The sequence below is a fragment of the Megascapheus bottae genome, chromosome X (assembly GCF_031878675.1).
Source record: "Megascapheus bottae isolate mThoBot1 chromosome X, mThoBot2.hap1, whole genome shotgun sequence".
In the NCBI taxonomy this organism is placed as follows: Eukaryota; Metazoa; Chordata; class Mammalia; order Rodentia; family Geomyidae; genus Megascapheus; species Megascapheus bottae.
The window spans coordinates 87,673,063-87,961,420 of NC_143547.1; the positions used below are offsets into that span (position 1 = coordinate 87,673,063).

At 39.9% G+C, this 288,358-nt stretch overlaps 3 protein-coding genes, 1 non-coding gene and 1 pseudogene across 18 annotated transcripts; 2 read left to right on the plus strand and 3 right to left on the minus strand.

Moving 5' to 3' along the window:
- Positions 1-58,705: 58,705 nt before the first annotated feature.
- Smarca1 (SNF2 related chromatin remodeling ATPase 1) lies at positions 58,706-149,056 on the minus strand. Of its 10 annotated transcripts, none has more exons than XM_090326978.1 (26): positions 148,814-149,056; positions 140,879-140,965; positions 138,750-138,788; positions 138,164-138,330; positions 137,751-137,851; positions 137,556-137,656; positions 132,440-132,619; positions 129,829-129,984; positions 126,650-126,781; positions 124,852-124,920; positions 120,390-120,499; positions 118,607-118,833; positions 115,812-115,933; positions 107,953-108,105; positions 105,359-105,491; positions 104,101-104,157; positions 103,527-103,675; positions 101,814-101,933; positions 93,290-93,400; positions 92,562-92,675; positions 84,440-84,562; positions 83,200-83,332; positions 79,131-79,249; positions 78,808-79,020; positions 60,226-60,336; positions 58,706-59,180 (listed from the first exon to the last, which is right to left on the minus strand). In XM_090326978.1, exons 1-26 carry the CDS (start codon positions 148,982-148,984, stop codon positions 59,109-59,111), a joined length of 3,270 nt encoding a protein of 1,089 aa, XP_090183104.1. In that variant the 5' UTR covers positions 148,985-149,056; the 3' UTR covers positions 58,706-59,108. The 10 variants fall into 10 exon arrangements, with proteins under 10 accessions (XP_090183104.1, XP_090183109.1, XP_090183106.1 ...); XM_090326983.1 differs by having other exon boundaries at positions 58,706-59,248; XM_090326980.1 differs by having other exon boundaries at positions 58,706-59,248; positions 60,195-60,336.
- A 13,815-nt stretch (positions 149,057-162,871) lies between these two features.
- On the plus strand, positions 162,872-219,217 carry Ocrl (OCRL inositol polyphosphate-5-phosphatase). 6 transcript variants are annotated; one of them, XM_090326822.1, is made up of 23 exons: positions 162,896-162,970; positions 167,005-167,084; positions 168,826-168,864; positions 175,166-175,276; positions 175,628-175,717; positions 176,351-176,471; positions 176,938-177,099; positions 179,469-179,570; positions 180,225-180,339; positions 181,651-181,767; positions 181,867-182,054; positions 184,642-184,753; positions 188,848-188,957; positions 190,740-190,875; positions 200,101-200,211; positions 201,245-201,410; positions 201,656-201,891; positions 210,002-210,025; positions 213,437-213,553; positions 214,312-214,396; positions 215,696-215,823; positions 216,506-216,617; positions 216,838-219,217. In XM_090326822.1, the coding sequence occupies exons 1-23, from the start codon at positions 162,909-162,911 to the stop codon at positions 216,960-216,962; spliced, it is 2,649 nt and encodes an 882-aa protein (XP_090182948.1). In that variant the 5' UTR covers positions 162,896-162,908; the 3' UTR covers positions 216,963-219,217. The 6 variants fall into 6 exon arrangements, with proteins under 6 accessions (XP_090182954.1, XP_090182948.1, XP_090182949.1 ...); XM_090326823.1 differs by having other exon boundaries at positions 175,652-175,717; XM_090326828.1 differs by lacking the exon at positions 210,002-210,025 and having other exon boundaries at positions 162,872-162,970.
- Positions 182,564-183,054, minus strand: LOC150041502 (small nuclear ribonucleoprotein E pseudogene; annotated as a pseudogene).
- A 45,466-nt stretch (positions 219,218-264,683) lies between the features above and the next one.
- Apln (apelin) lies at positions 264,684-272,867 on the minus strand. Its single transcript, XM_090325781.1, has 3 exons — positions 272,611-272,867; positions 266,650-266,821; positions 264,684-265,927 (listed from the first exon to the last, which is right to left on the minus strand). The coding sequence occupies exons 1-2, from the start codon at positions 272,675-272,677 to the stop codon at positions 266,655-266,657; spliced, it is 234 nt and encodes a 77-aa protein (XP_090181907.1). The 5' UTR covers positions 272,678-272,867; the 3' UTR covers positions 264,684-265,927; positions 266,650-266,654.
- A 5,149-nt stretch (positions 272,868-278,016) lies between these two features.
- On the plus strand, positions 278,017-278,118 carry LOC150041504 (U6 spliceosomal RNA). The gene has a single exon (XR_016534003.1). It is a non-coding gene; the product is annotated as a U6 spliceosomal RNA (small nuclear RNA).
- The last annotated feature ends 10,240 nt before the right edge of the window (positions 278,119-288,358 follow it).

The following is a 288,358-nucleotide window of genomic DNA, read 5'->3' on the forward strand; positions in this document are numbered from 1 at the left end:
GACACATACTATCGAGACCCCCTGCTACCTACTGTCTGTGATTGTCTGTATGCACACTACATGTCTCGGGACATTTAATTTTCATATCAACCAGGAAAGTCAATTAATCTTACTCCATTTTGCAGGCCAGTAATCTGAATTAAAGAGAGGTGAGTGACTTTTTCCACATTAAATAGTTCCTACAAAGCAGAGGAATTTAGCCGGGCATGTTGGTTCACGCCTGTAATCATAGCTATTCAGGAGGCAGAGATCCGGATCATGGTTCAAAGCCAGCCCAGGCACTAAAGTCTGAGAGACTCTTATCTCCAGTTAATCTCTAGAAAACAGAAGGGGTGCTGTGGCTTAAGGGTCAGGGCAGAAGCCTTGAGCTGAAGAGCTCAGGGACAGCACCCAGGCCCAGAGTTCAAGTTCGCATGACCAGAAAAAAAAAAGCAGAGGATGTTGTGCCTAAATATTCCTAGAAATGTCACACACTTCTGCATAGTGTTATACTCCTCTATGTGGAATCACGATTGGGGAATTCTGTGTTAGAAATATATGTGCATTCAAGAACAGGCCTGAAGACCAATGGAATAGAACTGAGGACCCAGATATTAAACCACAGACCTATGGCCACCTAATCTTTGACAAGGGAGCCAAAAAAATAGAATGGAAGAAAGATAGCCTCTTCAACAAGTTGTGCTGGCAGAACTGGTTAAGCACCTGCAGAAAACTAAAGTTGGATCCTTCTTTGTCATCCTGCACTAGAATTAACTCCAAATGGATCAAAGACCTGGAGGTAAAAGCTGACACACTGAAAACTTTACAGGAAGGAATAGGAGATACACTAGGCCTCCTTGGCACAGGTTGAAACTTTCTTAATAAGGACCAAGAATCACAACAAATCAGAGAAAGGCTGGATAAGTGGGACTGCATTAAACTGCAGAGCTTCTGTATGACAAAGGACAGAGCTAGTAAATTAGGAAGCCTACAGAGTGGGAGAAGATCTTCACCAACCATACAGCGGACAAAGGCCTCATATCTAAAATATATCAACAGCTAAAAAAATTGAATTATTCCAAAACTAATCTCCAAAGTAACAACCATCCCATTAAAAAATGGGCCAAAGACTTAAAGAGAGTCTTCTCTGAAGAAGAAACAAAAATGGCCTATAGACACATGAAGAAATGCTCAACATCTCTGGTCATAAAAGAAATGCAAATCAAAACAACTCTAAGATTCCACCTCACTCCAGCTAGAATGGCCAGGATCAGGAAAACGAATGACAACAGATGCTGGAGGGGATGTGGCCAGGAGGGATCACTACTACACTGTTGGTGGGAGTGCAAACTGATTCAACCACTATGGAAAGCAGTATGGCAGTGCCTCAAAAGGCTAAACATAGAGCTCCCCTATGACCCACCAATTCCACTACTTGGCATTTACCCAACCATCCAGAAACTAGGGTATACTAAATCCACTAGCGCAACAATGTTCACTGCAGCATTATTCACCATAGCAAAGATATGGAACCAACCTAGATGTCCCTCAGTTGATGAATGGATCAACAAGATGTGGTATTTGTACACAATGGAATTCTATGCTGCTGTCAGAAAAAACGACATCGTCCCATTTGTTAGGAAATGGAAAGACTTAGAAAAAATCATATTAAGTGAAGTAAGCCAGACTCAAAGGAACATAGGCTCAATGGTTTCCCTCATTTGTCATACTCAGTAGAAACCTTGGTCTCTCCTAGCAAAGATTTGCAATAGAGCAAAACTATGATACATAAGGCCATATAGTATGAAGCTAATTGAAAGGACCTCTAGGATATTGAAACAAAAGCCATATAATGAATGATTGTTGTCCTTAATGTACTATGTTATCTCTTATCTCTTTTGCTGTCCCTTGGTTATGTCATATTGTTACAGTATCTCACTTTGTTATCTGATATATTGGATATATTTATATTTGGTTATTTGAAACTGGATAGGGAAGGGGGGGGAACCAAGATGGGGAGGCGGAGGGGAGGGTAATGGGGAACAAGATATGTGAAAGGGTACCAATGTATGTGAATTAATGCACCTTCTATCTGGCAAATATCATGTAACCCTTTTATTAATTACAATAAAAATATTAAAAAAGAAAGAAATATATGTGCATTATAAGTCATCACATCTGTACATTAAAACTATTGCCCTAAAGAATTTAGCATCCACATTAGGGCAAAAATATCAGAAAAATCCCATACTGATGTTTGACACCTATCATACTAGTTACTCAAGGCTGAGATCTGAGGATCACATTAGGCTGGAGGCATGGCTGAAGTTGTGTACAGTGTGAGTCAGTAAGTTCAAGCCCAAGTACAGGCACCAAAAAAAGAATATCTAGAGCATTTTTGCAAAACTTTCATGAAGTGTAATCTTAGGTAATGAGCTAGATCTAGATATGTATCTTAAGAAACTAGTTATGGGATTAAGCACTCACCCAGATCATGTAAAGTAAACTCCTTCTGGAGAACAGTTCCTGATCTAAATGCCGATTCCAAAAAAATCCTACATGGAATAATCCTCCATTTTTTCATAGATAGATAGATAGATAGATAGATAGATAGATACAGAGATAAATTTGATCAGTCATGGGACTTGAACTCAGGCCTGTGCTAGAACTCATTCATTTTGCTCAAAGTCAGCACTCCACTACTTTGAGCCACAGCACCACTTCTTGTTTTCTGGTGATGAACGAAAGATAAAAGTCTCACAGTCTTTCCTGCCCATGGTTGCTTTGAATCACGATCCTCAGATCTCAGCCTCCTAAGTAGTTAGGACTATAGGTATGCACCACCTGTGTCAGGCTTTTCTTATGTATTTTTAAATACCCTATATAGTCATGTACCATACACCCTTTGAATGGAAGAAACACTAGGCTACATCTCATATGCTCCAAGTATCAACAGATTTTCCTCATCCAGACTGATTCAGAAGTATGAAAAACAAAAACAAAACATCCAGAGCCTATGTTCAGAGATTTAAAGAAGAAGGGGGAAAAAGTAGAGAAGGCAAGAAGGTATGTAAATACATTACTCAGATTTGGAAGATGATGTACTTGGGGAAACGGATCATGGGAACCAGCTGAAGTTGACAAGACCTCAACTTGACAAAGGCAGGATATTGTCCAGACTTCCTCACTAGTGATTGCTCTGGTCACTCAAATCAGGACTCCCACCTCAATTATATATCATCCTCAAACCCTTACAGGTTTGGAACATTCATGTATCAGACTATTAAGAAGGACCAAGTATGTGCCTCATTCTACACTAGGTAGACACTGTGGGAGACACAAACATGTACAAGACACATTCTACCTATGATCATGCTTGTATCTTGCTATTCAGATTTCCCAACAAGTGCAGAGATCATGCAAAAGTGCAGAAACTTTAAAAAATGTTAATTATTTCAGTCATCCAGCTCTCTTGGCTGTAGATAATTTTCCCTTTTTTTTGTTCTATTATGTCTCTGTTCCTTCTATACTGCATCTCCTTGATCTCATTCTTTGGACCTCAGATTACCTTCCTCAAGTTACAACCTACTTTTGTTCTTCAGTGTCTTCCTGCCACTTCAATAAAACTGACCGCACATCCCTCTAATACATGATTCTTTTACCCCTACACATACACCACCATCACCAACAAAAACACACCCCAAGTTTGAATTATGAGACCATGAGTCAAGGAACTGGCAGCCAGCCACTTGGTGGCAGCGTACTCAAGTTCAAATGGGAGGAAGATTTTGTAAAGAAAAAGCCTGAACTCACAAAACTAAAGTTAGAAAATGACAAATTTGCAAAGCTAAAGTTAGAACAGGATCATTGTGTCATATCTGTAAAGTAGTATCAGTTGTACTCATAATGACTAAACTGTGTTATAGTCCTGATAACTGAAAACATGAAGGAGTAGTTAGGAAGGGGAGGTAGAGAACAAAAAATATTATAGGGTTAGAGAATATATCCTCAGCATTATGCCCATAAGTCTCCTGAATTTGAATATTTCATCACTAAATACATAATACCAATTTGTGTGTGTGTGTGTGTGTGTGTGTGTGTGTGTGTGCACGCGCATGTGCATGCACGCGCTGCTGCTGAGGCTTGAACTCAGGGCATGAGTGCTATCTCTGAGCATTTTTGCCCCAGGCTAGTGCTCTACCACTTGAGACACTGCTCCACTTTTGGCATTTTTTTGTTTTTGATGCTTAATTGGAGGTAAGATTCTCACCGACTCTCCTGGCCCAGTTAGCTTTGAGCTTCTATCTTTAAAATGTCAGCCTTTTGGGTAGCTAAGGCTCACAGGTTTGCACCACCACCACCCAGAAACACCCATAATATTTAAGAAGAAAGGAGAAAAAAGGAAAAAGTAGAGAAGAATAAAGAAAGGGGATATGTAACTATGTGAGCACATTAAACAACAGTGCTCCATATTCATCCCTTCCAACAAAACTGAATCACCTCAGTAATTAACTCATCCAGACTACTGGATTTGATACACAAAATGAAAATGCATAGACATTTTTGCTTCTTGTTTAATGAGACACTAATAATAGGATACCCAGAAGAATATAAGCAGCAAGTGGATGGCTTCAGGGAATGCACTCATAAAGAATAAAATCCTTTCTTGAGACAAATGTCAAATGAACTCTCATTGGTGCTAAAGGTAGTAGACTGGTATAGACACATCCCAACTCTACAAAAGTACAGAGGCTATATCCCAGTTCTTCAGCAGGCCAAACATTATTAGTAGCCCAGAATCACAAGCGAATTCTGGTTAATTAACTGTCATGTTAGTGCACAAAACAAAAACCCTATTGTACTCCCAGTCATATAAAAATGTATGTGCAGTCATAGTACTGCATAATGATAGTAAATGCCTGTTACTTGTTCATGAATTTGCTGTGATTTTTATCATTATTTTACAGTGTACTCCTATTTATTTTATTTAAAGTTTACTCTAAAACAATTATGCCATGTTAACCAATAGCACCTCATATATCTGAGTTTACTTAATCTCTCAAGTCCATTAATTTCTCAGTTCCATTAAGGGGCCTTGCAGAAGGACTGAGCTGCATCATGCAGGTTTATGTAAGTATGCTCTACCACATTGCCACAATGATGAGGTCACTTAGTGACACATTTCTCAGATTGCATACCCTGTCACTTAACAACATATGACTTCATTTTGTTTGGTATCTTAGAAAATGTCTTTTTTTTTGCCAGTCCTGGGCTTGAGCTCAGGGCCTGAGCACTGTCCTTGGAATTTTCTCAAGGCTAGAGCTCTACCACTTGAGCCTCAGCACCATTTCCGGCTTTTTTCTATATATGTGGTACCGAGGAATCGAACCCGGGTCTTCATGCATGCTGGGCAAGCACTTTAACCACTAGGCCAAACTCCCGGCCCCAGAAAATGTCTTTTGAAGATATGTGTTCTGTAATAGACATAGATTGGTATCAGCTATTTGCACTGTAGCCTGTACACTTACCAAAACCATTGCTTTCCTAAACCATGTCTGACTACTGAGTCATATCTGAATGTCTTACAAGTAAGACACAAACTGCTGATTGTTCCATGTTCTTTTTTTCTGGGATGTTTGTATAAGAAAAAAAATCCTTAAGTGATAGAAATGCTATATATGTGCTTTCTGCCCATTATGGAAGGTTCTGTAAGCCTGAGCTCCCTAAGTTCAGAGTTCCTCTTTCAAAATGCAATATACTTTATGTTCTGGCAACATTTGACTAACTTTACATTGCCCTGCAGGAGTTAAGACTCATGAACCAGAGCAAAATGCTGATAATCTAATTACTGCTATTACCATGAGTAATACTATTGCCATTACCCTTCATCTCTACTCCAAGAGCCTCATGTTTTTGCCAGTACCTGCAAAACTACACTAGAATGACTTGTTAGTTTGCAAATAGATTCAAATATCAGACTCTTCTTAGCTCTGTACCACAACACTATTCACATTTGCTTCCCTCTTTTTCTGACACCAGAGTACCTGACCTCTGAGAAATCTTTGTGTGTGGAGCTACACATTATAATGGCTTCACTGTAATCTTATGGAATCAGCATCACGCATGTAGTTTGTGGTGATTGGAGCACTGTCATATGACACATGAACTATGCTAAAAATGGTTCAGAGAATTAAGGGTCTTGATCCAACCTGCTCACTTTGAAGAAATGGAAACTGAAGGCCAGAAAAATCAAGCACTTTTGTATTGTTGTGAAACATAAGTAGCAATTTTAAGTCTGATCAGTCAAGTATTATCTGTGCTTACTAAATGAAATCCTACTTTTCATAGAAGGATGATGACCTAGAACCTCATTACTAACTAAATAACTACCTGTGCCCAGTTTACACTAATAAAATGAACTGGAAATCTGGTAAACTGATGTCACTAGGCCAAACTCCTGGCCCTATTCTGATATTCTTAATGCTTGGTATTTTCAGGTGTCTTGACTATATATTTTCAGAAAAAGAAAGAAAATGATACATTCATGTAGAGCTGGGAATTTAATGGCAATAATCAGCTGGAATTGGATAGTTGGTGAGGCCATCTAGAGACTCACAGCTTTTCACCTTTTAATAAAGCGCCATAAACTACACTACTTATGTCATGTTAGGAACAGTACATCTCATCTCACATAACATTAGAACTGTAGGAATGGGTAAAGGACAAAGATAACTAACTACTACCTAAAGAATTTAAACACAACCCAAAGTGTAGCATAGATATATCTTCTATCTGTAGGGAATCTAGATAAGAATAATGTCAGAATTTAAAAGATTATTTGGATTTTAAAATATTTTCTGATTGAGTTTCTGATAAGAGCCAAAATGTATTAAATCTGAGCCAGAAAGTCAGGAGCAAATATGGAACAAATGCCACAATCTACTGGTACCTTTCTGATTTAATTTGCAAATCCATAAGTGACAGAGGAAGAGAAAATAGATCTAAACCAAAAATGTACTGACATATAAAACCAACAAGGAAGATGTGTTCTTCAGTGGCTCCCATCAAAACTTCCAGTGTATAGGCCAAGAGTGTAGCTTACTGGTAGAGTGCTTGCCTAAACATTGGGAGTTTTTCATGCTCATCATTTTCCAGGTTTGTTGAAGTATTCATTGGCAAACAAAAACTGTAAGATGTACAACACAATGTTTTGCTGTACATAGACATTATAAACTGATTACCACAATCAAGTGACACAACCATCAATTCACAAAGTTACACTTTTGTTTGTTTGGGAGTTTTTTGATCGGTAACGGGGCTTGAACCCTGGGCGTAGGATCTGTCTCTGAACTAGTACTCTATCACTTGAGCCACAGTACCACTTCTGGATTTTCCCCGGTTAATTGGAGATAAGAGTCAAAGGAAGTTTTGTGCCCAAGGCTACCTTTGAACCACAATCCTCAGATCTCAGCCTCCTGAGTAACTAGGGTTACAGGTGTTAGCGACCAGCCTTATACTTTTATATGTCTGATGAGAACATTTGAGATTTCCTCTTAGCAAATTTCAGATAGGCAGTGTTTTTAGCTATAACCATCATGATGTATAAAATGTCTCCAGAAATGATTCATTTGATAATTATGAGTGTGTAACCTTTGCCTAATGTCTCTCCTCTTCCTCCAACCCCTGCTCTTGTTAATCATTGTTCTATATTCCATTGCTATGATTTTTAGTTTTTTCGATTCCAGTATAAATGAGAGAATGCAGTAGTTGTCTTTCTGTGTCTGACTTACTTCACTTAGGCATAATGTGGCAGTTATTATTAGTAATAAAGTACTTACTGTGAGTCACTCCTAGGCAAAAAATAATCTGGGGCAAAAATGGGACAATTAGTATGGTTGAGTGTTTAAAAGGAAAAGATTTCAACTCAGTACAGAAATAACTTTAAAATAATCAAGGCTATCTAAAAATGGAATGCAAACCAAATAGGGCAAGTTGAATCTTAAGAACAAAAGTCTTTAGGCTTAGTAAACTCACAGGGTCTAGGATTCAGGACCTCGAAGCAGCATGCTTCACTAGACAACAGGACACTCATTTGTCTGATAATGAAGCTCCTAGATTTTTGGACTTTCTGGATTAGGAAAGACCCATCTGAAAAGAATTCAACATTTGACAAACACAGTATCTAGATTTTTTTTCTTAGAAACTTCTTTTTTGTTGAGTCATGGGCTTGAACTCAGCCTGGGTGCTGTCCTTGAGCTCTTCAGCTCAAGGCTACTGCCCTACCCCTTTGCCTGGGCGCTGTCCCTGAGCTTTTCAGCTCAAGGATACCACCTTACCCTTGAGCCAAATCCCTCTTCCCCTTTTCTAGAGGTTAACTGGAGATAAGTGTCTGAGGTCCTTTTGTGCCTGTGCTAGCTTTTGAACCTTGATCCTCAGAACTCAGCCTCCAGAGTAGCTAGGATTACAGGTGTGAGCCACCACACCAGGCTTCTTAGAAACTTTGTATCCTAGAAAAGGGACCTCTAAAATCACTAAACTACCCAAATGAGTCCATATTTTACACTGCAAACTGAGGATGACCAAAACCATTGCAGAAGAAACACTTACGGACAATGTGAAATGTTACCCACTGGCACATCATTTTATACTTTCATTTCATACATTCTTCAGTCCATTTAAAAATGGAATTTCAGAAAATAGAGGTATAGCCTGGGCACCCAAAGCTCACATGAAAAAAAAAAGGCAAAAATGGAGTGGTAGCTCAAAGTACCTGAGCACCAAAAAAAGCTAAGGGACAAAGCCCAGGATCCAATTCAAGCCCCAAAACCATCACATACACATACACAGAATGGAGGTGTGACTCAAGTGGTAGCCTTAATTGAAAAAGCCAAGTGAGAGTGCCCCGATAGTGACACAAAACCAACCAATAAAAAAGAATAGAATTTCAACTTGTTTACCACTAGGCTGAGTGCTAATAGTTTTAGTTTTTGGTTGTCTAACATCTTTTATCAGCTCACCTAGAGTCAAGCTGATGTATCCCAAATTACATTTTCTATGAGTAAATTTTCCTGTAGCAAATGCTGGCATAGGATGCTTTTCCAAATCCTTCTGCCAGATCCCCAGTGTGTCATAGTCCATAAGCATTCTGTACTGTAAAGGGCCCATTTCAAGTATAGTAATTCTAAATCAAGTGTCTGTACCACAAGGAACAAGAAAAGTGGTCTTCACTCTTACCCTCACCTTGGCCTTGGGCCCCACCTGCATTCTCTCTATATGTTCCACCCACTTAAGTATGCCAAGGTCCTTCCTACTGGCTCAGAACCTAGCATACGAGAAAAAGGGAGACCACAGTGCATGCATGGCTTCTCCCCTCCTGGAGTTTTCTCATAGCTTGGACCTCAAAGGGAAGAGCTTGACCCTTACACTTCCTGTCTCACCAAGCCTGGATCCTCATATTGTAAGGAGATCAGGGACTTTTTTTTAAAGTCCCCATTTAAACAAATGGGGGACATCGCCCCATTTGTTAGGAAATGAAAAGACTTAGAAAATTATATTAAGTGAAGTAAGCCAGACACAAAGGAACATAGGCTCAATGGTTTCCCTCATTTGTCATAATCAGTAGAAACCTTTGGCTCTCATAGCAGAGATTTGCAATAGAGCAAAACCTAGATACATAAGGCCATATAATATGAGGATAAATGAAAGGACCTCTAAGATACAGAAACAAAAGCCATATAATGAGTGATTGTTGTCCTTAATGTACTATGTTATCTCTCATCTCTTTTGCTGTCCCTTGGTTATCTCATATTGTTACAGTATCTCACTTTGTAATCTGATATATTGGATATATTTGTATTTGGTTATTTGAAATTGGATAGGGAAGGGGGGAAAACAAGATGAGGGGTGGGGGTGGAGGGAAAGGGAAATGGGGACCAAGACATGAGAAAGGGTATCAATGTATGTGAAGTAATGCACCTTCTATCTGGTGAATATAATGTAACCCTTCTATTAATTACAATAAAAAATATATGAAAAAATTGTCTCCAACTAATGTCTAGCTTTCAAAGTGTTCTCCTGACATGGATTTCTATCATAAATGTCAAAAGTTAAAATTAATGTATTCGATCACTTTTCAATCTTATTTCTTTAACAGTAGATACGTATCTTGCACTAAGGAAATATTATGTGCCTGAATATATAAATAAAGGTTTACTTATGGTCAGGGGTTTGGCCTACTGGTAAGAGTGCTTGCCTAGCATGCACAAAAACCTAGGTTCGATTCCTTGATGCCACATACATAGAAAAAAACCAGAAGTGGCACCGTGGCTCAAGTGGTAGAGCACCAGGCCTTGAGAAAAGCCCAAGGACAGTACCCAGGCCCTGAGTTCAAGCCCCAGGAGTGGCAAAAAAATTTACTTATATCCAATGCATTGGCTCATGCATATTAACCTAGCTCTTCAGGAAGCTGAGATCTGAGGATCTGAGGATTAAGGTTTAAAGGTAGCCTGGGCACAAATGGACCTGAGACTCTTATCTCCAATTAACGTCTAGAAAATGGAAAATAGAGCTTAGCTCAAAAGTAGGCGGTTAGCCTTAAAATGAAGAGCTCAGGGATAGCGCCCAGGCCAAGTTCAAGCCACATGATCCACCATAAGTTTTATATTTATAAATTTTCTCTATAATGTATTATAATTTATTCAGTATTATACATGCAACATGCATTTTATATGCACTATAACAATGTATAGTCAAGATTATTTCAGAAATGTTTGAGAGAAACCAAATTCAAACTATTCAAGTACAAGTAGGATGTTATAAATTGGGAAGTTCAAAATATAGCATGCTAGCCAGGCTGAGTGGCTCATGCCTGTAATCCTAACTACTTAGAAGGCTGAAATCTGAGGATCACGGTTCAAATCCAGCCTGGGCACTAAAGTCTATGAGAATCTTATCTCCAGTTAACCACCAGATAGAAAACCGGAAATGGTGCTATGGCTCAAGGAGTAGGGTGGTAACTTTGAGCTGAAGAGTTCAGAGACAATGCCCAAGCGCAGAGTTCAAGTTCCACAAAAGATTTAAAAAAAAATAAAAAGATGCTTCAGACACAATGGGACTTGAGAATCTGCTTTTCTCTTCTCAATTCACTTTTCTGTATGTTGGATTTATTCTGTTGACATAGTCTCTCCAGGTAAGAGGGAAGATGACTATTTATAGCTTCAGATTTTTATGCCCCAGTTTAGACACTCAAATATAAAATAAAATGCTTAGATTCTCCCTAGAACCTCTCCCACAAAAAAAAATCAGAGAAGTCATCTGGTTGGCCCTGTCTAGTGCTGGTGTCTATATCTAGACCAACAATTTTTGCAACCAGGTACATCATAAAAACAGTCTATATTTGATTACATACTTTAATATATACTGATTACCAGTACAGCCTATGTTGGGGGGGAGGAAGAATCATTGTGATTAACAATCACATCACCACATCAAAATCACAGGGAACTGAGAAAGAAGCAAATCTCTCAAAGGACACACAACCAAACATCAAATGATAACCTCATAATATCTCTTCGTTCTTTAATCTTTTGGCTTATTGTTATTTCATTCAAATAAGCTAAGTAACATTCCAAAAATCACATATAGCTTAATAGAATGGAAATTTAAAGCCAATTTTAACTGATTGACGATGCTCTCACTCTTTCTACATCTTCCACACCATCAATCCCTGTGATATCACTGTGTGATAAACAGTGCCCTCTGCCTCCATCTTTAACCCCAGGTGAAATGTGTTCTGAGGGAAAGCGTTGACAAACTCATTCACACTGAGCTGTCTTATACAGAATGACTGCCATCCAGTATTCCTCTCTCAGGGGAAAATGATCATTTAGAATGTACCAACTTTAAGAGGCAGAATAGCTTGGCAATTAAGGGAGGTGAATTTAAGAGTCAGATAAACTTGAATTATAGCCTCACCTCTTACACTTGCTAAATGTGCAATCTTGGAAATGATAGCACATTGGGCTGCAGGCTACTCATCTGTAAAATGGAGATAGTGCAAGGAAACAAAGATGTTGTGGGGATTAACTGATTTAGGATTGTTCGTTTGTTTTGAATGCTTGGCTCAGAGCATGTCACTCAGATGATGTGAAATAAATATTCATGCTGCCTCATTTTGAAGTATATAATTCACGAAGTTTATTATTAAACCATAGATTAAAGACATTTGGAAAAGGCAAGAGGCATTTTGCACCTCTGAATTCATATCACAGAAATTATAGATAGACAGATTAAGATGCCAATCTTAATTTTTTAATTAGTTCTTTTGGTCATTGGGACAACTAGAAAGAGAGGCAAGGGAAACTTTGTTAAGCCCATTTCAATGATTAGAAAGCTCAGGTTCCAGAAAAGATTGACTCACTTTGCTATAACTTAGGCAATATTTAACAGAAGGTTTTTGTCTTCTAATCCACACCTATCTGCTATTGGACAAGATTATACATTGTGGAAGTCATACAGAAAGAAATTTCTTCTCTATTTCCCCATAGGAATCATTTGCTTTCTCCTCCTCCTTTCTCCTCCTCTAGAATGCTAATCACTCCTTCAGGTTAGAGCTGGAAGATGGAAAAAAAAAGATAAGGAACATGGTAAATCTTACTCAGCACCTGTATTGTATTAGAGTTTTCTGGAAAAAAACAGAACAAATAGGAGTATGTAAGTATAATATATCTATATTATAGAAGAGGTTATATCCATTATGGAGGATGGCAATTGTCACAATCTGTACACTTAGAGAACAGAAGATGTTTCTTGCTCAAAGGTCAGTAAGGCTTCAGACTCAGAAAGAGCCAGCGTTTCAGGTCACATCCAAAAGCAGGAAAGAACTGATGTCTCAACTCAAAAGCAATCAGATAAGAGGAATCCTCTCCTACTCAGGAAGGATAAGTATTTTCTTTTCTTTCTACTTGAGCATTGAGTTGATTGGATAGGGCCTACCCACATTAGGAAAGGTAGTCTTTTTTACTCTATCTGCTGATTCAAATGTTATATCCAAAATACCTTCACACCCAGAATAGCATTTCATCAACTTCATGGGTATCCCACAGCTCAGTGAATACATGAAATCAACCATCACATCTGATAAACGATGCCATCTTACCTCCACAAAACCAAGATGTTCTTCAAAGACAAGCCTTCTGAGGCCTTTCAACTTGTTTCTGCATGATACATTCTTTGCAGATGGCTACTTATACCTTTTTCCTTCAGCTGCTGGGAAGGGGAATAATTCCACCCTCATAGACTTTCTATTGAATCATGACTCTGATAGATTAAATAATTTAGGGAACATTTTTTTCAATGGCTCCAAGCAAGCACCAGCATGAGTCTCAAAGATTGCACTTCTTGTCACCCAGTCAGTGTGACTATAATTTATTCTGAATGCACCTCTTTCTCTGATCTTCCGTTCTAGAACAATTCAACAACAGAATGAGTCACAAGGTTCACATATCAAGCTCATTGCATGGTCTTAAGGTGAGAGATCACACCCATTTTTTTCCTCCACAATAGTGGTACAAAGATAACAAACAGTATATAATGTCTTCCCTCAAGCAACTGTTCTTTCCAGCTATTTCAATCTCAACACATTTGTGTCATCCATGTGAGTAGTTAACACTCACTAAGGCAGTTTTCTATCAATTGCTTTGGTTGAAAGTGCAAGTTTTATATTATGTTTTTTGCAACAAATTATAAATTTTTTTGTAGTACTATGATTTGAACACACTTGCTATGAATTATGCCCCAGAAGTTTGGGCTTTAGGTTTCTTTAGATAGGGTCTCATGGTTTTGCCCAGACCTGCCTTGGACTGTGATCCTCCTACTAACACCTTAGGACTAGCTGGAATTGCATGCATGTGGTGATATACCATGTACAACCAAAAAATAGTTTAAAGTGACCTGGAAAGGTAGAAAACCTGATAGCCATTGCCATCTAACAAATTCAGTCTGGAGTTATCTGCCACAGTTTTGTCAGTGGTTTCAGGAAAAAAAATTCCTTGGCACAGAAAACTTGCTTCACAGAAAAGTGAAGTTCCTTTAACATTTTGTGTTCATCAGTTTTCTGCTACTATAACATAAAATAGCTGAGACAAACACTTTTATAAAGAGGACAGGTTCATGCTTTGGCTCATTTTTCAGAGGTTTCGGGCCAGGGTCAGCTGTCTTGGTTGTTTTTGGAGATGAAGAATAACATTATGGAAGGGCGCCAGTGATAGAGCAAAGCTGCTTACCTCATAGTGGTTGGGAAGCAAAAGAGAAGAGGGGCCTGGACCCTCCTATTGCTTTCTTTCTTGAACTCAGCCTGGGCACTGCCACTGAGCTCTTCAGCTCAAGGCTACCGCCCTACCCTTGAGCCAAGCCCCACTTCCCATTTTCTAGACGTTAACTGGAGATAAGAGTCTCAGGTCCTTTGGGGGGGGGGCTGGCTTTGAATCTAGATTCTCGGATCTCAGCCTCCTGAGTAGCTAGGATCATAGGCATGAGCCACATGGCTCCTCCTATTGCTTTCAAGAGCATACTTTCCATAACATCCTCCAGCTATGTATAACCTTGAATGTTACACTACTTCTTAATAGTATCTAAAGTTGGCAAACAAGTTTTTCCATCTTAAATGTCACCCCATATATAACTCATTTGCTCTGCAAACATTTGCTTCTTTCCAGTGCTTCTCAGCAAAGTGCAGTGCAGTAACCCTCCAGGTCTTGTGAGTCTCTGCTTCTTTGTATCTCCCACCAGAAGTTCTACCTGAGGGCTAGGCCTGTGTCTGATTTACTGCTTTACTCCAGCAGCCTGAAAGAGCTTGCAGGTGGCTCATTCAATGTTTGTTAAATGAAGTGATCATTATTATAGTACAGAGCTGTGTATTTTATTGACACACTGACAACTAGAGGATGGTTCCTTGCCCTCCAGAAACTCAGTGTCTACTTGAGAATGTTTTATAGCCCCCATTACAAGATCTTGAGGGCCAAGGCCTACATTTTAGTCATTTCAGTAACCCTATTGTTTAGCCTTATTCGTGGTATACTTGCTGATTCTCAAAATTGCCCTTTGAACCAATTCTAATAGCAAAACAGAATGTGTGTGTGTGTGTGTGTGTCCCCCTGAAGGAATACATCACCATTAGTAGTAGTAAAGATAAATTGCACTTGGGGATTTGTGTCAAAAATGATTCTGTGGTATGGATTTTCCCTCTCCAAAGCTCATGTTGAAATTTCATCCCTATTAAGAGATTTCATGAAATGAGATCCATAAGAAGCCAGGGTTCTAGGCTCATTAACGGACTATTTCATTCACGTTATTAATGTACTGAGATGCTAGTATTACAGGCACGAGTCACTGGCAGTCTTCCCAAGGCTCGCTTTTTGTTGTTGTTGGCTGTTCTATGAGACTACTGTGAGCTCTGATGCTAATACTTCCTGTGTTCCCAAATCAGACTATAGCTGAACTCATAACCACAACAATCATGTCATAAAGTAAGTAATTGGCCATAAATGAGACTACTAAAATAAAGTCAAAGATACACAAAATACATCAACATTTCTCATATGAATCACCTGAGTCTCTTTTTTGGCAGGTAGAAGGGTACACATTTCTACTTTTTTATATGCATATATATATATATATATATATATCATACATGGGGTCTTGAACTCTGGGCCTGGCCATTGTCCCTGAGCTCTTCAGCTCAAAGATTGCACTCTACCACTTGAGCCACAGTGCCACTTCCGGTTTTCTGGTGGTTAATCGGAGATGAGCATCTCACAGACTTTCATGCCCAGGCTGGCTTTGAACCTTGATCCTCAGATCTCAGCCTCCTGAGTAGCTAGGATCACAGGTGAGAGCCATTGGTGCCCCATCTATTCTGGTTATATTTTGAGATAGGATCTGTCTTTGTCCTTGGGCAAGCCTGCACAATGCCCCTGATATTCATATGTTTCCCACCACAGATGGAGTGGCAGGTATAAAACCACCATTCCCAGCTATTTATAGAGATGGAGTCTTATGAACTTTTTGAGTGAGCTTGCCTGGAACTACTATTCTCCCAGTCTCTAACTTCCAAGTATGTAGGATTACAGGCATGATCGACCAGCACAAGGCTCCACTAGTGACATTTTTAAAAATCAGATCCTCATATTAAATGAAATAAGTCAGCCTTCCAAATACAAAGAAGAAGCCAGAAGTGGTGCTGTGGCTCAAGTAGTAGAGTGCTAGCCTTGAGAAAGCTCAAGGTCAGTGTCAAGGTCCTGAGTTCAATCACCAAGACTGGAAAAAGAATTATGTACAACATGATCCTGTAAGTCTGGGGTGGAGTCTAAGATTTTCATCTCACACGGGATATCCATGGCTACTGATGTAGGCCTTTATACACTAATACGTATCTCCTGGGTTCACTTTTTTCAACTTTAATGGTCCCTATGTGAGGACTTCAGGTTTCAGAGGAAAGGTACAATTTGAATTTAAGGCAATCAATTTTTACTTCATGTTAACATTACAGTTAAGTACTTTCTATTAGGCAATATAGAGTACAAATAACCTTATCTCACTGGGCCTCAGGAAAAAAGATATATCTGGATCACAATAAATCAGAGTATAAGCAATAAAAACAAGAAATATTTGGGCAAAGAATTATCTCTAAATTACTGATGATCCATAGCCCTACACATTAATGCAGATCTAATACAAGTATGGGGGGATGCAATAAAATGTATTTTATCTACTACTTTGCAAATAGTCTACGAGGAATGTTGACAGAGATTAATACAACTAAAGGAAGGAAGTTGAAAGACTCTGAGCATGCTGATTAGAGAGTAATAATTCTCAATAAATGCTAACCTTTTGATAAATTTTAAAACTGCCAAAGACAAGATTCAGAAAGACTGGTTTTGAAAGAAGCAGAAATATATAATGAGAAACAGAATCCCTTAGATAAACAAAAGAGTTCTCTAGTAAAATGGGAGATGGAGTGATGATTAATTTATTTTGAGGAATAACTCATTGACTGACATGACTGTGGGTGCTCTGGAAAACTAGAATTCAGGGAGGATTTTTGAGGCAAGCTCTCATTATATAGCATCAGTGTGACCTAGAACTCATGGGTTTCCTGCTCAGCCTCCCAAGTTCTGGGGTTATAAGTATGAACCACCATGACCAACATTCAGTTTGTCATGGAATTTTCCTTGGTGAGTGATTCAGACATTCATTCCTGAAAGGCCTGTGTTATCTAAAGAAATAGAAGCAATAGGATTGAGAAAGAGATAGACTGATACAGAGATAGAAACAGAGATTCACATGTTATGCATAAATATAAAGCAATTTTTTCATGTATTAGCTCATATCATTATGAGCTATTAGCCATCATTATCTAATCATCTGTTACCTGCAAACTGGATGTTCAACAAGGCCAGTGGTGTACATTTGAAGATTAGAGAGCTGATGGATAGGTTCTAGTTCAAATCTGAAGGCTTCACAATGAGGAGTATCAAGGACAGGGGATCTATGTCCCAGCTCAGTTAGGAAGAATGAATTCAACCTTTCTCTCCTTTCTTTGCACTATTCAGGTCCTCAATAGATTGGAAATTGCTCACCCACACTGAAGAGAGACATCTGCTTACTCAATTCAAATGATGAACTCTTTAGGAAACACCCTCACAGACACACCTAGATATAAAGTTTAACCATCCTTTTTTCTAGTCACCTTGGCACAGAAAATGATCATATGTGATTTTAATAGTGTTAGAGGACATTACTATTGTACAATTACCAAAACGATGTTATTGAGATGACATCAAACTTTTCCTCTTTGCCTTCCCTATTACTAAACAGTCGGGAATACTAAACAGTCTATTCTAAATGTAGATTTTAAAATGTGACTCTCCGCCCTGGCAGGTAGCCAGAGCTAGCCTTAGTTTGAAGGTTAGAGACCATAACATGAATGGAATCACCTCATAATCTGATACAAAATGGTATTATTTCCTGAAGAGTTTGTACAATCTGTACAGACCCACATATGTACTAAATGACACTTCTGTGAAATGTCATTAGAACATTTATAGAAAATAATAGCTGTTAGCACACTGAGAAAAATATGTACTAAGTTTCTTACAGCCAGAGCCATCTGCCAGGGTTCTTGCCACTCTAGGCCCTGTCCTGTCTAAGGGTGCAAGGATCAGTGTCTCTGCACACTAATATATATTTTTGATCCAATGGCCTACCATTTTTCTTTAAAAGAGGAATGTAGAAGGGCCGGGAGTTTGGCCTAGTGGTTAAAGTGCTTGCCTAGCATGCATGAAGACCCGGGTTCGATTCCTTGGTACCACATACATAGAAAAAAAGCCGGAAGTGGTGCTGAGGCTCAAGTGGTAGAGCTCTAGCCTTGAGAAAGTCCAAGGACATTGCTCAGGCTCTGAGCTCAAGCCCAGGACTGGCAAAAAAAAAGAGGAATGTAGAATCCAAAAATTTAACACTTCGTGACCTTGGATCTTTCCCTTTACCCTCTCATTTACAAATAGAAATCGTAGTAAATTTCCTTTTTTTCTCATCCTTAAAGAGTAAAATAATGACCAAGTAAAAAGAAAATGTGAAAGAAAGTGCTGTTCTTGAAAATAAAAGATAAGAATTTGTGATAGATGTTGTTGATTGAGCCACATTTAAACCCTAAGGGAAAGCTTTGATGCCAGAAAGACTAGAAGGCAATGTGTTTTACATGACACACATATAAGAAAAAGTTGATTTGTTCTTTGGCCATAGCAACAAGGAATCTCCAGAACCAGTTTTAAATTCATTCTTTGCTCACTGATACTTGCAATTCATTAAAATGCCTCTAAAAGCCAACCAACCAGAAAAAACCTCATATTTCAGAAAGCCATCCAGTCAAAATAGGCACACTCCAGGAACCATGTTTCACTGGCTAGGTGTAAAGTTCCTGAGCACATTTGCTTTCAAAAGTTCACCAATCCAACCCAGGTGCCAGTAGCTCATGCCTGTAATCCTAGCTACTCAGGACATGTAAGGATCATGGCTCGAAGCCAGCCAAGGCAGAAAAGTCCATGAGACTCTCATCTGTAATAAACTGCTCAGAAAAAGCCAGACATAGTGCTGTGGCTCAGGTGGTAGAGTGCTAGCCTTGAGCACAAAGAGGCTCAGGGATAGTTCCCAGGCCCCGAGTTCAAGCCCCAGGACCAGCAAGAAAAAAAAAATTACCAATCCATGAACTCCACATTTTCTAAAGGTTTGAAGGTTTGTAGACCTTCTCTTTTCACCAGAGTTTATACCTCAGAAGTGAAATTGCTTAAACAACTGATAAATACTACTTTTTATTTCAGTTACAGAGTACTAGCTTTTAAAATACCAATAAGTGTTAAAAAAAAAGTTCATCAATGATGGCCTGTCTATATTCTCCCTCTCTGATCAAATAAAATAGGCATCAAACTCCAAGTTTTATACATTCAATTCTTTAAACATAGCCCAAATAGGCAACTTTTAGCTAATTAGATCCTAAGTCCTTTTGCATGGCCTATAAAAATATGATGTATTATTTGATAGTTACATATATATATATGATAAAAAAAATTGTACTTTTAAAAAGGTGCCATGCCAATATTGACCGCCAGAAATCTTTGACCCAAAAGCTTCCATTGTGTTTCAGAACAGCGGAATTCAGCCACACAAGCTCTTTCTCCCTTATACTTCTCCCCAAATGTTCCTTGCCCTCCTCCCTTAGAAATGTGAAGGCATCACTGGGCGTGGTGGCTCACACCTGTAATCTTAGCTAATCAGGAGGCTGAGATCTGAGAGTCAAGGTTCAAAGCCAGCTGGGGCACAAAAGGACCTAAGACTCTTATGTCCAATTAACCTCTAGAAAACAGGAAGTGGGATCTGGCTCAAGGGTAGGGTAGTAGCCTGGAGCTGAAGAGCTCAGGGACAATGCCCAGGCCCAGGGGTAGGGTAGTAGCCTTGAGCTGAAGACCTGAGGACAGCACACAGGCTGAGTTCAAGACCCAAGACCCACAAAAAAAACGTGGTGACCTCTACACCATGGCCTTCAAAAGGTCTTCTACTCTAAGGTACTTCCTTCTACCTCATGCGAACATGCTCCAGTGGCATGAAGACATGCTTTTGTTTTTGATACTACCATTTTATGGGCAGCTCAATACATCCTCCAACTTGCTACAGAGAAAATAAAGACTGGCTTGATTTTCTATTCTCGGAGAGTCCTGTTTGATAAGCAAATAGTGATAATCACATTCAGATCTGTGGGCAAGTAATATGGATTTAAGAGCCAGAAATTAGGAAGAAGACACTGTCATAGGGGCATAACAGGAATAACTTCCTAGAAGTAGCAATTGCACTACGTAGTAAGTAGACAAGACAAAAAGATGTATACATATACTCTAAAACATTAAAACAGGGCAAACACCAGTAAAAGGAAAGAGTTTTAAAAATTCGAAATCTTCTTCATGGATCTGGTAGGATTAGGTTCTCTGGGGTAGGTTAAATGTTGCAAGTCAGTTTCCACCAAATCTCTAAATCATTTCAAAGATGGTTTCATTCCCTCAATGGTCATTGGATAAAGAATTCCACACCTGAAAATCATAGTGGGCAACTATTATGTGAGTCATGATGCAAAACAGCTTGATGACCCACTTTTTCCCTGGGCTTAAATAACCCCTGAGAGAAATAACCTTTAGAAACACAGAGGAGAACTTATGTCCCACCATGACTTGTCAAATACAAAAGAAGCAGTCATAAATATTCTTTGATTTCACTGGTAACAGCAATTTCTCACAGAAAAATAAAAGTGTCCTTCCCGTGCTGTCCCCAGCCTTCCAAAAGTACCCTACTGCCCTGATCAGTTTATCCTCCTTGAAACAAAGTAACTTTTAATAAAGTGGGCCAGTGGCAAGGAGAACTTGATATGATCACCCACCTGTTATAATAGGATTTAATTCTGCTTCAGATGTGCTAGTTTTAATAAAAAAGGATTGAGCAAATCAAAAATAAATTACATTGAAAGGTCAGGCTTATTGCTTGTACAGTTATGTTAACACCCCCACAGACACTTTTAGAGACTGTATTTATGAGACCTTTTGATTTGGAAAGGAGCTGTGTAAAATACATCTACAATTTCCCTATTATTTGTAGTACTATTTCATTTTCAAGTGTCAATTCCAAGCACTTATGTATGGCATTCTTTAACAGAAGTAAATCTGAAAACTATGAGTTGTTTACAGAATGCTATTATTCAATATATTAATAAAATAAGCTTTTCCATCCAGTGGAAAGTTAGAGAAATCCTTTCAGAGTTTATGCAGCATGATAATTCGTTTGATTGCATGAGGAACATTTATTAAGGAAGTGTCAGCTCCTAATCAGAAAGAGCATGCTCCTCTGGCACAGCATCTTCTTTCACAGGGGATCTTGCTTCATTCACTAACTAGGGATAGGTGGACCAGTCGCCTGCACAGGATTATTTTCCTGACATTTTCAATGGGACATTAAAGTAGGTATGTTTAACTACACTTTATGGCAATTGTAATGACCTTTTTGTTCCTAGGTTTATTCCATGATCCATCCAGCGAATGCAATAGAACATGCAAGGAGACATATTTTTTGAGTGCATTCAGTCCTGGGACTTGAACTCAGTGTCTGAACACGGTCCCTTAGATTTTTCACTTAAGTTTTGTGCTCTTCCACTTGAATCACAGTTCTACTTAGAGATATTTGCAAGCTAATAGGAGATGAGTGTCTCATAAAGTTTGCTGCCAGCATCCAGCAAAGAGACTTCTCCTTTTATCACTAAAAGGATAACTGTAGTAAAAAGCTTGATAGACAATCATGATAATAATAAATTAATAAATAATTGATCTTATATGGCATTTATTATGTACCAGGCTTTGTACTATGTACTCAACAATATTTAATCCAATTAATCCTCATAATAAGGCTATGATACAGTTTCTACTATTACCCTCTTGTTAAAGACGAAGAAAATTTCAGGGAAATTCCCCAACCATACTTATCTGTTTTCAAACTGCAGATGAGCAAGTACCTAAACATGGGCACTCTTATTCCAGACTTAAAATGCCTTGTACCTAGGTTATCTCATATTACAAAAGAGCCACAACCAATGGGACTACACATTTTACCTAAAGCTTACTGGACATAACTTCATCTTCTATTATCTACCACTGCCCACCTCCAATAAATTCCCCTGAAGTCTAAGGGGAGGGATCATTTATTGGAATTTTCACTTGGTGGGAAAAGGAAATCAATTTCTCTGTTTCCCTCAGCAAAACCAAGTTAACTGGAGATGGACACTCACTTTCACAGATTTTGGGAGAGAAACCTGTAAGAAAAAGGAACTGGCACTGGCATCTTCCTGCGCATTCAATACTTGTTGAGCTGTAGACATATACTTACTGTAATGCCTTTGGGTAGAACATGGTAAGAATTCTTAAGAAAGTATGATGAATGTTCTCTAAAGTTAGAGCATGTGCATGGGGCATATTCCTTATCTGAAGACTGGTAAAGACAGGAGACTTGGTAGAATAGTCCACTCCAGGACAAGAAAATATGAGATAGATCAAAGTCTAAGCAGAGTTCTCTGCTGCCCTTGTAAGTCTAAGAAAATGATCATAGTTGTTTTGTGACTCCATGTTCAAGAACAGAGACTAAATGGACCAAAGCCTACCTACAAGTGCCCTAACTATGATAGCAGCAGATTACTCTTAGTCTCATATGAAAATATTAAGCAGAATGTTTCTGTACATTCTGGAAATTCCATGAGGGTCATCTTCTTGGATTCTGACTTTTTTCATTCCAAAGCAACATGCCAGAAGCTTATTCTGTCAGTGTCATCCTACCACAAGGTATCTGACAAACCATCTCTATGCATAATAACATACATAATAACACCATGTCAGGAGAGCTACAGTTTTCTGTGACAAAGCAGTCTGATAATTATTGTATTGTCATATTGAGTCCTCAAAACTAACCTACTAAGCAATTCCTGTCTAGAATCAATCTAGCCTGGAAAACCAGAAATATAACACCTTAAATACAGGTGCTTTAGCTTCATGTCTTGTTCTAACAGGACTGAAAATATACTTTACTGTGTCAGAGACCTGTACTCTAGTTGACTGCTCCCTACCCTCAGTTAAGGCTTTCACTGTCATGGTCATTTCACAGTCTAAGTTACCTTTTGAATCTTTCGACATGATGACCTCAATCATCATGGAAGACATGCCACCTCCTTTTAAGAGTGACTGGGGCCAGGCACAGTGGCTCGCGCCTGTAATCCTAGCTACTCAGGAGGCTGAGATCTGAGGATTGTGATTCAAAGCCAGCCTGGTACTAAAGTACAGGAGACATTTATCTCCAATTAACCATCAAAAAACCGGAAATGGCACTGTGGCTAAAAGGATAGGGTGGTAGCCTTGAGCTGAAGAACTCAGGGACAGCACCCAGGCCCAGAGTTTAAGTCCCACGACCAACAACAACCAAAAAAAAAAAGAATGGCTAAGAAATGTAGTCCTTATTCCTGTTGACCATGTACCTTTCCAGTCAAAGAACTATGGATCTATACTATGGATCTATCACTGATGAAGAAAGGACTTTCTGAGATACAAGTAGCAGTCCTTATTTCATGTAAGACAAGAATCCTGTATATGATGGTGCACTTTGTATATTTTAAAAATCTATAAAGGATAAAAACATAGCTACTGCCCACTACTCATAAATGTGCCCTAACTCAAGGTTCTATGTCAAGTAAACCTAGAAAAAGGAGTGAATTTTCATATTTAGTTGGAACATAAAATATTGTCATCTTTATGCATCCAAAAATAGAATATCAGCTATTTCATAATTTCAATGTAATACTTTGTTCATAAAAAAGAAAATACTATTTTTGCCAGTCCTGGGCTTAAGCTCAGGGCCTGAGCACTGTCCTTGGATTTTTCTCAAGGCTAGAATTCTACCCCTTGAGCCTCAGCACCACTTCTGGCTTTTTCTAAGTATGTGGTACCAAGGAATCAAACCTGGCTCTTTGTGCATGCTATGCAAGCACTCTATCACTAGGCCAAACTCCTGGCCAGAAAATACTATTTTTTACATATTACAAATATGCCTGCAAGGTTCTAGGCGAGAAAAGAACATGCAGGGAGCAATAAGGCATGTAGAGGACAATTTATTGGGGTATGCTCCCAGGTGAACCCCTTGGTCGGGACCAGAGAGGTTGTATTGGATTTGGTTGCAGCAGGACTTTTATGACTGGGGTAAAAGCAGAACTGGTAGTGGTGGGAATTCTTAGCAGGGGCTTGTTTTGCAAATTTGGGCAACTCCTGATCTGAGCGAGGTAGTTTTTGTGAGCAGGGGTGTGGTTCCGGCTGCTTCTCCTTCCCCCAGCAGCCTGACCGTACCTATGGTACATTACTTGCACATATATCCAGAGTCTCCACATCTCTCTGTTCCCTGTAATCATTCCTTTTGTAAGAGTGATAGCTTTCTCAGTCTCCCTTCTCAAACCCACCCCTTCTCTGAACCTTGTTAAGATATTGTGAAAAGTCCCGGGCTAGCCTACTGGAGGAAAGCCATTTTATATCATCCTCCAGACAGCATTTCCCAAACATTTGTGTGAGTTCAGTAAACATTAATATACTTGCCTAGTAGACTCACAGCTGATCACCAAGCCATGAATAAGCTTCACTAAAACTATCATCACCCAGCTGATTCACAGATTCATGAGCAATAATAAATGTCTATTTTGTTTAAGCCATTGAGTTTTAGGGTGATTTGTTACACAGCAATAGTTAGCTATAGTTAGCTGCAGTGATACATTATTAGTAACATCTCTATGTAGCTATTACTATTACTTTTGTTTTATAAATAAGTAACCTTCTTAATCAATAAATGACTTCCCTAAGGTTATACAGTTCGTTAATACAGGAACCATTAGGATTCTAAACCATGCTCTCTATGGATAACTTTGAGTATAACCACTTCTCTACCTCACCCTAGTACTACTCTAATGGGGAGGGCAGTAGCTACTTTATTCCCCAGTGGCTGAATGCTAGATGTTTAGCAATTACCTCTCAGGAGCGAAATGCCCTGATTTGTACTGCTTGCTGATTTCTATGGTGTAAATACGCCCATCAAAACCAATCATAAATATACAACTTGATATCTCTTGACTAGGGAGTTGGATATATATATATATATGCAATAACATGCCCTTACATAGTGTTTCCACCATATAAATTTTAAATAAAGTTCAAGAGCTCAGAAAATATTCAATTATTGTTACCTCTGCTTTTTGCTTATTTAAGAAACTAGAAAAATTCTGAAAAAAATAGCAATTGGTACTCACAAGCTAGTATAATCCAACTCTCAAACATTCTTGCCTAGGGGTCATAATCTAATCATCCAGTTATTTGTCAAGCTCATCACTTCTTCCTATCAACCATCACCTAGCTGCTTGCCTCTCCAACCCCCCAGATGTGTAAGTAAGCTGAATAGGTATAGTTTATCCTACACACTGGGACTTCTGTCCACATGTCAGCATTTCTTTAATCTTTGTATTTAACTTTTCAGTCTATACTACTCTTTGGAGTAATAAAATCCCAATACCCTGAATGAAGTCTGTATTCCCTTAGTTTATTTACTCTAAAGTGATCTCATTTGTCCTGTAGCTTCAAAAAGATTCCTTTTTTAAATATTTTTATTGTAATTAATAAAAGGGTTACATGATATTTGCCAGATAGAGGGTGCATTAATTCACATACATTGATACCCTTTCACATGTCTTGTCAAAAAGATTCTTTTATCTACTCTATTCAGGATAGTGTTTAAACAACAGCTTCTTGCACTTTCTTACCATCTTCCATCACCTTTCTGAGAGCAAAAATCTGTCCTGTGAACTATCCTCTCTTAACACATAGGTAGTCTAAGGCTTTATTTTTGTGGCCGAATTTACCCACCACTTACCCTCATTCCCAGGGCCTTCCATGTGTTATTTGGGCATTTCACAGAAAAACAGGTGTTTTGAGAACAAACAAGACATCAAAGAGCTGAACTGTCTCAGCTCTCTGTAACTTCTCAGCTTGTGTCAATGTGGTGATCTTCAGCTCTTCTGGAATCAGCCAGGCAACTCTGGCCCAGGACCAACTTCACACAGTGTCTTTGAAGAGACTTCCAAAAGAACTGAATCTGCAGGCAGTCTATGCCATATAGCCCAGGGCTTAATTTCTTGGGTTCAAAAAAATCTCTCGTGTGTTAATGTTACCTAACATATTGCCATATACTTTTGGCTAAGTATCCTGTGGATATAGAGTAAACGTTTAAAAGTCCATGTAAATCCTTTCATGAAGTCCACTCAAGTCTCTTTCCAGAATCTGGGGAGTTTAGGCAGTACTGTGGTTTGAACTAAGGGCCTCATGCATACTAGGCACATGATCTACCACTTGAGCCATTCCCCCAGTCCTTTTTTGCTTTATATAAGGTCTCCTATTCTTTTTTTCCATGAGCCAGGCTCCATTAATCCTTCATAAGCTTGAACTACCATTCCCAACCTCCAAGTTCTTATATTTTTGTTACTCTCTCCTTCACAATTGATATTTCAGAAACACTGAAAAGCCAGGAGTTGCTTATACTCCCTAAGGTCTTTCTTGCCTGTGTGACTGTTTTTCTCTGTGCTGAAAATGTCTCTTCCACTTCTCAACATCTTACACAACCATGTTCACCTGTCAAATGCTTGTTCACCTCTTCAGCATCTCCATGAAGTATTCTCTGAGACATCAAGACAGAATCCTTTTCTTTTTCCACTGCACAATTTCTCTGTAATGCATATATTTATACTGCTGTATGATACATAACTGTCAGATTTAGCAAGTAAAAATACCAAAGATCTAGTCAAATGGAACTTCAGATTAATAATTTTTAGTAATATAATGATATTTTGGACAAATTTATGGTATTTTACACATAATTAGGACAAAAGTACTCATTTTTCCCAAATAATTCTTGGTGAATACCTGTATATTTTATCTAGCTACTTTAATGATACACTATACTAATGTTTCTCTCTGCTAGCTCAACTATGAGTTTCTTGAGGTTAGAGGTTTGTGAGTATTAAGCATATGCATCCTTGAGCACATGGCAAGTTCTCACTATTAGTTTTTGAAACTCTATGTGGGTATTGCTTTATACCATTTGAGCTAGATCACATATATCTTCAAAGAAAAATCCAGTGAGGTACAGACAAAAGGATGTGTTTCATTATTCCAAGGATAAAACCAGGACACAGAGAATATCGACTTACATTCGATCATGCAGAATGATCATGACAGTACCAAAACTGAGACCAATTCTGACTCTCTAGATTGCTACACTGAACCATACTGCTGTTTCTCTGCACACGCTCCCAGATTTTATGCAACTTTGCAATTCTCAAAACTATTTCTAAGCTTTAAATAAATGATCATACTTGCTTTGGTTTGAAATGATATTAGGCCTCTATTAGTAGAGCAGTGACTTTAATATAGCTTGAGGTGCTTGATGTGGAGCCTAGTGAATTTTTAATTAGGTATCAATCAAATTGAGAGACTGGTAATAAAGCATCATTTTCCAGTAAAGTCAGCAACATGGTAAATGATTTTATTGGTAAACCATGAGCTTTCTTTACATATTTATTATTATTATGTCAATACAAGTTTCCTCTATCTGTGTATGTATAGCATTTGACAATATCAGCCACATTATTAGTTTGGTTTCCTCTGCTTGGCTAGCTTTTCAGTTGGGGTTAGTGAAGTCTGTATTTCCTGTCTCAGCACTTTAGAAGTAGTGGTAACAGTAAAACTTATATTAACTTGCACCCAAGTAATGAACCAACCCTCTGTTAATTGAAAATTTCCTGCACTTAGCTCTTAGGGGGGAAAGGAGGCAATTATAGAAAGATAGACTGACAAACATTTTCCCTAGAAGCATCTGGCACTGTTGCACCCAATCTAATTTTCTCCACTATTTCTACCTACATTTCTGCTTCTTCCCTCCTCTTCTTTCTACTGCTATTGCTGCTGCTACTGCTGCTGCAGGTGTGTGTGTGTGTGTGTGTGTGTGTGTGTGTGTGTGTGTGTGTGTGTGTGTGTGTATGTGTGTGTGCGAGCACGCTAGTACAGGACTTGAATTTGGATGCTGGGCACTATGAGCTTTTCTGCTCAAGGCTAATGCTCTACAAGTTGAGCCACATATCTACTTCAGCTTTTTGCTAGGTAATTGAGGATAAAAGTCTCATGGACCTTTATGCTTGGGATAGCTTTGAACCATGGATCCTCAGATCTCAGCTTCCTAAGAAACTGGATTATAGTCATGAGACAGTACACCTGACTTCAACCTACATTTCTGAACAGTAGATGGGCAATAATATCTTTCACCCTTGAAAAGTTCCCAGCTTTCTACAAAATGTTCTGTGAGTGAAAAGAAGCAATAAGAAATGAATGTTTATGAAATGGATATGTGGGGTGTCTCTGGAAGAATATTCTAGCAATAAGTGAATGTAGTAGTTTCCTGGGGGAAAACGAAGACTTTTGCATTTGAAATTTTGTAGTGGTATTATTTTTTAAAATATTTTATTGTAATTAATAAAAGGGTTACATGATATTTGCCAGATATAAGGTGCATTAATTCACATACATTGATACCCTTTCACATGTCTTGGTCCCCATTACCCTCCCCCTCACCCCCCCATCTTGGTTTTCCCCCCTTCCCTATCCAATTTCAAATAGCCAAATACAAATACATCCAATATATCAGATAACAAAGTGAGATACTGTAACAATATGAGATAACCAAGGGACAGTGAAAGAGATGAGAGATAACATAGTACATTAAGGACAACAATCATTCATTATATGGCTTTTGTTTCAATATCCTAGAGGTCCTTTCAATTAGCTTCATACTATATGGCCTTATGTATCAAGGTTTTGCTCTATTGAAAATCTCTGCTAGTAGAGCCCAAGGTTTCTACTGATTATGACAAATGAGGGAAACCATTGAGCCTATGTTCCTTTGAGTCTGGCTTATTTCACTTAATATGATTTTTTCTAAGTCTTTCCATTTCCTAACAAATAGGTATTTGTACACAATGGAATTCTATGCTGCTGTCAGAAAAAACGACATCGCCCCATTTGTTAGGAAATGTACTGGTATTATATAATCAAAATATTATATCAAAATTGCCACCACAATCTTCGTATGATCTACAATGAGCCTTTGAAATAAATTCTATCCCTATTTTACAGAAACAAAAGTGAGGTTCACAGAATTTATGTTACTCATCCCAGGTCACTGTATTCAGGTGAAAAAACCAGAATCACAATGAAGGTCTTCATCCCACAAGAACTAGACACACTAGCTCACGCTGGCCTTGAACTCATGATCTTCCTCGTTCCACCTCCCAAGTGCTGTGCTTAGAGGCATAGAAGCATGTACTACCATACCTCACTCATCTTCTTTTTGTTGTTTTCTTTTGGGTAATAGCACTTGCACTTGTACTCAGGGCCTCAGTCTCTTCCCTTGGCTTTTTCACTCAAGGATGCCACTCTACCATCCCTTCATTTCTGGCCTTCTGCTGGCTAAGTGAAGATAAGAATCTCACAGACTTTTATTTTCTTTTGCCATTCCTGTAGCTTGAACTCAGGGCTGGAACACCGTCCTTAAGCTTTTTCCCTAAGGCTAGTGCTCTGCCACTTGAGCCACAGCACCACTTCCAGCTTTTCTATGTATGTGGTACTGAGGAATTGAACCTGGGTCTTCATACATGCTAGGGAAGCACTCTACCATTAGGCCAAACTCTGGGCCTCTCTCACAGATTTTTCTGATCCATATGGCAAAGATAATGATTAATTCATCATTTGTTGTTTTCCCATTCATTAGACTGAATGTTCTTTCACTTTTCTAATTACCTTCATCAAAAAGCTTCCTGATAGCAAAGATATGGAACCAACCCAAATGCCCTTCAGTAGATGATTGGATCAAGATGTGGTATTTATACGCAATGGAATTCTATGCTGCCATCAGAAAGAATGACATCACCCCATTTGTAAGGAAATGGAAAGACTTGGAAAAAGTCATATTAAGTGAAGTAAGACAAACCCAAAGGAACACAGGCTCGATGGTTTCTCTCATTTGTAATAATTAGTACACACCTAGGACTCTCCTAGCAGAGAATTACAATAGCTCAAAACCTAGATACATAAGGTCATATAGGATGAGACTAAATGAAAGGAATTCTAGGATATGCAAACAAGAGATTCATCTTATGTGATTGTTGCTCTTAATTTATTATGATATTTCTCTTCTCTTTGGTTGCCCTTTGGTTAATCTCATATTGTTACTGTATGTGACTTTGTTACCTGGCACATTGTATATATGTTTTCTTATTTGAAATAGGAAAGGGAAAGGGGAAAAACAAGATGATTGGGAGGGGTAGAGAGAGGGAAATGAGGACAAAAACATGAGAAGAGGTATCAGTGTGTGAGAAGTAATGCACCTACGATCTGGCAATTATAACTGTAACCCCACTATACATTACAATTAAAAAAGCTTCCTGAACAATCTTCTCTTTGCCTACTAATTTAAGGTAATATGCTTTGCTGTAGTAATTTCATTTCTGTAAATTCCTTAGGCCTCTTGAATAACTTCAGTGTGCTCCACCCTTAAGCTCAGCTTTTTTCCAGTGACTCCATCACCTCCATTTTACCAAGGTCTTCTTTTATGGTCAGAATTTGTACCAAAAGAACAACTTCTGTTATTTTCTGGGAAATTGAATCATTATAAAGTTAAGAAAAAGAAAAGAAAGAATACACTAAGCAAACTGGGTGCCAGTGCTTCATGCCTATAGTCCTAGACACTCAGGAGGATGAGATGCAAGGAATACAGTTTGAAGCCAGTCCAGGCAGGAAAGTTTGTGAGTCTTTCCTCCAGTTGATTCCCAAAAAGCTAGAAGTGGAATACTGGTTCAATTGGTAAAATGTTAGCCTTGAACAAAAAATCTTGAGAATAGCTCCCAGACCCTGATCTCAAGTCCCAACACCAGCACAAAAAAGGACAAGGTAAACACAGTACTTTTATCTAAGTGAGCATTAGAACTGGAAAAAGACAAATAGAAACTAGAGTAAATCAAGAAGTCTAGTTGGATGGAATCAATTCAAAGGTGATTCTCAAAAAAATGTGGGCTGAGAATGGCAAGATTATGTCCAGAAAATTAGTTCTTAACAATCTATTCAAAGTCAAAAGGACCTGCACACCTTCACTGAAAAAACGACATTTTTTCTACTGTTTTGTAAACTATCATAACAGAATCAACCTCATAAAGTCTGTCTTTGTGTCATCAAAATACAAAACTGGTATTTGGCACACAAACAAATGTGGACATTCTGGTCCTGGAAGTCACTTACAGCTCAACTATGTGAACCAAGATGTCTTCCGCATTGATCATGACATCATCCTCATATTCAAGCCTAGATTGTAGGTCATTAACAGGTCCAAATCTCTGCAAATGAGCTTTTGGAAATACATATGAACAACTTATACTGGAATTCCAAACATCACCTGAATAATGTTTACCAGGTTTTCTCCTCTGTGATTATGTTAATTAGCCATATCTGAGCTCTGAATCACACTGAGGGTGTCCACAGCACTGAGAATTTTGCCTTTTGAAAACAAAATAGAAATCAATTTCAGCCAATTCAGTTATTGCCATTTTAGGAAGTTAAGGTGCTCAATGTAAATTAATGTTTTAAATGTATGCCTTTGATCAATAGATATAGTTATTGATTGGACTCACACAAAGCTGAAAACAAACGAATCATTCTTGACACTGTAGGTTTTATGGCATGCAGATAAATGCCCAACACAAATGCACTGAGCTCAGGGCTTATGTGCCTCCCTTCCTGTGTTAAAAGTCAAGTTCTGGAAAGAAAGTAAACATGTTTACTTTGCCTTCCTTCTTCTTCTGCAAATTCCTCTGGACTTTCGGTTAGAAGGATCTATAGACCCCAGTAAAGGCAGCTGTTTTGATTTGTCACCTGTCCAAAAAGTGACTGATGCAGTTCCTTATGCTTGGGGTTATGATCCTGCTGCTAGGAGTCAAAATTATGCATACTATGCTGTTACACACCTCTCAGGAAAAACCAACCTGATTTCATTATTCAAAGGGCACTGCAATTCACTCCCTAATCAATATTTCCCCCGTGAACTTGTCTTAGTGTCCAAAATTGCTATAACTGTCCATGGACCCTAAGATCCTCAAATTCCAAGATCCCTTCTTAGTGTCACACAGTTTCCTATACTATCAGTATTAGCAGACACTCAGTGAGTACTTACTTATGTAACAGGCACTCAGCTAAGCATGTTACATGCAATATCTCACTGAATCTTCATAAAACTCTGTGAAATAAGTAATCACACCACTGTTATGACTTAGATGCTATTGGTTTAAAGGTTTCCTACCAATTGCTTAAATCCTATACATACCTTATGTATACATTGGTAGCTAGATGACAGGTGCAGGAAGTGTTCAAATGTTATATTCAGGAAAATAGGTAACACTCTCATTTTATATAGAAGCAAATAATCGATCTAAAGTGGAAATACTAAAATCTGTATCTCTGCTTCTAGTATCTATGCCTGTCTATAGTGACACAGTCATGGTGCTTCTTTGCCACAAGTCGCTTCTTTGTCATAGGTCTCAGTTGCCTTTTCATCTTCTCTCTCTCTATGCCACCTTCTATTTAGTGTCATGGAATTCTATTCATCCTTACAGCCTAGCTACAAATGGGACACAGACTACCTAGTTTCCTCCTTACAGGAAGCCTCAAACAATCAGAAGCTAATAATCATGCCAGAAAACAGAGAATGGTACATGAAGATCCAAGATCACTAATACACACTGAAGTCTCTCCATGTAGCACCATGGAAATAGAAGTAAAAGCTTGGAAGATCCCAAACAGATGGAATCATGTTTTAAAAAAAAGAACTACATAGCTCAAGGCATAGGTCGTGAAAGGGCAGATGAGAATACTACAGTGTTTCAGATCTTTAGTTGTGCAAACAGGAAGAGCTCAGGGGTAGCTATGAGATAATTGTAAAAGACCAAATCCCTCCTTCCTTCTAGGGAGTAGCCATGATACCAATAGTAGAGTACACATCAAGCTGGGAGCAGTATAGTAATGCTTCAGGTGGAGAGTCAGCTGACAAAATATAGAACATTTAGTTAAATTCAAATTTCATATTAGAAGATAAGAATCTCATTATAAATATGTTCCAAATAGCACATGTCTGTAATCCCAGCTACTCAGGAGGCTGAGATATGAGGATCATGGTTCAAAGCCAGCCCAGGCACTAAAGTCCACGAGACTCTTATCGCAATTAACCACCAGAAAACCAGAAGTGACACTGTGGCTCAAGGGGTATGGTGGTAGCTTTGACCTGAAGAGCTCAGGGAAGCAACCAGAACCACAGTTCAAGTCCCACGACTGACTTAAAAAAAAAAAAAACTCAATTTGCTTGGAAGTTGAAAAGGCAGGATATTTTACCTCCAGGGCTCAAAATTGCCCCCCCTTTTTTCATTAAAAATGGAATCATAAGGACCAAGAGTTTGGCCTAGTGGTAGTGTGCTTGCCTAGCACGCATGAAGACTCAGGTTCATTTCCTCAGTACCACATACATAGATAAAGCCGGAAGTGGTGCTGAGGCTCAAGTGGTAGAGCTCTAACCTTGAGAAAGTCCAAGGACAGTGCTCAGGCTCTGAGCTCAAGCCCAGAACTGGCTAAAAAAAAAGAAAGAAAGAATAATCTGGGCGCAGTGGTTCATGCCTGTAATCCTAGCTACTCAGGTGGCTGAGCTATAAGGATCATAATTCAAAGCCAGCCCAGGCACTAAAAAGTCTGTGAGACTATCTCCAATTAATCACCAGAAAACTGGAAGTGGTACTGTGGTTCAAGGGGTAGGGGAGTAGAATTGAGCTGAAGAGCTCGGGGACAGTGCCCAGGCCCAGACTTTGAGTCCAAGACCGACAAAAAAAGAAACAAAAAAAGAAAGAAATCATGGAATTTAGAGAATTGTGATGTTGAAATGTCCATTTCCTGATTTGGCCTTTAAGATTTCCCTCTTCCCATATGACGTTTCCTTGGTCTAGCCTTCTGCCTTTGTGCCCATAATACAGAGAAAATAATCCTTCCTCAGCAAAATACTTTGAGGTTCAGAAATGATACATAGTTAATGAAAGGGAGCTCCTATGCCTTAGTTGTCTATATTAGTTTAAAATGTGTCATTCCCTTGGGGCTTGGAGTTTGGCCTAGTGGTAGAGTGCTTGCCTAGCATGCATGAAGACCCAGGTTCAACTCCTCGGTACCACATGCATACAAAAAAAGCCAGAAGTGGTGCTGAGGCTCAAGTGGTAGAGCTCTAGCCTTGAGAAAGTCCAAGGAGAGTGCTCAAGCCCTGAGCTCAAGGCCAGGACTGGCAAAAAAAAAGTGTCGTTCCCCCTTGTATTTAAATTATCTTTTCTTCTTAATTTTCCAAGTGACTATAGAATTTAGGTAACCATATTACAAGTATAAAGAAACAGCCTGCTACAGGATCACTGGCAAATATTTTTAGCCACAGTCATCTTGACCAAATATCTAATTATCCCATGCAAGCACACATTTGCAGACATTTTCAAAATCTTAAAAAGGTATCCATTTAGACTGATTTTGAAAATTACAAATGGAAAAAAACTGGGAGAAATATGGCAAATTTATCAGTCCCTATATTGTCTCAAACTTTTTGGAAGGTAATATGTTTCAATGCATGGTGTGATTCATTTACTCATTTAGTCATTTGACAGACTTTTTAACTTCTGCAAGAGTGATTTCAATAAATAGTAGAATTAGAGATCCCAAGTTTCATACCTGACAATACAAAATCCCAGCTAGCAATTATCCACAGATAAGAATGACTTTGTGAAAATCATAAAACAGAGGAACAAAACTAGTACACCCACTTGGACACAGAAACACATTAAAGGGATAATTCTTCTACTTTGACTGTGTCAACCCCCTTTTTCCTCCCAAGTAATCTAAGTGCCTAGCAGGATTCCCCTGGTCCCATGGTTTCTACATTGGGAAAAGAGGTCTAGAATGGACATCCAGCTTCCCTAAAACTCCAAGCTGCTTTTCTAGGAACTCTCCTTTGTCTAATCTCATGAGCTCTGTGATGACAAACTAGAGAACCTGCTGTCTAGTACCATCAGAGAAAGGAGGCGGAGCTTGCAACAACTAGCACAAAGACCTTAATGGTGGCCACATAGTCTAAGTTTGATGTTCTAGCCTACAGTAACACCTGATTGGAGGTACCAACCATTGGTAAAGCCCACCTACAGAGCCAAGCAGGCAACTTCTAAAAAATGGTTCCAGTTCCAAGAGACACAGAGCTTACCCCCGAGCCTCCACACCTATACCAAGGCCCAACTCAGGCAAGAAGACACTTCCATAAGCAGATTTTGACAGAGCTCAGAGGGCATAGTTAATGAAGCCAAAGATCAGCCTTTCACCTCAGGGTCTATTCTAAAGGGAAATTTTTATCAGAAGACAGGCACTAGACTTTTTAACCTGTTCATATAAACAGCCCAAACTTAGAGCCCACTCCAAAGTTCCATCCAGTCAGAAAGACACTTACCACTGCACGTTTTACTGGAGAATAATCTCTGGATACCGCTATCCAGACCAATGACTCCATATAATGTAGCAGCAGCATAGCAAGCAGCTTTCAATTGTGCAAGCCAAGTAATAGGTACAACCTGGCCTGAGAATGTACCCTACAACCTTATCCAATTAGAAATCATTAAAAGGCTCAGTCAACAACTTAACTTGTTAGTAAAGCCCAGCCAGTAGTCTCAGCACATAACAAAGCTCAGCCAGCTGTCCCATCTCAGAGCAAAGACAACAGCAACTGATCATCAAAGGGCAAGCTCTGCTAACCCAAGGATATTAGCAACTGCCTTAGCCAGTACCACAGGTTATACTAAATACTGAAGGTCTATTCCAGCAAAGAACACCTACACAAGAACAGAAGTGGCTGTCTCCACAAAGATGCAAATAATAGTGAACAAAGAATACAGAAAATTAGCAGAGCATAATACAAAGAAGCTCTAACAATAAACTCAAAATGGAGATTTGTTCATAACTGATGAGGAATTCACAATAATCCTCTTGAAGCTAAGTGAACTTCATTAAATTAAATTAAGTGAAATTTGGAAAGTAATTCATGAACACGTAAATTTTAGAAGAATCTTAACCAGAAACATAAACAATAAAAATAGAAATCCTAAACATGATGACTATAACAATTGAAACATTTCATAGAAAGTTTTGGGGCCAGAAGTGTGGTCTAGTGGTAGAGTGTTGCCTAACATTCATAAAGCCCTGGCTTAAATTCCTGGGTACCACATACACAGAAAAAGCTGGAAATTGTGCTGTGGCTCAAGTGGTAGAGCACTAGCCTTGAGAAAGCCCAATACAGTGCCCAGGCCCTGAATCCAAGACCAAGGACTGGCACAAGAAAAAAAAAGAATTTTTGTACAAGATTCCATCAAGCAGAAGAATCAGTGAGCTAAAAGACAGAACAGAGGACTAAAAGAAAAAAAAAGAATGAAAAACACCTATAATAATTATAATACACCATCAAGATAACTTGGCCTGGCACTGGTGGTTCATGCGTGTAATCCTAGCTACTGAGAAGGTTGACATCTAAGGATCATGGCCTGAAGCTGGCCCAGGTAGAAAAATCCATGAGACCTTTATCTCCAATAAGCTAGGCAGAAAAAGCCAAAAGTGGTGCTATGGCACAAATGGTAGTGTGCTAGTCTTGAGTGCAAAGAGGTTCGGGGACAATGCCTAGGTCCTGAGTTTAAGCCCTAGCACTGGAAAAAAAAGAGAGAACTTTGGGCTGGGAGTTTGGCCTAGTGGTAGAGTGCTTGCCTAGCAGGCATGAAGACCTGGGTTCGATTCCTTGGCACCACATACATAGAAAAAAACCAGAAATGGTGCGGAGGCTCAAGTGGTAGAGCTCTAGCCTTGAGAAAGTCCAAGGACAGCGCTCAGGCCCTGAGCTCAAGCCCAGGACTGGCAAAAAAAAAGCACTTTTATATGAATTTCATTTTTATATAAGAATTTCAGAGAGAAGGAGAGAAAGGGTGAAAGGGGAAAGGATACCTAGTAAACATATTTAATGATAGCACTAGAAACTTCCTAAATATGGTGAAAGATGATGACATTGAAGCACAGGAGGTACAGAGATCGCCAATTAAATTTACAACCCAAAGAAGACTTTACAAACATACATAATATTCAAACTAGAAGAAAAGACAAAAAAAACCTTCTGATAGCATTAAGACATAAGAAACACATTGCAACAGTTGGGATCAGGGCCTAGTGGTAGAGTGCTTGCCTAGCGTGCATGAAGCCATGGGTTCCAGTCCTTGGTACCACACACAGACAAAAGCCAGAAGTGGTACTGTGGCTCAAATGCTGGAGCACTAGCCCAGCATTTAGAATGTCCAATGACAGTGCCAAGGTCCTGAGTTCAAACCCCAGGACTGGCAAAAGAAAAAAGAAAAAAAGAAAGAAACACATTGCATAGAAGGAATTTCTAATATAGATTTCTTTGCATAAACATTGCATATTGCAAATAATGATAGAGTAGGATAATATAGTTTAAATGCTGAAACAATGCATACAAAAACAAACTACCAACAAAGAATAAAATATATAGCAAAGCTTTTCTTCAGAAATAAGTGCAAAATGAAACTTGTTCTAGACAAAGGCTAAAGTAGTTCTTCACCCTCGAATTTCTTCACAAAAATAACTAAAGAAGTTCTTCAAACAGAAACAAAATGACACTAATTAGGAATATAAAACATACACATGTACAAATTTCAATGGTACATGTAATACAAAATCTTATTAAGAATCCTTTAGGATATAATTTTATCTCTACTAAAATTTTATCTCGAATAAAGGATTAAAAGTTTGTCAGGAGATGGCTCACATCTGTAATCCTATCTACTCAGGAGGCTGAGATCTGAAGATCAAGGTTCAAAGCCAGCCAGGGCACTAAAGAACGTGAGACCCTTATCTCCAATTAACCTCTAGAAAACGGGAAGTGGGGCTTGGCTCAAGGGTAGGATGGTATACCGTCTTGAGCTGAAGAGCTCAGGGACAGTGCCCAGGCCAGAGTTCAAGCCCCATGACCCACAAAAAAAAGGAAAAAAGAAAGAAAGAAAAGAAAAGAAAGGAAAATAAGGCCGGGAGTTTGGCTTAGTGGTAGAGTGCTTGCCTAGCATGCACGAAGACCCGGGTTCAATTCCTCGGTACCACATACATAGGAAAAAGCCAGAAATGGTGCTGAGGCTCAAGTGGTAGAGCTCTAGCCTTGAGAAAATCCAAGAACAGTGCTCAGGCCCTGAGCTCAAACCCAGGACTGGCAAAAAAAAAGAAATGAAAATAAAAAGCTCAAGCTACTGGGGCCAGGAGCATGGCCAACTGGTAAAATGCTTGCCTACCACACATGAAGTCCTGGGTTTGATTTCTCGGAACCACATATAGAGAAAAAGCTGAAAGTGGTGCTGTGGCTTAAGTGGTAGAGTTCTAGCCTAGAGAAAGCCCAAGGACAATGCTCAGCCCTGAGTTCAAACCCCATGACTGGCATAAAAAAAGAGCTCAAGTTACTAAAAACAACCGCAGTCAAGAATTCGATGTATATCCTAAATAATAGAAAAGCCAGGAAACAATGACCCAAAACTTGCAATCTTCTTGCGTCTACCTCCTAAGTGCTTAGATTACAGGTGCATGCCATCATATCTAGCTCAATGCTATTTTTCTCTATCCAGCTCTGTCATTTTCCACAGAAAATTTGTGAAAGCCTGAATTCACATGGTATCACAAGAAACTAGAAATACACTAGATAATCTTAGGCAAAAAGAATAGTTTTGGTCAGGAGTTTGGCCTAGTGGTAGAGTGCTTGCCTAACATGCACAAAGACCTGAGTTCAATTCCTTGGTACCATATACATAGAAAAAGGTGGAAATGGTGCTGTGGCTCAAGAGGTAGAGACCTAGCCTTGAGAAAGCCCAAGGACAGTGCTCAGGCCCCGAGTTCAAGCCCCAGAACTGTCAAAAAATAATAAAGTTGGAAGCTGTCAAACTACCTGACTTTGGGTTACAAAGCTGCAGTAATTACAACAATATAGTAATGGCATTAAAACAGATACATTAATCAACAAAAGGGCCAAGAACACAACAGGAAAAAGGCAATCTCTTCAATAAAGGAAGTTGAAAACAGACATGAAATTGAATCCTTATTTTATGTTACACACAAAAATCTGTTCAAACTGGATCACAGACTTAAATTTAAGTCTTAAAACTGTAATCACATCTATACTACTGCTACAATCACAGCTACTCAGGAGGCCAAGACAAGAGGACTGGTATTCAAGGCCAGCTTGGGCCAAAGATATCTGAACAAGAAGAAAGGCAGTAGAAGTCTGTGATCACAGCCTTCCCTAGTTTCCATGACTATTTGTTTACCTGTGTTCCTGTTCCTGACAGAGGCTTTGTGTTCAACAAATGTGTGATAAAAACAAAAAAAACCTTTTGGTATGCAGCCTACCTTTGGAGTTGTTAAGGCAGCAAGAACAAGCCCTACGTCTTGTTATCTATAATATGCTTTTTGCAAAGGACTTCATTCTGTGGCCATTTGCCTTGGCTAGTGGCAGGGGGAGCAGAAACATGTTGGTATTTCATTTTAAGCTCGCGTGCAAATGCGTACACACACACACACACACACACACACACACACACACCAAGCAAATGCCACAGGAAAGAAAACAACATTACCACTCTCCTCAGTAATCTGAGACCTTTGCTACAGACTCTGAACCCCCAGCACGGGTTTGGTCTTAAAAATGAACATTTCACACTGAGAGATACTCATTTTTAAAGAAGGTCTTGGTTGAGGTTATAGCTAGTGAACTCTATTGCTTAATTGGCATAATATAAAATCATATATTCTCTAAACAAGACTGGTGGAAATGACTTTGTCTTGACTTGGGTACATTTACCCCGGAAGAAAAGCAGGTAAACATGGCTGAGACTTTCATTAAGCTATAAAAATTGATGGAGCCAATTATCTCCCTCTTGAAACTCAGCTAACGGAAGAAAAAAAAAGAAATGGACTGGAAATAAAGATGAGGCACTGATGGAGGTCTAAGTGACATCCAGAGTGACAGCTAAGCTGTTTCTGACTTTCACAGTAGCTCACAAGCAAGAGGAAATCTTTCTGGAAGAATAAATTCAAGGGGCTGGGAGTTTGGCCTAGTGGTAGAGTGCTTGCCTAGCATGAGCGAAGACCCGGGTTCGATTCCTCAGTACCACATACATGGAAAAAAAGCTGGAAGTGGTGCTGAGGCTCAAGTGGTAGAGCTCTAGCCTTGAGAAAGTCCAAGGACAGTGCTCAGGCCCTGAGCCCAAGCCCAGGACTGGCAAAAAAAATAAATTCAAATGAAGTCAGTCCAATTTTATTATGTACTTTCTGTGTTGATAAACCTCTTTTTTTTTTTGTTCAGTCATGGGCCTTGAACTTCGGGCCTGGTCACTGTCTCTGAGCTCTTCAGCTCAAGACTATCACCCTCCCCATTGAGCCACAGTGCCACTTCCAGTTTTCTAGTGGTTTATTGGAGATAAGAGTCTCACAGACTTTAGTGCCCAGGCTGACTTTGAACCATGATCCTCAGTAGCTAGGATTACAGGTGTGAGCCACTGCGCCCTGTTTTATAAACCTTTGTGCTAAATTCTGTTGGGGATAAAATTACAACACAAACTTCCTGGTCCTCCTTCTGGAAAGACTTACACTGTAGATGGTAAAGACAAAGGTAAATGAAAATAACAAAAGCACATTTATACGCTAAAAGAAGCTAGAAGAAAATGTAAATTAGCTTCAGGTACCCATGAAATGTGTAGTAAAGAACGCCCACGAAACTGAATGCGTTAGACCAGATGTGTATAAAACCACTATGTTTGTTGGGGCAATAAACTGGGAAATAAGATTTTTTTTGCTGAGAAAGTATGTTAACTACAATGGAAATGGGGCTTCTCCTTCAACTTTATGAGTAATGGGGTACAGAAGCAAAAATAAACAGGATACATGATAAAAGGCTAAAATTAATTCATCCAGGGCCGGGAGTATGGCCTAGTGGTTAAAGTGCTTGCCTAGCATGCACGAAGACCCGGGTTCGATTCCTTGGTACCACAAACATAGAAAAAAGCCAGAAGTGGTGCTGAGGCTCAAGTGGTAGAGCTCTAGCCTTGAGAAAGTCCAAGGACAGTGATCAGGCCCTGAGCTCAAGCCCAGGACTGGCAAAAAAAAAAAAAACAATAAAATTAATTCATCCAATTAAGACTACTGGCCAGAGTTAGGGAGCTGGGCAACAGACACATATAGGTTGTTAATGTTAAAAAAAACAACAACCTAGAGACGGGGCTGGGAATGTAGCCCAGTGGTAGAGTGCTCACCTAGCATGCCTGAAGCTCTGGGTTCATTTCCTCAGTACCACATACTCAGAAAAAGTTGGAACTGGTGCTGTGGGTCAAGTGGTAGAGTGCTATCCTTGAGCAAAATGTGTCCAAGAACAGTGCCCAGGTTCTGAGTTCAAGCCCTGCCCCCCCAAATTGTAAAGACAATGTTGAAACTGGTTGAGAGATACCTTCATAGTTAACTGATAGAACACTTACAGTTTATCTCTCATCTCTTTTGCTGTCCCTTGGTTATCTCATATTGTTACAATATTTCACCTTGTTATCTGATATATTTTGTATATGCTTAATTGGGTATTTGTAATAGGATAGGGAAGGGGGAAATCAAGATGAGCATGGGGGGGGAGGGAAATGGGGACCATGACATGAGGAAAGGGTATCAATATTTGTGAAGTAATGTACCTTCTATCTGGTGAATATAATGTAACCCTTCTGTTAATTACAATAAAAATATATGAGAAAAATAAAAAAAGAATACTTACAGTTTATAAATGCAGACCTTCCTTTTTAGCATTGTGTTTTTATAAAAAAAAAAAAACAACTATATGATGGCAACAGCTAAGTCTCGTTTAAAGAAAGAAAAGTAACACTGTCCTACTTCTCCTCTTGCTTTATAGTCAAAGATGCTTCATGTAGTTTGTAAATCATTGATTTAGATATAAGGAAATACCATGCAGATCTCTCGTAAAAAAAAATGCACACCATACTGTTTCACAATATAGCCAGTTCTCGAGATGACTTCCTTCCCATGGATTTAAGATTTAGTGCATAATACTGTACTTTCCTTTATGTTCATTTCTTTTGTAATCTTCATTCCATTCATCCTATGGTCTTTTTTTTTCTTTGTAAGAAGTCACTTGACCCTCTTGACACTCCATTGCCGCTCAAGAAATGGACTATGTATATATCAGTTTCTGAATTGTGCACATGCCATAATGACAGCTTTTCTTTAATACACAGCCCCATGTGAAGTTTAAATTAACTTCCCAAATCACCACAAACCAGCAGAATGTGTTTTTCACAGCTGAATATTCAGGAAGCAGTTTTATATTTAGCTTCAAAGTAATGAACTCTTCCATCCTAAGTGCCAATCACTGGCTTTTTGGCAACTCATTATGCAGAATGTCAAAGATAAAACGAAACAAAACAAAACAAAGGATCTTACAAAGGAATGACTATAGATTGACAATGGAGGCTCAAATAAAATGGAATGACAGCTTCAAAGTGATGAGAAAAATACAGCTACTCTGCTGCCTATATCTGCTAAACAATCATTAAGAAATGAGAGTAAACAAAAGCATTGTCTGATAACAGGCTATGAGAATTTCCATTTACAGACCTTTGCGGAAACAAGACAATGAAAATTCTTCAGTAAGAAAAACATAAATTCAAAAGAAAAATTTAGGACACAATAAACTCAGTTAATGAGAGAAAATGAAAGCCAATGTTTGAAATTTTAAAAATGCATTGAGCATAAAAATAATCAAGAATAACAGTAGAGAGCAGTTCATTAAAAAAGTTAATATACTAGAAAAATAATATGGAAAAGAAGGTGATTTTAGACAGTTGTGTTCTGGTGTCTGCACATTATTCAAAATAATAGAAATAGTCATTAATATCAGACTTTAAAAACCCCACCCATGCTTGTAATACCAGAACTCAGAAACCTGAGGTAAGAGGACTGTCAAGTTCAAGGCCAGTTTTGCCTACATAATAAAACATAGTCTCATAAAATAAATATTATATGGGTAAATAGCCGGAGGCCGGTGTGTCATACCTTTAATCCTACCTACTCAGGAGGCTGATATGAGAATCATAGTTCAAAGCCAGGCTGGGCAGAAGAGTCCCAGTGAGACTCTTATCTCCAATTAACCAGTCAAAAATCAGAGTGGCACTGTGGCTCAAAATGTTAGAGCACTACCCTTGAGCAAAAGAGCTCAGGGACAATGCCCAGGCCCTGAGTTCCATTCTCATAAGCAACAACAACAACAAATAGTTGGAGATACATATTTAATTTTGAAAATACTACAAAGGCAGAAATAAAATGCATCATTTCAAAATGACTCAAATGTAAAGAAAAAAGTTCATCAACAAGAAGAATCACCATTGGCAGTTCCTCAAAAAGCAAAATACCTATTATAGGAACCAGAAATTTTACTCCTAATCATAAACCCAAGAGGATTTAAATTATATGACCACACAAAAACCTGTATATGATTGGTATTAGCAGCATTATTTATAATAGCCAAAACAGAAGCAACAGAAATGTCCATCAATTAATGAATGGATAAACAAAGCACAGTACATCTATACAATGGCTGAAGTACTGGCACAGGTTACCATAAAGACAAACCTTCAAAGTACTATGCATACTAAACAGATCTAGATATCAAAGTCAAGGCCACATGTTTTGGGTAGGAGTGGTCCTGAGGCATAAACTCAGGATATAGACACTGTCCCGAGCTTTTTTGCTCAAGGCTACGGCTCTACCACTTGAGCTACACCTCCACTTCTGGCTCTGTAGTGGTAAAATGAAAGTTAAGAGTTTCACATATTTTCCTGCATGGGCTGGCTTTGAACCACAATCCTTATATCTCAGTGCCAAGTGGTAAAGCACTAGCCTTGAGCAAAAGAAGCTCAGGTTTAATGGCAGGCCCTGATTTAAGCCTCAGGACCAGGACCAGCACACACACACACACACACACACACACACACACACACACATGAGCCAGGAAACAGTGCTTATGTGATGTCTCAGTTATGTAGCACTTGCTTAACATACACAAGTCCCTGGTTGCAATCCCCAGAATCATAACAAATATGTAAATATAAAACACAAACCAAAAAAAGAATTATCCAAATGTACCACTAGCCTCAGTAATGAAAATGGATTACATATAGCAGTGAAAGTACCCATATGATTTGGGAAGCAACTTTAACCAAATTTTCAGAAATATGTAGTGTAGATTTTATGTAAAAATGTCAAAGAAAAACAGAAACAAGTTAATTTCTTCAATTCTTCTGGTAAATCTAATATGCCTTGACACTAGAATTAGAAATGAACACTTCAAAAAGAAAACAAAACCAAGACAATATAATTTGAAATCATTGATGTAAAATCTTAAATCAAATATTAGAAAACTAAGTTTAGCAAATGTATTATAGTTTTAAAGTATTATGAACAAGTAGTATACATCTTAGCAATATAAAGTACAGTAAATTAAATATTATAAAACCTATGAAATTCACAAAAGTACAAAGGGGAGAAAAAACATCAAATCTCAGTAGGTGCAGGAAAAAAAAACATTTGACAAGGTACAACAGTCATTTGTATGATTAAGAAAAATACTTCCTAGCCAGCTCAGAATGCAAATTAACCTCCCTAAGGATAAAAAGTAGCTACCAAACCTGTTTTCTAAGCATCATACTTAATGATGAAGCATTAGAACATATCCATTCAAATAAAAAAATCAAAGAAATCTTCATCACAATTTCTATTGGATATAGAATAAGAAAATAAGAGAGGACACTGAAATTAAACTGCTACATTATGTGTTACATCAGTTGGTTGCCCCAGTTCCCTCCACCTTCCATGCTACCATGCATGGCACAGTTTCATTTCAACATATCCTCTCATAGAGAAAAGTATCCATTACTGAAACTGACACACACAAAAAAATCTTCCTTCTTATTGACTTACTTGGGTATTTAGTCACAGTGGTGGAAAGCTAACATTATTTTTGCAACCAAGTACTGACACTCCTGAGATATCAGCACTGTTGCTGGGTATCTAATCAATATAGAGAATTTAAGAAACTGTTGGAAAATGTATACCTCAAAATATCATTTATAGTACCAATCAAACCTGTAATGTGCTTAGGAATAAAATTAACATGAATCCTCAAGAAGGAGAAAATTACTACACAACTGTATTCTACCCAATATCCTAAAAGTTCCCTTTTACTAAAATTGACATGGTAATTCTCAAGAAAACTTTGGATATGAGAAAGGAATCACTCTACGAGACATAAATTTATTGTTAAGCAACAGGTCAAAAATTGTTTTGGTAAAGTCGTAGTATGTTTAGGCTATGCAATAGAAAGGGACAAACTGAGGATATTATGGAAACCTTATATAATAAGAAATTCCTGCAACTACCTCATGCTGTGTGTTGGACTGTGGTCTCAGCTAGTGAACAGGCTTGACACCCTCTGTTGCCTACATTCTTCAGATGAAGGACTACTATCCAAACGGAAAAATGACTGTAGTCCCAGTCTGCCTGGAACTATCTGTGTTTGGACCTTGAAAGTCCTAGGTCTTGAATATCCTCTCCATTTCCAGAAAGTTGTCACATTTTGTCATTCTACTAAGATGGATGGCTCTGATGATCCTGGAGTAAACAAGAAAGGGAAGCCACCACAGTTTCACTTTCATCTGTAGATATACCAGGACTTCAGCATACCTGCCTCTCCTCTCAGAGAGTGGCCACCCTAATTTCTAAGTCACTGACTCAGAGACTGATTCTAGTAAACAAAGATTTAACTCTCCGTGTTGTCAGTTACTAACAACAGAGCCTCATTCTGGCCTCCATCTCTCTATCTCAATTCTTCCCGCACATTCCTGACCTCCGTGAACTGAGTGCCTACTAACTAGCAAGAAGAGACTATGGACCCTGGGACACAACATAGTGGTGAGGTTCAGAAGGGGAAACAGGTACTGGAAACAGAGAGGAGGATACGGGCAGAGAGAAATGCCAGGGATGGAAATCTACCACTTATACTGGATTGTTTTAGAGTGCTTGTAGGCCAGATTTGGCCTGAGGCACACAGGTCAATTACTCCTAAAATACTGATCAGTGCTTCCTAGTTCACTGACCCAAAGAAAGTCCACATACCCGGCACGTAACAGATGTGACATTATAAATTAGTGGAGAAAGAATGGATTGTTCAATAAACAATACAGGGACACTTTTTTATCTAAAAAGTTTGAGGAAGCCGGCGCAGTGGCTCACTCCTGTAATCCTTACACAGGAGGCCGAAATCTGAGGACTGTGGTTCAAAACCAGCCCAGGTACTAAAGACCGTGAGACTCTTATCTCCAATTCATCACCATAAAATGGGAAGTGGCTCTATGGCTGAAGGGCTAGGGCAGTAGCCTTGAGCTTGAGCTGAAGAGCTCAGGGACAGCGCCCAGGCCAAGAGTTCAAGTCCCATGACCAACAACAACAACAAAAAAAAAAAAGGTTGAGGAAATCAAATATTGTTTCTCTACCTTATGGCATACACATAAAGCCCAGATGGATTAAAGATCTAAATACCAAAAAGCAAAGCTTTAAAAAGTTTTCATTCGAAATGGGACAACTGACTCATGAAATAAAAGTAAAAGGACTCAAGCCAGGCACCGCTGGCTCACACTTGTGATTGTATATCTCAGGAGGCTGAGATGTGAGGAATGTGGTTCTAAGCCAGCCTGGGCATGAAAGTCTGTGAGACACTTATCTCCACTAAACTATATATAAAAAGAAAGTTCAGCTGTGTCTCAAGTGGTAGAGTGCTAGCTTTGAGCACAAAAGATCAGGGACAGTTCTGAGTTCAAAAAAAAGTTTAAAAAAACACAAATAAACAGAACACAAATTGGGTGCTAGTTGCTCATGCCTATAATCCTATCTTCTCAGGAAGCTGAGATCTGAGGATAACAGGTCAAAGCTAACCTGGGCAGGAAAGTTTGTAAGACTCTTATCTCCTATTAACTACCTTAAAAAAAAAACCAGAAATGGAGCTTTGGCTCAAGTGGTAAAGCACTAGCCTTGAGCAGAAATTCTCAAAGACAGGCCCTGAGTTTAAGCCCCAGAATTGGAAAAAAAAAGTTTCCTCATTCATCCAAAAGAGGATACTTTTAGTGTTGGAACACAAAGGCATCATGTATATGTACCTTTGGTAATATAAAATAATATTTACCAAAATGAGAGCCAAGGAATGGAAACAAGACTTTTTTTTTTCCTTTGCTGCTGTTTTTGTTTTTCCTTTTTGTTTTGTTTTCTTTCCCTTATGTCATGCTTGTTCACACAGAAATGGAAGGCGAAAGAGTGAACAGACACAGCAGTGAGACTAAGTAAACACTATGCTGAGAATGAACTATACATCTTGTGGGTTGAAGACAGGAGAGGAAAATTGGGAGAAAGAAAAGGAAGGGGTGACATTGCCCAAATGTAGTCTACCAGACTTCTCTAACTGTAACCCCTCTGTATATCACCTTTATAATAACAATCAAAAACAAAAGTTTCTCTTTTGTAAAAAGTCAACTGGCCAGTTGGCTAGTTAGCCAACTCTCCAAGGTATCAGTTGTCCATGAGGTGACTCAGAAAATGAGGCTGCGATGATCACATGGCTTCATTATCTCTACAGCCATACTCCATGCCCATGATCCACAGAGGAAAGGAAAGAGGTATGAGAAAATGAGAGGATAGAAAAAGTAAAAGATAGAGGAGAAGGAGGAGAAGGGTAGGGAAAAGGGAGATGAAAAGGGAGAGGGGAAGAGAGAATATGAAAATCAGCAAGAACTTTCTTTGCCTAAACCATCAGGTGGCCAACATAAACCCTGATCAAAAATTTAAGACCAAAAAAAATTTAAGACCAAAATTAGATCTAGAAAGAATACCTTGCTGTTTGAGGAAACCTGTTCAGAAGCACTACCAAAAGTAGCAGTAAAGTGTGGCACTGACAACAGATTATTAATAGTCTGACTATGAATAGTTGACTCTAACTTTCAATTGCCCAGAAATATCCATCACCAGACATCTACAGGGAAAAGGAAAGAGACTGCTCCTTGGCACAAGTAAAATGGTCTTAGAACAAAGCTCTGCCTGCTTTCTGATCCTTGTGTTCTATCAGATTATGCCAAAGTGAAACGTAAAAGGAGCACGTTTTACTAAAACATACAACTTCCACGATGTTGTATATGAATACTAAATTTTGTTTTTTGCTTTGTTTTTTTTGCTATACAGTCTAGCCTGACCTTGAACTACTAATCCCCTTTTTCATATATTTTTATTGTAATGAATAGGATTACAGTTATATTTGCCAGATAGAAGATACATTACTTCACACACATTGATATCCCTTCTCATGTTTTTGTCCCCATTTCCCTCCTCCTTTCCCTCATCTTGGTTTCTCCCGTCCCTTTCCTATTTCAAAAATAAATAAATAAGTGAACCTATATACCATATGCCAGACAACAAGGTAAGATACTGTAACAATATGAGAATAACCAAGGGACACCAAAAGAAAGGAAAAATAACATAGTACATTAAGAACAACAATCACACATTATATAGCTCTTGTTTCCATATCCTGGAGGTCCTTTCATTTAGCCTCATCCCATATGGCCTATTGTATATAGGTTTTGCGCTATTGCAATACTCTGCTAGGAGAGTCCAAGGTTTGTACTTAACTACTAATCCTGAATGCTAGAATGACAAAGATGCACAACCAAAGCTGGATGGAGACTAACTTCTCAAATGTTTAAGTTATTACAGTCAGACCTCTATTAATTGGCGGTCAAACACTATTTCTAAATGAGTCCTAAAACATGAAATGTAATATAGTACTATGTAAAGCATAAATATTTGAAGAAAAGGAAAATATATTGGAATTTTTCATTTTTCATAGCAGGGAGTCCATCAATACTATTTAAAAATGAAAAAAGGGAAAAAGCATAATAGCACCAACCTTTAGGGATGCTTTCATCATTTGTTTCCTTACCTTAAAGGGACCTGCTAGAAAATTATATCCCTGCAGCGAATAAATGTTTTTCCAAAGCATGTAGTTCTATTTATATATTGTTAAATTCTAATAAATTTTCATTAAAGGCATCGTCCAAGTTATACCCAAACATGGTTCTGATCATTTATCATCTGTCTATACATGTGCAAGGAGATGTTAGGTATGCTACTACCTTCGTGTTAATGGTAATCATGGTAATAGAAATCATGTCAGGACAATAGAATTTGGGTCAGTTTTACCTCTCAACATTTCGCTTCGAATTGCTAGCATTTTTTTAATGTAATGAATGGGAAGAAGCTCCCAAGCAGTTGTATATGAGATCCTAAATTCTTTTGGCTTTGAGACATGATTATGCATAAGGGGAATGTCATAAAGTTACTTTGAAATGAGATTAAGAGAGTTCTTATAGACAGTATTTTATGCGTGCACACAAACAAATTGACTAAAGTTAGGGGAAGAGTCTAATTGTGTAACTCCTTTGAACAACTACTTAATAAAATGAATATCGGGAAGCTAAAACGTGTTGTGAAGAGGACAGAAATAGGAGGATTAGCAAATGCAATCATTATGTTCCATGTAATTCATGTGAAAATTGAACTATATAATTAAGGATAGGGATGACAAGGGGAAAGATAGGGAGAACAGTGAAAGGAATAGCACAAACTAAGATGCACTGTACTCATAACCTGCCCTCTGGAGTTGAAATGCCTTTGTACAACTACTTAATAAAAATAAATATACTTTTAAAAAGTTGAAATTCTCCAAAGATCTGCTGGAAACATGGCTCAGTGACACTGCCTGAGTACCAAAGGTGAGGCCTTGGATTCAAACTCCACACACAATAATAATGATAATAATAATAATAATAAACCCAAAGATCTCAAAGCTGTCCGATTTAATATTCTATACAGAAAACACTGATCTCTAATTGTGCTATAGTGTCCCATGTTCTTGCTGTAAACTGACACTATGTCTGTCTCTTTTGATTATTTTTGATCTAGGCCTGAGGTCTGCTAGAAAATCACTAGATGACCGAAGTAATTAACCTTAAGTGACTGTGCTATTACCAGTTCAAAGCAAATTTGACCACAAGTAAAAAACAAATTTTTAAACAGCAGGTGCTTGATCTACACTTCCCAATCTCCAGAACTGAGAGAAATAAATTTCTCTTGTTTATCAAAAATAAAATAAAACAAGAAACATGCTACCAAGAAAAATGAAGAAATCTTACATAAAGTAGGTTTACTGTTGAATTGTATTATTACGCTTCTTGAAAAGTGAGTCCAAAATGTATTATCTGTCAGGAATAACTATAATTTCCCTACTTTCTTGGCTCTTTCATATCTCTGTCTTTGCACAAATACTTGTGTTTTCTCCTCATCTATTGTTGGGTTCAATGTCATTTATTCTGCAGTTTTTCTCCTACCATTACAGGCCTACAGCACATGGCAAATTTTGTTAGAATAGTTCTCAGAATTGCCACGTGTAATCACAGATGGTGCACACTAAGAGCCACTAGGGCACACATGAGTGAGCAAGTGGGAGTTAAAATCCATCTTAAGCTCAACTGCCACTTTGGGATGTACCTGCCTGGAGGTCTCTTTACTAAATATGCAGAGATACCTTACAGGTTCATGCTGAGTTCATATTTCCTTGGATTGAAGCCCATCTATCACTTTTCACTTTAAACTCCTAGAAACCACACCCATTCAATCACAGAAGTGATACTGAACATACTTAACAACCAGGATAACACTGTATGCCATCAATAGGGTGGGAAGGGAAGAGATGGCACTGGCCCAATCAGAACTGAGATCATATATAAACAACCATCCCACCCACATTGTTGAATGTTAATCCTGAGTATACCATCCCCATATCACAGATGGGCAAGTGAATGTTCAGGGAAGTTTGAGAATGTGACAAGCTTACATTGCTAACTAAGTGCAAAAGCAAGAACCAGGCCCCAGAGGACTTATTACCAAACACTGTATTACACTTTCCCTCTACCTCGTCTAAGTCTAGCAGGAATGTGAGATAAGTCTAAGTTTCTTGACATTTAGTACAATATCTATTCACTAGTCAACTTCACTTCTTCAAATAGGAATAATCAGAGTTTATTGCTCTCAAATAACAGTCCTTATTCCAAAAGTAACATGCAAGTAATCATGGTGTTTTATAGTCATGGTTGGTACTTCAATAATATACTGAAAGGGTTAGTAACAGGAAACAATTCTTGAATGATGTTCTTGGCTCCTGTTACTTTTTCCTAATGTCTGTATTCTTTAAGTTTGAACTATATAATACAGTTCCTTGCAGCAAATATACTTCAAATGCTTTAGAAAATACCCAAAGTAGTTTTGTTCTATATAAGTTCAGGGCAATATTTGACATCCAATATATTTCACTATCGCTTGATGAATTCTGCCTTGTTTCAAGGGACCATATGTTCTATGAATAATCCTATGTTCATTTGGGGACTTTATTGAATCCTTCAATCAACCATCGCATAGCACTATGTTAGAGACTGTATATCATGCCAAATCCCTAGCAGAAATGAAAGCATTCAACAATGTTTAGCTTGCTTTGATGTTGTTTTTCATCATAGCCCTGTGGAAATTCTAATAAATTTGTTTCAACTATGAAATCAGTTCTTTGTAAAGAAAGAGAATTCTTTTTCTTTAGAAACCCTTTACTGGAACACAGTATCAACCTACAGACAATCTAATGGTTCTGATTTGTGACCAAGCTTTATTTTCCTGGCAAAAGATACTGAACCTAAGATTATCATTTAAAACTCAGGGGCTGGGAGTGTGCCCTAGTGGTAGAATGCTTGCTTAGCATGCATGAAGCCTTGGTTTTTGATTGTTTGGTATCACATACACAGAAAAAGCCAGAACTGGTGTTGTGGCACAATTGGCAGAACGCTAGCCTTGAGAAGGTGCAAGGACAGTGCACAGGTCTGGGTTCAAACTAAAGGACTGGCAAAAATAAACAAAAGCAAAAAACAAAAAAACCTGTGTGTGTGTGTGTGTGTGTGTGTGTGTGTGTGTGTGTGTGTGCATGCGCATGCGTGCACATGCATACCTGCTAGTCCTAGGGCTTGAACTCAGGATCTGGGTGCTGTCCCTGAACTTTTTTGCTCAAAGCTAGCCACATCTCCTCTTCTTGGATATAAGAATCTCACAGACTTTCCTGACAGGCTGGATTGAACTTCAATCTTCAAATCTCAGCCTCCTGAGTGGCTAGAATTACAGTTATGCAATACCAGTGCCTGGCTTCTACTTTGTTACAGAAATAAATCGTAAATCCTTAAAACAAAAACTTTAGAAAAACGAATGTAACGATTTTTAGAATGAATTAGCTCAAGTATGAAATACATTATTTGTAACTCTACCAATACATGTAGAATATGTCCCATATATACCTTTTGTAATTTAAAGTTTGTGGTCCTCTTTCTATCCGCTTTATTGGAGTGGTATTCAAACAATGATACCATCATCAGCAAATTAAAATGGCGACTAGGGGTCGGGAGTTTGGCCTAGTGGTAGAGTGCTTGCCTGGCATGCACGAAGACCCGGGTTCCATTCCTCAGTACCACATGCATAGATAAAAGCTGGAAGTGGTGTTGAGGCTCAAGTGGTAGAGCTCTAGCCTTGAGAAAGTCCAAGGACAGGGCTCAGGCCCTGAGCTCAAGCCCAGGACTGGCAAAAAATGGAGACTAGCCTTCATTCACCCTGGAGCAGAAACATAGAGCACCCTTTTATGTCACAATTTAAGTTATATTTGTCAGGTAGACCAAGTCTTAGAAAACCAGGAATAACTAGTTCTCCCAAGGTGATGGTGCTTAAGAGGTATAAGAGGAAGACCTGTTTACTAATCAAGTATTTAACATGCTCATAACCAATTTGGCTGATTAAATAATTCTATTACATTTTAATTGATACTATATTTTAATTTTATACCAGTACTAGTAAAAACAGGCAGTATGATAAATCCTATTGGAAAAATCAAACCTGGCTATCAATATACATACTCAACATGCCCATCACCATATGCTATATCCCAATTCCTCTGTTCTTACTCCCTGTTACTCCCACTGCCCATTTTAAACCGCATTCCCATTCTCTAATCACAGGTGGTATGTCCCTGACCTAGTTGTGGTCAAGTCACTCCAGCCACTTATCTACAAGTAATCTTTTGTAAAAGACAATGTGTATCTATATGCTTCTCTCAAAAACACAAAATCTAGAGTAGGTAGAAAAAAGCTAAAGACTGACACTGGTGATTTACACCTATAGTCTATAGGGACTCAAGAGGACAAGATCCAGAAAACCATAGTTGAAATCCAGTCTGGGAGGAGAAATCCATGAAGTTACATATCCAAAATCACCAGCAAAAGCTTGACTGGAGGTTTAGTTCAAATGGTAGAGCCAAGTAAGCAAGCCAAGCCAACATAAGGCCCTGAGTTCAACCCCCAGAACTATCTAAAAGAAAAAGAGCTCATGGCCAGGCAAAATAACAATAAATGTAAGATGAACTATACAATATGGGATTCTAAGAAACAAAATCATGAAGATAACTATTAAGGTAATATATATACTCAGATAGAAACTGAGAGAACATGACAAAGCTTGAGTACAACTCAGAATGCTTTTCCTTCATTACTAAATTGAATCCCTGCTTCTTAAAACAGCCGCTCAGTCTGGTTCCATGAGGCTGAAACAAGGCCATACAGCCATTTAACATTGTGGAAAATCTCCATGGGAGAAAATATACGGCATCAAAAAATATCCCACCATTTATGCTGCTTAAACAAATTAAAACAACAATCAAAAAACCGTACAACTGACCACTAGTGGCTGACGTCTATAATTCTAGTTACTCAGGAGGCTGAGATCTAATGATTGTGGTTTGAAGCCAGACATGGCAAAAAAAAAGTCTGTGGTATCCTACCTCCAATTAACCACAAAGTGGTTAACCACAGGTGGAGCTATGACTCAAGTAACAGAGTGCTAACTTTGGGCAAAAGTACTCAGGGAGGGGCCGGGAGTTTGGCCTATTGGTAGAGTGATGCCTAGCATGCATGAAGACTCAGGTTCAATTCCTCGGTACCACATACATAGAAAAAAGCCAGAAGTGGTGCTGAGGCTCAAGTGGTAGAGCTCTAGCCTTGAGAAAGTCCAAGGACAGTATTCAGGCCCTGAGCTCACGCCCAGGACTGGCAAATAAAAACAAAAACAAAAACAAACAGAAAACAACTGGGCACTGGGAGTATCCTAGACAGTAAGGACAGAGGGACTGAAGTATACCATGTGGTGATGGGCATGCTGAGTATGTAGATTCACAGCCAGGGAGGGAAATCAGAGCCCAGTACTTGGTAGCAATACAAAATAACCTGATAGTCATACTATGAGAGCTAGATCTTATAACAACGGATATGAGCCCAGCATGGTGGCTCATGCCTGTAATCCTAGCTACTCAGGAGGCTGAGATCTTAGGATTGTGCTTCAAAGCCAGCCCAGGTACTGAAGTCCTTGAGACTCTTATCTCCAAGTAACTACCAGAAAACTGGAAGTGGCTCCGTGGCTCAAGCTGTAGGGTGGTAGCCTTTAGCTGAAGAGCTTAGGGACAGTGGCCAGGCTCAGAGCTTAAGACCCATACCCGACCACAAAAAACCAGACATGATATGTTATCTAAATACTACTTTCCTTCAACACCCTACACCTTTTTATCAATAAATTAAAGGTTAAGAAAAGCTATGCATGCCAGGTGAGCATACTAATTTGAATTACTTAAAAAGCAAATCCTGAGACAAAGATTCTAATGCAGATAGTTTTGAGAACTGATTTCACGAAACACCCACTGACAAGTGTGAAAATGATAAAGTGAAAGGAGTCAATACGTGTATTGTAAAGACAGTCATGTAACTGGGTGATTGGAACATAATTGTGTGGTTGAACTCTGGGGGGAAAACCATGTAAATTATGTACTTGTTAGCTTGCAAGAGGTTCAGAGACATTTCCAGAAGTGTTAACCCCTAGATCTAGCCTATCCTGAAGACTACAGAAGCCTTCCAGATCTCTGAAGAAGCCTTCGAAGAAATACTGGTAGTTAAAAATCAGCTAGCACACACAGAAACAAGGCAGAGAAATAGGTGACATGAAAAGCAGCAAGAGCTACATACATGTGAACCACATAAAAATCTCCCCTTTGAGGTCCGGGAGTTTGGCCTAGTGGTAGAGTGCTTGCCTAGCGTGCATGAAGACCCAGGTTCGATTCCTTGGTACCACATACACAGAAAAATAGCTAGAAGTGGTTTTGTGTGTCAAGTATTTGAGCTCTAGCCTCGGGAAAGCCCCAGGACAGTACTTATGCCCTGAGTTCAAACCAAGACTGGCAAAAAAAGTCCCCTTTGTCCACTAGGGAAAGTAACTTAGGCAAAATAAATCAAGGAAACACTGAACAGAACACAAGAAGTTTGAACTTTGATGGTAACTAGATTTCAGGAGCTGGTAGAAACACCTGGCAAAAAAGCAATGTGGACATCAATGTGAAACACCTTCAAACCTGGACAACGTATCTAGTGCATTGTCTATGGTATCCTAAAAGAGGTAACCTCAACACTGGGAACAGTTTGGAACATGTCAGAAATCAGAAACAAGCAGCATTTTATTGAGTGACTGGATAATTTCACCACTTGAATGTAAACACTCAGCAAATATGATAGCTATATTCATAGAATATATTTCATAGAATTGTAACACAGGTATCCACATTTTCTGCATAATACCTGCACACCAGAAAGTCTGGGGTGAAGGATATGTACAACAAAGACTAAGACATAAATGACCATGAAAACAAAGATTACTGACCTAACACCTTTCATCTGATTGTGAGGAAATTGGGCCTGAGTAACTGAGGGTGTCCATGGAAACTCAGAAATTGTTAGGATACCTATGTACTGCTTAGTTTCAAAAGATTAGGGACGAAGGCCGGGAGTTTGCCCTAGTGGTAGAGTACCTGCCTTGCATGCACGAAGACCAGGGTACCACATACATAGAAAAGTCGGAAATGGTGCTGTGGCTCAAGTGATAGTGCTAGCCTTGAGGAGAGCCCAAGGACAGTGCTAAGGCCTTGAGTTCAAGAAACAAGACTGGGAAAAAAGGGGGGGGAGATGAAAATTTCCCTCAAAGTTCTTACTCCACTCACTTTCCTTATTTTCCAAGAAAAATATCAGATTGTTAGATTCCACTACAAGCTTAAGGCTTTTCTTGCTAGTTAACAGAGTCATTGAGCATTTGTATGATTATATGTGGATACAGAACTTCTGCTTCCTTGGACCCCAAGGATATGTGATTATCCTGATTTTCTCCTCAATATGGTATCCAGGTCTAAAGATACTTCTTTAAGACTAGGCCTTGTTTGAAAAACAAATTGTGTGTGTGTGTGTGTGTGTGTGTGTGTGTGTGTGTGTGTGTGTGTGTGTACACGTGCAAGCATGTGCTTGCGCAAGCTAGCTGGTTCTGGGCTCATTTACGCACCTGGCTTTTTTTGCTCAAAGCTGGTGTTCTACCACTTGAGTCACAATGAAGTGTCTCACAGACTTTCCTGTCCAAACTAGCTTTGAACTGTGAGCATCGGATCTAAGCATCCTGAGTAGTAGCTAGGATTATAGGCTTCAGTCACCATTGCTAGGCTGAAATGCAAAGTTTGACACTTTTTCTGAAAATCTGACAAGGACAGATTCACACTTAGACTGGAGACATTTTTATCCCTAAAATGGAATTATTTGGACTATACTATCATCTTCTGTGTTATATCTTTTTAGATGAAAAATAGATACCAGTGAGTATTCACCAAATACATAGTGTGCTATTTAAGTTCTGCATAAAACCATTTCATGAGTTCATAAGGTTGTCAACTTTAAATAGTCTTTCATGGTTCTGAGGAGCTGAATTTCCTAAGGCTTTGGTCCAAGGCAGGACCATAAAGTACAGATCTTCTAAGAAAAATCTGGCTGAACTTATATGCAGGTTTTCTCCCTTACAATAGACAATCACAGCTCAGCTGTTAACCACTTTGAGTTAACAAAGAACAAGATGTAGAGATTGTTAAATTTCTATGGAAGTGTTCAAAGACTACCTTGATATGTTACCACCCTCTAGCATCATCTTCCCTACGGGAGAAAAACGCCAAACTGATTGATTTGAATCCAGGCACTTATTCGGCTTTTTTTTTCCAGCACAATGGAAACTTGAACAAGGTATTGGTAAATCTCACAAGTACTATTTTATCCAGCTCAAGTGAGTGATGGTAGCTTTTCACCATGCTACAAGGGAGAATTCTAAAATGTGACTCAGGGTTGAAGAACTCTACATTGGGATTTGGAATCTAAAACACAATCTAGTAAAGACAGTGATAGAAGACATTCCATTGTTCCCCACATTTCCCATCCTTCTTACAGTACACAAAACCACATGGCTGGTTTGAGGACATGCAGTCTAAGTGGATGTAACTTGTGTCACGCTTGGGTTAAAGCACCAGAAAACTAATGAAATTCTCCAGTCTCTTATGTTTCTATTACAGTGGCAGGTGGAAAGGATACATATCCTGAATAATGTGGTTACAAAACAACAGTCTCAGTCAGCTTGGAACCTTGAATGACTGTGTGGAATAGATCCCTTCCTATTCTTCTGAGACTGCACAAAAGAGGTGGCACGAGCAAGAAATTAAAACTTCATGTGCAAAACCTGACACTTAGAGAATACTACCTGTGAATAAATAATTGTATTCTTAATGAAGACAGACCTCCCCCACCTGCAATGCATAACCATTACTTCATACTCTTAATTTAGAGGTAAATAAATCTACATGTCACCCCCCAGACTCTTCTGAACTGACTAAAGAACAGAAGATCATGAGCAATTCAACAAGCAAAGCTTTGGCTTTCAACCAAGCATACAGTAGTGAGCAATATACTTCAGTAAAAAGATTGCTTTCTACTGCACAAAAAACAGGAAATAATTAAATTTCTTATAGACATTTCTTTATTATATGTTCCCACTTGAATGTTTAGAGAATAATTTAAATGTAATGTATACTGACAGCAAGCACAGTATCGAATATTAGGATTTTTAATATTTTTGTTTTCTTACCCTTTATTCCTTTAGGAAAAAAATATTCAGATGACCCCAAAGAAACAATTATTATGCTGATCACGCTATGCAGTAACACGCAGAAAAGAAAGCAACAAAGAAGTGAAAACGTCTTTTTCCTCAAATCGTTTTTAATTCGTTTTTCCACAGCCATATAAATTTAAAGTATGAAACAACAATAATACAACTATAGAATCTAGGTTCTCTTTCAAAGCAGCGGCATATAAAACATAGAAAAGCTAAAACCTCAGCACAAGCTTCTAAAAAACAAGGACTGAGAGGTTTTTGATGAAGACATGAAATGCACAAAATACAGTACACAAAATACCAAAATGCATAAAATATAAAGCTACACATTTCAGGTAGAAAGCATTGTAAAATATATAAAATATGCAAAAATCAAACCAAACAGATTTTTCTTAAGAGTACCATGAATACACTGGAACTGGGCAATTAGCATTTGAAGATGGGAACAAGAAAATAGCAGTTTCCCATTTAAAACTTTATTTCTAGGCTTTAGGATTTCACCTTCTTGACATCCTTCTTTCCAGAGCTCTCAGTAGCTGACTCTGCTTTTCTTTTCTGTGTCTAAAATGGAAACAGATTTAATGTTCTGCTCCAATATGCACATTTTAAATGGCCGAACAATGTTAAATCTAGGATGTAAATGCATTAAAAAATTTTAACATGAATATTCACTTCAATGTCACACTCACAGTTAATGTTCTACACAGCCCAACAAACTATATAACCCAATGTAAAATAACCTTTAAAGATGTTGCTTCTTATGAAAAAGACATAAAATAGCCATCAAAAATAGTCATCAAGTATCTACTTACACACAGTTTATAAATGTACTCTTAAAGAACTATTCAATACTTTTAGCAGAAATTTCACTTGTTATTCATTAAAATTTTCTGAAAGATTTCAGCATACCATATTTTACATCTTACATGATGGTAATTTTCTTTCACTTTTTTGCATCTGTGAAATCAGGATGCATTTTACAATGAATCACATTATACTTCACAGTATGATTTTCTTAGTGACACATAAAGTAATGTGTCTTACAATGGAAGGCATCTTAGGTTTGATGAAATATGGCAGCTTATTTAACCACACTTAAAATAAATAATATGATCTACTAAAGAATAAATTACAACTATACAAAAAACATGACTGGATTAAAATCCAGTCTATTATTTTACTCATTATCATGTAAAGCTTTTTGAACTGCTCAAAATTGTCATTTGCAGTCTGGTTCCACAGAGATCAGATGACATATTTGATAAAATCAAAACTCTTGCTTTCAACTTTAGCATCATCCCATCCAAACTCTAATGCTCTCCCACAATATCCTAGTCTCAATTCAAAGGATTTTTCTTTTATTATAGTTTTGTTTATATTTGTATGGATCTATAAAATACTGAGCCCCAATGCTAGAGAATCTAATCACATGGTCTACAGACAGATAAGAAACATGTAATTGTGGTATGATTCTTTTTCTCTCTAAAACAAATTAGCATTTATAGAAACAGCTCATGGGTATCATTCTGACATTAAACATAAGCATTGGAATTATGTAAAAAAAATGAGATCTACCTAAAAGTTAGGAAAATGCTGAAAATTTTACCATTGGAGTTTTAGTTGACCGTTTCTTCTTTTCTGCTCTCTCCCTCTCCTCAATTTCCATATTCTCTTTCTCAATTAATGAAATGAGAGTGTTACAGCGTCTCTGAAATTCCTAAATGAAACAATAAGATGACCATTTCTGTAAATTCAGTCATAATCTTTCCAAAGGTGACAATTCTTTATCTGTGTCATTTCTGTGGCAGAGAACTTCCATGCCTGGTATTCCTCAGAACAATATTCATACAGGGCATATCATAAGGTTCACTGAAACTATGGGTGGGAATAAATATCCTTTTTGAGTTAACTAAACCAAAGTACATCTACTCTGTGGTACACTACTTGGAAATAAAACGAAAGAACCATTAATATAAAAACCTGGATAAACCTTAAGGGATTATCCTGAGGGTAAAAAAAAATCTGTTTCAAAGGTGACATTTCACATTATTCTATTTAAGCAACATTTTTCTTAAAATGACAGAATTATAGAAATGGGAGAGAAGGTCAATTGTTGTGAGAGGTAGGGAGGAGAAAGTGAGAAAGACAACAGAAAGCAATGGGGTCCTGTGTATGTGAGGATTAGTTACACAAACCAAAATTGCACTGAATTTTATACCCCCAAACTCACACCCACAGTTTTACTGAAATTAAAGGTTAAGGAAAAAGAAAGTAAAACAATGCAAATCAAATTAGCCATGCTATGAGTTATGCTCGTGTGTAAGTAGTATATGGACTATAATAGTAAGATCATAAAATAAGGGGTCTCACTGAGAATAGATGTCAATTCATACTTGATATGGAATATACTATGTCACTTGAAAATTCGTATCTTACAAGTCTTACGTTTCAATGTGACTATATGTAGAAATGGGTTACTTAAGCTGTTAAATAAGATGAGATAAAAAATAGGATCATAATTGGTAGGATGCATAAGATGGGGCCTAATGGCAATAGACAAGTGTATAAGTATCTTTCTCTCTCCTCATTTTCGTCCTTTGCTGTTGTTTGTTCCTCCTCCACTTAGATGAGAGGACATTATGTACAAAAGAATGTGAACCAGAAACCAATCCTGCTACCACTATGATCTTGGACCTCCAGCCTCTATAACTGTAAGAAAACAATGTTTTGAGCCGGGTGAGGTAGCTCACACCTGTAATCCTCATTACTCAGGAGGCTGAGATCTGAGGATCAAGGTTCAAAGCCAGGGCACAAAAGGACCTGAGATTCATTTTTTTCATATAAATGGAGTGCTATCTCCAATTAACCTTTAGAAAATGGGAAGTGGGGTATGGCTCAAGGGTAGGGCAATAGCCTTGAGCTAAAGAGCTCAGGGACAGCGCTTATTAGGCAGAGTTCAAGCCCCATGAATCACAAAAAAAAGAAAAATAAAAAACAATGTTTTGCAACATAGGCCACCTAGCCTGTGGTATGGCCTATGGCAACAAAGCCAGATGAGTATATGCTACCTCTCTATAAATCAAATTGAAAATAACAAACATATACTTTTTGTTGGTGGTGATGGTTTTGTATTTAGACTGTTTTTGTCTTTTTAGGGTAAACAAGTGGGAGCACAGAAAAGGAAGGAGGAGAGTGAACAAATGCAGTGATACTATGGAAAAATGAACTATGCAACTTATGGGTGGAGATGGGAAGGGGTAACTGGAGGAAAGTGAAGGACAGAGTGATAGATCATTGCCTGTACAACAGCTAATAATAAATTCATATTTTAAAAAACTTCCTATTCATTGACCTAACAGTTCTATTATTATTTTACTGTCAACAATGCCTGCAAAGATTTCCAGAGTTTTTACAACACTACCAATAGGGAAAGACTGGGAACTAATTACACTTTTTGGTAATTTGGAAATAGAATGCATAGACACAGGAAGCAGCTTAGAAGAATAGCAACAAGGATGTGATCAGTAGTTAACAGCAACTCTTATCTGAAAAGTGGGACCACTGGTACTTTTTTTCTCAAGGGATGGTGCAGTTTGCCTAGGCTGCCAGGACCAAAAGAGCTCATGTGCCACCAAGGAGTTGCACTTGGAAGTTTCAGTTTGTTCTTTATACTAACCTGCATTTTCAATTTTTTTTAAAATGAAGACTTAGCTCTTGAGCGATCTCAGAAATGTTTTAAGAAATGGCACTCTTAATATAGTTCTGCCTTTCCAAATAAAAACCAGGAATGACACACAGTATTGGAAATGTTAATTTCATAAGTGTTATCAACTATCCGAGCATGTTCTACTCTTCAGCCCCAAAGAGGCACAAAAGTAAGGACAGGCTAGCCAGAAAAAATTACAGATTAACACATTATTTACCAGTTAAAAATGAGGGAATGTCAGTTTCACATATATCTCAAATTACTCCAGTTTCAACAATTTAAGAAAACATTGGAATTTTCCGTACATACCAAAATAGTGGTGATATACTTAATATGCAGATAAAATACTCTTCAGAGCTTCATTCAGTAATACACATACAAATTAAACAGCATGTTATTCAATTTATCTATTATAGAAAGAGTGAAGTTGACCTTGATGAGATTTGATCATTGATTTCTAGGAAGACTAAATAGATTCTTTACATGAAGTTGATTTTTGAATCATTAAGCTATACCCTCTGGCCATTATTATTCTCCATAAGTAATAGTTGCCTGTGACTGTAGATATCTTTAGATACATATTCATGATTCATATGAATGAGTCACATAAAAACACTAATACTTGGAGACATTTTCATATGCGGGAAAGAAGAATATCACAAAATGATTAAAAATAGACAGTATAATAAATTTCTACCTTCATTGCCTTTAACCTAAAACTACTCAAGACACAGAAAAAATAATCTAACTCTCTAGAGGAAAAGAATTAAGGATTGAAGACTATGGGTGTTATTTTCCTGGATAGGGCATGATTCTCTGGAGACATACCAACTCAATTTTCTATCTACCCACTTAACTTTAACTGCCTAACATAAACAGATGGTATGTCAAACAGAATATTGCTCAGAATCAGAAAGGCCAGATTACCAATAAAGCAGTGACTCACAGTTTAAATAATTAAGTGACATGAGAAATTTTCTATCAAAAGCACTTCTGATTTTCTAATTTCCCCACTTACATATTCCCCTCGATTTTTATTGTTCTATTTATATTTCTATTATTCTGGAGTTACAAGGATTTGCCCATAGTGCCTCAACTAATTTTTACAAATCTGTGGTCTAATGATGTCTTTTTCTCAAAACATTTGCACTCTTTATTTAGGAATTAATAAGCAAGAAGGAGAAAAATATCACACATACTGAAGAAAAAGAGATGCAAAGACAAAAAAAGAAAACAGAAGGGAAAGCCAGAGTGGTGTCTCACGCCTGTAATCCTCACTACACAAGAGGCTGAAATCTGAGGATCAAAGTTCAAAGTCAGCCGGGGCACAAAAGAACCTGAGATTCTTATCTCCAATTAACCTCCAGAAAACAGGTAGGGTGGTAGCCTTGCGCTGAAGAGCTCAGGGACAGTGCCCAGGCCTAGATCAAGCCACAGGACCCACAAAAAAATAAATAAATAAAATAAAATAAACTGAAGGGAATTGGAAAATAGCAATTCTTGAAAAATCATTCTATGTTTAAATATGTACAAATATGTACAAAATGCTGAATTTTAAAAAGGTTAAAAAAATATATCCATGTCAGGACTTCTCAGAGCATTTAGTATTCTGATACACATAAGTATCTAGGACAGTATGTCCCAAATGTGATTCAACCTATTTACATATTCTGAAACTACGTTTCTTATAAGCCAACTGCACAAATGCTATGCAAGATAAGGGTGATGTCTAAGACTAAGAATCAGAGTTAGATCAGAGATGCAGGAACAAAAAACTAAATGTAGTTGATAAAAGCATCTCTAAAAAAAATTGGAGCAGGCCTAGTGGTATTAGCATGGTTTTTACTACTCAAATATCACTTGATATGCATTCTCATTGGGAAAGTAATCAAATTATCCACTGTTAAGTTTAGAAAGAACCTAACAATAAAAATTATTCAAGTTAATGCCTGAATAATCCTTTGTACTTGCAGTCATGCAATCTGCCTGTCAGAATTCTTCTGCAACTGCATCCTAAGGCTGGCTACTCTACCTCTGCACAAGTTGGAAATTTTCTCTTTTGCAAGGTACAACTTCGTACCTTCTGGTAGTCACAGGAAACAAGCCAATTTCCTCTTCTGCTGGCATCAAGTATTTCCAAGCAGCTCTCATGCTTCTACCATAATCATTCCCTAGACCAACCAACACCCCTCTTTTACTAAATACCCTATCCCTCTTCATATCATTCATTCATTTGATGCATCTCTAAAAGGACTATGATGATTAATCTTGTCAGCTCAATTCAATTAAGTCACCTAGATTAGTAAAGCACACTTCTGGTCTATCTATAAGGCAATTTCTAAAAGAATATTAAGTAAGGGAGAAAAGACACATTTTGTGGAAGCACAATCCAGTAACCTGGGATCCTGAACAGAACAGAAAGATAAAAAAGTGGAAGGGAAAGCTCACTTGTCTTGTCTCTCTCCTCCCTCTATGTGAGATAAGTCTGCTTGCCATGATGGACTGAAACCTCTAAAACTGTGAAGCAAAATCAATATTTCTTCTATTTAAATTCTCAGGTATTTGTGACATAAATGGAAAGTCAAGTTAACACAGAAAACTGATACCAGAAAGGGGGGTGGTCATTCCTGTGACTAGCTGATAATATGGTCTGAAATTTACTGACATGGGCTAGAGTTGCCATAGAAGAGCTTAATGGGTGATTCTGGAAGAAACTTACAAGACTACAATTGAACTAGGAATGTGGAGAGCATCTTATTTCATTTGACAGACTTCTGAGAAGAGAGCTGCAGTGCACATGCTCACCTAGACCCATGTAGGAAACATAGTCTATGCTCAGCCATCCAGGCACTGAGACTGCTGCAGTCATGGTGCAAAGGAGCCTAGATACTGCTTGAACTAGGGACAGACCATGTTGTAGTCAACATAATGCTGGTTTTACAAGCATGCAGAATGAAAGAGTTACCTAGTCATGTAAATGTCCACACAGTTTCCAAAGAAAACCTGAGAGATCAAGTGATGTGTGAGACAGGATAGGAGTCTTCAGGAAGACCCTGAGAACTATGTGAGTGAAACCTAATCTTCAATGGAAACTTAAATTTCCATTTAAGTTTGGAGATTCTGTAAGCATGGGTCATCTGCTGAGGAAAGTAGCAGGCAGTAGTAAGCCCAAGAGAGAAGCTATGTTAGCTACAGCCAAAGCCAGAGATGCAGGGCTACCCAAACCCTTTGGAATTCATATCTCACACTACAGTGTGCCCTGAATACCAATCAAAGCTACCAGATTTAACACTAACCTTTCTGGGCTTTCACTCTATGATCCAATCTTTCCACACTTTTCCTATTCCTCCTTTTTAGAATGGGAAGAAACCATTCACTGAAAAGCATCCAGGCTATTAGAAATGCATACTTCTAGGGCTGTCTGTGAAGGTGATTCCAGAGAGCATTAACTAAAGAGAAGATTTGTCCTGACTGTAAGTAAGCAGCACCATGCCACAGTCTGGGGTTCCAGATGGAATGAAAGGATAAAGGAGACATACTCAATCTCTATTTCCTAGCCACCATGAGGCAAGCAGCTCTTCACTCTGCTAAATCTTCCCCATCGTATTAACGGAAACCTCTGAAAGTATAAAGCAAAATAAATATTTCCTTCCTCAAGTTGTTTCTTGGGTATTTATCCCAGTAACAGAAAGTCTAATGATAAAAAAAAAAACCTTACTCTTGATTCTATTATTTCTTTCGTTCTACATTTCATACATTCTTTTTTTTTAATTTTTTATTGTATTTAATAAAAGGGTTACATGATATTTGCCAGATAGAAGGTGCATTAATTCACATACATTGATTCCCTTTCACATGTCTTGGTACCCATTACCCTCCCCCCACCCCCCTTACCCATCTTGGTTTTCCCCCCTTCCCTATCAAATTTCAAATAACCAAATACAAATAAATTCAATATATCAGATAACAAAGTGAGCTACCATAACAATATGAGATACCCAAGGGACAGCAAAAAGAGATGAGAGACAACATAGTACATTAAGGACAACAATCATTCGTTATATGGCTTTTGTTTCAATATCCGGGAGGTCCTTTCAATTAGCTTCATACTATATGGCCTTATGTATCAAGATTTTGCTCTATTGCAGATCTCTGCTACTAGAGCCCAAGGTTTCTACTGATTATGACGAATGAGGGAAACCATTGAGCCTAAGTTCCTTTGAGTCTGGCTTACTTCACTTAATAGGATTTTTTCTAAGTCTTTCCATTTCCTATCAAACGGGGCGATGTCATTGTTTCTGACAGCAGCATAGAATTCCATTGTGTACAAATACCACAACTTGTTAATCCACTCATCAACTGAGGGGGGACATCTAGGTTGGTTCCATATCTTTGCTATGATGAATAGTGCTGCAATGAACATTGTTGTGCTAGTGGATTTAGTATGCCCTACTTACTGGATGGTTGGGTAAATGCCAAGTAGTGGAATTGGTGGGTCATAGGGGAGCTCTATGTTTAGCCTTTTGAGGCACTGCCACACTGCTTTCCATAGTGGTTGAACGAGTTTGCACTCCCACCAACAGTGTAGTAGTGATCCCTCCTGGCCACATCCCCTCCAGCATCTGTTATTATTCGTTTTCCTGATCCTGGCCATTCTAACTGGAGTGAGGTGGAATCTTAGAGTTGTTTTGATTTGCATTTCTTTTATGACCAGAAATGTTGAGCATTTCTTCATGTGACACTTCTTAGCAGAAAGAACAGCGCAGGAGGAATTTCAATACCAAACTTTAGACTCTATTACAGAGCTATAATTATCAAAACAGCTTGGTACTGGCACAAGAACAGGCCTGAAGACCAATGGAATAGAACTGAGGACCCAGATATTAAACCACAGACCTATGGCCACCTAATCTTTGACAAGGGAGCCAAAAAAAATTGAATGGAAGAAAGACAGCCTCTTCAACAAGTTGTGCTGGCAGAACTGGTTAAGCACCTGTAGAAAACTAAAGTTGAATCCTTCTTTGTCACCTTGCACTAGAATTAACTCCAAATGGATCAAAGACCTGGAAGTAAAAGCTGACACACTGAAAACTTTACAGGAAGCAATAGGAGATACACTAGGCCTCCTTGGCACAGGTTGAAACTTTCTTAATAAGGACCAAGAATCACAACAAATCAGAGAAAGGCTGGATAAGTGGGACTGCATGAAACTGCAGAGCTTTTGCATGGCAAAGGACATAGCTAGTAAATTAATTAGGAAGCCTACAGAGTGGGAGAAGATCTTCACCAACCAAACAACGGACAAAGGCCTCATATCCAAAATATATCAACAACTCAAAACATTGAATCACTCCAAAACTCATCTCCAAAGTAACAACCATCCCATTAAAAAATGGGCGAAAGACTTAAAGAGAGTCTTCTCTGAAGAAGAAACATACACATTCTTTTAAATCAGATTTCAGTGTCTTTTTTTTCTTTTAAGAGCCAGATGGTAAATATTTTCAGCTTTGTGAATCCCACAATCTCTGTCACAACTATTCAGTTATATTGCTGTAGCATGAAAACAGCTATAAACAATACATAAATGAGTATGTAGTTCTGTTCCAATAAAACCTTACTTTCAGACACTAACATTGCAATTCTGTATACTTTTCACATCCTAAAATACTATTCTTTATTTCTTTCAATGAGTTAAAAAAATTTTAAATCATTTGCAGCCTGTAAACTATGCAAAACAAGTTTTGCCAACTCCTGCTATAAATTAGACACTTCATATTTACTTTAAACAAAATTGGGCTGTTGTTTTCCCTTATCTCTCTAATAGCTTAAGAGTCCATTCAATACAAATTCATTCAATTTAAACTTGTGAATAGTAAGATATATCTCTCTGTCTTTAATAAATGATGTATGTTTGCAGTGTAGGATGTGGCCCCTTGGTGTGTGGTGAATATCAATCACCCCAAGCACCAAGTTCAAATATTCTTTGCCCCTAATCAGCTTCAAAGCATCAATTCAAAAGGCACATCAGTACACTTGAAGTGACTTACTGAAAGAGATTAAAGAGGTTCCATATTACATTTCCTATGTACTAAAATCCTAGACACTAAGCCTATCTAAGTCTGAATGACAGAAGGTCTGTGGCTTTTATGGTTGAAAGTCAAAAGTAGCTGAATGAGCAAGGCAAGAAATAAAAAAAAAACACTTCACATTTGTTCTTCTTAATCTGTGATAAAATTCACTATGTCAGGATTTTCTTCTCCAGTTCTTAGTATGATTAAATGAGCATATTTTTCTATATTTACTATCTTCACTTTACCCCTAGGAAATCAATTTTAATTACTATCTTTGTCTATAAATTCTGTGCTATTCTTTCCCGATTTTGCATCACATTTGAACTTCTGCAGAGACTTGAACATCATTGTTCAAAACCAAAATAGTAAAGAAAAACCTATGAGTCTCTTATCTCCAATTAACCAACAAAAAGCTGGAAGTGGGGACAGGAACACGGCTTTAGTGGTAGAGTGTTTGTCTAGCATGGATGAAGCCCCAGGTTTGATTCCTCAGTACAAAATACATAGAAAAAAGCTGGAAGTGGTGCTGTGGCTCAAGTGGTAGCCTTGAGAAAGTCCAAGGACAGTGCTCAGGCCCTGAGATCAAGGTCTAGGATTTGCAAAAAAAAAAAAAAAAAAAAAAGCTACAAGTAGAACTATTGGTCAAGAGGTGGAATGCCAGCCTTAAGTGCAAAGTTTAAGGACAGTGCCTAATTCTTTTTTTTTGTCTTTTCTTTTTTGGTACTAGGGATTGAACACAGGATGTTGCACTTGCTAGGCACGCACTTTGCCACTGAGCTACATCCCAGCCCTTGACAGTGCCTAATTCTGACTCCAAGTCCCAGTACCAACACAAAAAATAAGTAAATAACTGTACTGAAATCTCATAGCCTAAGAACACTAAGTTAGATGGAAACTGATGCTCAAAAATACACCTGATATTTCCCAATCTTGTATGTAATTACTACCCCCTGTAAACTGTCTTTATATAAAATATTTTTAACTTTTTACAAGAGATAATGCATTACTTAAAAGGGATTCTTGTTAGTGTATTTTTGTTCATTACCATAGTCTAGGGCTCTAAATAAAATGCTATAACTGCATGATAACACACAGGGAAGTTATAATTAGATATTCAAGTCTGAGTATATATAAACTGCTGCAAGAATGACAGGCAAACTCTATCATTAGAAAAAAAGAAATGAACTAGTATGAACTTTGACATCTTGGAACATTTCCTCAGATTTTATTCAGATATGATCCAATTGTAGGACAAAAGCAAACACAAAGGTACAAAATTCTGAGGCTCCTTAATTCACTTAGTACCTACTATAAGCCCAATACTATGTTGACTTGCTTAAATATAACCTACTACATGTACTTCAAGGATAAATCAGCAGCAGTAAAAGACAGTGGCATATTAGTCAACGGAAGGGAAAACAGAGTGAAGGAAAAAACTAGAAACAAATGTGAGAATTGTAACCTGCATCTACCCAAGCAGTATTTTTTTTGCCAGTCATGGGGCTTGAACTCAGGGCCTGGGCGCTATCCTTGGACTTTTCTCAAGGCTAGAGCCCTACCACTTGAGGCACGGCATCACTTCCAGCTTTTTTTCTATGTTTGTGGTACCGAGGAATCGAACCCGGGCCTTCGTGCATGCTAGGCAAGCACTCTGCCACTAGGCCAAACTCCCGGCCCCCAAACAGTATTTTAAAAATGTGAATCTGTTCATATCACTGTCCCCTTTTTTTGCCAGTCCTACATACTGAACTCGGGGCCTAGAAAATGTCCCGGAACTTTACTACTTGAGCTAGAACACCACTTCCAACTTTTTGGTGATAAGTTAGAGATAAGAATCTCATGGGCCAGCAAGTGTAGACTAGTGGTAGAGTGCTTGCCTAGCATGCATGAAGCCCTAGGTTCAAGTCCTCAGTACCACATACACAAAAAAAGCCAAAAGTGGTGCTGTTGCTCATGTGGTAGAGTGCTAGCCTTGAGAAAGCCCAAGGACAGTGCCCAGGCCCCAAGTACAAGGCCAAGACTCGCAAAAAATGGACTTTGCTGCCCAGACTGGATTAAAACCACGATTCTCAGATCTAGGATTACAGGAAAGAGTCACCAGCACAAAGTGGATCATCCTGCTGGCACTACATGTAATTACCTGATCTAAACCCTAGGTTTTCAAGACTTGGTTCCAAGAAAGACTGTTTATGAAAATTAATCCTTGATTTCTTTGCTATAAGGCCAAGTTGAACACTACTCTATATCCCTCTACATAATGATTTTTCAAAATTATAGCACAAGAGTCTTATTAGTCTTTCAAATGTATGAGCAAAAAGATCTATGAGTACAAAGATATCTGGCTTTAAGAAAGAAAGAAAAAGAACAAGTACAGAGTTCTTACATTTCACCTCTGTTCCTCTAAAATACCTATATAGACAATCCTTTCCCAACTGCCTAAAGAATATAGAAAACATTCTGAGCTGAAGCCATAACCCAATTAACATTTACTTAGCCACTGTAATAAAGCTATAAAACGAGAAACAAGTTAATAAAAAGCTATAGTAGTATTTTCTAAAAACTATTTTTTCCTCCTATAGTTCTAATGAGGAATGACATTTTCTTACTTTTAAATAAGGAACATTTTCATTAATAATAAAGTTGTGATTTGAAAACAAACTAACAGCATGAAAATTTTATTACATTATATTCAACACTGCGATTCTCTCTGAGATGCCATCACAAAAAATCATTTAAACAACTACAAAAGACAGGGTAATTGTAATGACTAATTACAAATAGACTGCTTCAACTGCAACCTACATGGCCATAGGCAATATACACAGAGCTTCTTGAGCTGGCTAAAGAGGGGAAAAAAAGCTTCCCTGAAGTTAAAAAGTAAGAATTTTTAAACTAAATAGTCAAAGCAACCATGTAAATAAAGTGTAGAGGAAGCAGGAAATGTTTTATCAAAAAATGATCTTTAGGGCCGGGAGTTTGGCCTAGTGGTAGGGTGCTTGCCTAGCATGCACAAACACCTGGGTTTGATTCCTCAGTACCACATACATAGAAAAAAGCCAGAAAGTGGTGCTGTGGCTTAAGTGGTAGAGTACTAGCCTTGACAAAGTCCAAGAACAGTGCTCAGGCCCTGAGTTCAAGCCAGGACTGGCAAAAAAAATGATCTTTACTTCAGAGAATTAAATTCTTTTTTCTACTTTAAGTACTAAGGAAGGACCAAAGAGCCAAACATCAATGGTATACAATTTTAATCCACACTTCTGGGGAAATCAAGAAGATCACTGTTTGAGGAAGAGGAAAAAAAGTTGAGACACATCCCTCCACCTTGCGTCCCCCTCACACCCACCATCTCAATTAGTAATTGGGTAGCATGTGACCATTACACCAGCTACAGAGGAAGGTGGGCTCACTAGGATCATGGTTCCAAAACCAGCCCAGGAAAAAAGGAACAAGATTCATCATTATTCTAGTCATTTCACCCATTCATTCTTCTACCCCTCTCTTCTTCTCCCCTCCCTTGCAAGTACCCATATTCTAGTACTCCTTTTGTAAGGAATTGATTTAGTCTTTCTAAATAATTGTATTATTTGCATTCTTCATAGTTTCCATTATAATTCAGTTAACTCATTTACAGTTTTGTAGGTGCCACAGTGTGCTTACTTCTACATTTATAGGCATATTTTATTTCCCACTAATGAAGGAAATCTGTGCTTCACGGGGTCTGGCATCCTTCATTTAACATAACCTCTCCAGTCCTGGGGCTTGAACTCAGGGCCTGAGCACTGTCCTTGGGCTTTCCTCAAAGCTAGTGCCCTACTACTTGAGCTATAACACCACTTCCGGCTTTTTCTATGTATGTGCTATGTGGTACCAAGGAATCGAACCCTGATCTTCGTGCATGCTAAAAATGCACTCTACCACAAGGCCAAACTCCCAGCCCTCTCCAAGTTTTTCCATTTCCTTAGAAATGGTTCAATGTCATTCTTCTATGTAATAGATGAAAAAACTCACACATATATGTATATACATACACGCACACATATACACATATATATTATATTTTCTTGATCCATTTGTCCATGGAGGGGCATCATGGATAATTCCAAGAATGGACCGTATATGCCACAGAACTGAGAAAAATAATGGAAGGGTTGGTGGATATGGAGGGGGATGTTGAAGGGATGATACAGATTGATATGCACTGTATATATAAACTGCCTTATTATATGGCAAATAATTCAATACATAACCTAAAAATTAAGAAGAGTGAAGGATAGAATAGTAGACATTGGTGAGAATGTTACAAGGGGTAACACTGTCCAAGAGGCACTGTATTCATAAACAGCTATTTAATGGCAACTCCTTTGCATACTTAAAGTAAATTTAAAAATATAATAGCAATATTAATTTCTTAAAAAGTTTAATCTCAAAACAAAAGGCTGCTTGTGGTGACATGTGCCTGTCATTCCAGCTATGTCAGGTCATGGAAATAGGAGAACCCTAGTCCATGCTATCCTAAGCAAAACTTGAGACCCTATCTCAAAATGGTGGCTCACACCAACCATCTACCAAGGTACTAAAGGAGGCTGAAATCAAGGATCATGGTTCAAAACCATCCCAGGCAGAAAAGTCCCTGTGACACTCTTATCTCCACTAACCACACAAAAATCGAAAGTGGAACTGTGACTCAAAGTGGGAGGGTAGAGTCCTAACCTTGAGCGAAATTGCTCCAGGACAACACTTAGGACCCGAAATTAAGCCCCAGGACCAGCAAAAAGAATCTATAGCAGCTGAATTGAAACCCCTTGATACAACAACAACAATAAATAACAATAAAGAATACCAAAGAGCAAAAGGGGCTGAAGACATTGGCTCAAGTGGCAGAATGCCTAACTTAGCAAGTGCAAGACCCTGAGTTCACTACCACCAAAGCAAGAATAGATAGGAGAGATACCCAAGACATTACTGATTAAACTTTGACACTTTGTCCTTTGCAGTAAACTGACTGCTGTGCTAGATTTTTAGGACCTCTCAAATTCTTCTCAAAAATGATGATAGTAGTGATATTAGTCACTACATGAATAGGAATAGTATCTTGACATCCATTCCCTAACGGAAGTATTAAGAGAATTAATGAGCTAATACTGGCAAAGGAATTGGAAAGCAATACACACACATAGCACTATGCAAACACAAAGTATTGTTTCCTCTTGGGATCATTTGGTAATAATTCTTTTAATTCTGATAGCTCTTTAATATCCCAAGTACCCCATTCTATTTTTCTTAAGAAAATGGTAAAGCAATTCATATGCTCTGAGCTAAAATGTATCCCTCCTCCTTGTTTACGTAGTTCAATAGAGGCTGATTGCTTACTTAAAGACCACACTAGTTCTCAGAGGAAAAAAATCACAATCTTTTTAGCACAGAGAAATGGAATTGGAACTCATTTTTTCCTTTTGTACAGCCAGCATTTTAAAAGGAGAAGAGCCTCAAAGAAATCAACCTTTAGCTGAAGGCTTTCAAAATGAGGCATATTTGGAAGTAGAAGACTGTGCCTTTGAGCACTTTATAACTGTTAGTTAAGTCAGAAAAGTATGGATTTCATATTTTGGGATCTGCATAACATTTAGCTACCAAAGCTTCTACTTTTTTTCTAAGTACTTCACAGCTTTTTTAGTAAGACGAGTTCAATCATTAGCAAGATTTTAATTGGAACACAGTGACACTCACAAAATGAATCAATCATATCCTCTAGTCTGAGATGAAAATTTCCAATGAAACAATTTGTTTTTATTTCAGAAATCACAGCTGCCTCTTTCGAGGGAGCTATTTCTCACCCTAAATTGTGAATATGATTCACTATAAGGAAATGCTATTTTTGAATGAGGAGGTAGAGACCAACTACAAATATTAATAATCTATTTTTATTATCCCTTACTGATGCCATAAGTCTAATATTAATACAAATAAATGCAAGTTTTTTAATATGATTTACATTCTACATCTAGAAATATCCATCAACCAGAAAGGAAATCAAAATTTAAAACACAAATATTACTCTAAAACCTTTCAACATTTAATATGAAATTACTTGATTTTTTTAATGATTCCTTAATTAAAAAATTGTACCTTCTAGAAGATGATTAAGGACAGATAGATCTTTCTTTTTAATGGACAAGTGTTTCATTTAAATATCTGATTTTTGGAGACTATACACTAAAGATTTAAATCTCTACGTAAAGAAAGAAGTACAGATGTAAATGTTTCTCTTTTTTTCCCTTAAAAAGATGGAGGAAAATAGCTTCTTACAAGGGAATTCAGAGACACCTAGTGGTTGTTACTAATATACTGTGGTTTTTCTTGAGAAATGCTGTACGAAGTTATATAGCTCTACAATCATGCTTATATTCTGAGTTCCTTTCCATTTTAAAGCTCTATAATATATACCATTTCTTAGTTTAATAAACACAGAAACTAGAAACTGCATTAAGCTATAAATCTCTTCAAAGTTAGAAAAACATCACTGAAATAAACTTAGAATGCAATAAATGCTCTGTAACTGAAACGAACATGTATTTTGTAAAACTTGATTCACTGACAAATGCAGTTAGGCATTTTTCTACTACAAGCTATTAATGCTGACCCAAATTGTCATTACATGAATAACAAACACAAATGGCTAGAAATCAGAAATGCATGGATTTTCAAAGGAGTTCTCTGCTAAATATGGTCATAGATGCACTGAGCTCGATGGCACCTTAAAAGGCTAGCTAACTCACTGTCAGGCTTCAGATAAGGAACAATCTCATTTCCAAAGCTGGGCATCCATAATCTACTTCAATGATCCAAAAAACACTATACAGCAACAGTTCAGTACATGGACCTCTGACCTTAGTGCTATACATTAACTCCTATCCTTTGTATTTACTTCTCAATTCTTTCACTACCTTAATAATATATATTTCATCTTCATTTGTATATGTACAGTATTTTACAATCATCTCTACTGAATACCAGGTAGCTACTTTTTTCATTTTTTGGCTTGAACTCAGGGCCTGGGCACAGTCTTTGGACACTTTTTGCTCAAGGATAGTGCTCTACCATTTGAGCCACAACAGCACTTCTGGCTTTTTCTGTGTCTGTGGTACCCAGGAAACAAACCAAGGGCTTCGTGCATGCTAGGCGAGCACTATACCACTGGGCCACATTCTTGGCCCCATGCTGCTACTTTCAACTGAAACATTATTGGAAATAACCTAATTCCTTATATACCCTTGTTTGATCTAATTTTACTTTAGTTCTTGCAACATTCTATCACCCATAAATGTGAAGGGGACATAATGGCATAATTTATATGCAACCTAAAATTTATGTTGATGTTAACAGGTGATCTTTCAAAGCACCAGTCAAAATTAATACCTTTAATAAAGTGATTCACATTCAAAATTAATACCTTTAATAAAGTGATTCACATTTTTAATTTGTATTCAACTTGAACTGAAAATATGAAATGAGTCAAACAAAACGGTATAATATATTTCATATCCACGTGAACTTTCGAGGTAGAAAAATGTTTATAACTAGTCACAAAACTATGATTTGGATTGCTAGCTTCTGATTGACTTTAATTTGGGGATTATATAAATCTATTTGTCTTAATTCTAGCTGGCAAGAGTCAGATCAACACTAAAAATATGGCCAACTGATGGTTCACACCTACAACTGTAGAACAAAGGAGTCTGAGGCAGGAGGATTATGAATATATAAGGCCAGCCTGAGTGTCACTGCAAGCAAGAACCTGTCTCAAAAAATAATTTTGTGAAAAAAAAATACACTTTTAAGAACAAAAAAAATAATTTTGTGTTATCATTATGAACAGTGCCAAGTAGCACTAGAAATAATAGGGACATAATTTTTGTTAGCATATAATAGGGGAAATTATAAAAATGATTTTCACTTAACTTTTCTTTTATTTTTGGTTGGTTGTGGGGCTTAAATTCAGGGCCTTTACATGGTCCCTGACCTTTTCAGGTCAAGGCTAGCACTCTACCACTTTGAGCTATAGCTCCACTTCCAATTTTCTAGTGGTTAATTAGAGATAAGAGTCTCATAGAGCCGGGCGCTGTAGCTCACGCCTGTACCTCATGCCTGTAAATCCTAGCTACTCAGGATGCTGAGATCTGAGAGATCAAGGATTACAGGAGTGACTATTTGCGGCCAGCTTACTTAACTATTCTCTATCATAATAGCTTACTAAGACTCAACTTATACAACAATTCCTTTGCATTAAAAATAAATTCTTGTATGGTTTACATTAAAGAATCACCATCTTAGTTATAAAGGAGGAAAAGTATGTTTAAAGTGGTGAGCTCCAAGAGAATATGTTAAAAATGAACTTTACAATTTGAAGGAGGGATAAGGGGAGAGAAAGTAGTAGAAAAACGTGAGGAGGTAACAATGTTCAATAATAAATTAACTCACTACCTTACATACGTAAGTATAACCCCAATGAAAATAAAATTAAATAAATAATAATAAAGTGGTGAGCGCTGGAGATATTAACCAAGTGACCAAAATCAGTATCACCAATAGTGTGACAACCTGGCACAGCAGTCCTGATAATATGATATGGAAGCACACAACATCACTTCAGTAGCATTTCTTCTCAAAAATGTTGACCCCAACTTAAGGTCATGTAGGATGAAACTAAATGAAAGGATCTCTAGGATATTGAAACAAGAGCTATATCCTTTGTGATTGTTGTTCTTAATGTACTATATTATTTCTCTTCGCTTTTTTGCCTTTGGTTAATCTCATAGTGTTAATATACCTGACTTTGTTACCTAGTATATTGTACATATGTCTGCTTATTTGAAATAGGAAAGGGAAGAGGGGAAAACAAGATGATGGGGAGGGGGTGGGAGACGGAAATGGGGACAAAAACATGAGAAGGGGTATCAATGAATGAGAAGTAATGCACCTACTACCTGACATATTAATATAACTGTAACCCCTCTATAAAATACCTAGAGAATAAAAATAATTTTTTAAAAATGTTGAACCTAAATTAAACAATGAGCAAATGGTGAGGTATAGTATGGGACAGTTAATAAGAAAACTAGCCATGACCTTTTAAAAATGTTAGTATCAGAGAAAAAAAGTTATGGATTTATATAGGACTAATAAGACACAGCAACCAGTGTGTTAACACACTAAATCAACAATTTCAAAAGCTATAAAAGACATTCTAGGTGCTGGCGGGGTTGTGGAGAAAAAGGAACCCTACTGCACTGCTGGTGGGATTGTAAGCAAGTTCAGCCACTCTGGAAAGCAGTGTTGAGGTTTCTTAAAGAACTAAAAATAGACCTTCACTATGATCCCACCATACCACTCCTGGGCAACTATCCTGAACATCATAACTCAGGATATGATGACACCTGCTCAGCTATGTTCATCTCTGCACTATTCACAATAGCCAGGCAATGGAAACAATCCAGATGCCCCACTGCAGATGAAGGGATACAAAAAATGTGGTATGTATATAATGGAATTCTATATAGCCTAGATAAGATAAAATAATGGCATTTGCAGTGAAGTGGATGAATCTAGAGTGAATCATGTTGAGTGAGACAAGTCAAGACCAAAGGAACAAATGGCGCATGGTATCCTTAATATGTGGCTATTAGATCCAAACAGCATAAGAGTGAGGACTCAACATTTGCGTACCCAATGCTATGGACATGGTTTTGGAAATATAAACACAACTACATAAACATAAAAACTTATGAGTCTATAGAAATATTGTTTTATTACATAGGTGATTATGTATCTATGATAAAAAAAAACCTTAACCTAATTTTGATTATGTTCTGAAATCTAAGTGCCCGTGATTGTATGTAGAGATTCCCTTCTTGAATACTTGTTTGTTAAATATGTCATTAGAAACAAGATGCAAAAATCAATGTTAATAAATTCTTTAATAAAAAAAGCAAAAAAAGACATTCTAGGGGCAAATAAAAAATTTTGTTCACAGATGGTATGCAAGATGACATTAGTCAATGTTTACATTTTCAGGTGAGACTACACTTATGTACATGCTAAAGTACTAAGATATAAGACTTAGGTTGTTTGCAACTTGTTTTGCATGATTCATGATTATTTACTTATGAATATGAAGTAAATATATTCTTGAATGCACAGTGCTATATAGATATATCCAGGTATAAATTTATATATAAAGCATATATATACATACATATTTATATATATACATATATATATAAAGGAAAAGAGAGAAAGAGCATACAAAGTGGGGGGGGGAGAGAGAAAGCCAAAGTGACAAAAGTGACACAAATCTACATGAAAATTACTCGTTTTTCAAAACGAAATAAAAAGTAACCAAGAAGATACATACCATGGCAGTTCTAGATTTGATAAACCAGTCAAATCTAAACTGGGGAGCATTTCGTACACACTGTCTTAATTCTTCATACACATTTTCTCTATCAAAGCCCATTTTGTGTAACATACAAATCAGGAATCTATCTTCTTCTTCAGTATAATTCTTTCCTTTGCTAGTTCCATACTGAATTCGCAACTGATGAAATGGTGCTTTGTATCTTGCAATCTGCATATTCAATGAAACAGTGCTTTTAATTGAGTACACAATATGTACAACATAATTACTACATCAAATAAAACGCTCTACTAATAAATTCATGTAAAACATAGCAATACTTTGGCATCCAGAGCTTTCTTGATACTGATTCTTCGCTGAATTCTTGCTTCTCCACGTTCAATTTGGGCCATAATTTTCTCAATGTCCTGCAACTCGTTGCAACGTTCCCAAAACACAGCTGGAAAACAAGAGCTATTTCTTTAAAATACTATCATTTAAAAACAAATGGATGGGCTAGGAAGGTAGGTTAGTGGTAGAGTGTTTGCTTAACATGCATGAAGCCCTAAGTTTCATTCCTCAATAACACATAAACAGAAAAACTCGGGAATGGCACATGGCTCAAGTGGTAGAATGCCAAAGCTCAGGGACAGTGCCCAGGTCCTGAATTCAAGCTCAAGGACTGGCAGGAAAAAAATTAAAAAAGGATTTCCAGAGGCTTATGGCTCACATCAGCTATGCAGGAGGCTTACATATGAGATTCAAGATCAGAAGCCCATATGGAGATTTCATTCCTAAACACCTGTTTGTTAAACTTGGCATTTGAAATACGATGTAAAAATAAGTGCTAATAAACTGTTCAAAGAAAATAGATGGAAGCCAACTGAGGAGTGAAGTTCATCTCCAATTAACAAACAAAAACTCAGAAGAAAATGTGTAGTTTAATGAACAGAAAATTAGCCTTCACCAGAAAAGGCCCAGCAAGAGCACTAGTCCCAGGTTCAAAAAATAAAAGAATCTGGGGACCAGCGGTCCCACCTGTAATCCTAGCTACTCGGGAGACTAAGACCTATTAGCCTAGGGAGAATAGTCCGTGAGACTCTTATCTCCAATAAAGTATTCAGAAAAAACAAACAGAAGAGGTTCTGTGGCTCCAGTGGTAGAACGTCAGCCTTGTGCATAAATAGGCTCAGGAACAGCATTCAGGCCCTGAATTCAAGCCCCAGGACCTGCAAATAAGTTAAAGAAATGAACCTATGGGGCCAGGAGTTTGGTCTAGTGGTAGAGTGCTTGCCTAGCGGTAGAGTGCTTGCCTAGCATGCACAAAGACCCAGGTTTGATTCTTCGGTACCACATACCTAGAAAAAGCCAGAAATGGTGCTGTGGCTCAAGTGAAAGAGTGCTAGCCTTGAGGAAAAAGCCCAAGGATAGTGCTCAGGCCCTGAGTTCAAGCCCCAGGACTAGTTTAAAAATAAATAGCACCTATGGAATGAACCTACAGAAAGAATTAACAGAAAGAGCATAAATCTCATATTCATTGGTGTATGTATATATATAATATATTCAATTATTAAATGTTCCTAACTTTTCATTTAATAATAAGAACTAAACAGGTTTTAAGTTAGCAATTTTCTTTGCATGAGGTATGGAACATGGAAGTGTGATCATCCATTCAAAGTTACTAGGGTTTCAAATGCTAACACAGGTACCAGTTTCAGGTAGGCTTTTTACTCAAATATAATACAGAAAGGACCAAATACTTGGATGAAACAGGAGCCAAGCACAATAGCTTTCTAGCAAGCCAAAATGAAAATAAAACCATTTTCAATTGCTAACTAAAGCTGTTACTTCTTTCTGAAATCACTCACTAATCATACCATATTTCCTATAAGAGACCTATAGTCTCTTTAAACCTCACTGGATTCTAATTGGATACATACAGAAAAATATTCAAATTACCAAGTCATCCAACCAAATTTTATAAATGAGACAAATAATCCACTGCATTAATATGTCACATATTATGACTCCAGTGAAAGCCTTCTAATGACATACTCTACATTCTCAAATTCGTCATTTTTACAGCCTATCAAGAAAGGTATGTTAGCACTCTGAGTTTATGAGGAGCTGTGTTCATTTATTCATTTACCCACTTCATCATCCAAAACATATTCAAAGTCCTGTTCTACATAAAATAATGTATACTCATGAAAAGCCAACTGCACATATTATTTGATATTGTGGTTGTCATACTGGGCTGCATGTACTTTAGCAAGCACTGTATCACTGAACTACATCTCTAGTCCCTGTTACCTTTTTTTGCTTTATTTGTGCTGCCGGGATGCAACCCAGGGCCTCGCACATGCCAAGCAAACGCTCTACCACAGAGCTGCATCCCCAGTTTTACTTTTTTTAAGTTCTGAGGCAGAGTCTAGCTCCATAGCTTAATCTGTCCCTAAATTCACTATGTTGACAACAGTAACAATGAACTTTTGATCTTCTTGCATCCACCTCCTGAGAACTACAAAATGGTTATGTGTTACCTCACTTGGATCTATGGTATCTTTTTATTTGCCAGTCCTGGGGCTTGAACCCAGGGCCTACACACCGTCTGCGGGCTTTCTCAAAGCTAATGCTCTACCACTTGAGCCACAGCATCACTTCTAGCTTTTTATGTGCACATGGTACTAAGGAATCAAACCCAAGGCTTCATACATGCTCGGAAAGCACTTTACCACTAAGCCACCCTCCTGGCCATAGTTGCTTTTATTTTGCGGGGTAGAAGGAATTTGGGCATGGGCGTTGAACTCCGAGCCTGGGCACTGTCCCTGAGATCTTCAGCTCAAGGCTAGCATTCTGCCACCTGGAGCCACAATGCCACTTCCTATAGATATCTTTTTAAATTATGTTTTTCTTGAAAGTTGAAGCACATGATATAATCTTTTATCTTCTGAAGGAAGTTCTTCACAACATATCACTGTACAGGCCATTTATACTCTTCTCACTAAATTCTTGATGCTAAATTATTTTTTTCCATCTACTGTAAACCCTCTCTTAAGCTCCCAAACGCTATTATCTTACATGTTGTCCTGGAAACAAGGAAAAAGGAACTTTATACATACTTTGATGTTACATTATAGTGAATAAAAATTCAATATAGTATGCTAAGCACAGTGGATTACACCTCTAATCCTAGCTACTCAGGAGGCTTAGATCTGAGGATGGAGGTTCAAAGCCAGCTGGGGCACTAAAGTCCATGAGACTCTTATCTCCAAATAACCCACTAGAAAATCAGAAGTGGCGCTGTGGCTCCAGGGGTAGGACAGTAGCCTTGAGCCGAACAGCTCAGGGACAGCTTCAGGCCCAGAGTTCAATCCCCACCACAGACCAAAAAAGAAATTCAGTAAAGCAAGTATCTGAAGTCCTTCATACCCGTCAGAAGACCCTTCTAGGTCTCCAGGAGGAAAAAAAATCTCTTAAACTTTAATGTATGCAAACATTTATTTCCTATTATTTAAAAAAGTATTTAAGTAGCTAGATTAAATAGGTTTTGGGAGGCTAGCTTTAGATTCTAATCAGCTGGTAGTCAGACTAATTTGAGAGCTCAAGTTGTTTGACAATCAAAAATATCTTAAGCTGTAGAAATAAAAAAAAAACAGAAATATTGGCATATTTTTTACCAGTCCTGGGCTTTGAAGTCAGGGCCTGAGCACTGTCCTTGGGCTTTCTCAAGTCTAATGCCCTACCACTTGTGCCATAGCACTACTTCCGGCCTTTCCTATGTATGTGGTACAGAGGAATCAAACCTGGGTCTTTGTACATGGTAGGCAATTGCTCTAGCACTAGGTCAAACTCCTGGCCCCCATATTGGCATATTTTTAATAAGATTTCCTTTCATAATGGCAAGGAAATTAGTATTAAGTCCGCATACTTCAAACACTGACTCTGGGTAAAGCTGAATAAGATAGACAATTAGCAGACTAATGAACAGATTCATTCAAGCAATCTTTTTGTATCTATTTCAACTTGCCTCAAGTTAATGAGGCCCATGTGACCTGACTGAAGTAGACCGGAACCTTGAGATCATTTCTAGAAAAACTACTTCAATTCGTCTCATGACTAAACCAGACGAGAACCAAATTCCAGAAGTGAGAAAGTGGAAAACTAATTCTGTCAATGCTCATCCAATCGCCACTCTAGTTTGATCAGTTTTGTTTAGTTCTCTTAGCTAACTACCAAAAATAACAGTACTTTGTTATAAGTCTTATAAACTTTTCATAGAAATACAATTATATTTTTATACGTTCACCTACACCTTATTCACAAGTTATTGATCTAACACCACCGACAATTAACACGATAAGTAGATGTGATCAAGATGAACACTCATGTTTGGAATTTTAGACAAACCTGAATACTCCATGACCTCCTCAGGGGACTTGCCCTCTACCTCCCGAGCAATATTATCAATATCATCTCTCCCATACTTCTCATTAGCTTTAATAAACTGGTTAAAATCACGCTTAGTCCAGTTTGTAAAGCCCTGTAAACAAAACAGAATCATAATCAGCAGAGGTTTAATTATAAATCCATTTATTTTTCTACACAGTTCTAGATAATGACATATTAAAAGCAATACAAAAGACTTAAATGTTCCTCTTTATAAAATCACTTTGTTTCAATGTTGGAATTAAAGAGTGAACACTATTATAAAAATAACTGCTTTTCTATTTAAGAGAACAGAAGCTTACAAAAATTCATTCAACAAAACTGCATGTTTTATTAAGGACAGGACCTATATCAAATAACACGTGAATATAAAATTCTTTTCTTACATCTAAGTTACAAGGAATGGAGCATATTCCTAAAGCACAGTATGATACTTGGACAAGCATACAAAATGTGAAATAATCAAAGTAATTGGCATATCCATTACCTCATGCATTTCTTTCCCTTTGCATTGGCAACACTAAAAAAAAACTATCTTCTGAAAAACTTACAGAATTTCTGACTAGTGTGCCTTGCAAATCGTCTCAAAAACGTTGAATACATAAATTGTGCCAGTAATATCCTGTACAAATGTAATGCCCTACACATATTTACTGTCTAAGAGTCTTTTATATGCTGAACCTTTACCTTATACTTTTTGAGTAGAACACAAAGCTCACTAAGCCAACAATGACTTTGAGAGTATTAATATTTTATACAAATGGAAACATTCCTCAGTCAATAACTGTTAGCTTTTAATTATAATGCTCAGAACCACATTGTTTTAAACTTCTAAGAAAAGATAAAAGGAATTGTTTTAATCATGAAATTATAAATAAAAGATAACTACAGCATAATTTCAGAGGACAATTCACATCAATCAACAAAAGAAATTCAAATTTTCAAAAATGTATTAGTTGTTACTATCAGGATTCAAATGTGGATTCAGTGACCTTAGTGTAATTGCTAAAAAGACATGTCATATTTCTACTAATTGACATATATTTTGCATAAATGAATTTTGTATTGTTTCCAAAAGAGTCTATTCCATAAACCAGAGTTCCGGTGCTGTGTTAAATCAGGGCATGAGGCACATACAACAAAAGTGTTTTTTAGGCTTTCATTTTTTACTAGAAATATTTAGCCACTTAAAATATTTTACTTGTGTGAGAAGTTTTTCCTTCTCCTCAGTCTCCTCTGGTATAAGAGGCTCAGCTCCATCAATCTTTTTTTGCTCTTCTTTTTGAGCCAGAACTGGATTTGGCATCTCAGGATTCCTTGGCACCTATAAATCAAGAGATGAATAATAAATAAAATGAGAAAGTTTAATTAATAAAAGTAAACATACATATATCAATCTTAGAATTATCTCAAATGACATACCATACAGTCTTTAAAATATATTCTTCGCTGGGCACCAGTAGCTCACGCCTATATTCCTACCCACTCAGGAGGCTGAGATCTTAGGATCAAGGTTCAAAATGAAGCCATCCAAAGCAGGAAAAGGCTTGAGATTCTTAAACTAACCAGCAAAAAGCCAGAAGTGGATAGATAGCTACTAAGCCCAGAGTTCAAAGGGCCAGATGCAGACATATTTACAGAGTCCTGAAATGACATAGTGGACCCTGGAGATTGATCAAGGGAGCAAAGTGTCCAAATGCAGAATTTTCACTCTAAACCTTCAGCTAGACAGATTAAAGTAGGGTACTGAGTAGCTGTGAGAGAACCTGTTAAACTGTCATAATGTGGAAATTAGGTAAGATCATCTGTTAGAAGAGGTACAAGTAGAAAACAAAGCCTAAATTAAAAATAAAATTTTAGCCGGGTGTAGTGGCTCACGCCTGTAATCCTAGCCACTCAAGAGTCTGAGATATGAGGATCAGGGTTCAAAGCCAGCCCAGGCACTAAAGGAAGTGAGGCTCTCATTTCCAATTATCACAGAAAACGGGAAGTTGGGCTGTGGCTCAAGGGGTAGGGTGGTAGCCTTGAGGTGAAAAGCTGAGGAATAGCACCCAGGCATAGAGTTCAAGTCCCCTGACCCACAAAACAAACAAACAAATAAAATCTAGTCCATATACTAGGTACATTACTTCTCACACAAATAAGTAATGATTTTTCAACAGTTAAATTCAATTGTAAAATTACATGCACACCAACAAATTCATTCTTAAGTACTTACCCAATTAAATAAAAACTTAAGTTACACAAAGACTTTTTATGGTTAGTTGTAGGGCTTGAACTCAGGACCAGAGCTCTGCTCCTGAGCTCTTTTGCTCAAGACTAGCACTCTATCATTGTGACTCATAGAGTCACTTCTGGTTTTCTGATGGTTAATTGGAGATAAGAGTCTCAGAGACCACCATACTCAAGAGCTCAGCCTCCTGAGAAGCAAGGATTAACAGGCATGAGCCACTGGCACCTAGAATGAGACAATCTGTGCTATTTACAATTTCATTACTCAAACACACAGATGAAAATCTGTGGATTATGAATCATTTCAAATTCCTGGATTCCTATATCTCCTTCCTACAAAAAGTCAAGAAAAGAAATCTCCTGAGGCCAGGACTTTGGCCTAGTGGTACAGTGTGGGCCTAGCATGCACAAAGAAACAGGTTCAATTCCTCGGTACCACATACACAGAAAAAGCCATAAGTGATGCTGTGGCTCAAATGGTAGAACTCTAGCCTTGAGAAAGCCCAAGGAAAGTACTCCGGCTCTGAGTTCAAGCCCCAGGACTAGAAAAATAATACTAATCACTTCTCATGAATTCAATATTTACCTGATGGGAGCCTTGCCAACATTAATTAAGCTTCTCAGAATTATTTTAAAATACTATAGAAGTAAGTAGCATGGGGTTCTGGTAACTCATGCCTGTACTGGAGGCTGAGATCTGAGGATGAAGGTTAAAAGCCAGCCTAGGCAAACAAATCCAAGAGACTTTACTATGTCCCATTAAGGAGCAAAACAAAAACCCATATCTGAAGGCATGTTTCAATTGGTAGATCACAAGTCTTCAGCAAAAAAGCCAAGGGAGGGCCTCGTGGTAGAGTGCTTGCCTGGCATGCACGAAGACCTGGGTTCGATTCCTCGGTACCACATACATAGAAAAAAAGCCGGAAGTGGTACTGAGGTTCAAGTGGTAGAGCTCTAGTGTTGAGAAAACCCAAGGTCAGTGCTCAGGCCCTGAGCTCAAGCCCAGGACTGGCAAAAAAAAAAGCCAAGGGAGAGCACAAGGCACTGAGTTTTAGCCCTAGTACACCCCTCCACACACACACTAGAGACCAATAGGACTAAAGAGATACTGAAGTATTAATCATCCAGTAACATGGTATATTTGTGATAATGTGTCTTTTAAAGGAAAACATCTCAATTATTATTTAGACTTCTAGTTAAACCCTGAGGAATTTGTGACTAAGAGCTGGACTTGATAAATAAAAACTTTTTCGGGTCTTGTTTCTGAGAGGGAGTTTTAGCAGCACATTCATAGAAATATGGAATGGTGAATTCAATGTGACAGGACACAAAATGAAAGCAGTAACCTGAAATCATATCACCGTATTTTAATTCTTCCATTGCAAAGCAGGTAACCCACAATGACACATTACCAAAACTCACCAAGATTATAGAACTTGCTCCATTTGTCAAGTGTTTATATTTATCCCTGAAGAAATTTTATTGGGGATAAATGTTAGAAATGTTCAGTGTTAAATATTGTACCACTCTTTGGCTCTATGTCTTTAAATTGAATGGAACTTACAGATACTCTGAACTTTTTATGTTACAATTGAAACCAATGAAATCATTCTCTTCCACTGCAAAGTGAACAAATAGATAAATGCATTAATCAACAACCTCTATTACTGATCAAGATAAATTAGGTTCCTAAATATGCCTGCTTTGCAACACGACCAAAGCTTGGATAGAAAAGAACTAGCACCTAATATACTGCTAACCACCGAGTGATTAGGGTAAAATAAGCAAATATGCCCCTCGGCCTGAAATAAAACAAAATCCTTCAACTCCAGATCTTATTATTAGTAATACTGATGTGACCTTGCTGTCCTGAATATGGAAGGAGAAACAAAACAGAAAATGAAAAATAAAAATAAACAAGCTTACACATGAACACTACCAATTGCTTGAATTCCTTGGGGTCAGACTTTATGACTCAAAATAGATAAAATACTGCCATGAACCATAATATCAGCTGTCATGTGCAACACTAGTCTTCCTTAAGCTGACAAACCATTCAAGCAGAAAAGGAGAGTCCCTTTCATAGAACCAATACATGTAAATCACCAGGTAAATTCAATGCAGCAGTTTTATTCATCTAAGCATAAACTAGTGTTCCATACTAGTTTTCCAGATATACAGGGTGCAGGGATGAACTTTACATATCATTTGAGAAGATGATAAACAGCTTTTACAGATGAAGAAATGCTATTCGTCTATCCTTTGAACTCACAAATGAAATACTCCCAGTGAAAGGCCCTCACCATTGCTCAAGTCCATAGTTCCTGATACAGAATGGAAAAAGATGGGCATAAGTGGTTCACCCCTATAATCCAGATAGTCAAGAGGCTACATATTTCTGAGGCTCTATCACCCTAGATAAGGATGTGGTTCAAAGCCAGCCTTGGCAGAAAATTCTGTGAGACACTTATATGCAATTAACCAGAAAAAAAAACTGGAAATAAACATATGAATCGAATAGTAGAGCACCAGCCTTAGTGAAAAAGTCAAATATGTGTGTGAGGCCCTGAGTTCAAGTCCCAGAACAACCACACAAAAAAGGTAATTGACAAGGTTCAAAAGGGCCCAATAGGGCAGGGAGTATGATCTAATGGTAGATGATTTGCCTATCATGCATGAAGCCCTGAGTTTTGATTCCTCAGTACCACATACAGAGGAAAAGCTGGAAGTGGTGCTATACTGAAGTGATTGAGGACAGTGCCCAGGTCCTGGCTTCAAGCCCCAGGACTGGCAAAAAAGGGAGGGGGGGCAACATCCAGAATCTGTTCTTAATTGTTTTATAAATTCTCACTAGGGCCTAGGTACTGTCCTTGAGCTTTCCTTGTTCAAGGCTAGTGCACTACCACTTCAACCATACTTCTGGCTTTTTTGGTGCTTAACTGAAGGTAAGTGTCTCACAAACTTTCTTGCTTGGGCTGGCTTTGAACTATTATCTTAAAACTTAATATCCTGAGTAACTAGGGTTACAACTAGAGCCACCAGCACTTGGACAGACTTGTTTATTTTTTTCAACAGTTATTGTTAACATAGTATCCCACTTCCTTTAACTGCATGTCCTTTAGTGATATAATTCTACTTTGAGAATTTCTAACCTTATTGACATCATAAATATAAACTGTATATAGTTCCTACTGGGGAGATAAACTCCCAATCTCAGCTTGCCATACACAGAGATTGGTACACGAGGCACACCGCACTGTGTCCAGCTATGGGTTGAAAAGGTGTCTCATGAATACTTTGTCAGTGCTAGCCTCAAACCACTATCTTCAGCCTCTTAAGTAGCTAGGATTATAGATAAAAGCTATGGGGGAAAACATGGTTTTTTTTTCTCTAATTCAAATTAAAATATCTCCACACTGGACAAGTATTACACATACTTGAGATCTACTCTAGTTCCAAACACTTCTTATAAACATGGGCCATCTCTAGAATCATTCCAGCTACTAATCAAAATAGTCAAGAGTTTCACTTGTGAAATGAACTTCTGAATGGGAAAATTAGAATTATGGAAGCATATTTATAATTTCGCTAACACTTGTGATTCTTAGACTTCTGTTCATACTCCATTCATTGGAAAGCCAGTTTCAACATACAGAAATAATCTTGTATACTTAATTTTCCAATATAGTAGATATATAGTATGATAAACACTAAATTTTACTTGGAAAAATGGGTATCTCCCACTCAACTATATTAAAAAGAATCTAAGGGCAGGGAAAGTGGCAGACTGCTTGGCCAGTATGCATAAAGCCATGGGTGTGATCTCTCAGTACAACATAAACAGAAAAGGCCAGAAGTGACACTGTAGCTCAGCAAAAGAAGCTCAGGGACACTGGCCAGGCCCTGAGCTCAAAAAAAAAAAGAATAGATAATTATCACATTTTCATGTTTGACATTTCAAGAATTACACTCTACTAATAATAACCAACATGGTTTTCATCAAAATTTTCACCATAAACACAAAAATACTATTTCTGGGTCCAATAAGGAAAATAATTTTTTAAAAAATATTCTTATCATGGGGCCAGGATTGTGGCCTTGTGATAAGAGTGCTTGCATAGCACACTTGAAACCCTGGGTTCAATTTCTGGGTACTACATACACAGAAAAAGCCATAAGTAGTGTTGTGGCTCAAATGGTAGAGCACTAGCATTGAGAAAGCTCAAGGACAATGCCCAGGCTTGAATTCAAGCCCCAGGACTGGCCAAAATAATACCTGCTTTTCTTTCTACATATGCTTTAACCATGCAAGTAATAATTAAAAATACCATGAATAAAAGTTCAATATCTGTAGCCATAAAGGGAATGTGAATCAAATGACACTGAAATGTTATCTAATACTGCCAAAATGTCTATTACCATGAATAGACACAACAAATGCTAGCGAAGAGGGTGAAGGACAAAGAATTCTAATATATTGTTGGTAGAAATGTAAATTAATGCAACTCCTATGGAAATCAGTATGAAGATTCTTCACAAAACTAAACACAAGAGTTATCATTCCTAGGCATTTATCCAGATGACACAATAAGATACAACACAAAAGGGGCGGGAGTTTGGCCTAGTGGTAGAGTGCTTGCCTAGAATGCATGAAGACCCGGGTTTGATTCCTCGGTACCCCACATACATAGCAAAAAGCCAGAAGTGGTGCTGAGGCCCAAGTGGTAGAGCTCTACCCTTGAGAAAGTCCAAGGACAGTGCTCAGGCCCTGAGCTCAAGCCCAGGACTGGCAAAAAAAAAAGACAACAAAAAAGGAAACTGCATATCCAAGTTTACTGCAGCACTGTTCACAATCGCCAAGTTATACAAACAGTCCAGGTGTGCTATAATAGATGAATGGAGGATAGATAGATATAGAGACAGATGGATTATATATGTGTGTATGCATGTTGAATGTATACACATACTTTTATCCACTAGGAAAAATAACATTGTATAATTAGTATGAAAATGAATTCATATGGAAAACATAAAGTCAGATTTTAAAAAATGGCAAAGGTTTTCTTCCATATGTAGATGGATCATAGACCTAAAATAACAAACTTGGGTCAGGAATTCAGCCTAGAATTAGAGTGCTTACCTAACATGCATGAAGACCTGGGTTCTATTTCTTGGTACCACCTATATAGAAAAAGGCAAAGTGGTGCTGTGGTTCAAGTGATAGAGCGCTAGCCTTGAGAAAAACCTAAGGACAGTGCTCAGACCCTGAGTTCAAGACGCAGGACTGGCAAAAAATACAACCTCCCAAATCAACATGCAAACAAGAATATACATATATATGCATTTTATATGCACATATATACATATATATACTAAACTAACATGAAGGAAAACTAAATGGTGTATACCATTTGAAGAATCAAAAACAGTTTAACAAAACTATTAGGAAGCTGAAAAATGTTTTGAATGGTGGGTAATGAAAAGAGGAAGATGGGAAAATGAACAGTAGAAAACTACAGTCAATATAATCAAGGCATATATGCATAAAAGGAAATGGGTCAGGAGAGAAAGGAAGAAGTAGAGTATGTAGAAGGGGTATGGGAGGATGGATGGCCTGAGTCTGGTTAAGACATATAGAAGATGAGGATCCCGCCATACCACTCCTGGGCATCTATCCTGAACAAATCATAACCCAGGATACGATAGGGACACCTGCTCAGCTATGTTCATCTCTGCACTACTCAAAATAGCCAGGCAATGGAAACAATCCAGATGCCCCACTGCAGATGAAGGGATACAAAAAATGTGATTTATCTATCTATCTATCTATCTATCTATCTATCTATCTATCTATCTAAATGTGATCTATCTATCTATTTATATATATTTACATATATATATATAAAATGGAATTCTACATAGCCAACAGACAAGAAAAAATAATGGCATTTGCAGGGAAGTGGATGAATCTAGAGCGAATCATGTTGAATGAGACAAGTCAAGACCAAAGGAACAAAAGGTGCATGGTATCCTTAATATGTGGCTATTAGATACAAACAGTACAAGAGTGAGGACTCAATATTTGCATGCCCAATGCTATAGACATGGTATTGGAAATATAAACATAACTACATAGACATAAACATTTATGATTCTATAGGCATGTTTTATTACATAGATTAAAATGTATCTATGACATACAAACCCTCAGCCTAATTTTAATTATGTTCTAATATCTAAGTATGAGTGATTGTATATAGAGATTCCCTTCTTGAATACTTGTTTTTAAATGCGTCATTAGAAATAAGATGCAAAAATCAATGTTAATAAATTCTTTAATTTAAAAAAAAGCCTTAAAAAAGACATACAGGGGGCCGGGAGTTTGGCCTAGTGGTAGAGTGCTTGCCTAGCATGCACGAAGACCGGGGTTAAATTCCTCGATACCACATGCATAGAAAAAAGCCAGAAATGGTGCTGAGGCTCAAGTGGTAGAGCTCTAGCCTTGAGAAAGTCCAAGGACAGTGCACAGGCCCTGAGCTCAAGCCCAGGCCTGGCAAAAAAAAAGACATACAGAAAATGGACAAGTTAAATTATAACTCCCTTGTACCACCATTTTTAAATAAAAATAAATTTTACACAATAAGTTAGCACAGGTATTAATATCTTATCTCTTGGAAAATTTTCCAATAATACCTTTAAGTAATGGTCCTATTGGAAGTTTCAGTAGTTTCATACTACAAACTTCGCTCTGGTTTTAAACATGTGTTAAAGCTGGGTGTGGTGGCACACATCCTAGCTACTCAAGAGGCTGAGATATGAAGATCGCAGTTCAAAGCCAGCCCGAGTCCACGAGATTCTTACCTCCAATTAATAAGTAGAAAATGGGAAGTGGGACTGTGGCTCCAGAGGTAGGACAATAGCCTTGAGCTGAAGAGCTCAGGGACAGCACCCAGGCCCAGAGTTCAAGCCCCTTGACCCACCAAAAAATGCTGTTAATCCTTTCACCTTATTAAATGAAAACAAGCTTGCTTAATAGAAGACAGTATCTTAAAAATTTACATCATACTAATCAAAACTACTGAAAAGCTTACCTTATAACCTATAGTCTTCCGGTAATAAAGAATTTCCTTTTCCAGGAGCTCAAATAAACGTGGTGGGAAAAACTGAAAATCCTGAACATTAGGCTGTTTTGGAGGGCGTGGAGCCTGTGAAGAGAAAATATACTGCATATGTGATTTCTAGATATATACAAATGGAACATGCTTGTCTTTTGTTATTAGATAGAAAACAAATATAAGCCATTTATGTGGCTATGGCAAGTAGCTTTCTGTATAACTGTATTTTAAAAAATGTAAGTTGGCAATGAGAAAAACTGAATCACAATGTGACAAAAAATTCTACTATAATCCATGAATCATCACAAATACTCATATTCTAACATTTCTTTTTAAACAGAGAGAGCAAGGGAAGGGGTGACATTATCCAAAGAGAAATGTACTCATTATCTGACTTGTGTAACTATAACCTCTCTGTACATCATCATTATACTAGCAATAAAAATCTAAAAATAAATTTCAAAAGAAAAAAAAATTCTACTATAGGGGGCCGGGAGTTTGGCCTAATGGTAGAGTGCTTGCCTAGCATGCACAAAGACCCAGGTTTAATTCCTCTGTACCACATACACTGAAAAAAGCCTGGATCAAGTGGTAGAGCTCTAGCTTTGGGAACTCCCAAGGACATTGCTCAGGCCCTGATCTGAAGCCCCAGTACTGGCAAAAAAAAATTCTACTGTAGTAGAAGTGATTTTGTACTGTTTTACCTTTGGAATCTTTGGCTCGCTGACACGCAAGGCCTCTCTAAAGTAAGCATCCACTGCATAGTTTGCTTTGCGTTCTCGTTTAGGAGGCTCAATCCATTCCACCAAACCAGCCTATGCAGGAGACAGAACAAAGCATTCAGTGACTCCTAACGCTTTTTTACCATAAAGTATATGAAAACCACAGTAACATGAGAAAATCAGCCTTTTTCAAAGATTAATACTTGCCTTATAATTCATACTTAGACCTTCAAATTCCATAACCTTGTTCTACACACTATTTGAAAGATATTCTCTTTTTTTTCAAACTAGTTGGAAATTCGATTTTCCTTATCAATTGAGAAATGTCTAAATATGTTTACTATTAATATATATCAACTAAAGAAATATTAACAAGCATATGAGTTAGGGAAGTCAATGGAATCAGAAAGACCTAGATTAATATACAAATTAATCCACTGTACTGATTGTATAAGGTTGAGAAAATTATCTTCCCTGTCTGTAAAGTAAGAGTAATAATTCTTACCTTGAAAATTAAATGTGACCATGTATAAGCTAGATGTGTAGCTCTTTGATAAGAGTGTATGCTTAAGTGTGTGTGAGGCCCTGGAATCTATGCCCAGAATCAAAAAAAAAAATAGCTTAAAATATAAAATACATGAAAAAAGCCAGGAATGGTAGCTTATGCCTGTAATCCCAGCTACTCAGGTAGACTGAGATCTGAGGATTGTGGTTCAAAGCCAGCCTGGGCAATAAAGTTCATGAGGCTCGTATCTCCAATTAACCAGCAGAAAACCAGAAGTCGTACTGTGGCCCCAGGGGTAGAGCGGTAGCTTTGAGCTGAAAGAGCTCAGGGACAAGTCCCAGGCCTAGAGTTAAAGTCCCACAACTGATCAAAAAAAAACAAACATGACAGCATTAGGTAAAATAGTCAAGGGTTAAGTTAAATGTATTAATAAACATCCAAAACATGTAGGCAATAATTTAGTGATGTTACAAAATTTTACATATTATCTGCTTCAAAAATACTATTACTCATCAGAAAACAGTTCTAATCTCTAAGAAATATTTTCTTATTGCCACATTTTCCAGGATTTCAATCCATAGCCAAGAGACCATACGAAAAATAAGACCATTGGATCCCTAAAAAAAGCTATTAATCTATCTTTAATGGTCTTTCTTTATTTGCTCTTATCTAAGAGTTTAAGGTTGGTATCTTATGTGGACAGTGATAAGATGATGAAGATAGTCAGACAGTCAGGCATGTTACTGGCATTCACATAATTGAAAGTCTGTGCAATAGGAAAAAATACAATTCTTTCTTGATCTGTAAGATTAAAATCAGTGGGGAATTCTTTACTGAAATAGAAGATACAATCCAAAGATTCATATGGAACAAGAAAAGACCTAGAATAGCCAAAACAATTCTAGGCACAAAGAGCAATGAAGGTGGTATTACAATACCAGACTTCAAACTCTACTATAGAGCTATAATAACAAAAACTGCTTGGTACTGGCACAAAAATAGACCAGAAGATCAATGGAACAGAATAGAAGAACCAGAAATACAACCACATACCTATAGTCAACTTGTATTTGACAAAGGAGCCAAAGATATACAGTAGAACAAACACAGTCTATTCAATTATTGGTGCTGGCAAAACTGGGCAGCCACATGCAGAAAACTAAAAATTGACCCTAGCCTTTCGCCATGCACAAGCATTAACTCAAAGTGGATCAAAACCCTCAATGTCAGACCGGGAACCGTGAAACTGCTACATGACAGAGTAGGAGAGACACTGGAACTCATAGGCACAGGCAAAAGATTCCTGAACAGAATCCCAGGGCCACAACAGATTGGAGACAGACTCGATAAATTGGACTACCTAAATTAAAAAGTTTCTGCACAGATAAAAGCATAGTCGCAAAAGTAGAGAGAAAGCCAACCAACTGGGAAAAGATATTTACCAATAATACATCAGACAAATGCTTAATATCCAGTATCTACAGGGAACTCAAGAAACTAATCCCCCCCAAACCCAACAAACCATTCACTAAATGGGCAAGGGAACTAAAGAGAGATTTATCAGAAGAAGAGATTAAAATGGCAGAAAAGCATATGACCATCATCCATGGTCATAAAGGAAATGCAAATAAAAACAACCCTAAGATACCACCTTACTCCAATAAGAATGGCCAAGATTTTGAACTCAGACAATGACAGATGCTGGCGGGGTTGTGGAGAAAAAGGAACCCTACTGCATTGCTTGGTGGGACTGTAAACTAGTTCAGCCACTCTGGAAAGCAATGTGGAGGTTCCTTAAAGAACTGAAAACTGACCTTCCCTATTATCCCGCCATACCACTTCTGGGCATCTACCCTGAACATCATAACCCAAGATATGATAAGAACACCTGCTCAGCTATGTTCATCTCTGCACTACTCACAACAGCCAAGCAATGGAACCCAGATGCCCTACTGCAGATGAATGGATACAGAAAATGTGGTATATATACGTATATATATGTACATATATATACGTATATATATGTACATATACATATATATATATACACACACACACACACACACACAGTGGAATTCTACATAGCCAACAGACAAGAAAAAAATAATGGCTTTTGCAGGGAAGTGGATGAAGCTAGAGTGAATCATATTGAGTGAGACAAGTCAAGACCAAAGGAATAAAAGGCGCATGGTATCCTTTATATGTGGCTATTAGATCCAAACAGTACAAGAGCGAAGACTCACTATTTGTATACCTAATGCTATAGACATGGTATTGGAAATATAAGCACAACTACATAGACATAAAAACCTATGACTCTATAGAGATAATGTTCTATTTCACAGTTTAATACGTATCTATGATATACAAACACTTACCCTAATTTTAAGTTCTAAAAACTAAGTGCCAGTGATTGTATATAGATTCCCTTCTTGAATACTTGTTTGTTAAACATGTCATTTGAAATATGATGTAAATCAATGTTAATATTTTTTTTAAAACCTATGACTCTATAGACATGTTTTATAACATAGATTAATACGTATCTATGGTATACAAACCCTTAGCCTAATTTTGTTTATGTTCTAAAAACTAAGTTCCAGTGACTATATATAGAGAGATTCCCTTCTTGAATACCTGTTTGTTAAAGATGTCATTTGAAATATAATGTAAAAATCAATGTTAATAAATCCTTTTAAAAAATCAGTGGGGAAAGTTGTAAGACTGCTAGTCAATGCAATTTAACAGGCCTATGGTTTATCTTACAGGTGGAGGATGTGTCTAGGATATACAAGTCACTGGATTCAAATATAGCATCACAAAAAAATATTATAGTGAATAATTATGCATTAAGAAGTATCTACAGCCAGGAGCCGGGAGTTTGGCCTAGAGGTAGAGTGCATGCATGCACTGAGACCCGGGTTCGATTCCACAGTACCACATATATAGAAAAAAAACAGAAGTGGTGCAAAGACTCAAGTGGTAGAGCTCTAGCCTTGAGAAAGTCCAAGGACAGTGCTCAGGCCCTGAGCTCAAGCCCAGGTCTGGCAAAAACAAAACAAAAAAAGGCTGGGGGTCTGGCCTAGTGGTAGAGTGCTTGCCTAGCATGCACGAAGATCCAGGTTTGATTCCTCGGTACCTCATACATAGAAAAACAGCCAGAAGTGGTGCTGAGACTCAAGTGGTAGAGCCCTAGCCTTGAGAAAGTCCAAGGTCAGTGCTCAAGTCCCGAGCTCAAGCCCAGAACTGGCAAAAAAAAAAAAGTATCTACAGCTAGGCTTGGTTGCTACTCATCCTAGCTTACTCAGAAGGCAGAGATTTGACGATCAAGGTTCAAAGCCAGCCTGGGCACAAAAGAACCTGAGACTCTTATCTCCAATCAACCCCTAGAAAAACTGGGAAATAGGGCTTGGCTCAAGGGTAGGGCCATAGCCTTGAGCTGAAGAGCACAGGGACAACGCCCAGGCCCAGGGGTAGGGCAGTAGCCTTGAGCTGAAGAGCTCAGGGACAGTACCCAGGCCGAGTTCAAGCCCCATGAACCAAAAACAAACAAACAAAAAACCAGAAGAAGTATCTATGGTGTTACCTACCAATCAGTGTATTAAGAAAAAGATAAAATAATTTCTTTCATAAAGGAAATTTCATTAATAATTCAAATGTGAAGTTTCCTTTGAGATAAACCATATAAACAGTGGAAAGAGCTTTACAGAAAAGGTAAAATTCCCAGCACCACATCATCCAGAGACTACATATCTACCACAGGGGTAAGTGCTAAGTTTTCAACTCAGGGTTTCATGTTGCTATACAGGTGATCTACAACTGAACAACGTCTCTACTACTTTTTGGTATTTTTAAAAATCACTGGTGGTGCTTGAACTCAGGGTCAGGGTGCTATCCCTGGGTTTTCTAGCTCATGGCTAGTGCTTTACCACTTTAAGCCACAACTCCAGTTTTCTGGTGATTAACTGGAGGTAAGAGTTTCACAGATTTGCCTGCCTGGACCGGCTATGAATCACAATCCTCAGATCTCAACCTCCAGAGTAGCTAGGATTACAAGCATGAGCCACAAGTGCCAGGGATAATTACATTGCTGTGATATGATCTCCTTCCTGTCCAGATGTAGACCTGATTTGCAATTTACCTATTTTAGGCTTCCTGTTGTAACTGATATAATAGGAAAGTGCTACCATATACCTCTCAGTTGCCCAGCACAGCCTGGTATCAAGATCCTAAATTATCAGCCTACTAAACAGCTAGGATTACAGACTTGATCCACCAGCACATTGGCTTGTAAGCAGGAATTTAAAATTATATGGAAATAAGCATTTATAAGGGCGAGTAACTGCCAGGCACTGGTGGCTCACTCCTATAATTCTAGCTACTCAGGAGACTGAGATCTAAGGATCACAGTTCAAAGCCAGCACAGGCATAAAAGTCTGTCAGACTCTTATCTCCAATTAACCTCAAGAAAACCAGAACTGGTGCTGTGGCTCAAAGTGGTAGAACACTAGCCTCGAGCTGAGTTCAAGTACAGAAAGAAAGAAAGAAAGAAAGAAAGAAAGAAAGAAAGAAAGAAAGAAAGAAAGAAAGAAAGAAAGAAAGAAAGAAAGAAAGAGAGAGAGAAAGAGAGAGAGAAAGAAAGAAAGAGAAAGAAAGAAAGAAAGAAAGAAAGAAAGAAAGAAAGAAGGAAGGAAGGAAGGAAGGAAGGAAGGAAAGGAAAGGAAGGAAGGAAGGAGGGAAGAAAGGAAGGAAGGAAGAAAGGAGGGAAGGAGGGAGGGAAGGAAGAAAGGAGGGAAGGAGGGAGGGAGGGAGGGAGAGAGAGAGTACATAACATCTATTCTAATGCAAGTGGACTCTGGCATATGCATATTACCGTGCGTGTTTAAATAAAATGAGAAACTGTCACAGCTGGAGCTTCAGGTCACTAATAGAAAAGTTCCAGCATGTGCAAGGTCATGGCTTTGAAAGGGATGAAAGGAAGAGCTGAAACACAAAGAAAAATATTGCTTTTTATCCCCAGTAGATTAATGTAAGCTGTAATGGAAAAATTTTAAAACGCATGTGTTTATCTTTCTCAACTATAGTGAAAACAGATATTTTAAATTAACGCTGTGCAATGTACTTTGCCTTTTAGTCTACATTTACATGTGGACCTATGCATTCAAATTGGAAGTAGGTGGTGTTAAGAAACAATTCCTGAACTTTAAGTTAGTTTGTTTTAGATCAGAGCATATTAATAGTAACATATTAAGTTAATTCACTGAGGATTCATGTCAGCCACAGTGATTTAAATTATTAGATGTGGTATTAAAGTACTACAACTGACTCAACAAATTATAAATAAAAATCTACCTCAATATATAATGACCATGATTCATATAGTATTTTTCAGATTTTTACTTCTCTTCCAGGATAACTGGAACCTGACCTAAGAACCTAAAGTAGAAAATATAAATGGATGGATATAAAATATTAGTTATCAATTCAAAAATGTTGAATTTAGACAATTTTTATTACTGTTGAACATTTAACTATAAGAATCATTATAAAAACTTCTGTCTGTACTTATTAATTTTTAAATGCGGAAGCATAATAAAACCTCTTGTATCATAAATACACAAATACTTCACAGTCATCTTTCTCTGAAAATGAAGATGAAGCAGCTAGGGAACCTAGTTGGGTGGTACAGCATATGATTAGCAGGTGAAAGATTCTGGGTTGAATCCTATGAAAATGTGGATAAGAAGCTATAATAAGCTGGCGCAGTGCCTCATGCCTGTAATCCTAGTTACTCAGGAGGCTGAGATCTAAGGATCAAGGTACAAAGCCAGCCAAGGCACAAAAAGGCCTGAGACTCTTATCTCCAATTAACCTCTAGAAAATGGGAAGTAGGGCTAGGCTCAAGGGTAGGGTGGTAGCCTTGAGCTGAAGAGCTCAGGGACAACACCCAGGGCCAGGGGGAGGGCAGTAGCCTTGAGATGCAGAGCTCAGAGACAGTGCCCAGGCCAAGTTCAAGCCCCATGACCCACAAAAAAGGAAGCTGTAATAATATCCAGAGTCTATTCATATTCTTCTACTTTATAAAACACTCCTAGTACCAGCAGTAAGCCCACAGGAATAATTGTAATATTAATAAAATTCATATCATATAATTAGATCTAAAAAGCATTTACGAAGGCAATTTCCCAACTCTGCAGACAGGCCATCACCTCCATGTCCGAGGGATAAAGCAAAAGCAGTCTGCGTTAAGATTAGAGATAAAACAACCAGAAAAGTATCAACCAAAAAACAAAATCAGAAGCAAATGGGAGCAACAAAGCATTATACTCAGAGTATCTGCATAACAAACTAAAATGGTTCATGTTCATTTTTTAGTAATAGTAAAGAATATGAGCTTTTCAATTTAAAAAAGCATTTCTGCTAGTTCAAACAAACATAATGGATTTGTGCAATAACCTAAACCTAGCAAATAATAATAGAATTGGATTGTAATTCAAAACATAAACATCCATGAGAGTCAATACTGATAGACAACTGATATATAAGTAAATCGAAAAGGGCAATGCTTTCTGACAGAAAAATTCCAACTAACAAAAATAAATATAATGAGGAAAACACAAAATTACAGTGGCCAACAACACTCTTAATAACAGAAGCTATGGTGGTGATGGTGAGAACATTTGTATCCCAAGATATTCATAAATTACAAAGGGGAAAATGCTGACTTCACAGAAGAGACAGTCAGCAGATCCTACTTCTGCTAAGTAATAAAGCTAATATCACCAGTATGGTACATTGTCCTCATATATGCCCTGAGAATCTAGGACCTTTCTGATCAATTCTTGCTAAAAAGGCATCATAGTTCAAATTGTTACAAAATTTCAGACAAACCCAAAGTGAGAAAGACGAACTGGAAGTAACTGATAAATACTATTCCAAGGTTTTGATGTGATAAATGATGAGTAAAGATAAAAATGGAAGAATTAGCTGGTGCTAGTCTAGTGGATCTCATCTGTAACCCTAACTATTCAGGAGGCCATGATCTGAGGATTGTGATTCCAAGCCAGCCCAGGCTGGAAAGGACACTAGACTATTATATCCAATTAACCACCAGAAAACAGGAAGTGATAAAGTGCTAGCCTAGAGCAAAAAAAAAAAAAAAGACCTCAAGGACAACACCCAGGCCCCAAGTTCACCCTATACAGCTGAACCCTCCCCAAAATGGCAGAACTGTCACAGAGTAGAAGAAAGTGAAAGCATAAAGCAACAGAAATGCAATATGGGACAGTAAGATGAGAAGCAAGCCACCTGCTGGGATAGAACAAATGTCAAACAAATGGCTATGGTAGCTCTACTAGGAGGCTGAGATCTGAGGATCAAGGTTCCAAGCCAGCCTGAGCACAAAACGACCTGAGATTCTTATCTCCAATTAGCCTCTAGAAAAGGGGAAGCGGGTCCTGGCTCAAGGGTAAGGCAGTAATCTTGAGCTGAAGAGCTTAGGGACAGCGCCCAGGCTAAGTTCAAGTCCCATGACCCACAAAAAAAATTGCATCCAGGCCAAGCACTTGAGACTAGTATGATCTCCACTTGACCAGTGAGAATCAAGTCACATAACTAGTCCTAACTGCTATCAAGCTTGAGTTCACATTCAGACTCAACCCCAATCCTTTTTAATAACAGAAGTACTAGCACAAGTTGTGCATTTCCAGTCTGAAAGGATGAAATTCAAAATGCCCTCCACTAAATACAAAAGCACACTTTTCCTATAGAAGATATTCAACCTATAATATCCATATTGATGATGATGGAGATGGTGGGGGTGATGATGACGTTGAGGATGATTATTTAACAAAAATAAAGATAGCTAGTTCATAATCTCTTTAACCCTTTGTGAAATGTTAATAGCAGTGTATGACAGTAGGTAAATACCATTATTATTTTTAAATTATGAGAAAGAAAGAGGAAAAGTTGAGAATCCAATGCTAGAAAGTAACAAATTACCTTCTGCTTCTCTCTATAATCTTCTCCTTCAAACTTGTACAAACTTTGCTCAATATCCATTCGAAAATTTCTTAGAGAAGACTCGCCCATCTTCTGCAAGCGTTCATTCATCTCTGCAGTCTAAGTTGAATAAGTTAAAGTGCACAAATTATCAACATATTACTTGCAAAAGCATTTTTGGGCCAGTGCTGGGGCTTGAATTCAGGGCCTGGGCACCATCCTTAAACTTTTTTGATAGCACTCTACAATACAACCTGAGCCACAGCACAATTTCCAGCTTTTTGTTGGTTAACTGTAGATAGAGTTTCAGAGAATTTCATTCCCGGGCTGACTTTGAATGGCAATCACCAGGTCTCAACAAACTAAGTAGCGAGGGTGACAGACACGAGCCACTGGCTCACATTAAAAATGTGGATTTTCGTTGGCAAAGGTGGCTCACACCTGTAATCCCAGCTATTCAGGGAGCTGAGATCTGAGGATCAAGGTTGAAAGCCAGCCCAGGCACAAAAGGACCTGAGACTCTTCACTTAACCTCTAGAAAATGGGAAGTGTGGCATGACTCAAAAGTAGAGTGGTTGCTTTGAGATGAAGAGCTAAGGGAAAATGCCAGTGCAAAGAGGTAGGGTGGTAGCCTTGAGCTGCGGAACTCAGGGACAGCACCCAGGCTCAAAGTTCAAGCCCCATGACCCACAAAAAATGTAGATTTTCTACCTTTATAAAAGCTTGGTATTTGATATAAAATAATGAATCTGCAAATGTACAAAAAGTGCAATGATGCCATCAAAGAGAATACTTAACTAGTATATACGAGGCCCTAGGTATGACACCAAAAATCACAAAAAAAGAAAAATTTTTGCTTGTCTCAAATATTTTAAATACTCCAATTGTGCTTTCCAGGCTTATTCACATAAGCTTCCTTCATCAAGTTTTATCACTGAATATGTAGCAATATAACTATTTCCAGCATATAAGAAAAATACCTATGCTATAAGAAGGCCCCAGTAAGGGGGCTCGAACTTTGGACTAGGGTGCTTTCCTAAGCTATTTTGCTCAAGGCTGGTTGCCTGCCATTTCAGGCACATCTCCAGCTTTGGCGCTTTTGCCAGTTAATGGGAGTTAAGCATTGCAAAGAATTTCCTGCCCAGGCTCTCTTAAAACATTGTTCCTTAGGTCTCCACCTCCTGAGTAGGTAGGATTACAGGTGTGAGATTCTGTGCCTGTCTTTATTTTTAACTACAGTATTATCAATAAGCAGTATTTTTAGCAAGCATAAGTATAAGAACACTTCATTTTAAAATCTGGTGCTGCCCAGAAAGGTGGCTCACACCTGTAACCGTAGCTACTCAGGAGGCTGAGATCTGAGGATCGAGGTTCAAAGCCAGCCCAGGCACTAAAGTCCAGAGACTCTTATCTCCAATTAACCACCAGAAAACCGGAAGTGGTGCTGTTGCTCAAGGGGGAGAGCAGTAACCTTGAGCTGAAGAGCTCAGAGACAATGTCCAGGCCCTAAGTTCAAGCTCCAGGACTGCCAAAAACAATCTAATGCTCAGTCTTTCTCATCCTAAAACATCATTTAAAACCCTAATTGCCTGGAAATAAAACTCCAAATACTTAGAAAACATTTGAAATACAGTTTGGTGTAATATAATTATATGAATACTAAAAATATCTTGAAGCGAGTCATTATGATAACAAAATACCATTTTAACAAACCTTCTTTTCCCCTCTTTCAAGAATGGTTGTAATGTCTTCATCTGTCAGCTCACTTTCTTTAGAAGCAAAAACATGGGTGGCTCCATGACGGATTATTTGTAACATTTCCTCTTTTGCCAACTTGTTAGACTGCTGATCAATGAGTCTTCCTAATTATAAAAATAAAAATTAGATATGTTTAAGTAATTATTTTCCAAAGGAAGCATAATAATTCTAATCAGATGCCATCACCATGCATAAAGCAGCCTTTTCTTTATTTATTCTTTCTAATGACCTTTTAGTAGCTGTACAAAGGAGTTGCCACTGGACAAAGCAGTTTATGAATAAAATATATGTTAATAAAGTAGCTTTTAAGAAAATCAGTGAGTTCCAAAGTTATCTGTTAAATGAGCAATTCAACAAGTTTTTCTGCTATAACAGTCTCTATTTTCTAACTTTTTCTTTCTTCAAAAGCAGTTAAAATCCAGAAGGGTGGAAACCCTTTTTTCATGTTCAAACCAAGTTTTTCAGATGTCTGTATAGAGAATTGCCCTCCAAAACATTTTTTAAACAACCAGGCAACAACGGTTCTCACCTGTGATTCTAGCTACTTGGGAGGTCGAGATTGTTGGGATTGCAGTTGAAGACCAGCCTAGACAGAAAAATGTTTGTGAGACACCTTTCAAGGAAGAGCTGGATGAAGTGGCATGAACAAGTTATTCTAGCTACAAGGAAGCCTGACAGGTGGATCTCACCCAGCCAGGAAATGAGACCCTATCTCAAAAATAATGCTCAAAAATCAGAGCTGGAAGTATGGCAACAATGTCTGCTTACCAAGAGTAGGGCCTTGAATTCATAATTTTTTCTTTTTTTTGGTGGGTCATGGGGCTTGAATTTGGCCTGGGCATTGTCCCTGAGCTTTTCAGCTCAAGATTACTGCCCTAACCCTGGGCCTCGGCGTTGTCCCTGAGCTCTTCAGCTCAAAGCTACAACCCTACCTTTGAGACAAACCCCACTTTCCGTTTTGTAGAGGTTAATTTGAGATGAGAGTCTCAGGTCCTTTTGTGCCCGGGCTGGCTTTGAACCTTGACCCTCAGTTCTCAGCCTTCTGAGTAGCTAGGATTACAGGCATAAGCCACCATACCCAGCTGAATTCGTATTTTAATACTGCCAAAAGAATTTCATTTCAAAACAAGACAACTAGGCTGGGAATGTGGCTTAGTGGTAGAGTGCTTGCCTAGCATGTGTGAAACCCTGGGTTCAATTCCTTAGTACAATATAAACAGAAAAAGCCAGAACTGGTGCTGTAGTTCAAGTGGTAGAGCACGAGCCTTGAGCAAAAGAAGCTCAGGGAAAGTGCCCAGACCTTGAGTTCAAGCCCCAGGACTGGCCAAAAAAAAATTATCTGCTAAATAATACCAGATACTTCAAAAGACATGTTATTGCTGTTTAGCTATAATCAAATAATGTTCATTTGTTTCATATATTGAATGCAAGAGTTTCCAGTTAGGAATACTCAAGCATTTTTGTTTGTGTATCAGTACTAGGCTTGAACTCAGGGCCTCAAATTGTTACTTGGCTTTTTTTTTTAACACAAAGCTGGCACTCTACCACTTGAGCCATACCTCCACTTTCAGCTTGTTAGCTAATTGGAGATAAGGTCTCTTGGATTTGTCTGCTCAGGCTAGTTTGAAATCATGATCCTCACATCTCAGCCTCCTAAGTAGTTAGGATTACAAGCATGAGCCACCAGTGATTGAATCGAGCAATTTTAAAACTATTTCCTTTAAATTTGCAAGAGTAAGTAATCTTCTTTGAATGAAACCACTTAATTAAATTGGTACATATAATACCTTGTTGGATAACAATGGAATCAAGTCTCAACTTTATCTCGGCTCTCTCTACAATTCTCTCTTCAACTGTGTTGTCTGTGATGAGGCGGAAAACTCGTACTGGCTTCTTCTGACCAATACGATGTGCTCGGTCCTAATGGAAAGAGTCCTACTATAAGAAATTACCCATTTTGAGGCGAAAAATATTTAGAGTATAGCCATCACATTTTGTAAAATTCTAAAGCAAGAATTAGGATGATAAATGTTCCCATGATCCAAGGATCCCTAAAAACGAAGAAACCGGCAGTTAGACTACCACTAGTGGAGAACTTCCAAGAGGAATAAAGGCAAAATCCCTTTCCAAGGAGAATAAAAAGGAAATCAAAAGGCTTCAGCAGTGAGTTACTAAGTAACTTTAGGACACTAAGTACAAACATCTTCCAAACTCTCAGGGAATTTCCTAAATAAGGAAATAATCTAGCAAAGATTACTATGATGGCAATGTCTGCTCAACTATCATCCAACAGTTCTTTCTGCTTAGCAAGGCCATTCAAGGTCAAAAACCAATAGGACATTAACATCTTTTTTTTTGCCAGTCCTGGGCTTGAGCTCAGGGCCTGAGCACTGTCCTTGGACTTTCTCAAGGCTAGAGCTCTACCACTTGAGCCTCAGCACCACTTCTGGTTTTTCTCTATGTATGTGGTACCAAGGAATCAAACCCGGGTCTTTATGCATGCTAGGCAAGCACTTTAACCACTAGGCCAAACTCCAGGCCTGACATTAACATCTTTACAGTCCACAACTACTCTTGTACTTACAGGTGGTAACATCCATACAAGAGAGAAGAGGGTTGTCACAGGGGAGTGAAAGAGCTTTTTGCCCAACAGAAATGTTTCAAACACATTAAAACAAAATTTAATACAGTGCAAGTATTTAAAAGTTTTAACTGTAGCTAGTAAATCCTGAAAGATAGCACTCTAAAGAACTTGTAAGGAAATTAAGTACTGCCATCATTAGGCTTCTTAGTTCAATTATATTACTACTTATTGGAGCTTATTCCTACTTATATAAAGCAAACAAAGTAGTAACAAGCCCAGGTAGTTTGGCTTTTAAATACCCAATGGCCTATAATTACTAATTACCTATTATAAAAGGACTTTTAGGGGGAAAACAAAATGAGAAGGGAAGAGGGGAGGAAAAGGGAGACAAAAACATGAGAAGGGGTATCAAGATCTGAGAAGCAATGTACCCATTACCTGAAGAATATAACTGTAAACACTCTACACATTATCCTGACAATAAAATACAGAAAAGGACTTTTAAATTATTCCTTATTGACATGATTTTTTACTGTTTCCCAAAAGATACTTAATATGACCCTGTACATCATATAATTTTCAATACATTGCAAATTTTTATTGTTTCACTTATGTACTTCTAATTCAATAAATGACACTATCAAAATATCAAAGTTGTGTAACTTTGTTAGGGCTATGATAAAAAGTAAAACAAAAAGTGGTGCTGTGGTTCAAGATGGAAGAGCAGTAGCCTTGAGCTGGAGAGATCAGGGACAGCGCTCAGGAAGAGAGTTCAAGTCCCACAACCAACCAATTTAAAAAAATAGCTAAAAAAAGTAAAACAAGACTAGAAATATAGCTTAGTGCTTGCCTAGCATGCATGAATGTCTGGGTTCGACTCCTCAGTACCACATAAACAGAAAATGCCAAAAACAGTGCAGTAGCTCAAGTTTTAGAGTGCTAGATTTGACAAAAAGGCTCAAGTGGCTGGGAGTTTGGCACAGTGGTAGAGTGCTTGCCTAGCATGCACAAAGACCAGAGTTCGATTCCACAGTACCACATACACAGAAAAAAGCTGGAAGTGATGTTGTGGGTCAAGTGGGAGAGCTCTAGCCTTGAGAAAGTCTAAAGATGGTGCTCAGGCCCTGAGCTCAAACCCAGGATTGGCAAAAAAAAATCACAGAGACAGTGAGCAAGCCATGAGTTCAAGCCTCAGGAGGGGCCAAAAAAAAAGTAAAAACTTTCCCCAAAAAGTTTAACATAGTTTTCAGATGGTTTCCTTAGGTAACAAATGTAACACACACACACACACACACACACATATGTGTATGGGGGGTGCTCCCCTCTCTCTCTATATATATATGTGTGTGTGTGTGTGTGTGTGTGTGCGCGCGCATATGTATGTATATTCTTTCTTATACTTTTACATTCTAATTGTTCTATTATGAATATGAATGTTACAATCTCTATTCCACTACTAACAATTTTAACAAATTTAATTATTAAACAGTAAAAGTGAAAGATTGGTTTTAAACTTTGATCCTCAAGAATAGGGGGAAAGAACCCCAACATCTTATCTCTTTCATCATAAAAGCTAAAAGTGACACATAAATGCTAAAATTAGATATGAGGTCTGATAGTTTACTTTTATTATTTTAGTTAGAAACTAGCACAACAATTTCATTTTCCAGGGTAATATAAGTTCTACATAACCTCCCTCCAATTGTTAACATTTACTTATAAATTACTTCTGTGCTACCAAATAACAACAGTATCTTTAACTATGATAATATGCTAATATCATTAAGGATTACTAACCATAGCTTGTAGATCAACCTGTGGATTCCAGTCTGAATCATACAAGATAACCACATCCGCACTTGCCAAGTTAATTCCGAGTCCTCCAGCCCTGGTACTCAGCATGAAGATGAATTTGCTACTATTAGGAGCATTAAAGGCATCTATTGCTCCCTTTTTTAATTGACAAATATAAAGAAGAAATGGGTTAAATAATCAATATTAATAATCAAACAAAAATTGTAACGTGCATGTAAGGAAATCTTTATATACCTTATATTTTTCCTTCACAATAATATCATGTTATATTACTATATTGTGTGAATAGTTGTAGAATATACACATTATACTCCTAAGACTTGAAAGTTTATACCAATAGACAAACTTAGAAGAATCACATACTCAAATTTAACTTAAATGAGGATTAGTTTACATTCTCTTCATAGTGACAATATCATAGTGGATTAAGAGTTGCAATATATCTAAGAGGATGAAATGTCAGATCTTAATTTTACACTGAAAGACTAAAGGTTGGCTGAGCGTACCAAGGGAGAAAATAACTTTTAGGGACTGAGAGTTTGGCCCAGGTAGAGTGCTCGCCTAGCATGCATGAAGCTCTGTGTTCAACTGCTCCGTATCACATACACAGAAAAAGCCAGAAGTGGCACTGTGATTCAAGTGGCACAGTAATAGTCATAAATAGGGGAAAGAAAAGAAGGTTCTCATCAGTATGATGAAGAAACATTTAGTAAAGAATCATAAAAGTTAATATAAAGATAAAGATCCTTTATGTAGAGTTCATACAAATTAGCTTAAAAGAAACACTACTCCAATTGGAAATGAAAATGCGATTTTTTTCCCCCTTCCTTGCTTTTTTTTTTGGTTTCCTTTTTGTCTTGTTTGTTCCTTGGTCTTTTTTGGGAGTGTAAGAAGGACAGAGAAATGGAGGGACAAAGGGTAAACAAATACAGAAGTAGTACTCACTAGACAGTATGATGAAAATGAACTACACAACTTATAGTGTGGATGGGAGGAAAAATCAGAAAGAACAAATGACATTGTTCAGAAAGACATATACTCTATCGGATTCATGTAACTATAACCACTCTGTACATTACATTACATTAATAACAATTAAAAATGCAAAAAAAGAAAAATGAGCTCCCCCAAAAATGAACAATTTGCAGAATAAATGGAAAAACTATAAGAATTATGTTCACTGTTATTAGTAACAAAATAAATGCAAACTAAAACAGCATAATACCAGTTTTTGAAGATTAAAAGTAGCCATATACACTGCTGATGAAGGACAATGAGATGGGTACCCTCGGACAGTACTGCTGGGATTGTAAATTGATAATTTCCTGGTGAGTAATTTTACAAAATGCATCAAAAGCCTCAAAATGAATCAAAAGCCTTAGAAATACATTGCCCCTGGAATTCCACTTGCACAAATTTATCCTAAGAAAATAATCAGAGATATGCACAAGATTTACATATACATTCTCTGTAGCATAACATAATAATGAAAAACTGGAACGAACCTACAGGATCACCATAAAGGTGTAAGTTGTTGATGGTACATCCTTATGATGAAATCTTACCCTAAAACTTATTTTTTCAGTAAAATGTACCAGGAAACAGAACTCTAAAACAGGAAACAGAACTCTAAAATACAGTACATCTACATGTAGAGCAAGATAGCAATTAGTTTTATATATTACATGTTCATAAAGACTGGCCAGAAATACTTCATTTCCCAAATTTATTTCTTTTTTTGGCCAGTCCTGAGACTTGAACTCAGGGCCTGGAGAACTCAGGGCCTGGGCAATGTCCATGGACACTTTCTTTGCTCAAGGCTAGTGCCCTGCCACTTGAATCAAAGCACCACTTCCACCTTGATATATGGTACTGAGGAACAGAACCCAGGGCTTCAGAGATGCTAGGCCAGCACTCTACCACCAGCCTATGGGCACAGCCCATTTTCCATATTTCTAACAGCATTGCTGTCTTGTTTGTACAAACACAAAATGCAGTTCTTATGTTTTAAATGGAATAGACTGTCATAGACAATGTTCTAGGCAGATGTGATTCTCGTGACCATAAAAAGAACATAAAAAGAACATAAATGGGGTAATAAAAAAAAAGGCAGCACTATGATGGAATGAGAGGCATCTTGATTTACATTGAACAGCAAAAGCCTGGGTATGTATCAAATCCTAGGCAAGCATTAACCTTGTCTGAGACACATGAGGGAAATTATTTCAATACTTTACCTGATCACCTAGGAAGAATTCATTTGTACTGTATGTTGCCTAGCTTTTAATAGTTGTTTGACAAATATTGAGTTCCTTTCCCTAAAAATATGAGGATGCCAATTAAGTAAAAAAAAGAAGACCAGGGGCCAAAAAAAGAAGACCAGGGGCCAGGAGTTTGGCCTAGTGGTGGAGTGCTTGCCTAGCATGCATGAAGACCCGGGTTTATTCCTTGGTACCACATAGTTAGAAAAAGCCAGAAGTAGTGCTGAGGCTCAAGTGGTAGAGTTCTAGCCTTGAGAAAAATCCAAAGACAGTGCTCAGGTCCTGAGCTTAAGCCCACGACTGGCAAATAAAAAAAAAAGAAGACCAGGCTGAACAACGGTGGCTCACATCTGTAATCTTAGCTACTCAGGAGGCTTAGATCTGAACATCTCAGTTCAAAGCCATCCTGGGCACAAAAGTCCATGAGACTCTTTATCAGTAATTAACCAGAAAACCAGAAGTGGCGCTGAGGTTCAAGTGGTAGAGTGCCTTGAGATGAAGATCTCAAGGACAGCACCTAAGTCTAGAGTTCAAACCCCAAAACTGAGCCTCTCACCACCAGAAAAAGAATGACTAAAGGCCTAGCTAGGTCACTGAATTTAAGTGTAATAATAAAGAAAGGGCAAATTTGGGAACTATTAGAAAAAAAATTATGCCTGCAAATGGCTCACAATCAGAAAGAGAGTTAAATTTTATTTTTTCCTTCTTATCAGGAAGAGATGGACATAATGAGAAAGCAGAGGCTTGCTAAAAATAAGTGAATGAATGGCTTGGGTTTTCCTATGTTTAAATTCTACATACAATGTAAAGTCTTTAATGGGAGAACATTATTTGAAATTTTTAAAAATCAGGAGAATTTAGACAAAAGTAGTCAGATAGCTCAGAAATGGACATTTGCAGCCAGGTGTGGTGGCTCACATTTATAATCCTAGCTACTCAGGCGGCTAAGACCCTAAGGATCACGGTTCAAACCCAGCCGAGGTACTGAAGTCCATGGGACTCTTAACTCCAATCAATCACCAGAAAACCGGAAGTAGCACTGTGACTCAAGGGATAGACTGGTAGCCTTGAGCTGAAGAGTGCAGGGACAACAAGAGTTCAAGCCCCATGACCAACAACAACAAAATAGAAATGAAAATTTGGGGCCGGGAGTTTGGCCTAGTGGTAGAGTGCTTGCCTAGCATGCACGAAGACCCGGGTTTGATTCTTTGGTACCACATGCATAGAAAAAAGCCGGAAGTGGTGCTGAGGCTCAAGAGGTAGAGCTCTAGCCTTGAGAAAGTCCAAGGACAGGTCTCAAGCCCTGAGCTAAAGCCCAGGACTGGCAAAAAAAAAAAGTGAAAATTTGCTAGATGTCAGACACAGCATCCAATTACTCAATTCTGAACTGGTATTTCCTCATTCTAGCATGGAAAGGCTATTATTATGTAGATTCCTGAGAAATTGTTTCTCAGGAATAAATCTGCAAAACCCAGTAAAGCTTCAAGTAACCACCAGAATCGTAAAAGCTATACAGTAAACAAGGAGTCATTCTAATCAAAGTATTATACATACATGTAACAAATAACACTATGAAACCCTTTAAACAACTAACATACACAAAAAATGAATAACAAGAGTGTAAAACAGGTTATGTCTGGAGTATGAATATTAGTGAGAAGAGAGAGAACAAACATTAGGTAAAGCACAGTGAATGTGCCATAATACTTTAAGAACATGTATAGAAATGCAACAGAAAAGTGTTGAGATTAGTTTCAGAAAGGACAGTGAGATAAGAGAGTGACAGAGGGGTGAGTGTAATCATGATCTATCGTGAACAAGTATGCATATAGATATATAGGTATGTATAGGTATGCACATATACTTTGTGTAGGTATGTATGTGTAATGTGTGTATATAAATAAATATTTAGTGGGCCGGGAGTTTAGCCTACAATGCAAGAAGACCAGGGTTCAATTCCTCAATTTCACATACATAGAAAAAAGCCGGAAGTGGTGCTGAGGCTCAGGTGGTAGACTTCTAGCCTTGAGAAAATCCAAGGAAAGTGCTCAGGCCCTGAGCTCAAGCCCAAGACTGGCAAAATATATATATATATATATTATATATATATATATATATTTATAAAATGGGACTAATAAAAATGTGAGAAAAAAGAATCAAACTATAGGGATTAGGGGGCAATGTAAGCTTTAAATACCATGAGAGAATTAAATGGCTTGCACACACTGTAAGTGGTAGAGATACTAAATTTCTAGTCTTCTGAAACCAAGTTCAACATTTTTCACTATACCATAAAATTATGGTCTCTTTAAGCATAGACTCAAAACAAATCCAAACACAGAGCCCTGAAAGACCACAGAAACAGAAAATAAATTAGGAAAGCCTTCCAAATAGTTTTAATGGGGGTTAGGAGTGTGGCCCCTACCAATAGGTCTAGCATGCACAAAGCCCTAGGTTTGATTCCTTGGTACCATATACACACAAAAAAAGCCAGAAGAGTCACTGTGGCTCAAGTGTAGAGTAGTAGGCTTGAAAAACCTCAATAATAGTTCCCAGCCCTTGAGTATAAGCCCCAGGACTTAAACTCAAGATCTATAAGGCATTCCTAGACCCCTAGACCCCTGATAGTTGTGAAAGATAAAATCTTATAGGGATTTGTGAATTTGAGAAAGATACTGGCTGCTAGGTAGGCTAAGTGACTCATTTCTGTATACCAACACTTTATAGTATTCCTGAGATCCAAAATTCATGGCAAACATCTATACAGGATTGTTCTCTTTAGAGACTCTTCCATTCTGTTATTCTGTAGGCTAGCTTGTAATCCAGCAAAGTCTCTATTGTTAAAAAAGTCATTAATATCATGGGTCTCCTCTGGAAGGCAATCAAGTTAAGAAAATGACAGATGACTGAGAAGTAAAAGTGTAAGGTGAAAACCAATAATAAAAAGGGCAGAGATAGCAGTGATACGAAGAGGTAAAGGCAAGATTTGTATAGTGCGGTTTAGATAAGCATATCTTTGAAGACCTTGGAAAGAATAATTTGTAGAGTCATTAGAATAGAAGATAGGAATGAGAAATTCAATGTAATTTAGCTAAAGCAAAGGAAAAAGCTCAAAACTATCTGATCTTTAAAAAATACCTAACTGTAGGGAAAGAAGAAATTAAACTACCCATATTCGCAGATGCCATGATCCTCTACTTGAGTGACCCAACAAGCTACACTCCCAAACTCCTAGAATTAATAAACTACTTTAGCAAAGTGGCAGGATACAAAATTAACCTTCAGAAGTCAGTAGCCTTCTTGTACACCAACAATACACAAACAGAAGGCCAAATCAAGAAAATGATCCCATTCGCAATAGCCCCCAAAAGAATAAAATACTTAGGAATTAACTTAACCAAAGATGTAAAGTAATTATTTAATGAAAACTATAAAAGCCTAATGAAAGAAATTAAAGAGGACACTACGAAATGGAAAGACATCCTATGCTCATGGCTAGGGAGGACCAACATAGTGAAAATGGCTATACTGCCAAAAATGATATACAAACTCAATGCAACCCCTGTCAAAATTCCAAAGACATTCTTTACTGAAAGAGAAGATAAAATCCAAAGGTTCATATGGAACAAGAAAAGACCTAGAATAGCCAAAACAATTCTAGGCACAAAGAGTAATGAAGGTGGTATTACAATACCAGCCATAGTAACAAAAACCACATGGTATTGGCACAAAAATAGACTAGAAGATCAATGGAACAGAATAGAAGAACCAGAAATACAACCACATACCTATAGTCAACTTGTATTTGACAAAGGAGCCAAAGATATACAGTAGAACAAACACAGTCTATTCAATTATTGGTGCTGGCAAAACTGGGCAGCCACATGCAGAAAACTAAAAATTGACCCTAGCCTTTCGCCATGCACAAGCATTAACTCAAAGTGGATCAAAACCCTCAATGTCAGACCGGGAACCGTGAAACTGCTACATGACAGAGTAGGAGAAACACTGGAACTCATAGGCACAGGCAAAAGATTCCTGAAGAGAATCTCAGGGTCACAACAGATTGGAGACAGACTCGATAAATTGGACTACCTAAATTAAAAAGTTTCTGCACAGATAAAAGCATAGTTGCAAAAGTAGAGACAGCGAACCAACTGGGAAAAGATATTTACCAATAATACATCAGACATGCTTAATATCCAGTATCTACAGGGAACTCAAGAAAATAATCCCCCCCCAAACCCAACAAACCATTCACTAAATGGGCAAGGGAAATAAAGAGAGACTTACCAGAAGAGGAGATTAAAATGGCAGAAAAGCATATGAGAAAATGTTCATCATCCATGGTCATAAAGGAAATGCAAATAAAAACAACCCTAAGATACCACTTTACTCCAATAAGAATGGCCAAGATTTTGAACTCAAACAATGACAGATGCTGGCGGGGTTGTGGAGAAAAAGGAACCCTACTACACTGCTTGGTGGGATTGTAATCTAGTTCAGCCACTCTGGAAAGCAGGGTGGAGGTTTCCTAAAGAACTGAAAACTGACCCTCCCTATTATCCCGCCATACCACTTCTGGGCATCTACCCTGAACATCATAACCCAAGATATTTATAAGAACACCTGCTCAGCTATGTTTATCTTTGCACTATTCGCAATAGCCAGGTGATGAAAACAACCCAGATGCCCTACTGCAGATGAATGGATACAGAAAATGTGGTATATATATACAATGGAATTCTACATAACCAACAGACAAGATAAAATAATGGCATTTGCAGGGAAGTGGATGAATCTAGAGTGAATCATGTTGAGTGAGACAAGTCAAGTCCTAAGAAACAAAAGGCACATGGTATCCTTAATATGTGACTATTAGATCCAAAGAGTACAAGAGCAAGGACTCAATATTTGCATACCCAATTCTATGGACATTGTATTGGAAATATAAACTGCCGGGGCCAACCGGCAGCAAACCAGGGTTCGCAGATTGGGGATCCTGAAATAGGGGGCAAGGACTAGGAAGAAATAGAAGAGAGACAGACACACCGGATCCGGGATGTCCGCAGTCCAGGTAAAGACTGCCACGTTTATTTTTCACTCCCGCTTCTTCCCTCCTCCACACCCAGGCAACCTCCAGGTGTTACATTCATATGGTAAATCTCAGGTCATTTACATAGAATAAGGCCAGAAAACAATAAGACAATAAAGCCATTGTCTGATGCAAGTCAAGGTACAGTTTGATTCCACTCTGGCTCCCAACAATAAACATAACTACATAGACATAAAAACCTATGACTCTATAGACATAATGTTTTATTTCATAAATTAATATGTATCTATGATATACAAACCCTTAGCCTAATTCTGATTATGTTCTAAAAACTAAGTGCCAGTGATTGTATATAGATTCCCTTCTTGAACACTTGTTTGTTGAACATGTCATTTGTAATATGATGTAAAAATCAATGTTAATGAATTATTTAGTTAAAAAATTAAATGACAAAAATTACTTAACTGAAGTGAGATCTTTGTATTGTTTTTTGTATTTTTTTTGTATTCTTTTCTATTCCTCACCTCTCTTTCTTCATGTGGGGTTTGTCCATCCAATCGACAATACTCATAACCACGCCACATACAATAATCCTCCAAAATATCCAGCAGTCGAGTCATCTGACTGAAAATGAGGACCCTTGAACCTACAATATTTCACCAGAACAGCAAGTTATATAACTTGTGTACGGTATGAAAATGTCATAATAAAATATTTTATACAACTAATGTGATTTTTTTTTGCCAGTCCTGGAACTTAAACTCAAGGCCTGGGCAGGGTCCTTGGACTACTCAATACTAGCAACTCTACCACTTAGCCACAGCAGCACTTTTGGGCTTTTTCTCTGTATATGGTACCCAGGAATTGAACACCCAGGGCTTCATGCATGTTAGGCAAGCATTTTACCAACTAAGCCATGCTCCTGGTTCACGAATTATTTTCTAAATTATTAACAGATTTAAAAATAAGAGGTCAAGTGCCAGTGGCTCAAACTTTAATCCTAGCCATTCAGGAGGCTGTGATCTGAAGCCTACAATGGGAAAGGCAAGTTTCTGAGACCATCTCCAATTAATCACCAGAAAAACAAAAGTGGTGCTGATGCTCAAAGTGATAGAGTGTTAGCTTTGAAAGACCTCAGTGACAGTGCCCAAGCTCAGATCTGTTTCAAGCCCCACAACCGACAAAAAAAAACCAAAACTGTATTCATTGAATGCAATATAAATACACAGCTCATGAACATTACACTATACACACACATATATCCAAGTATATTGCACAAAATTATACATTTGTAAGCTATACATTTTAAAGTCATTGAAAATCACACACACAAAAATGACTTAAGTTCTGATTTTACTTTAACCTGAAGTAACAAGTCGGTGTGATCTCTCATTGGAATAATTAAATAATCTCTCACTTAGACTTCTAATTTCTCATTTTCAATAGACCCGACATATACACATTCACACATACACACATACACACATATAAGGTTTCAGTCATGTTCCTAACATACAACTCGTGTATGTGTGTGTGTGTGTGTGTGTGTGTGTGTGTGTGCACGCCAGTACTAGAGTTTGAACTCAAGACACTGAGCACTGTCCTTAGGGATTTTTTTGCACAAAGATTACACTCTTACCACGTGCAACACAGCTCCACTTTCAGCTTTCTTGGGTGCTTACTTGGAGACAAGTCTCACCAACTTTCCTGCCTGGGCTGGCTTCAAACAGCAATCTTTACATCTGAGCTTCCTGACTAGCTAGGATCAGGGGGTATGAGCCACTGGTGCTCAGCTAACATACATATCACTGGTCTGCCACCAAAATAAAAGTCTAGGGTTGGGAATTTGGCTTAGCGGAAGAGTGCTTGCCTAGCATGCATGAAGATCCAGTTGGATTCCTTAGTACCACATACATAAAAAAAGCCGAAAGTGGTGCTGTGGCTAATGTGGTAGAGCCCTAGCCTTGAGAAAGCCCAAAGGGAGTGCTCAGCCCCTGAGTTCAAGATGCAGGACAGGTAAATAAATAATAACTAAAATACAGTCTGAACTTCTCAAAGTGAAGTTTCAAAGACATTTGGAAAACAATGGTTTAAAAAAAAAACACTTGAGGCCAGGAGTTTGGCCTAGTGGTAGAGTGCTTGCCTAGCATGCACGAAGACCCGGGTTCAACTCCTCGGCACCACATACATAGAAAAAAGCTGGAAGTGGTGCTGAGGCTTAAGTGGTAGAGCTCTAGCCTTGAGAAAGTCCAAGGACAGTGCTCAGGCCCTGAGCTCAAGCCCAGGACTGGCAAAAAAAAAAAAAACACTTGAGAATATGGCCCCATAATGTTAGTAAATTATAATACCAACATCTCCCTAATTCCATTCCTTGCCTTTACACTTGTTCCACTACCCTTGAAAGTCCTTCCCTTGTTTTTTCCAATTTCAGATTGCTACCCGTTCTCCAGTCCTCACCTCAAACACCATCTCTGTGAACAACTCTCCCAATTTCTAGTTTCTTATCATACCATAGCACTGATCACAAAAAATTGCAACTACTCCTTCTCATTATAATGTGAGCTTCTCCAAAGAATGACCATTATTATTGTCATCATTATACACTCAATCTGTAGGACAATTCCTGGTAAATAGTTTCTACTCAGTGTTTGTTGTGTGGACTGATGAATATGGAAAATATTACCTGTATAAAATCCTTACTATGGGGCTGGGAGTACAGCCTAGTGGTTCAGTGCTTGGCTGGCATACACGAAGCCCTTGGTTCAATTCCTCAGTATCACATACACAGAAAAAGCTACAACTAGCACTGTGGATTAAGTGCCAGAGCGCTTGCCTTGAGAAAAAAGTATCCAAGGACAGGACCCAGGCCCTGAGTTCAAGACCCAGAACTAGCGAACAAAAAATTCTTACTATGAACTTATCCCAGGCTAACTTCAAGTCATTACTCATGACTGTAATCCTAGATACTCAGGAGGCAAAGATCTGAGGATCATAGTTCAAAGCCAGCCAGGGAAAGAAAGTCCCTGAGAGTCTTATCTCCAATTAACCACCAGAAAATTCGAACTGGCACTGTGGCTCAAGTGGCAGAGCTGAAGAGCTGAAGAGCTCACAGGACAGCACCCAGGCCCAGAGTTCAAGCCCCATAACCAAACAAAAAAATCATTACTCACCTTGTTCTTTTTTTTTGCTCTTTTTTTTATTGTAATTAGTAAAAGGGTTACATGATATTTGCTAGATAGAAGGTGCATTAATTCACATACATTGATACCCTTTCACATGTCTTGGTACCCGTTTCCCTCCCCCCCACACCTCCACTCACCCTGTTCTTTAAGTCTGGCCAACAGTTTATCCAGAACTACCATTTTACCACTATTGTTCACAATATGCTCATCAGTGGTATAAGGTGGACCAGGCTCAGCACCATCAAACAGATAGGGATGATTACAGCACTTTCGAAGCTGCATCAGAATGTTTAAGAGTCGCATCTTGTCCATCTTGCCAGAAGAGTTTAAAACATCAATATCTTTCATCAGGATTTTTGTATACCTAAAATTTTAACAATTAACCACTGATCATTCAAAGCCAACAGCATGAAACATTCCTTCCTTTGGTTATCAGATTAGATACCACAAAAGTGGAGAACATGTATACAGCATACACAAGACACTGGGTTTCATCTCTGCACCAATTTAAAGATAAATTGACTGCACACTAAATTTGATCAGGAAAACCAGGAAGCTAAGGAAAGCTTTAACATTTTAATAAACATGACCAGTCCTACTTTATTTATTATCTGAAGTTGCAAACAACTGATAATTATTCAGAAACTATTACACCTGATCCAATAACAACAATCCTTTGCTAAAAGTTGGCATCTACTTCTACTTATCTGAGTTAAAAATATTTGTGTTAAAATATAATCTCAATCCCAACTTATCTTCCCAAGTCATTTTTATCTCAATATCTTTCATTAATTTTTCTAGAATTTCTCTCAAGCAAAAAAGAGACATTCCCCACTAAATCATTAAAACTCTAAAGTAAATACTAACAGTATCCACATTGTATAGATGGAAATTCAAGCAGTTGAGAAAAGCTAAACTTAGATTAATAATGAGGAGAAAAGCAAGGTTTGATCTTATACATGAGTCCAAAGACTAGAGTCTTAACCACTACTCTATACTGGCTAGTATTATAAACAAATCATTATATATTTTATTTATACAAGCAATATTTTGTTTTTCCTTTAGTAAAAATGAATTGCTACGTTATCATTCCCCGTATTCTGAACCTGCTCAAGGTTCTTTTTTTTTTTGCCAGTCCTGGGCTTGAGCTCAGGGCCTGAGCACTGTCCTTGGACTTTCTCAAGGCTAGAGCTCTACCACTTGAGCCTCAGCACCACTTCCAGCTTTTTTCTATGTATGTGGTACCGAGGAATCGAACCCGGGTCTTCATGCATGCTAGGCAAGCACTTTAACCACTAGGCCAAACTCCCGGCCCCTCAAGGTTCTTTTACAATATCCATTATCCCTAGGCAAGATTCTTATCTTAACTATTACTATGATTATTGCTATTTTCACTGATGGAAAAAGTAATAGTAACTAATGAGTATGTCACTGGCATTATCCCCTTTAGTCCTAATAGCCTCATAAGCTAAATATCATCAGTCTCCATCTTATAGAAACTTAGATTAGGAATGTTAGAAAGGAAACTTAGGTTATGTAACAGAATGAAAGAAAACCCAGCTATAAAGAGGGAACACATTAGAGAATTCCATAGAGAGGATAGACTTTCTCAAAATACCCTATGCATCTATGGCATTTTAACATGGAATTATTCTGTACTATCAATGAATCCTGAATTTAAAACCAATAAAATACAATGAGTGAGATTCACACATATTGCTATAGATTTCAAAACCTCTAATCCCTCCCAGAAGTTAAATAAAATACTTCTCAGTTTTCTACTTAAACATTTGACCTACTTAATTACCATTAAAACATAAAATGTCATTTTGAAATAAAGACAAAACTAAACAATGGCAAAGTTAATGGTGAATAAATCCTTTTACTCAAATAAATGTCAGTGGTAATGAAGTGGCTCACCATTCTCGCTGCATCTTACTCAGGCCCAAGTAAATCTTTATTTCCTTTTTGGGAGGCAGACTCTTCTCTACATCAGTTTTTATACGGCGTAACAAAAATGGTTTTAAAACCTAAAAGGACATAATTGTTTTTTATAAAACTGCATAAAATGTTGAATTCAACATTAATAATTTGAATGTGAAACTTATTTGCTATTGTATAATCTGATGCCACCAACAGCAGTTGCCCATTTTTTTTTTTAGTAAAGAACCAGAAAGAGCTAGGCGTGGTGGCTCACACCTGTAATCCTAACTACTCAGGAGACTAAGATCCGAGGATCATAGTTCCAAGCCAGCCCAGGCACTAAAATCTATGAGACTCTTGTCTCCAATTAACCATCAGAAAACCGGAAGTGGCATTGTGGCACAAGGGGTAGGGCAGCGGCCTTGAGCTGAACAGCTCAGTCAGCACCCAGGCCCATAGTTCAAGCTCCATTACAGACAAAAAAAAGAAGAACCAACAAGTAAGGAATGGCACATTATAGTATCAAAATTTGTGTGCAAGCCAGATACAAGATCATGTGTGTAATCCTAGATACTCAGGCACTGAGTATCTGCCAGCCAGAGCAGAAATGTCTCCAAGACTCATCTCGAATTAACCACTCAAAAACCAGAAGTTGTGCTATTGCTCAAGTGTTAAGAGCGCTAGTCTTGAGCATAAGGAGTCACAGGAATAGCACCCAGCCCCTGATTTCAAAGTCCTGCAACAACAAAAAAATAATTGTGTACATAAAAGCCAATTTCAATAATTCTTGTTTCTCAGGAGGCAAAGCCAGCCCTTCAAAGCTTAGTGAAGGGGCCAGCAGTTTAGCCTAGTGGTAGAGTGCTTGCCTAGCATGCACAAGGACATGGGTTTGACTCCTTGGTACCACATACATAGAAAAAAAAGCCAGAAGTGGTGTTGTGGCTCAAGTGGTAGAGCTCTAGCCTTGCGAAAGCCCAAAGACAGTGCTCAGGCCCTGAGCTCAAGCCCAGAACTGGCAAAAAATGTTGTTATTCTAAGGTGACTTTGACAAGTTTAAACTACATTTACAGAAAGACTGTAAAAGTAGTGGAAATTCAAAGTTAAAAGTCCCCAGGGAGGCAGATGTGGTGGCTCAGGCCTGTAATCCAAGCTAATAAGGAGGATGAGATCTGAGGTTCAAGGTTCAAACCCAGCCAGGGCACAAAAGTCCATGAGACTCTTACCTCCAATTAACCACTAGAAAACTGAAAGTGGCACTGTAGCTCAAAGGTTAGGGTGGAAGTCTTAAGCTGAAGAGCTCAGGGACAGTGCCTAGGCCCACAGTTCAAACCCTATGACTGACAAAAAAGTTCCAAGGGGACCCGGAGCTTCCTGGTACAGTAAATTGTGCTGAACACTCCATACACTATGCTTCCTCTATATATAGGTGACTAGAATAAAGTTGAATTAAATAATGAGGCACAGCAAATCTTGAACAATGGACCACAGCACATTAGCTTTTTCTTAAATATATAAAAAAAAAGAGCTTACAGTTGTAAAAATGCATCATCTGTAGCTCAGAGGCATCTCTCAAGAACTTGAAAGCCATTCTCAGGAACAGAATCACCCAAAGAGACAGACTTTTAGTCTCCAAGACTCCAGGTGAGGACAGAATATTAATGTAAATGATTAACAGCGAGGTCACAGCTGGACTAATCTCCCAGATACTAACCAACTCTTGCATGTTTAGTTTTCTGATTCTGGCCTCTGTTCTCCCTTGGTTACTTCATTTATGTACTTTTAATTTTTTTTCGAGGTCACACAGGTGAACACTATATTATTAGTCTCCCACTCGATGTGATGTAACAACTTTAACCGATTATCATGATAGTGGTTGCCTATGACTTGAAGCTTGAAAGATGCTTTTGTTAAACTTACTGGGCACGTGCAAGTGATAATAGGTGATTGTTTGGTATTAGGAGAGTAAAATCTTCACCTTCAGATCAAACCAATATCACTATTTCCTGACAGGTATCCCATGAAGACTCAAGAAAATTGATCATGTATGCTCAGGTCACTTGTTACTTCCCCTCCCATCACTTTTCCTCACAGTTTAAGCCTAGTTCTTTATCCCATAAATAACCCCAAACCCTGTTCTCATGAGGAAGGTGAGAGCTGGGTCTTCCATCTCCATATTTGGCTACCTTGCATATAACTCCTACCTGGTTCCAGAAAGGGAAAGTGATGATTTCAGTGATTAGAATACTGTGCATCGCAAGCAAAATAGGCCCAATTTCGTACGAGATCCAGTTTAGATCTAATAAGGGACATACCTGAGTATATTTACATGTTGAGGGAGAAAAGCTTGTATAGAGAAGTGAGAAAAAAATTTATCCAATTAAAAGGATAAATCATGGAGACAAGTCCATAAGAGGAAAGGAGTCAAAAACGCCTACTCACCCAAAAAAAAGATTTACTCCTCTACTGAGACAGAAGGCTAATGAAAAGTGCTGGGATTTTGGCCTAATGGTAGACTGCTTGCCTAGCATGCACAAATACCCAGGTTCAATTCCTTGGTACCACATACATTTAAAAAAATTCTAGGGCAGGGAGTTTGGCCTAGTGGTTAAAGTGCTTGCCTAGCATGCATGAAGGCCCAGGTTCGATTCCTAGGTACCACATACATAGAAAAAAGCCAGAAGTGGTGCTGAGGCTCAAGTGATAGAGCTCTAGCCTTTAGAAAGTCCAAGGACAGTGCTCACGCCCTGAGCACAAGCCCAGGATTGGCAAAAAAAAAAGAAAAAAAATTCTAGAAGTGGTGGTGTGGCTCAAGTGGTAGAGCTCCAGCATTGAGAAAGCCCAAGGACAGTGCTCATGCCCTGAGTTCAAGTCTCAGGACTGGCAAAAAAAGAAGGCAAATAAAGATAGAAATATCCTTGGAAGGTAGACATGTCTGAAGGTGTTTTTACCTAATGGCCTCTGTTTTCCTCTATTCTCTATTTTGTTCTATTTTCTACTGTTTTCCCAGGAGATACCTGGGACAGAAGTCTGAAGGATATTGACAAAGGCCTGAAATGGTCATTACAAGAAATGGGAAAGAAAGCTGTAAAAGACCATGTTGACGCAGCACCAGTATTGTTAGAGGACATAAATCAAATTAGTTTCAAGTGAGGTAGCATTGTGCAATCTGTCTTATCAATCCTGAGAGGCCAACTACACAGATGGCTCTGCTAACAAGGGGTAGTAGCAGGATTAACCCACAATACAGAAGTGAATGCATTATTCCTGATAGACTCTACTTTGTTCTCATAAGTCAGTACTGTTACTATGGCTTGACTCATTGAATACCCTTTCCCCAAAGAGATCTTCCCAATATTCTGCCGACCAGGGGGCCAAGATTGCGGTCTAGTGATAAGAGTGCTTGCCAAGCATTCACAAGGCCCTTAGTTGGTTTCTCAGTATATCATACACACAGGTGGCTCAAGTAGTAGAGTGCTACCCTTGATAAAGCTCAAGGACAGTGCCCATGCCCTGAGTTCAAGCCTTAGGACTGGCAAAAAAAATTAAAAAAACAACAACAATAATGTTCTCCAGTGCATTCTACATCCCAGAAACTGAATCTACATATGAAAAACCATTCCCCCACCTTCTTAGGCTCTTGCTGGACAGGGGAAGAAATAGGCTCAAATAATAACTCTTTAAAACTCTTTGAACTCTGGAAAATCTGAAGATAGGAGCTACCTGTGACCTTGCCCCCATAACACTGCCTGTCTCCTGACTCTCAGGTCACCAAGACCTCCCTCTTCAATTTTCCATTAGAGTCCCTCTGGTCTATCCTCATGACAATTCCAGGGGTTTTCAGGGCAAGTTGAACACATGCATAAGGAAGCAAAGGTGTTTGGCAGTGCTAATGAAAACAGTGGTTCCAGAAATGAGTTTGAAAAGCCAAATGGAGACAAAAGGAGTTCAGGGGCAAAACAAATACAGCAGCAACTAGAGTGGAAGACCTAGATGGATATAAGAAATTATCATGAAAGATGGAAAATGGTTTTAATCAGTGTGAGGGAGTAACTTGGGGATAAACACAAGGCCTGGAGGGAAAAGTTCATGCATAACCGTGGAAAAGCTTAAAACTCAAAACGAGGCTATGGGCTATGGGCAATAATACCTGTGTGCTGTGAAGGGTAAACAAGCTCTGTAGGAGATGACCTCATTATCATGAGGGAGAATAAGGATAAAAGCTATTCCACAGAGAGCCTGAGGATATGGCATAGAATGTGCTGGCCAAAGAGCTAGACAGAGAAGCTAAGAGAAATAAGCAATGAGATTGAACTTAGAAACAAACACAAAGTTCAAACCTATTGTTTTCTACTTTTCTATATTTTATATAAATAAATATATGTGTGTGTCTATGTGTGTATGAATATGTGTATGTGTGTGTGTGTGTATTCCATGATTTAATGTTTTGTCAGTTACTTACCACATGAAGTCTTTCCACAAGTTTTTGATCACCAAGACAGTTTTTAGTGTCAAACCAAGAATCAAAGTCCTGCGGTGGGATGAAAATGATACAGTAAGTATACAACTTTTAAAATAACATATTCTATCTTCATAAAACCGATACAAAACCAATTCATTTTTAAAGTACCTTCAGCTGGGCACCAGTGGATCATGTCTGTAATTTAGCTACTTAGGAGGCTGAAATATGAGTGATGTTTGTATTTCAAAGCCAGCCTGGACAGAAATGTCCGTGAAATTCCTATCATCAATTAACTACCAAAAAGCCAGAAGTGAAGCTGTGGCTCAAGTGGAAGAGCACCAGTCCTGAAATAAAAAGCTGTAATACAGAACTTGGGCCCCGAGTTCAAGTCCCACTACCAGAAGAAAAAAGTTCATTCAAAAATATGTGGCCAAAAAAAAAAAAATATGTGGCCTAGGGCCAGGAGAGTGCTCACCTAGCAAACATGATGCCCTGGGTTCAATTCCTCAGTATCACATACACAGAAAAGGCCAGAAGCGCAGCTATGGCTCAAGAGGCAGAGAAGCAGGGCACTAGCACAGTGCTTAGGCCGAGTTCAAGCCCCAGAACTGGCAAAAAAAATTATGTGGACTAGGAATGTAGCTCAAACCTATTGGTAGCACTTTAATCCTGGCATTAATCCCCAATACCACAAAAAACCTCTACAGCAAAGGCTTGTATTATTTACTTCTAGATAGTAGGTAAAACACTAGAACAGTTAAAAAAAACCGTTAAACCATATTCTATCAACATATTTATTTTTCCTTTAGAAAATGCTTCCTGCTGATCACCAGTGGCCTCTAAGCCTACCTGTTCAGGAGGATGTGATCTGAGGTTCACAGTTCAAAGCCAGCCTGGTCAGTAAAGTACATGAGACCATTATCTGAATTAACTACCAGAAAAACAGAAGTAGCACTGTGGCTTAAAGTGACAGAGCACTAGCCTTAAGTAGAAAACTCAAAGACAGTGCTCAGGACCTGAGGTCAAAGCCCCATAACCTACAAAAAAAAGTTTCCCTATACCATGGTAATGACACATCTAGTTAAAAAAGTAAGAATAAAAACATAAAATCACAGTCAAATATCTATGCATAATTCAATTTGGTTTGTTGTTCTAGTTTAACTTTCTTCTGATGATAAAATATATAATTCACACATTTGCATTACACCAGTTTTGAAATCAAACTATGAGCTTTTAGCACTCATGAAATGTGCATGAAACATGAAACAATAATAAAAGATCACTTACATCCCCCACCTGCCACACTAGTATAATGTTTAAAGCATCTCTAGTTTAATGAAAAGAAAATGTTTATCACAATATTCTGAACTCAGTCTACCTCTTAAGTTGTAATAGCCAAAGTTTAACAGACATGTTCATGTCAAAGAAGAAAATCACAGCTACTCAGAAAGCTGAGATCTAAGGATCAAGGTTCTAAGCCAGCCCAGGCAGGAAAGGTCATGAGATTTTCTGTACCTCCAATTAACTACAAAATAAAGCTAGACATGGAACTGTGGTTCAAGTTCTAGAGTGCTAGCTAGCCTTGGGTGAAAAATCAGACTCAAAGTGCAACCATCTGAGTTCAAGTGCCAGTACCAGCACAAAAGCAAAAAATTGCAAAATGAAGAGTTACAAAGTTTAGTCTATATTTTATTCCTGTGAGCTTGTACAAATGTTGGCTTGTACTCAGAGTACAAGTTGAGCACACTAAATTTAACCCCTATCACCAGGATCCCAAAAAAGTATGGCTGAAACTTACATCTGCAGAATTAAAAACATCAGGCAATAAAAAGTTGAGCAGTGCCCAGAGTTCATGTAGATTATTTTGCAAAGGTGTTCCCGTTAGAAGTAAGCGGTTAGTTGACTTGAACTCACGAACAATCTCTGAAAGCTAAAATATAATAGTTAAATGAACACGTGTCCTTAATTGGAATGTTCAACATTCAGTCAATATCCAGCCAATACATTTTCTTAATAATGTAAGAAATGAAAATTAACTTTCTCTGGGAAAACATCAGTTTGGGCAACTGTGCTACATACAGTGCTCTACAACTATACAAATATTTAAAGCATATTTATACTTGGAAGAACCAAGAACTTGAAGATACCCCTCCCATAATTTGAAAATTATGTAATGTAGGCTATTATTTTATACAGTAATATCTTCTCAGCAACTATGCTCAACTGCATACCTAATCAAGATCCATCAAAGCCTGATCACAATTTTTTAGCATGAGAATTGCACCTACTTTCTCTAATAACTTGTGTGAGCTTCCTAAATTAAGAGCAAAAATTACCACAAAAGAAGGCTCATGCCTGTAAATCCTATCTACTTTGCATTTAAGAGTTCAGGGGATCACCATTCTAAGCCAGCCCAAAGAATAAAAGTTAAGACTCCATCAGACTACGTAGCTAGGCATGGTGGCATCTACCGAACATCTCAGAAACAAGGAAGCACAAGTCAGAGGATAACAGCCCAGGCAAGCACAATCATAATGAGAAACTCTGTCTTAAAAACAATCACCACCACATGTAGAACTACTTAAACAAAATATAAATATTTTTTAGAATTATAGGCTCTTTTTGGACAAGTTCAAGTTTTATGAATGGTCTTAAGACAGACAATTCCAGTGCCTAGTTTCACAGGGGGCAGTTCTTGTACATAAAGAACAATTGCAAACTCTTAATTTTGACTAGAATAGTAAATACCATAGCAGAAATGAAAATTTTAAGGCACGGGTCACTGCATTTGTATTTACACGGGCCATAAGTAAATATACATCTTTTCTTCATTAGTACAACTTAAATAGAGGTTAAACATTAAGGCAGTGATGATTCTAAAATATGAAAATCTATGTTAAGGCTTCATGTTTGCTGAAACCCACATTCATAGGCAACGACGACCAGAGCTGAGCTAAGGTTTATGTTCTGGGTTGAGTTTGCCTGGAAGGACATAGACATGTTATTAAACTGTTATCAAGTTCTGTGCACTAGAGTAGACGGGATATGCTAATAGTAAGAACATCCAATTGCTCTAACAAGTCATGAGTTCCTTCTTCTGTTTGATTTCGAGGACATAGGAAAAGGAAGACTAGGATTCAAGATAAACTTAAGAGAACTCACAGCTGCATTCATCCTTACTGGCCTGAAAGTTGGGCAACAAACCATGAATTCTGCCTACTAAACAGAGAACCCCTCGCTCTGCTATGCTTTCACCTTGAATAGTGAAGCACTAGATATTCTCCTTTTTTTGAGGAATAAAACCTTTTTTATTCTTTTACTGTAAAGGTGATGATATACTGGGGGATTACAGTTACATAAATCAGGTATTGAGTACATTTAAAAAAATTTATACAAAGGTTATTTCACATTTGAGATGGATCTATTGTATAAATGCCAGCCTCAAGGCAAAATACTGGATCAAAGTGTTACCTCATTCAAGGGAAACTGAGCCAAGGATGGAAGAAAAGGCCCTTGCTAAACTGTAGACTGAACTCTTGCCCTATCAAGCTTAGGGATGCCAAGTATTGAGATTGCACTGGGGCCACAAATACACTTTTCTCTTCCCACTTTGTCCTTTTCAACACTTACAGGGGCAAACTCATATGTAGCCTATGAGAATACTATAGGAAGCAACCCCTGGGCCTCACATGGAAAATACACACACACACACACACACACACACACACACACACACACACACACACACACCTACAGACAACACACATATCTCCTGCCCTGTTATCTCAAGAATGTATTGTTTTGTTTGCATGCTACTGGAATTGCTGATAGCTGGTATCCCCTGGTTAGCTTCAGAATGGGATTGGACATGAGGGAGACCAAAGCCATGCAGGAAGGGGAGAGGATTTAAGGTTAAGTTAATCAAGCCCACGTAAAGGAAGCTTCCATACAAACCTAAAAGGACTGGCTTTGGAGCACTTCTAGATAACTGCCCATGTATATGGAGGTCCCTGGAGGTAGGCATGTCAGGAGAGGAAGTGCAGGCCAGTTTATAATTTTAAAAAAATAGCACCAAAAAGGGACCAGAGAAACACAGCTCAAGGGGTAGTGCCTGCCTAGCAAATGTGAAGCCCTGAGTTCCATCTCCAGTACTGCCACAAAAAAATGAGATCAAAAGTAAGAAAGAACAGTGTTAACAAGAACACACATTTTTATCATGCTCTTACATAATTATTCTCTAACATGCATTCACTTATCAAGTATTAGTTTCAATTTGAAATTAATATGTTCCACCTGGTGATTTTGCTCCAGTTCTGTCCCTGTTTTCCCCAAAGTATCCCAGTGATCCAAAGAGAGGCTCATCAAAATAATTGAAGCTTTTTCTACTGTTGATAAAGTTGAATGGCAAGATATATTGATTTTTTTCAACGTTAACACAATACTAATTCACATAAGTTATATAATACCAGGAAATTTTTTTCTAATCCATATGAACACACATAAGGCATTTCTTCAATAAAAAAAAGTCAGGGCTGGGAGTTTGACCTAGTGGTAGAGTGCTTGCCTAACATGCATGAAGACCTGGGTTCGAGTCCTCAGTATCACATACATCGAAAAAAAACCAGAAATGGTGCTCAGGCTCAAGTAGTAGAGCTCTACCCTTGAGAAAGTGCAAGGACAGTGCTCAGGCTCTGAGCCCAAGCCCAGGACTGGCAAAAAAAGTCAATGCATATGATGTTGGTATACAAAGACTGTGATAATAATGTAGCATTAATAGGCTACAACAGGAGATTTCAAATGAGCATCCAATTTTCTTTACACTAAAATTTGTGCTTGACTTCTATTTACTCAATATTCACAATAATTCACATTTTAACACCAATTTTGTAAACTGAACTTCATTCATCCACAACCTTCTATTACTTTTGAATACAAAAATGTGAACAAACAAACCTGGGTAATTTACTAAGAACTTACCTTAGACTTTTCATTTTTTATTCTGTGAGCTTCATCAATGACCAGGTATCGCCAGTGAAACTTTTTGAATACAGATTTCTCTTTAATTACCATCTCATAAGAAGTAACACAAACATCCCACTCTCCTGGCATCATCTCATCACGAATAAAAGCGGCCTAATTAAAAATAAAGTTCCTTACATTACAAACCGCTGATAACATCATCACACATTTCAAGTGCCAGAAAATAAAAGTTTGAGAGACTAAAGGATCATTTAGTAACATCCATTTAGACGAAGAAAACTAGGATCCAATTGCTTTCATGGTCAATCACATAGATATGAAGCTAACATTATTCACCAACAGAAATGAAACAAAGATATCCCTTAATAAGTATTAACACTGAATGAACTAGAAAAGTTCACATCAACAGAAGATTACTAATTATTAGGCTGTCTTCAATCACAAATGTGCCAAAAAGACAGACAAAACGTTTTCTAAACACCAGTCTTATGAAGAAACTGAGGGACAGAGCCCAGGCCCTGAGGTCAAGTCCCAGTGCTGCCAGTTATGATGATTTTACAGAAGATTAACATTTTACAAATGCAAACTTCTTAATGGCAATGACCATGAAGAAGTAAGAATGACTAATTTCATTTAGAGAAATATTAGGCACAGGAAACAACCATAAGCTTATAATTCTAAATTTATGTACTCAATATTTCAATATTTAAATTATTTATAGATTATATCTGAGTAATTTTCCTTCAAGCAAAATAATGAGGAAAAGACTACATAATTCATTACGCTATCCTGCTTTTGAGAATCTTTGCTAATATATCTAAATATGTAAAAGAAATTTTAAATTATGTTCTCTGGAGACAAATTAGAGACAAATTTTAATACTATGTTTTGTAAACAAATATAGTATATTTTTGTGTTTTGTATAGTGTCTTTCAGAAAAATTCAACAGTTGTAAAATAATTATGGCTTACCAGATTGACAAATGGCTAATTGAGATACTCAAAACAAGTTTGTGATATTTTCTGAGGATATAAAAACATGTACATGTTTTGCATAAACAAAAAAATAAAGCTCTGTACGCACAGATGCTCCACTTGCAATATATACGTGTGATTGTGTGCACCAAGTTAAAAGTTAACATTTGTAGCCAGATATGTTGGCTCATGCCTATCCACTAGCTAATCAGGAGATGGGAGACCTGAAGTTCTAGAGTTCAAAACATTTAGTAAGAATTCCAAGTCAATGGAAAAACAGGGTGTGGTAAAACACATTTATAGTTCACTCTGAATCAAATTCCATGAGCAGTTCCTTCCCCAACCCCAAGACACCAACCATAAAAACAACTTTCAAAAGCAAAAATGTGGATGGAAGTGGTGCTGTCGTTCAAGAGGTAGGGTGGTAGCCTTGAGCTAAAAAGCTCAGGGACAGCAGCCAGACCTAGAGTTCATGCCCCACGATGCACACACACACACACACACACACGGAGAATGGTCTAGACACTGGTGGCTCTCACCTGGAACCCTAGCTAAAAACAGTAGGTGAAGATGTGAAGACTGATGTTACCTTCATAGCCAATTGGGACAGGAAAGTCCATGAGATTCATATCTCCAATAAAGCAGAAAGTACTGCTGTGGCTCAAGTGGCACAGCACTAGCCTTAAACACACTAGAGGCTCAGGGACAGGACTCAGATGCTGAGTTCAAGCCCCAGGCCCAGAAAAAAATGCAAATTGGGATGTGGACATGGCTAGAATGATAGTGCTTGTTAGCAAGCATACCACCCCTTTTTTCAAACCCCATTACTAGGGGAAATAAAGTAGAAACTTTTAAATAGAAAATAATTTGATAATCAGAATTTATATATTTCTGGCTTCAAAATAGTCACTGTTAAGACATACTGCCAATAAAATAAGATATTTGTTTTGTTGTTGTTGTTTTCATAAAAAAAAAGTCACTTGGACAGGAGTCTGACCCAGTGGTAGAGTGCTTGCTTAGAACCTCAGTACCACAAGAAAAAGCCAGAAGTGGTGCTGTGGCTCAAGTGGTAGCTCTCTAGCCTTGAAGAAGCCCAAGGACAGTGCTCAGGCACTGAGCTCAAGCTCAGGACTGGCAAAAAAAAGTCACTTTAAAGTACAATTTAAAAATGCTTAAGCACCAGGCACAGGTGGCTAATGCTTGTAAATCTTAGCTATTCAAGAGAGGATGAAATCAGAAGATCATAGCTCAAAGCCAACCAAGGTAGCAAAGTTTATGAGAATATAATCTCCAATTAATCACCAAAATGCTGAAAATGGAGCTGTGAATCAAGTGGTGGAACACTAGCCTTCAGCACAAAATCTCTGGGACAAGGTCCAGTCCCTGAGTTTAAAATCCAGGACAAATACACACACACACACACACACACACACACACACACACACACACACACACACACACACACACACACACAGAAGCTTAGGTTATTGAGTTAGTTCAAACTAAATGAAGATGATGCATGATAAATTGCTTCATAAGATATTGTGGTCATTAAATAAGTTCATGCTAATTGTAACAGACATTGCTTCAATGGACATACAACTAAAGCCTTTTAAAACTTGTTTCTCACTTACTCTCACTTCTTTGTCTCCAACAAAACAAATAACACGAAGAGCAGGAACCCATCGTTTGAATTCATTCATCCAATTGTGTAAAGTAGACTTTGGAACTAAAACCATGTGTGGTCCGGGAAGATTTCGATAATGTTTCAGATAGCCAAGCAAAGCAATGGTTTGTAAGGTCTTACCAAGACCCTGCATCATTACAAGAAAAAAGTCCATAAACAAAATTGCTTTAACATAATTAGATAACAATTTAATAAAACAGTAATGACATTAGAGATTTCCTAACCAGCAAACATCAAAAGTTTTATTTTTACCAGATAAAAGTAAACAGGCAGCCCGGTCACTCATGCATGTAATCCTAGCTACTCATGAGGCTGAGATCTGAGGATCAAGGTTCAAAGCCAGCCTGGACACAAAAGGACCTGAGACTCTTATCTCCAATTAACCTCCAGAAAATAGAAGTGGGGCTTGGCTCAAGGGTAGGAGCTCAGGGACAATGCCCAGGCCCAGTGATAGGGCGATATCCTTGAGCTGAAGAGCTCAAGGACAGAACCCAGGCTGAGTTCAAGCCCCATGACCCACCAAAAAAAAGTAAAGAGGCTTTATATTTTGATTTTTTTGTCCGGTCTTGAAGTTTGAAGTCAGGGCCAGGGCACTGTTCTGGGACACTTGTTGCTCAAGGCTAGTGCTCTGCCACCAGAGCCATAGCACCACTTCCAGCTTTTTCTTACTATGTGGCACAGAGGAATTGAACCCAGGGCTTTATGCTTGCTAGGCAAGCATGCTACCACTAAACCAAACTCTCAGCCCCTTATTTTTATTTATTGATATAGTTATTCAATGTGACAGACTTTACTGTGATATCTTCATACATACAAATAATTCTTTCTCAGTTTCCCTTCTCCCTGCCCTAAGGAAGCCTTTTATAAATCATACCAAAAACACACACCCACACACCCACACTTCAAATCAGTACTTACTGTGAAGAAAAAAAAAAGAAATAATGAAATTTCACTCAAAATGTTGCTGAAGAAACAACTTGTATTTTAAGATATTTTTACTCCTAAAAACCGAGCAAAATAACAGATTTTCTAATAGTTACAAATCAAAGAAGAGTGTATTGCATACTTCACAAACTTTTTGTTGCCAGTCTTCCCTATTGCCCTCAACATTATAGCACAGGTATGAAATATTCAGACTGCATCTAAAGAAGTGTGTGACTTCTACTAGCACAATATTGTCTTCAGGCTTGAACAAAATAAATTTTTGCAGCAAGAAAGGGCTTTAAAAATCACCTAGCTGGGCACTGGTGGCTCACACCTGTAATCCAAGCTATTGAGAAGACTGAGATCTAGGAATTATGATTCAATGTCATTCCAGGAAAGAAAGCCCCTGAGACTTATCTCCAATTGACCACATTAAGACTAAAAGTGGAGCTGTGGCTCAAAGTGGTAGAGCAGAAGCCATGAGCAATGAGGTCAGGGGACAGCACCCAGACCCTGAGTTCAAACCCCACAGCTGGAAAAAAATGAGATCATCTATTCTAATTGACTTCTTTTTTTTATTGTAATTAGTAAAAGGGTTACATGATATTTGCCAGATAGAAGGTGCATTAATTCACATACATTGATACCCTTTCACATGTCTTGGTACCCGTTTCCCTCCCCCCCCACACCCCCCCATCCGTCTTGGTTTTCCCCCCTTCCCTATCAAATTTCAAATATCCAAATACAAATAAATTCAATATATCAGATAACAAAGTGAGATACTATACCAATATGAGATAACCAAGGGACAGCAAAGGAGATGAGAGACAACACAGTACATTAAGGACAACAATCATTCATTATATGGCTTTTGTTTCACTATCCTGGAGGTCCTTTCAATTAGCTTCACATTATATGTCCTTATGTATCAAGATTTTGCTCTATTGCAAATCTCTGCTAGTAGAGCCCAAGGTTTCTACTGATTATAACTTCTTTTTTTTTTTAAATTAAATTCATTTATTCAAGTTATAGCTTCACAAAATACAGATTATGTCTTTTTTTTTTGCCAGTCCTTGAGCTCAGGGCTTGAGCACTGTCCTTGGACTTTCTCAAGGCTAGCACTCTACCACTTGAGCCTCAGCACCACTTCCGGCTTTTTGCTATTTATGTGGGGTACCGAGGAATAGAACCTGGGTCTTCGTGCGTGCTAGGCAAGCACTCTACCACTAGGCCAGATTCCCGTCCCCATCTAACTGACTTCTTAAGAATATATTGAGGCCAGGCATGGTGGTTCAGGCCTGTAATCCTAGCTACTCAGGAGGCTAAGCTCTGAGGATCAAGGATCAAAGCCAGCCCAGGCACAAAAGGACCTAAAACTCTTATCTGCAATTAACCTCTAGAAAATGGGAACTGGGGCTTGGCTCAAGCGTAGGATGGTAGCCTTGAGCTGAAGAGCTCAGGGACAGCGCCCAGGCTGAGTTCAAGCCCCATGACCCCGCCCCCCCCACAAAACCATATTGATGAAGATGTATACCTAGGAAGATCAAGGCCATAGGTTCAACCCCCAGCATAGCAAGCAAGCACACACACACACACACACACACACACACACACACACTAAGGCGGGGGTTGGTGGCTCATAACTATAATCCCAGCTACTCAGGAGGCAGAGACCTGAAGATCACAGTTCAAAAGTCAAATAAGAAACTGTAACACTCTTATCACCAATTAACTACCAAAAAGTTGGGAGTAAGACCTGTGGTTCATGTGGGAAGGTGCTAACCCTGAGCAAAAAAGCTCAAGGACAACTCCCAGATCTGAGTTTGAGGAACAGTACTGGCACGCACACCCATGCACACACACAGTGCAACCTACAAGCACACAATATGCTGTCTAGCCTATGAAAACAGCTGTAGCTGTCATTCAGTGGGAGGACAATTGCCTAGCATATATAAGGCTCTCAGTTCTTTTTTTTTTGGAGGAGTGGTTCATGGGACTTGAACTCTGGGCCTGGGCACTGTCCCTGAGCTATTAAGCTCAAGGCTACCACCCTACCCCTGGCCTGGGCACTGTCCCTGAGTCCTTCAGCTCTTGGCAATGGCCCCACCCCTGAGCCAAGCCCCACTTCCTGTTTTCCAGAGATTAAGTGTCTCAGGTCCTTCTTTGCCTGGGCTGGCTTTTAACCTTGATCCTCAGATCTCAGCCCCAAGAGTAGCTAGTAGCTAAGATTATAGGCATGAGCCACCACACCATGCCCGCTTGAGTTATTTAGTTAGTTTTGTTTTTTGTTTTTTGGTTTTTTTTTGCCAGTCCTGGGCTTGAGCTCAGGGCCTGAGTACTGTCCTTGGACTTTCTCAAGGCTAGAGCTCTACCACTTGAGTCTCAGCACCACTTCTGGCTTTTTTCTATGTATGTGGTACCGAGGAATCGAACCCGGGTCTTCATGCATGCTAGGCAAGCACTTTAACCACTAGGCCAAACTCCCGGCCCCTTAGTTATTTTTTTTGTCAGTCCTAGGGCTTAAGCTCAGGGCCCGGGCACTGTCCTTGAACACTTTTTGCTCAAAGCTAGTGTTCTGCCACTTGAACCACAGCACCACTTACAGCTTTTTCTGTGTATGTGGTTCAGGGGAATAGAACCCAGGGCTTTGTGCATGCTAGGCAAGAACTCTAATATACTAGGCCATGCTACAGTCCCAAGGCTCTGAATTCTATATCCAGCAAAAACAAATGAAAATTAATGAACAGAAAATAAAACAGGTTTTGGATCTACCCTCAAAGAATCAACAATTCAATTAACAAATGGGCAGATGACATAAATAGACTTCTCAGAAATAGGAAAAATAGCCTGTAACAGATGCAGGAAGAAATGCTTAACATCTCTAGACATAAATGAAATGCATATCAAAACAACACTGGGCCAGGAACATGGCCTACTGGTAAAGTGCTTGCCTAGCATGCAGGAAGCCCCAGGTTCAATTTGCAGAGCCAAGAAAAATCCCAAAGTGGTGCTGTGGCTCAAGTGGTAGGGTTCTACCTTTGAGGAAAGCCCAAGGACAATGCTTAGGCCGGTGTTCAAGCACTAGGATTGGCAAAAAAAAAAAACCCACTGAGATTTCCACCTCATCCAAGTTAGAATGGCTATCATCCAGAATACAAACATAGGTGGTACAGATATGGGTGAAATGGTACCTCAGCAGACTGTTGGTAGAACTATAAACTTGTTCCACCAGTCTGGAAATCAGTATGGAGGAACAGTACTATCCTATAATGTAGAAATTCCACTCCAAAAGATCATAAACCAGTTTACAATAAAGTCCCCAGCATTGCCATAGCCAAAGTATGGAATCAGCCCAGATATAACTAAATAAATGAATGGAATTTTACTATTACATTATAAAAAATGATATTGCAGGACTGGGAGTTTGGCCTAGTGGTAGAGTGCTTGCCTAGCATGCTCGAAGACCCGGGTTCAATTCCTCAGTACCACATATATAGAAAACAGCCAAAAGTGGTGCTGAGGCTCAACCTGTAGAGCTCTAGCCTTGAGAAGTTCCAAGGACAGTGATCAGGCCCTGAGCTCAAGTCCAGGACTGGCAAAAAAAAATGATATTGCATCATTTGCAAAGAAATTAAAGGACTTAGAAAAAATGTTAAGCGAAGTCAAATCCAATAAGGCAAAACATACATTTTCGCTCCTATGTGAAACCTAGAATTCTAAATATGTAAGTAAATACTTTGGGGTAGTATGCAAATGTACAACAATGTATTAACCATGTATGGTAGTTTCCTGGGTGGTGGAATTCTTTAGAAAAGCTAACACAGCCCAACAAAATAACCACTAGGAAATGTGTACTCAATGAGAGCATCAAACAGAGGGAATAGATGACTGAAGACAAGGTGGTTGGCGGGGGAGAACGTAGTCATAAAATTCAATGCATACCCTGCAAAATTATGAAAACTGAGGCAAAGAGTGGTATTAGAGGGATGGGTGAGAATGATAAAAGTGGTGACATTGGTCAAAATGCATTGCATTCATAAACTGCTTTGTTAAATCACAACTCTTGTGTACAACTACTCAAAGATAATAACTTATTAAAAATCCCAATACCTAATGTACTTTAATCACCCACGCCTTACCATCTCATCAGCCAAAATACCATTGACTCCATTTTCATACAAGGAAATCAACCAGTTTAGTCCTCGAATCTGATAATCTCTCAGGGGCCCTCCTTTTATATCTGAAAAACATATCAAAGAGATGCCATACATTCACTATTACACTCAAATCAAAGTTTATGAAAACTAAACTGAAGTGTGTAATGAAGGACTTACACGAAGGGGACACCTCAAATCTGACACACACGTTTGATGTTTTCCGACTCTCTGACAGTAACTCTTCATCTTCTTCTTGTTCAGTACGCCTGTGGCGATTACTACATTAAAAACAGAAAGACCTTTGTATCCACCTCATACACCAAGGTGTCAATTAAGTCAGTATACTGTACTAACATCTTTTATGGAAAACAGTATATTATTTAGTGTCTTACAAGTTTATAAAGTTAACCTACATTTTACTGATTGATTTCTGGTTAAAAAACATACTGTTGTCTCCAAAACAGTCATACATTGGTAATAACCCTATTTTCATACAGAATTTTACTAAATTAGTAAAGACAGAAAGGAAAGTAGAAGAAAACAACAATAGCGAAAGAGAAAATGAACGAGGTAGTACAATGCCGACATACTCTCCAACAGACATTAAGCTCTGTTTTTCATCTTTCTTAATTCGAGGACGTCCCAATTTCATGTTCAAAGGAGATGTTGGAGATTTCTGTGCTGAAGGTTGAATGAAATGCGCAAAAAGCTCTGTCTGCTTCAGCAAAAATTCAAATCTCTTTGCTCGGTCTGTTTTCTAATTTGTAAAAACAAAAGAAAATAGGTTTTTTTCTATTCATTAAAAATATTCTATAAATGCTTACATCATGTTTACTATGTACAATGTCCTCAGTAGTTTTTAACAGGGTTCCATGGTTTATACATACTAACCCCATTAACTTCCCTTAAGAATCATTTACTCATGTCATGTCCATTTTATAGAAAATAAAACTATGCATAGACAGAGTATGGAACTTGTTCACACTTCTATAGCTAGTAAATAGCAGAATATTTTAGAACAGTTTTAATAGAAGCCAAATGATGCAACAGAGTTAGTATCTCAAAAAGAAGTATCCTTCTTGGGTTAGGGGGGGGTAAGTCTTGTGGTAAAGCATGTACGCAGGCCCTGAGTTTAATCCCCAATACCCACTCCCAAAGAAGAAATAACCTTCTTACAGAAAACTGATCCTGTTTCCAAAACATGATTTTCTTTCCCTAAATAGTGAGAAAATTAAACATCAATCTCAATTATAGAAGTACAAATTATTGACTATGACACAAAATGAACTCTTCAAGATTCTTCAAGCTGTACCTAGAAATAACAAATCTATGAATACAATCTCATTTTGCTTCAAATATTTTTAATGTCATGGCACAACAAAATAATCAACATTCTTCCCTTCAATGACAGTGATCTGGAAAACTGTATATTTTAAGTTAGCAACAGATGAAGTTGTCCCTCAAAGGGGATTTAGAAAAAGTACACATTTACACATATGTAAAGTAGGTAACATTTTACCTGTTAAAAGTTGATATGTATTATAATTTCCCAATGAACTGTAAAAGATCATGCAAACTATATCATACAAATACAATAAAACTTTATTCACTATAAAAGTCTTGAACGATCAAAAAAAACACATACATCCTTCTAGAAAACAGAAAATCACGGTTTTTTTCAAAGAAACTTTCTGACCATAGGGTTGACAATACTTAATTGTGCATGAAAGATTCATGATTAATAGCAATAAAAACTTACAGAAGAGTTTATTAGCATAAATAAAAGTTAGGCAGATACATTCAGAGCACAAGCTGGAAGGAGGCGAAAAACATTCCCTTTTAGGTTATCCTTATTGGAATGTTGTTTTTAAGAGTTGTTAAAACATTAACTGTCTTGTCAAATGTATCCTTAAAACATTAAGGCATGGTGTATTAAAAAATAACAATCAAAAAATGTACTCCATCTCTGCTTACTCTTACTGCAAAAGCAAGCTCTCAGGGAAAAATTAGCTGCAAATGCCTGTTAACTTTTCAGTGAGCAAGCGTTACATAGTTGAATGAATAATGACATAGTATGTGGTTACAACTAAGATCATAGTGCGTAATTGTGTTAATATCATAAACTGAGCAAATGTCTCAAAGGTGTATAATAATGTATATATAAACATATATATTTAACATGTAGCATTCATTCATTCATCAAGACATAAAGTCACAGTGATACCACCATTATATTCTCATCACTCAATGGATAAAATATTTTATTATAAAACACTTTATTTTGTAGCCTGGTGCTGGTGGCTCAAACCTGTAATCCTAGCTACTGAGAAAGCTGAGATGTGAAGATCAGGTAGCAAAGTCCATGAGATTGTTCTTCAATTAACCACAGAAAAACAAGCCAGTAGTGGAGCTGTGCCTTAAGTGGTAGAAGGATAGCCTTGAGCACAAAAGTTCAGGGACAGCGCACAGGCAGAGTTCAAGCCACATGACTGGCACAAAAAAACAGAGACATCTATTTTTTAAAATGATTCAACTCAGCTGGATTCTGGTGGCTAAACCTGCAATCTTGGTCAGCAGAATGCTGAGATTTGAGGATTGCAGTTTGAAAGCATCCCCGGCAGGAAAGTCTGTGAGACCGGAATCTCCAATTAACCACCAGAAAACCAGAAGCAGCACTGTGGCTTAAAGTGGTAGAATACTAGCTATAAGTGAAAAGGCTCAGGGATAAGCCCTGATTTCAAGCCTCAGGGCTGATGCCCCCCAAAAATCTTATTTTGGGCCAAACATGGTGTCTCAGGAATTGTAAAAGATAGCAACCGGTGGCCAGCTAGTGTAAAATGTATTTCTCAAGACTCCATTTTAACCAGTGGCTGAATGCGGTGGTTTCTGTTATCACATATGTTGTCCAAGAACAATGGCTGGATATATGGCATGTGCCTGTTATACCTACACATAGGAAGCACAAGTAGATACAGCCAAATAACCGAGGCACGAGGCAAACAGGGACAGAAGACGAAGCTCAAGTGGCAGAGAGCCTGCTTAGCAAGCGCAAGACCCTAAGTAGCACAAAAATAAGTGAATTAATAATAAGATAAAATAATTGAAGTGAAACAGAATACACTACTTTGGGATTAAGAGCATTGAATCTAGGTGTCAGTGGTTCATGCCTGTAATCTCAGCACTTGAGAAGCTGAAGCAGGAAGATTGCAAGATCCAGGTGAGCCAGGGATACACACTAAGACCCTGCCTCAAAGTTTCTAAAACTTAACTATAGCATTTTCTGTCCTAGCCAAGTGTATATTTACCATTTTCTCTTCATATTCTGGATCCATTTCCTTTTCAGATTTAGAGGCTTTAGTAGCAAGTTTGAGTTGATACGGAGAAATGTTTTTCTAGAATTCCAAAGGAAATAAATATCAGCAAATTGCAAAGCAAGGTCTTTAAATTGGTCAACGTTCTCACTTGCAGAAAGTGAAAAGTAATCACATAACTTAATAAATCCGTATGGGACATGTATGGACCAATGCTGAGATCATATTATGAAGCAGGATTAATATTAATCCAATTCTGTGAACCTGAAGGCCAATAAAAAAAAATCTGTATATAGATTCCCTTCTTGAATACTTATTTGTGAACCATCACATTTGAAATATAATGTAAAAATCAATGTCAATAAAAATCTTAAAATAAGGTAAAACAATATGAAAAACCAGAGAAATCACATTAATTAGAATAAAAAGAAATGTAGTACATTGAACCTTTTCTGCCTATTTTTTAGAAGTGTGGGGAAATGTGTATATACAAAATAAGTGAGTAAAAAATCTGTAACGGGCTAATAATTAACCACAAACCAGAGAATCCTGGACAAGAAAATATTAATTCCTCAAAAAAAATTTTTTTGGTCAGTCGTGGGGATTGAACTCTGGGCCTGGGCATTGCCCCTGAGCTTTTCAGCTCAAGGCCACCACTCTACCCCTGAAGTCACAGGGCCACTTCTGGTTTTCTGGTGGTTAATTGGAGATGATCTCAAGGACTTTCGTGCCCGGGCTGGCATTGAACCATGATCCTCAGATCTCAGCCCCTGAGTAGCTAGGATTACAGGCATGAGCCACCGTGCCCGGCGAAATACTTCTTTATGTAATGAAAATAAGCCAGGTTTTTAGAACTAACCTCTGTTGTTTCTGTTCTTGAAAAGACACAACTGTTTCCACAGACTAAAACATTTATATTATTGTGCAATGAAGTGTGATCATATATTTAAAAAACAAGTTAGTGGTACTGCTTATAACTGTTAGTTTTATTTCCTCCAATTGTAAAGAAAACTTTTAAATTATATTGTATGAATATTTTACAGAAGTGGTTTGTCAGACGTATTAACCATTAACCACTGATATTTTTAATTTTTTTTTGCCAGTCCTGAGGATTGAATTCAGGGTCTGGGCACTGTCGAGCTTCTCTGTGAGCAAGGTTAGTGCTCTACCACTTGAGCCACAGCACTACAATGCAGCTTTTTCTGTGTAAGTGGTAGCAAGGCCAAGCACTCTACCACTATGCCACAGTCCTGGCCCAACCACTGATATTTTTGCCAGTCCTGGGCTTGAGCTCAAGGCCTGAGCACTGTCCTTGAATTTCTCAAGGTTAGAGCTCTATTGCTTGAGCCTGAGCACCACTTTCAGCTTTTTTTCTATGTATGTGGTACCGAGGAATCGAACCCAGGTCTTTGTGCATGCTAGGCAAGCACTCTACCACTAGGCCAAACTCCCGGCCCCAACCACTGATATTTTTAAACTGTAATTTAGTAAAGACTAATATCAGTCAATAACTTAACAACTGAAATGATCTCAGTAGCAGAGGGAATGATATACAACAATACTGTAATTGTAAGGCAACATGATCTTTGTAAATATAAAAGCGTATTTGGACTGATTCTCCTTCCCTGCAAGAAATCAAATAATGAGAACAAAACTCTACCCAGTAAGACCAATGCTCAGAGTATCGAGCTGTAACATAAGGCTTTGCAGAAATCAAAACATAAATTATGCCAGGCGTCAGTGGCTCATGTCTGCAATCCTAACTACTCAGGAGGCTGAGATCTGAGGATTGCAGTTCAAAGCCAGTCCCAGCAGAGAAGTTCCGAGACTGTTATCTCTAATTAAAAAACAGAAGTGGCACTGTGGGTCAAAGTAGTAGAGCAATAGCCTGGAGCTGAATAGTTTAGTTCAAGCTAGTTTAGTTCAAGCCCCATGACAGAACAACAACAACAAAAAACATAAATTATGGCTTTTGTCCATCAGTCTTGAAAAACTATACCAAATAAGAACAGAACATGGCATTCAATGTAAGAAAAAATGGCCGCAATAAGAAATGAATAATGGCTTCCAATATTTACTATTTTTTTATTTTGAATAAACTCAAATTAAGATTATATACTTTGACCTTCTTCATAGTCCTATGTTACAGAAAAACATCTTTTATTTACAGCATTTCATGTGTACACTTCACCTATATAAAATGTTCAAAATATAAGGATGGATGGAAATAAAGAACTTTGGGAAAGTCCCTTCAAGCCCATACTTTTGTAGTATGACATACGCTATAACTGTAATTTTATTTTCAAAGCAATAATATATTCATTATCAAGCTGGGCATAGTAATACACTCCTCTAATCCCATCTATAGGAGAAGCAAAAATAGGGGATTTGGGAGATTGGTGCCAACCCAGGCAAAGTCAATGAGACCCCATATGGAAAAATAAAATAATAAGGGAATGGGGCATGGCTCAAATGTTAGATTGCTTGCCTAGTTATAGTCAATCCTCATTACTGTCAAAAGAAAATTTTGGTATCAAAATCCATACTTCTACCACTCCTTAAAAACTGGGCAGGGATGTAGCTCAGTGGCAAAGCACTTGCCTAGCAAGTGTAAGGTCCTGGGTTTGATCCCCAGTACCAAAACACAAAAGACAAAAAAAAATGGCTATATGAAGCCTAATTTTTAAATCCTAAGAGTAACATAATTTGACCCCATATTCACAAATATTTGTGGATAGCAGATTTCACTTACAGAAAATTAAATCTTATAGAAGCATTTTATTCATTCTTTGCTTATCTTATGCTAGAATACATTAAAACACATATGCTAATTAAAACTCATTTTGAATAGTGCTATTATAAGCTATACACAATTACTTATTTGGCATTATCTACCCCATAACAAAATTTAAAATACCTACCTTCTCAATTCTGTGTTTCCAAAAATTCAGTTCTCATACAAGAAAAAATAAAAGATGAATGATATTTTATTAGTTTTGTTGTGGATTTTATCCTCTGGGAGTCTTGATGCCATGAGAGTATAGTACAAGGTAACAGAAAGGCCTTGTTTTAAAGCCCATGACTTTCCACCAAAAATATTATCTTTAAATTTCTAGTGTTAGGTTATCCAACTGTTGTTAAAATCAAGTAAATTCAACAATCAAAGGATAAGCAAAAATACCTTCCAGTAGCCAAGTGTTTAGTGCCAATTCACTAAATCTCATCTAAAATACTGAACCTAAAAGTGCTGTCATATATTTCTACCTAATTTGAAAACCTGGCTTCTCTCACCCTACAGAATAAAAGCTGTGATAAGTCACATAGCAAAAAAAAAAGAGAAGCAGACAAAGGCACACCATAGACAACAGGCAAAGATGGGCTAGGGCTGCAACTTAAATGCATGTTCTACCTGCTGAAGCAGGGTCAGCATCTAATGTTATCTATATCTTATATAGTAAACTCACAGATTCTTCCTAAAGAAAGTAATTAATGCTTAAGAAGTGATACCTAGCCAGGTGCTGGTGATTCACTCCTATAATCCTAGCTACTCAGGAGGCTGAGATCTGAGGATCACTATTTGAAGATGACCCAGGGAATAAAGTCCATCAGTTTCTCATCTCCTATTAACCACCGTAAAACAAAAAGTGGACCTGTGGCTCCTAGTGGTTGAACACAAGCTTTGAGCAAAAAAGTTCAGGAGCCAGTAGCATGGCCTAGTGATACAGTGCTTGACTAGCACACATGAAGCCCTTGGTTTGATTCCTAGGTACCATAAACAAAGAAAAGTGGTGCCGTGGCTAAAGCAGTAGAACACTAACCTTGAGAAAGCCCAAGGACAGTGCTCAGGCCCTGACTTCAAGTCCCAGGACTAGCAAAAATAGTAAATGAATGAATGAATGAATTAATTAATTAATAGAAAAGTTCAGGTCTGGCAGGGAGCTTAGCCTAGTGGTAGAGTGCTCACCTAGAATGCAGGAAGCCCTAAAGCCAGAAGTGGCACTGTGGCTCAAGTGGCAGAGCACAAGCCTTGAGCAATAGAGCAAGGATAGTGCCTAGGCCCTCAGTTCAAGCCCCAGCACTGGCAAAAAAAAAAAAAGTTCAGATCTGCTGGCACTGGTGGCTCACACCTGTAATCCTAGCTACTCAAGCAGGCTGAGATCTGTGGATCTTTGTTCAAAGCCACCCTAGGCAAGGAAGTCCATGAGAATCTTACTTCCAATTTGCCAGCAGAAAACCAGAAATGGCACTATGGTTCAAGTAGTAGAGCGACAGCCTTGAGCTGAAGAGCTCAGGGACAGCGCCCAGACCCAGAGTTCAAGCCCCACAACCGACTAAAAAAAACTTCAGGCTGGAGCTCAGGCCCTAGGTTCAAGTCCCATGACTGACCAAAAAAAAGTGACAGCTGACAGCTAACAACCTGGCAATTGAGTAAAGAGAAATTATTAATAATCAACACAATATAACATGCCATATATATGTGTATATTCAAATATATTTGTATTAACATTAATATGAGCAGGAGGGAAAAGCAAAGGAGGTATAAGATATGTGTGAATATCAAAATGAAATTCATTGAACTATAAGAAGAAAAGAGGGGTAAGAGGGGTGATTAATAGAAAGGGTGAATGTGAACAGTATGTATATACATGGAAACACCACAACACAACTCTTTTCTTGTACAATTAACACATGCTAAAAAAAATCAACACAATAGTAAAAGAATGAAAAGTAGTTATTCAAAGAAAACTTGCGGGATCTCAATTGTCTGCGTCACTGTCTCAGTGACAGTCATGAGAAAAAAAAAAACGTAATCTGAACCTTTAGTACACTTTGTAAGGATCTGAGGTGCAATGTGTTCACTTCTTTTTTTCCCATCCTGGGGCAGGAACCACCTGCATCTGGCTATGTACTTACATTTTTAAAGTTAAAAAACAATGACAAGAAATGCACTCATATCCAGTTGTAGTGGCTCACACCTGTAATCCTACCTATCAGAAGGCTGAGATCTGAAGATTGTGGTTTAAAGGAAGCCTGGGCAATAAAGACTGTGGGACTCTAATCTCCAATTAACTACTAGAAAATGGGAAGTATGACTGTGGCTCCGGGGTAGAGTGGTAGCCTTGAGCTGAAGAACTCATGAACAGTGCCCAGGCCCAGATTTCAAGCCCCATGACACACACACAAAAAAAGTTCTCATAAAAGTACTCAACTTTGGGGCTGGGAGTTTGGCCTAGTGGTAGAGTGCTTGCCTAGCATGCATGAAGACCCGGGTTTGATTCCTCAGTACCACATACATAGAAAAAAGCCAGAAGTGGTGCTGAGGTTCAAGTGGTAGAGCTCTGGCCTTGAGAAAGTTCAAGGACAGGGCTCAGGCCCTGAGCTCAAGCCCAGGAGTGGCAAAAAAAAAGTACTCAACTTTATGTATGTTAATATAACCCTATTTAAATCACTTAACAAAAATTAAAATAAAGGGGCTGGAGAGCCAGGAGTTTGGCCTAGTGGTAGAGTGCTTGCCTAGCATGCACGAAGACCCAGGTTCGATTCCTCGCTACCACATACATAGAAAAAAGCCAGAAGTGGTGTTGAGGCTCAAGCCGTAGAGCTCTAGCCTTGAGAAAGTCCAAGGAGAGTGCTCAGGCCCTGAGCTCAAGCCCTGGACTGGCAAAAAAATAAAGAATAAATAAATTAATAAATAAATAAATAATACCTGTAATCCTAGCTACTCAGGAAGCTGAGATCTGAGTACTCCAAGTCAAAGCCAGCTCAGGGAAGAAAGTCTGTGAGAAGTGTTTGTTTTGTTTATTGGGGGGAGGGTTAGTCAATCCTGGTGCTTGGCTTTAGGGGTAGGCACTATTCCTAAACTACTTAGCTCAAGGCTAGCACTCTACCACTTTGAGTCACAGCTCTACTTCCAGGTTTCTGATGGTTAATTGGAGTTAATAATCTTACCAACTTTTCTTCAGGGGTTGGGTTCAAACTGTGATCCTTACATCTCAGCCTCCTGAGTAGCAAGGATTATAGGCGAGTGTCATCAGTGCCCAACTCTGAAAGACTTTTTTATCTGTTGACTACCCAAAAAAAGGCAGAAATGGAGCTACTGCTCAAAGTGGTACAGCCACTAGCCTTGTACTAAAAGTTAGGGACAGTACCCAGACAATGCTCAAGCCCCATGAAAAGCAAAAAAAAAAAATACAGGGACTAAATAGTAAAGCTTACAAATGCACAAGTCCCTACCAATTTGGCAACGTATTTCCCTATGTGAGTAGACAAATAAAAGTACCATGTCAGAAATTTCTAATAAATCTACAGATTTCCTGATTTTATTGGTACTTAGTGCTTACCATATCAGTTTTTCTTAACTGATTCCCCAGTGTTTTCACAATTCAAAATACAATACAGAAATTAATTTTTACTGTTTGAATTTAGCCTTTAAATTTGCCCAGCGTAGAAAATAAGTTACTTAGACACACCATATATCGCGATATATGATTTAGATTGGTTGGTATTTCGCCCAGGTTTAATCATCAATGTGCAGGTGCTGCACAGATTGAAGTAGTGAGATTTCCATGGTTTCACTTAGCACATTTTTTCTTCTGCTTAGTAGACCTAGATACAGTGAAGCGACTCCTGAATTTAAAGTTAGTGTTTCAATTGAAAAGGTGTTCATTTCCTTCAAAAGCATTTCATCTGGTCCTACAGAATCATAACGACTCAGACAAAGCCACTTGAGACCTGTGAAGCATAATTTTAATTACGTTCCGTTTTTTAAATTGGAATGTCTACTCTGAAATGGATAAAAGTCCAGTCAAAAACAATTCGTTCTATAATTCCTATACACAAAATGTCTTTCTACGTTCTCCTACTATTAATCTCAATTTTTCAAAGCCTGTCGTACCTGTAAATATGCCTTATAAAAAGTCTGTGGATTTGGCTTTATAACCTATGACTGTGGTCCATTTATGTACATTAGTAGCAGGTCATCCTGGCGATGGGTTAATATAAAATAATAAAATACGAAGCAAAAAGGAAAAAAAGAAAGAAAGAAACCTGTGCATGTTTCGGAACCAGCAGCGCCCACTAGGACTTGGAGGTGGAAGCTTGGGGGCCGGGTTGGGGACCATCTGGGTGGCCCACGAGTAAAACAGTACACTGTTGGGCGCGGGGCTGAAGAGGATGAGGGTGCAAACGTTGGAAATTTTCCTAAAACATACATTGGGTACCACACGACGCAAGAGGTTTTTCTTGAAGTGACATCCGTACCTTCAGCAGGAGGATATCAAACATACAAGGGAGGAATTTTTTTATTGTATTCAGTGCAAAAAAATCGACAATGACAATCAAAGTGTCGTTATCGTGCCCTCAACACCACTATAGTTTGATATTCAAATTACAAAAATAAACCGCAGCCTACAGCCCATTTATCGCGAATGTGGCATTGAAGGGCCCAGATTTCCCAGGCAGAGGCCGATGGGAAGGCGGGGGAGAGAGAGCGCTCAAGCGCGAGCAGAGGAGGCTTCTTGCTGGCGCTGCCCCAACCCCCCACTCCTTGACCCCAGTTCCGGGAAGGTAGCGGGAGGGGGGGGGCCCAAGGCTGTACAAGGGTTCTGGCACCCCAGGATAAAACCAGTACTCCACCCCCTCGCCGCGCACGCCCACACCCCGCCCCCGCCCTCCAGACGGCTAGGAGGAAAGGGGGAGGGGAGTGAATGCTAGATTGTTCCACCGCCCCCACAGTCGCGCGGCTCCCGCACGCTCCCGCCAACCCCCCCATTCCCGCCTTCCTCCCCCCCCCACTCCCGCCGCCCCCCATCCCAGGCGAGCTCCGCAGAGTACCTGTCGGCGCCCAACCGTCAGTGTTTGGGCCCCTAAGAGGGGCCAAGCTTGGGATTTGTCCACCATGCAACCAACACACACCCCCTTCATATTTACCTCCTTCTTCCCTCCCTTCTCTGAGGTCCCGGACGCTTCAGTGGCCTCGGCGGACGACCCCTCCTCCTTAAAGGTGGACGGCCCCGGTTGCTCATCCTCTATGACCACGATACTGGCGGTCGCATCGGAGACTGCCACGGTGGCTGCCGCTGCTGCGGTGTCCGACTCCATGGCGTTGGAGCGGGAACGAGGATGGGGGGAGATGAGGAAGGGGATGAAGCTCCTGGGCGGCGGCGGCGGTGGCGCTGGCGGCGGCGGCGGTGGCGACGGCGACGTCGGCTGCACTGGAAATCGCTGGAAGGAGGCAAGGGGGTGGGGAATCACTCTGGTTCCAACCTCTTCACTCGGCCCCCCCTTCTTTAAATAACCCTCAACCCTGCCCCACTTCCGTCCACCCACCTACGTCACGGCCTTGCCCCCACCCCCTCCATCCTCCCTTCTCATCTACCTTCCCCCCCCCTCGAAATGATCGCGAGACTCCCCCTCCCCACGCAGAGCTCAGGCCGGACCTCTACAACCAACTGTTGCGGGAGTATAGGGCGCAGGCAGGGGTGGAGCCCGGAGGCGGGAAAGCCAAAGCCATCAGCCGCCGGAAAAAAAAAATGCGCGTTTTCCACACGCCCCCAACAGTAAGCTTGAGTTCTCCTCTCAGACGTGTGCAAAATGAATCCTATTTCCCTTAAATCTGCTCTTTCTACCTCAGACCCTCTCCCCTTCTCGTACAAAGAACTTTCCGCGAACCTTTATCTGAACTATACAACAGCTTTCTCCATCTGCAAAGCCAAGAACCCCTCCGCAATCGCTTGTCGGTCCGTGAAGCAACCATGTTACTAGTGTAGTCCCACCTTCCTAAATTCTGAAACAATCCTTGAATGTCTTGATGGCAAATATATAGGTACAAGGCAAAAACCTGACTCCGAAACTTTCGTATAGATGACCAGTATGCTGGAAGTCTTCCTTTGCCTTTGCCACTGATTTTTTTTCTGGTCATAAGGTTTGAACTCCTGGCCTGGGGGCAGTCCCTCACCCTTTGCTCAAGGCCACTGCTCTACCACTTTCAGCCACACCTCCACTATTAGTGATTTCTTTTGTACTTAATTGGAGAAAAAGAGTAGCATGGACTTTCCTGCTCCTCCTGGCTTTGAACCTCAGTCCTCATGTCTCAAGCTTCCTGAGTAACAAGGATTACAAGTGTGAGCCACCAGTGGCAGGCATTACCACTAAAATTTAAAATTCCTCCTGGAACAAGAAATTTTAAAGCAGCGTATGGTAAGTACTTAACATTAATATTTGTATGAAACACCTGCAATTTGTCTTTTGGTACAAATTCTATCCACATTCTCATACTTCAGTCATTATCCACTACTGATAAATATACATCATCAAATATGTGAAAAAGTGCATTTTTAAAGGGGGCAACAACACGCAAATGGAACAAGACATGAAAAAAGATATACCAAACAATCTGAGAGCAAATGATTTCCCAAGTGATGCAAATACTTTCCAAAGTAAAAAAAAATTACAACTAATTCTCCATGGCATAGGTTCAGAAATTATCAATCTGAAATATACTACGATTTCTACAAATAGTAGGATACAAGTTGGTGTCTGTGTGTCTTTCCCCCTGAAACCCATACCCTAAATTCTTCTATGTTTTTAAACTATGAAATCTTAATATAAAAATGCTTGTTTGGAAGTGGCCATGTGGCTCAAAGTGTAAGGCAATAGTACCCTTGAGTTAAACAGCTCAGGAACAGTACCCAAAGCCCAGAGTTACAGCCCCAGGACTGACAAAAATGAGTTTTAAAAATTCTTATTTTAGCTATTTATAGTCATTTACACCTTGGATCTTGTCCATAAACTGGTTTTGAACAGACAAAAACAGGCAGGGAGCAAATCTCAGAGAATTGAAGGACTGTGCCCATGAGAGAAGAAAGGAGATGCTGGAGGTACTAGCCTCCTCATTTTACTTTCAGTGTGCTTACATTTACTTTACATTCCTCTGTCCTCCATCGTTCAAGTTTCTCATTTTACGATGCAAACATGTGCTATACAATTGGCACAGAGTGTATCAGGAAAAAAAACAGCTGAAATGTCAACTTCAGAAAAAAAAAATGAGATAGAACTAAGGCACTTAACTAATTATTTGAATTTTTTATTTTGAAATTTGCAGATCTGTTAAAGAATGAACTGCAAAGCGTAAAGTCTTTCCAAAAAGAAGCTTGATTCTTCCACAAGGACATCTTATCCCTTCCTAACCATAGGCGCAATTGATTTACTCACAAAGTAGTTTTTTCTAGACAAGTTGGAAAAGGACAGTGGAAGAATGCTGCAACAGTTGTGTCACTGGACTTCACTAGAGCAGTGTTCTTTCAGACAGCAGCAGTGGGAGGATTTCTTTTGCCTCAAAGGGAAGCTAAGGAAAGATAAGATTCTCTTCCCTCAAAGTAAAAAGGCTTGAGAAATATTACTTTTGTATGGATGTGTTCCTGTGTATAAGGTTACTTTTTTCCACTGTATTTCTCATTGCCACTGTATAGTGTCTTAATTAAATCATGATTAAATGCACATTTGTGAGGACATATATAAAGCTCACATACTTTTATATTATATTTGGTGGGGAAACTTGTGTCCCACGATCCAAAAAAAGACATTTACAAGCTGATTTTGGGGGACAAAATGTATTCATTTATCATCAATTTTCCATGTACATGTATTTTAGTCCTTCCTTTTCAAGAAGACATGATTAAAAGTGCTACCAAGTATTTGTATTTGGCTGGAAAAGTCTATGCTTACTCAATAGACCTTTCCTGGGGGTCTATATAAATATTTCCCTTTAGCTTATGGCTAACAGCTGCTATTTACAGAGCATTCACTATCCTTATTTACAAATCTGCCTGAATTCATGATATGTAGACTTTTTCAGCAAGCCACTCCTTTTCTGGTCCTACTCCACACCTTGCTACATCTGCTACTACTTTACCCTGGCATGTTTATTCATTTGAAATGGTCTTTGATTGCTCTACCCTATTGGAGTTGGAGAACAAAGCAAATATTTATAAAGAAGCCTAACACCTCACTTGGCAACCTCAAGACTAATCTCAGTTCCCTACGTTGTATATGTCCATTTTGGTAAGTTTTGAACATTGAAGAGATCCAGTAGTTAATTTAACATAGCGAAACTTATTTAGTAGCTAAGAGAATGCATGTCCGTTGGTGATATTAAACAATTTTATGAAGTTTATAAAGACAAAGCCAAGAACTAGATGTTCCTTCTCTAATCCTGTATCTGAAACTTGTCATCAAAACCACAGTACGACTTAAAACCACATTATTATCCCACTGATCAATGTTCTTGAAAAAGCTGGTACAAGGAGTCTGGTCACAGTATTTTGCTTACAGCTATAGTAGCATTCTGGTTATGTCACCTATCTTCCTTAATATTTTAATTTTTAAAGAAAAATGAGCTAGTGAAGTATGCCTATAATCTTATCTACTCAGGAAGCTGAAATATGAGGATTACATTTCAAAGCCACCCCAGGCAAGAAAGTTAATAATATTTTTAATTCCAATTAACCAGCAAAGAACCAGAACTAGAGGTATAGCTCAACTGGTAGATGACCACATTGGAGAGAAAAAAACTGAGAGACAATGCACACAGACCATGAATTCAAGCCCCAATGCTGGCAAAAAAAATAACAATAGTAGTATTTTTGACAATGTTTTCTTGATGCTTTCTACATAGAGAAAAGTTAATGGTAGTAGACTATTTCTCTAGCTACCATTATTGTAGGTGGTACTATATCAGATAAGAAAAATGTAAATTTAAGGGATGGGTGTGGAGGGAAGTGGAAATGGGGACAAAACATGAGAAGGGATATGAATGTTTGTGAAGTAATGCACCTTCTATTTGTCGAATAACTGTAGCTACAATAAAAAAAGAAGAATGTAAATTTAGAAGGAATGAATGAATGAGCAGAAGAAGCCACAGACGGGCTACTGAATTACCAGACTGGCTCAGAACCTCAGTTTCCCATTTTACCTAATCTAATAATCTGATTCTTCATAGGGCTTCTGACTCTACAATGGAAATCCTAATGATAAAATGACGCCAGTCCCTGCTCCCCTTAACACTCCCTGTTCCCCTTAACAGATATCTCTCATCTCTTTTGCTGTCCCTTGATTATCTCATATTGTTACAGTATTTTACCTTGTTATCTGATATATTGTATATATGCTTATTTGGTTATTTAAAATAAGATAAGGAAGGGGGGAAAACAAGATAAGGGGCGGGGGTGGGGGAGGGAAATGGGAACCAAGACGTGAGAAAGGGTATCAATGTTTGTAATGCACCTTCTATCTGGTGAATATAATGTGACCCTTCTATTAATTACAATAAAAATATATGGAAAAAAGATATCCTGCTTCAAAATGAATGAAATTCATACACAAAATGGAAAATATTATGTATTATATGTTGCCCAAAAGACCAGTCTATCTAGACTATATTCGGAAATGATTTTTTAAAAAAACATGAAAACTGGGGCCGGGAGTTTGGCCTAGTGGTAGAGTGCTTGCCTAGCATACACGAAGACCCAGGTTCCATTCCTCGGTACCACATACATAGAAAAAAGCCGGAAGTGGTGCTGAGGCTCAAGTGGTAGAGCTCTAGCCTTGAGAAAGTCCAAGGACAGGGTTCATGGCCTGACCTCAAGCCCAGGACTGGCAAAAAAAAAACATGAAAACTGTCAAATTACCATGATAGTGGTGATGTTCAGGAGTGATAGGAAAAACAATTTGGTGCCAAATATCAAACATATAGCCTTGCACATTCTAGGCAACTGCTCTACCACTGAGTGAAATCTTCAGCCCAAGCTTCAAAATGTTTTACCAACTGAGAGACAGAAGTATTATTTTTTTCCCTGCTGGCACTGTAGCTTGAACTTGGGGCCTGAATGCTGTCTCTGAACTTTTTTGCTCAAGACTAATTCTCTACCACTTGACCCACGGTTCTACTTCCAGATGTTTGTCGTGGTTAATGGGAAGTAAGAGTTTCACATACTTTCCTGCCAGGGCAGGCTTCAAAGTACAATCCTCAGATCTCAGCCTTCTGAGTAGCTAGGATTACAAAGCATAAGGCACCAGTGCTCAGCTAAGTCAGAACTTTTTATGGAATTGGAGGTGAGACTGAAGTGATAGACCAGCACCAACAAAGGGATAATATCCAGGAGGCCCTGAGTTCAAGCCACAATACTGCCACAAAGAGAGGGGGAGAAAGAGGAGGAAAGGGGGAGCAAGAGAGAGAGGTTTCTATAACTCCCCCAGAGAATTCTGGCCCAATGCCAGCCTTGGTTGAGTTCTAGGTATGTAAAGAAAGCTTAACAAGAGAGGTACCTTCCAAAGTGCTAACCATGTTTGACTTTGATTCAGGTACTAGTTACATGAACATTTGACTTGAAATTGTTAAACTACGCAAAACTCTTATGCACATTAAAAGACAGAAAATGTGGACATACTACAGGAAAATAAAGGCAGATGTTTTAGAAACATTTACGGCAAAAAGTGTGACAAGAAAGTGCTACGTGATAAGAATGATCAGAGTTCATCATGCTCATTCATTCTGTAATAATACGTTACAAAACAGACCTTGAGAAGTTTCAAGATGTTTCATTAGAGGTACATTGAGATCCTGTTATTCAGAAGAGGAGGTATTGTTTTCCACCTGAGAGGTAACAGAGAAAATGTCAAAGAACAAGAAAAATTGAAGAATAGAGGTAAACAATGAAGAAATACATAATTCCAACAGCTGCAGTCACAGGATACTGTGGGAAAGACATATCAACACTAAGAAAGAACTTAAGAAATTAAATTGGGGGCTGGGAGGATGGCCTAGTGGTAGAGTACTTGCCTAGGATGCACGATTCCCTGGGTTCAATTCCTCAGTACCACATAAACAGAAAAAGCCAGAAGTAGTGATATCCATTAAATAGTCAAATCCTTTTCAGGCTGATAGGAGCTTATACCATAAAGCTCTCTAGTACAGCTTCATCTTCTTAGGACTATAAGCCCCCCAAATTTTGTTCTTTTCCTCTTCATCTCCTTCTTATTACTTATGAGACATTTATCTGTCTCATGCTGTCATGAGAAGCTAACATTTTTCTCTGGCCAGTACTGGAACTTGAACTCATGCCCTGGGCTCTGTCCCTGAACTTTTTCACTCAAAAGTGACACTCTTGTCATATGACCCACAGCTCTGTGGTTCTGGCTTTTTGCTGGTTAATTGGAGATAACGGCCTTTATGATTTGTCTGCCTGAGCTGACTTTGAACAATATTAGCCAGATCTCAGCCTCCTAAGTAGCTAGCATTAGTAGTAAGCCATTAGCAGCCAGTCATAACAAGTCTTGATCAGCAAGAACTCTTCCCAGACATTCATAAATCTTCATACTGTATCCACCACAGTGCTGATTAAACATTGCTAGAGCTTGCAGCATTTATAGATAGAAATTGCTCTGAGGCCTTGATGTTTGGAATTCTTCAATCCAGTTCTTTAAAAACATTGCATTAATCATTTTTATGTTTTGTTTCTAAATGATGATATCACTAATCTCATCATTTTTCTTTGCACATGTGAATAATTTTTATTCCCAATAAGTGAGAAAACAAATTGAATTTAGCCCTAACTCTGGGTTTCTAAAATACTTGAGAAAATTTTATGTGCTACCTAAGAATTTTGATCAGCTTAAGAGTCTGATGAGTATCATCTTGAGACTTTGTAGACTTTTTATCTTTTATACTCTGAATTTCATCGTCAGTATCTATCTGATTCTTTGGGGATATACATTAAGCATCTAATGACCATTTATCTAATTTAATGCTCTATGAAGGTCCAAGTCAAGTGGTCAGGTGATCAACTGAGTACCCATCAGGTTGCCAATAACCATTGTACATGTTGAATGCCAATGGGAATGATGAACAGAGACTAAAATTTGTAGTAAATGATGTTATGAGATAACTCTGGGAAAATGGAAAAATACATTCATAGACTGGGGATGTTGCTCAGTGATAGAATGCCAGACTGGTACGCACAAGTTGTTTTGTGAGCCCCAGCACAACACACACACACAAACTAAAGAACAACACATTCATGACAGCTCTTTGGAGCCTAAAAGACCAGGCTGATGCCATTACAGTCTTTCAGTTCAGCATTTCTAGTTTCTGAAAGGAGGAGGCTGATAGATCTTGGATTCACTAAATAGAAGAGTGTCACCAAGATCAGGAGTGAAGAATAGAAATGAAGAAAGATGCCAGGGCTGGCCATCAGTGGCTCACCCCTGTAATTTTAGCTACTCAGGAGGCAGAGATCTGAGGATCATGGTTTGAAGTCACATTGGGAATAAAAGTCCATGAGACTCATTTCCAATAATCTACTCAGAAAAAGCAAAAAGTGGCATTGAAGTGGTAGAATGCTAGCCTGTAGCACAGAAAGGCTCAGAGACAGTACTCAGGCCCCTAGTTCAAATCCCCGGACTGGCAGGGAAAAAAAAGTAGCCCTGCTAGGAATAAACCAGCAAAAGGGGAAGGAGACGTAAAGTGGAAGAATAAGGGTGTTGACTGCATCCTTAAGAAGCCAATTTCTCCTGTCTACTGGAATAGGTCACATGCCATGACTCCAAGTAATTAGCCTTTCTCATTGTGATTTTGTTTTTCCAGTGCTGAGGCTTGAACTCTGGTGCTGGACACTGTCCCTGAGCCCTTTTGCTCAAAGCTAGCACTCTATTACTTGAACCACAGCACCACTTGCAGCTTTTGCTGTTATTTTACTGGAGATAAGAGTCTCACAGCCTTTCTTTCCAGACCTGACTTCCAGCCTTGATCCACAGATCTCAGTCTCCTGAATATCTAGGATTATAGGTGTGAGCCATTAACACTTGGCTTTCCTGCAAATTCTATAGGGAATGAAAATAGTCAGGGCTGGAGATTTGGTTCAAGAGGTGCCAGCCTAGAATGCATGAGGACTTGAGTTCAAACTTCAATACCAAATATAAAGTTTTAGCCAGATTTCGATGGCTCATACATAATACTAGCTCCCCAGGAGAATGAGATCTGAGGGATGAGGTTCTAAGGCTGCCCAGGCAGAAAATTCCCTGAGACTCTTATCTCCAATCAACCAACAAAAGGAGAAAAGTGGAGCTATGGCTCAAGTAGTAGAACACTAGCCTTGAATGATAAAGCTAAGGGGCAGCTACCACCCACACCCTAAGTTCAAGCCCCAGGACTGATTCACAAAAAAAGAAAAAGAAAAGAAAAAAATATGTAATTCAAATAGAAAAGTATAACTAAAAATAAAACACCAATATGTAAAACAGGATTATTGAAATAAAAACGGAAGTTTCTTCTTTATGCTGCTTTGTATGGAAAGCAATATCAGTGTTGGATTTGTGTACTTTTCAACTAGTGGTGATTTAAAAATCCATGAATCATTTATGCCTCTACTCAGCCTGCCTTCCAGCAGCCTCTGGAGGCTGACTCACCTATATGAAATCTTTTTCCCAGCATCATCTGTGTTAGGCAGGCCTGGTTTTGTCTTTGCAGGCCCAAGCGTTCTCCCTTGTGTAGGCTTCAGCCGGCATCATAGTAAATGTATTAAAATGCAATCACATCTTACATTAAACTTTTATATTTTGCTATAAATTTTTGAAAGGGCTTTGGTAAATTTGCTCTGGAAATTGTCTGTGCATAACTAACTTAATTTATAATATCTATGATTTCTCTATAGTAATTATGCAATTTTGAGAAGTGAAAAGATCTAACCTAAAATTTATTTTCAAATATCATGAGCTTTCAAGTTGGAGGTGTATATGGTACTTGGGGCTACTATAAGAGAACCAAAATCATCATGGGAAAAACACCAGAGTACCACAAATAACAAACCAATAGTTTAATTTTTCCTATTATTAATTTTTGCCTATTTTCTTTTTGGCAGTACTGCAGATTGAACATACTGCCTATACTTTGCTAGGCAGGTGTTTTGCTACTTGAGCCATGCCACTAGCCAGAACTGTTACCATTGAGCTTCCCAAGTTCTGTTAGTATTTGGGTGCCTTGAGAGGTTAAAGATTTTATTTTTTGGTTTCTGTGCTGGGGATCAAGCTCATGGCCTCCTACATGCTAGCCATGTGACTAACCAATGAGCTACGTCTCCTGCCGAAATTATTTGGTAATAGTTGTCTAATGGATCAAATACGGGTACTCAACTTTATGGGGAGGGTGGTAAACTGAGTCCTGAGGTTATTGGAATAAAGAAAGAGCAGAAAATGACCTCAACAGACCAGATGAACTTTAACGGAAAGTTGAAGAGATCTGCCATGCAGAATTGAGGAGAGTCAGGAGATGTAAAGAGATAGCTGCAGGGCTGGAGGGGGAGAAGTAGGAGAAGGGCTAAGTGGGGGCAGGGTCGCAGGTAGCTCTTGGGTTCAAAGAGTTTCCAGAGTTCTTGGCCCAGGGAGTCTATTGTTTGAGCAAGTCTCAGCTCCACCTCCCTGGCGCCATTACCAGAGAGGGTGGAGGAGTGGGCTTTCATATTTAGATGAACTTTCTAGGCTGTAGACTGGAAAGATCCCCTGGGGGAAGGGAGTTAGTGGGCCAAGTCAGGCCAGCAATATTGACTTAAGAGAACAAAACAGATTCCCTCAGTGAAGATGACCTGGTACACAGACTCTGGAAGGTAATGATTCACCTGTTTACATTTTATTCAATGACCATTTATTTTTTTTATTTTACCTGTCCTGGGGCTTGAACACACTGTCCTTGGGCTTTCTCAAGGTTAGAGCTCTACCACTTGAGCCACAGCACCACTTCCAGCTTTTTCTACATATGTGGTACTGAGGAAAGGAATCCGGGTCTTCATACATTGCTAGGCCAGGACTCTACCACTAGGCCAAACTCCTGGCCACCATTTAATACTTTGCATTGAATGATATATGTAATTATCATTTCCTTTGTGAGAGACCTCAGTGTATAGTAACCTCACCTCAATATGTTTAATTTCTACTACATAGCCTCTTGTGCTTCACTCAACAAGTAAGTATTGCGTGTCCACTAAAGCTCAGGAACTGTTTTAGGTGTTGAGGATACATTAGGCTTGGTGGAACAAGTAAGCACCCTTTTCTCTGATGCAGATTCTTCCATCTCCTTGGATCCTTATCCTTCCTCATTACTGAGGGAATTTACTAGCTACCTTTCTGTCTAGCATCTGTTCTAGCATCTTTCTGTTCCAGCGTCTTAAAGGACCTCTTTGTTGGCTTCATTCCCTTTGCCTAAAAGTGGCGTCAGGCTTTTATCTTTCCAACTAACGTAAATAAAATCACCTTATGCTCCTTTTTATTTCCTATTCTCTTCAATGTATAGTCTCTTATCTCTGATTTCTCACAACTTGGTCCCCTCTTCCATTCTCTGTAGTCTTGTTTTACTGCTTACTAAAACCACATATATTTGGGAGGGCCAAGGAAACTCCTTGATATATCCAAATATAGTTTGTTCACCCTTATTCTTCTTGGCCTACTACTAGTATTTTATACTGCTGGCCCTCCCCTACAGCTTCCTTCTTTATTTTTCAACTTAACTGATTGCAAATGATTTCTAATGCAGAAAATCACACAAAATAGCAACACAAATACATACCCCAATCTTAATATATCAACTTCAAGAAATAACAATTACACACATCATTCATGTTCTCTATATTCCTCCTCAGTCTCTGCATATCTTCCTCTTAAATTTAGTGATCATGTCCTACCATGTCTGATTGATTGATTGATTATTTTTAAAATTTTTTTTGTCAATACCGGGGCTTGGACTTTGGGCCTGTGTGCTGTCCCTGAGCTCTTCAGCTCAAGGCTACTGCCCTACACCTTGACCCACAGTGCCAGTTCTGGTGTTCTAGTGGTTAATTGGAGATAAGAGGCTCACACTCTTTAGTGCCCAGGCTGGCTTTGAACCGGGATCCTCAGATCTCAGCCTCTTGAGTAGCTAGGATTACAGGGGTGAGCCACTGAGCCTGGCCCCTACCATGTATTAGATTCATCACTATAGATCTATGAATCATGAACAACAGACAATATATTCACACTTTATTATAAGTATGCTACATTTTCTGCAACTTGCTTTTTCTTTACCATTAATTTTTAACTTCGTGAATACCATGATTTATCCATTTACTTGCAAATGGGCATTGCTTTTGCTTTCAGTTTTTGAGTTATGAATAATGCAGCAATGAAAATGGTTTGTCTCTCTGTGGACAAAGATGAGTTTTTCCAAGATACATATCTAGAAATGGATTTTTTTTTGCCGGCCTGGGGCTTGAACTCAGGGCCTGAGCACTCTCCTTGGGCTTTCTCAAGGCTAGAGCTCTACCACTTGAGCCACAGAACCACTTCTGGCTTTTCCTATGTATGTGGTACTGAGGAATCGAACCTGGGTTTCATGCTCGCTAAGCAAGCACTCTACCACTAGGCCACACTCCTGGCCCCTAGAAATGGAAGTTTTGGTTTGAAGGATCCAATCATAACTTGATTGGTGATTGCCACATTACTTTTGCAAGTTTCTTTCTAGCTGTGGATGAGAATTTAATCTTCTCTACATTCCCAACATGTGATGCAATGCTCTTTGACTTTACACATTTTTGTCAAGGGCTGGGAATGTGTTTTAGTGCTAGAGTGGTTGCCTATCATACATGAAGCCCTGAGTTCAATTTCTTAGTACCACAGACACAGGAAAAGGTGAAAGTGGTGCTGTGGCTCAAGTAGTAGAGTGCTAGCCTTGTGCACAAGAACCTCAGGGACTGTGCTCAGGCTCTGAATTCAATCCTCAGGAGTAGCAAAAAAAAAAAGCCAAATAAATGCTTGTAATTTCTCATTTTATTTTTAAATTTCCCATAATAATAATAAAGTGAGACATACTTTAATGTCTTTATTGCCTATTAAATCTCCTTGCCAGTCCTGAGGCTTGAACTCAAGGCCTGAGCAGTGTTCTTGAGCCGTTTCCAGGCTAGAGCTCTACCAGTTGAGCCACAGCTCCATTTCTGGCTTTTTCTGCATATGTGGTACTGATGAATCAAACCTGGGTCTTCCTGCATGCTAGGCAAGCACTCTACTACTAGGCCAAACTCCCGACTCTTCTTTCTTTTTTTTAAACTTATTTATATGTCTTTTTATACATTCTGAATGCTAATTCATTTATTCATCTGGCATGCACAAAGACCCTGGTTTGATTCCTCCATATCACATACATAGAAAAAAGCCAGAAGTGGTGCTGAGGTTCAAGTGGTGGAGCTCTAGCCTTGAGAAAGCCCAAGGAAAGTGCTCAGGCCCTGAGCTCAAGTCCCAGGACTGGCAAAGAAAAGAAAAGAAAAAAACTGATTATCAAAATATTCTATTTGCTCCTTTTCTGTGCTGAGGATAACAGCTAAGCATGTGCTCCACAACTGAGCTATGCCCTCAGGCTGCTGTTCTCACAGTTTCTTCTGAAAGCTGTAAATTTTCACTTTTCACAGTTAAATCTTCAGTCTACCTGGAATTGATTTTTCCATCTATGCTGTGATGTAGAATTCTAATTTTATAATTTTCCATGTAGAAAAATCAATGTCCTCGGTGCTATTTTGTGAGTAATCCATTCTTTTTTCACTAATTTGAAATGTTACATATGCTGACTATCAATTTTCCATAGATGTGCGGGTCTTTTTGAGACTCTATATTCTATTCCATTGGCCTGTGTCCAAACTATGGTGTTAAATTACTGCATGATTAAAGTCAGTCTTAGTAGTTACTTTAGTATAGATTCTGGAATACATGAATAACACACTTGAAACACTTCAAAATTGGGGGGGGGGCATTTTTGTGGCTACTACCATAGTTAAAAACTGATAAGGAGATTAAAGCCAAAAGCATTTATTGGAAAATATAGTAATCCAGATAGGATATCAGAAAGTCTTAATAAACTGCAATGACAGGGCGAAGAAATTGAAAACAAAAAGGCATGCAAAGAAAATATTCTAAGGTTTGCTGATTGATTGGATGCAGAGATTATAAGACAGGGTGAAAATATGTGGCTTTGAGGCTTTAAGGCTGGGTGACTGAGATGATGATCTAACAGGATTCCACAGGTTAATAATGGTTTCTATTAGGTAAGACATGACTATGTCGTGTTTGAGTAGAGAGGGGCTATATATTTGGGGTTTGCCTGCTTGGATGTAACATGGATCAGATGTAAAGGATGAATAAAGATCCTTTGGGTGCTTTTCTGATTATAGGATAGAAGAAAGGAAGGGAGAACACCTGGCAGGTAAGAGAACAAAGACATCACAACTTTAGTAAGGATTTTTTTTTCGATTGGATGAAGTGGATCCTATCGGTCCAACACATTTGAATCCTCTCATAGGTATGGTTGTGGTTTGTTTCTCGTGGCTAACCTTTAGAATACAAACAGGTAGTATTTAAATGTGTTTTTGGCTGGAGTTGGTAGTCGACGCCAAGTCGTTGTAGTTCCCTAGTTTGGTCGCAGGGGGCGGACTCTGCGGCGGCCTGGAAAACCGGTGGGGGCGCAAGGAGCCGCTCTCTCTCTTGGTTTGGAATCTTGCCTCCCCGTTCCCTGGTTCCTAACGTTAGGCTTGGAGTCCGCCCTCTCGGCGTAGCCCCGGCGGGTGGGTGTCCGAACCTGGGAGGCAGAACTGTTGAACCGGACCTCAATCTTCAGCCTTGCTGAGCCAGGAGGCCGCCGGGATGGAGGCGCCGCTCCCGGCTGGAGCTCAGCCCCTAGCTGTATCCGCCTGAGATAAGGGGGAGGGGAGGCCGCGTAGGGCAGGGGCTGGAGGGGCTGGGGGACTGCGGAATTATGCAGGCCGGGGGGCGCCGCGAGCGTCAGCCATTGAACACCGCGGAGGAAGAGGCCCAGCGCGGGAGGCGATACTTGGAGAGGCTGGGGAGACAGCGAGGGGAGGGCGGGAGACTCCCAACGCTGGGCACCGCGTCACCCCGCCCCAGCCGCGTTTCCAAAAAGGAGACCCTTGACTGGAGCCCACATAAAATCGAGGGTTTGGAGATGAAGGGCCCTCTTCGGGAGCCCTGTTTACTGACCCTAGTCCAAAGGAACGGACAATATGAGTAAGTAACCACCTGATTCCCACGAAGAAGCGGGAGCCTGCCATTACCTCCCAAACCCAAACCGCTCCGAGCCACCACTGTCCTCTCACTGAGGCCATGTGGGCAACAGGTTCATTCCCAGGTGTGAAGTGCAAATAGTCTCTGATCGCAATGCACTTGGACCCTCCCCAACTTCCAAGACACAACGTTGTTCCTGGCAGTGTGGGTTTAGTAAAAGGACTCAATGGGTGGAGAAGCAGGAAGCCTGGGTTCTTAGTTCCCGCACCCTGAAACTGACAAATTGTTGCATAACCTTGGGCAAGTCAATGAGGTTTTCTGGGCCTTCGTTTCCTCTTAAATTAAAACCAACAGCTTTAATTTACACCCTTTGGATGTATACCTGCAGAATAAATGTGGTTCCCTCCTCACTCTCCCTTCCAAGAAGAAAAACTGCTTCATGGTTAGTTTTCTTACGCCTCTCCCCATTCAGCTGGCTCCTCTCGTCCCTGTCCCCACCACACACTTTACTTGCTTCAAAGGCATAGCCATTAATTCAATAAAGCCTTGGTGTAGGGTACTAACTCACTTCATTGTTGGAAAGCTAATAACGTATATAAATAAAAATAACCATTGGCATTTTATTAGTATGTGTCATCACTTCTGCCTTGGACACAGAAACTCAGTAAAATACTGTTGATTGAGTCAGGGGAAGATTACTTTGCTAAGTTATCACCATAGCCCCTTGCCACTAATGCCTCATTTTTTAAAGTATCCATGGTAACCATTACATGTCACAGAAACCTCTGTGTCCAAGTCACTTCCCTTGCTTCACTGGTTTCTTGAAGTCATTTTTTCCTCCAGTTTAAAAATTGCTAAGCACTTAAATCCTACCCTCTATTAGCTTTAAATTCTACCTAAAAGCAGGTGTTATATTACTCCCTATTTTAAAATCATATTTCTGCTCATTTTTGCAGAATAAATTACCACTAGCATAGCCTTAGTCTCCTCTGGACTACAGACAGTACTTTAACCCAGTGCCAACTGATTTTGTTAAGTAGCTCTTTTCTGAGGTTCTGCTTGTCAGTTCTGTTGATGTGAGAAATTTATACTGTTTTCCCTGGATTTCATGAAACCCAGGAATACAAGTTTTAATAAAACTAGATTTATCCAGGGACCAGGGTTCATGACTATCAGTCTCTACAGGATGACTGTGGTTTAAGATCAGCCTGGGCAAACAGGTAAGAAAAAAAATCTCAAGGGAAGAAACAGGGCATGTGGTGCACCCTCTTACAACAGCTACAAGGGAAGCATCAATAGGAGATTTTAGCCAGGCCCTACTCAAAAACTGTGACAGCAAAATGGGCTACTGGTATGGCTCATATGATAGAGCAGTTTCCTAAAATGTACACTGGCCTGAGTAGAAACCCTGTACTGCCACCATAAACCCTCAAAACAAGGCCCTTGTATCTTGATTTTTGTCTTCTGTAAAAACAAAGCTAAGACAATTGAATAAAATGGCCATGATGGCCTGGACATGTAATTCTAGCTACTCAGGAGACACAGATCTGAGGATCAAAATTTGAACCCAGCCCCAGCAGGAAAGTCCATGAGACTCAAAAAAGCTGGAAGTGGTACCATGGCTCAAGTGGTAGAGCACTAGCCTTGAGCAAAAGAAGCTTAGAGTTCAAGCCCTAGGACTGGCCAAAAAAAATCACCACATTTTTTAAATGGCCATACCTCAGGGTGACTCCCTCTTTTGGTAATTTTAGAACACTAGGCAGATAATAAGAAAGCACCTTGCTTAGAGATAAATGCCTCATCCTACCTGAATTTTATGTTTCTTAGCCTTAATCTTTGGCTAATATTTGTGTGTGTGTGTGTGTGTGTGTGTATGTGTGTATATGTATGTGTGTGTGTGTGTATACGTGTACGTGTGTACCATACTGGAGCTTGAATTCAAGGCCTGGGCTCTCACTTAGCTTTTTTGCACAAGGCTAGGACTACAGCACTTGAACCACACCTCCATTTCTGGCTTTTTGGTGGTTAAGTGGAGATAAGAGTCTCATGGACTTTTCTACCTGGGCTAGTTTTGAACTATGATTCTCAGATCTCAGCCTTCTGAATATCTAGGAATACAGGTATGAGTCATCCGTGCCCATCCAGGTAGTTAAAGTTTAGAATATTTGGTTACCTAGTCAACTATGCCTTAATTCTAAGCTATTAAGAGTAAGTAGTTAAAATTTAATATTGTAGGAGTGCATATGGGCTTAGAATCCTTGCATTTTATACCAGTCACATTTGTATAGAAATGCCACCATGAAGTTGGAAACCAGAGGAGAAACATGAGATATGAAGGCAATCAGGTTATAAAATTTCTTCTTTTTTAGCAACTGGAATTATTTTCATTGGTCCAGCTGTCTAAGCACCCGCTCTTATTCTACCGTGAACTTTCATACTTATTTGAAAAGATAGAACCATTCTTTGATGAAAGCCAATGAAAAACTTTTCTTTTTTTGTCAGTTCTGGGACTTGAACTCAGGGCCTGAGCACTGTCCTTGGGCTCACTCAAGTCTAGAGCTCTACCACTTGAGCCACAGTACCACTTCTGGCTTTTGTATGTATGTGGTACTGAGGAATCGAGCCTTGGTCTTTGGTCATGCTAGGCAAGCACTGTGCCACTCCTGGCCCCCTGAAAGACTTTTTTTTGTCAGTTGTGGGACTTGAGCTCTAGGCCTCAGTACTGTCCCTGAGCTCTTCACCTCAAGGCTACTTTCCTACACCTTGAGCAACAGTGCCACTTCTGGTTTTCTGGTCGTTAATTGGAGATAAGAGTCTTGTGGACTTTTTAGTGCCAGGGCTGGCTTTGAACTGTGATCGTCAGGTCTCAGCCTCCTGAGTAGCTAGGATTATAGGAGTAAGCCACTGCACCCAGCAAGACTTTTCTTTTTTTTGCCAGCTCTGGGCTTGGGCTCAGGGCCTGAGCACTGTCCTTGAACTTTCTCAAGGCTAGAGCTTTACCACTTGAGCCTCAGCACCACTTCAGGCTTTTTTCTATGTATGTGGTACCAAGGAATCAAACCTGGGTCTTCGTGCATGCTAGGCAAGCACTCTACCACTAGGCCAAACTCCCAGCCTTTCTTTTTTTTTAAATTTTATTTATTTATTTATTTTTGTGGGTCATGGGGCTTAAAGTCGGCCTGGACATTGTCCCTGAGCTCTTCAGATCAAGGTGACTACCCTACGCTTGAGCCAAGCCCTTACTTCCCATTTTTTAGAGGTTAATTGGAGATTAAGAGTCTCAAGTCTTTTTAGGTCCTTTTGTGCTCGGGCTGGCTTTGAACATTGATCCTCAAATCTCAAGCCTCCTGAGTAGCTAGGATTACAAGTGTGAGCCATGGCGCCCAGCTGAGATTTTTCTTAATAAACACATCACTCATGGCTCATGCTTGTAATATTAGACACTCAGGAGGCTGAGATCTGAAGATCCCAGTTCAAAGCCACCTGGAGCAGGAAAGTCCTTGAGACTCTTTTATCGCCAATTAAGCAACAAAAAAAGAGCTGAAGTGGAGATGTAGCTCTCAAGTTGCAGAGTATTTCCCTTGAGCTCAGGGACTGCACCCAGGCCCTGAGTTCAAGCCCCAAGTCTGGCACACACACACACACACACACACACACACACACACACACACACACATGTCTATAATGTTCCAGATTCTGTACTACAATAAAAAGATCCCTTCTGTAATAGCTAGCTGTTACTTCACTCTGATGTATATACTGTGAAGGTATATAGTCTGTAATGCAGGCTCTGAGATTTGTATGCCTTTGGGCTTAGGTTATGTTCATTATGGCATAAAGAACAGTGTGAATGTGAAATATTTGATGATAAAGAACATCTTTTTATCCCCTGAGCAGTATCTAGTTGTTAGGATGCTCAAGAAATTAAATGCATATCTAATAAATATATACTAGATTTGTGAAATAGTGAAGTGTTTTGTTACTAATGGTCTGGAATTCTTGTTGGCTATTTATTGATAAATTCTTCTGTTTCCTAGGTTAATAATCCAATCATGGGACAAGGAACAGCACATTCAAGATACCATTCCTATAAATAGCCACTTCAGATGTGTTCAAGGTATTAGCTTTAATTTTATTAAGTTTTTCCGTGGTCATTATTGCCTTATCTACTGCCATACATATTTAGATTTATCACTGCATGAAAAATAATGTACATTACTTTTTCATACCAAGTTACCATTACCAGTCTATCACTGAGACAGTGGTCAGTGTTTTGTCTAAGGGAGTGATAACATTGACAGATAGGTCCCTCTCTAGTTATTTTAATACACATAAACAAATTTGTTGTATACTATAGTCACCTTGCTTTGCTATGAAAATTCCTACTCATTCTTCCTGTGTCCACTCCCACTATCTCTACTATCTTCTGCTGAAATATTTCGCACTGCATTTGTATGGGCTTAACTTCAATAGCTTTCATATAAAACTGAGAACACATATTTTTTTTCTTTGGGGCCAAGCTTATTTCTCTTAATGGCCTTCAGTTCTATGCATATTGTCACAAATGGTAGGATTTCATTCTTCTGTAGCTGAATAATATTCCATTGTGTATATAAACTGTACCACATTTTGTTTTCTCTGTACGTTTTGTTTTTTTAATTTTTGTTTTACTGTACTAGGGTTTGAACTCTGCCTTTACTTACTAGTCAGGTACTCTAACCACTTGAGCCATGTTCTCAGTGTTTTAGTTAGTTTTTGGACAAGACCTAATGTTTTCCCCTTCCCAAGTGGTTGAGATTACATATATGCATTACCATACCTGTTGAATTATTGAATTGGAATATCACTTTTTGCCCAGATTGGACTTAAATAAAGGTCTTCTTTTTTTCATTGTTGGTTGTGGGACTTGAACTCTGGGCTTGGGTACTTTCCCTGAGCTCATCAGCTCAAGGCTATCGCCCTACCCCTTTGAGCCTCAGCACCACTTCAGGTTTTCTAGTGGTTAATTGAAGATAAGAGACTCTCCATCCTTAATGCTTGGGCTGGCTTTGAAATGTGATCCTTAGATCTCAGCCTCCTGATTAGCTAGGATTACAGGTGTGAGCCACCTCACTGGCTACAATTTTCCTTTTCTCTCTATAGACAGCCTAGTTGATTCCACATCTTACCTCGTATTCATAATGTTGTAATATTCTGAAGGTAGAGGTGTTTATGCTTTTATTGGGTATGATAGGCCTTGGGTCCACTGGTGTTCATTAAAGCTGGAAAGCAGGAAACTTAAGGCATAATTCTACTATTCTGCTCTAATAATAAAGCAAGATTAGAGGTAATAGAGTCATTGAAAGAAATTTTAAGAGAAACTCTATTGAGAGTTGAGAAAAATAATTCACCTCTGGGACTTGAGAGATAAAAATACATGGAAAGGACACAGATTATATTAAATCAACATGTTAGAATCAAGCATATTAAACTTGCATTAGTTAAATTAGCATGTTGTATTATTCCTTACTATTATTTTATCATTCCTTGATTTGCTTTGAGGAACTACATTTGCTACTTGATCCATTTATTCTCCTTTATTTGAATTATTCAGACATTTTACAACCTTCTCTTAAAAATCTTTTTGGTCTTTTTTTTTTTGGTACTGGGGGATTGAACCGAGGATGTTGCACTGAGCTACATCCCAGCCCCTTATTAAAAATCTTTTGATAAATGTACTAAACAAAAATCAAAGGATGTTGTGTTCTAAGATGTAGGGGTAGTGACTGAGAAGTAGTTATCTAGTTAGGCAATTACTTCTATTGGTATAATAAATGATTTTCTCTTCCCTGATTCTGTTTTCCCTTCCCCCACTTCAGAAGCAGAAGAAACACTTTTAATTGACATTGCTTCAAACAGTGAGTACCTTTCTGAATGGCATTGATTTTCATTCAAGAGATATTTACTTGAATACATACTTTTAGTAAGGCATCTTTTGGGGTATATCCTATGTATTTCCATCTCTAGTCTAGGCATCTGTACAAACTAGCATTTAGACTGAGCCTTAGGAAAAGCAGGTGACTGATAAGAATCTTTACAAAAATGGAAAATATGATATGCTTTACTGTTGCTGAATGATTTTGAGCTTTACTGATGTTGAATGATTTTTGTTGCTGTCAGTTAAGTCACTGCTGTAGAACGGATGGTTGGAAAGGTAGGAAATCGCTTAAATCACGTAAGGATTATGAATGATTATTTCCGTGTGTGTGTGTGTGTGTGTGTGTGTGTGTGTGTGTGTGTGTGTGTGTGTATTTATTTGTGTGCATGCTTGAACTCAGGACCTGGGTGCTGTTCCTGAGTTATTTTGCTCAAGACTGGTGTTCTACCACTTTAGCCACTGCTCCATATCTGGCTTTTTAATGATTAATTGGAAAAAAGAATCTTACAGACTTTCCTGCCCAGGCTGGCTTGGAACTGTGATCCTTATATATCAACCTGCCTAGTATCTAGGTTTGCAGGTGTGAGCCATCAGTACCTAGCTTGTTACTTTTTAAAATTTATTTTAAGCATTTCTCCCGCCCTTTTTCTGTTTTCATGTTAAGACATCACATTTCACTTATTTGTGGTATGTGGGGGGGGGGGGTGTTATGGGACTGGAAGTCAGGACCTGGACACTATCTCTGAGCTTTTTCCACTCAAAGATAGCATTCTACCACGTAAACCACAAGTCCACTAGTAGTTTTTTTCTGGTTAATTGGAGATAACAGTCTCACAAACTTTCCTTCCCTGGCCGGCTTCGAACCATAATCCTCAGATCTCAACCTCCTGAGTAGTTAGGAATGCAGGTGTGAGCCACAGGCACCCAGCTTATTTGTTTCTGATATTATTATTATTATTTGCCAGTACTAGGCTTGAGCTCAGGGCCTGGACACTGTCCTTGGACTTTCTCAAGGCTACAGCTCTACCACATGAGCTTCAGCATCACTTCTGGCTTTTTTCTATGTATGTGGTACCGAGGAATTGAACCCTGGTCTTCACGCATGCTAGGCAAGCACTCTACCACTAGGCTAAACTCCCAGCCTCTTATATTATTTTTAGTTATATTTTTCTTATCTTTAAGTAGTTGTATGAATGAGTTAGCACTCAATAAATCAGTTTACAAATACAATGCAAAGATGTTACTCCTTGCATTATTTTTTTCCCTTGCATATTATTCTAGCAGGCTGCAAAGTCTCTTCAATTGCTTGTCCAGGCATATTTTTTTCCTTACTTAAAATAATTTTGGTCTCTTAAAGCCATATCCTCTCAAGTTATCCATTTATTAGAGGGAACATGGTGTCCTCTTCCCACTGTTTCTTTTTTCTGGTTTTCATCTGTTTGGAGGAAATCACCGTTGACTTTCTGTGCAAGCTGGTCTTTATTATCCAATCGCAGTGTCATGGAGAGGAAAAAAAATGGGCAATTGCCTTCTACCATGATTACTGGGTGGTTGCTATGGAGAAGTATATCTGACTGCATAAATCTACATCAAATGGGTTACCTTATCTCTTGCTTTGCTTGGAGACACAGGTTATTCATAATTTTGTTTAGACACAGCTCTGGCCCATGGAACCATTAATTTGTACTGAATGGCTTATGTAAGCCTTTTCTAGTTAGAGATTTATTATTCTTTTGTTTTTGTTTCTGGTGCTGCTGTTTTATTGTTGTTGTTTGTTTGGGGGGATTTTTTTTGATAGAGATAATTCCTTGCTATATAGCCTGGGCTGGACTTGAACTCAGAATCCTCCTACCTCACCCTACCTGGTGGTAAGACTACAGGCATGAATCATGCTTGACTTATTCTTTAATCATGAATTTTAAAAATCTTAAGGACCCATCCTGAATACTAAATAAACCTAGCTGCTAATTTCTGTCGCAAGTATGAAAGAGGAAAAAATAAACCTCAATATCAGTGTCTTACTGTGCTCAGATAGGGGTAGACAAAAACAACATTTAAAAAGGAAAGTTAGAGCCAAGATACTTCTGTAGTGACTGATAATGCTGCTGAAATAAGATACTGAAGTGTCCTGTTGTTGGTGTAGAAAGGTATTTGATCCAAAGCTGAGAAGTTAAACTGAGCTGATAAGCACTTAATTTATAGCATTAGTTGTGTTGAAACCTCTACTACATAGAAATGATGTGTTATGGTGTAGAATCCAAGTTACCGGATCATAGAAAATAAGTGACCGCTTACCAACTGATTTATTTCTACTCATTTATAGTAAGCCCAATATTAATATAATATATATATGTATATATACATATATAGTCTCTTATGTAATATATATACATATATAAATATTTCTTCTAGTCTCTTCTGTATATGTTTCTATTATATTTTTTAAGAACTATTTGTTGCTAAGGATTAATCACAGGACTTTTGTATACTAAACTTTTGCTATACCATTGAGGTAAAACTCAGAATTCATATTTCTCTATATACAATTTAAAAAGTTGTATGTATTTGAGGAGTGGATGGGTGCAAATATAGCTTTGGGAGTAGCTAGGTTGCAGTTTGTTCTGATTTTCAAACTAGATATGGTTTAGAATTGCTTGAGGAGTATGATTACACAGGCCTAAAATTTTATCACTCAGGAGACTTGAGTAGAAGACAGCCTGGGCTAGATTGTGAGACTATGTCTAAAAAAGAAGAAAAAGCTGAGTGCCAGTGGTTCATACCTAGCTACTCAGAAGGCAGAGATATGAGAATCAAGGTTCAAAGCCAGCACAGACAGATTATCTCCAATTAAATACCATAATGCTAAAAATGGAGCTGTGGCTCAAGTGCTAGTGTCTTAGCTTTGAGTAAAAATGTTCAGGGATAGTATCCAGGTCAGGAGGAAGAGGAGAGGAAGAGGATGGAGGGAGGAGCAGGGAGGAGGAAGAAAGAATTAAGAAAAACTATTAGTACCTTAGCTTCATCCCTAGAGATTCTGTTTTACTTGTCCTCTGGTAATTGTAATGAATCCACAGTTGAGACCTAAGAGGCTAAGGAAATATTCAGATAAAATAAATATGATATAGGAATATGGGCTGATTATAGATGATTTCAGAAGAGAAAACAAGAATAGGGTTTTTTTTTCCCCCAAGCAACATGGTTAGAGAGCATCTATTATTTTGTAAGTAGTATCTGCAATCTTCTGGCCATTAAATAAGTCATTTTGAAATTTTCTAAATATATCTAGAATTATGGGAGTGATAATATGTGTTCTTGTTCTAAATTTCTGTCAGGTAGAAACTGCTCCTTTCTAACTACTTTGAATATAAATTATCTGGGAAAGGGAGAACTTGTAATGCATACTCGAACAGTAACAGAATTTTTCTTTATGTCTTTAAGGCTGATCCTAATTGACACTGTATTCATTATTCATGGCCCTTGTTTTTCTCCTTATGTTGGTACCCTCATTAAGTTGCAGCTCTCTGGTCCACATGGATAGTTTCATCTCTTTTCTTTTGATCAGTAATTTTATATTCCTTTTTGAACTCATTCAGTTACTCAGGTTGTGGTTTGAAGCTAGCCTGGGCAGAAAAGTCTGTGAGACTCCACTTTCAATTAATCAGCAAAATGTAGGACTGACAAAAAAAGACACTTCGTTTAGCTGGGCATGGTGTCTCACACCTGTAATCCTAGCTACTCAGGATGCTGGATCTGAGGATCACGTTCAAAGCCAGCCCAGACCCTAAAGTCCATGAGACTCTTATCTCCAGTTAACCACCAGAAAACTGGAAGTGGCGCTATGGCTCAAGTGGTAGAGTGCTAGTCTTGAATTGAAGAGCTCAGGGACAGTGCCCAGGCCCACCTATGCCCAGAGTTCAAGCCCCATGACCAACGGAAAAAAAAAGGAAATACCTACAGCCTCATTCATTACTTTAAACAACAACAACAAAAAATGTCTTCAACAATCTTATAAAAACAGATTTATGTGCAGATTTATGTTTGCCTTAATTACAGCCAATTGGTAAGTAGTAGGATTCAATGCAAAATTACCAAGGGCTTTGTTTTTTTGTTTTTTTTTTTCAAGTTCCAGTCCTGGGAGCTTGAACGTAGGGCCCAGGCACTGTCCTTGAGCTTTTTCACTCGAGGCTAATGTTCTACCACTTGAACCACAGCTCCACTTCTGGCCTTTTGATGGTTAATTGGAGACAAGAGTCTCACAGTTTTCTGCCTAGGCTGGCTTTCAACCATGCTCTTAGCATCATGAGTAACTAGGATTACAGGTATGAGCCATGGGTGCCCAACCTGGCTCTCTCTTTTTTTTTCCCAGTTGGTCATAGGGCTTGAACTCTGGGCCTGGGTACCGCCCCCAAGCTACCGCCCTACCCCTTGAGCCAGGGCATCACTTCCGGTTTTCTAGTAGTTAGTTGGATATAAGAGTCTCACAGTCTTTAGTGCCCGGGCTGGTTTTGAACCTCGATCCTCAGATCTCAGCCTCCTGAGTAGCTAGGATTACAGGTGTGAGCCACTGTACTCGGCTTCTTTTTTGATTCCCTCTAGTTAGCAACTGAATCAACTGTTCGGAAATGATGATCCAGGAAACCTATATACTTGTTTATATTATTTCTCTGATTGAAGGCATGTGTTGCTGTTCTATTACTATAGAAACTAGAAGTTTCCTTAGAGTAAGAGGCAGGCTACAAATACAGGCCACCTAACATATATTGTAGCAGCCAATAGTCTCAGGGTGATACTGAGAGGCTTCCTACAACTCAGGTCTTTTAACGCTAGGATGGAGAAAATCCTAGAAAATTAGTCTTAGAGTAGTAGGCCACTCTACTGCTGTTAATGACACCAAAGTTCACAGCCAGAGGCATTTAACAAATTACTGTTGAATTGAGTTTTTTTCCACTCCTGAATATAACAAAGATATGAGAAAAATGAAATTTAAATATTCTAGATTGTTATGGTAGAAGTCTACTTCTGAAACTTTGGCTCTCATTCTGATGCCTAGCTATAATTTTGTTATATAATTTATTTGTGAACTTAATTAAATCTGAAACTAGCCGTTTTACTTCCTTTATTTCCTTCACAATTAAGGTTATGATCTGATGTGAAATAATAGGAATTTGCCTTTTGAGGGAAGAGTAGTATGAATGACAAAGTAATCTTTAGCAATAATTTGGAGGTAATTTGGAATAACATTATGTTTTTTGCAAGAAATAGACCTAGATAAAATTATGTTAAGTCTAGTAAGCCAGGCTCAGAGATGCAAACGGCCCATGTTCTCTTTCATATGTTTTTACATAAGCTAGATCTAACATATACACATGCATGATCACATATACAGGGCTCTGTGCATATATATATAAGCAAACTGAGGCAAGGATAATTAATATCTTAGGAGAGTAATCCAAATGTATAATTCCTCTGAACAGCTAATGTATTGCTTATCAAAATGAATACCAGGAAGTGGAAACATATTTTGGAGGCTGGGAAAAGGAGGGGACATAAGAATAGAAGGAGGAAGGGTGAGAAAATATAGTGATTATGTACAATGTACACTATATCAAAAGTAAACTTTTACTTTGGGGGGTTATGACTGAAAGAGGGAATATAGGGTAGAAAAAGGGAATGTATACCATTGGCCAAGAAGCATTGTACTCATAATGTGACTTACGTAATTATAATCTTTTTGTACAGCTACTTAGTACATTTTTTGTTGTTGGTAGTGGGGCTGGAACTCTGGGTATTGTCCCTGATCTCTTCAGCTCAAGGCTACTGTATTACCCTTTGAGCCACAGCCCCACTTCTGGTTTTCTAGTGGTTAATTGGAGATAAGAGTCTCACAGTCTTTAGTGCTGGGCTGGCTTTGAACCATGATCCTCAGATCTCAGCCTCCTGAGTAGCTAGGATTAGAGGAGTGAGTCACCCCACCCAGCTGACTTAATAGTATTTTAAGAAAACAAACAGAAGAATATGGGTATCACCATATGGATTTCTGAAAGGTCAGAAGATAGAAAACTATGCTTTATTTATCATAACAAGCTGCTTATTGATGTGACTAATCAGCCTTAAGAATACTGATTGCTGTACTGAATCTCTTGCTCTTGTATGTGTAGCACTTGTATAGGAGGTCAGGAATTTTTGCAATCTGGACCTTATGAGAATCTAATAGTTTGAATTGTGATTCCAATAGGACATTATGTCCCATAGCAATACATGTGGGTGTTGATTCTCTTTAGGTGGCTGCAAAATTCGGGTTCAGGGAGACCAGATCAGAGAACGCCGCTTTGAAATCCCTGATGAGAAGCACTGTTTGAAATTCCTCTCTGATGTGCTTGTTGCTCAGGAAGGTAACATAGAACTTAGTGTTTTTCTTTCTAATATAGTGACATACCCTTGGAGCCAGGTAACCCATTTTTCTTTCTTCAGGAATGCACCCCATGGGTAGATTAGAAAACAAGTCTGTCCAGCTGTAAGGACACAGGGCCAATTTTTAGATCTTCTGCATTTCCCTCCTTCTGCCCACAGATGACTCTGGAGCAGTCCTTAGTTCATTAGTTTTTGGGTTTTTTTTTCCTGTTACTTCCCAGAATGGTGCTGGCCCCAAATTTTAGGAGTACTGAATGAATGGCTTTATGCTGTGGTAAAATCCGTTCAGTCCAGGGCTCCACAGTTGCTGACCCACACCCTTATCATTCCAGCTCAGTCACAAATTCTTGTTCCAGAGCAAAAGGATTCCTCAAGCTGGTACCAGAAATTAGACAGTATGGATAAACCTGCTGATTTGACAGGTATTGGAAGAGCCTCTCTTATCTCTGGGTGCTATGATCATTTTAGTCAGTAGATTTTATTAGGCCATTTGAGATAATGATGTGGATTAAAGGAATGTCGGTCATAATCTCCTGTGGTATGGTGTTTATTGATTCTTTGGCACTGACTAATGTTTAGTCCTAATCCATTCTGTGGCAGAGTAGCTTTTCAGGAGCTAGCTTAGCAAAGGACCAACTGTGCAGTCAGACAGGCTGGGTTTGAATACTAAATCTGGGACATACTAGTTATATTATTTTGGTTAAGTTACTCAACAGCTCATAGCTTGCATTTATTTTTCTACAACCTAGGAATATTTATATAGTGCCTACATTATGGAGTATTTGTAATGATTAAGACTGTCAGCCTGGCATTATGCTGAATCTTCAAAGTATTAGATGTTATTATTTAGGTTCCTGATGAACGTATCCTTCCAGTTATACTTAATGTTAATACTTTACAGATAGATATGCTTCTTTCCCTAAGCTAAGTAATTTTTGCTCATATGGGACCCTCCTGCTTTTATAACACTACTGACTCAAGCAGTGAGCCATGTCTATCCTGGCTGTGTTGAATATTAGTTTTTCCCCTTTAACTTTGGGTCTTGTATCCTTCAGGAATTTTTGGATTTGAAGATGATTTCTCTTCAATGAATTTGGACAAGGGGATAAATCCACAAAGTCAGCCTCTGGGGACTCATCGGGACCCCCCACCCCCACCCCATTCAGTGAATAAAATGTAAGTCCTATGGGGCCGGGAGTTTGGTGTAGTGGTAGAGTGCTTGCCTAGCATGCATGAAGAGCCAGGTTCGATTCCTCGGTTCCACATGCATAGAAAAAAGCCGGAAGTCGTGCTGAGGCTCAAGTGGTAGAGTGCTAGCCTTGAGAAAGTCCAAGGACAGTGCTCAGACCCTGAGGTCAAGCCCAGGACTGGCAAAAAAAAATGTAAGTCCTATGTTGAAACCTATTTCTCCCTATAGGAGACTTACATTTTTTATGTTTTTTTTTATTAAAGAATTTGTTAGCATTGATTTTTACATCCTATTTCAAATGACATGTTTAACAAACAAGTATTCAAGAAGGGAATCTATATACAATCACTTGCACTTAGATTTTAGAACATAATTAAAATTAGGCTGAGGGTTTGTATGAGGAGACTTTTATTTTAAATAGTTTCACTTTTTAATTCCTTATTTATTTGCTAGGCTTCCACGTGAGAAAGAGCCTTCAAGCAAGGAACAACCCAAAGTGACAAACACTATGCGGAAGCTGTTTGTACCAAATACTCAGTCTGGGCAGCGAGAGGGCCTCATTAAACACTTCCTGGCAAAGCGTGAGAAAGAATATGTCAACATTCAGACTTTCAGGTTTACCGATTTTCTACTTACTGAGTATAGAAAGTTAGGACTTTTGATTTTTAAGGTATTGGCTTAATTAAGAATAAAAGCAGGGGCCAGGAGTTTGGCCTAGTGTTAGAGTGCTTACCTAGCACATACAAAGACCTGAGTTTGATTCCTCAGTACATAGAAAAGTCCAGAATTGGTGCTGTTGGCTCAAGTGGTAGAGCACTAGCATTGAGAAAGCCCAAGGACAGTGCTCAGTCCCTGAGTTCAAGCCCCAGGACTCGGAAAAATAGAAAGCAGCCAGGCACTGATGGCTCAAGCCTGTAATCCTAGCTATTCAGAAGGCTGAGATCTGAAGGTCGTAGTTCAAAGCAGCCTGGCCACAAAAGTCCATGAGACTCTTATCTGCAAATAAACACCAGAAAATCAGAAGTAGAGCTATGGTAGAGGTCTACCCATGAGCTGAAGAGCTCAGGGATAGCACCCAGACCCAGAATTCAGGCCTCACAAGACAAAAGAAAAAAAAGAATAAGAATTGTTGGTTACCTGTGGCTCATGCCTGTACTCATAGCTACCCATGTGATTAAGATATGAGGATCATGGTTTGAAGCTAGTCCAGGCAGAAAAGTCCATGAGTCTCTTATCTCCAGTTGACCATCAAGAAGGCAAAAGTATTGTTGTGGCTAAAATAGTTGAGTGTTAACCTTAAGTAAAACAAAAGAAGAAATGTATGACAAAAGTCACTTGATTTACTCTCCTATCTCTATGCTGTTTGCTCAAGGCTAGTGCTCTGCCACTTGAGCCACAGCACGACTTCCAGCTTTTTCTGTGTATGTGGTTCTGGGGAATCAAACCCAGGGCTTCATGCTAGGCGAACACGTTACCATTAGGCCACGCTCTTGGCCCTTAAGCAAGTGTATTTATATTTATAGTCTACTGATTTTTTTCTCAGCTGATACTGGAAAATGAAAGTTCACCATTTCTATTAGATCTTAGTGAGTTAACTAAAGAAAATTTCATTCAGTGTTCTTGATTAGAAAGGTATATCTTAGCTTCTTTCTTCTGTACTATTTTTCATTTCACCTTTCCTTGTTCATGTTCTCTTCTCTGGACTTGGTGTATATGGTGAATGCAGGGGGTAGGACGTGACATGATGTGTATCCCCAATGTGTGAAGTGACAGATAAAACATCTTTGGGCTATTTATGAATGTAATGTACCCTTTGAATCCAAGACTTTCATCTGCCATCTTGTCATACCATGCCTCATATAGTCTAATCCAATCATACCTATGTCCCTATGCTAAACCTTCAATTTCCCAGATTGTACACAATGCTTATATTTCTATGTAAGCAGTTAAAGGAAGTCATGAGTTTTCTCTTCTGCTTTCCTCACTGACTACTATATCTGCCTCATCAAAATTTCCTACATATTCTTGTAACCCATCAGGAAGTAAGTGTTTGGCTTTAACTACAGCTCCTTAAAGAACTGTTAGCCATAGTAGGCTAGTTTTCAGGATGAAAACTATAAGTTCTCCCTTTAAGTAGAAGTTTGAAATAAAATATGAAAGAATAATTAAGTTTGTGGGTTATTTTGCCAGTCTTGGGGCTTGAAGTCCGAACTTGAGCACTGTCCTTCTGCTTTCTCAAGGGTAGAGCTCTCACTTGAGCCCCAGCACCACTTTCGGCCTTTTTATATATGTGGTACTGAAGAGTTGAACCCAAATCTTTGTTTTTAAATAGAAACTTGGTTCTTTTGTGTGTGCCAGTCCTGGGGCTTGAACTCAGGCCCTCAGTATTGTTCCTAAGCTTCTTTCACTCAAGGCTTCTTCTACTTGAGCCCCAGTGCCACTTCTCTCTTCTTTTGAGTAGTTTATTGGAAAGTGTTTCGCGGACTTCCCTGCATGAGCTTACTTCAAAAACCATGATCTCAGCCTCCTGAGGATTATATGCATCAGCACCAGCACATAGCTTTGGATCCTGATTATAGGTTCATTTAATATAAAAAATTGAGAAAATAAATCCACGCCTTTGTATTTTATATGCAAGAAAATTTATTATGTATCTGACAAAACACTGCAGGGGTGGGGGGGTTCAGGTTAGCTGATTGTGAAATAATACCTTTGAGGCCAGGAGTTTGGCCTGTGGTAGTGTTCTTGCCTAGCATGCATGAAGACCCGGGTTGGATTCCTTGGTATAATATATATAGAAAAAAACAGGAAGTGATGCTTTGGCTCAAGTGGTAGAACTCTAGACTTGAGAAAGCCCAAGGACAGTGATCAGGCCCTGAGTTCAAGCCCAGGACTGGCAAAAAGAAAAGAAACATACACTTGAAAAGAAGTGACAAAAGAGAACTTCTGCTTGCTTTCTAATTGTTTTTGGTGTTATATATTAGATTCTTTGTTGGAACTTGGAATGTGAATGGGCAGTCTCCAGATAGTGGATTAGAACCTTGGCTAAATTGTGATCCAAATCCTCCTGATATCTACTGCATCGGGTAAAGAATATTTCTGGAACTTCCTTTCACTCTTTGTTTGGTATTAGTTTACATGATGATTTTGTCTTCATTTTCCCCCTAAAAACTGTTTGGCAAAAACCTGTGGACCAAATGTGAGGATTAACTTGTGAGCTAAATGCATGAAATCAGATCAAGACAGATATCTAGTATGGTATAAGAGAACATGTAGTCCTTTGGAAACTCAAAGAAAACGAATCCTAAAAACAGGTTCAGCTGTCTGTAATCTTAGCTATACAGGAGGCTGAGATCTGAGGATCATGGGTGAAATCCAGTCTTGTTAGGAAACTCTTGTGAGATTCTTCGTTTCCAGCGAACCACCGGAAAACCTGAAGTAGTGCTGTCACTTAAAGTGGTAGAATGCTAGTCTCGAGCAAAAGAGCTCAAGGACGGCACTTATGCCTTGCGTTCAAGCACCACAACCAACAAAAAACAAAACAAAACTGAGTTTCGAAGTCAATTTTAACAGTGACCCCCTGTTACCCCTTGTGGGTAACTTAGGAAAACAGAATAGATTTTAATATTTATCTCCTATCCTCATTTTGTTTTATGTTCTGATGTCTCAGCAAATGGGAAAGGAGGTAGCCAGAGATAAGTATGGGATACCTATACATCCTACATCCTTGTTTTCCTCAGATTCCAAGAATTAGACTTGAGCACAGAAGCCTTTTTCTACTTTGAATCTGTGAAAGAACAAGAATGGTCAGTGGCTGTGGAGAGAAGTTTGCCTTCAAAAGTCAAGTATAAGAAAGTAAGCTACATTTTAGTATCTTTTTTTAGTATATGACTAAATGGAACTCCCTGGAAGTTATTCAGTTATGTGTAACTTGTTCCAAAAGAATGGTTTAATTGAATTGCTCACTGTATTAAGTATTGATACGTATAAACTAATCTTCATACTTTTTTCCTAGGGGGAAAAATCCCTAAGCTTACATTTCATTGCCTAAAGAAGTATTAGGAGAAAAAAATGACTGTTCTCACATGAATAGTAAATTCAAAATAATTACATATAATGAAGACTGATCTGTGCAATGAAAGTTTTTGTTCACTGACGTAGTCAGAACTAGATGCCTTACAAAAAATGCAGTATAAAGCAAGAGGGAATACTGTTTGGGAATCTGAACAAGAATAGAAGTGTTGTGGAATTTAAACAAATTCTAAACTTGATTGTAGGTCAAGAATAGAGTTCACTTTCACACAGTGGTCCAATTTGTTGATCTTAAGCTACCAGACAAGTTATTTCATTATGTGGCTACCATACTAAATTCTTAAGTGAGTAATCTGAGTAATTTTCCTCTGTCTTTGAAAAGTTTGTACAAGGACTGTAACTCTTGAAGTGTTATTCTTCTCTAATTATAGTTCACAGGTTAAAAATAACCCAAGTCAAAAGTACAGCTGTTTGTTGATTTATATTTCTTTTTTTTGCCAGTCCTGGGGATTGAACTCAGGGCCTGAGCACCATCCTTGTGCTTTCCTCAAGGTCAGCACTCTTCCACTTGAGCCACAGCACCACTTGTGGCTTTTTTCAGTATATGTGCTACCGAGGAATCGACTCCAGAGCATAGTGCATGCTAGACAAGCACTCTACCACTAGGCCAAACTTCTCGCCCCAAAATGAGACTTTTTTTTTTGGTTGTGAGGCTTGAACTCTGGGCCTGGATGTTGTCCCTGAGCTCTTCAGCTCAAGGCTACCACCCTACCCCTTGAGCCACTGCCCTGTTTCCTATATTTCTTAAAAATGTAAAAATATGAAACTTGAAGGCAAGATGGACAGAGCAAGCTGGAAGAATGACTTTATCTTTGTTACTTGAAGTTTTAATGCACTCTTCATAGGCTAAAAGAATAAATCTAGAGTTGAGTGTACCATTATCATGTAGATCTTTCCCAGAGAATGTTGGTTTCTACTTTATGGGGTCAACTGGGAAATGAGGCTTTAGATTAAGATTTGTCTATCTGTATTTCATTTTGGTAGACTAGCTCTAACCAGTTCTTTCTAGCAACCTAGCTATATGGAAAGGAATGGTACTAAAATTAACACTATATAATTCCATGGTACTCATAGGTTCAACTAGTCCGCCTTGTTGGAATGATGCTCCTTATTTTTGCCAAAAAAGATCAGTGTCGAAATATCCGAGATATTGCTACTGAAACAGTTGGAACTGGGATCATGGGGAAAATGGTGAGCTTCTTTGAAATGGAGGTTGACTATCATTTATGTTCATATGTAATTCCCTTTCTAGTTGTATATACTTAACAGAACAATTGTTCTTGCTAACAGGGAAACAAAGGTGGAGTAGCTGTGAGATTTGTATTTCATAACACTACTTTCTGCATTGTTAACTCCCACCTGGCTGCCCATGTGGAAGACTTTGAGAGACGGAATCAAGATTATAAAGACATCTGTGCAAGAATGAGTTTTGTGGTCCCCAACCAGACCCTCCCACAACTGAACATCATGAAACACGAGTGAGTGGTTAACTCTTGTGTGACATTGAAATCGTTGGCATAAAAGGGTTAAATTGTGTTTGAAACTATATATCTATGAATAGTGAATGACTAGCATTTCGTGACTGGAGTAACAGAAGAGGGTATTTAAGGAAAGATGGATGCATTCCTTGAGGTAGATAAATGAAATTTAATATCAGAGAAAAATTAGTGAGTAATATTGAAGGGTGTTTGTGAATTGACATTTTTATTACAAAGTAGAAATGTTCATTGTGAACACAATACACAATAAAATCAATGTACAAAATAAGATTTTTAAATCCCTCATTTCTTTTTTTTAACAATCTCAAGGCATTTATTGTTACCTGATGATAACACAAAGTCATCAGAACTGTATATACTACATCTTAGAACAGGGCTTTTTAAAAAATATTAACAGATGTTTTCATAGATTTCCAGCAAAGACCACGTAAAAAAACAAAAAACAACTATATAAGATTCTTAATAATTTCTCACTTTACTGATCATTTCTAGTTGGAGACACTTTGTAGTAGTAATATCTCCTTTTACCATGATCTGACCCAGTTGTTTCCTTGACTTTGTTTTATAATGAAATTCTTCTGTATCATCTAACACAAGGTTCATGTATTCATAAAAACCAATGATACAACCTTCTATCTGTATATTCACTTGCTCATAGAGCCACACCTGAATCTGAGATCTGTTTTGTAAACATCTGAAGATAAGGTTCTGAATCACAGTGGTTAAGGAAAACAAAATACAATAACAGTGTAGATTCTATTCCCTGAGACTAAGGTTCTACTTAACTCTTCCTTCACTTTTTTTTTCTTTTCTTTCTGGCTAGGCAAAGAAAGCCCAACTGGGCATGCACTGGGGAAGCCCTAAAGACTGGAAGACCCCCAGACCCCTCCCTTATGGTCCTGGAAGCTCCTTGTTCCTTCTCCCCAGGCCACTATTTCCCACTGCCATCCACCTGGGCTCCTTCTGCTGCCCCCACCATGCCTGCCCTCCCAAGCTGGGGTCGGCCCAGGCCCCTAAATCTGTCATTTCTTATCCTCTGCTCTCCTCAGATAGTCCCTCTCTCCAGTATATAGACCTGCATTATATAATGTAACAGCCAATAGTCACATGTGGCTAGACCTGCATTATATAATAGAACAGCCAATAGTCACATGTGGTTACTGGCATTTGAAAGGAGCCATATTGAGATGTTCTGTAAGCATAAACTAAGAACTGGATTTCAGATAGCTACTAGCGAATAATACAGAATATTCAGTTTTCAAAATGTGAATCACATGTTGAGGCAATAATAATTTTCATATATTTGGCTGTGAAATTGGTTATTTGCACTATTTAAGTGATACTACTAGATAAAATTATGGCATGTATATAACCCTATTAAACAGTGCTATCCTAGACATGTACATATACACAGATGAGCATATTTATTGCATAAGGCTAAGGCTATGTTGTCCTATTTACTGTGGATCTCTTTTCAAACCAGTGCATGCAGACTTAACATTATTCCTTTTGATGGCTGTGACTATTAGAACTAGGGGTGGCAAAGAGAGTTCTGTAAAGAATGAAACTTCTTAAGGAATGAAGCAGAAATCCATTAAGGAGTGGATTGGGTGGGTGGCGGTAGAAAATTGCTAGTAAAGCAATTAATACTGGTGATTGAAATTCTGAGAGGATGACTTATAACAAATGCTATGAGGTATGATATAACTTTAAGGCAAAAGATAATTTAAGAATATTAGAAACAAAAGAGAATAGGTGAAATAGTAGATCTAGGCAGTGGTATTGGAGCACTCCGTGTTTTCTGAACAGTTAGGATCAAAGGGAATTCTGTTTCATAGACCTAGGAATTTATGAGCACAAAGTTGACTTGAAATTCCATCAGTTATTTCCTTGGGATTCCAAAACCTTGGGATTGGATTTTTTTCTTTTTAAAGATATTCACTGAAGACATAAGATATTGCACAAGAGAATTCATTTTAATGTGGTAATTTCAGCGTCTGTCTCAGCATATCTTGAGGCCTGATCCTGTAATTGGGGGCTTAAGATCCCACAGCATGCCACTCTCCTTCATGCCTGGAACTTGGACTGCAGATCTTGGACAGGAGTAGACAGGCTACATTGGAGAGCCCTAGACCTAATTTCCCCCTGCCATTGCTTGAGAGAACTGTTCATTTAGACCATACAAGCCTTAACAGAGAACCTGCACATCTCTGGGCTCTAGGAAGCAGAAAATATTCAGAATGTCTTTTCCCTACAGACTTTGCAAGCAGTTAGGTGAAAGTTTGTAGCTTGTTCAGCAAGTAAACTATACACTTCTCAGTCCATTAGCACCTTGACTTCTGAATCTCATATGTAGACTGTTTCCCCACTTTTAATCTTTATATGAGAAGTTGTTATTTTCTCTCAGGTATTGATAATGCTTTCCCCTGAATGGTTAATTACAACTTGAACCCCATTATTAAGTAGTGATGGATCATTTTAATCTACCTATTTTTTTTCTCTCCACTCTTCTCTAGTAGACTTTGTCATTATTGCTACTTCTGTTAATATATTTCTTGATCCTCAGTGTTGTCATTTGGTTGGGAGATTTGAACTATAGACTTTGCATGCCAGATGCAAATGAAGTGAAAAGTCTTATTCATAAGAATGATCTTCAGAGACTATTGAAATTTGACCAAGTAAGTAACTTTTAATAGTGAAAATTGTTCGGATTATGGAATAAACACATAGTAGGCATGTCTCTTTGTCCGTTTTTTTGTGGTACTGGGGTTTGAAATTAAGGCCTTTGTTTTCCTAGGCAGGTAATCTACCTCTTAAGGCATGCTATCAACATTTTTTGCTGTGATTATTATTTTTATATAAAGATTTTTTACATCATATTTCAAATGTCAAGTTTAACAAATAAGTATTCAAGAATGGGATCTCTGTATGCAATCACTGGCACATTTAAGAACAAAATTAAAATTAAGCTAAGAGTTTATATGCCATAGATACATATCGATCTATATAATATATCAATATGTCTATAGAGTATATATCCCATCATAGATTTTTATGTGTATGTAGTTATATTTATATCTCCAAGATCATGTCAATGACTTTGAGTACCTGAGTATTGAGTCATTGCTTTTATACTGTTTGGGTCTAATATCCACATATCCTTTTGTCTTGGCTTATCTCACTCAACGTGATTTACTCTAGTTCCATACACTTCCCAGCGAATGCCATTATTTTATCTTGTCTGTTGGCTATGTAGAAGTCCATTGTATATATGTAACACATTTTTTTTGTATCCATTCTTCTGTAGTGGGACATCTTGGTTGTTTCCATCGCTTGCCTATTGTGAATAGTGCAGTGATGAACATGGCTGTGCAGGTGTCCTTATCATATCCTAGCTTATGATGCTCAGGGTAGATGCGCAGGAGTGGTGTGGCTGGGTTGTAGGGAAAGTCTGTTTTCAGTTTTTTGAGGAACCTCCGAACAGCCTTCCAGAGTGTGCTGTGATTATTTTTGAGATAGGGTCTTGAATTTGTGGCCAGGCTGGCCTGGACTAAAATCTTCCCATTTGTACATTCTGCAGAGTTGTTATGACAAGTATGTTCTGCCATGCTCAGCCTTGATTAGCTGAGAAAGGAGTCTCACAAATCTTTTCCCCAGGTTAACCTCAAATTTGTGATACTTCCAAGTAGCTAGGATCACGGGCATGAGCCACTGTTCCCAGCTAGGCAAATCTTACTCCAGGAAAAGATGTAAAGTTCATGTCTTGCAAAAGAGTATTACTAGTGATGTATTAAGTTATTTCAAGACTTCTTGTGCTTTGATTAGGTACTTGATTGGGAGGAGGGTAGATAATGTTGGTGATAAAAAATAAACTCCATTTGTTTAATAAGTTATCAAGCAGAGATTTCAGGGATTTGTTTAAATGAGTTGGAGAATGGTTGGGGTTAATTGGAGAACACTTCATGAAGAAAGTGAGCTTTCAGCTATGTTGATATGGATTGGCAGATGGAATGGGAAAAATTGTTCTGATTACTTGGCAGGCTGAACAAGAACTTGGAGGTAAAAGAGGGAGGCCCCTGTGAGGGAGGTTGGAAAGCAAAGAAAACTAATGGGAACTAATTAACAAATTGGAACAAATGAATATTTGTTTATTTTGTTGTGGATTAACCATCTTAATTGTAGATACCCGTGACGATCATTGTGATATACCAACACATTAGAGTGCACATCCAGCCTCCCAGGACTGAGGATATGGCTCAGTGGTAGAGTACTTGCTTCACATGTGCAAGGCCCGGGTTTTCATGCCTAGTGCCCCATCTCTCTTATCCACTCATTTATCACTCTTCCCAACCTCTGGCAATCATTGTTCTATATTCATTCTAAACTTGGTTTTTTATCTTCTATATAGGAGAAAGAACATGTATTATTTGCCTTTCTATGTCTGGCTTATTTCAATATAATTATCTCCAGATTTCATTCTTTTTATTGCTGAATTGCGCGTGTGCGCGTGCGCACACACGCACACACACACACACACACACACACACACACACACACACACACACACACACACACACACCTTTATCCATTAACCTACTTTTTTTGCCAGTCCTGGGGACTGAACTCAGGAACTGAGCACTGTCCTTGGGCTTTCCTCAAGGACTGGGCTCTACTACTTGAGCCACATAATCACTTCTGGCTTTTCTCTGTGTGTGGTACTGAGGAATCAAACCTTGGTCTTTCTGCATGCTAGGCAAGCACTCTACCACTAGGCCAAACTCCCAGCCCCCATTAACCTATTTTTATTGGCATCTATGTTGATTCCATCCATTAGTAAGAATATCGCCATGATGTGCATGAATATACAAGTATGTTTGCAATATATTAATTTCATATCCTTTGGATCTGTACACAGAGGTTTATGGTACTGGCACAAAAAATGAATGCTAAGTAAGCAAAGAAAATGTTTTAGCTTGATCGAAATGTCTTGAAAACCTTATTAGCAGCCTTTTTGACCTTTTGACAGTCAAAATTTATATGTTTTACAGTAGAATTATTTTTGTAGTGGCATTTCTGGGCTGTCTATATTTATGTTGAAATTGGACGGGCAATTTCTTTGCGTTTCTTCATTTTTCTGTCTCTAAAAAAGGCTTGGTTGGAATAATTGTGAGTCTTAAGTAATTCTGATAAAATTTATGAGTGAAGAAAACTTTCAAAATGATTTGTAACTATTCACAAAGTTTAGTTTGGGGAATTATCCACTCAGTGTTTGTATACTATTTAAATCATACTATTGATACATGGTTCCTGTCTAGCTTCAAGAATTTTGGTTATTCGAAGTTCATGTTTTCTTCTCACCCCTGGCTACTATTTGCAATAAAAAATAGCATTATGGTAACTAACTACATACAATCCTTCTATACTATTCCTTGCACACATCCAAGGGAAATATGTCAGCATATAATAGCCATACTTGCACATTGTAAATAAGTACCGCTATAAACAAGCCATGCTGTGGAGCCAAGATGCCCAAGATCATATGATTAGATAAAGAAGATATGGTACAGATACACATTGAAGGTATTACTCAGAAATCAAGAAGAATTAAATTATGCCATTTATAAGAAAATGAATGGAACTAGATAACATGTTAAAGGATATAAGGCAATCTCAGAAAAAGAAATATTGCATGTTTTTGCTCATATGCAGAATCTATGTATACTAATACATGATAGTAAGAGACAGACTGGGGGGATCAAGTAGGAGGAAGGAAGGGGAAATGCAAAGGAGGTATATATAAATAGAAGTATATGTATATGAAAATAGCACAGTGGAACCCACTTAAACCTGCTTGAAAGAAGGAAGGAGGGAACTGAAGAAAGACTAATAAATGGGGGGTAAATTTGGTCAAAGCACACTATATGTATGTATGTTAATATCACAGTGAAGTTCATTTGTGCAGTTGAAGTATACATTTTTTTTAAATTAGCAACGTTAACCCAGGTTCTAGTAATCCTCACTACTTTGGAAACTAAGATCTGAGGATCAAAGTACAAAGCCAGCCAGCATGGGCAGAAAAGTCTTGGACACTTATCTCAAAATTAACCAGCAAAAAGCCAGAAGTAAGCTGGATGGACGTGGTGGCTCACACCTGTAATCCTAGCTACTCAGGAGGCTGAGGTCTGAGGATCAAGGTACAAAGCCATCCGGGCACAAAAGGACCTGAGACTCTTATCTCCAATTAACCTCTAGAAAATGGGAAGTGGGGCTTGGCTCCAAGGGCAGGGCAGTAACCTTGAGCTCTTCAGAGAACTCAGGGACAACGCCCAGGCCCAGGGTAGGGTGGTAGCCTTGAGCTGAATAGCTCAGCGATAGTGTCTAGGCTGAGTTCAAGCCCCAAGACCCACAAAAAAGCCAGAAATAGGGGTGTGGTTCAAGTGGTTGAGTGCCAGCCTTGAACAAAAAAAAAATCAAGGAAGAGCTCAAGGCTTTGAATTAAAACTCCAGTTCCAGTACCACACAGAAAATAGCAATGTGCTAATAATGAACTTACATACTATGTAAATGCAGAGCTTTAATTCATAGGATACATATGTACAACTGTATATTCTCACAGTTGTACAAGCTGTGCGACTGGGTACTTAGTGATTGTCATTTTTATTAAGGTGTATATAGAAGTGTGTTATATGTGTATGATAGCAATATGAAGGATATACTGCTTATACTGCTATATTAAGATCACGCTGCTTACACCATACTTCTGTCTATCTAGCTAAATATTCAGCGCACACAGAAAAAAGCTTTTGTTGACTTCAATGAAGGTGAAATCAACTTTATCCCCACTTATAAGTATGACTCTAAAACTGATCGATGGGACTCCAGGTAAAGTAATAAGAATCTTCTCACAGAACAGGTTAGGGCATGGTCTTATTGGTATCCTCTCATTCCTGCTAAAAATCTAAGCATTTTTTAGGTCATACTATAAGTAGATATAAAAACCCTCATGGCTCAGTGCTGTTACAAAAGAATTTTAAATTCCTATTTACCCAAAAGTGAGCTTATCTTAAGGAGAGTATTTATGGGTCAGAGCTATAAGGTTTTGTGAACTGTCTGCCTTTTTTCTGTCATCTCAGCAGACTTTTTGCTGATCTTGCACCTATTTCTTAGCTAGTGCCCACTTATGACTCTTTCTCCTACACTGCCTCTCAACTGTTTAACTCCAGATACCAGAAATTAAATACAAAGAGCTATGAAACCATCTTGTATCACCGTAGTCCGTAATCTTCAGAATACATTAGACTCTTGGGAAATTATCTTAAAAATTATGATGCCTAGGCTGGGAATGTGGCCTAGTAGTAGTAAAGTGCTTGCCTAGAATGCACAAAACCCTGGGTTTGATTCCTTGGTACCACATACACAGAAAAAGCCGGACATAGTGCTGTGGCTCAAGTGGTAGAGCACTAGCCTTGCTTACAGAGTGGCTCAAGGACAGTGCCCAGGCCCTGAGTGCGACTGGCAAAAAAATTAATGATGCCTACATTCCACATTTGCTACTGCTGTGGAAAAACAATAACAGAGAAGCATTTTGTAGGAGTCATTTCATCTAATCAGCAAATATGTATCCTGGCTAGTAGGTTTATGGTAACTATTTTTCCTCTACCTACTATTTCTTTGTTTTCTGGTTTATTGAACACACATTAAAAGGAGAAACCCTGGACATACTCAGTTGCTTCAGACTGCAGGAGCACTGGGATGGGGAGGGGTGGGGTGAAGTAGGAAGAGTCTGTTTTCCAGCGGTATCGGTATCGCTGGGAGCTACTCAGCAGATGAAAAGTGACACTGATAGATCTTGTACACTGAGCCACTTGTCTTCTCACCTGACTTGAGATCTAACTGAATAGGAGTCGCTCACTTTGTAGATCAGGTGTACAAGACTTGGTTATTTTAATAGCACAGGCTTTATCCTATCCTTGGTATTATACAGACTGTTATATGCTCAGATCTACAAGCATGGATGTTTATCTGTATCTGAGAAAGTAGATTTAGCCAGAAATTTAATCTAGTCTAGGAATGTTTAGACTGGATTAGAGTGTCACTATAGTTCATAGAGCAAAAGAAGAGGAAATGATGAGAATAGAATCCTGATGTGAGGGTTGGGAGTTTGACCTAGTAGTAGAGTGCTTGCCTAGCATGCATAAAGACCCAGGTTCGATTCCTTGGTATCACATACACAGAAAAAACACTGGAGTGGTGCTGTGGCTTAAGTGGTAGAGCACTAGCCTTGAGGGAGGCCCAACAATAGTGCTCAGGCCCTGAGGTCAAGCCCCAGGACTGGCATAAAAAAATGAATCTTGATGTGAGGGCTTTAAGAAGGTGCTATTATATTTTTTTCTGTGGTAACATTGTTGAAGGTGGGGCCCTCATCTTAGGATAACCATTGAATCCTTCATTACATAATTATTTACTGGGTGCTAGAGGTTTAGCAGCAGACAAGCATAGTCCCTTCGTACAGTTTCTAATGTAAGAGGAAAGATAGATAGTTTAAGAAGGAATCCATAGTTTATGGGCACATAGAGCTGGAGGGCATAACCCGATCTCAATCAGCTTATGTTACTCTGTCCGTTTGTCCTATGTTCTCTTTATAACTCATTTCTTTATTTACAGTGGTAAGTGTCGGGTCCCAGCATGGTGTGACCGAATTTTATGGAGAGGAACAAATATTAATCAGATGCATTACCGGAGTCACATGGAACTGAAAACTAGTGACCACAAGCCCGTCAGTGCTCTCTTCCATATTGGGGTAAACACTTGTTCATTCATCTGTGTGTTAAGGACTTATTTCTGTATTTATTTTGAGAACATTACTTAGACTCAGAATGGAGTAGTAATTCAGCGAACTACCAATGCTCTGTAACTGAGTGATCATTTGTAAAGTTGAGGATTGGGTGCCCTAGACTTCCCCAAATGTTATCCTTAAAGCTGTTCATGTTGCGGCCGGGAGCGTAAACCAGTGGTAGAGTGCTGGCCTAGCATGCATGAAGCCCTAGGTTCGATTCCTTGGTACCATGTATACAGAAAACCCAGAGTGTTGCTACTGTGGAGCAACACAGATATGGGGAGGGACACCCAGGGCTAGCCTGAAGTCCCCCGGAGCCGAGCGAGATGGTAAGTATCGATGACCCAGCCATCCCCCAATTACCAGGGAAGAAAAAACCACACTGAGTCAGGAGCAGTGTCAACCATGAAAGCGCATCTCTCTGCTGATCTCTCTTTATTGCGACAGACAATTAGTTACATACTGTTGGGGAAAGAGAAGGTGGGAACTGGGAAGCTAGCCAATAGGAAGAGGGCCACTGTGCTACCACTAAGGGTCTGGAGGAAACTTTTAGGTACTGGCCAGGACAAGTGCAGGAAAGCCCGCGAGACCTGCGCTGCTGCGAGACCTGCGCAGCTGCGGGGGGCTCAGTCGAGTCACGTACACAGAGATGCCTTAAGAGAGGTATGCAAGGAGTGAATGCCTGGCCAAAGCCCTTTAATGGCTGGTGAGCCGGAATCAGGCCTCAGATGGAGATCAGGCCCCAACAACTCCCCCTTTTTTGTTTATTAAAACAGGAGGGACAAGCGCACAAAGCCCCTGTCTTAGGTCGTGTCATGGGTGCCACCTCTGAGGTACAACACCAGAGGAGGCACTGTACCTGAAATGGTGGAGCACTAGCCTTGAGCAAGTGTCCAAGAACAGTGCCTAGGCCCTGAGTTCAAGACCTAGCACTGACAAAAAAAACAGTTCATGTGTCAGGCCTTCTAACTGACAGAAGTTTCTCATGTTACACAGTAACATGTAGTTTTTTACATTTCTTTTTGTTAAAAAATATAATTGTCAGGGTGATGTATAGAAGGGTTACATTCATCAGGTAGTGAGTACATTACTTCTTGAACATTGACATCCCTTCTCATGTTTTTCTCTGACTTTCCCTCCCCGTGCCCCTCCCAAGTGAAAAGTTCATTTTCAAAATATTGTCTTGTGAATATCCTTGTTATATTGGTTCACCCTTTGTCCTTTGCCTCATTATCTTATTTTTCACCTTAACTTCCCTATTTCAAATAAACAAACATACAATACACCCAGTACAAAGTCTGATATAGCAACAGCAGAGGAGAAACCATAAGAGGGGAAAAAGAAATAACTTCACATAATAAGTTAAAAATAACAACCACAAAGTAAACCTCTTTTTTCCATATGCTGGATTTCATTTCACTTAGCCTCATCCTGTATGGACATATGTACATAGCTGTTTAGCTATTGTGATCCACTCCTAAGAAAATCTTAGATGCATGCTAGTTATTACAAATGAAGGAAAGCATGAAGCCTATATTAGTTATTTTTTCTTTTTCTAGTTATGGGCTTGAACTCAGTGCCTGAGCACTGTCCTTGTACTTTCTCAAGGCTAGAACTCTATCATTTGAGCCTCAGCACCACTTCTTAAAACTAGGGAACTGCCAGAGTCTATATTCGTACAAAACAGCAATCAAGTCACAATTAGATTAAACGAGAAGCTTTAACATTGCCGAAGTCATCCTGATAAGAAGTGATTGACATTGCCTAAAGTTACCCTGATAAGAGCTTACTTTCTTGTGTACACAGTTATGTGGGTCCAAGGTCACTGACCCCACAGTCAGCCCCCAACACACCAATAGTATAGTTAGCCACATCCCTGCTAGCATTTGTTGTTACTACATTTCTAGATAATGGCCGTTTTAACTGGGATGAGATGGAATCTCAAAGTTGTTTTGATTTGCATTTCTTTTATGGCCAGGGATCTTGAACATTTCTTTATGTGTCTGTTGGCCATTCCTTTGTATTTTTTGCCAGTCTTAGGGCTTGAACTCAGGGTCTGGGCACTGTCCTTGGACACATTTTGCTCAAGGCTAGTGCTCTGTCACTTGAGCCAAAGTGCCACTTCCAGGTTTTTCTGTGTATGTAGTGTCGAAGAATTGAACCCAGGGCTGCATGGTTGCTAGGTGAGCACTCTACCACTAGGCTACATTTCCAGCCTATATATATATATATGTGTATATATATATATATGTATATATATATATATATATATATACATAGCCAGTCCTGTGGCTTGAGCTCAGGGCCTGAGCATTGTCCTTGGGCTTTCTCAAGGCTAGCACTTTACCACTTGAGACACAGCACCACTTCTGGCTTTTTCTATGTATGTGGAGTGCTGAGGAATCAAACCTGGATCTTCGAGCATGTTAGGCAAGCACTGTTACCACAAGGCCAAACTCCCAGCCCTAGAATATATTTTTTAAAGAAAATATTTTAAATTTTATCAAGGCAATCAGAGGTTTATGTTTGGCTCCATTTTGTGATTTTTGTATTATAGAGAGATTTTTTAACCTGTGGGGATCAAACCCATGGCTTTGTGCATTCGTAAATATGCAAAAGCACTGACTTACAACCCCAGCACTTGTTTTGAAATGTTAAAAACATAGTGATCAATAATAGTAAGTGCTCCTCATAGAGCAGCTAATAGCTGTGTGCCAGGAGGTCTGGTGTTTGCGATGTGCACATATCTCCTTTACTTCCCACAATAACACTTTGACTTAACTATTTCCCTTCAACAGATAAACAGATAGAGAACCAAGGACTTTAAACCACGTCTCGGAGATCCACATCTTAAGTCTGTTTAACTATTAATCCTGTGCTTTTTCCACAACCCTACTCTTTCCCTATAATTCTAAGGTATTCATTGACGGACTATGCCTTTAGTTGCTACTGATAGCTTAATTCTAGTGTAGACTTGGAAGCTTCCTTAATCCTATATTCATTGACTGACTATGCCTTTAGTTGCTACTGATAGCTTAATTCTAGTGTAGACTTGGAAGCTACCTTAATCCATTTTAGGAGGATGTCTTTCCTAAAACTTCAACCTCCATTTAATCAACTATGCTTGGCTTTTCTGTTTGTATTTTTGTTCAGAATCTTTAAATACTCCATTTACATTATTCCATAGTTCCCAATAAAGTATTTAGTTTCTGGGCTGGGAGTTTGGCCTAGTGTTTGCCTAGCATGAATGAAGACCCAGGTTCAATTCCTCAGTACCACATACATAGAAAAGCCAGAAGTGGTGCTGTGGCTCAAGTGATAGAGCTCTAGCCTTCAGAAAAAACCCAAGGACATTGCTCAGGCTCTGAGCTCAAGCACAGGACTGGCAAAAAACAGACAAACAAAACAGTTTCATTCTAGGCATAGACTTGAGCAGGACTCGAGATGGAGTGCTTACCTGGCAAATATCAGGTTCTGAGTTCAATCCTCAGCACTACCAAAATGTTTTTCTAGGCTCTATGTATATCTCTATATATGTATGTGTATTTTGCCAATTATGGGGCTTGAACTATGGGACTGGGTGCTGTCCCTGAGCTCTTCAGCTCAAGGCTAGCACGCTGCCACTTGAGCTACAGTGCCACTTCTGGTCTTCACGGTCTTTGGTGCCTTGGCTGGCTTTGAACTGTCATCCTCAGATCTCAGCCTTCTGAGTAGCTAGGATTATAGGCACCCAGGTGACTTTCTGTATATTTTTGTGTACCTGTTTAAAAACTGTCTATTTGCAGATGGCTCAATTGGTAGAGCTCTAATCTTGAGAAAGCCCAAGGATAGTGCTCAGGCCCTGAGCTCAAGACCAGGATTGGCAAAAAAAGAGTATCATAAACTTTTCTGGCTTTAAATTGTGATCTTCATATCTTAGTCTCCTGGTTAGCTAGGATTTTTTTTTTAAATTTGTGTTGGTGGATTGTCATAGGGCTTAAACTCTGAGCCTGGGTGCTTCCCCTGAGCAGTTCAGCTCAAGGCTAGTGCTCTATCATTTTGAGCCACAATGCCATTTCTGGTTTTCCAGTGGCTAATTGGAGATAAACGTTTCACAGACTTTCATGCTTGGGCTGGCTTTGAACTGTGATCCTCAGATCTCAGCCTCCTGAGTAGCTAGGATTAGAGGCATGAGTCTTGATTTTTACCTGCAACTGCAACCCTCCTATTTTATATTTTCCATAGTAGCTAAAATGACAGATGTACACCACCATGCCTGGCTTTTGCTGTTCAGCTGGGGTTTAGTGAACTTTTTGATCAGGATGTCCTGGAACCATAGTCCTCTTGATCTTTGGATTATGGGACGAACCACTGCATTCCAGCTTGTATTTTTAAAAAAGGGTTTTCTTTTAGTTTTTAATGATTTTTGAATTACACATCAATTTAGAAGAGCTTTTTCTTTAATGATCTAAACAGAATTTATAGTTAAGATTAAAGTTCAATCCCTGTTATTAAAATTTCAACTTTTCCTAAACCATTACTCCCAAACCAGTCCAACTCCTACTATTGTCTACTAGAATTTTCTGTGACATAGAAATATCCTGTATTTGTGCTGTCTAGTCCAGTGGCTTCTACCTGTAATGGCTATTGAAATGTGGCTAATAGTACTGACTACTAAATTTTAATGATGTTTAATTTAAGTCATTTTAATGTGACTTCATATGTGGCTAGTGCCTATATATTATAAGGTATAGGTCTAGACCTTTCCATATGCATTTTTTGCCAGTCCTGGAGCTTGAACTCCCAGCCTGGCCACTATTCTTACTCACATTTTGCTCAAGGCTAGTCATCTGTCACTTGAGCTATAGCACTACTTCTTGCTTTTTCTGTGTATGTGGTACCAGGCAAGCACTCTATCACTAGGCCATGCTCCCAGCCCTCTATGTGCATTTGTGTATTTATTTAGTTTTACTTATTATTATTTTTTTTGTTGGTCGTAGAGCTTGAACTCTGGGCTTGGATGCTGTTCCTGAGCCCTTCAGCTCAAGGCTACCACCCTGCACCTTGAGCCACAGCTCCACTTCCGGTTTTCTCTTGGTTAATTGGAGATAAGAGTTTCACAGTCTTTAGTGCTCAGGCTGGCTTAGAACCTCGATCCTCAGATCTCAGGCTCCTGAATAGCCAGGAGTACAGGTGTGAGCTACCATGCCCAGCTTTCAGTAACTTTTTTTAAAAAAACTTTTTGTTGTTGTTGTTTGCCAGTCCTGGGTCTTGAGCTCAGTGCCTAGATACTTCCTTTGGACCTTTTTGCTCAAGGGTAGTGCTCTGCCACTTGAACTACACCGCCACTTCTGGCTTTTTCTGAGTATTTGGAATCAAACCCAGGACTTCCTGCATGTTGGGTGAGGACTCTACTACTGGGCTATGCCCCCTCCCCCTTTTTGTGGCCTTTTTTGTTATTTTTTTTTTGCCAGTCCTGGGCTTGAGCTCAGAGCCTGAGCACTGTCCTTAGACTTTCTCAAGGCTAGAGCTCTACCACTTGAACCTCAGCACCACTTCCAGCTTTTTTCTATGTATGTGGTACTGAGGAATCGAACCCGGGTCTTCATGCATGCTAGCAAGCACTTTAACCACTAGGCCAGACTCCCAGCCCCCTTTTTTGTTATTTTTTAATGGCAGTTCTGGGGCTTGAACTTGGGGCCTAGGCACTGGCTTTGGGGGATTAATTGGAGATAAGTAGTCCTATGATTATAAGTAGCTAGCATTATTTGTGTGAGCCATCAGTGACTAAAGATATTCGGTCTTCATGTTCACCAGGTTCCAGTGGCTCATGCCTGTAATTGTAGCTACTCAGGAAGCTGAGATTTGAAAATTACAGTTCAAAGCCAGCTTGGGCAGGAAAGTTCATGAGATTCTAATATTTAGTTATTATCAGAAAAAGCTGGATGTGGCTCAGGTGGTGGAGTGCTATATTTTAGCTAAAGGACCCCAGGGACAGTGCCCAGGCCCAGAGTTCAAGTTCCAGGACTGCCACAAAAAGTCTGATGCTTTACTGACTGCACTATTCAGACTCTTTGTTTTTAACATTTAATGTGTCTTAGCTGGGTATGGTGGCTCACGCCTATAGTCCTAGCTACTCAGGAGGCTGAGATCTGAGGATCAAGGTTCAAAGCCAAAGCCAGCCCAGCCCAGGCATTAAGGTCCATGAAACTCTTATCTGCAATTAACCACCAGAAAACCAGAAGTGGCACTGTGGCTCAAGGGGTAGGATGGTAGCCTTCAACTGAAGAGCTCAGGGACAGCATGAAGGCCCAGAGTTCAAGACCCACAATTGACAAAAAAAAAAGTGTCTTAGAGAGCTGTCCATAGTACCTGGCTCATTGTGGTTTTTTTTCTGAATTTCTGATTTTGTTGGTAGTTTCCTCTTCTGAAATTAGAATTTGCTTGGTGTTGAAATTCTTTGTTGCTTTCCCATTATCTTTATTATGTCATAGAATTATGTTAACCACTAAGAAAAAGTTTGCTTTTATTGAGTAACCACTTCATATTTTGGACTCTTGGGCATACTATGATTAGAGGCTTTAAAAACCACATTATATTTCCAACACCATTGGCACCAATGACTGATAGCATAGGAGCAAATGTTCTGTGGCTAATTAATTTCAGAAGAACTTGTCATGGGCTGGCTGAGATTAAGCTGAGATAAAGTTCCACCTCTACCCTTGGTACTGTGAAATTTCCATGTTTCAATGGATATAGAATTTGTCTATTGACCTTTGAAAAATATATAGATGCATGGACCACATCCTTCAAAATTATGGTTAATAGGTTTAGACACCTGTGATTTTAAGATTTATGTATGTTGATTCTATCTCCTAACTGGGACTTTGGAAAGAACATAGTGAGTAGTCCAGATGTCACTTTGGTATGAACTAAGGCAGTGAGAAAATAAACTGATATTTTATTTTGTTTGTCATGTGGCTTGAACTCAGGGTGTGATCACTGATCTTGGATTTTTGTGCTCAAGACTATTGTTCCACTAACTACTATGACCCACAATTCCACTTCCATTTTCTGGTTGATAATTGGAGATAAAAAGCCTCAGAGTTTTTGCTGTCCAGGCTGGCTTTAAATTGTAGTCTTCAGATCTTAGCTAAAATTAAAGGCATGAGCCACTGGCACTTGGCTAAACTGACCTATTATATCTCAGTGTTCTCAACTGTCATAATATGCCTTGCAGAATGTGAAAATTAAAAAGCATTTGTAAAACATTGTTTGAGGGACTGGGAAGATGGCTTAGTGGTAGAGTGCTTGCTTATCATGCATAAAGCCCTGGGTTCAATTCTTTAGTACAACACAAACAGAAAAAGCTGGAACTGTGGTAGAGTACCAGCCTTTACCACAGAGATGCTGAGGGACAATGCCCAGGCTGAGTTCAAGCCCTAGTACTAGTTAAAAAAAATACTGTGTGAAATAAAAAAAGTTACTTTTTTACATATAAAATTAATCTAAAGGGTTTGAAATTGGTCAAGATGCATTATACTCATAAACTGATATGCTGAAATAAAACCTCTCAATATAACTACTTCAAAATAATTCTTGGCTAGGCGTGGTGGCTCACGCCTGTGATCTTAGCTATTCAGGAGGCTAAGATCTGAGGATCATGGTTCAAAGCCAACCCAGGCACATAAATGTCTGTGAAACTCCCATCTCCATTTAATCACTAGAAACCCAGAAGTGGCTCTGTGGCTTCAAGGGGTAGAGCGGGTAGCCTTGAGCTGAAGAGCTCAGGGATAGCACCCAAGCCCAGATTTCAAGTCCCACAACTGAAAAAAAAATTAAAATTTAAAAATTAATTCCTTAAGAAATGATCCTCAGTTACCTTAAGAGTTATGGTGCAAATATGTCTATTTAGCTCAACTTTGATGTTATATTTTCCACATCTACTTTATAACCTTTTCTATCTGAATTTGTGTGTGTTTGGGCAGGGGCAGTGTGTTCTGGACACTGTCTCTGACCTTTTTCACTGAAGGTTAATATTGTACCACTTGAGCTACACTTCCACTTCTGGCTTATTAGTGGTTAATTGGAGGTGAGTCTCAGGGGCTTTCCTACTGAGGCTAGCTTTGATCTTCCTCAGATCTCAGCCTCCTGAGTAGTTAGGACTACAGGCATGGGCCACTGGCTTCTGGGTCTTTTTCTTTTAATATGCGTATTTGTGAAATTTTCTATTCTAAGAAGGAAACTTATGTTTCAAGTTAAAATGTTATGTATATTCATTTCTGACCTTGGCTTGTGTGATATTTCAATATTTAAAAATATGGCTATATCAGGTTGGAGATTTTTGGGTCTGTTGAAAGTCTAGATGATTTGTTTGTTGTCAGGGTTTAAGTCTAGTTTGAAAGATTTTCTCAGCCATTTTCTAAAAGGGCCACAGGTTCCATTTACTTTGCTGTTGTGCAGTCTGAGCAGTGATAGGATTTTTGGCATTGCACAGAGCAACTAATGGAGTTCAGTGCTTTAATCCCATTTTCTACAATTTCACTTCTTTCTGATAATTGTTAAGTGTATTTTCACACAGTCATTTTATGAAATGTGAAAAAGTCATTTTTACCACCATCATCACATTTTGTCCAGTGCCAAATTGCCTTAATAATGTATTTGTCCCAAATGTATTAATAAAGTAGTTGTCCCAAATACTTTCTTTTTCTTGTGCAGGAACTCATGGCCTGGGCACTGTCCCTTAGATTTCTTTTTGGCTCACAGCAGGTTTTCTACCACTTGAGCCACAGTTCCACTTCTGGCTTTTGTGTTGGTTAATTGGAGATAAGCGCCTCACAGACTTTCCTGTCCTTCCATGGTTTGAACCACCAGAGCCAAGTCCAAATCTTTATTATTGCCATGCTTCGTAATTTACCTGTTTATTTTTTACCCTGTTAGCCTTTCTTTTAGTGTGTGTTTCTACAGTGTTCATTTGTTTTATGTTTTTTGTTGTACCTTAATTGTTAGAGACTAATTGCATAAGACTAAATAAGGATCTGTTTTCTTGCAGGTGAATATTGTGGATCAAGCAAACTATTAAAGAGAGGACATTGTTTGTACCTGTTTATTTTAAATGATTCCTCTTATAATCAGCTTTAAAAAACTAATTCCTGAGGGAGTTAAACTATGTTGTATATAAGATTGAAAAGAGGATTCATTGTCTTATAGGTGAAGGTTGTGGATGAACGGAGATATCGGAAAGTCTTTGAAGATATCGTACGAATCATGGACAGAATGGAAAATGAATTCCTTCCTTCTTTAGAGCTCAGCAGGAGGGAGGTAAGCAAAATACTTTGCCACCTATCTACTGCCCTTGATGGCTAGCATGTAGGAAATTGTTACTTAAAAAAGGCTGTCAAGGCTGGGAGTTTGGCCTAGTGGTGGAGTGCCTGCCTAGCATGCATGAAGACCAGGGTTTGATTCCTCAGTATCACACACATAAAAAACAGTTAAAAGTGGTGCTGTGGCTCAAGTGGTAGAGCTCTAGCCTTGAGAAAGCCCAAGGACAGTGCTCAGGTCCTGAGTTCAGTCCCTGGGACTGGCAAAAAAAAGGAAAGAAAAGGAAAAGTAACTAAGACCATGTGAGCTGGAGTCACACTGCTTCCATTCCAGTCCACACTACTATTTAGCAAATAAAGGAAGTATCCTGCTTACTTGGAGCAGCTTGCTTTTCTGGCTTATGGAGCTGTTTTGAGGAGTCCATGAGTTAATAGGTGTGAAACTGTTGGAACAGTACCTGGCACCTAGTAAGCCCTCAAACTAGTCTTTTTTTCTTTGCCATTCCTGGAGCTTGAACTCAGGGCCTTGGGTATTGATCTTGGGCTTTCTCAAGGCTCATGCTCTGCTGCTTGAGCTACAGCACCACTTCTGGCTTTTTCTATGTATGTGGTACTGAGGACTCGAACCCTAGTTTTCATTTGTATTAGGCAAGCACTCAACCACTAGGCTAAAATCCTGGCCCTCAAACTAGTCTCTCTTATTCACTATATCAGAGTTGCTGAGTAATTTGTATCTCAGGGCCCATGGACTTGGTTATAGAATGAATGCCTAGACCAAGGTTATATCACCATCTTAGGAGTCCCAGAACAATCTACTTGGCCAAAGAAGGAAAAAGAACTAACTCCTCTATTGGTTTGACTGTTACTATGTATAAAAGTGGATCATGTGGAGTTGGCTTAGTCAGTGTATGCATATGCAGTTACTTGTCTGGTTAATAATTACCTTGTTCTTTATTCATATTCTCTATGGAATAATCCAACTGACTGACTTCCCCTACTAGTGATGCATGGTGTGTTTGTCTGTTATTCCCCAGTTTGTGTTTGAGAATGTGAAGTTTCGACAACTACAAAAAGAGAAGTTCCAGATCAGCAACAATGGACAGGTTCCCTGCCATTTTTCTTTCATCCCTAAGCTTAATGACACCCAATACTGCAAGCCATGGCTTCGGGCTGAACCTTTTGAGGGCTACTTGGAGCCAAGTGAGTTTTTCCTTTTCCATTGTCTCTGTCATCTCCTGAAGATTTCCACCCCATGGTTTAACTTCTTTTCTAACCAAATGTCTCTTACCGTCACTGTCATATTCTTGGTGCTGTCTCTTTTGGGTATTCAAACTCTTTATTGCTTGGTGGTTTTTTAGAAGACACTGCTGCTGTCAATTTTCATACACTTTTTGCACTTCCACTGGAAATTTCTGTATTACTATGTATCATCTCTTGCATTTCAGATGAGACAGTGGACATTTCTCTTGATGTGTATGTCAGCAAAGACTCTGTGACCATCTTGAACTCAGGGGAAGATAAGATTGAAGATATTCTTGTACTTCATCTGGATCGAGGCAAAGATTACTTTTTGACCATCAGTGGAAATTACCTCCCAAGTTGTTTTGGCACATCTTTAGAAGCTTTGTGCCGAATGAAAAGACCAATCCGAGAAGTTCCTGTCACCAAACTCATAGACTTGGTAAGAAGCATCCCAGGACATAAACCTTTACATAAAATTTTCATAATATTTAAGTAGTGACTTCATTACTCATTCTTTCTTTTGGACATGGGAACTGTTACAGTTACAGAAGAATCCCTTTATCTTAATACTGTTTTGATTAGATTGAGCCTGAGAGGCTTAATCTGTACTTAGCTTTTGTCCAGAATATAATAGATTATATTAAACTCACCAAGTAAGATTAAAATTTCCCTTGGAAGGCATAATGCTTACTTAAGTTTTCCTACTGGTGTCTTTTTATATAAATTGCCACGTATGTTAGGCAGAGTGTGTGTCATGCAGTATTATCCTCATTAAGCATCTGAGAAAACTCAGGTATGAGGATATTAACTTGCCTAAAGACAGATAAGTTTAAAAAAAACCTGAAGTTAGTGACCAATCTTTCATCCAGAGTTTCTGACTCTTCTCTTATCCCTCCTTATATTACATTATATGTAACCACAAGAAAAATTCACTGTTTATGAAGATCTAGCCCTATAGTGGAACCCTAAAGTACCTGCATTCAGTCTGTGGAGGTACTTTACAAGTGCAGGTTCCTAGCCACTCACCTCTGGCATTAGTCAGGATCTCAAGTTGAGAATGTTTAATCAGCATCCCACATAGTCATTGTGATTGTGTTTTGAGGCTTATTACTCATTTAATATGGCTCAAAAAAGGAAAGGAGGGTGATTTTGTTCCCACTCCCCCAAGTCAAGTTATAATAGTGATGTTCTAATGAGGAAAATATGTATTATTTTCAGTATCATGCAATTGATTAAATAACAAGTTCATCCTGTTAAGAACCTTATTCTAAATGATTGGATTTGTGTGCAGTCCAAAAAAATTAGGTAAAGTAACAGCCACATGTTGGCCCATCAGAGCAATCAATTCTAGCAGGGAAGGCAAGCACAGAGTGCAGGCTGCTGGTTTGTCTGGGTGTGATCTGTTCTGTTGCCATGGAATTGTTTTAACTGTGACTCAGATAGCAGATGAAAGCATTTGAGTCCAGTCCTAGCATTCTTTTCTTAGAATTATACTTTTTTCCCTAGAGCCCTCAAGACTGAATGCTTTACCTCTGAGAGAAAATCATTTTCATCAGAAATTCATATCTGGCTATCTGTTGTATCTTGCCATTGTTTTTTCTCCTATCATATTCCTGTCTTTCAAATTTACTGTTTCATCTTTTGTCATCCATTTGGAATGGTGTTTTTTCCCCTACCCTCATCCCTTTTTCTTAAACACCATTTCCTAGTTGTCTTTGTCCCAGTTTTTTTTTAATGAAAAGTGACAAATATGTGGGGAAAAAATCCCCAAGGAACAGTACAGTGAACCACTGCATGCCTTACTTACATACATATGCACAAAAACCCATTTGAAATATCAGCTCACTACTTCATACTTCAACCTGCATTTCTTAAGAAAAAGGATAAATTCCTGCATGTATATATCAGCAATATTTCACCCGAAAAAAACTGTTATCTAGCAAAGCATGATACTGTTTTCCTAGAATCCCAGCAAAGACTCGAGGAACTCAAATTTGAAGCCAGCTGACACCACACAGTAAGTTCTTAGGCAGCTAAGCTACTGAGCTGCATACCAGGACACTGTCTGGCAAAATAAAAATCGAAACCAGTAATCCCAGTACTACTTAATAACATCTAGTCTTCCAATTGAATCCATAATTGCTTTCATAGCTTTATTTGAAACCAGGAGGTGGTGATACGAAGGAGTTGCCAGACTGTATCCCAAGTCCTTTTAGAGCCTTTTTAAAGCCAAAATACAATCTGGGTTTATGTAATCCACCTGGTGAGATCTGCCTAGTCTCTTCTCCCTCCCCCTCTTTCTCCCTCCCTCCCTCTCCCCCCTCCCTCCACACCTCCTTCCCCCTTCCCCCTCTCCTCCCCTCCCCCTTCTCCCTCTCCTCCCTCTCTTCCCTGTCCTCTTCTCTCTCCATCCCTCCTCTCCTTCCCTTGCTCCTTCCCCTCCCCCTCCCCCTTCCCTGGGGCTTGAACTTTGGGCCTACGCTCTGTCCCTGAGCCTCTTGAGCCACAGCACCAGATTTTTCTGTCGATGTGGCACTGAGAAATCTAACCCAGGGCTTCATATATGCTAGGCAAGCACTCTACCAATAAACTGCATTCCCAGTCCTGTCTAGTCTCTTTTAGAGGACAGAAATTAAAGGGAAAATTCCTTTAATGCTATGTCTCCCTCTTTTTGGAGATAGAAATAAAGACTTTTTTTTTTTGGTCATGGAACTTGAACTCTGGACCTGGGCATTGTCCTTGAGCTCTTCAGTTCAAGGTTACCATCCCTACCCCTTGAGCCACAGCACCATTTTTGATTTTCTGGTAGTTAATTGGAGATAAGAGTCTCATGGACTTTAGTGCCTGGGCTGGCTTTGAACTGAGATCCTCAGATCTCAGCCTCCTGAGTACCTAGCATTATAGGCATGAGCCACCACACCTGTCATCCCATTTTTTTGAAGTTAAATATAGCTGTCTATTCAAGGTCATATCACTTCCCAAATCTGTTTCTTAATAATTTTTTTGTGTGTTTTCCTATTCTGTGGCTTGGGTCTAGGCGCTGTCTTTGAGTTTTTTTTTTTTTGAGTTATTTTTCTTTATTGTTTTTGAGCCACATCTGTGCTTCTTGCTTTTTAGGGTTGCTATTTAGTGGAAATAAGAGTCTCACAGACTTTCTGGGCTGGCTTTGAAAAATAATTTTAAGATCTCAGCCTCCCGTGTAGCTAGGATTACAAGTATGAGCCACTGGTGCTGGCTTGTATCTTGACATTTTTTTTTTTGCCAGTCCTGGTCTTGGGCTCAGGGCCTGAGCACTGCTCTTGCGCTTTCTCAAGGCTAGAGCTCTACCACTTGAACCTCAGCACCACTTCCAGCTTTTTTCTATGTATGTGGTATGGAGGAATCGAACCCGGGTATTCGTGCATGCTAGGCAAGCACTCAACCACTAGGCCAAACTCCTCACCCTGTATCTTGACATTTTAAAAACAAATCCCTGTATACTATTTCTCCCTCTTTGATTTCATGTAAACTTTAACCCAGATTATTTTTGGTTAGTTATTGGTGGCATTTTTAATACCCTTTGCTATATTTTTTATAGTGTGGAAATAGGTAGAGGGAGGATTAATCAACATAAAACATTTATTTTACGTGAAATGTGTTATAATACATTCTATAACATCAACAAATAGAAAGTCATCAAAATCATGAGGGGAGTCAGGGGGTCTGCAAGGAGCTTCACTTTTTTTGCGCGTATCAGTGATTCAACATTAAAATCACTTTTGTGACAGTCTTGCTTAGGGTTTGAACTCAGGGCCTGGGTGCTGTCCCTGAGCTTTCTGTGCTCGAGGCTACTGTCTACCACTTGAGCCCCAGCTCCAACTCTTGTCTTTTTGGTGCCTAATTGGAGATAAAGTCTCAAAGACTTTCCTGCCCAAGCTGGCTTCAAACCGTGGTCTTCAGATCTCAGCCTCCTAAGGCGTTAAACTGGATTTCAATTGAGAGCCACCATGCCCAACTCTAAAATTAATTAATTAATTAATTAATTAATTATTTTGACTTGAACTCTGGGCTTGGGCACAGTCTCTGAGCTCTTCAGCTCAAGGCTACCACCCTGTCCCTTGAGCCACAGTGCCACTTCCAGTTTTCTGGTGATTAATTGGAGATAAGTGTCTCACAGACTTTAGTGCCCGGTTGGCTTTGAACCGAAATCCTAAGATCTCAGCCTCCTGAGTAGTTAGGAATATAGGCGTAAGCCAACTGCCCGGCTTAAAATAATTTTTAATTACAGAATTGATGGGTTTTTCTCAAATTGTATGTGCATTGTTACCGTGGGGCTTGAACTCTGGGGCTGGGCTTAACTCTGGGGCTGGGCGCTGTCCCTGAGCTCATCAGATCAAGGCTACCACCCTACCCCTAAGCCACAGCTCCACTTCCTTTTTTCTATTGATTAATTAGAGATAAGAGTTTCAGGTCCTTTTGTGCCCAGGCTGACTTTGAACCTCAATCCTCAGATCTCATCCTCCTGAGTAGCTAGGATTACAGGCGTGAGCCACGGCGCCTACCTCACATGTTCTTTTGAACTTTTATTTTGTAGGATTTGGGGTTCTGACAGCCTGTTGCATTTCAGTATTTTTACACTCCTATATTACTCATAAAGTTACCCACATTAGCAATTTATTAGTGAATAAATAAAAAAGTCTAAATAGTAGCATGTTAGATTTTTTTTTTGCCAGTCCTGGGGCTTGAATTCATGGCCTAAGCACTGTCCTTGAGCATTCTCAAGGCTAGCACTATACCATTTGAGCAACAGTACAACTTCTAGCCTTTTCTGGGTATGTGGTACCAGAGACTCGAACCCAGGGCCCTGTACATGCTAGGCAAGCACTCTACCACTAGGCCACACTACCAACTCAGATTTTTTGTTTTTTGGTGCTAATACTGGGGCATGAAATCAGCACTTGGACACTGTCCCTAGGTTTATTTTTGCTCAAGGATGGTATTCTACCACTTGAGCTAGCATGCTACTACTTTGTCTTTTTTGGTTTAAATGGTGCTGCGAAGGGCCGGGAGTTTGACCTAGTGGTAGAGTGCTTGTCCAGCATGCACGAAAACCTGGATTCAATTCCTGTGTATGTGGTACCTATGTAAGCCAGAAGTGGTGCTAAGGCTCAAGTGGTAAAGATCTAGCCTTGAGAAAGTCCAAGGACAGTGAGTGCTCAGGCCCTGAGCTCAAGCCCAGAACTGGCAAAAAAAAAATGGTGCTGAGGAGTCAGACCCAGGGGTTTATGCTCGCTAGGCAAGTACTCTACCACTAAGCCACATTCCTAGCCCTCCCAATCTTTTTCTATTGTTTTTATTTGGTTTCGACCTTCTGAATGTTTCTTTTTTTGACAGTCCCGGGGCTTGAGCTCAGGGACTGAGCACTATCCTTGGGCGAAATTTCCTCAAGGAAAGCACTCTACCACTAGGCCAAACTCCAGGACCTTCTGAATGTTTTTTTAGGCCTAATATTTTTTCTTTTTTTTTTTTAAAACCCAAGATGCCATTACAACACAAGACCATTGTTTGGGCTACCTGTCTTCTCTTGTGGTATGTCCTATAATATTATGATAAATCCAGGTGCCTGTTGCTCACACCTGTAAACCTAGCTACTCAGGAGGCTGAGATCTAAGGATCATGGTTCAAATCCATCTCGTGTAGGCAAGCCTGTGAGACTCTTATCTCCTATTATCTATCAAAAAAGCTGGCAATAGAGCTGTGGCTGAAATGGTACAGCATTAGCCTTGAGCATAAAAGCTCAAGGACAGTGCCTGCACCCTGTGTTCAAACCCCAGGACCAAGGGCAAAGGTGGGAGGGAGGAACAGGGGGAAAGCAAAGGAAAGATGAACATTGTTCAAAAAAAGTAATGTACTTATCTGACATATGAAATGGTAGCCCTTCTGTACAATACCTTAATAATAATAATTTTAAGTATACTTGCTTGTGCTATATAGCTAAATTCCAAAGCACAGTTAGGTGCAGATGACCCAAGCATTATCAGTCTTTACTGACTAGAATCCACTGTGTTTACTATGTCAATATTTTGGAAAGTCATTTAAAATGAATGTGCTGGAGCTTGAAATTTGTGTTAATGATAGATTTTTCTATATGAGGACTGTTTACTCTAGCCCTTATGTGTTATAAAAAAAATCTATTGATTGACCAGCTAACAATCATTGTCAGAATCAGCCTGTTTTTATTAACGAATATTTGATGCATGATCTACAAGTGCAGTACATACAGGTTTTGGGTTAAGTATAAAGATGAAAATATTTTAAACCTGGATAACCATGGCTTGGGAGTATACTTACTAGAAGGATATAAAAATTATAGGCAGGGAGTTTGGCCTAGTGGTAAAGTGCTTGCTGAGCACGCACAAAGACCTGGGTTCAGTTCTTCGGTACCACATACATAGAAAAAAGCTAGAAGTGGTGCTGTGGCTCAAGTGGTAGAGCACTAGCCTTGAGAAAAGTCTAAGGACAGTGCTCAGGCCCTGAGCTCAAACCCAGGACTGGCCAAAAAAAATTTAATAGCAATTTGGTGATGAATTCACCCCTATTGAATATCTTCACTTGCTATTTACTTTACCTTACTGATCTAGCCACCTATTTCTTGTTCTGTTAAGAGTATGTATAGTTATATGCACTAATCTTTTTTTTGCCAGTCCTGGCCTTGAGCTCAGGGTCTGAGCACTGTCCTTGGACTTTCTCAAGGCTAGAGCTCTACCACTTGAGCCTCAACACCACTTCCGGCTTTTTTCTATGTATGTGGTACTGAGGAGTTGAACCCGGGTTTTCGTGCATGCTAGGCAAGCACTCTACCACTAGGCCAAACTCCCAGCCCTGCACTAATTTTTTTGAGAGCTTCAGTTTCCATGCAGTTTTGGGGGAAGGTATTTTAAAATTCTAATCTCCCATGTCTAAATAAGTCCATTGTATTGTTTTAGCTGCACTGTCTTCTAGAAACATTCTTCTAAAAGTAAAGTCTGGGGTAAAGAATGATTTTCCTTGCACTTGTGATATACCATTGTTGCCTCACTGAGGAATTTGCTTCCTTTTTTTAAAAAAAATGTGAGCATCACATCACTTTTTACAAAGAGAAAGCATTTTTTTTTCCAGTCCTGGGCTTGAGCTCAGGGTTTAAGCACTGTCCTTGGACTTTCTCAAGGCTAGAGCTCTACCACCTTAGCCTCAGCACCACTACCGACTTTTTTCTATGTATGTGGTATGGAGAATTGAACCCGGGTCTTCGTGCATGCTAGGCAAGCACTCTACCACTAGGCCAAACTCCCGGCCCTAGAGAAGGCATTTTTATCCTTTCCATAAAGGTCATTGAACTAAATAGATTTTATTTACTTTAGAACCATTTTAGTAGTAGCCTTTTTGTTAAGGAGGTTTACTAGTATTACTGTTTGCAAAATTGGGACTAGTGTTGAATGAAATATTCTTTATATCTACTTATGCCTGGTACCCAGAGGAATAAAGTCTCAATATAAATTCCCTGCTCTGCATCAGTACTTAATTGGTTCTTTTGAGTCTTCTATATAAAGTTGTTTCAATCCATTTCTTTTCTTAGGATACTGGGGATTGAACCAGTATCCTAAGAAGCGCTCCACCACTAAGCTGTATCCCCTGCCTATCTACTAATTTGATGGCTTCTGCCACTTGAGCCAAATCTTCAGCCCTGACTATTTTCATTCTGTATAGAATTTGCAATGAAGCCAGGTGCTGGCGGTTAACATCTGCAATCCTAGCTAGTCAGGAGGCTGAGATGTGAGGATTGTGATTCAAATCTAGCTCAGGCAGGAAAGTCTGCGAGACTCTCACCTCCAGTTAATCACCAAAAAGCTGAAAGTGGAGCTGTGGCTCAACTGGTAGAGTACCAGCTTAGAGCAAAAATGCTACTTTCCCCCTTCCCCAGCTTTTGTATCTGATACCCACTAGAAAAATAAAAACAGGTAAATGATGGATCTTGTAATATACAAAGGCCTAGAATGAGATGCATTTACATTAGGGTTTTCAAATCTGGGGAGTCTGGGATGATGGCTACCAGAGGGCGATATACTATGGGGAAGTAGAAAGTCACTTGGAACACTACTTAGGAGGCTAACTGGGATGGAAGGATCTGCTTGTGAATGGCCACTGTCAGCTCCACAGACACGTTCTTCCTGGGAGGTGGCATTAGGGCAAGGTAAGAAGTATGCAGTGCAGCAGAAGAACAGGAAGTGTCCTCAGTAGGTTATTTGGCTGAGTTAGCAGCTGCTAGAAGGTTCAAAAGAAGTCTATACCTATGTGTTTCTTGAATGATATTTCCAATAAACTGCATAAAAAGTTAATGTGTATATTGGATAGCATCACATATGGACAGAACATTTCATTTTCTAGCCCTAATTTATTTGAAGAATCTAAAACTTTAAAAGTATATGTGTCTAGGAAGCTAGTGAATTCTAATGCTGATCTGTTTCTAATTCTGTAAAATAATTCTAATCATTTTATATCTGCCAATGACTTTTCTCCTGCTCTGCTCTCAGGAAGAAGACAGCTTCCTAGAAAAGGTAATGCAATCCTTGCTGCTTATGAGAGTTTCCTTGTGCTTGATTAACACTTAACTCTGGTCCCTGGAATTTGTCCCTAGGCCTTCCCGTATCAGAGACCTCTGACTCGGTGAGAATCCCATAAAGTCCTCCCCACTACCTTTGAGCATGTTCAAAGTATAGGAAAGTATTTGTAGACTTGTCAAGTTATTGAGACTAATTAGCTAATAAAAACAATACAAGTCCACGTTCCAGGTTTATGTATGTTTTTCATGGGACACAGGGCCTTGTGCATGCATTACCACTGAGCTACATCCCAACCTGATTAGCATTTCTGAGCTGAGAAATAAGTACAGAACTATCTTTTGTGTGTTTGGTGCTGGGGATTGAACCCAGGACCTTGCACATATGGGATAAAGGCTCTACACTGAGTTACATCTCCAGCTTTTGAATTGGGGGAAAGTACCACTTAAGTTGCCTCCTTCATTTCTGTTGTATTAAGAGTGATTTGGAGTTAGTGTTAACAATGATTACTGAAAGGCTCCATGCATACAGTCAAGAATACAGTTTGTGAAGTTAAATAAGATCATCAAGAGTCATTTGATCCACTCTCCTGTAATACAGAGGCCCCAAAAGGTTGAAAACCGTGTAAAAGTCCTACTTCTCTTGATAGTAGGGGTTTGGATAGAAGGCAGTAGTACTCAGCTTTCCTGAGTCTCCAGTGAAGTGCACCTTTTACAATTCTCACAGTCTGTCCATGTTCAGCTGGAGAGGTCTGGGTTCTACACAAGAGGTGCATGAGCTTGGTAAACATCCTACAGCACTTTCATACAGTGTCTAACAGAAGACCTCCCCATATGGTAGATTTGAATGAATTTTGATAGTGGTATGGTATTCTTTTTTTTTTGCTTTAGTTGATAGCATTGACATTACAAAGACAAGGCTTCTTAGTGAATATGTTTTGTGGGAGGAAGCAAAATGTCTTGGTTTCCCTTTGCAAGTCAGAGTCCACTGTAATTTTTGGATATTTTAAGAAGTGTTTCTCAATTTTCTTATTATATCTTTCTCAAAACTTCAGAGATACTCTGTGACATTTTGTATTACCACACATGAACTTGAAAATGCATAGTGGATGGTGTGTATAACCTACTGACATTTTATTAACCTTTTTTAAACTATTAATATTTGAGACAGCTGTTTTTCAGCCTTTCCCGATTAAGAGCAGACTGTGTTCTGTCTGTTCATCTTACACGGTGCCTTGTGTTGTTTTAATGCCCCAGTACAAGAAAAGTTTCAGTTGGATGTCAGATTTTTTTTGAAAGTACATGAATCAGTACTGAATAATTTATATATGGTAAGTGTGGGGGCATCTGCTAAAGAATCTGTACACACATTTTATTTAATCCAGAGAGTTAGCAAAGTGCCTTATGAAAGATTTAGGCTCAGATATCATGGTTCCCAAATTTAAAATGTGCCACCAGAATGAAGTCAGTGGGTGGGCTACAGGTAGTAGGAATACCAATGAGAGAATCCAAGGGAAAGAAAGAAGAGTAAATATAAAAATAGAGCCAGGCACCAGTAGCTCTCACCTCTAATTCTAGCTGCATGTGAGGGTAAGATCTGAGGATTATGGTTCAGAACCAGTTCAGGCAAAAATGTCCACAAGACTCTTATCTCCAATTAACCAGTTAAAAGCCAGAAGTGGAGGTATGGCTCAAGTAGTAGAGTACCAGCCTTGAGCGAAAATGCTAAGGAACAGAACCCAGACCGTGAGTTCAAATCCTAAAAGCAGCACAAAATAAATATGTAAAGAAATTTTAAAGGGTGAACATCTATTTTGCCCCCTGCTCTTATTTCATATAGAAAGACACAGCAGCTTCAAAAGGGCATCAGTGCTTATTAGAGACCTCTGTGCTGCTGTAGTTCTCAGAGATGGTAGTGAAATGCTCATTTCTTTTCCCTTAAAGCTTTATGGAATTTATAGGCTGTACAGTACTGGACAAGTTGTGGAAAGAGAGAAGGGTAAAAAAAGATGGTCATGGGGGCCGGGAGTTTGGCCTAATGGTAAAAAGCTTTCCTAGCATTCATGAAGATCTGGGTTCGATTCCTCAGTACCACATACATAGAAAAGCCAAAAGTGGTGCTGTGATTCAAGTGGTAGAGCTCTAACCTTGAGGAAAAAGCCCAAAGACAGTGCCCAGACCCTGAGCAGAGGCCCTAGGATTGGCAAAAAAAAATATGTGAGGGGTGTGTGTGTGTGTGTATGGTCATGGTTTGGTTTTCTTCTGTAAGATTTTCTGAAGGCTGACTTCAGAACCTCTCAGCCTACTTTGGATATCTTTTTCATATAATTGATACTCTTTGGGTACATAAACATAAGATATAACTAGGATGGGTTTCTTTGAGTGCGAGGGGAAAACTAACCATCTTCAAGTTTCAATTTGATGTAATTTATGTTGCTTCTGGATTTATCTCATATTGTTTCAGAAGAATCTAACAGATAGGCAGGTATAAGGAATAAAATCTAGAGATCTTTGCTGATCTGTTCAGTTAAGCAGTAACTCTTGGAATTAGACTGGAGACTTTTCATTATATTTCTGGGTCTTCAGCTGCTGTATCTCAGTTTGATTTTTCATTGTATTTCTGGGTCTTCAGCTGCTGTATTTCAGTTTATTTTCAGATCTTAAGTTTTAAAAGTTTTAGGGATCAACAGTAGAAATTACATCAAGTCTAAATTATTCATGTATGTGCGTCTGATGTCGAGTTTTTTTAATCCTTGAGCACTAAAGAACCTCAATTAAAACAACACTGAAAATGGTAAGGTTTATGATAAGACCTTAAGGAAGAGTAATTTAAAAGCAAACAGAAACCTGGGGCTGAGAGTTTGGCCTAGTGGTAGAGTGCTTGCCTAGCATGCACGAAGACCCGGGTTCAATTCCTCGGTACCACGTACTTAGAAAAAAGCCGGAAGTGGTGCTGAAACTCAAGTGGTAGAGCTCTAGCCTTGAGAAAGTCCAAGGACAGCTCAGGCCCTGAGCTCAAGCCCAGGACTGGCAAAAAAAAAAACAGAAACCTGTGAACATGGTCCTTTAAAAGACTATTTTACTGACAATTACAATTTATCGGTCCAAACTAACCATTTGTGTGCATACTCTACTATGACAGTATCACTGGAACATTGGTTCTTTGTCATCCTTGAAAGGATTTACACCATACAGTGCACATGCATGAAAAATATTATAAACTCAAATGAATTCCTAATGGGTGAATGAAGCATTTCAGAAAGGAAATCGCTTAACTGTGGAAATCATATTGCGTGCCTTCTGGTTAGAAGTGTCCCCAGTGAGAAGAGAAAAAAGAAAAAGTCTTAGAAGAAGAAGATCATATCATACCTGGAAATACCTTTGATTCTCATCCTTTGTCATCTATTAGGAGAAATCCCTTCTGCAAATGGTTCCCTTGGATGAAAGTACCAGTGAGAGACCCCTTCAGGTCCCCAAGGAGATCTGGCTTCTAGTAGATCACTTATTCAGATGTGCCTGTCAACAGGTAAGTGAGATAGACCTTCCCTGAAACTTCAGAGTACATTCAAGTCCTGTAGGAAGTGATGATGCCTCATGTCAGTGTAATGTTTTCTTCTCCAGTTAACCTTCGCACAGCAGCACTAGAGTGTCCTAAGACCATGATCTACTTGTGACAGAACCAGCACCAGAACTGAGAATGTCTACATACTGATTCCTAACACTTTCCCAGAGTACCTCGGTCTGTGATGTCTACTGTAGTTGTCATGAATTCATGACAGATTTTAAACTCTAAAACACACTTCAGATTCACTGCTTTAACTTAGTACCACACTCTTTCTATTCTAAATCATTCTCCTGGAAAAGAAAACTTAGTTGGACTAAATTGAAGGATGATATTCTCGGATGTGCTAAAGGCCAATAGCACCTGAAAACAAGGCTTATCATAAATGTGCCATTTCCCTGCTATCCTGTCTATATTTGATTGTCTTTGTGCTATTTGCACTCTGCCTTCTTGTTTGGAGGCTCTAAGTGGAACACCTGACTTTCCATATTACAGGTATAGGTTCAAACCACTGAAGATCATTTTCTTGTTTGAAATAAAATTTCCTATGTATTACAGAAATACTATAGGAAAACAATGCTGTTTTCATAACCCCATCCATAATCATCATCATACGTACAACAGTTTCCTCGTGCTCCCTGCTATCCTTGCATTCCCTGGCAATCTCCAGACTCTCAGGTGATTATCTTGCCTTGTTCACTTCATTTTGACTTCATTTGTAGGAGGACCTGTTCCAAACCCCTGGAATGCAAGAAGAGTTACAGCATATCATCGATTGTCTAGATACCAGCATTCCTGACGTAATCCGTATCCTTTCTACCCAAGGTTTACAATGCTACGTGGGTACTTAGCCAAAGTTCTTTTCTCACCTACATTTAATTTTTGTTTTCCCATATATTCTTTGTAATTGTCTTTTATGAGAATTACCAACCATCTTATTCTCTTTTTTTTGGCCAGTCCTGAGGCTTGAATTCAGGGCCTGAGCACTGTCCTTGATCCTTCACAAGGCTAGCACTCTACCACTTAAGCCACAGCACCACTTCTGGCTTTTTCTATGTATGTGGTACCAAGGAATTGAACCCATGCATGCGAGGCAAACATTTTACCACTAGGCCCCACTCCTGGCTGATCTTGTTGTTTCCTAATCCCTAAAGAATCTCATAAATTTACACTCAAGCTAAAGAGGAATCGAGGAATACACAAAAACTTTTTTATTGGCAGTCCTGGGGTTTTAAACTCAGTCTGGTGCTTGATATTGATTGGTAAATAACACTACTGCTATGAGCCATGTTTCTAGCTCCCTTGTTATTTTTTTCCCCCTGTGGGCTGGAACTCAGCCTGAGCACTGTCCCTGAGCTCTTCAGCTGAAGTCTACTGCCCTACCCCTGGGCCAAGTCCCACTTCCAGTTTTCTAGAGGTTAAGTGGAGATAAGAGTCTCAGTTCTGGGCTGGGAGTTTGGCCTAGTGGTAGAATGCTTGCCTAGCATGCACAAAGGCCCAGGTTCGATTCCTCGGTACCACATACATAGAAAAAAGCCAGAAGTGGTGCTGAGGCTCAAGTGGTAGAGCTCTAGCCTTGAGAAAGTCCAACGACAGTGCTCAGGCCCTGAGCTCAAGCCCAGGACTGGCAAAAAAAAGAGTCTCAGTTCCTTTTGTGCCCATCTGGCTTTGAACCTTGATCCTCAGATCTCAGCCTCCTGAGTAGGTAAGATTACAGGCATGAGCCACCATGATTGGCACCCTTGTTATTTTTTAGATGAGTTCTCACTTTTTAACCTGATATGGTCTCAGACTACAGGTCTCCTTCCTACACCTCCACATAGCTGGGACCAAGAAGTACACCATTATACCTGAGTTGTTGATTGAAATGAGATCTTGCTAACTTTTTGCTCATCTAGCCTTGCGCCTCCATCTTCTCAGTCCCCACCTCCCAAGTAGTTGGGAACTACTATGCTCAGTCTAGTACTTGGGCTAGTAAATATCAAACCCCCACTAAGATCATTGTGACCCCAAAAAAGGAGAAGAAGCCTCCCTGTTGAGAGAGCCAGTTAGGTATCTGCATGGCCTTTTTGTTGAATCACTTTCCTTTGACTGAAGGTGATACAGCTGGCAGTAATCACTCGGTGGCTGAAGCACTGCTCATTTTTCTGGAAGCCCTGCCAGAGCCGGTCATCTGCTATGAGCTGTATCAGCGATGTCTTGATTCTGCTCATGATCCTCGGATTTGCAGACAGGTGAGTTTCATTGGTCTAAGGATATGTTTGGGGCAATTCTTCTCTTCTCTCCCTCAGTTCATCAACTGTATGACACGCTTTGATTCATGACAGGTACCAGCATTAAGAGTTGAGACTCTTGAATTTTTAGTTGTGTTATTTCCTATTATCTTTCCCACCTTTTCCCCTTGGCCTAATCTCTGTTTACAGCAAACCTAGTAGGGTAACTATCTAAACCTTGGGATAAAAGTGGTGAAATAGATTATGCATAGAACTTTGGGTGTCATTATCAGGAAAGGTAAAGGACCTTTGGAAGCCTTCCTTCTGTTTCTTCTTGTCTTATATTTAGTCTTGAAATGAGTTTCATGCACCATAACTGAGATCAACTAACCTATGAATCACACTAGAGAGTATGGGAAGAAAGTCTCCATCAGTGCCAAGTGACACTGGAGAAAAAAACACTCAGACTGGCAGATGAAATGTTGGAGTCTGATGACTCATTGAACAGAAAATCCCACATAATATGAACACTCTTATAATTATAATTTGGCAAGTATTATGTTGGTTGTAGATAAAACAATAGAGGGTAATGACAAAGGGACCTAAAAGGGTTGGATTATAAGCTACTTTTCATCAACTATAAGGTCTTCTTACTCCTTTCTTCCACCTATTTTCCTCACCACCCCCCTATTTTTAAAACCAGATAATTTCCCAGCTTCCAAGATGTCATAGAAATGTTTTCCGTTACTTGATGGCATTCCTTCGGGAACTCTTAAAATTCTCTGAATACAACAACGTCAACGCCAGTATGATCGGTAAGGGTACTTCACAAGAATGGCTCCATAGGGGTGTTTGTGGAAGACAATCTGTGTGCATTTGTGCCTGATATATATATGTATATATATATACCTTCCTGAATGCTCAAGTCACTTCCCTCCTACAGCCCCTTTCCACTTCTACCCTTCCCATACCCTGAGGTTTTGCTCAAGTTTTGTCTGACAAAAGCTTTCCTTTTATCTTTCTTTCACCCTTTAGCTACTCTTTTCACTAGTCTCCTCCTAAGGCCGCCACCAAACCTCATATCAAGACAGACTACAAGTGATCGCCAGCGTGCCATCCAGTTCCTTCTGGTCTTTCTGCTTGGGAGCGATGAAGATTAAGTCTTATTCTGCCCAAGATTCTAGAGGAGGACGATCTTGGGCTCCAAGCATTTTGAAATGGTTTGAAAAATTACGTCATAGGAAGGATCTTTTGCAGAATTTCAAGTTTGGTTAATAGAACAGAAGGAAGTTTCCTAATTTCTCCTTTTATCCATATCCTACAGAGCAAAATACTTCTAGACATATATTGCCAAGCCAAAGTTATCACATTTTGATATTTCTGTGGTTTTTTTTCTTTGTAAGGCAAAGAGGTCTGTATTTACAGTTATTTTCCCCAGGAATGTGTTTGTTTTGCCCTCCCACCCAATTGTCACGATAGTTCTTGGTACCCTACACCCAGATTCTAACTTGTTCCATCCTGGGCCTACAGGCACTCATTGCTGTAGCTCATATTTGTCTGTTGTCCTTTGTACAATGCACTTTTGACCCACTCCTGTCCATATCATCCCTTTGCACTCCCCTCCCCTCATTCTATCACCTCAAAGGAAGTTTGAGTGAGGCTAGTGACTATTTCTGTGTTCCCAGTAGTTAGATCACTGTTTTCATGTGGCCATTACATGTATTTGTGTATTTGTCCTGCAGTGGTCTCTATATATCACTGTAACATTGGTTTTTTTCTGGATCCGCCCTGAGTGCAATCATATTGTCTTGTCTCTGATCACATTTAGTAACATAATTAGAGACTACAGAGGGGGCATCCCAAGATGTGTGAGAATCACAGTCAGAAGGGATGCACTTTACATAGTTCAAGAGTGACTGCATTTATGCTTCACAGGTCCTGCTTCCTTTCTATCTTTCCTGCTTATTATCCATATTTGGCATAGGATCCATCCTGGGTGTCAGAGGACCCATCTCCCATTTAGGACCTACAGCACAGTAAGAGGGAGTCTACGTACCTCAGGCGGGCCACTGTGGAACCTCTTCTTATAATCTTCTGACATACTCCAGGACAGACATCACCTCTCCAGGACTAACTCTGGACTCCACATCTGGCTCCATCAAGACAGGATTTAAAGACTCTCGTTGGTACCCAGTCACTATATTCAGTGCCCTGTAAAAGAGACTGACCTGTGGGACCTGCCATCCATCTTACCTCTCTCTCCGGAGATGACCTTCTAAGCTTTTTGTTTATTCAAGCTTTGTGGAACAGGCTTTTAAATAGTTAATTTGCTGATTGACATACAGGCCTCCAGCCATGGACTGCAAAACTGCCTGATGAAACTTGTTTCTTCCTGTTTTATTTTCTTTTCTTTATATCCACACTAAGTTGATTCATTATCACCTATTAACGTTGTATGCAAGGAGCGTAATGTCTAGGTTCTGGTGCAAACTTGGGAATTTATTGAATGACTCAAATGTATTCAAGGAGAGACCCAGGGGAACCTGCACCACTTAATGATTCTCTATTTCACCATCTCTTGAAAGCTGAGTTATTATTAATATAGGAATGAAGGGCATGTATCCTCCCATGTACTGGTCAAACTTTTTTTCTATTGAGAGGTAGAGATGTTTGAGTCAAATTATTGGTGCCAAATTGCTAAACATCTCATATGTTTAGAGCTACATCCACAGTGAATCTAGTTAATGACAAGATTGAGAACAGAACAATTCTGTTATATCCACTAGACCACAATATAATCTCAGAAAGAAGTAAATGATAGGAACAAGGTCAGGGTTTTAACAGGAAGCTATCCTTCCCATGCCCATTTTCTAGTATCTTGCCAATCTGAGTTCTTTGTGTGACCAATGATGTGGTTAGTAGGGGCTCTGTGTGGCATACATGAAGCGAGTGTCCTTTCTTCCTTCATCAGGCCAAAACACAAAGTTGATGTAATGCCTCAACTTTCCCAAGCAAATCCAGGGATATGTACAGGGTTGAGGATTTTTGACAATCTCTAGGTAGGGACACATAGGAAATCTACTTCCCTGCCATGTTTTTTTTTCAGCATCCCAATCCTTAATTCCTAATTCTTCCATGGTACTTTTCAAAAATTTAAGGGTTTCAGATCGAAGTGGTAGGGCAGGATTTTGCACCTATCCTTTTAGGAAGAAATAGTTTAAATCCATGGGGTAATGTAGCATTGGTCTTTCTTTCACCATTTTCTGATTCTTAATTTGTAATTTTTTGTTATATTTTCCCCAAAATGTCTTGGTCACTAAGCAATGCTGCTAGTGGGATTCTGTATTTCATGTCATCTTTCTTAAATTATAATTTATTGCAATTTTTTCTGAATAAATATATGTTGTGTGAAAAATCAGAGTGTGATCTTGAGAGAGAGCTGGGGAGACATTTCCCACTTTGCTATAGTGTCCATCAACTGTGCCTGTACTGTCATCAGTTGTCTTCAAGAGAAATACTCCTTACAATAATTCTCAGGCTGGGGGCCAAGAGTTTAGCCTATTGGTAGAGTGCTTGCCTAGCATGCACGAAGACCTGGGTTTGATTTCCTTGGTACCACTTGCGTAGAAAATTCAGAAATGGTGCTGTGGCTCAAGTGGTAGAGTGCTATCCTTGAAAGCCTAAGGACAGTGTTCAGACCTTGAGTTCAAGCCCCAGGACTGGCAAATTGTGCTTCAGTGGTAGAGTATGTGAGGACTTGGGTTTGATCCTTAGCACCAGAAAAACAAAAACAAAAAACAAGCATTATTTCCCCTGACAGATGAGAAGCTATGTACTTTAAGAGAATAAAGTAGTGATCTATTTTTGGTGGCCAGCACTGTGCATATTCCAATGGGTGCATGTGCTTACAGGTCCTGGTCCTGGGGCTGAATTTGGGCCCTGGACACTTGAGCAAGCTCAAGGCTAGTTCTGTACTACAAACCACAGCTCCACTTCTGGCTTTTGAGGTACTTAATTGGAGATTAGAGTGTCACAGACTTTCCTTCCCGGGCTGATTTTGAAGCACAGTCCTCAGATTTTAGCCTCCTGAGTAGCTAGGATTAAAGGCGTAAGGCACCACACCTGGCTATTCTGCAACTTTTAGAATCCAGTTTTGAATTTTTATGTCTAGGAGGATGAAGTGTGTAAATTTAATCCTTAGGAGGTAAGCTTTAGTCTGAACTCATTAATACATTGAGAGAATTCCCCTGATCTGAATTTTGAATTTGTTGATTCTAAATCCATTTCCCCTTGAGACTAAAGAGGCCTTCTCAGCTTGGGCCCTCTGTCAGTTCTCTCCAATTGTGAGCTTGACCCAGATGAATGTGCTGACTCAGTGTTGTCAGGAATTGGTTTTCTAGTCCCACCCAAAGCATAGATTTGGCAGAAGAAATCATTTCCTTTTCAGAGCCATCTTCCCTTCAGAAAATGGAAACTGAGAGCCAGCAGTGTTTACATATTGATGATGGCAAGCTAGGTTTCGGCTATAGGAAAGCCATTATGCCTTCCTGACTAATTGCAGGGCATTTTGAAAAATGGGCTTGTGTTAACCTAATAATATAGTCATACACTGCAGCTAAGGGATCATGATACTCTAATCCCATCTCATTGTTTGAATGAGGAGAGCATCCAGGCAATAATGGCTGAACCAATTATCACTTGGTTACTTATATTAATGACAGCATAGCATAGTGAGGAAAAGGTGGGGATTGGGCTTTTCAGTCTGTCAGATCAACTACGATCAGCTACTTAAATCTCTCACATAATTGACATGACAGACGCATGGCACCATGACCAGTTTTTCTTTTTTTTTTCTTTTTTAATTGTAATGGTAGTGAGATTGTCTTGCTTTTTGTCCCGGCTCTCTATCCTCCTGAGTAAGATTACAGGCATGAGCCACTGTGCCCAGCTTCAAAAATACCTTTAACACCCCTTATGATAGTGGTTCTCAAACTGTATTGTGCACCAGTGTTACCCGAGGGCTTATTAAGATCTACCTGAAGGGCTGGCCCTCACCTCTGCAGTTTTGGAGCCATTAGGTCTGAGGTATCTTAATCCATTTTTCTGTTGCTATAACAAGACACCTGAGATCAAGCAAATTTGGAAGTTTGAGTTCTGGGCATCACACTTTCTAGGCATGCCTTTTAGCCTTGGATTAGGGATTCTAGTCGTGCACCACTATCTTCAGCTCACTGCTACTCTTGGCTATCTACCCAGAACATGACTTCTTGCAAGCCTAGTCATGTTACCTCCCATGTAACCAGGACTCTCAATCAGGTACTTCTGCTTCCTCATGTTCATTCAACATCTTCATCCTGTGACTTGCATTTTTTCCCCAAAGACTGTGCTTGTTCATTAATCCATTTCATGTCAATCATTTACTTTGGCTTTAAAGGTCAGCTCGAATGCCCCTGACTCCAAATATTGATTTCCAGCTCATCTATCCTTTTATTCCCTGGCCAGTATGTCCAATCAGTTAGCTGGCATCTCCCCTTAGATGTCTCACAGGCATCCTAAGCTTCATATGTCCAAAATGGACTTTATTTGAAATAAACCCAGATTAGTCATTCCTGTGATATCCATCCATTCAGCTAAGCATCAATGCACCCTTGGTTTGTCCCCTTCCTACTACGTCTGCCTCAATGTTACCTTTCTCATCACCTCTTGGTCCAGGCCCACCCTAATCCCTTGTACGATCTGCTGTCATAGCTTCCTGCCTGTTCTCCTGTCTAGCCTTGTTATGTTTCAATCCATTTGGGGTTAGGTAGCCCAACTTAAGAATATTCATCTCAGCAGTCCTTTGTTCAAAATCCTCCAGTGACTTCCTAGAATCTGAATTCTTCAAGTAAATATCACATTAGATGAGCTTTACAACAAAACCTGAATCTTCCCATGTTCTGTCAGGATACTACTGAATTCCAAATCTTATTGGATGGAAAAGTCCTCTGGAGACATTGTTCAAAAGCAGGCACCACTATCAGAAATTCTCATTTGATAGTGCTGAGATGACATAAGTTCCTGAATTCTAAATAACTACCCAAGAGCATTTTGATACAGGATTATAAGTAGCCCTCCCATTGCCCCTGTCACTAGACTTTGTCACTGTTCTTTGCCTCCCAGTGAGCTGAGTGCCCTATCCCAGTTCAGGGCCTTTCAACATGCTGTTTTCTTTATCCAAAACATAATTATCTTCTTGCTTCGCACTTCAGAATGCCTTGGTCTCCACCTTTGCTGTATAGATACATGTCCCATTCACTTTCTCTGCTGCCAATCCTGGACCTTCTCTATCACAGCATGCTGGGTTAATGGGAATTGACAGAAAACTGTATTAATTCTTCATGTAGACTTTTTTTTGACAGTCTTGGGGCCTGAGCACTGTTCTTGGGCGTTCTCAAGGCTAGTGCTCTACCACTTGAGCCACAGCACCACTTCTGGCTTTTTCTGTATATGTGGGACTGAGGAATCGAACCCAGGGTTTCATGCATGCTAGGCAAGCACTCTACCACCAGGCCATGCTTCCAGCCCTTCATATAGACTGTTACTCTGACATTTTCTTTCTTTTTTCTTTGTGCCAGTCCTGGGGCTTGAACTAGGGCCTGGGTATTGTCCCTGAGCTTGTATGTAAAAGGTAAGTGTACTACCTTTGTGAACCACTTTGTTATTTCTAGGATTTTGGTAGTTATTTGGAGAGAAGAATATCACAGTCTTTCCTGCCCAGGCTGGCTTTAAACCGTGATCCTTAGATCTCAGCCTCCTATGTAGCTAGGAGTACAGGTGTAAGCCACCAGCACCCAGCTCTAAATATGACCTTCAGCAAAATCTAATTGATTATTTTATGTCTCAGTTTCTACATTTTCCCACAGGTTTAGTGAAGTGCAATCAACATCAAATTTTTATATATGTTAGGTCTGTTCACATCTTGTATTGCTGTAACAACATACTTGAGGCTGGGTACTTAGGCACATGTGATCACAGGCCAATACAAAGAAGCAAGAGAGATCCAAGGGCTGAGCACATATTATGGGAATAATCCAGCATCCCTTTAGAACTGCATTAATCCTTTGCAAAGGCAGCTTCCCCATGCCCTAATCCCCAGCCAGGGATCAAGCTTCAAACCTTTGATAGACACACTGAAGCCAGATCCAAACACAGTCACCCTCATCTTAAAAGCAATAATACTTTTCCTCCACAGATGGTGATGAGGATTATCTTGTCATCCTAGGTACTCAGGAGGCTGAGATCAGGAGGATAGAGGTTTGAAGGAAACCAGGGCAGAAAAGGACTACAAAACTTCATCTCGAAAACAGGAAACATCTGCGTTGAAGATTTGTCTCAAGTGGCTGACTTCCAGCCATGCTTAAGTATAAGGCCCTGAATTTAAACCCCCTCTTCTGTTTTAAGCTAAAAATGTAAAGCCAAGAGTGAACAAATGCAGCAATGACACCTACTAGACACTGTTGAAAATGAACTATACAACTTATGGGTTGGGACAGGAGAAAACAACTGGGAGAGAGCAAGGGAAGGGGTGACATTGTCCAAAACAAAATATATTCTTGACCTAACTTATGTAACTGTAACGGCTCATAACAATTTAAAAATTTCAATGTAAAGGCATCTGACAGAAATAGCCCTCTCAAAGAAGTGTCCTTAGCTTCACCTCATCGCTCCCATTTCTCATCTCAGAAATATGTAGCCCTCTTCCTGCAGAGGTCAAATCTCCCAATTCTGCAGAGTTCTCTCTCACCCTCACTGACCTTTTCCTTCGTCATTCATGATAGCTCTTCTTACATCTTCAATATCAGCAATTCAAATCTGTGGAGTTCTTCCTACATGACTGGCACTAGTCAAAATGCTGAAGTCATCCAAGTAAATAAGACAAGCTCCATGCTTGTCACAGTGCTTTCATTAGAAAGAGAAGCCGGGATGGAGGTAGACAGGTATGCAAATGAACTATGTGGAGGCAGTGAACACATCTTTTTTTTTCCTTATTCCCATATCCTCAGCTCTGACTCTAATGTCTGGAACACTATAATCTTTGCCATCCACTACTCTAGTGGTAGCACAGACCAGGGAAAACAGCATATCTAGGGCTTGTGAAAAGGTAAATGAGTGTCATATTCTAGAAGCAATATGGCAATGGGTATTAAGAGCCCAGAAACATTGGCACTAGTAATTCTACTTCTAGGAAATATACTAGAGCTGCAAAAAGACATTATTCCTTAGGAAAAAAAAAACTATGGCTAGTGCTGGTGGCTCACACCTGTAATTCTAGCTACTCAGGAGGCTGAGATTTGAGGATTGAAGTTCCAAGTCAGCCAGGACAAGAGACTCATATCTCCAACTGACCACCAAAAAGCTGAAAGTGGAGCTGTGGTTCAAGTGGTAAAGCACTAATCTTGAGCAAAAAAATTCAAGAACAGCACCTAGGCCTTGAGTTCAAACCCCAGTAGTGGTGCATACTCTTTAAAATGCAATCACTGAAAGACAGACTGAGGGATTTGTCTGGAAACAACAGACTGCCCTTTAATACCAATCAGAATTTTGCTTTAAATTGCATATGTATTCAGAGTGACTTTAGATGTGCTACTGGGGTGACTTTGGAGGAAAAGTATGCAAAGCCACCCCTCTCTCCAAGCCACTCTTTGGTACCAACCTCAATGATTTTTTTTTTTAGCCTTTATGAATTGTTTGGTTCTCTAAATATTTTACAATGAACATGTATCCCTTTTTATAATGAGAGAAAGGATTTAAGGAAAACATTATTTCATAAAAGAAAGAAATGTCTGTATACTGGAATGAATGAGAACAGTGTCCTCTTCAGGCATGGAGGCGGCCAGACCAGCCTTACCAGCCTGCAGCAAATGGCTCCCCTCCCTCACATTGCTGCCGGACTGTGTCCCTCATCTCCCTCATTTCATGGGCATCTCTTCTCTACCTCTGACATCCAGGCCAGCAAAAATCCAATTTTGTCTGTGCCTCTTGCTCCAAGTCAAGTCCCTTTACTAACAGTCCCTTTGGCAACAGTGACAAACCACTATTTTTTTTTTTTTTTTTTTTTTGCAACAAGCCGGCTCTACCTCTTTGAAGAACAGAATCCTTTACTGTTTGTGTCTTTGGCCACTAGATGGCAGAATAGAGTGAATGTTCCCATTAGAAAACTAGCATTTAAAGCCACAGTTAAACTTTCTTATTCTGGGATCCTTTCTTTGAAGTCTGAGGAATGTCATTGACTGCTCTCTTTACAGTGTCTCACCAACAGCTCCAAAAATTAACAACTGCAAAACATTTCTTAGGACTTGATTGAAACTGTCCAAAGGCCATGGGAGTTTCAGCCGTGTCTTCTACTGAACACCAGGCAAATTTCTCTCTTTTCTTTTCTTTTGTTTATTTTTCTTTTCTCTCTCTCTCTTTCTTTCTCTCTCTCTTTCTTTCTCTCTCTCTCTCTTTCTTTCTTTCTTTCTTTCTTTCTTTCTTTCTTTCTTTCTTTCTTTCTTTCTTTCTTTCTTTCTTTCTTTCTTTCGTGTGTCATGGGGCTTGAACTCTGAGCCTGGGCGCTGTCCCTAAGCTCTTCAGCCCTAGCCCTGAGCCTCAGCCCCACTTCCCCACCAGGCAGATTTCAATAGCACTTGTCTCCATCATTGTCCCTCAGTATTCCAAGTTATTTGGAAAATGCTAAACCAGATTGAGGAGGTCATCTCAGTGCAGTAATCCAATGACTTAGGTCTGTTGAGGGCTCATCTGAAAAGGAGGGATGAAAGTGACAGGGGAAGCCTGGAGGCAGGGACACACAGATGAACTGGGAAAGAACAAAAGTATTCTTGGCCAAATGGTTGGAGAAGTAAGTAGAGAGAAAAGAGATATAGAGGGAATGAAAAGGTGTGTCATGGTTGTATTATATCTCTCCAAATCCATGTGTTGTTTTTCTAGCTTTCCCTCCAGTCCCTATAAACATGACTTACCTTGGACATAAGGTTGATGATGCATGAAGTAAGATGAAGTAAAATTGCAAATGGTGGGCCCTATTCCATTAGGATTGGTGGTAGCCTCATAATAAGGGAGGAGCAGACACAGGCATGCACATGGGGAGCTGGCCTTGTGAAGATGTTGTATCTCAAGGAATACCAGGCAAATAACTAGAAGCTAGGAGAGAACCCAGGTCCAGATTTGCCCTCACATCCCTCAAAAAGCCCTGTTAACCTTGGTTTCAGCCTTTAGCCTCTAGAACTGGGAGAACAGTACCTATTGTTTAAGGCTCCCACTTGGTGGTACTTTGTATAGTAGTCCAAGGACAGTGGTTAGGCCTTGAGTTCAGGCCATAGGATTGGCAAAAAAAGTGTTTGAATCTGTATAGATTAAAAAAAAGTGTTGAATCTGCTTGAACTCTGTCCCTGAGCTCAAGGATATTGCCCTATCCCACTTCCAGTTTTCTAGTGATTAATTGGAAATAAGAGTCTCACAGTCTTAGGTTATCTTTAGTGCCTGGGCTGGCGCTAGCTTTGAAGCATGATTCTCAGATCTTAGCCTCCTGAGTAGCTAGGATTACAGGTGAGCCACCACGCCCTGCTAGGCCATACGTTTTTTCTGTTATAACAACATTATTGCATATATAACAAGTAATATATAAAATAAAAGTATATAATAGAGCAAAATGAAAGACAAGGAAAGAAAAGAAAGTATAACAAAGGGTTTTTAAAAATATCTATCATTACAAAAATTACTAAAGCCTATTAAATTTTATAGGTAGTTTAAATTTGTTTAATTTTCCAAAAGCCACTTTGATCAATAAGATCCAGTAGATTGCTAATTCACATTGATTATATTATGAATGTACTGATCATTTACGATAAAACTATTTCTGATTCTACCTTTGTTTCTTAGGAAGCTTAATCATATTGTAAAAATTACAGGGCATGAGTAATAACTATGACAATATCCAAATAAAGTAAGGGAGGAATTGCCTGCTCTAGCTAAAAAAAACATCTTTATTGTCTTAGTAGGCCATACTTTTTGAAAGAGTAATATTCCTGCTTTCGCCCCATTCCCTCCCCTTCAATCCCCCCCTTGTTTTAAAATTGTATTTTATTGTCGGGGTAACATAAAGAGGGATTATAATTACATTCATCAGGTACTGGGTACATTACTTTTTTATTGTTGGGGTAATGTATAGAGGGTTACATTTATGTTCGCCAGGTACTAGGTACACCACTTCTCATACATTGATACCCCTTCTCATGTTTTTGACCCCTTTTGGGTACATTACTTCTTGAAAATTGATACACCTTCTCATGTTTTTCTCCCACATCCCCTCCCCCCACCCCCTCCTAATCATCGTTTTCCCCTTCCCTTCCCTATTTCAAATAAACAAACATATACAATATACCATGTACCAAAGTCAGATACTAACAAAATGAGATAAACCATAAGGGGAAAAAATAAATAACTTCACATAACACATTAAGAACACTAATCACAAAGATAAACCTCTTGTTTCCATATCCTCGAGTTCATGTCTCTTAGCCTCCTCGGCCATATGTACATAGCTGTTTAGCTATTGTGATCCTCTGCTAGGAAAATCCTAGATGTATGCTAATTATTACAAATGAGGGAAACCATGAAGCTTATGTTTCTTTGGGTCTGGCTTACTTCACTTAATATGATTTATTTTCCAACTCTTTCTATTTCCTTATAAATGGGACAATGTCATTTTTTTCTGACAGCACCTTAGAATTCCATTGTGTATAAATACCACATCTTGTCGATCCACTCATCAACTGAGGGGCATCTGGGTTGTTTCCATATCTTTGCTATGGTAAATAGTGCTGCAACGAACATTGTTGTGCTAGTGGATTTAGTATGTCCTTGTTTCTGGACAGTTGGGAAAATGCCAAGTAGTGGAATTGCTGGGTCATAGGGGAGCTCTATGTTTAGTCTTTTGAGGAACTGCCATACTACTTTCCATAGTGGTGGAATGAGTTTGCACTCCCACCAACAGTGTAGTAGTGATCCCTCCTGGCTACATCCTTGCCAGCATCTGTTGTTACTAGATTTCTAGATAATGACCATTCCAGCTACTGGGATGAGGTGGACTCTCCAAGCTGTTTTTTGTTTTTTTGTTTTGTGGGTCATGGGGCTTGAACTCTGGGCCTGGGCATTGTCCCTGAGCTCTTCAGCTCAAGGCTTCCGCCCTATCCCCTGAGCCACAGCACCACTTCTGGTTTTCTAGTGGTTAATTGGAAATAAGAGTCTCATAGTCTTTAGTGCTCAGCCTGGCTTTGAACTGTGATCCTCTCCTGAGTAGCTAGCATTACAAGTGGGAGCCACCATGCCTGGCTTCAAAGTTGTTTTGATTTGCATTTTTGGGGGGCTTGAGCTCAGGGCCCGAGCACTGTCCTTGGACTTTCTCAAGATTAGAGCTCTGTCACTTGAGCCTCAGCACCACTTCTGGCTTTTTTCTATGTATGTGGTACTGAGAAATCGAACCCAGGTCTTCGTGCATGCTAGGCAAGCACTATACCACTAGGCCAAACTCCTGGCCCTGATTTGCATTTCTTTTATCGCCAGAGATGTAGAGTATTTCTTCATGTGTCTATAGGCCATTCTTTTTTTATTTTTTTTTATTTTTTTATTGTAATTAGTAAAAGGGTTACATGATATTTGCCAGATAGAAGGTGCATTAATTCACATACATTGATACCCTTTCACATGTCTTGGTACCCATTACCCTCCCCACCACACCCCCCACCCGTCTTGGTTTTCCCCCCTTCCCTATCAAATTTCAAATAACCAAATACAAATAAATTCAATATATCAGATAACAAAGTGAGATACTATAACAATATGAGATAACCAAGGGACAGCAAAGGAGATGAGAGACAACATAGTACATTAAGGAAAACAATCATTCGTTATATGGCTTTTGTTTCGATATCCTGGAGGTCCTTTCAATTAGCTTCATACTATATGGTATAGGCCATTCTTATTTCCTCTTCAGAGAAATCTCTCTAAGTCTTTAGTCCACCTTTTAATGGGATAATTGTTTGTTTGAGTATTTGTTTTTGAGAGATAACCATTTTATGAGCTATAGGTATATTTTAGATATGAGGCCCCTATGTGCTCCATGAATGATAGCATTATCCAGCACTACTTATCCCTGTGTCCCTTCTTTCCTTAGATGAGTAGCATAAGGGATGGCTCAGGATTGGTTGGTGGTACACACTTGTGATTGGCTGGTGATTTTAGAGAAATGGTTTTGTGACAGTATAAGTAGAGGGAGTATCTCAGCTGTAGTTAAGACTCAGTCCAAAAATGTCAGGGTAGCCTGCTCTTCAAGAGGGAGTAATGGCCAACTCTGGTCCATGTTTGTGTGTGAGTGTGTGTGTGTGTGTGTGTGTGTGCTCTCGCATGTGTGCGCACATGCATGCTTGCGTGCCGGTAATGGGGTTTGTACTCAGGGCCTGGACACTGTCCCTGAACTGTTTTGCTCAAGGCTAGAATTCTACCACTTGAGCCACAATTCACTTCTGGATTTTGGTAGATAATTGGACATTAGAGTCTCATGGACTTTCCTGCCTGGGCTGCCCTTGAACTACAATCATAAGTCAGCTTCCTGAATAGCTGGTATTACACGCGTGAGCTACTGCCTGACTGCCATCTGCTTTTGTAAATGAAGTTTAACTGGAACATAGCTATGCTCATTACTTATCATATTGCCTATGGCTGCTTATGTACTATAACAGAACATTTGAGTCATTGCCAAAGAGACCCTATGGCTCGAAAAGTCTAAAATAGTTGCTAATTGGCTCTTTAGAAGAAAGTTTGCCTATCACCAATCTAGACTCTGCTGATCTGGGCACTAACTACCAATGAAGACTGAGGCCCTTTCAAACAGTGCCTGGAGCCAGGAAGTTGGTCTTGAACATAAGTAATATATTATATAGCATTGAACTCAGGAACTCACATAAAAGTGCTCAGAACAAAAAGGAGATTAAAAAAAAAACCAATGATTTAATACAGTTATCTCACTCCCTGCCAGTGAATGTGCATGTACCACGGGTTAATGTGAGATACATGAGAACTGTGAGTCTGCTCTTCCTGTACTCAAACTCTACATGCTTCTCATTATGCAAGCATCTCACCATACTGAATTGATTTGAATGTTCACTATTCAATAAGTAGTATTAGGAAAGCTGGAAGAAAATCAAGTTCGTTTCATACCACACAACTAAGCCAAGGTAAAATCCCATCATTGCAAATGGAAGAAACTTCCCCTGCTTGACACTAGCAGGTCCACTAGCAGGACGACACAGGAGATGGCCGATGCTCTATGGGACCCTATGAATACAGGGAATCTGGGATTGATAGAGTTAGTCTATAGCAGGCAGTCACCTTAGTTAGACAGAAGATATCCCACTAGATTCACTTGAGTTCGTCAGTGTGTATCTCTCAGAACTAGTCAGGAAGTAGAGCTAAAACAGTCTCAGTGGGAGAAGAGCAGGCCAGTGGCTCACACAAAGAAGGTCTGTTGATAACACAGACAGACCCCAGCCCATCAGCCAGAGATCAGACAAGCTCTTGTTCATTTGTTACTGGAATGTAGCTGAGTGTTACACAACTCGGTGATAATGACTATGGTGCCCTCCCTGATCCATAGAACCCCTGCAGCCTGTGGAGTTGGTCCAGGGGCTGAGATAATTTTCAACAAATGCAATGACTCCAGACTCATTTTTCAAGGAAATAACAGGAGAACCTGTGGGCAAGGGCAGGGGGAGGGAAGCTAGGAACATTAGACTCAAGTCGCTAAGTCAGTCTATAGACTTTGCCTTTCCTCAGGGGCTTCATTAAATCAAGACCTCATTCTTGTCTTATGTTCTTGCTCATGGTTGGTGTTCTACCACTTGGGCCATGCCACCAGTTCAGCTGGTTATTTTGGAGGTAGCATCTCGTAGACTTTACCGCCTAGGCAGGTTTTAAACCATAATCCTCCAGATCTATATAGGCTTATAGCCATGACACACTAACACACAGCAAATAGATCTTAAGTATCTTCGGTCCTGGCAAGCTGAAGCCTGAGTAGTAGTAATTCCTTTGACTCATGTGACTTTTCACTAAGGAAAGCCTGGACAATTCTGATTCTCAAGATTCCTGGGTGTATGTTGATGTTGACATATATGTATATATGTGTATCTATATATGTGTAGATAAATAAGTATTTATAATATATACATATGTTATCTAAAAATATATGTTATATATATATATATATATCTTGGCATAAGTACTGAAAAAAATTGACATTGCTGAAAGACCTGCTAATCCACCACAATTCTCCAACTAAAGTTATAAACCAAACAATGCCTTTAAAAATCTGAATCACAGCCAGGTATGGTGGCTCACACCTGTAATCCTAGCTACTTAGGAGGCTGAGATCTGAGGATTGCAGTTCAACGCCAGCCCCAGCACTAAAGTCCACAAGGCTCTTATGTCCAATTACAAACCGGAAAACCAGAAGTGATACTACAAGGTGATATCGTATTTCATATTCTTAATACATTATATAACTTCTGGTTTTGTTGCCTGTTCATTTTGTTTCACTGTTCAATATTGATATATGCCTTTTTCTGGTAGTAAAGTTCGAATTCATGGCCTTGAGTTTGCCAGGAAGGATTTTTACCAACTGTGTCATACTCCTGGATGATATGTATTTCTTTTTTATTTTTATTTTTTTGTTAAAGAATTTATTAACATTGATATTTACATCATATTTCAAATGATGTGTTTAACAAAGTATTCAAGAAGGGAGTCTCTATATACAATCACTGGCACTTAGATTTTAGAACATAATTAAAATTAGGCTGAGGGTTTGTATGCCATAGATACATAATTTAATCTATGTAATAAAACATTATGTCTATAGAGTCATAGATTTTTATGTCTATGTAGTTGTGTTTATATTTTCAATACCATGTCCATAGCATTGGGGATGCAAATATTGAGGATGATATGTATTTCTTTTTTCCATATATTTTTATTGTAATTAATATAAGGGTTACATTATATTCACCAGATAGAAGGTGCATAACTTCACATACATTGATACCCTTTCTCATGTCTTGGTCCCCATTTCCCTCTCCCCACCCCTGCCCCTCATGTTGTTTTCCCTCCTTCCCTATCCAATTTCAAATAACCAAATACACATATATCCAATATATCAGATAACAAAGTGAAATATTGTAACAATATGAGATAACCTAGGGACAGCAAGAGAGATGAGAGATAAGTTTTTCTAACAAAACAAAACCAAAAGCACCACTTGCAGTGTTCACTATGAGCACTGGAGGGCACTCTTAGGTCACACGAACCTAACAGAAGCCAGACCACCATTTCATTCCCAGCCTTCTGGAGATGGGAAAGCCTCTAAAGAATCTTGTAGAATTCGGAGACTCTAGGATTTCCCTCCTTGGCAAAAAGAATCTGTCCTATCACTGGGACCAAGGACAAACATCTCATGGCTTTTTTTTTTTTTACAAGACTATTACAGAGAGTCAAGGAACAGGAACCCACAGTGAGGCCTTGACTCCATCCTAGACATCAGCTCCTGGCAGAATGGCCTTGCACCACCATACAGACCCATGCCACAGGAAGACCCAAACAGAAATGGCTAGGACTCTGGAGGATGGCTGGGATCCTGGTTTCAGGAGTTATCTGGATTTTTTTTATGAAAATGTGGTAGTTGGATTTAGGAGTGATTAACAGCATGCAAACAGCCCAGATACCCATATCTGGAAGCCATGCCTAACATTCGTGTTTCTTTAGTGTCATCCCAAGTTCTTAATGTCCAGGATACCACTTGAGTTTTTCCAGTTCTATCCAACCTCTACATCCACCCTAGTCCAAGCTGTTATCATCTCTCCCTGACAAAAGTGACAGGTAGAGCTGGAAGTTTGGCCTTGTGGTAGAGTGCACGAAGCTCTGGGTTTGATTTCTCAGTACCACATACACAGAAAAAGCCAAAAGTGGTACTGTGGCTCAAGTGGTAGCCTTGAGAAAGCCCAACAAGAGTGCTCAGGCCCTGAGTTCAAGTTCCAGGACTGGAAAAAAAAGATATGACAGATAAAATATAGGATACCCATTAAATTTGAGTTTCAGATTGGATGAGAGTAGTACAAGCCAAGAATCTCAGCACCCTAGAGGCTGAGGCCAGAGGACTGTGCCTTCAGGGTACACTCTGGCTATATAGCAAGATTCTGTCTGAAAACAAAATTTAGATACACAGAATAATTTTTAGTTTATGATGCAAAATATTTGGGGTATACTTACAGTAAAAAATGCTTGAAGTTAAAGTTTAACCAATCTGGATTTAATTTTGTTTCTTTTCTTTTATTTCAAATCCTAGCAGCCTGACCAAGATCTTCCAGCCCTGCACTGATACAAAACATCCAGAATAGATGTACAGAAATTCAGGGTTGTAAATGTAGGTTAGTGTTAGAGTGTTTGCCCAGCATGCAAGGAATCCTCAGTACCACACAGAAAAGGCCGAAAGTGGTGCTGTGGTTCAAGTGATGGAGCAAAAGAAGCCCAGGGATAATGCCCAAGTCCTGAGTTCAAACCCCAGTGCTGGCAAAAAAGAAAAGAAAAGAAAAAATTCATATCTACCCACGTCACTGTCCTGCTTTTAGACCATCAGTGGGCTCTTGACCAACCAGGAATCAGATCTAAGCTCTTGACATGCCATATAAGACCTGACATTTCCAGCTTTTACTGTCTTCTCTCACATTTCTCCTTGCCCCACATTGGTATGCCCACTAAATAATGAACACGCTATGTTCCCTTAAATTCATCCAGCTGCTTTTTTTTTTTTTGGTTGGTTGGTCATGGGGTTTGAACTCTGGGCCTGGGCGCTGTCCCAGGTCAAAGCTACTGACCAACCCTTGAGACAAGCCACACTTCCCGTTTTCTAGAGGTTAATTGGAGATAAGACCCTAATGGACTTTAGTGCCTGGGCTGGCTTTGAACCTCACTCCTCAGATCTCAGCCTCTTGAGTAGCTAGGATTACTGGCGTGAGCCACCGCACCCGGCTCCAGTTGCCTTTATATACATACTCCTCTGTTGTCAAGCAGCCACCGCCTTTCTTTCCAACATTTTCGCAACAAGTCATCTGCTTCCCCTAGGATTACACATACTTTTTGTATGATGCAATGGCCCTTAACTAACAAAACCATTGCTTAGGGGTCTGTCTTCCCAACAGACTATAGCCTCCTTCAAAGAAGCTTTCTAGTGCTGTTCAGCTTTGTAACTCCCATGTAAGGCACAGTACCTAGCCCAGAGATGGGCACTTGGCATGAATGAACAGGCAAGCGAATGAAGGGAAATGATGGATTCTGAATCTGAATTTGGATAAACTACAGGAAGTGAGTACAGTTCCAGTAGCAGGCACCAGGGGGCAGAATTACCTTAGTTTTCTTTGGTTGGACAGCATTGAAAACTGACTCTTGTTCTTGCCTCTTTTTCTCCAGTTCCAAAGTTTTTGTTTTGCTTTGGTTTCAAATCATGGAAATATGAAACAGGAAAGGGATTTTTTTTTGGCCAGTCCTTGGGCTTGGACTCAGGAGATGAACACTGTCCTTGGGTATTCCTCAAGGCTAGCCCTCTACCACTTGAGTCACTTCTGGCTTTTTCTTTGTATGTGACACGGAGGAATTGAACCCAGGACTTCGTACATGATAGGTAAGCACTCTACCACTAGGCCGTGCTTCTGGCCAGGAAAGGGACATTTTTGAAAGCACCAGTCATCTGCATTCTTTTTTTTTCTATGTATTTGGGACTGAGGAATTGAACCCGGGTCTTCATGCATGCTAGGCATGCCACTAGGCCAACTCCAGGCCCTCATCTGCATTCTTATAGCTGAAAAAACAAAACCTTTTTGTTCTATTTAACCAAGAGCTTTTATGTAGTCTAAAATATCTTTTGGTTTGTTACAGCTAAGTCAGAGAGGTTAGGGGACTTAGCCAAGTCACTCAAGAAAGAAAGTAAAAGAGAACAGCCTGGAGCCCTGATGACATTTTGTAGATCTGATTCTATGTCCTTGTCCCTGCAGCCCTATGTGGGAGGTGCTGACATTTTTTTTGCAGAAAGGCAAAAGGTCCAAGGAGACTGGCCCACACATGGCAGAGTGGGGCTTAGACATAGGTCTCCCATCTTTTTCCTTCCCTTGATTCCCTCACATTCATAAAACTGTCCCTGAGCTTGGCAGGGAGTGATGAAGAGCATTCTTCCCAGGAAGCTACATTGCAGGTGTCATCTTGGCTCTGCCTAGGGGAAAGTGAATCTGTTCTGAGTTTGGGTATCTACTTGGAGGCCAGCGATTGTGTGATGTTTGCCTTTTTATTATTATTTTCTTTTTTTATTTGGGGGGTGGTACCAGTGCTCAGTAGTTAGAAGCTGTCCCAGTGCTTCATTTTGTTCAAGGCCAGTGAGTGCCCTACGACTTGAGCCATAGCTCTGCTTCTGGCTTTATTTTTTTTTCCGGTGATTAATTGGAGATATGAGCCTGAGGGGCTCTCCTACTTGAGCTACCTTTGAAGCACAATCCTCAGATCTCAGCTTCCTGACTAGCCAGGATTACAGATTTAAGCCACCAATGCCTTCTTTTATTATTAGTAGTAGTAATAGTACAAAGGAATTGCTATTTAACACAGCGATTATGAATACAATACATCTTAATCAGCATCACCCTTTATATTTGCCTTTTCTTTTTTGCCAGTACTGGACTTGAGCTCAGGGCCTGAGCACTGTCCTTGGACTTTCTCAAGGCTAGTGCTCTACCACTTGAACGTCAGTGCCACTTCCCGCTTTTTTCTACATATGTTGTACCGGGAAATTGAACCTGGGTCTTTATGAATGCTAAGCAAGAACTCTACCACTAGGCCAAACTCCCAGCCCTATATTTGTCTTTTTCAGCTTGGTTTATCTTACTCAACAGGATAATTTGCAGTTCCATTTTCCTGGAAATAATGATTTAATTTTTATTTATGGCTGAGTAGTATTTCATGGTATACATGTACCATATTTTCTTTATCCATTCCTGAGTTCTTGGGTACTTTGGCTGATTCCATAGTTTGGCTACTGTGAACAGAGCCATAGTCAACATGGATAGGCAAGTGTCTTTTTTTTGCCAGTTCTGGGCTTGAGCTCAAGGCCTGAGCACTGTCCTTGGACTTTCTCAAGGCGAGAGCTCTACCACTTAAGCCTCAGCACCACTTCCGGCTATTTCTTTGTATGTGGAACCAAGGAATCGAACCCGGGTCTTCATGCATGCTAGGCAAGCACTCTACCACTAGGCCAAACTCCCAGCCCCAAGTGTCTTTCTTTTATAATTGTTTTACATTGCTTAGAAGATATGCTCGAGAGTGGTATGGTAGGAACATAAAGTATATCTATTATTTTCAGTTTAGTTTTTTTTTAGGAACCTCCATACTGATTTCCATAATGGCTGTATTAGTTTAAATTCCCACAGTATATGAGAGTTCCTCTCCCCTCTATCCTTACCAGCATTTGTTCTTGTATTCTTCTCTGTGGACATCTCACTGGAGAGAATGGAATATCATTGTCATTTTGATTTGCATTTCCTTTTATGACTAGGTATGTTGAACATTTCTTCATATGATAGCATTAGTATTCCTTCTTTTAAGAATTGTCCAACTCATTTACCACTGGGTTATTTGTTCTTTCACTGTTTAATTTGTTGAGGTGTTTTGTATGTTATTGATATGAATCCTTTATCCATTGAATATCTACTCAGATTTTTTCCCATTCTCTGGGTTGTCTCTTGATTCTGGTGTTTCTTTTGCTGTGCAGAGACTTCTTAATTTGATACAGTTCCATTTGTATATTCTGTGTGTGTGTGTGTGTGTGTGTGTGTGTGTGTGTGTGTGTGTGTGTGTGTGTTGTGGGGCTTGGACTCTGGGCCTGAGCTCTGTCCCTGAGCGCTTCAGCTCAAGGCTACCATCCACTACCTTGAGCAATGCACCACTTCTGGTTTTCTAGTGGTTAATTGAGATAAGAATCTCATGATCTTTAGTGCCCAGGCTGGCCTTGAACCTCGATCCTCAGATTTCAGCCTCCTGAGCAGCTAGGTTTACAGGCGTGAGCCACCACACCCAGCTCCATTTGTGTATTTTTGCTCTTATTTTTCTAGGCTACTATTGTCCTATTCAGAAAAGAATTACTAATGCATATATATCTTCTAGAGTTTTCCCTGTGTTTCAGGCTTTACATTAGACTAAGAACAATTCAGACCCACCACTCTCTGGAGTATCCACAAGACCAGAGAACAGTACCATCCGCTGGCTATACAGCTGTTGTCAGGGCTCATTTTCCTCAGCCCTCTCTGATTTGTTCTCATATGTAGGCTAAGGACAGAGCCACCAGTCTGCAACCCACATAGATGCCTACTCTTCAATGGCATACTATTCTTCCTTCTTCACAGTCCAACTGTCCACCTTCTTGATGGCATTCTTTTGGAACCTCTCACCTGGCTGGGGGCCTGGAGAGGAAGAACCCACACCACTAGACCAGAGTCTTTTCATCCCATAATGTTCCCCTATTGCCTTCAGCAGAGTGGTAGCTGTCGAGAGTCTCAATAAGCTCAGAGGGCATCCTGGTCCTCTAAGGGACTTGTCCTTAGCTTTCAGGCCTAGTTGGCAGTTCTAGGCTCTATATAAGACCCACTCACATCCTGTTCAATGACAGTTGTATAATTTTTTTATGCCTCAGCTTCAACACCCATGGATTGGAGGTAAAAATAAACATCCTTTATTGACGTATTTTATTTTATTATTTTCATATATTTTTATTGTAATTAATAGAAGGGTTACATTATATTCACCAGATAGAAGATACATTACTTCACATACATTGATACCCTTTCTCATGTCATGGTCCCCATTTCCCCCCCCCTGCCGCTCATGTTGTTTTCCCCCCTTCCCTATATTGACTTCCCTATATTGACGTATTTTAAATTGGTGGAAATGAGCTTAGCATACCAAGTTTCCAAGAGAAGGGGAAGAGATTTACAGGAAATAATTACCCAGTAAGAGGCACATTGGGCCAGAGAAAGAGCAATTCATTGTCACTCAACTTGACATATGCCTCTTATAAATGATCAGCCTCTTTGAGGCTTAGATACCCTGCTTGTAAACTACAGACAATAGAAACATCTAAGGAGTATAGTAAACATTAGATTAGATTTTGTGAGCAAACACTATATTAACTGTAAAGTCCTATTCAGATGAGAAATGCTAAGTATCCATCAGAAGCCATTTCTACCTTTGATTACCTTGTAGGGTTTGGAGAGCAATTCCTAAAGACTGTGACAGACTGACCTGTAGGGGACAATAGAGGACAGTGGTTAAGATCATTGTGATGGAATCTGAAATGCTTTGTTCCCAGTTGAGGCCAGGGTTCCAAGCTAGCTGTGTGACTTTGGATAAGTCCCTTCCCTTCTCTGTACCTCATTTTTGTCTTATATAGACATGATAATCACAACATCCTCTGCCTCTGGGAGGCACCCAGAAAATAGCATGGAAGTAAATAAGCTAGCTCAGGTCGTGGCTCATAGAATACACAATAACTAATGGGTGTAGCTATTATTAGGCGATAAACAGACATTACAAAGGTTTAAAAAAAGAGAAGATTTTCTAGAGGATAGTAAACTTGAACTTGGCCTTGAATGTAGAAAAGAAATCAGGAGGCATTTTCAAATGTAAGAAATCACTTCTAGATAAATGTAGCCAAGCATTTTTTTTTCTTTATAGAAAACAAGATCATCAAAGTTCACATTCATTCTTAGTCTGGGATGGTCTAAGAAGATGGCCATGAAAGTGGCATGACCCAAAAGGGAACACTAAAGAGAAAGATGGCATAAAGGCATCAGATTCTCAAATAGTGGTACAGACGTGTTAGGCCTGATGAAATTCAAACCTTCTCCTGGGTAGCAAAGAGATGACTGTAGGTCAAGTGTGGAATTCTACTTTCTGCTTTGTGGTCCAGGGTAGGCTGGAAGCCAGAAAACCATACCTGAAGATTGTACTTTTTGATTATCAATGAATAAATATATAACTCCTTCTAGGTAAGTGGTGTATATGTCCATGGGAACTTTCTAGAAACAAAGCCTAGCCTCCAAGCATATCCTAACTTAAAAAAATTACTGACTACAGCTCTTGTTTTCACTTTTTTTTCTTTTTGTGGATCATGGGGCTTAAACTCTTGGCCCAGGTGCTGTCTTTGAGCTCTTCAGCTCAAGGCTACTGCCCTACCCCTTGAGCCACAGCCCCACTTCCCCTTTTCTAGTGATTAATTGGAGATAAGAGTCTCACATTCTTTAGTGCCTGGGCTGGCTTTGAACTGCAGTCCTCAGATCTCAGTTTCCCAAGTAGCTAGGATTACAGGCGTGAGCCACTGGGCCCAACTAGCCTTTGCTTTCTTACTTGAAACATCAATATATTTCTTGAGCAGTTTAAATGGTTACTTCCCTATCCCACAATTCAGGAAGTATGGTTCCATCTATCTTAATATCCACAACTCACTGAGTTCATACTCAGTCTTGGAAGTCCAGTACTCTTCTACTTTTAGTGTTGGTTAAGCAAACATGGTATATATTTGTCTGCCATCCATGCATTGGTAAAGATAGATGGGATTAAGCTGCAGTAATATAGAAACCCTACAATGTCATGGTGTAACACAGGAAAACATTCTTTCTTGTTCATATAGCTTAGTGCAGGGTGGATTACAGGTAAGTAAGCTGACTGAATCTAGTCCCTGCCAAGAGTTCCAGGGTAGGGGAAGGGAGCAGGACAGGCTTAGGCTGTCATAACAAATTATTGAAGACCAGAGGCTTAAATGATCAACTCTGGGGTGCTGGGAAGAATATAAGCAAGGTAATGACAGAGTCTGTGTCTGATGAAAACTCCTTTTCTGGCTTGTAAATGTCTGACTTCTCATTGTGTCCTCACGTGGGGCAGTGAGATGGTCACCTTTTAGAAGGACACTAATCTTATTGGATCATGGCCCCACCCTTATGATTTCATTTAACCTTGATTACTTCTTTGCTCCAAGTGGAGCCACAGTGAGTTCATTGCTTCAGCAGGAGTTTAGTGGAGAGGAATACAATTCAGTTCATAAGAGCATACCAACTACTACTATAGTCCAGAAATGATACACAGTACTTCCACAGACCCTCTCATAGACTTCATCACATGCCTTAAATTATAAGGGAATCTGTAACTACATAGTAAGAGGAAAATCTGCTTTTTTTGTCAGTCGAAGGGCTTGAACTCTGGACCTGGATGCTGTCCACTGAGCTCTGTGGTTCAAAGCTAGCACTCTACTTCTCTGAGCCACAATACCACTTCCGGTTTTCTGGTGGTTAATTGGAGACAAGAATTGCACAGACTTTTTTGCCCAGGCTGGCAAAAAAGTCAGTTCTTAGCCTCCAGAGTAGGTAGGATTGCAGGCATGAGCCACCAGTACCTGGCAAGAATATTTAAGGCATGTAATCTTTGCTGTATACTGTGTCCTAAGTTCAGCCTGGTAACTTCCACAGTAGGAAGAAGAACAAAGCCTTTGAAGGTCAGAACAAGGGTAGGAAACATACCTGAGACCACTAAGTAGGTTCAAGTAGCCAAGATTCTGAATAGGACTTCTGTGGGCAATGTGGCAAGTAAGAATCCTCTATATTTGTAATATTTTGACATTTAGTAGGTCACCTGCTTGGGATGAATGCAAAGACTTTGTCACTACATGTGCCCATTTGTACAGATAATGACACTGAGGCTCAGAGAGGGCAAATAACTTGCTTGAGGTCACACAGCTGGTGAGTGTGAAATAAGCTATTATTAGACACTAATCTGGGGAATTCCCCTATTTTTGTTGTGGTGGTTGTTGACCCAGGTCACTTAGGAAGCGCTACATCAACTCCTTCTGCAGTTTAGATCCTGTTTGCTGACAGTTGTGGTAAACAAACAATGTCCTGACCATTGCCAAGTTTTCTCTTTGATTTTGGAGGTGACTCAAAGTTCTGAAGCTCAGTCCTTGAGGCACTGCTTCAAGAGTTGATGATTTCAGTAGCAGCCAATCTCAGCAGGGAAGTCATGCCTACAGGGTTTTTTTCTTTGCTCTTAAGATTTCACATCAGCTAGTTTAGTATATTCTATCTAGAACATTCCCAAACAACATATCTCCCCCTTGAGGAATGGCAAAAATGTGTTACAGGTGCAAACACATCACACAGTGCTCTCAAGCAATTGAACTTAGTGGATTTCTGCATGCAGCATCTCTTTGCGAGCATCCACTATGTGCCAGGTACTAGCTTGGTGTTGGGACAATACAAGTGGTCAAACATAGCCCAGAGCCCTCTGCTTTCATGACTTATGAAATGCAATAAAGAGGAGCAGGATATAAAGAAAGTGAACCTGGGAATGTGAAAGCCTGCAATATGTAGGCACTTCCCTGCTGAGGCTGCAACATTTGTACTCAAGTAGTTTTCAGAGGGGTGTGTGCGTGTGTGTGTGTGTGTGTGTGTGTGTGTGTGTGTGTGTGTGTGTGCAAAGGGTGCATCTCAGAACTTTCCATTTCATGTGCCTTTTGTTTGAGCATAGGACTAACAGAGTCTTGGACATATATTTTAGACTTGAAGTGGCTTGTTGAAAGGAAGAAAAGAAACACAGGGAAGGGGAGAGAGGAAGGGATGAGAACTGCCCTGAATAGTGGATTCTGGTTGTTCATTTAAGAGGGTGTGGGAAAGGCCATAGCCATTCTGTACTTGGCCTAATCTTGACTCTTCATCTTAGACTTTGTGTTGTCAAAGAAGGAAGGACAATAGAGGAAGTGAGGCTCCATTTGGACTGGGTAGGAGAGGAAGGATATGGATAGAGTGGGATGGATTGGCTGTGTGGGGGTTGTTAAGAGGGACTAATAGGTCACTCAGGCTCAGGCAAGATACTGAGTCCCCCAAAGTGAGGCCCTCGGAGTGGTCAGAAAGAAGGCACCAAGGGCTGTTTGGCTAGATGGTTACAGAGACCACATGGGCAGTCCTTGCTCTCCACCTCTCATTCTGTTCTCTTTCTTGCCTTGAATTCTGCACTACCCCCACTCTCTCTCCCTTCTTCAGGGTCTCTTCATTATTATCTTCTTCCTTTTGTTCTGAAACCCAGATATTTCATTGGCAAAATAAGGATGCTCCTAATTGAGGCCAGAGGTGTTACCCATTCTGCCTTACTTTCCAGTTCTGAGATCTGATTCCATGTGAAACGCTGCCCCATGCTGCTCTCATAGGCCTGGTGCCCCAGATATGCATGAGTCTCTGGACCCTGAGTGGCTGTTTGCTAAGGGCTGTAAACAGCTTGTTACCCAAGCTGGAGACAGGTGAGGGTGCCAAGTCTAGATGTTGCTTTGCGTCCAGAATCAAATGGCTTCCTTTCAGCATCATCGTCCCTTTAAGATGAGAGAGAAGCTACAAGGAGATCTTTGATGTTGTTCAACTGAGAAATCCAGCAGGAGGCAGCAAGCCCGGAAATGCCTGAGAGAAGGGCTCCACAGTTGGCTGCATTGACAAGCCTTGTCTGGACTTTGTTTTCTGATGGCAAACATTTCTCTGACATAAACACAGGCAGAGCAGGGGAATAGCAACCTTCAGTTACCAAACAAAACAGGAATAGGACCTGCCTTACACGGACGGATGGCTCTTTCTCCAGTGATGCAGTTTAGGGGGCCTTCACTGTGGAATTTCCTGCCTGGAACATGATGGATTTTCCATTCTTGTCCTTGAATGAGCACTGTCCTTAGAGTTCAATGGATAGTCAGTGGGGCTCTGCCAGGTCCTCTGGAAAACAGACAGCATTGTCTTCTTTGGCCTTGTTAAGGGGCATACCTCCTTGCTTGAGTCAGGACTTGAGAGAGTGCTGCTGCTGTACCCCCTCCATGACATTCTTGCCCTCAAGTGCTTGAGGTCACTTATTTCACTTGAGATCACTTATTATAGGCCACTCTTGGAAGACCTGCCTTCATGCATCTGATACTCCAGTCATATCAGATGACCCCAACTTTCCATGAGAGGTCAGGTATTGCTGTATTCCTGGCTCTGCTGATTCTTTTGCTAGCATCTGCCTACCTGCTCTCGTTCTGTTTCTGCCCATCCAATAGGAAGTGTAGCATAAGGGTTATGAGCTAGATTTGATGCAAGGCTCATCACTTTCCCAAATGAGTGTGCATACAGCACTCATTTCACTGTGGTAAGTTTTAAATGAGTTATCATTTATAATGCACTTAAGAGAGTATCTGGCATCTAGTAAGCACTATATAAGTGTTAAGAATCAATGTGCAAGTCCTAACCCTTTCATGTTAAGTTTATATGCATTATCCTCCATGAAGTCTTCCTGGTCCACTCCAGTAGAATTTCCTCTCGATTCTCCCATAACCTTGTCATGGATCTGTCCTGGAGAGCTAATCAAATGATATCTTAACAATGTGTGTGCATCTGTGTACAACCTGAGGAAAATGACCTCCTCTGTGATTTCCACAAGACCAATACCCAGCAAATGCTCCATAGGACTTTAGTAAATGATTGAAATTAAGTGAAAAGGGGTGGTAGCAGGACCTAGAGAAACAGCACAGCTGGACTTGACCCATCACCAGCATGTTACATTTGATCTACATATGGGACCTTCTTTATATGCTTTGGGGCAAGTCTCCACATAAAGTAGTATCATTATTCCATTAACACATTACTAAGCCAGGTGCCAGTGGCTCATGCCTGTAATCCTAACTATTCAGGAGGCTGAGATTTGATGATTGCAGTTTAAAGCTAGCTCATGCAGGAAAGACCATGAGCCTCTTAACCTCATAAACCACCAAAACATCCCAGGAGTAGAGCTTTGGCTCAAGGTAGCATGCCAGTCTTGAGCAAAAAAGCTCAAAGAAAGTGCCCTGGCCCTGGGTTCAAGTCTCAGAATCATTGTACACAGACACACACACACACACACACACACTAAAATCAATCACTAAAGCCTTATTTAATACAAAATTCCATTTAACAATAACTTGCCATTAAACAGAAATACTATTGCCCATCAGGTGACAGCTCCTGAATGTTAAATGAGTGGTAATAAGGATTTCGAAATTAAGGTTTCTCTCTCACTCTCTCTTTTTTTTTTGCCAGTCCTGGGTCTTGAGCTCAGGGCCTGAGCACTGTCCTTGGACTTTCTCAATGCTAGAGCTCTACCACCTGAGCCACAGCATGAATTCTGGCTTTTTCTGTGTATGTGATACCAAGAAATTGAACCTGGGTCTTCGTGCATGTTAGGCAAGCACAATACTACAAGGCCAAACTCCTGGCCCTCCCAGTTTTGATGAACCATTTTTGCAGTGCTCTGAGCATCCTGTTAGGCTTTAAATATGGTATATGATTTCTGACCTTTGCCAATGCTGCCTCTTGCTGAAATGACTTTTCTGTGGGCTGCGAGTCATGATGGCTTTTTTGTATACTTTACAGTAAGTAAGAGTGGATGCTGGCCTTCTTGTAATAGAAGCTTCTTAATCTTTTGTGGTTAAATTGATAGATCATGTTGGATCAAGGAACAGGAGGTAGAAATTAAATCTGAGAGTATTCCAATCAGATTTCTCTTTAACTTTTTCACTTATAATCATACCCATGGATCCCTGGGAGTAACCAGGCTCTGCCATCTCTGGATCTTCTGCCTGCTATATGACTCTCACTCATTCTTCTTTATCATTCTATACTCCCATTTTTTTTCCTGGAGGGGTGGTGGTGTGCTACTAGTGTTTGAACTCAAAGTTCCATAGTTCCTTAGCTTGCTTGCTCACAGCTGGTACTCTACCACATGAGCCATACCTCTGACCTGACTTCTTACTGGTTATTCTTTGGAGGCTTGCAGAATGTTCTGCCTGGGATGGACTTGAAGTACCATTCTCTGGATCTTAGCCACCTGACACCTGTGAGTTACCAGCACTCAGCTTCCCCTCCTCCTCCTCCTCCTCCTCCTCCTCCTCCTCCTCCTCCTCCTCCTCCTCCTCCTCCTCCTTCTTCTTCTTCTTCTTCTTCTTCTTCTTCTTCTTCTTCTTCTGTCAGTCATGGGGTTTGAACTGTGGGCTTGGGTCTTGTCCTTGAGCTCTTTAGTTCAAACCTACCGCTCTGCCATATTGAACCACAGTGCCACTTCCGGTTTTTTGGTGATTAATTGGAGATAAGAGTCTCATGAACTTCCATGATCAGGCTGGCTTTGAAGTACAATCCTCAGATCTCAGCTTCCCGAGTAGCTAGGATTATAGGTGTGAGCCTCTGGCGCCTGGCCCTTCTTCCTTCTTCAAACAACTTCAACAGGTGTTGATTGTTCTAGTTTCATACCTTCTTTTGAAGTACTTTGACTGCATTCACACTCCTTCACCTTCTCTCTTTGCGCTTCACCCCTAACGGATATTAGCCCCTTTTGGCTCTTGCCTCTTTTTAAAATTTCTCTTTCCCCTTTATAGTTTCATATACTGCCTTGTATGTTTTATTAAATTCAGGATATCCATATCTTTCATTGTAATATGTAATGAATATGAAAATATTAATGATATATTTTATATTATTTTTTTCAAATTCCAATGTGCAGTGGCTAAGGTTCCAGGGCTCTACAACCACCTGCAGTAATTCTTCTGGGTACTTGGGGTTTAAATGATATCTATGTGCCTTCCCTTCCACTGTGGTTTCAAAGGTCATGCGTTGGACCTTTGAATTCCTAGTGTGGCAGTGTTGGCAAATGGGGCGTGATAGAGAGTGTTTAAGTGGGAAGGCCTCTGCCCCTGTACATGGATGAAAGCCTTCTCATGGAGGCATATTCACTCTTTCAGAAGTGCTCTCATTCTTGACAGAGTGGCTTTGTTGTACAAGTGGGCTCTCGTACATGTGCTTGTTTGCCATCTAACCATGTGATGCCTTTCACTTGAGGAGCTACTACTGTAGTACTACAGTTCCCAAGCCCTTACCAGACACTGTCACCATGCCCTTGACCTCCAGAACCATGAGCCAAATAATTCTTGCCTTTATAAATTATCCCGTCTGTGGTATTTTTTTTGCCAGTCCTGGGCTTGAGCTCAGGGCCTGAGCACTGTCCTTGGACTTTCTCAAGGCTAGAGCTCTACCACTTGAGCCTCAGCACCACTACCAGCTTTTTTCTATGTATGTGGTGCCGAGGAATTGAACCCGGGTCTTCATGCATGCTAGGCAAGCACTTTAACCACTAGGCCAAACTCCCAGCCCCTCTGTGGTATTTTTTATGGTAACAAAAACAGACTAAGACACCATTGTCATGTGTGTCTACCTCTCCTAAGGTGTACTGCTGCTTGTTGTTAGTCTTGAGATGCTACAGCCTTAGTGGAACTGGAATATTCAGGTAGCCCTGTTTAGGTCTGCTCCCATTGTTGGGTGGGTTTCTAGATGGTGGTGAGTAGGGTGATTTCCCCAGTTCTAGGGAGCTTGAGACAAACAGAACTGTTTCTTTTGCTCTTTTCTGCTATCTACACCTACAGTCACTACTACTGTACCCTGGCAGAGGCATCTTCATGATATAGGATATATCTGATATAGGGTAAGTTTTAAGTATTCCCCAAAGATTGATATTTGACTTCAGTTGTGACACTATTGTGAGATGGTGAAACCTTCCTTTTAAGTCAAAGGAAATTAGGTCATTGAAGGACTGTCCTTGAAAGGGAATAGGGGACCCCAGTCTCTTCCTCTTGCTATCTTTCACCTCCCACCACAATGTACATCCTCACCACAGATTCAAAATAACCGTGGAATGAAACCTCTAAAACTGTGAGTCAAAATAAACTCCTTTTCTTCCCCCTACCCCGCTCTCTCTGCCGTCCATGGGGCTTGAACTCTGGGCTAAATCTCTTTTCTTTATAGGTTGATTACCTCAGCTATTTGTTACAGAAACAGAAATCTGACTAACACACCAGTCCTAAGAAGGTATTTAAATAAAAAACCAGGGCCGGGAGTTTGGCCTAGTGGTAGAGTGCTTGCCTACCATGCACGAAGACCTGTGTTCGATTCCTCAGTACCACATATATAGAAAAAAAAGCCAGAAGTGGTGCTGAGGCTCAAGTGGTAGAGCTCTAGCCTTGAGAAAATCCAAGGACAGTGCTCAGGCCCTAAGCTTAAGCCCAGGACTGGCCAAAAAAAAAAGACAATTTCAGAGCAGACTGAGTGAGGCCTTTTCTGTGAACAACATTAAGACATGTTAGTTAAAATGTGTATCATTGATAATAAAGCACCAGTGTTTGCAAATATATGATTTGGCCTGACAGATAAGGTGGCATTCAACATTGTCCTTACTATAAATAAAGATTGAGTTGGATTTACTCAGCATAGGTAACTTTTACTCAAACAGAACTTCTTCAAAGGAAGAGAAAAGGCTGGTGGGGTGTAGGGAATGCCTACAACTTCAGTGCTGGGAATCAGAAGGACCTTAACTTAGATTCCCTATGCTAGAACTTTCTGTAGTCATTAAAGATTACTAAGCGTTGGGGCCATGAGCACTACAAATTGAATGGGGTGATGATCACAGCCCAAGTTTGTCAACAGGAGCAGGCTTAGGGTAGATTACAGTGCAGATAAGATATTGCAGAGTTCTAGAATGTGGTATCCAGATGGAGAAAATGAGATTCTTTGAACAGAGAGGCTTTGATTTACCAAGAGCCTATGAATGCTTATAGAAGCCCCCAATACACTCCCAGAGTCAGGCAAAGGGAGAGAGAGCTGGAGCCAATCACCGTGTCCTCCCTCTGCTTTCCTAGGCCTCCATTTACTCTGGTGCTGGTTGAGTGCTTTGCTTACACAGCCTCTGGGGAGGTAAGAACAGCTGAGTGTACAGATAGCTTACTAGGTACTTATCCCTAAGTTCTAGAACATTCTTTGGGGCCAGAGGGAAGCTGCAGCTTTTGCTCTTGCAGCTGCAACGGCAGTGAAGAAAGCAGGAGGGCATCCTGAGGCGGGAAATGCCTGTCCATGTCATCCCCAGCTGCTTCCGCCTTCCTCCTTCCAGGATTCCATAGCTTCTCTGTATCCCTGCCAACCCCTCTCCCCTACCTTAGGTTCTGGCAGGCAGCTGTGCACTCCCCCCTCAGGCCAACGCACAGGTTCTCGGAGGGACTATCAGCTCCCTATTGTTCTTGGGGCTTCTCCGGCATTCCTATGGTTCATGAAGGGAAATGCCTGAAGCTTGGCCCCCCACCTCCTCGGAGATGCTTGACCCCTCAAGGGACTCTGGGAGGATCTGGCCACATTCCAGAGCTGGTCACACTAAGGCCACCTGCTGGAAGCCAACATGGACGCTGAGGGGCTAATGAGGCTTTGGACCTACTCCTACTCCTCCAGGTAGCCATGTTTTCCTTCTTCCTTCTGAGCAGTATGGGTCCTCTTATCATCACTCTCTCATAGCCACACCCCCATTCCTAGTCCTACCCATCTTCACACAGTCTCCACATGCACTGTCACATGTGTGCCTCCCCCCCACCAACTGACCCATCCTTCCAGAGATGTCATCAGGTGCAGCATGGCTGGAAACTACTTTGGCTATGGGGGTGTATATGATTAAGCCTCTTCCAAAAAACTTTCCCTGACTGACAGGCAAATTTCTTGGAGGGAGCTATCCATTACTCCCTGCCTAACTACTGTGTGCAAAGTTCATAAGTCCTGGGAAAATTGCAGAATGCAAGAGACAACTCTTCCCTTCTGGAGCTCATTTCTAGTGTGGGAAGAGAACAACAAACCAAGAAGCAAAGTATAGGGTGGTAACCGTGGCATAGGTAAAAAGTAGATGAAGCTGGGCCAGGAGTTTGGCCTAGTGGTAGAGTGCTTGTCTAGCATGCACAAAGACCCCGGGTTCAATTCCTCCATACCGTATACATAGACAAAACTGGAAGTGATGCTGTGGCTCCAGTGGTAGAGCTCTAGCCTTGAGAAATCTCAAGGACTGTGCTCATCCTCTGAGCTCAAGTCCCAGAACTGGCAAAAAAAAAAGTAGATGAAGAGGCACCCATGGCTTACACCTGTAATCTTAGCTACTCAGGAAGCTGAGATCTGAGGATCATGAAAGGAAAGCCCGTGAGACTCTTCTAATTAACCATCAAAAAAAGGTGGAAGTGGAGCTGTGGCTCAGACCATCACACACAGATGCCCTGAGTTCAAACCCAGGACTCAAACAAAAGTTAAGAGGTTCATAAGAGACTTTAAATATATGAGTGGGTAGGAAGTCTTTACTGAAAAGTTCTTATTTAAATCAGATAAGAAAGACAAGAGACTGTCAACTATGTTGCTACCCAGGAAAAGAACATTCTAGATCAAAGGAGGATAGGTACCAAAGCAGAAGCCACTCCCACCAGACCCACAAGTGTATCCTGGTCCAACAAAGCTATGCATTCAGGAATTGGGGAAGTTATTATGACTCCTGCTATCCAGGTCTAAAGAAACAATTACAGGCCTTTTACTCTTACTCTTGTTGTTGCTTTGTTTTGTGTTAGACAGATTTTTCTTCTGCCTCAGCCTCCTGGGTGTTGGCATTACAGGTATGTATCACCATACCAGGCAATTACAGACTTTTTATTCTTCATGATATCTATAGCACCCTCTTCAGTTTCCATGGCAAATACTAACCACTGCCTCTTCACAATCCTGATTCATAAAACGTTCTGCATGTTATGGCTAGCAGGTATGCCACATCGTGAATCAATAACACATAATCTTCTGGTACTGGTGGCTCACGCCTGTAGTTCTAACCACTCCAGAAGCTGAGATCTCAGAATTGTGCTTCAAAGCCAGCCCAGGAAGGAAAGTCTGTGAGACTCTTTTATCCAATGAACCACCAGAAAAGCAGAAGTGGTGCTGTGGCCCAAAGTGCTAGAGCTCTAGCCTTGAGCTGAAAAGTTCAGGGACAGAACCTAGGCCCTAAGTTCAAGACTTACAACTGACAAAAACTAAATTAAGTGAACAACCCCAACACTCATCCTGCCTTGGAGACTGGATTATCTCTGCAGTCACCCCAACAAGGGTAGCATTGCAGGTAGTGAGGGGTCTCTAATTTTTGGACACATCTAGTTCCCTCAACTCAGTGTCACCAGAGAGGTTAGAATTCATCCCAGAATTCCCTACTGGGAGCAATAAGGAAGCATCCTCACTTAAGATCCTCAGCATTATTTTCTTTTGTTAAAGGAAAATATGCCTTCAACAGCTTGTAGAAAAGAAATAAGATGACCAGTCAAATCTAAATGGTGCATTTTAAACATGTTTATCTGCCCCATAATGGAAACTTCTCCCTAGACTTTTCTCATAATCTCTAGGATGCTAGCAAGGTAAAATCCCAGGGATCCTTAGGAAGTGAGAGAGACCAAATTAGAGATGACCTTACAAATGCAGGAGTCCTGGAGTTTAGCTTGGCTGTGGGGATTTGGGCATTCCTCCTCAATTTCTGGCTCTCAGCCTCTCCATCTGGACTATGAGGTGGACTGAGCCAGACACAGCCAACGTTATTCACATTGTGTTCTACAGAAGCCTTGGGGGATTCTGAGAGTGGAGAGGAAGAGATGGAATGGGTACTGCTCAGAACCCTCTGGCTTTGCTACAGTTTATACATGCCATAGGTTTAAAAAATTAATTTGATAATTACAATAAAATATATTAAAAATTAATTTGATATATCAACAGTTCAAAAAATTGAATCAATCCAAAACTAATCTCCAAAAAAAAACCATCTCATTAAAAGATGGGCCAAAGACTTAAAGAGAGTCTTCTCTGAAGAAGAAATAAGAATGGCCTATGGACACATGAAGAAATGCTGGACATTTTGGCCATATAAGAAATGTAAATCAAAACAACTCTAAGATTCCACCTCACTCCAGTTAGAATGGCCAGGATCAAAATCTAATAACAACAGATGCTGGCGGGGATGTGGCCAGGAGGGATCACTACTACACTGTTTGTGGGAGTGCAAACTCATTCAACCACTATGGAAAGCAGTATGGCACTAAACATAGAGCTCCCCTATGACCCAGCAATTCCAATAATTGGCATTTACCCAATCGTCCAGAAACAAGGACATACTAAATCCACTAGCACAACAATGTTCATTGCAGTACTATTTAACATAGCAAAGACATGGAACCAATCAACCCAGATGCCACTCAGTTGATTAGTGGATCAACAAGATGTGGTATTTATACACAATGGAATTATATGCTGCTGTCAGAAAGAACGATATTTGTTAGGAAATGGAAAGACTTAGAAAAAAATCATATTAAGTGAAGTAAGCCAGACTCAAAGGAACTTAGGCTCAATGGTTTCCCTCATTTGTCATAATCAGTAGAAACCTTGGGCTCTCCTAGCAGAGATTTACAATAGAGCAAAACCTAGATACATAAGGCCATATAGTATAACGCTAAATGAAAGGACCTCCAGGATATAGAAACAAAAGCCAGATAATGAGTGATTGTTGTCCTTTATGTACTATGTTACCTCTCATCTCTTTTGCTGTCCCTTGGTTATTTCATATTGTTACAGTATTTTACCTTGTTATCTGATATATTGTATATTTGCTTATGTGGTTATTTGAAATCAGATAGGGAAGGGGGAAAACAAGAAGAGCGTCAGGGGTCGGGGGTAGGAAACGGGGACCAAGACATGAGAAAGGGTATTGATGTTTGTGAAGTAATGTATCTTCTATCGGGTGAATATAATGCAACCCTTCTATTAATTACAATAAAAATATATGAAAAAAATTAATTTGAGCCAGGAGCTCATAATCCTAGCTAGTTAGAAGGCTGAGATCTGAGGGTCATGATTTGAACCCAACCTGGGCAAGAAAGTGTGAGACTCTTATCTCCAATGAACCACCAGAAAACCAGAAATAACAATGTGGCTCAAAGTGGTAGAATGTTAGATTTGAACAAAAGATCTCAGGGACAGCACCCAGACCCCCTAGTTCAAGACCTACAACTGACAAAAAAAATTAGTTTGAAAGCTCTGAACCCATGTCCTGGTTTTGACAGAGTGAGGTGGCTTATTGGCCTTAGAATACATGATGCCAAATGACCTGGCATCTGCTACAGCAAAAAGATACCCAAAGTACCCCAGCCAGACTGAGTCCAGGTTGTGTCGCAGACCTTCACCTTGACAGCCCTAATGGTCCAATCCTAGGCTTCTCCAGCCTGAAATCTTCAGAAGCAGTGTAGTGAAGGGACTTGGAGCAAAAAAGAGACTAAGGAAGTGAACAAACCCTGGACCTCTCTTCTCTTTGGGTGAGAATGACAGGGGCCAAGCCCTGGGGCTACCAGGCCAGTGGCAGGACCTCCCAGAGCATTCTTGCTGAGTGTACAGGGTGGGGACCTAATCTACATTTGAGACAAAGCCTATCCTGGTGCTTGAGTGTTGTTGTCATGGAGACTCAGAAAGGTGTTATTAGCATCTTTTCAACTTGGTGGCCTTGTGTGGTCCAGTCCTGTGCAATCTTAGCAGTAGCGCGCCATCACCCTGGCAACCCATTAACCTACTGTTGTTTCCATGGAAACCCCAGCAAGGTCGATTGGTCCCAGAACTTCCATGAGCAGATATGAGCTCTGGGATCCGCCCATGGCCACCCCATTCTGCAGGTCTTCCACCTGACAATGGTCTCTCCTCGGACACTAAAGTTAGTTTAAAGTCTTTTCTGAAGTAAGCTCAGAGTCAGTCATATGACAAAAAAGAATTTGACCCTACAAAGTGGCAGGTCTAGGCCTGGTTTCCATGGAAATATCGCTTTGAAGGATTTCATAGTCATGTTATACAACTAACTTTTCCAGGACCTTGAGGCTGGTGGGAAAAGGAAACTACAAATCTGTGCTTCATGCCACTCGCCTATTTATGCATTCGTTCATTTAGCATTTAGTGAACTCCTGTTCATACAATTGGCGTTGTGTGGATCTACTACCTGACTCTCCCCAACTGAACAGCTTGTTTGAGCTGGAAGGAAATACTTTACTTCCTGTTTCAAAGTGCAGGGTCCTTGGGCAATTCATTCACCTTCTTTGGTTCTCAGCCCCTTCATCTGGACTGCCATGGATTTTCAAAATGTGTTCCATAGAAGCCTATGTGGTCAGAGGGGTTCAAGGAGAACCCCTCTTGTTACTGAGTCTTGGTAGCTCACACCTGTAATCCTGGCTATTCAAGAGGCTAAGATCTGAGGATCGCAGTTCAAAGCCATCTTGGGAAGGAAAAGTCAATGAGACCCTTATCTCCCATGAACCATAAGTGGAGTTGTGGCTCAAACTGGTAGAGTGCTATAGCCTTGAGCAGAAAAGCTCAGGTCAGTACCTACCCAGGCCCTGAGTTCAAGCCCTATAACTGACAAAAGTAATTTAAAAGCTTTCTGTTTTTAGCTTATTCCTTACTTCAGTGTTCTGGGAACTTAGATCTTTGTGTGGTTTGAATCACTAAAGTCTTGATTAAACTTACATAAAGGACAGGGAGTTTGACCTAGTGGTAGAGTGCTTGCCTAACATGCACGAAGACCTGGGTTTGATTCCTCAGTAGCACATACAAAGAAGTGGTGCTGTGGCTCAAGTGGTAGAGCTCCAGCCTTGAGAAAGGCCAAGGGCAGTGATCAAGCTCTGAGCTCAAGCCCAGGACTAGCAATAAAATAAAATAAAATAAAATAAACATACATGAAGATTCTATTTGCTATGGCTGTGTAAGTCAGAGCAGGCTACCTTAGGAAACAATGAGCTCCCTATCACTAGAGGTATGCAAGCAAAGGCAAAACAAGTGCTCAGCGGAGATTGTTTAGAGAATGTTAGAGGATAATGATTAAGAACACAGATGATTAAGATTAATGATTCATAACACTTGTAATCCTAGCAGTTGGGAGACTGAGGTAGGAGGGTTGTTAGTTCCAGGCCAGCCTGGGCTATATAGGAAGACCCTTAGTGTTTTTACTGTATACTTACATGCTTGCTTTATGCAGTGTTTGTGTGTTTCAAAATGTTTTGAAATGAGCTCCACATCACCAGAGGTATTCAAGTACTTCAGCATGTCTCCAATGACGAAAAGAGGAAAAAAGAATACAGGTTCCAGAGCCAGACAGTAGGCATTGAAATCTTAATCCAGTATATTACCTGTGTGACTCTGGGTAATATTTAAGCCTTGGTTTCCTTGTGCACAAAATACAGAAGATAAGGTATCTTGTGGGGTTCTTATGAGGATTAAATGAGTATAATATCTGTAAAGATGTAAAGCACTTAGATCATTACCTACCACCTAAGTTCTCAACAAATATTAATGGTATGTATGCTTTTTTCCCTTGGTGCCAGTATTGCATCTTGAACTCAGATCCTTGGCACTATCCCTTTGCAATTCAAGGCTGGTGCTCTACCGCTTGACCAATACCTCCACTTGGGGTTTTTGCTGATACAAGTCTCAAAGACTTTTCTGTCTAGCCTGCCTTGGAATGGAATTCTCAGGTCTTAGCTTCCTAACTAGGATTGCAACATGAGTGACTGTGCTTGGCAGTGCTATTTATCTACTGATTGTACAGATGCAGTCCTTACCAAGCCTGGGATGCTGTAAGATGTTTGGCTACATTTTTTGCCTATTCTGTCAAGGGTAGGACTCTGTTGAGCTGTCTGCAGATAGCACTTCAGTGTTTTTCACTCTATACTTGCATGCTTGCTTAAGGCGCTGGTTGTGTTTTTCAAATTGCTTTGTAATGACCTCCCCATCACCAGGTGTATTCAAGCACTTGGGCATGTTGGGCAAGCACTCTACCTTTGAGCTATACCTCTAGCCCTCAAAATGCTTTTGAAATCATCCAACTCTAAAGATCACAGCATGAGGTACCAGGGTCATCTCGTATGTTATGGACAAGGAAAGTCAAGCTAAGAATTAGACAGTGACCCAGCTCTCAAGTGACATATCTAGGGGGTAGCTTCTTCTCTGTTATACCACCTCTCAGTCCTCAGTCCTATAAGGAAGATGGAAGACTGAAAGGTCCAAGTCCTGGTTTGGGCAAAGCAAGAGCCAGGCCTAGTGACAGGATGAGAGAAACTGATGGGATGTTTCTCCCCTCTGTGAATAAATCTAGAGGAATCCAAGGCCACAGTCCAGTAAGCCAAAGTGAGCATTTCCTAGAAATGCTATGGCTGTGGCTATGTGCCTCACCCATGGGCAAAGGACAAGGAGAAGGCTGCCTGCATGTAGCCCTCATTGGGAGCTGATTGCTGTAGGCTGAACTTGGCTCCTCCAAATCTCCTAGCCCTCTGAGCTCATTCAGAAAGCTTTCCCATTGGGCAAAGTCCAAAAGGGTCATTAGACTCGGATCTGCTATTCCTCTCTTCATTCCAGTCACTCAAATATTTAGCTGATGCCTCATGGCCTCATCAAGGGGTTTTGCTCCAGGAAGTTTGCAAGGTGGGCTAGTATTTTCACACCATTTCGAGGAGTGATTAAAAGGTGATTACTAAAAGAAAATCTAAGCTATAAACAGGAAAAACTATTTAAACTATAAGCTCAAGAAGAAAACTAATAGCCTAATTCATGGTTTTGTGATGCTCGGGGTTAGCATATACATCTTATACCTGAGAATGTGAAGTAGAAAGGTGTAATAGCCTTGAAAACTTTGGTAACAGGCTTGGAAGAGAGAGACAACCTTCTAATTAGATAGAAACACCTTGCATGCACACAAAGACAGAAAGAGCAGTCCTGGATGAGGGCCTTGGAAGGGTATGGGAAGCTCATAAGCATGTGTGGAAATGAAAGATGTTTCTAGAAAGTATGATGTTTTCCACAGGAACAGGAGACCAGTGGAAACATGGGAGGAGTGTGGTTACTGAAGGAAGCACTTCGTGGGACAGGTAGAGAAACAGTCTTGGGCAGTCCTATAAGGATGCTAAGGCTATCCTTTACCACCATGGAATTTACTCTCCAGTACCTTGGGTGCAATGTCTCTCTCTCTTTCTCCCACCCACATATGATGTATGATCAACATCCATATTTCCACAAACTCTCATGCCCACTTGGAAATGAGTACTTGCAATTCTGACATTCGCCAGCAGGGGACAGCCTGCCACATCACGCTGGATTTCTCCCAAAGGCAGCCTGCAAGGAGAAAGACTCGCAGCCACTTCAAGGAAAGGAAAACATACAAGGAGCTTGCAAAGCATGTTGCTAGCCTGTTTAGGTTAGGGAAAGGGCCTCAGACATTCTTTGCAGAGCATGAAGTTATCAGGAGAGGATGTCTTAACTCCCATAGCAAATCCTGCCTAACCAAATCTAGAGCTGGACAAGGACTCCACACACATAGGAGTGGAATGAAAATGTCTCATTAGGCACATTATAGGTTCTTTATTTTATTTATTTATTTTTGTGTGTTGTAGGGTTTGGATGCTGGGCCTGGGCACTGTTTCTGAGCTCTCCAGCTCAAGGCTACTGCCCTGCCCCTGTGTCACTTCTGGTTTTCTAGAGGTTAATTGGAGATAAGAATCTCACGATCTTTAGTGCCAGGGCTGGTTTTGAACTGCCACCCTCAGATCTCAGCCTCCTGAGTACCTAGGATCACAGGCATGAACCACGGCGCCTGGCTCATATTACAGGCTCTTTAAGGGCCTGCTTCCTCATCTGTAAAAAGAGTTTAGGGTTAGATTGTATCTGTTCTTTTCCTCCTTTGCTTGGACATGGACTCTGTCTGCAAGGACTTCCCTTATGTTACTCCTGACTCACTGTTAAAGTGTTAGCTACCTCTTCTGCTAGAAGCAGGAGATTGTCTAGAGTCCTGGATTTGCCCCTCCCCCAAGTCTTGCCACCACTCCTGGTCAAATAGTCCATTGTAAATTTTTAAAAAATAACATTTATCTCTCTCTCTGGGATGCAATGAATGTGGTGCATGGAAGGCCCTCAATAAGCATTTGGTGAATGGTGAGAGAGAATGTTTTTGGGGGGTAGGGGGTGGGGATGGAACTCAGGGCCTTGAGCATACCAAACACATATTCTACCAGTGAGCTACAGCCTTAGCCAGAAAAAAAGAATTTCTCTAGCCCTTTAAAGATTACAAAACACTTTCACTGCACCCTGGAGGCAATTCTCCCTCCTTGTGTCATATAAGCACATACCTTATGACACTCTTTACTGTACCAAACATTGTGTTTGTTTCCACTACTGGGGATTCATGCTTGGTAGACAGGGCCTTGAGCTTGCTGGCCAGCACTGTACTGTGTGGGCTATACCCTCAATCCTCTATCATATATTTTAAATTCGGAATTTCCCATTACTACAGTACTGTGGAGCAGCTAGGGATTATGATTTCCATTTTAGAAATGGTAACATTGAGACTCAGGAAGGTGAAGTGCTAGACGCAAGTTTGGCTGGTGGATTGGGGAAGCATCCCGCCATGGGAAGAGTGAGCAATGTCAGCTTCAACATGCTTATATCCTCACTGATTGTGACTAAGACCTGAACAGTTGCACAACACTAGACCTTTGGTGTTCAAGAGACAAAACTAGCTTTCAATCCTGAAAGTCCCCTGCTGGGTGACTCTCAGGGCTGGGGGAGCATCTGGTGAGCCTTCATAGGAGGAGGCTTTGACTAGCAGTTGAATGCCCAGGAACACTGGGGGTGGGGCGGTGGGGGAGGAGACAGAGAACCCTGGAAGGAAGCTAGAGAAGCATTTGCCAATGCGTAGGTTCAAAGCCAGAGGAGAACCTAGGTGGAAGCGGGGCTACAGAAGGTGCTATGGCAGCAAAAGACAGCAAGGGCTGTCATTTGCCATACACCTCTTTTCCCCCAGAACTTTGCAAAGAGAAACTGGTGGGCAGGCCTCTATCATTGCCTCACGTGGTGTCCTGTTTAGGGTGGGGTCTGTTTCCGTAGATATTCAGAGGACTCTTGGTCGTGGTCACAGAAGCCAAATGACTCTTTCCTTATGCCTGGGTTTTGGAAGGTTTCAGTGAAGGTTAAGGGAACTTTCTTTAGAAACTTGCATGAAGACTGAAATCGAAAACTTGTGAGACCATTTGAGCACGGGATGGGGTGACAAGGGTTAGGAGGCCGAGCTAATAGGTAATCTAAAGTGGGTAATCCTCCAACTGGAGGATCTCTAAGATGCTGAAGTGGTAGACTGAGTGGGGAGACCTCTCCCCTTGCCCTTTCTGTGCCTTGGCATTGTCTCTTCCCTCTCCACCTTATACTTTTCCTCTTTTTCTTTCCACATCCCTCACATCTGAGTTGGGAGTTAACAAGGAGGCCAGAGGAATTCCAGACTATGAGAAAGCTTGGGAGCCAAACATAGGACAGGGGAGGGAAAATTCTCATAATGTTATGCCAGGGTCAGCAGTCTGTCAACTTACGTTTACCCACAGAGAGAGGTAGAAATGTCCCTGCTTAGCTGAAAAGATGAGTCTCCTCTTCCCAGAAGGTTTCCTACAATCCTGTAGACACAAGCAATTCCCTGATCTTCACGGGTGGGAGGGGCCTGAGTGAGCTCATCCCCTAGGGTTGGTGGACAGCGGACCCATGGATTGCAGACCTGGAGGGAATGCTTGACATTTCTGCAGGGCCTTTATTTCTCATTAAAGCAGGACCCCTTAAAGCACATGACACAAACCCTTCATTGAGTGAGTTAGCCACTCAGTTCCATCGTTTCCTCAGCTATAACATGGGGTTGTGAGCTGTAATTCTAGCTACTTCGGAAGCAGACATCTGAGGATTACAGTTTGAAACTAGCATGGACAGGAAAGATTGTTAGACTCTTGTCTCTAATTAACCACCTAAAGATCAGAAATGGAGTTGTGGCTCAAGTGGTAGAGCATTAGCCTTGATTGAAAAAGCTCAGGGACAACACCTAGGCCTTGAGTTCAATCTCTAGGACCTGCATAAAAAATAATAACATAAAATGGGGAGATGATAGAGACTGAGAGAACTCTGTTCAAGTTGGCTAATATTATCTTATGCAGGTCACTTTGCATCCCTACTTACCCATCTGTAGAAATGAAGGAGCTTAAAGTAATGGGGTGGTCTTAGACTCCGGCTAACCTGACCTTCTAGAATTTTATATCTGGAATATTGAGATCAAAGATAGTTACCCTGTGAAAATACGTGGGGGGAATTAAAACCCCTAAAAGATTAACGGAACTGGCTGTATCACAGCCACTTAATGGCCATTGAACTAACTCAGCTGTAGTCTAACAATTCTTCATTACTTGGAGACAATCAGAAAACACTTACTTTGCAGCATAGGAAAAAGTATAACATGGGCCTTCCAGCAGCCCTGGGGGGTAAAGGGAAGCTGCACAGATCCACATAACCTAACAGTGGCTTCCCATGCTGGCTGAGGCTCCCATTCTCCCCACCCCCATCCCCCACATGTCTACTTCGGCTCCCAGAGCTCTTCCTTTTAGGTTTCTGTGGCAGACCCTGAACTCCCTCCAGAATGTAACTGCAATCACCTGCGGCACCTCCACAACAAAGCCCTATTCATCCAAAGCTGCTTCGTCTTCATCTCTGTCCTTAAACTGGTCTGGGTGATTAGAGAGGCTGAGGCGCAAAGGAGCCGAAGAAAGATTATGCCAAGCTTGCTCAGCAAAACCTGGGCAGATACAGAGTCAGAGCAGAAACTTGGATTTGTGGAACCCTGGTGTTGTGTGTAAAGGAACCCTAAGTGCCAGGTAAGTGTTGTGAAGCAGGTGCCTGCCTCTGCAATTCCAGGCCAGGGTCCCGGGATAAAGTACTAAGCATGAGCACTTAGTTCCTCTGGGAAGGACTGTTGACTTTTGCCCAATCTCACGTTGCTGTAAGGGAGACTGCTGTGAATCAAATCTGTCTCTGGAGAGATTTATGTATTATTTAGAAGATTGGAAGTTTCCAGTGACCAAGGTACACTCAGAATGGGAAGTATACCCTTTGTGGAGCAGGGCAGTGACTGAAAGTTCCTAGGTTTGAGACTGGACTATGCACTTGAACGAATGATTCAACCTATTTCCCCACTTATAAATTGGGGGGAGTGATGGCTGCCCTGTCTACCTTTCCAAGCTAGTGTTCGTCGAGCTAATGGAGCAAACAGCAGTTCCTACTGTTCAGTTGTTCCCATGAGCCAGGCACTGTGCCAGACTCTTCACTTGTATCAGTGTGTCCAATTCTGACCATAGTGTCATGAAGTAGGCAGCAGGAAGAACCACAGGTCACAACTCTGGTTTCAAGGTCACACAAACATGAAAATGTGCCAGAATTTGAAGTCTGGTCTGAAGTTTTGTCTTCTGCTTCCACTGAAAGCACTTTGCTTTAACAATTTTTACTATCATATAATGTTTACCTAAAGGGATTTCATTGGTATATAAGTATACATACATATAATGTGCCTTGATAAATTTACCACCTCCATTACTCTTTATTATTCCCTTACTTGAACCACAGTGCCACTTCTGTGTTTTTTTTGTTGTTGTTGTTGCTGTTGTTGGTTGTGGAACTTGAACTCTGGGCCTGGGCATTGTCCCTGAGTTCTTCACCTCAAGGCTACCATCCTACCCATTGAGCCACAATGCCACTTTCTGTTTTCTAGTGGTTAATTGGAGATAAGAGTCTCTTTAGTGCCCATGCTGGCTTTGAACCCACCCGGCTACTTCTGTTTGCTGAGTGGTTTACTGGAGATAAGAGTCGACGAAGACTTTTCTGCAAGGTTGGATTTGAATAGTGATCCTCAGATCTCAGCCTCCTGAGTAGGTAGGATTGCAAGCATGAGCCACTGGCACTTACTTTTAAACACTTTTTTAGTATGTTCCTTATTCTATTTTCATACATGAATATAACACACCCCTATCCCTTCTTCTTTTACCCTGCCTCCTTCCATTGGTTCCCTGTACAACAGAAAATCCTGTCACTTCTTTTAGGGAGAAAATATGAGATCTTTGTCTTTTCGAACCTGGCTTATTTCATTTAATGCAATGAATTCCAGTCCCAATCATTTCCCTGCAAATGACATAATTTTATTCTTCATGGTTGAATAATACTCCATAATGTATAAATGCCATGTTTTCTTTGTCCATTCATCTGTGTTTTGTTTTTTTTTTTGGCACCCAAGATGAATCATTGTTCCTGCCAGAAGTTTTGAAAACGTTTGGTTGGAAAAGATGTGTCTATAAATGGACACATTAAACAAAACATTTTGTACAACTATTTGAACACAATGATTTTTAATGTTAAAAAGTGGTTGGGGCTGGGAATGTGACTTAGTAGTAGAGTGCTTGCCTAGCATGCCTGAAGCCCTGGGTTCTATTCCTCAGTACCACAAAATAGAAAAATCTGGAAGTGGTACTGCACCTCAAGTGGTAGAGTGCTAGCTCTGAGCAAAAGGAGCTCAGGGACAGTGCCTAGGCCCTGAGTTCAAGCCCCAGGACTGGCAAAAAAATGTTGATTGAAATACAGCCATACCCACTGATTTATGTACTGTCTATGACTTTGGGGGTAACAACTACAGACTTGAATAGATGAAGCAGAAACTATATGGCCTCTAAAATAAAAAAAAAATCCTACCTGATCCTTTACAGAAAATGTTCGCTGACCCCTGATTGGAGACATTGAAGGAAGTGTCCTGGATGTGTTTTGGGTCTTCAAATAATGTTTAAGGCAGAAGCATAGAGCTTCTCTGGCCAGGCTCCTTTAAGCACTGGTCACTATGAAGGGAACACTGGCTTTTCAAAGGAACTCTGGAGAGGCTTTTCTTTTGGGGGAAGTTCCAGAAAAATGCTGGCTGGGTCAGCAGCCTTCTTGGGCCAGGAGAGGAAGGTATTGACCAAGGCTTTTCCGACATCTTTGGCAGTTATTTGGCACGGGCTCACTAGTGTCAGGAAGAAACCTTATTAGATTGAGAAATTTCAATTGAATAACCTTTAGGCCTAAAAGCAGAATTATATAAGCACCTCAGAAGGGCTATGCAGGCCAGGCCTCATGGGGCTGTTGCTTACAGCACAGTCCAGGCCAATTGGAGATAAGTCAGCTAGGACTTATGGCAGAGACTAAGACTTGATCAAGCAGCTTTAGCTTATTTGACACTGCACCTAGGGGCCTTAAAAGCCATGTGTGTGGTCTGAGTATACTTGCCTGCCCAATCTCTGTCATTGCAGAGCCTGCCTGATGTCTGGCTGCAGTGGAAGCAGTGTTATTTTGACATGGTCTCTGCCCTCATCCTTCAGCTTCTCAGTATAGGACCTACTTGTCCAGAAATAAGTAGTTTCTCTAAGGCTCTGATTCTATTGGATCTATTTGGTTGATTCAACAGATCTCCAAAAGGTATAACCTCTCTCCAAAAGGTATAACCTCTTTGATTTTCCCTATTTTGATTTGAGGTCTTAACTCTCTTTACAAAAGGCCACCTGCTTTTCTTTTCATTCTCTAGCCCAAGAAAACCTGGCTTGCCTCCACTCACTAGTATCCCTGCTCCATGGGCTCAGGTGACTGTTCCCTTTCCTTTTTCCCAGTCTCACTGTCCACCATCCTCCTGCCAACTTAACCAAATGCTATTGGACCTTCTAGGGCCAGTTTGAGTGGCTTAGCCCCCATTCACTTTCCTTTTACTCCAAAATTTTGTTGTTACTTATGAGAAAATGCAACACATGTTGTATTTAGTTTTATCTCTGCTTAGAGGATTGCCTGTTCTACTATAGAAAGTGCATTCTAAACTTCAAAGATGAGAATCTTGTTTCACTTACATCTTGAGAGACTAGGCCACTGGCCTCCTCTTCCTCGGCTAGTTTTCCTTTGGCTAGTTTTGATGATGGTCTTTGCTGCCCACCTGGTAGGGTGATGCAGTGAGTTAATGTATCTGAAGAGTTCTGTAAACTGTTAAAGGTCTGTACACTTTATAGGCAAGTTTTCTGTTGTTCTTCCCCACCCCCACCTCTTTCTTCCTGGCTTCATGTGAAATTAGAGCTGTGAGGGCAAATCCGGAGATAATAAACCAATCACTGGAAAGCCAGCCCACCCCAAACCCAGCTCTGCTTGAAGCCACTTGCTCTCTGATGACTAGTTTGCCTAAAAGTTAAACTAGCAATTTCTTAAAAAATAAGGTATTTTGCACCAATTTTCCTAAGCGGTACTTCCAGCATGTCATATTTTTAAATCACTATGTAGCCATGTGCAGTATTTTGTTAATGATCAGATAGTTTTACACCCTTGTGGCTGACTTTTTCTAGTTTTTGTTCTCCTATTGAACAGTTTTATGACTTTTGAGCAAGTTTGTCTGAATGTGCTTTCTTTAAAATGAGGTATTTGGGGCACTAAATACTTGTCACAGCTACAGAATTTCCGGCAAGATGCACCAAATGCATTTTGATCACTCCTATCTCCTTTGCTTTCGGTTTTACTCTGCATTATGTATGCCTGCATGCACCCAATGGGTTTATTAAGCAAATTAGCATGTACCCTATGTTCCTTTCTGTTCTGGAAGATATTGACATTTTCACAACATACACGAAGATGTAGGACAAATAGGGCAGGACTGAATTGAACTATTTATATTTTATTTTTATGCTATTCTCATTTATCAAGCAACTCTACTTTGGGAAACATAAAAATGATACATCGAAAGTCATTACAAAATATATTTATTGCTGAGAATATAACATTTTTCAAGAAAGGCAAACTGGCAAAGAAGTCCCAAAAGTGTTCAGAAGTAGAGAAAACAGAAGACACCCACCAAAGCTACAGAACAATTTGTAGTAGAAATCCTGTCTTGAATCAGCATGCTGTTAAAAGAAATCCTTTTTAAGCAACTGCTCAAAAATTAGGACATTCCAATAGATGCCAAAAGACTTAAAATTGGGTTGCATTTTATGAGCACTAGTCATTAAGCACAGATTCCTTTGTGAACTTAGGACAAATCAGTTGTGAAGCTAGTTGACCTAAAACCAATTTGGGATGCAGGCTCTTACCCACCCCCCTTTGCACGTGCAACCTGTGGGTACAGGAACAACCCTGGCCCCCAGAGAGAAAGGAACACCCATCCTGAATGTGACCTCCAAGAGTAAGGGCAAGTATCAGCTTTTAACTCTTTATTATAAAGACATATTTACATAGAACAATCTTCACAGACATAATGAACACAATTATTGGAAAAGGGGACAGTTTCTTAATGAAAAGGGCCTTAATATCTTTGTATAAATTAGTATAAGAATCATACACAATCACTTTAAATACGACAGCCTCCATGCCCATTCCCGTCCCTCCCATCTTTCCTCTTCTTCAGCCTCTCTTCCCCCCTTTCCCTTGGGGCTGGGCTTAGCTACAGGTCATGGCAGGCTGAAGAGGCAGGAACTTCAGAAAAGACAGGGAGGAAGAAGGCCAGGTCCCTAGTGGGGGACCAGTGGCAGAACAGGCACTGGGCAGCTTCTACTCCAAGCCCTGGGGCGATGAGGCTGTGCCCAGCTGAGCTCCACGGGGTAGCTCAGACACAGCAGCAGCAATAGCAGCAGCAGCAGCACTAGCAGCAGTGAGAAACAAAAGGATTTAGGGGATGTAGATAGGCCAACACCAGGGTTATTGTGGGACTTGGGGGTCCAGATTCCCCCTGCCCCCACACATATGTAGGTGAACATTAAGCTTTGTCTTCTTTTTGTTCCTCCTGGGAGGCCTTTGAATAGGATGCTTGCTCAGGCAAAAGGCAACATGACCCCACCTCCTCCCCTTCAGGGTAGCATTGTAGAAGTCTCTCATGAAAGATGGGACCTCCTGGTGAAGAGGCGTACCCCATTTGTACATACTCCCATCTCTCCTTCCTTCCTTCTCTCCTCTTGTTCTCCAGTCTTTGCACCCTGCCCTCCACTAGGAGTAAAGGTGGAGGATTATCTAAGGCTACTTCCGGCTCTGGACCACAAGAGCTGTTGAGGTATGAGCAGTCCCATTAGGGAACCATTCAGCAATGGATGGAAATGGAGCAGCTGGAGAGGTGGGAGTAGCTCCATCCTCATTCCCACACAGGGCAGTTCACAGGCAGCTTGTCTCTCCTCTTCCCAGCTACCTCTAACCCTACACTAGGAAAAAGGCACTTTATTTGCTTTGAAAGGACATCATCAAGAGGGAAGAGAGTATCATAAAGTGGGAGGTGGGAAGACCTGGTCGTATTCTGGCTCTGCAGTGGCCTGAGCAGGTCAATCCCCTCTCCTTTTGCAAGCTTTTGCATAAGAAGGCTGAGCTAAGAGATCCCCTAAGGTCCTTTGGGGCCTCCTTTTCTGTGATTCTTGGCAAAAACAAACCTCCTACTTGGCTTTTACTTCCTGAAGGGTATAGAGTCATGACCCAGTCACTGAGTTAGCTGGGGCTGAGTGGGGGTTGAGAGTATTAGAAAACACCATAAGGTGAGAGAAATGACAAAACACTTCCTGGCCCTGGCCTCTTCTCCTTCACCTCTTCCTTATCTGGGCCAAACCTAAGGATAAGACTACAGCTACTGTTTCTCCTGTACTTAAGTGCTTTAACCACATTCACCACAGTGCCATGTCTTCCATTTTAGTGCCCCAACACAATTTTTCTGGAACCTAACCATTTACCCCTCTAGCTAGAACCTCTCATTATAGATCTCTGTATTCCTTTCTAGAGGCTGGGTAAGGGGTCCAGCTGGCAGGAGATTATGGAGGTCCAAGAGCCCAATGGAGAAGGGAGTTTTCCTACCCAGATCCCAAGGCACACATGAGGAGAGAAGGGTCAAGTGAAGAGCAAGGCCAGAGTCAGGTGAGGTCCGGACTTGGGCATCAGTGGACCAGAGAAAAGCCGAGTGTCCAAAGTCAGTCCAGGGAGTGGCCACACAGACGTGCTGAAAGGATCCTTGTGAAAGAAGTGGAATCATCTGAATCAGAAGCAGGACCACACTATTACAGGAAGGTGGTGGGTGAGAAGAGCTGGGAGCATCAGCCACTATAACAGGTGCAAGATGAGAGTTGAACAAATATGGGGGCTCCAGAGAAACAGATGAATCTGTGGAGTAGACAGAAGTGCAAAGGAGGCAGGTACTTGGGAGGACCCTTTCAGTCCTATAGAGACAAAAAAGACAAGAGAGAAGTCACAAACATAGGTCAAGGGACACCTTATCCTCCCCTCCCCCCTCCACAGAAAGGACAGGAAATAGCCTTCATTCCATGTCCCATCCAATCCCTGAACCTAATGCTTCAGTTGCTGTTGGCCACTGTCTGTCCCGGTGGAGTGACAGCAGGCCAGAAACCCCAAACATGCTGAGGTCTTGGTTTCTCAGGGGTTTTCTCCTTTCCATAGCTCTGGACTACCATAGCCATACTCTCCTGGATCCTACGTTCTCCTTTTTCTTTCTATCTGATAAGTCTCAAAGCTTTGCCTCCTTCCCATTCAACCCCTGGACCTGGGAAACATCTTCACTGGACACCTGGGCATGTCAATCAAGTCCTGCTAGGACTTCCAGAACTTTCCAACCTGTCCAACCCTAGTCAGCAGCAAGGTAGAGGAGAGTACTCAGCTCTTGATGATTGGGGGAGCAGTCAAGAGTTGAGCCCCAGTATCAAGTCTATTTCTGAGCCTCATTCTCTTCCTCTGTAAAACAGAGCGGTGAAACAATGTTTAATAAGCTCCCTCATAGCTCTGAGTCCCTGTAGTTGGTGCTATGCTTCCTTGCTGGGTGAGTCTGGCCAATGATAAGCCACAGAGTCACTAGCAAGTCTGTACTAGGCTGTGCCTCCCCACCCCGTCCCTGTTAGTGTTCCTCATTGACCAGAGACTCTAGTACCTGCTTCAGAAAGGCATAGGGCCCTTATGGGAGAGGCGAGGCCTCTGGCGACGAAATTTCCTCCGGCCTCCCTGCCAGGCCCCCGGTCCAGTCCTTGAAGCTCTGGGCTTAACCAGGTAGTGAAGATTGCCTTCCTCCATCCCATTCCCATCTGAAGGTAGCATCAGTGGCACTGCAAGAAGAGGAAAGCCTGTTAGCCAAGAAGACCGCTGGAAGCAGTAGGAAGCAGGTGAAAAAGGTGCTGTTTGTACTCTGTCCCCAAAGAAATGGATCTATTCACATCTTGTCACTAAGGTAACTGATTTTATGTTCTTTTGAGTTCTGGTTCTTTTTTTTTTTTAAATAATTGATTGCTATTTATTTACATTCCATATATATATATATCCGTACACTATCTATCTATCTATCTATCTATCTATCTATCTATCTATCTATCTATCTATCTATCCATCCATCCAGTCCTGGGGCTTGAACTCCGGACCAGAGCACTGTCCTTGGGCTTTCTCAAGGCTAGAGCCCTATCACTTGAGCCTCAGCACCACTTCCAGCTTTTTTTTATATACGTGGTACCAAAGAATTGAACCTGGGTCTTCATGCATACTAGGCAAGCACTCTACCACTAGGCCATGCTCCCAGCCCTTGAGTTCTGTTTCTGACAGGGACAGGTAGACTCTTCCTTTGGAATGTCATTGAGGAATACACTGTGGGATGGCAAGCCTGATTTTGGCTGTGGTATAGGAGGCAGACCCCTCATAGTACACTAGTGACTTGTTCAAGCTTCACAAATACAAAATCCCAATGACTCTTCCTCCATTGACCCATTACTTGGATTCCACAGTTATCTGATGTAGTCTCGTATTGTCTACTTTAGCCTCTTTGTTTCTTGGCTGTGGGATTCTGAAGTGGGTCTCAAACCATATCTTTATAGGCCTACATTATCTGGGAGGCTGGGTTGGCCACTTTTGTGTGCTAGCAGTTTCCTATCTCACACCTGGTCAGTCCTCAGTGATTGAGATCTCTAAGGCTCATGGTCACTTCAGAGGCTTCCATGGGGATCTGGCTGGGACATGTCTAACTGGCCTGCTTTCTGCTGGACTCTACTCAGCCTACAACCAGATTTTGAGGCTAAGAAATCTTGTGTGAATGATCACTATGGCAAACATGAATGTGTACCAGGAGAAGGGTGGGCAGTTGCAGCTGTCACTTCCCCACAATGGCCTACTGGTTATCATTCACACATAACACCTTCTATCCTATGTTGCGTATAAATTCCTAACTGTTCAAACCCCAGCTGGCTTCTACTCTCCCTAGCTTCTTCTCCAGATCTGTCCACATCTAGCTTACAAGTAGAAGTTGTCTAATGCTAGCCTGAGCCCTGACAATACAGTCCAAGTGGTGCTGGGTATACTGCGGCAGGATGAGGGAGAAAGCACACATGCCAGCTCTCATAGAGCCTGCAGATCAGCCAGGGAAACCAAGCTGGCACCCAGAGAGCCTGCCTGCTGGGAGAAGGCACTGTAGGGAGATAAGATGGTGCTGGGGAAGAGATGAGTGGACACAGTGCTTGAGCAATGGGGCACAGTGGGGCTCGCCTGCTGCAATAATGATGCATGAGGCAAAGAGATAATGAATACCAGACTCTCTTCTCCTTTTACCATCAGATTTGCCTTCAGCTATAGCCTTGCCCCTTGAGCCTTATTCCTATCCATTCAGGAATTCCCACCAATAGCTCACAGTTTCCATATAGTCTTCCACTGGCTGCTCCCTCTTCTCTCTTCTCTTGCCTCGACTCCCCCTGGTCTGGTTCCTTCCATGACCCTTTGGCTCTTGGGAGTCCTCCTTTGCATGCACATGATTTCTAGGCACTTTACCTCCTTCTGGGCCAAAAGTGGATATGGTTTATCCTTGTCCAGCCTGAAGGACCTGCTCTCCCTCTCCACTCACAACCATACAGGATACCCACTCTCTACACCATATTCTTTTAACCTGAACCTTCCTTTCCTTCTTCTCCATGGAAAACCACCAGGCTCATTAAAACCCAAGTGTTCAGTAGGGTTATTTGGTTCATCAGCCACAATTTCTTTCTGATAGCCAAGGTACATTAATGTGACAACTCAGCCCCTAAACTCCTAGCCCATAAGCATTAAAACAAAAGCTACACTAGCACTTCGGGGGTAGAGGGAGAGTCCAAGGTAAGAGGTTACTTTTGTTTGGCTGATCTGGAGGTCCCTTCTTACCACCATTTCTGAAAGGGTTGGGGTTGGAGAGGAAGAGAAGAACCTTCATCGCTGTTCCTGTTCATGACCAGATTTTTTAGATCTTTTCAAGGCTTAGCCTGAGCACTTATGGTGGATTTGGATGAAGTTGATGAGTTTGAGAGACACACTTGGGGTATGGTGCAGTAAGGATGGTGCAGTGCATTGGCCAGGCATGACAGAATGATCTCAGGGGCCTTGAAAAAATGCAAGTGAAACCTTGGTTTTCATATCTATGCCTCCAATAGCTAGGGGTAGAGGGAACAGACCACTGGGCTCCAAGGGTGCGGTGCACAGGAGGAGAGCATGCACTGTGCAAGGGGGGGGGGTAGACTTATCATCCCCTTAGGCTCAACGCCTAAGATTCTCTGTGGCAGTCAGCAAAAGAGGGCTGGGGAAAGAGCTGTATACGAAGGGTGATGAACAGCTGGGATGGGGAACGGGGTGAATGGCTCAGACTCAGGCCAGGACTCAGGCCAGGAAGATGTCTAGACTCCAGGCCTGCAGATAAGAGCCATGCTGAGCTCATGGAGTATTACACACACTATTGCAACCACACAGAAGACCCTGGTCTCTTGCATTCTATTCTATTGGATGGAGGACATCTTGTCTAACTCATCACAGGAAGTCTATAGACTCCTCCCTTGCTCTGAGCCACCTGCTATTTACTTTTGATATTGTGTCTGCTTTCCCTCAGGTAAGCTGACACCTGAAACCATGGCTTTGTCCCATCCTTAGGGAAAAATTAGACACTGTTGATTCTCATCACTATGGAGGGGCTAGCTGTACAAAAGAATTCTCTTTTAGAATTGGGAGGCATTTCCATCCAATACTTCCATCCAATTCATTTGCAGCTTTAAGGAAGGCAGGCTCTATTCTCCAAAGAATCTCAGGCCCGGAGAGCATAGAGCCATGGCTCAAGGAAGTGCCTGCAACAATAAAGTTGCAGCTGCTCCACATGCTGAGAAATGCAGTGGATTGTCATGACATCAACCCCATCAATGAACAAAGAGGTATGTGCACACTTTTTAGGAACATTGTCAACTTCATTAGGAATGGTGACCTGTTTTCTTTGTTAGGATCCCATCTGTCATGATCCCCTGAAAAGCCCACAGTCAGGAACTGATAATGCTCTCTCTACTGTTCTGTTACCCCAGCTCCAGTATGGGGAGCCCAGCCTCATGCCCAGGGTCTTCTTTAGGGCTAGATGCTGTCTCCTGGTGCCAGCTTTGTTGTTCTAGATGCATCAGGCTCTGACAGCCTGGCCCTGCACTTGACTTGCCTTAGTCCTTTGCTGCTGATAGCCTTGGCTCAAGTTCCATGGGCGCTTAGCATTTAGATTTGGGCATGGAATGGAAATACCCCCTTAGTGTGTATGGGGGTACAGTAGACTGTCCTCACACTACCACTGTGACTGCATGGAGCAGGGACTGGTAAAGGGGAGCAAAAGGGAAGAAAGAGGTGCTCTCAAAGGCCAAGGGACACCTGGCCCAGGTCCAGAAGCTCTTAGACAGAGAAGAGCAAAGTGTATCCCAGGTCAAGAGGCAGTGGAGGAGTATGCGTGGTGAGAGGGGAGGGTGGAGGAGGGGTGAACATTCCAAGTCAGGACAGACTGGGGAGAGAAAAGGTAGCATGGTTTGCAGGCCTGGAACTTTGACTGGAGCCTCTGACTGGGGAAAGCAGGTACAAGTCTGGGCCAAGGACAAGATAGTTCGGAGGCTCAGGCAGCAGGAGCAGGAGACCTGTGTACCTAGACCTTTGTCTGGTGGCCCCCTGTCCTCCTTTGGCTCCAGGAGAAGTCAGGAGCTGAGAAAGACAATAGGAGCCTTAGAAATTTTTAGCACCAGGCTTAAACAAAATGTGAGGGTAATGTGTATTCCTAAATCAGGTGGGCAGATGAGTTAATGAAAAGGGAGAGATTAAAGGAAGAGGTAGAAAGGTTAGAGCGTGCAGCACATGATGTTCTGAAGCACCTGATGAGTAGCTTCTCTTCCCTTGAAACCATTACTAACCCAATGGCTGGACCCCAAAAGGGCTCACTTTTCCATTATCAAGGATCTCCTTGTAGCCTGAGGGAAGGGACAGAGTACACAGAGTGGGAGACCCCAGCTTCCTCTGGAATAGTATTTCCACACTCATTCTTTTTCTTCCCTGATAGCAGCACCTTGGAGTCTTTGATGGTTAAGGTTTTATACAACGGGCTTGGATGGAAAGCTCTAGGATGGACAGGCAGGAACTTGTGGTGTCTTTATTCCTATCTTTTGCTTCCTTGCTGACAGGAGTTTGAAAGTGTGCTCTTCTTCCCAAGTTGGTGAATGACTCAGTACTGGAGTCCCGAAGGAAGAAACCACTGGATAGCTGCCTGGAGGCAAAAAGTTGCCAGGCCCATTCAACATGCCTTCCTGAAAATCCCAACAGTGCCTTGGAATCAGGGTGATGCCAAAGAATAAACCAGAGAAAGGAAGGTGGCTTACAAATGGAGGCTGGCAGCGTTCGTTAGACACCCATAGGCTCCTGGGCTTTAGCCCATCCCTTTGTTCTAGGTTTGGAACCAAGTAGGGCCCTGTGCCCTTCATCTAGGAAAGTTAGTGCTCTGCCCTCTCCCTTTCTCTCTCATCTCCCAGTGGCCCCAGCCCCAGCGTTGGCATTAGTCCTCCTGGTCTTGTCCTTCTTCTGTGGTGTCAGGCAGGTAGCAGTGACAGCCAGATCACAGGACTATAGCAGTTGGAAGTGGGAGTTGGCAGGCCCAGGAGATATTGACACACAGAGGACAGGCAGCCTGGACATGAGGCTTGGGGCAGGCAAGGGAGTACTAGTGCCAAGTAACAGCAGGTGGGGGTGTGGTACAGGTGGGGGTGAAAGCACTCCTCCCTGAGCTGCATGGACATATCAGGTCATGTGGCTGTTTCTTGGTTTGATGCCTAGAGACAGAATTCAAGGGACACAAGTCCATACCTGGGGCAATCGGGGCTGAAATCAACATTAGGAAGATCAGAACATCCCAGTCCCTGGAGTGGGATAGAGGCTGTATCCCGGGAGAGTGTCCCATGCCAAGCAGTGGAAAAGACCAATCAACACCTTGGTGTAAGGCAGAAGACCGGGCCAGCCTGGGCCAGCCTGGCCTCAGGTACACTGCTTTTTCGGCAGGCAGCTGAGATCCACGCTGCTGCCACTCCACCAGTCACTCCTCCTGCCTATGCAACAAGTGTCACGTCTACATGCTGGCACAGCATCCCTAGTGGCCTGCACCCCTAGACTGGCCGGCAGCCCCTAACTTCTAAGAGCCAAAAGACCTTCAACCCAGAGAGCCCAGTGCACTCAGCGGTGGTCAGTTCTTTTCCATTGATCCAGGAGAGTAGGACACGTTCCCCACCCCCACCACCACGTGGGGTGGAGTGTGTAAGACACTGGGTGCTCCTTGGACAGTAAAGGGTGATCAAGTGGGGACAAGGCACACATTGATGATGCCCAAAGACATACCGACCCCCCATTCCACCCCCACCCCGTCTAGCTGGAGGGAGCAGCTCTGTAAGGACTCTGTCAATCAGCCGCCCAGCGCGCGAGCGTGGAGGGGGGGGAGAGATTGGCGCGTGGCGGCTTCTGTCCCGCTTGTGCCGGGCTCGGCAGGAGGCAGGGACAGCCTGAGTGGGGCAGAGCGAGGGGAGAGGAGGGAGAAGCGCCGGCGGGAGAGCGTGCACTCACTCACCTCCACACACCGCAGTCAAGGAGAGCCAAAGCAGCAGCAGTGTCTGCATGCAGCTCCGCAGATTCATGCTGCAATTTCCTACTGATGGGCGGGCGGGAGAATGAGGATCCCCGGGAAGTCAGACGCCAAGAAAGGCAAGAGCCTAGAGCTGATGAGTGCGGGACACAGGTCCTGTGGCTGAGGGGGGTGGTGGGTGTGCGTGTGTGCTGTGCACCCGTGCCACGCCGCAAGCTATCGGGCCCGCTGGACCGCACACACGCTCGCTCGGTTGCGGCCTCCGTTCCCCTGCAGTCTCTCTTTGCCACCGCACGGCAGCGCAGTGAAACTGGCCTCGGGTGATCCGGGGGAGGGGAGGTGACGGCAGGCTTGTGCCAAGAGGCTGGCTTTGCTCCGCTGGGACTGCAACTGCCCGTGGTCCAGCTGCCAGTGAGAATGCTCCCGCTCACTCTCGTGGCTGCATTTTGTAGTTTGTGGCTTGGCTGAGAGCCCACTTGGTCATGTGGTCATCGGGCGGGCTGGCGGAGGGGGGCAGGAAGAGGGAGAGGAGGGAGCGAGCCTCCCTGCACCGCCCTCCCCTTCCACCGCCTCCCCATCCCGCACGCACTCTGCTGCCACAGGATAGGCATGAGAGGGATCCCTGAGGTGGCCCCACAACAAAGGCTGCACATTGGCTTGGAAAACCACAACCGCTCCTAAGACAATGCCCGCTTGGCTGAGGGCCAGAGTGTTTGTGGAGACCTGATAGATTTCAAACACAGGAAGTATGGAGGGGCGCGCTTAACCCTTTCTCACCTAGTTTCCTTCAGAGCTGCCACAAAAGCTGCCTACTCGGAGAAGGATCTCATCCAGACCAACCCCATATGTTTCTCCTCTCACTCTCCACCTATGACTCCCTGTGGTCCTCCTTATCACTCTGCATCCCCAACACTTTGGTCAAGAGCTTCGCTTGTCCAGTTATTTCCATTTCATCTTCACTTGAATTTGAATGAGAAATGATTACCCTGATTTGTGCCCAAACTTTGAGCCATTATTTCACGCACCTTTATTTCACCTACTATCTCCCAGGAAACATCCTCTACCTGGACTGCAAGTAATCTCCACCAACATCCCAGCCTATGGAGGCTTCAGTCTTACAACACACTCTCACTTGCCACGCCATGGAGAACACTTCCCAAGGTAACAGTAATCTAGGAGAGGTTGCCCCATGGTTCCTTCACACTGTCAACATGAACAACAACCGCTACTACATGCGGTTCTCATTGGAACTGTTCCCTATCCACTTCCCCATCAGCATAAGTGAGGTTGGTTTATCCAATGGAGACTGCAGTTGTTTGTGCATATAGCTAAGATTCCTCTATAAGTGGCTCTTGAAATCTTCTCCACTTCTAGTCTAAACTTCTAGCCCCTTATACACTCTGAAAGCATCCAAACACAGAGATTGCTTATTGTATCAGATTGGGAACCCCTAGGATAGGATCCTATGTTTTCACTCTTCTCTATTTCTCTACAGCCCCACTATTATTCTCTACACATAGGTGGCACTCTCTCAACATATGTTAAATCAAAGGTGTTTCCACCTTGCAGCAAGCAAGGCAGCTTTGTTTAAGTTTAAGAGCACATCCACACAAAGGCGTGTTAGACAGTGCTTATGTGAGCCATAAAAGACATGAAATATTAAAATGAAATATTTTTAAACTGTTACAAAAATGCAGCATATCTACTATTTACTATCACTTTTACACCACCAGAATTTGTTACCTCCATAGAAAAAAGATCTTTGTTTTGTTCTTCTTTCTCTCCCTAAACCCAGAGCACTGTTTAGGGGCATAATTGGTGCTCAATACATAATTTTGACTATATGAACAAACTATTTAAACACATTTCTATTGCCTAAATCAAGGAACCTGGAAGGGAATAGAATAGGATTCTTGTTCATGGGCTAGGAGCCCATTAGCCATCCCTCTCTACCCACAGATCACAAAGCCAAAACATCTCTCTATAGCCAAAAGACACAGGCTGTGAGCAAATGGCACAGTAGCAACGAGGTCATTCTTTTCCTGCTATGCCCATGAAAACATGTTCTAGAAGTAAGAGCTCCTTGGTTTCACCCTTACTTCATGTAGAGGCTTGTTGCTGTCATCTAAATTCATTATAACTTAAATGCACAATAATGTCTACTCACGTCAATATACCATGGGATCAAATGAAGCAATATACCTGAAAGTACAGTGCAGATCATGAAGGCTTTGGAAGGTCATTTTTATAAAACATGTATCTCAGGGGCCAGGAGTATGGCCTAGTGGAAGAGTGCTTGCCTAGCGGTAGAGTGCTTGTCTAGCCTGCATAAAGACCCAGCTTTGATTCCTCAACACCACATATGCAGAAAAAGCCAGAAGTGGTACAGTGGCTCAAGTGGTAGAGCTCTAGCCTTGAGAATGCCCAAGAACAGCGCTCAGGCCCTCAATTCACGCCCCATGACTGGCAAAAAAAAAATCGTATCTCCTACACATCCAAACCTAAATAAGTGGCCCCCATATGTAGGTTAAGAGAAGCCTACAATCACTCCTCCACTCTCTATCTGTTGTTCAGTGGTTAAGGCAGTAGTTCCCAATACAAGTGCTTCTAACCATATATAAATCAGTTTAAAATTCAATTCCTTTGCCACACAGGCCAAATTTTAGTTGTTCATTTGTTCAGCTGCTCTTTTGGACAGCAAAGAATAGAAATGTTGATCTTGGCATTTCTAGTGTTCGATGGCTCATTCATTCTGCCTGCTCTAGATTTTTTGTCCTACCCAGTCTAATCCTCAGCTGTACAAGGTAAGGTGGTAAAAACACAGGAAAGCAATAAAAGTGAATGCAAAGCAGTAACAAATTGAAGGCATTCATTAAGATTAAGATTGAAAGAGCTGAACATTCAGGAGGAATATTTAAAAACTGAATCTTCTCTTCACTTCACCAAACTCCATTCATTTTTCTAGTCCCCAGATCTTTTCTTCTGGCTCAGGCTATTCCTTGCCCAGTGAGGACAAAGGTCCTTTTCAGTGCAGCTATGGCCATAGTTTTCATCAGCACTACTCTTAGGAACATAGAAAGCATTTTAATGGGTGTTGCCATGCTCGGTATACTAGGTCCTTCAGAGAGGGCCAAACGCCATCATATGCAAATGCAAATTGTGACTGCACACTGTGAATCACTTGTTGACTCCATGGAATGTCCAGTTTTCCTATGTATCTCCACCTGCCAGATTTTTTTTTTTAAATTTTACTGTCAAGGTAGTGTATAGAGAAGTTACAATTATATTCATCAGGCAGTAGTTGCATTACTTCTCACACATTGATACCCCTTCTCATGTTTTTGTCCCCCTTTCCCTCTCATCACCACCTTACAATCATCTTGTTTTCCCCCTTCTCTTTACTATTTCAAATAAATAAATGTACATACAATATACCAGCCAACAAAGTCAGATACAGTAACACTATGACATTAACCACAGGACAAGAAAAGAAAAGAGAAGTAACATAGTCCATTAAGAACAACAATCTCACAAGATAAAGCTCTTGATTTCATATCCTAGAGATCCTTTCATTTACTCTCATCCTATATGACCTTATGTACCTAGATTTTGAGCTATTGTGATCCTCTTCTAGGAGAGTTGTAGATGTGTACTAATTATTACAAATGAGGGAAACCATGGAGCCTATGTTCCTTTGGGTCTGGCTTACTTCACAATATGATTTTTTCCAAGTCTTTCCATTTCTTTACAAATGGTTCACCTGCCAGATTTTAAAACCACCAAAATTATTGACACTCTGCTTGTCCAATAAATATCTATGAGCAGAACGCTGTGTTGGTTTTTATTCAGGAAGAGGACACTTGACTTAATGTGTGCAGAGAGTATTTTTCAACATGTGTCTTTGGGAGCATGTGTCTCTTGCCCTCAAGTCACTGGGAAACACATTGTTGCCCTTGAGAATTATATCTACCCTCAGAAGTAAGACTCAATGAGGAATATCACTGGGAAACACATTGTTGCCCTTGAGAATTATATCTACCCTCAGAAGTAAGACTCAGTGAGGAATAATTCTGTTATAGGAGTGGGACTCAGTGAATTGTGGAAAACAGAGATGATATGGCAGGGCTATGTGACTTGTTCCCCTCATGGACATTATACATACACTATTTAGTTCTGCATAGTGTCCTATGTCATCACCACCAGCTACTGATGCTCAGCTGACTTCATGTCTTTTTGGGAACAGTATAGTCTATTTAAAAGAGGGCAGATTTACTTAACAGATTTCAAATCCTACATCAATCTTAGTCATTGGCTGTGTGATGGGGATGAGCACATAGCCTCACTCAGGCTTAGTTCCTTCCACTGTTAAATAAATGTAATAATGGTACCAATATTATGTGCTGAGGTTTTAATGTCTATGTCCCTCTAAAAGAGAAGATTTTTTTAATGCCAGTCATGCGGCTTGAACTCAGGACCTGGGAGCCATACTTGAGCTTTTGGCTTAAGGGTAGCAGTCTACCACTTGAGGCAACTTTCAGCTTTCAGCATCTTTTGGTGATTAACTGGAGATAAGAGTTTCACGGTCCTTCCAGTCCAGGCTGGCTTTGAATCATGATCCATAAATCTCGGCCTCCTGAGTACCTAGGATCCCAGGCATGAACCATGGGTTGCCATCTTAGAGGAGCTTTTTGGAAGGTGAAAAATCATGAGAGTTCCAGCCTTATGAGTAGATTATTGCTCTTATAAAAAGAGGTAAAATGAGGCTGGGAGTTTTGCCTGGTGGTAGAGTGCTTGCCTAGCACGTATGAAGACCTGGGTTTGATTCCTTGGTACTACATACATAGAAAAAAGCCAGAAATGGTGCTGTGGCTCAAGTGGTAAAGCTCTAGGCTTGAGAAAAGTTCAAGGACAGTGCTCAGGCTCTGAATTCAAGTCCCACAACTACCAAAAAAAAGGTAAAACTGAGCAACCTCGTGTCCTTTTTGCCTTTCTGACTTCTGTCATATGTGGGCATGATTTTCATTTCCTCCAGGGGAGTATAACACTCAAGATAATACTTTGGATGTAAAGAAAAGGGCTTGGGAACTCTCCAGACACCAAACCTACTGGTATCATGATCTTAGAAAAAATATTCTATTGCTTATAAATTATTAATCTTAGCTATCTTATTATAGCAATAGGAAAAGAGGAAGACAGACACTATTAAATGAGATAATGCAAAGTAAAGTACTTAGCATACCCTTCCCCCATATTACAGTTATTCCTTTTCATATGCTCTCTTGGTTTCTGGGTTTAACCCTTAAATCTCCTGAAACTGATCTGGAAGGAAAGGCTGCCTTCTCCCTGATCCTTTTATATCTGCTTTCTTAGTAACCATTAAAATTGTTCCCTATGCTTGCTTTGGCAGCACATATACTAAAATTAGAAAGATAGAGATTAGCATGGCTACTGCATAAGGATAATATGCAAACTTGTGAAACACTCCATATTTTAACATGTATTTGCATGCACAAAATAAAATTGTTTGCCCACATAAAAAACAAAAACCAACAAAACTTCTGCTGGGTGCTGGTAGCTCCCACCTATAATCCTAGCTACTCAGGATGAGATTTTAGAATCACAGTTCAGGGCTAACTTGAAATTGGGCAGAAAAGTCTGTGACACTCTTATCTCCAATAAATTGCTCACAAAAAATCCAGACATGGTGCTGTGACTCAAGTGGTACAGCTTCAGCCTTGAGTACAAAGAGACTCCGGGACAATGCCTAGGCTGTGAGTTGAAGCAAACAAAACAAACCAAAAACAAAACAAAACAAAAAACTGCTCCTTATCTTATTCCCCTAAATCACTAATGATTATTGGAGCTATTTTTTTTTGTTTATTTGCCTGTCCTGAGGCCTGAACTCAGGCCCTGGGCACTGTCTTTGGACACTTTTTGCTCAAGGCTAGCGCTCTACCAATTGAGCTGCAACACCACTTCTGTTTTTTTCTGAGTATGTGGTACCAAGGAATAAAATCCAGGGCTTTGTGCATGCTAGGCAATCACTCTACCTCTAGGCTATACTCTTGGCCCTATTGGAGCTATTTTGATGAGTGTATTTGATCCAAGGAATTAATATATGATAGTGGTTTGATGTTATACCTCCTGAGTATGATTCTCGTTCTCATTCTAACATAGCCTTTGGGAAACAATGTCCTAAACAGAGACAATATGACTTCTCTATACAGAACTCACCTTATTTCACAATCAATTGAGGAAGAGTCTGCCTAGCAATCTCCAACCCAACTTTCAACTTAGAGATCTAGCCACTGAAGCCTCAAAGCACAATCCTGTCACATCCTATTCCTCTCTTCCTGTCCTCACAGATGATGATAACGATAAGCAGAATGATGACAATTATGACAGCTACAATTCGTTGTGCATGTGTGTCAAGCAGTAACCTAAATGCTTCGGATGACTTAACTCATCAAATCTCTACATCCAATATGCAATCAGGAAGCAAAAAGGCATGGTGGGTGAGTACCTGTCTTCTGGAATAGGTGGCTCAGTCATTTACTAAATAGATAACTTTAAGCGGATTATTAACCCTTTCTGAACCTTAGGTTCCTTAAGTAAAAAGTGCCTAGCTCCCTGAGTTATTGGAAGGAGTGAATAAACTACTTTGGTAGAGTGCTTAGTTCTTGTAGTGAAGGGAGAACGGTAGATCTTATAGATATTAGTGTATGTGTCTTATAAGTGTAAGAGAAAGTCTTCCTGGGCTTGGATCGCTCAGATCTCTAATCCTAGCTACCCAGGAAGCTGAGAGCTAAGAATCAGGACTCAAAGCTAGCTCAGGCAGGAAAGTCCATCGGATTCTTAACTCTAATTAATCACTGAGAAAGGTGGACATGGTCTGTGGCTCAAGTGGTAAAATAACAGCCTGGAGTGAAAAACCTAAGGATAGTGCTCAGGCCTTGAGTTTGAGCCCAGTACTGGCACCAAGAAAGAAAAGTGGAAAGAAAAAAGGAAAGAAGAAAAAAGGAAGGAAAGAAAAAAGAAAGGAAGGAAGGAAGAAAGGAAGGGAGAAAGGAAGGAAAGAAAGAAAAAGTAAGAAAGAAAGGAAGAAAGAAAGAAAGAAAGAAAGAAAGAAAGAAAGAAAGAAAGAAAATTCTTACTAGGAGTGCTCTTACCCTAAGTAAATGCTCAAGAATGAAAGAAGGAATTGTATCGTCACCCTAACAATTATTCTAAGTTGGATACCTATCAAGAATCCTCATTTGGGCAAAATGATCACAACTTATTGCACAGATTTTTAGATGGGTCTCCACCCGTAGTTAAGAAATACTCAAAACCATGACCCCCCCACCTCTGATTGTGTAATCATTGCTTGACTGAAATAGTGCAAATAATAGAGGGAGAAAAAGACATATGGATAGTGATAAGCCTGGCCAGCAGCCAGAAACAATTTCATACCCAAAAGAGCCACTCCCATGTCCTTCATCATGCAGAAGGAGAAACTGAGGCCCCAAAAGTAGAGTAGCAAAGTTATACAGAAAGATGCTGGCAAACTTAAGACTGGCATTATGTTCAAAGTCACTCCCACTTCCTGCTGTTACGTTATGCCTTCTTGGCATAGACTGGGGCTCACTGGCATTGGTGAAAATGAACTTTCATCGTCTCACCACTAAGTATTTACTTTCTGATTTTACTGAACAGGAGTTTTCTCTGTATCTATCAGAGTCTCTAGCACAATGCTTGCCGTCGAGTAGTGAAAACTTAAGTCTTAATCATAGATCAACTTTCCCATTTGGAGTTTGAGACCATTCAGAGACCATGATGTTAAGTATATGGAACCTAGCCTGGAACTTTGTGAGTCAACAGATTGTAGTTAACTGTTTAGAGGATATAACCTTGTTGTATTTTGTCAAGTTTTCTTCTCCAGCTAGCTGTATGATGCTCTCTGCCTTGTTTTAGTGTCTAGTGCTTCTCAGCCCTCATCACCAGAGTACTAACTCTGCCTACAAAGTAAGACTTTGACTTTTACATGTTCCCTTTTCCCAAGCACACTGAGGCGAATCCTAGCCAACGTAAGCTGTCCTTTTTGCAAAATCTAAAGAGATGTGGGAATTTTCTCGAATCTTAACACTACCCAGAGTCACCTCCCTGCCACGTAATAGTTCCCCGGGCAGGTTATATCTACAGGATCAGTTACTTCCAAATAGGTTCCAAATGCCCTAGAAATGCTTAATGCACGTGCATGAAATGTTTCTTCCAATTTATTCACAAATGATGTACCTTTTCAGGTTGTTTTATATGGTTAAGAGCCATCAGAAGTTCCCACAGATACACCTCACCTAATAACCATGTTCCTCAAAAATCATATAGCAATGGAATTCAGATAATTGACTGTTATTCCAATTGTCTTTAAAGACACAACTGCTCACTAACAGGATAGATCCTAGGAGAAATCCTTCAAGATGGTAAAGAATTCTTCCCCTGACCCCAGCTCAGCCCCACCAAAGGACCCTTTCCCCCCTGCATCCTGCCTAATTCCTTCTGATCCTTTGGCCTCTCCCAGCACCACACTGGTCCCCGTTCCTCCTGTTTGTCTTTCAGAGCAGTTACATTTCCTTTTCACATCCTCTATGACGTCTCCCAGGAGCCTCCATCCTTCCTCTCCCCTAGGATCTATAAATACTCTGGTCCCTGGGGAGGGATGCAAATTCTTTCCTTAGCCAGCAAGGTCCACTGAGCTAGAATGGCCACTCCCAAATGAATGGATTTGTGAGTATTCAGCCAGGGCCAAGAAAGACGATTGGAGAAAGACTATTGAATCCCTTGTATCCTATCTTTGAGACAGTGAGCTTCTCCATCCCAAATCAAAGTTTGTACCCTTGAAGTGATCAAAGCTATACACTAATCACTATGTAGTACCAACTACTGGCCACAAACTCAACCCTTGTAGGGCTCTTACTATTTTAGCTTTCAAACATTGACATGCAGAATCAAATATTTTGCTTAAAACATTTAATCTTTTTGCATCCATTAACATATTAACATCCATTTATTACATTATTATCTGAATTCTTCAATTTTTTTCTTTATTGGGATTGAGTAATTACATACAGAATCAAGTTTACACTCACCCTTATACAGGTCATCATTCTGATTTACGATGCTTATGATTAACAAAAAAAATACAAAGATTTCAAGTTTTACATAGGAAGTAAGTTTAACTCTTTGAACATTAATGATGAAATTATTTCTTCCTGATGAGGTGATATGTACCTTGATTTCCTGCTACTTCATTTCAGCTGTTCCCTCTTTCTCTCCCATTCCCTCCCTCCCCTTACTGCCTTTGAGTTGCTTAGTTCACTTTCATCCATGTCTAGTGCAACTGACTGGCTCCACTGCTGCACTTTTCACTACTTATCATTTTTTTCTGTGCCCTCTTCTGAAATTCCTTCAGATGTGCATATGTTTATACTATGTAGGAGGTAGAGAATACAGTCATCTAAAAACAATAGGACAGGGTTGGGAGTTTGGCCTAGTGGTAGAGTGCTTGCCTAGCATGCACGAAGACCTAGGGTTCAATTCCTTGATATCACATACATAGCAAAAAGCCAGAAGTGGTGCTGTGGCTCAAGTGGTAGAGCCCTAGCCTTGAGAAAAACCAGGGACAGTCCTCAGGCCCTGAGCCCAAGCCCAGGACTGGCAAAAAAAACCAATAGGACAAATTAAGAAGATATCCTTTGTTGCCTTATCTTTGGGGTTCTTTTCAATATATATATATATATATATATATATATATATATATATATATATATATATAGTGTGGGTCATGGGGCTTGATCTCAGCCTGCGCTCTGTCCTTGAACTCTTCAGCTCAGGGCTACCACCCTATCCTTGATTGAAGGTCCAAGTCCCATTTCCTAGAGGTTAATTGGAGATAAGAGAGTCAGGTTATTTTGTGCCTGGCTGGCTTTGAACCTTGATCCTCAGATCTCAGCATCCTGAGTAGCTAGGATTACAGGTGTGAGCCACTGTACCTGGCTTCTGTATATTATTTTATATGCATATGAAGGGGTGCTTAAGTATGATAATTTGGTGTTTTTCTCATGAGAGTATCCACTTTTGGTTTCACTATGTATGGGTGTCTTGAATCCTGTTTACTTTGTCGTGACTCCTTATGTTTTAAATCTAACACCTGCATATCAAGGACACCATGTGCCATTTGTCTCTCTGATCCTGGCTTATCTTGTTCAACATGATTTGTTCTAGTTCCATCTACTTCCTTGTGAATGCCATTATTTTGCCATTTCTGATGATTGTGTATAATTCCACTGTATATAGGTACGACAGTTTTTGGATCCATTCATCTGCAGTTAGGCATCTGGATTGTTTCCATATCTTGGCTATTGTGAATAGTGCAGCGATGAACATGGATGTGCAGGTGTCCTAAAACATTTAATTTTAAAAAGGCAAGATGTTGGTGGGGCATAGGAAAGAAAAAAGAAAGTAGTCATTTTCTAGCAAAATCCCATGCATTTGTTTTTCAGGGCTGCTGTAGAAAATCACCACAGACTTCATAGCTTACAACAAAATTATTCTTTTTCATTAATAGAGGCCAGAAATTTAAAATCAAGGAAGTTATATGGTGAAGCCAGTAAACCATGGCTTGGAAGTCAAATATGATTCAGTAAACTTTCCCCAACCTTGAGGTAGCGAGTATCATGTGGATTTGTCCAGGGGAAGGATTTAATGCCACAAGTCCCTTGTACTTTAATAAAAACAACTTGCGCTATGGGAAAAATCATTGCCACTCTCACCCTAGAGATGTCTTGCTTTCATTCTAGTGAAAGTGTAATCCTTTTCCTAATAAACAAGATGAAGAAGAAAAATAAAAAGATAGGACATTAAAACAATTATTATTTGTCAATTTAAATTAGTGCATATAAAGAAAGCTCTATGGGAGGAGCTTTGTTGCCCCTTTCAACTTTGGTGACCCTGACTTTGGGCTGTATCATAGCAATCTCCGCCTCCATCCTCATATGACTTTTTCTTTGTGTCTGTGAATGAGTGTGTGTGTGTGTGTGTGTGTGTGTGTGTGTGTGTGTGTGTGTTGCTAGGAATGGAACCCAAGTGTTCTACCTCTGAGTTTCTCTAGCTCTTTGTGCTATCCTTTTTTTGTTGTTGTTTTTTTGCCAATCCTGGGGCTTGAAGTCATGGTTTAGGCACTGTTCTTGAACACTTTTGCTCTGTCACTTGAGCCACAGCACCACTTCCATCTTTTTCTGTGTGTTTGGTACCAAGGAATTGAACCCAGGGCTTCGTGCATGCTAAGCAAGCACTCTATCACTAGACCACACTCCTGACCCCATCTGTGCTATTCTTACGTAGACATTCATTATTAGATTTGGGATCCATTTGGATAATCCAAGATAATCTCATCTTATCATTTTGTTACATCTACAAGAGCATTTTCAAATAAGTGTGCCACATACACAGGTTCCAAGGGATAAGACAAAAACGTATCTTTTGGGGGAGCCATTGTTTAACATGTTATATCCTATAACCTCCATTGATACCTCTTGCATGCTGGAATAAAATAATCATGAACTTCCTATTGATTTTATTTTGCCAGTCCTGGGCTTAAGCTCAGGGCCTGAGCACTGTCCTTGGACTTTCTCAAGGCTAGAGCTCTACCACTTGAGCCTCAGCACCACTTCCAGCATTTTTCTATGTATGTGGTGCTGAGGAATCAAACCTGGGTCTTCATGCATGCTAGGCAAGCACTCTACCACTAGACCAAACAACCGACCCTCAACTTCCTATCAATTTATCTTCCAACAGCTCTCAGAAGCAAGATGATGGTGACTCAGCCCATAATCACAGTGACTCAGAAGGGTAAGATCTGAGGATTGTGGTTCTAAGTCAGCTCAGGCAAGGAAGCCTGTAAGATTCTTATCTCCAATTAAACCAGAAAACCAGAAGTGGTGCGGTGGCTCAGAGAGGTAGAGTGTTAGTGTTAGCCTTGAGCAAATGAGATCAGGCGCTAAGTTGAAGCCCCAACACTGAAAAAAAATGCTCTCAGACATATACTTGTTTTGGTCTGCTTCTGTTTCATCCTCATTCAAGTCCATTATTCCTTGTACATTGTTCTCCATAGCAACTAGCAAGCTCATGCCAGACCTAGTGGACTGACAAACCTGTGGTTCCAATGGCTCTAAGTAAGACCAAATTCTTAGCATAATGGCCCCTCTCTCACATTATCCACCTCCTTTCTTGCCTCCTATCTCTATGTGTAGCACCAAGTCCCTCCTGTCCCAGTGCCTTCCCAGTGCTCTCTTTTACTGTCACGTCCCCTCTCCATCTAGCATCTATCAGCTCATCCCTAAGGTTAAAATAATTCCTCCTCAGTAGATGCTTTATCTCACTTTCTTACTGGCCAAAATTCCCTGGAAAATGCTTTTTCTCATAGACTGCCATTCAGTTTGTATTGAATTAATGTGTGCCTCTTCACTCTTAACTAGACAGAGCACCACAGGCAGGGCAGAAGCTGAAGAGCCTGGTATCATAAAAGGCTTCTGAATCTATATAGCCAATTTCTGATTAGTGCTCATTTTCTAAATGGATATATAATGAACAATAATGGACAAATGTCTCAGAACATCTGGGTTCTAGTGCTTCATGTTTTTCTCCTTAAAAATTAGAGAAGAGCTGGATATAATGGTACATGTTTGCAATCCCAGCTACTCCAGAAACTGAGACAGGAGGATTGTGAGTTCAAGGCTGATCTGTGCAAAGGTAGTGGTGGGACCCTGTCACAAAACAAAACAAAAAAGGGGCTAGTGCATATAGCTCAAGCAGTAGAGCCCTTACCTAGCATTCACAAGGTGCTGAGTTCAATGAGAGAGAGAGAGAGAGAGAGAGAGAGAGAGAGAGAGAGAGAGAGAGAGAGAGAAAGAGAGAGAGAGAGAGAGAGAGAGAGAGAGAGAGAGAGAGAGAGAGAGAGAGAGAGAGAGACTACCGAGACTACCTTATAGAATTCCGTAAGAATCAGAATGAGAAATGGAGAGAAAGGGAAATTATAAACCCAAAATGCATTCCTAATTTAGGGAATTCTTGTGTATGGGCTAATAAAATCATGGGAGAAATAGATGGAGATAGGAAAGAACACAAGAGGTCAACATTCTTCTAGATAAGGAATTTCTGTGGTTTGTGCCATGTAGGATCCAATGGCAAGAGCTTATTTCCTAGCTTTAGGCTTTAGGGTGATCTAAGTATCAGCCTCTGGGGATGAAGAAGAAAATGCCATTATCCACAAGTTGAAATGTTGTTCAGAGTCACCTCGGATGTCTAGGGCTTTCATTATCTTCCTTTAAAGCACCTGATCCAGGTGCAGGCTGAGGATAGGTTAACAGCTTCCTGGGCTAGGTGAATCTCCATGGTGATTCCCATGAGGTGATCCATCAGCTGTGGCACTGGCTTAAGGTGCTGCCCAACTGACAAATGACTTTGAAGCTTGCCTCTTGGCATTGTGTTTCGCTACTTGTTTGCCTTCTTGGCTTTCAGTGGAACAGGCAGGGAGGGTATCACCTCCTTCCTCCTGCTCCTCCAGCACGTCCATCTGGAAGGCATCCCTGGGGGCCTGACATTCCAAGCCTTTGGTTTTCTTGCATTTAATTTCCCCCAGACCCTATCAAGTCATAATCTCCTTTCCTGCAGGAAAGGGACACTTCCACCTCTTCCTCCATATCCTCTGAGCTTCTTGCATTTGGGTCAAGAGACATAAAAAGGCCGTTTCTCATTTCCATCTTGTCTTCCATTGTTTTCTCCCTTGGGACATCTATGCATTCAAAGCCCTGAGATGCCTCATTGGTCTGGAATGTCCATGGCAAGTCAATTCTCTGAATCATAGACTTAAAGAAATTGGAAAGAGCGGTGTTCATTAGGCTGTCATTTCCCCAGTTTCCTCCTCTGATCTGGATGTCTTCCCACTCGCTTGATGGTATGTTTCCCTACTCTGTCCCAGAGAGAGAGAGAGAGAGAGAGAGGGGGGGGGGGGAGGGGGAGGGGGAGGGGGAGGGGGGGGGAGGGGAGAGGGAGAGGGAGAGGGGAGAGGGAGAGGGAGAGAGGGAGGGAGGGAGGGAGGGAGAGGAGGAGAGGGAGAGGAGAGGGAGAGGGAGAGGGAGAGGGAGAGAGGGAGTAGGGAGGAGAGGAGGGAGGGGGAGGGGGGGGAGGGTGAGGGAGAGTGGAGAGGGAGAGGGAGAGAGAGAGAGAGAGAGAGGAGGAGAAGACAGACAGACAGACAGACAGACAGACAGACAGACAGAGAAAAAATGATAGAGACAGGACAGAGAGACAGAGACAGACAGAGACAGAGAGACAGAGACCAAGAGGCAGAGACAGAGAAAGAGAGAGACAGAGACAGAGATAGAGATGGAGACAGAGAGGGAGAAGGACAGGGAGAGGGAAAGGAAGAGGGAGGAGAGAGAGGAGGCATACCTCCCCTTAACTCAAGCAAAATGCCTCAATTTTGTCTAAATGATTTGAACACCCAGAGAAGGCTTTGAAAAAATTTCTTCTGATAGGTACAACAGAACTAAATCTGGAAAAGTATCATCAGTCCAAATACCTCATTCACTTTCTGATGGCATTATGGAAGTATAAATGACATATGATAGGGCCGGGAGTTTGGCCTAGTGGTTAAAGTGCTTGCCTAGCATGCGCGAAGACCCAGGTTCGATTCCTTGGTACCACATACATACAAAAAAGCTGGAAGTGGTGCTGAGGCTCAAGTGGTAGAGCTCTAGTCTTGAGAAAGTCCAATGACAGTGCTCAGGCCCTGAGCTCAAGCCCAGGACTGGCAAAAAAAAAAAGAAAATATGACATATGATAAACTACATAACTTTCATGTATTGTGCAAAAATATGCAATTGACAAAGTTTTAATGTTCACCCAGTCCTGTGAAATCATCTCCATCATCATTTCCATCACTCCCTAATGTTTTCTCCTCTCCCTTCATAATTCTTCCCGCCAGCCTCTCTCCTCCTTTATCCTCAGGCAGCCATTGATCTTCTCTCCATTAATGTACAGTTTTCATCTGGAATTTTTACAAGTAGAATATAATATATGTCCTTTATCCACCTTCTTGCTTACAGAAAAAAATATTTGGAAATTCATTTATGCTGGTGTATATATTGACAGAGTTGCATATATGAGTGAATCATTAATTTTAAGTTGTATTCCACCATATTTTGTTTATCCACTGCATTGTTGGTGGACATTTGTGGGACTTTTCTGGGTATTTTTTCAGCACTATTTTATGGAAAGTCAGACTTTTCATTCCTGTTGGATAAGTGATGATTAATTTTGCATATCAACTTGACTGGGCAAAGGGTATGTCTAGATAACTGGAGAGACATTATTTCTGGGTGTGTCTGTGAGAGTGTTTTCAGAAGCAGTTAGCACTGGATTCTAATTTGACTGAGTAAAGATGAGCCTCAGTGACTTGATTGGGCAGCATCCAAACAGTAAAGGGCCCAAATTGAAGAAAGTTAGAGGAAGGGGAAAATTTCTCTCTTTATTTGATCTGGTGGATGCTTGTGCATCTGCCTTCAAATATTAGAAATCCTGCTTCTGTGGCTCTTGGACTGTGATTTACTTTTTAACAGCTTCCCTGTTTCTTAGGCTAGATCACTGACATTTTGGACCTCCAGCTTATAGACAACAGATCATGGGACTTCTCAGC

Coding starts and splice junctions, on each gene's coding strand:
- Apln (XM_090325781.1), bottom strand. CDS start 272,677: ATGAATCTGCGGAGCTGCATGCAGACACTGCTGCTGCTTTGGCTCTCC. Junction 266,822..272,610: donor CTTGACTGCGGTGTGTGGAG/GTGAGTGAGTGC, acceptor CTCTTCTTGCAG/TGCCACTGATGCTACCTTCA.
- Smarca1 (XM_090326978.1), bottom strand. CDS start 148,984: ATGGAGTCGGACACCGCAGCAGCGGCAGCCACCGTGGCAGTCTCCGAT. Junction 108,106..115,811: donor CCCCACATGAAGAAAGAGAG/GTGAGGAATAGA, acceptor CAATTAAAAAAG/GGAGCAATAGATGCCTTTAA. Junction 104,158..105,358: donor TTCCATTGTTATCCAACAAG/GTATTATATGTA, acceptor TTTTCTGTCTAG/GCTGGTCTTCAACTGCAATC.
- Ocrl (XM_090326822.1), top strand. CDS start 162,909: ATGAAGGGCCCTCTTCGGGAGCCCTGTTTACTGACCCTAGTCCAAAGG. Junction 167,085..168,825: donor CCACTTCAGATGTGTTCAAG/GTATTAGCTTTA, acceptor CCCCCACTTCAG/AAGCAGAAGAAACACTTTTA. Junction 188,958..190,739: donor ACTGATCGATGGGACTCCAG/GTAAAGTAATAA, acceptor CTTTATTTACAG/TGGTAAGTGTCGGGTCCCAG.